At 42.1% G+C, this 243,793-nt stretch overlaps 1 protein-coding gene across 3 annotated transcripts; it reads right to left on the bottom strand.

The window, feature by feature from the left end:
- Positions 1 to 2,701: 2,701 nt before the first annotated feature.
- LOC144454521 (kalirin-like) lies at positions 2,702 to 188,665 on the bottom strand. 3 transcript variants are annotated; one of them, XM_078146748.1, is made up of 27 exons: positions 188,419 to 188,665; positions 129,127 to 129,410; positions 128,146 to 128,250; positions 122,703 to 122,798; positions 106,128 to 106,258; positions 97,384 to 97,450; positions 95,251 to 95,354; positions 94,868 to 94,937; positions 94,455 to 94,541; positions 92,343 to 92,435; positions 90,435 to 90,485; positions 88,987 to 89,064; positions 82,879 to 83,064; positions 79,721 to 79,892; positions 75,186 to 75,424; positions 71,461 to 71,714; positions 66,719 to 66,842; positions 65,296 to 65,355; positions 35,401 to 35,428; positions 34,804 to 34,975; positions 32,518 to 32,639; positions 29,685 to 29,816; positions 27,937 to 28,101; positions 24,211 to 24,289; positions 21,185 to 21,385; positions 13,618 to 13,756; positions 2,702 to 11,132 (listed from the first exon to the last, which is right to left on the bottom strand). In XM_078146748.1, exons 1-27 carry the CDS (start codon positions 188,501 to 188,503, stop codon positions 10,587 to 10,589), a joined length of 3,870 nt encoding a protein of 1,289 aa, XP_078002874.1. In that variant the 5' UTR covers positions 188,504 to 188,665; the 3' UTR covers positions 2,702 to 10,586. The 3 variants fall into 3 exon arrangements, with proteins under 3 accessions (XP_078002874.1, XP_078002873.1, XP_078002872.1); XM_078146747.1 differs by lacking the exons at positions 2,702 to 11,132; positions 13,618 to 13,756; positions 21,185 to 21,385; ... (7 more) ...; positions 66,719 to 66,842; positions 122,703 to 122,798 and having other exon boundaries at positions 70,598 to 71,714; positions 128,146 to 128,247; positions 188,419 to 188,654; XM_078146746.1 differs by lacking the exons at positions 2,702 to 11,132; positions 13,618 to 13,756; positions 21,185 to 21,385; ... (7 more) ...; positions 66,719 to 66,842; positions 122,703 to 122,798 and having other exon boundaries at positions 70,598 to 71,714; positions 188,419 to 188,653.
- Between the last annotated feature and the right edge of the window lie 55,128 nt (positions 188,666 to 243,793).

Genomic DNA, 243,793 nt, shown 5'->3' with positions numbered 1-243,793 from the left:
TCCTTGAGGAGCTCTTCTGCCTCTTTTTTCTATCCTCAGCACTTATCACAGTGCCTGGCACTTATTAAATGTGTGTTGAACTAAATTGAATTAATGACTTTTTTCCAAATCACCTTCCTTGGGCTTCAGTTTTCAAATTGGCACTCATTTGGAATCAAATGTAATCCAAGTGCCACGTTAGTGTGGGACTCTCTCCTCATTGGTAAAGATCAGCAGGGGTGGACTTGGAGAGGAGAGAGTGGAAAGATTCAATCTCTTGACTTTCTTCAGGTCCATTCAGTGTCTGTGGGCTCTTGAGTTGCTTGGGGCTCTCTAGTAGCTTCAGGAGAGAAGATGGACGGCGACAACCCTACTTGAGTTTGCTGAAGAGAGAATAAGATTCTGGGAAGAAGCCAGTATGAGAAGCCTGCAGTCTCCGTCCCTAACTTCATCTTGCTACACTAGAGACTTCAGGGCATTTCCCCTTTGGGTGAGCTCTAGGATTCCTTTGGTTGAGCAGTTACCTTGCTCCCAGTGGGAAAACTCCTTCACTCTGTACTCTCTGGTATATATTCTCCTGTGTATACTTTTTCTGATTTCTGTTTTGCTATTGACTTGGACAAATTAATTTCTTTGCTACTTATTATGTGTTCATTGTTGAACTGGTATGTAGTGGGAAGAGAGTTAAGCCTTGGATATAGAGCTTGGGAGAGTCCTCATTTCCTTATTATGGAACATCTGTCGGAAGTTTAGTTTGAGCCTGAAAATCACATCCTCCAGACTGAGAGTATTTAAAGGAGCAGATAGATAGAGTTCTAGCCTGGTACTACCCCTTTCCTCTCCCCCACCACATTCCCCCAGGAGCAGAGTGGTGGTCTCTGCCCTCCTGCTTCCCCTCCTGGAAGGAAATAAAAGTCTCCCTTGGAAAAGGGTGGCTAAAGAAGAGGCTAGAGGCATCTATACTGCTTCCTTTCAAGCCATACATTGAAGTATGCCATGGTACACGTGGAGGACAGTCTCAAGATGTCTACTCTGCTTCTCTTTGATCCATACAAAGACACCTTGATGTTATATGTGGGATAGCTTTGTTTTACTAAGGTCTGGAGGGGTGATGATGATTATAAAAACTCACATTTAAATATCGCTTTACTTTTACAATGTAGTTTCCTCACAATAGCCTGGTGAGATAAGTAGTGGTTTTTGCAGAAAGGGAAACTGTTGCTCAGGGATGTTAAGTGGCTTTCCCAAAAGTCACATGGATAATGAGTATCAGAGTCAGGATTTAAACCCAGGTTTTCTAAATGCAGTTCTAATTCCAAAGCCCATCATTCCATGAATGAATGAAAAAGTTCTTATTGAAGCATTTGCTATGTGCCAAGCACTGTGCTAAGTGCTGGGTTTACAAACAGAAAAATGGAAATAGTCCTTGCTTTCCAGGAACTCACTCTAACTGGGGGAGATAGCTCGTAAAAGAAGATTCATCTCAAAGCCTCTGGAAATGGCCCAGAAGTCATATGCCCTTATAAGGAGGATGAGTGATAAGACATAGGGATCCTTAGGTTAAGTCATTCAGTCAGATAATAGTGTGAGGATGGGGGCATCGGGAAGTCCTCCATCTTACTGGATGCAATAGAGTTGGTGACTCCTATCTCCCCCAGGACTTAGTGTTGTTGGGTGTGGAGGCAGGTCATTGAAATTAATTTAATTGTGTACCCCTAAGCCTTTTCTTCACATTTCTCCTGTCCATGTCCTCTCGTGCTGTTCTTATAAGCCAAGTAAAAATTAAACACACCTGCTTCATCAAAGCAAATATGTATATATGTGTGTATATATATATATATATATATATATATATTTTGTGTGTGCAGAAGGTTGGGAGATGATGTTATTGGGACTAAATTTGTATTTATTTATTCTTGGAGACAAGGAGTCACTTCCAAATTATGATTATGTACACTCAGTGTAGCTCCTTATCTGCAGGAGAGCTGATGGAAAGCATAATTTTCACCTGGAATGAGGCACTGAAGGATCATGGGAGGTATAAAGGGTGTGTGGGTGGGGTTGGGGGCAGTCAATAGCCAAATGTGAGGACACTTCTACCCAGAACTGAACATAATCATGTGCAATAAAGTCCTTTTGATCTGTCTTTTAGGGCAGAATTTTGTGGTTTCTGTGACTGGCCTGCTACTGGGACCTGGTGATTTTATTTGTTCCCTCTTCACTTCCTCCCAAATCCTGCCTCAAAGCTACCAGTGACCCTATGCCCAGTGTTCTGTCCACTATCTCATGTTGCCTCCATTTGATAAGGATGTAACTTTCCTACCAGGACAGAGTCTTTTATAGTTATAGCATCCATGTTGTCTCTCTGGATAGAATGTAAGCTCCTTCAGGGCAGGGATGATTTCATTTTTGTCTTTGTATTGCTGGTACCTAAGAGGCACTTAAGAAATACTTGCTTATTGATTTTGCCAACCTCCAAGAGCCAATGTTCCCTACTGAATGAATGAAAGAGTATATATATTAAGTAACTTTCTCTAATATATATGTATACATAGATGCAGTTATACGTGAGTGGTATCTGGGGAGGTATGTTTGGGACAGGGAAAACTCACTGCCTCCATGTTTGGGTGAAAGTAGGATTCCTTGCTTTAAACAAATATTTTCAATCAGGGAAAAAAAAAAACCAAACAACCAGCCACGAAACAGAAGAAAACCAGAAACAGCATCTTTAGTAGAGTATATTTATAGGAATGCAGTAACACATGAGATGTACATTTTGAAGCTTCATTTGCAGCTTGTAACATTGACTGTTTGTAATCATAAACATGATATCAGATCACCACTTTACAACATGACACATGGGGGATCTGACTTACAAATAAAATATTTACAACCTACCTTTACAAAACGACATTGTATGTATACAAAAAGAAAAAAAATTACCATAAAACAGAAAATACACTTAAGGCAGACCAGCAAGACACTGAAATAATTAAGGCTGTGGAATTCTTTTGCACCTTGAAAATATTGAGCTATTGATCAATACTGTGGAGTGGCATTTTTTTTCACTGTTGTTTTTCCTCTCTTTTTTTTTTTCTGTTGATTGTTAACAAAGTCTAATGTGATTGAGTGTACTTCTATGTGTATGTATGGTCCATATGGAGAAACCTGCCCAGATACAGATAAGCCCCTTCTATGTATGGCCAGAAGGGCCCACCTCAAGTTCCCAGAACCTATTTGAGTCATTCATTGAAGGGTTGGAAGAAAAGGGATAAGTTCTATGATTTTACCAGTGGAAAGAGGGAAATCCCAGTGTGAGGATTCCCTCCACAAACACAGGCACTCCTCCTCCTTGACTTCCATAGAGGAGCTTAAAGAATTGCCTGAGGTACACAGAAGCTCAGGGTCACACAGGGAGGTAAGTGTTGGAAGATGAATTTGAATCCAGATCTCCCTGGCTGCTCTGAACTGCCCCTCTGTGCCTGCAAATGGGGTTGTTAACGATTCAAGTGCAAAGTTATTTCTGACTCCGGTCAGTAGGATAAACCAAACAATAAAGTCAGCGGGTTGTCTTAGGCTGAGAGCACCTTGCTTTGATGGCTTTGAAAAGTAAAGAACTGTTTCTTGCTTGAGCAGGAGTTGGTTGGTTCTGTTTAGCTCCAATCAGTTCTAATGGTTTTAAACAGCTGGAAATTCTTTTCCCTTTTAGAATATTGGCTGATCTGGACCTTTATAGGTCGGGAAACACAGAATCATAGCTGGTTTTGAGCTCGAAGAAGCTTTAGAGAGTCCATTCAGCCCAACCCATTCCTTTTTACATACTAGGAAACTGAGGCCTTGAGAGATGAAGTGACCTCTCTGTAAACTGATGATAATAATAGCTTACGTTTCTATAGGGCATTCACATACATTACCTCATTTGACCCTGTGAAGTAGGTAAGTCTCATTATCACCATTTTATAGATGAGGAAACTGAGGCTTGGGGCTGCACAATGGGACTAGGACTAAGGTTAGAAGTCAGGTTGTCTGACTGAAGGTCTCCACTATACCCCACTGCCTCTCTTTATGTTTCTCTGATGTATTCTACATATGGACTATAAGATAGACATAGACATGATACACTATTTCTATGTGTGTGCAGATACAGATCAGTCTTTTTCCACCTGTTTGTTCTTAAACCAGTACTTTCCCTTGGTGGTTGGCTCTCATTCTGAAGGAAATGTGTTCAGGGTTGCCACATCTCCCACATTTGTTCTACCTTCCAGTCATTTTTCCCAACAGAGCAGACTGAACCGTTCGGCAGATTTGAAGTCAAAGCACCAGGGCCAAAAAAAAAAAATTTAAAAAAAAGTATGAGACACAGAGATGAGAGATATGGCTTAAGTTTAGTGAGTGAGATGTTGGTTTTGCTAGCTTCATGTTCAAAGACCACAATGACAGCACAGAGTTGGCCTTCTAACGAATGGCATGGTAACAGTCACCATAGCATTCCAAAATGTGGATCTATTACTGATGGCAGTATCGATCAATTAGTCAGTCAAGGATTTACTGAGTGCCAACATGTCCAGCTAGTGCCAGGCTAGATATATACATTCAGCCTCATGATATGGGATTCTTGTTATTTACTTAATTTCTGTCTCTTTCCATTCACTCTATCCCTTCATCTTCCCTCCCTATCCTCACTTTCCAAAACATGGCTTTCTGATAGAGCAGAAAGTTTGAACCCCAGGTTGGAACGTGGTCAAGATTCTCATTTTTTGAATCTACCAGTGAGCAAGTTGGCAGGAAAACTGAATCAATAGAATGTTTCAGTGTCAGTATGTCCTTTGTAGAATGGTTCCTCTTGGGAGCCATTACACTGGTCTTTGAGGACTGAAAGTTATCTTAAAATGATTGCTTTTTGTCCTCCTCTAGCTTCTAAGTTTGAGGAAGAAACTTAATCATATCACAGAAAACATGGCCAGTTTTTCTATGTTCCTGTATAGATTTCTCACACTTAAAAAAAACAAAAACAAAAACAAAAAAAATCCCCAAAACAACCTTTAAAAAAAATCTAGATACCTGTGCCCAGATTCCAGGCTTGCTGGGACAGTTTTATTCACAATAACAATTAATGAAACAATTGAAGATCTCATAGTACTTAAAGAACAAGTATTAATATATTACTTTCTTTTTTGGTGCATATGTGAATGTCAGGGGCATCTCCCCCGTCCCCTCCCCATGGTTTTATTTACAATTTTTAAATGGTCCCTAGATTTTTTCTTTTTATAAAACTAAGGGAAATCCTAACACAGCTTTACAAATAAATACAAAAAACTGATAAGCCTACAAATATGTTTGCCTATCCCAGACTCCTTGTAGGAGTTCATATCTAGGGAGTGGAATGAATGGTGTATACATTCCTTCCCACTCACCCAGCATTGGTCACCATTCACCCTGAGTGAGTGGTTGTTGGCAGTGCCACCCAGCCATTAGGGTAGCTAGAGTCATAATTTCTCTCCCCTGATTTGCAGGGGCTTTTGATTGCAAAAATGGGGCAAAGGTTTTTTGTAAACACAAGGAAATCACCACTAGTTTCTCATTTATGACACCTTTGTTCCCATAGGGCCTTGAGGACCCAAACTTAGAGCCCTTCCAGTCGTCAAGGATTCAGGAATGACTAGCAAGTATACACAGTTTTAGGCCACAGGAAGTTGTTTTCCAATAGGTTACTCTCAAAAGGCCTGGTTGCCTCCAAATTCCAACCCCTTTCTCCCCACTGAAACAGCAACCACAGAGATATCTACCCTGTGCCCTTGATTCACTGGGGATGGGAGTTACCAAGGAAACACGAGGGAAGCTCTGCAATTGTTGGTAACTAATGGTATTTTGCAATCACTCAGACAGTAAGATATGGAAAGTAGAGGGTAGGAGAGGAAGCCAGGCCTGCATGTCTCTAAAGCAAAATTCATGAGAAGAAACAGGGGTGGTGTTTGGTCCTTGAGGATGGATTTTATTCACTAGGGAAGCTCCTCTACTCCCTTTCCAGGCAATGGATTCTCTTAAATCATGATTTGTTTCTATATAAGACCAAGTAATAGTAGGATAAGAAGCATGTAATGTTTTCATCTATGAATCCTGCAAGAGAATCCAGTCTGATAAGATGGCAAGCGATGCCTGAAGTTGAATACTAGAAAAATTGGAATTTTGAGAGGTTGGTTTGTTTGTTTGTTTGAAAAGGACAATAAAACAGTCAGTATTGGCAGTGTATAGCACTTTATCCAAAGTCTGTTTCACGTATGATTAACTGGTATATTTGTTAATAGTCCTGTGAGATTCAAGAAGCTATTCCCCTCCCTCCCATCTTTATTTTGCCCATGGGCTAGGGAGTGGAGTGAATGGTGTGTACATTTCTTCCCACCTTTATTTTGCCCAAGGGCTACATTCAGGGCAGAAGGATTCCATGACGTATTTTACAGAGAAGGAAGAAGTCAAGGTCCACACTGAAATGAGAAAACATGGAATTCCTGGCTCTGCCCTGGGCTCGGATTTCCCCTCCTCCTTCTGTTGAGAAAAGTAAGGCCCATGTACCAAGAATTCAGGAAAGCTAAAAATGACAGTTTTTAGTATTTCCTATCCTCCCCTCTGAAAGGCACAACTGTTTTAAAGTGGACCACAAAGCACCAAAGTCAACATCCCTCCTTCCCTTCTTGTACTCTCTCCCTTCCTCTATATTGTTTTGTGACTTTAAGAAGTCAAAAGTACACCCTCTCCCCACTCTCCCATTCCCACAATTCACTCTCAGCTTTCCTCATACATTTTAAGGGAATGCTTAGTTCTCTAAGACCATATTGAAAGGGACAAATCATCCCAAATTAATTTATATTGAGTTGTCCTTTACCTTTACCCTTTCATCCCTTATTCCTTCTCATGCTTTTCCTAACAAAAGAAACCCTACCCAATGAGCATAAGTGAATTTGGACAATCTCAGCTTACAAAAGAACTTGAGTAGCCTGTCTAAGTGGGATACTTTTATTAGCCATGCCCAATAAACTTATTTTCAAGGTCTAGTACAATTTTAGCAAAAGTGAAACTTTCCCTCTTTCCCTAGGAATTCTGTAAATATCTTTGGTTCAGGGCAGGCACAGCTAGGTCTTGATGAGTCCAAATGATGAATCCAGTGAAGTGTCACATGTGTGGGAATTCATACTATTTGAAGTTGTAATTATGTGAAGTATGGTAATTGGTTCTAGCTGTACAAGGAAATGGTCTCAAATGTTTTTTCTTTCTCTCACCATAGGTGACCCTACATGATATACCAAAGGTATATTACCTAGCTCTATTTTCCATTTACCCACTTGAAAAAAAATTGCTTAAAAGGTCTGAGATTCCATGGTTTTGGTTCTTATTGAAGTGCTAATTTGGAGAATCCTTGGATCTAAGCTAGACCATACCTTCTAAAAGGGCAGAGAACTATGTATACAGTGATCCTCACTGTTAAGGAATTCTATGGCTAAATTAAATGGATAATTCCTCACTTTCCCTTGGGGCCTCTGATATATATGCATACATACATACATACATACATAAATCTATGTATATATACATACATACACATATATATTTACTCTAATATCAGTAATTACACTTTGGCTTTAATTAACAATAGCATCCAACATGACCATCAAAAATGCCTTTTCATAGGACCATAGATTTAGAGTTAGAAGGTCATCCAGTTCAATCTGATAATTTTACAGATGAGGAAACCGAGACGCAGAGAGGTTAAATGCCTTTTCTAATATTTTATAGGGAGTAAGTGGCAGAGCGAGGATTTGAACCCAGTTCCTTTGACTCTAGATCTATTTTTTTCCCCCACCACACCATGCTTTCATTTGAACTTTTCCAGTTATTTATTCTGGAGCAATCTAGGCAACCATTCCTGGGTCATCCCAAAGCTGATGAAATATGGAAGCCCCTACCATAGCTGATATATTGCACATGGCCACTTCTCCTTGACACTGCCTCTTCAACTCCAATTCTTTAGCCATCACACCCAATCTGCATTCCTCCTAGTCTAGGCTCTGCTTTTGAGAAACCAACACTCAGCTGTCTTGCCTGGCCATGATAACTCTATTGATGTTCAAGAGAGTTCTTTAAATCATCTGTTCTAGGTAGAAGAAAAAAGAAATGGACACACCAAATGGCGTGGCACCTTTTGAAAACTCAAATGATTCTCTGACCCTACAATGAGGTCATTTCCCCCTCCCCTTTGCAAAATAAATCCTAGGCTAGGGTCCATCATATTTTGTATTGGTATTTTTCTACTATGGAGGACTTAGGAATTTAGATGATTTTTTTTTTCAAATCAAAAACCGTGTGTGTCTGTGTTTGAATGGAGCATTTATAGATCAAGTCAATAGTCTCCAAGGCATCTGAATTGGTAACCCAAGGCCATTCACAAGCTAGAAAACAAATACAGTCAGAGTCGGTTTACACATATTTGGTTAATCCCGAAAATGCTAAGTGCTACCTAGTCTTATTGCTTGTACTTACTACTAATTTATTAATACATAAACTTAGGGAGGTTTTAGGAATAGTGTGGAGTCAGGGAAGGGCAGATGATAAAGTTATCTTTTAACATTCTGAAAAATATTCAGTGAGCTATTACTAATTCTCTATTTCCACTGTGAGATGAAAGATTTCTGGATATTATCTTAGTTCAGGTTTGATTTTCAATATTTTTTCACCTACAACATTTTTTCACCCAAACATGCAGATGGATACTGGGGAACCATTCCCAAATGATCTGCTTGCACTCCCTGCATGATTTGAGTCCTTCCTGCTGGAAGAGAGAAGGAATTCTGGGAAATCTATTTGGGTGGATGATTCAGTTAAGCTTAAAAACGTCAACTGTGTGACAGCACATTTTAGAAGACACCTTGGAAAGTATGGGGTTAGGTCTTATATAAAATTAGAGTAAAAATACTCAGGTTTTAACACTTTTTGCTTCTACCAAGGAAGAAAGGGCAATTAGCAATATAGCGTTATTCTGAGACAGCATACTCTAGTCTAGAGAGCAGCATCAGCCTTCAAAATGGTTTTGGGAGTCCAGAGAAATGCCTGGGGCTAAGGAGTAACATCTATTGTAGCCCTAAGGAAAGCAATGTTCCCTTTGGATGATCTACAAGGCTTCACTTCATGGCTTCAAAATTAAGTCTCCCTGGGTGTCCTCCAGTCTGATTTTGAAGTGATGCTGTGAGGAGCTTTTGCTCAGGAGAGGGTGGATTCCAGCTCCCCATAATGAGTACCACCCCCTAAAAAAAACTGGTTCTGATAGCATGTGGAAATCCAGGAACCAAAAGGGTAGTCCACACAGAGAGAGCGTTTTCACCCATTTCCCTAGAAATTTTGCTTCTTCCAGGCCCTTGAAGAGAGACATATGGCTGCCTCCCCCTAGTAGACAAACATCACTACAAATAGCAGTGATAAGGATACAAGGGAAGTTTCTCAGTGTCTGATGCATGTCTGTAGAAGAAACTAGAATTCTGCTCCTTCGTGGATAAGAACTGTAAGAAAGGTTTCTAATGGCCCTATCAAGTGAACATATCATATTCATGGACCTATTTTAAAGTCGGGTGGAGGCATAAAAATACGCCCCTGGATTTGCTCACTACCATGAATGGACACCTAAATTTTAAGTTTCATTGCTGACCTAGTTCTCCAGCAGATTTCTCTACCAGATGACTTCTGAGCTGTTAACGAAACAGAATTTTGATAGACACAATTCAGTGTTCATCAAACAAACCTTCAGCTGGAAGCAAAGTCATAAGCTTACAGATACTGGAAAAAAAAAGGGTAACATCAATTCCTCTGGTTTTGGTAAAAGATTTCTATACAAGGTTTTATAAAATATTTTTTAAAAATCCATCATCTAATTGTGCTTAAGTCAAAACGACTTACTGCTCCTATAAATAACTGTTTTAACTCTAGGACAGAAAGGTACCGGTGATTGATTTTAAAGCTATATCTATTTTACATACATATATATACATATATCATAAAACTCTGGAACCTACTGTATGCTCACATATGTTTGTATTAAGAAATTATATCTAATATACCTAAACTGGAGCAGATGACAGATGGGCCACCTCTATTACACAGAACTCTGTGGTTGTTTTTGAAGATCTCAACAAAGAGAATGCTTTTCAGTTCTGTATTGGCTCACTAGCATGAGCTTCAGTTGACTCCATTTAAGACTCCACTTGGAACTCATTATTTTCCATTTTGACCTAAGTCCACCTGAAAGTAGCCATGAAGGCCTTTCCCTACCCTCACCCCTTTTATTTTCCACAATCCCAATACTTAGCTTATTCCTTGCCTTTGTAGAATAATCTTATAGAGAGGGTAATTAGCCAACTATCATAAAACTCCTAGATTCAGGGTGGGTTTTTACTGTTGTTTAGACATTGAATAATCACTGGAAAAAGGTGCATGAGGTACATCACTCAACCTAGGGAACTGTAGGAAGTCAAATGGTTTAACACAGAACTATTTACAACCCAACATTGCCTCCCTTTTTGCTCACACTGTGCATCCCAGTCAAGCCTCAGGGGCAGGGAGCATGCTTATGTCCCTTGGTTCATCCGACTGACAATGAAGCTCTTGACATTGGGAACTGGGCGAACGTCATTTTGGTGTTTCCGGCGTTCTATGAAGCAGGCCAGTCGTGAGGTATCCAGGGGGATTTTGGAGTAGCTGCCATTATGGGGCTGTAGCCAGGGGTGTTGCAGGCAGGTGGCTGCCGTGGGCCTCCGCCGGAAGTCTTCCTGTAACATCACATTAATGAAATCTCTTGCCGTGTTGCTGACTCCGCAGAAGTACTCATGGGGGAAACTGAAGTCCACCCTACATACGTTGATGCATGTCTCCTCTTTGCTCTCATCCAGAAAGGGGGAAACACCACTCAACATGACATAGGTCAAGACTCCGATGCTCCAGATGTCTGTGCCCAAGGAGACAGGAATGCCCTGGATGACCTCTGGGGCAGCAAACTCTGGATTCCCTAGCAAGTGGTGGATATGGAAGTGACCTGAGATCTGGACAGCATCCTCCAAATCAATGAGCTTCACTCGAGGCACTGGGATCCGTAAGTCAATGAGCAGGTTTTCAGGCTGTAGAGCAATGAGTAAGAGTGAGAAAAGTTTGTTTTTCTGATAGGAATATCAGTAATGATGAAAATAATAGCTAACATTTACATAGTACTTTACAGCTTTCCAAGTGCTCTCCTCTTTGAGCTATGCAATAATCCTCCGAGGTCTATGCATTCTTATCCCCATTTCACAGGTGCTGAACCTGAAGCTAAGAAGGTAAGTGACTTACCCAGGTTCACACAGTTAATATGTATGCAAGGCAGGGTTTGAACTGGCCAGCGTGCTCTCCACTATACCATCCGCTGCCTGCTTTGGATTCACATGCGTATTTACTGTCCTACTCCTCCCCAAGCAAAGTAAACCTTCGGTAGATAGAAGTTTGAACAAAACTAAATCACAGGATCACAGATGTAGAGCTGAAAGGGACTTTAGAGGTCATCAGGTCCAGCCTCTTCATTTTACAAAATAAGGAAACTGAGGCCCAGAGAGGTAACATGATTTGCCCAAGGTTAGACAAGTTGTAAGTGGTAGAGCCAATCTTCTGATTCCAAGTCCACTAAAGCACACTGCCTTTTATACTTTTTTCCAAAACCTTCTAAGGTGGGGGGGGTGGAGACAGAGGAGAAGAGAATAGGCATTTATTTAGCACCTACAAGGCAGGTGCTATTATTACCCTTATTTTACAGTTGAGGAAACTGAGGCAAATGTGTAAAGTGATTTGCCCAGGGTCACACAGCTAGAAAGTGAACTGAGTCTTCATGACCCCAGGCCCAGTGCTCTATCTACTGTTCCACCCACCAACTGCCTAGGGATAATGTTAACTTTTTCATAGAGGGCACACTTTTTTGAGAAGGGGTCAGGGCATTGAATGATTATTAGCAGAGTAGGGTTGAACCAGGGTTCCTGAATAGATGTGACGTTTGGGTTCTCTCTGGCTTCCATGACTACTAGTATGGCATAGGCTGGCAATTCAGCAATTGAGAAGCATTCATCTAACAAGCACCTTCTAAGTGCCAAAAATCATGCTAACTGCTATGGATACTGTCATTCACTGATGGCTGAAGAGCTGTGGGGTAAAAATAACGAATGAGAACAGCGGATAGCTCCCTCATCTCCTCATTGGCTGCTGCTGTACCCTTGGGGTCTGAATATTTGTGTCTCCCTCAATTTCATCTCTGGTTTCAGGACATGAGATTTTAATTAGTAAATTCTCTTTCATGGAAAACAAACCCTATCGATGATGCACTTCTTTCTTTCCTTGACGAGGACAGTATTTTATGGAAAAAATTTTTTATTGGTGATCCAGTTTGGAAGTCACTTGAGCCCTTCCCCCTTTTCTCATCCTTCTGCTTTCCAGCTGATGTTACTAGATGTGGCCCACCTGTGAGAGGCAACATGCTAGAGTGGAAAAGAAGGTTTTTGTTGTCATTGAGTTGTTTCAGTCATGTCTGACTCTTCGTGACCCCATTTGGGGTTTTCTTGGCAAAGATACTGGAGTGGTTTGCCATTTCCTTCTCTCATTTCACAGATGAGAAAATTGAAGCAAACAGGGTTAAATAATTTGCCCAAGGTCACACAGCTAGTAAGTGTCTGAGGCCAGATTTGAACTCAGGAAGATGAGTCTTCCTGACTTCAGACCCGGCTCTGTACCACCTAGCTGCCCTATGGAAAAGAAGCTAGGAGATCCTGGTTCTAGTCTGTTTTACCAGTGACTAATTGTGTTAGGCCTTCTGGACCTCAGTTTCTTCATCTGTAAAATATAGACATTGGACTTCTGATTCTAACATTCTATAATATTATACTTCGAAAGAATTTTCTTAAATTATATAGGAACTGATCTCAGTAATATAGAAGAGAGTCTGGTAGAATGTAAGCTCCTTGAGGACAGGGACTATCTTTTGCCTTTTTTTTTTATATCTCCAGCACTTAGCACAGTGCCTAACAAATAGTAGGTGCTTAATAAATATTTGATTGATTAAATCCATACAGGTCCAGTCCCCAGCCTTAATATTCATTGGAATTTTGGTCCTTCTAAACAAATTAAAATGTAATTCACTTTTGTTAAGGGTAATGGCTGTGCAAGTTGGATCTGATATCTTTTCCTTTTTTTCTGGACCTTGTAGTGGGTAGAGTGGTTACCTTAGAGCCAGGAAGATCTGGGTTCAAGTCCTGCCTCTAAAACATGCTGGCTGTGTGACTGTCAGAAAGTCAGTGCTCTAGGCCAGTGGTTTCAGACTCAAATAGAAATGTGGGCCACTAAACTGTATATAAGGATCCCTCTGGGTTACAGGTTGACTTAGTTTGTTTTGTCAAATATTTCCTAATTACATTTCAAACTGGTTCCAGCCCCACTCTAGAGTGTGATGGGTATATGAGCCTCTGCTCTGGTAAATTCTCTAAAATTAGAGCTTACAGAGAAAGTGCCGCCCTGTCCTGGTAGGGGAAAGTTACTTCATCTGAATCAATGAAACCATAGGGCCAGTCCCTAACCCATATTTTCTGTTACCTTGATATCCAAATGAGCAACCCTGCAATTGTGTAGATATTGTAAGGCTTCCATGGTATCTCGGATGTAGAAAGCAACTTTTTCTTCCATAAGTTCATCATGATTCATAAGATAGTCCAAGAGTCGGCCGTCATCCATCCTATAAAAGGTAAAGAAAGGAAGAGGAAAAAAAATGTTTAAAAACAAACTCCATAAAGACCTCCCTGTAAAATTATTTCGTTTTGATACAGATGTGTTTCAACTAAAGATCCATCTAACATCCAAAGCTGGTAGGGGAGTGGGGAAGCTCATGAATTCACATTTAATACGAAGTCAACGATAAGAAAGAAGAGATAGATGGTACGGTGGATAGAGTGCTGGGCCTGGAGTGAGGAAGACTCATCTTCTTGAATTCAAATCCGGCCTCAGACATGTACTAGCTATGTGATGCTGGGTAAGTCACTTAACCCTGTTTGCCTCAGTTTTCTCATCTGTAAAATGAGCTGCAGAAGGAAATGGCAAACCACTCTAATATCTTTGCCAAGAAAACCCCAAATGGGGTCACAAAGAGTCAGACGTGACTGAAAAAACCACTGAACAACAAGAAGAAGATGTTTTATATTTAGACTCTTTGAGAGGCAGTGTCGTTTAGTGGATAGAGCCCACTTTGGAGCCAGGAAGATCTGGGTTCCAGTCCTGCCTCTGATGTATATTAGCTGTGTGACCCTGAGTGAAGTGTTTAATCTTTCAGTACTCTAGGCAGTTCTCTAAAACTATGCATTACATAGAAGATGTTGACTTGGTTAGTAGAAGGAGTGAACTCACCTGGGAGTTTTCTATACTAACAGAATTTCAGTTACTATTCTTATCCAATATTTCAGCATATTAAAAAATGTCTTCCATGATGAAATCGGTAAAACCTTCTGTTTTGTTAGTTGCTTTCAAAATGTTTCAGAAAAAGTGGGTCTTGGTGCCTTTAGGAAGTAGGTTTGTAAAATAGAGGAATCATTCATTTACCATGGCTTTGAGCTGTACATGCACACAATTATATAGAATCTCAAGTAACACTGAAAGTGGGCAACTCTGGGTTTGACTGTGAGGTAGGGAATCAATCAATCACATGTTAAGCACCTACTATATGCCAGGCACTGTGCTAAGCAATGGAGATACAAAAAGAGGAAAAAGGCAACCCCTGCTCTCAAGGAGCTTATAATCTAATGGATGAGACAACATGCAAACAAATATTTGTGAAGCAAGCCATATACAAAATAAATAGGAAGTAATTGATTCAGAGAAGACATTAGAATTAAGAGGGTTTAGGGAAGGCATCCTGTAGAGGATGGGATTTTAGTTTGGACTTAAAGGAGCCAAGGAGGTCAGTAGTCAGAGCAGAGGGGGAGAGTTCCAGGCACTTCCTTTCCTCATCTCTCTCAGATCTAGTAACTCCACATTGTTGCCAAAATAATTTTCCTTGAGTAGAGATCTGACCATGTTATTCTCCTGCTCAATCAACTCCAGGTGCTTCCTGTTGCCTCTGGGGTAAAATATAAAGTCCTCTGTTTTAGATTGTAAAGACCTGCACAACTTGGTTCTGACTTATCTTTCCAACCTCACTGACTATGACTCCCTCTCCTGAGCTCTGCAAGCCGGCCAAACTGGCCCTCTCTCTGCTCCTCACCCATGACACTCCATCCCTTGGCTCCATGCCTTGGCATCTGCTGTCCTCTGTGCCTGTTCCTTCTTCAGAAAGAGTCCTTCTTAAAGTGAAGCTCAATTCTCCATTAAGCCTTTCCTGATCCCCCTAACTCCTAGATCCCCTCTAACTATCTTATATTTACCTACTTCATGTATATTTGTATTTATTTACTTTATATTAATGCTATGTGCAGCACAGTGGATGGCGTGCTGCTCCTGAAGTCAGGAAGACTCATCTCCCCGAGTTCAAATCTATCCTCAGACACTTACTAGCTGTGTGACTCTGGGCAAGTCACTTAAGCCTGTTTACCTTAGTTTCTCATCTGTAAAATTAGCAGGAGAAGGAAATGGTAAACTACTCTAGTGTTTTGCCAAGAAAACCCCAAATGGGGTCATGGAGAGTCTGACACTACTGAAAGACAACTTAATGCTGTATATATACATACTTGTTATATATTCCATTAGAAGAGAAGCTTGTTACAAGTAGGGATTGTCCACGGCTTTGCCACTACATAGCTGTTGGACCTTGAAAAGTTACCTCCCCTCTCTCAGCCTGTAAAATGAGAGTTGGTCTCAAGTGTCCTTCTAGCTTTGTACTTGTCTGTCCAGTGTCTAACACAGTGCCCGGCACATGGTAGGCATTTAATCAATATTTGTTGATTGATTAATTGGAAGAAGAGAAAAGATAAGTCCAAAGTCAGTCAACTTCATGCCAACAATGCCCTCATTTGAGGTCTCAAGAGGCTGCACACGGCACCCAACCTGGAAGCGGCAGACAATTCTGTTTACTATCTGGTACCCCTGGGCCCAGAATGTAGACCAGTGGACAGTGTTCCTGAAGATAATTTCTCCCCTATAAATAGTAGAGAGACAGAATATCCAGAGACGGCAAAAAGTCACAGCAGAAGGACCTGAACTATTTGACCAGTGACTAGACTAGCATATTTAGGTTAATCACTAGTGATGTTATTAGTCATAAAACACATAGGTATATTCTGGGGGTGATGCACACGAATGATGGAAGACATAAAATGTTTATTGCATGTAAAGACATTATGTAAGAACATTATATAACATATATTAATATGTACATATGTAGTATCAGTTGTAATTTTCAGAGAATCAAAATTCCAAACCGAGGAGAGGAGGCATAGAAATGTGGTAGGTGCTAGGATATTTTCCTTATTCCTACTTACCCTTCCTTTTGAGTAAATAAAAAATGAAGTGTGTATAATTCAGGGTATTGGGGCTGGTACCTGGGAGACACTGAATGAATGAAAAAGCATTTATTAAGTACCTACTGAGTACCAAGCACTGTGCTAAGCCCCAGGGATAAAAAAGAATAATCATGACAGTGTCAGATTTCAAGTAAATTGTAATTCGGGGAGACACAAGTAAAACAAAGTTCAGTTACAGGGCAGATGGAAAAAGGAAGGGCCAATGGGGCAAGAGCAGTGGGAATCTGGGAGAGGAGAAGGGCTCTGAAGATTTTGCCCTCATCTTGCTAGGGGAGATAGCATAGAAAGATGCTGGTCTTTGAAACTAGTGGGTGGGCTGGCTGTCCCATGGAGCATGGAAACACTACAAGGAGAGGCTGAAAGTCGAAACAGAAAGAGAATTTGTTTTAAAAGTCTCCACTTCAATAGTTAGGGAGCAACAGGTCAACACAGGGCCTGTGGGAGAAAGGGCTTCTGCCAGGGGAGCCCTCATACTCAGGACTATCAAAATTCAGCACTGTAATAATATGTGTAAATATAGGGATTTACACATAACCTTGGGACTAATAGTTACTCATTAAAGGATTGTTATTTTGTTTTTCCTTTTTTTTTTTTTTTAACAAAACCTTCCTCTGTGACATAATGAGAAGTTATCCTGGATTCTTCACTCTCGCCTTCCATATCCAATCTGTTGCCAAAGACTGTTTCTTTCACTTTTGCAACATCTCTCCAATACATCTCCTTCTTTCCTCTGCTGCAAATAATAATTGTTTGTTTTTCAGCCAGCAACTCTGAAGGTCTTCCCCTCCCAGTTTGATTTTTTTTTTTTCATTAAAGTGTCCATCCCTTGACTCACTTCTTAAACAGCCTGATCACTGACTGGGTGTTGCCTCAGTGAAAGCGAGAACTTGGAAAGACCTTAGCTTAAGAAGGCCAAGATCTCCCTCTACATCCTGGGCCATTTCCAATTGTCCCGATCTATATCTGGCCACTGGACCCAAATGGCTCTGGAGGAGAAAGTGAGTTTGGTGACTTTGCATAGCCCTCCCTCACTCAAATCAAAGTCAATTGCAAATCATGTCATTGTCTCCGTGATGTCCTGGTCCTGTTCTAGAACAAAGGACAAACCAGAACCACAATCTGACACTGCCACCCCTCTAGTGCAGGCTCTCATCACCTCATGCCTGGATTATTGCAATAGCCTGCTGGTGGGACTGCCTGCTTTAAATCTCTCCCCACTCCAGTGCATTCTCTATTCAGCCACCAAAGTGATTTTCCTAAAGCACAGGTCTGACCATGTTACTGCCCCCCCCCCGATAAACTCCAGTGTTTCTCTATCACTTCTAGGGGATCAAATACAAAATGCTCTGTTTGGCATTTGAAGCCTTATAACCTAGCCCCCTCCTACTTTTCCAGTCTTCTTATACCTTATTCTCCAATATATATATACGCTTTGATCCAATGACCCTGGCCTTCTGGCCATTCCACAAACAAGACTCCAGAGCTACACCATCTCTTGGCCCTGGGCATTTTCTATGACTATCCACTATTCCTGAAATTCTCTCCTTTTCCTTCTCTGCCCCCTGGCTTCCTTTAAGTCCTACCTAAAATCCCATCTTCTACAGGAAACTTTCCCCCAACCCCTCTTCTTAATTCTAGCACCTTCCTTCTGTTAGTAACTTCCTAATTTATCCCGTATTTCACTTGCTTTGTATATATTTGTTTGCATGTTGTGTCTCCTATTAGATTGTAAGCTCCTTGAGGTAGGGACAGTCTTTTGCCTCTTTTTGTATGCCCAGTGCCTAGTACAATACCTGGCACATAGTAGACCCTTAAATATTGATTGATTGAGAGGGGGCAGGATACAGTGGAAAGAACACTAGATTTAGAGTCAGAGTTCCTGGGTTCGTCTTTCACTTCTCTTACTCATTCTGAGTCCTTGGGCAAATAATCTCTCTAGACCTCAATTTTCTCACCTGTAAAATAACTAACATTTACATATTGCTCTAAGGTCTTATTGTTTAGTTGTTTTTAAGTCATGTCCTATTGTTTGTGATGCCATTTGGGGTTTTCTTGGCAAAGATACTGGAGAGGCTTGCCATTTCCTTATCCAGTTCATTTTATAGATGAGGAAGGCAAACGGCGTCAAGTGACTTGCCCAGGGTCACAAAGTGCCTGAGACAGGATTTGAAATCCTGTCTTCCTGATTCAAAGGCCAGCACTATATCTGCTTTGCCATCCAGCTCTCAAATGGAGGAGGATGAATTGGATGGCCCTTAAGGGCTGTTTCAGATCTAAATCTCTGATCCTATGAACTTTGTGTTTGCAAGTGGGGAATCAGTCTCAATATTTCAGGGAAGACCATGCATATACTATTTCCCAGGTTTCTTGGGCAGGAACTAAAAACTAAGAAAATTAGGAAATCCCCTGGGGTGAATCCAGGCCCTTTGTGTTACAAGGGGCTCTGACATAATGTAATCTGAATGGAAAATATGATATTCAAAGTGTCACTTCCTTTTCAAAGCAAGACATACCTTTAATTATAAGAATGAGATAAGTGGAAAGAGGTGGACATTTTTAGAGGTAGCTAACCAGGAAAAACTTCCCCTGCCTCATTCAAAGCCAAACCTGATATAATCGTAAATTAAGTTTCAGTTAGTATGTTATCTGGGCAACATAGCCTCTGGTCATCATTATGACAAACCACCAGGGCTATAATCATCAATCTAGCAGTCCTTGAGAACAGTTTCAGGGCACATCCCTTTGGAAAATTTCATCCCATCAAAAAAAAAGTTTCCTGTATATTGTTATATTTAGAAGAGTAAATGGATTGTGCTTATGAAAATCAGAAAAGGCATCATTGTAGCTATCTGCCAGTGTACCCCAAAACTATACATTTTCTTGAGTACTCTCAAGGCTCTGGGTCTACATTTACTCTCTCTTTATACTCTCTTGGTGACTTCATCAATTCTCATGGATTTAATTATCCTCTTTTGGCAGATAACTCATATATATTATATACACGTACAAATACAAATACATGCACATATATATATACATACATATATATATAAATATTTACATGTGTATATGACTATGTGTATAGGTGTATACATATGTAGGTATATGTGTATGTATATACATATATATGTGTGTGTGTGTGTGTGTGTGTATATATATATATATATGTGTGTGTGTGTGTGTGTGTGTGTGTGTGTGTAATATCTTTCTCTTAAACACCAGTCCCATGTTACCAACTGATATTGGACATTTCAAATTAGAAATTCCATAGCTATCTCAAAATCAACATGTCTAAAACAGAACTTATTATCTTATATTTCCCTCAAAACCTACCTGCTTTGGAACTCCACTATTTCTGCTGAGGATACCACTATTCTTCTAGTACTCCCACGCCCCCAGATCACAAACTCAGAATCACCCTTAAAATCTCACACTCCCTAACAACTCATATTTAATCAGTCATTGGTTGGGGAGGTAGAAGCAGCAACTCTAGCTGTAAATCTGTAATCCTGTAATCCTGTGAGGGATTCTATAAGGGGAGCTAAGGAGGGTATCCCAAGTATGGGGGATGGCTAGTGAAATGGCATGGAGATGGAAGGTGGGATGTATTTACTTTCTTCTTTCCTCCACTTCTGCAAATAACACTAGTTTCTTTCAGATTTCAGCTCAAAAACTACTTGCTTTGTTGTTCAGTCATTTCAGTTGTGTCCTACTCTTCATGACACCATTTGGGGTTTCCTTAGAGAAGATACCAGAGTGGTTTGCCATTTCCTTCTCCAGCTCATTTTACAGATGAGGAAACTAAGGCAAACAGGATTAAGTGTCTTGCCCAGAGTAACACAGCTAGTAAGTATCTGAGGCTAGATTTGAATTCAAGACTTCCTGATTCCTGGCTTGGCATTCTATCCACTGTGCCATCTAGTTGCCCATAACATACATGTTTTTTTCCTTTCAGAAGAATACAGGGATTGTTTTATTTTTGTCTTTGTATAACAGTGCCTGGCAGTTATGAACACTTAATAAATGTTTAGTGATTGGTGTTGAATAACATTAGAACATTTGCATGATGTATCATGAGATGTCAGGGTTGTGGCCTCTATTTCCCAACTGGTAAAATGAGTTTAGTTTAGATGGTCTTCAAGGTCTATTATACCCTAACATTCTGTAATTCTGTGAATCTGTCATTACTCTTACTTTCCCAGAGAACAATGGCACATTGGCTGCTTGTTCATAGCCTGAGCTATAAATTTCTCCTTTCTTCCTTTTACTGGGTTAAGGAGAATAGCAGTTGGCTGAATCTGACCAAACTTTAGACTGATTTGCCTAACTTTGGGGAGTTTGTCTCTACGTGGGAAAAAAAAAACCTTTTTGCCTCTCAGGGATGGCATGGGAGAGTGGGGAGCCTTCATTTCCACTTCTGCCCAATTTCTAGGGATATCTGAAAAGAGTGTATTAATAATTTACTGCTAATAATAAAACTGAGGGCCATGAAGCAGTAACTCAGTCACATAGGTACTACGCAGTGGAGTCAGGATTTGAACCCAAGTCCTCTGATCCTAGAGTCAATACTCTCTTCATTGTCCGTTTGGGGTCAGCAGGCCCAGATGGTGGCCTGGTTCCACCTGAATGGGCAGAGAGAGGCTGTTGGTACTCACAGCTCCAAAACCAAGATGTAAGATGTGGGCGACTCATAGGTGTCGTGGAGTGTAACATACTGAGGGTGCTGCAGGTGCTGGAGGAGGGCAGCTTCATGTGCTGCTTGCTCCTTCTTCTTCATTTTTTTGCTAATGAATTTCACAGCAACATCTTTTCGAGTAGCTTTGTGAATGCACTTCTTCACGATGGAGAACCGACCCCTGGAATCACATGAAAGGGAGACAGTCTTTGGTCAAGATTCACCAATAAACCCTGGACCTTTTTTTTCCAGTGATTTGTAAAGTTTGCCTTGAGTGCATTGAGGCACTAACATTTGACCAGGAGTCCCATCGGTCTCTGTTAGCAACCTTCCTCATCTGGGCTCCGTTTCCTGGTGTCATGGAGGTAAGAAGCTAGAATCCTGGAATCTTAGATTTGAAGGAGACCTGAGAGGTCACCTGGTCCAGTACCCTGCCTGATTCAAGTCCTCTCCACAAAAGTCTCTAAAAATTGTCATCTAGCCTTGGCTTGAATGCTTTTAGCATAAGGCATCTCACTGCTTTATGAGGCAGCCAATCTCATTTTTGTACAGTTGTAATTATTGGGAAATTTTTTTTCTTACCTCAAGCCTAAATCTGTCTCCCTGTTGCATCTATCTATCTGTTTAGTTCTCCTGTCTTAAGGTGTGATAAACGAGTCTATCTCCTATTCCACATGACAGCCATTCAACCATTTCAAGGCAATGACCCTGAGAAGCTTCCTCTTGTCTATTCTGAGCATCACTAGTTCCTCAACCAATCATCATATGAGTTGGATTCAAAGGATCATGTGTCTAGATCTGGAAGATACCCCAGAGGCCCTTTAGTCAAAATCTCTTATTTTACATGTGATGAAACTGGAAACCAAGAAAATAAAGTGACTTGTCCAAGGTCACATGGATTGTATCACAAGTGGGATTTGAACCCAGGTCCTCAGACTCCAGAGTATATACTCTTCCCTAGAGTGTGCTAGTCAGCTTGTACCAGTTCCTTAGAGCCAATCGTTAAAGTGTGAGCATTTAGACATCGGAAATTGGTAAATGCTACAAATCAAATCTTTATTATTTTGTTGATTATCTAGACTTAAAAACTTGATGTGGAGAAAATGTAAATAATGCAGATTAAAGTTAAAATTGTATTGTGGGTGCTTTTTTTTTCATTCACAGAGCCAATTGTTCAACATTTACCAACATGGCCGTGACTGCACCATGTGGACTTCTATGTGACACTAATTCTTTGAGGATCAAAAAAGAGATAAAATTGATGCCACTTTACTTTGTCTGCCTATTTGCCATCTTACCTCCTTTGAGATTCAATTAATTCTTTTCTTTTCAAATAGAATTTTTTTAATTCAAAAGAAAAATATTAAGAAGACTAAAGAAAAACAAATCAGACATAACCTATGGCTTCCTAAACATGGGGACAATGTGGCGTGGTGAAAAGAACACTAAATTTGGAGTCAGAGAAGTTAGATGTGAAGCCTAGCTCTATGTGACCTTGGGCAAGTCCCTTCATCTATCTAATCCTCCATTTTGTCATCTGTAAAATGATGGGGTTGGACTAGACTATAGCTAGGGTCCCTTCTAGCTCTAATATTCTATGCTTGATGATTTATGAGAGAGGCAAGATCTAGTCCCAACCTAAATCATCTATTTAATAACAGCATATGAAATGAGGGGCAGCTGGGTGGCACAGTGGATAAAGTGCTGGATCAGGAGTCAGGACAACCTGAGTTCAAATCTGTCCTTAGACACTTAACTGTGTGACCCTGGCCAAGTCACTTAACCTCTGTCTGCTGCTTAAAGTGCTATCTAAGTGCTAGTAATTATTACTATTTTTGTTATTGTTAAGTGTGACTCTCTGTGACCTCATCTAGCATTTTCTTGGCAAAGATACTGGAGTGGTTTGACATTTCCTTCTCATTTTACAGATGAGGAAACTGAGGCAGACAGGGTGAAATGACTTGCCCAGGGTTACACAGCTAGTAAGTGTTTGATGCCAGATTTGAACTCAGGAAGAGGGGTTTACCTGACTTCAGGCTTGGTGCTCTATCCTCCTCACCACTTAGCTGCCCTATTATTATTGTTATAAATGAGAATGATAGTCAGGATTAGAACTTAGGTCTCTTGACCTCAATGCTCCTTATGTCTCATGACTTCTCATGTTGTGTTTCCAGGCTTAGTGATTTGTGCTGATTCATCTATATTTCTTATTTCCCTTTATCCCCAAAAAACAATTTGGGTTTCTAACAAAATGAAGTATTGATCCTTTGTTCAAAATTTTTTTTCAAGAGGAAATATAACATTTTTTCCATTAATCTTTCTCTTAGGGTCTTTCTTTTTGTTTTAGAATACTTATTTAAATATTTTATCATTAAAATGGAAAAAAAAGTTAAATGAGTAGGCATTTACATACTTTTTTTTTTCTGAGTGAACGTAATTTACTCAGTTTTTTTTCTTTTTACTTTTTTAGTCCAGATTTGTGATTTTCATCAGTGTGGGGATCTTCCAGTGTGAAAATTCTGTTCACTAACGTAGATCAGCAACTCCCTCTTGTTACTCTTGGAAGGACTCTTATAGAAAGAGGACCAGAGTTCAAATTCCCCCTCTGAGAGCTTGCTCACTACCTGTGGGAATTGGGACAAATTACTTAACCCCCCTGAGCCTCAGTTTCCTCATCTGTAAAATGAGAGCTGGTTTAGATGGCCCCTGAGGTCCTTTCCAGCTCCATCCTATGATAGGTCCCATGAGTCATGGTCACAAAGCCAGTATGTGTCGAAGACAGGACTTTAACCCAATTCTTTCTGACCTCTGAGGCTGGCTTTTTATCTACTATAGCAGACTATTTCTTTATTTAAAATTTAAAAAGCTTTTTATCTACTATAGCAGACTATTTCTTTGCTCAAAATTAAAAAAGCTAAAACTTTTTTTTTTTTTTTGCTGTGAACATATAAATTTATGGGGTTTTCTTTTCCAGGCAAGCCCCAGGATAGAAAGCTGTAGTATTACCTTCCAATTTCACTCAGCTCCGTGTAAGCTAAGTCAAAATTTTCCTTCCAGGAAATGGTAGCACCATCAGCTGCAGCATCTTTGGAAGAGAGAAAGCACAAAGGTGATGCTGAGAATGTCACAGAAGAAGGAAAGCTCCAGTGTAACCCTAAAGAAATTCTCCTTTCAAAAATTCTTTTAAAAAGAATTATAAATTCATTTGTCAACAAAAAACATTCTAACCTACAAAGAACAAAAAAAGAAGATTGTATATGAAATTATGAACTTTTATTGCGTAATCTTTTAAAAATTGTAAGTAGTAACAAAATTGCCCTGGATCTCCTTATTTCATCCAGGCTTCATCCTGCTGCTGCTTGTCATGAAAACTTTGATCGGCTCTTTTTACAATCTGGGATGGTCAGTTCCTTAGTCAGCGTGATAATCCTCTGCTCCCAGGGAGTCACCATACTGGTGCCAAACTCAATGAAGATTCCGCACTGACTTTAGCCTTACTGTAGCTCAGAACTCCAGCTATTGATCAATCCACTGGACTCAGCCTCCTTAGTAGCAGGGATTACAGGTAAGACCACCATGACTGGTTTTTGTTTGTTTGTTTGTTTTTTAGTCCTCAGACTTAGGAAAAGTTTTTCCTCATCCTTCTCTGATGTTAGCACTCAAATCATCTTGGGAAGTTAATGAGTCTATCAGTCATTCGTATCTTCATGTGAATTATTTTCATTGGAGTATTTTCTTCCTTGAGGTTCTACACTGTCCACCTCAGCTTGGTTAGCTACTTTGTTTCCATTGTGCTTGGATAGGTTTATCCATCTCTGTCACTTCCATATGATCAAGTGAGAGGATCTTCTAGTATTTATTACCTTTAAAGATTGATCAGACCCATGAGGCCTGGAGGGAATTGGGTGGGGTTCAATTCTGAGATGACTCTAAAACTCAGAGATATAGAATTTCAGGTCTCTCTGAGTGAGCTGCTGTACTCCTGAGGATGTCACAGAGAAACTCGGAATTATAGATCACAGAATGCCAGTAGCAAGGGACTTTAGGACATACAGCAGAAAGAAAGCTGATTTTGGAGTACAAGGAGATGGGATCAGACCCTGAATGTAGTATTTACTACCTGTGTCGTATTAAGGTCCTACTATGTGCAGGGCACTTCTGGAATGAAAAGACTAAAATTAAACAGGCCTTACCCTGAAGAGACTTACATTCTACTTATATGAACATATCAGTCAACAAATATAAAGGTGCCTACTGTGTGACTTGCACTGTGCTAGATGCAAATATGAAAAATTGTTCCTACCCTGGAAGAATAGACATTCTAAAGGGGGCATATACAAAGTTATTTCAAGAGGGAGAGAGCACTAACAACTAGGAAGATCAGGGAAGGACTCGTGAAGATATGGTACCAGTTCTATGCTTTGGAGGAAGCTGAGGGTTCTAAGATGGAGATGTTGGGGGAATGCACTCCAGGCGTCAGAACAGCCAGTGCAAAGGCCTGGTGATGGAGGCAGCAAATGTCATATACAGAGAACATCTAGTAAACCAGGAACAAACTATATATCACACCAGTTTCTAAATAATGCCTTGTTACTAATCAATGTAGTTGTAGGTCTTCAAGAAAATAATGAAAGCCTCAGTCCTGCACTACAGTGTGATGGAAGGAGACTCAACGGACGTCAGGTCAAGGTTATCATCCTAGCTCTGCTACCAGTGAGCTGAGAGATCTTGAAAAGTCAACTTCAGTGGATCTTCATTTCCTCATCTGCAAAATGAGAGGGTTGGACTTATCCTAGGTCCATAAATCTGGGGGTAGAAGGGACCTTAGAGGCTAGCCAATTCAGCTCCCTTATTTTCCAGGCAAGGAAATGGAGATCCATAGGATCTGGTGACATGTTTATGCTTGTTGTTGTTGTTGTTATTCAGTCATTTCAGTCTTCTCTGACCCTGGTAACTCCACTTGGGGTTTTCTTGGCAAAAACACTAGAATGGTTTGCCATTTCCTTCTCCAGCTCATTTTACAGATGAGGAACTGAGGCAAACAGGGTTAAGTGACTTGCCCAGGGTCATACAGCTATTAAGTGTCTGAGGCTGGATTGGAACTCAGGAAGATTAGTCTTCCTGACTCCAGGCCTGGTATTCTATCCACTGCACCACCTAGCTGTCTATAAATAAATAATTGTATATTAATATCAGTATTTATCATTATGGGCTCATTTTGTTCTTACACATCTTTTATATTCCCTCGGGAGCAGTATATTACACTAATACATGGTTTAGATCATGAGCACTAACTAGGAGAATGGGAGATATAGGTATGATTGGGTAGGAGATAGGGGGAAGGAGAATAGAAACGTAGGGGTATGTGTGTGTATGTGTGTGAGTGTGTGTGTAGGGTGGCAAGACAAGGGGGTGGCATGCCATCTTGTATGGTCCTGAACATAAGCTTCCTGACCATTAAAGGATCTAGCTGGCTCAACTGTGGTAGTCAATACCTCTGAGCAACGAGCAAACTAACCCTTGCTTATTCTCCAGTTCTGCTGCCTCGCTTCATTTGAAACACTCCCTTTTCTCTCTCTTAACCTACTTTATGTTACTGGCTTTAGGCTGAAGAAGACCAGAGCCTGAGAGGGTTTATATGGAACAGCCTATGATTAGTTGTGTGTGGTAGGCAGAACATACGTTTTGAGGCATTTTTGGTCATGGCTTCTACATAATGTAAACGTATATTATGGCCTCTCTTTTCTTTAAGCAACATATTAAGAAATAAGATTTTTTAGTCTTTTGGATTCAACTGAATGAAAATCCATATCCATATTTAAAAACATTCCAAAGGGCAGTGTGTTTGTCTCATCTTTGTTAGAGACTCAACCAGTTTCTAAAGGGAAAATCAATCCCAAATCAGGGAGGAATTCTGCTTCCTTGTGCATAGATAGATTAGGGAGTAACCAGCAGAGTGTTGGAGCCAGCTTAAAATTTCCGTGTGAGTGTTTATACCTCAGAAATCAGCAGCTGTTACAAATCAGGTCTTCCTTTATTGTTTTGCTGATTGTCTAGACTTAAGAAAGTGATGGAGAAGATGTTAATAATGTAGATTAAACCTAAAAGTGTGCTCAGGTGGACATACCCTTAGTGGTAACCAGACTAAGAATAGGAGCATCTTTTGATTAATTCAGTTAAGAGCAGTATGTCCTTCTCCACTCAGATTGAATAAGTTTGAAGAAGACTGTTCTCTAAGTGCATTGAAATTTAACTTACTATTGTGCTGTTTAAGGAAATTTTTTCAAACTCTGAAATTGATTTTTGCATACCTATCTCTGTATTCATGATCACAAAAAATGTAAGTCAAAATGACTTGGGCAAGGAGATTTTTAATTAGTAGATCTCTTTGGAGATCTCTTTCCCTCCCTCTCTCTCTCTCTCTCTCTCTCTCTCTCTCTCTCTCTCTCTCTCTCTCTCTCTCTCTCTTTTTCTCTTTCTCTCAATACTTGGAGATAAGTTCTCTCTGATAAACACTGACTAAACAAACGAGTTTTTCTCCCACAATATGTATATAAGCAACTGTGCATAAGAGTTTAAAAAAAAAGTTGTTGGAACTAATGGGACAAAGTAAATTCAAGTAAAAGCCATCTAGAGATCTCCCCCATCCCCAGCAAGTCAATAAATAATTCTACTCTAGTGTGTCTTGGAAAATCGATGAGACCCTGGCTTAGGGGGCATGTCAGTGCTCACCATATTCTGGGAGTCTCACGAACTCAGAGGGTTCACTGGGTAAGCTGATCCCCCAGGGGTTGCTGGCACTGACTCTGAATTGGTAAGGGCATCCTGGGCTCAGGTCTTCAATGACCAGGTAAGTGTCCAGGGTTGAAGCCACAGACTGCTGCCAGACCTGGGAACCTGTGGAGTCCAACAGAGAGAAAAAGGAGAGAGAGAGAGAGACAGACAGACAGACAGAGACAGAGAGAGAGAGACAGAGAGACAGAGAGTGACAGAGAAAAAGAGTGGCAAAGAGAGACAGAGACAGACAGAGGCAGAGAGATAAAGAGAAACAGAAGAAGAGGGGGATGAGAAAAGGAGAAGGAAGGGTGGGGAGGGAGAGAAAGAGAAATTGAGAGATTATCATACATCAAAGAAAGTATATTTCTCACAATAAGCTAAAATGATCGTCCTTATGGACACTATAAACACTTCTGAAAATCCATTTTCTAATTTTCTGCAAAGTCTTCAGCTCCTTCATAAGGGTGTGAAAAAGTATGATTCCTGGAGGACCTGTCAGCAACATCTATTCCATTTTGAATTTGCTGCTCAAAGGTATTCTAGGAGTTACAAAATAGGAAATAATTTTCTTTCTCTTTGTATCTTTGTAAAGGTAAAAATAGTTACTTACTCTTGTGTAATGCTTTAAAGTTTGCAAAGCAGTTTACATACATTATTTCATTTCAACCTCACAGTGACCTATTATTACCATTTTAGAAGTGTAAGAACCAAGACTCAGAGAGGTTAAGTGACTTACCCATGGTCACACAGCTAGACAGAAACAGGATTCAATTTAGGGCCTTCTTGACTCTAAATATAGAAACCTATCCCCCAGCTAATCCCCTAGGGATGGCTGGCAGTGACTCTGAGCTGATAAGGACATCCTGGAGCTCAGGAGTCTTTAGTGACTAGGTAAGTGTCCAAAGTTGAAGCTGTACTGTCTCCCCGGTACCCCCAGCTTCATAAACTATTAAGGACAGTATGATAGAAAAGATGAAATAGGAAAGATTGTGATGAACTAGCAACCTGCATAAAGGCAAGGTGACTGTAGAATTTGCCTTGATTTTAGTAACAAGAGTAGAACCAACTCATCCCTAAGGCTAGAAAGGTTTTTTTTTTTGTTTGTTTTTTTGGTAGACAAAGAACAAGAGAACATATTTTATCAGAAAGATGAGAGACTAAGGAAAATTACTGAAAAACAAAGGCCAAGAAGTCACTAGTCCATCCACAAAAGAAGATTTTTAAAAGTTAGGAGACTGAGTTAGGATAAGTTCATGAACTTTGGGGCTCAAGTTAGGAGACATAGATGTAAATGATTTTAGGTAAGGGTAGGGTCCACATAATAGGTGAAAATATCCCTGGGACAATTAGAAGTCATTCACAACATAGTCTGAATTAACTTAACCAGGTAATTTCTTCTCTTGTTTTGCTTCGTTTATGGGTTGCAACAGCAAAACAAAAAAAGGAATGAGTGTCATCAGAGAAGTGTCTAACTGGAAAAGACAAATTAATTACGTGGAAGAAGCAAGAAATGCTGGGTAGAGAGCTCATGTCCTTTGCTTGTGTCCTGGCAACATCAGGAAAGAGTGAGAAAGTCCCCCTAGCACATTGGATACCCACCCCCTGTCCTCCACCCTGTGGTGACCCTATTGGAGGACATGGATGGATAGTGAGCTGTATCATTGAAGGGACCATTCAAGGAATGCTTTGGTTTTGGTTTGTACCTTCTTCCCTGTACTCCACAGTGTAGCCAGAGATGGTGCAGTTCCCTGTGCTGGATGGAGGCAGCCATCGGAGAATCACAGATGTGCAGCTCCTTTCTTGGGCAATGGGACGATTTGGTGCTGCCGGAACACCTGGGGAAGCCCAAGGTCAAAGCCAGTCATTATATGACCTCAGACATGTTATTTTACCTTCCTGTGTATCAATTTCCTCCCTTCCCTCCCCTCTCCCATGTCCATCCTTGCCAGTTGACATATCTATCTTCTTCCCAACCTTGAAGTTTGAGAAGACAATAGGAGAGAATGTTGAACTTGTTATGAGGGAGGACTTGGGTCAGGATCCTGCTTACTAGCTGTGTGACCCTAGGCAAATCACTTAACATTTCTGGACCTCTATTCCCTCATCTGTGAAATGGGGATGATGGTTTTGAATTTGATAACCTCTAAAATCTCTTCCAGCTCCAAATCTATCATCTTATGATCATATTTGGGATTTAGAACTAGAAGGAATTCTTTCTTAAGAGTATTATTTTTTGTTTTTATACTAGTCATTTCCCCTACCCCCTACCCCCACCGTGTTGAATTCTGTCTTGTAGCAAAGAGCAACACTTTAGCAAAGTCAACTGACACAATGTCCAAATCTGATAGACTACACCACATTCAACATCCATAGTCCTCTCCTACACACACCAAGAAGAGGAAGATGTGTTTAATCAGCAAGTCTCTCAAACTAAGATTGGTCATTACAATTATTTGGGGTTCCATGGATTTTTAGTGTTGTTATCATTTCCATTATTGGGGCTATTGCATGTATTCTTTTCCTGGTTCTCCTTACTATGCATCACTTCATATAAATCTTCCCATGTTCCTCAGAGTACTTTATAATAATAGCTATCATTTATATAGTACTTTAGGGTTTGCAAAGTACTTTCCAAATATTATCTTATTATAATTGTAATTACTTATAGCACAATAATATTCCATTACATTCATATACCACAGTTTGTTCAGAAATTTCCTAATTGATGGGCACTCACTTTGTTCCAGTTTTTGGTCATCACAAAGGGAAGGGAAAAGCTACTGTATTTTGTTATGTATGGGTTCTTTCTTTTTGTCTTTGAACTCTTTGGGGATTATACCCAGCAGTGAGATCACTGCATCAAAGAGAATCAATGGTTAAGCAACTTTTCTCAAATAATTCCAAATTGCATTTCATAAGATTTGAACAAATTTCACAGCTCTACCAACAATTCATTAATGTACCTGTCTTCCAACACTGACTATTTTCATCTTACATCATATTTGTCTCTTTAAAAGCTTAAAGGGGTTTTAGAGACCATCTATTTCAATTTCCTTATTTTACAGATGAAAAAAACAGATATCTATAATGCTTAAGTGATTTGTCCCAAGTCCATAACAGCCAAGTAGGGCCTTTAACACCAAATATAGTACTCTTTCCCCTACACTACCAGGTGAATTACTAACTGACTGACCCCTGCTGTTTAGGAAATCTTCTTGTCTAACTGAAATTCATGCATTATGGAGCACAGGACTCCATAATAGACTCGTAAGAGCTGCTCAGAGATCTCTGTGTTAGTTTCAGACATCCCACAGCATTGAACAAGGCACACATGGTGCTAGGTTAGAATGGTTTCCTTGCATGCCCTGGTAATGTCTCTGGGTGAGAATTATTACCTTGCATGCAATTATCCAATAAACCTTGTAGATAGCTGAAGGTGAATGTGCCTATCTCTCTAGTCTTTGAATTCTCTGAACCAGACTAGTTAATCTTGTAATTCCTCACCTTGGACCAACAGAGACAGGATTATTCTTGAAGACATTTTGCAATTTTGGGTGAAATTACATAGTTTTATATATTGATTTGGGTATAACAAAAGAATATTTTTATAGGCTTCCACAAGATTTTTAGCATTTTATATATTTATCTAGTTTAAAAATATTGCAGTTTATTTTTCTTAGCTTACTTTAGAATGCTGACTCTAGGTAACTTGGAAACAGCATAAGAGCTCAGTGAAGGAGCTTTCTTGGTATAAAATACTACATTGTTGTAGGTAACAGCTGAGACATTTCTGCCTTACAGGTAATAGATTGTAAAATATTGGCTTTTATGGAATGGAAAGCATTTATTAAGCTTCTCTCATCTCCTTTTCGCCATCTCTGTCTCTGTTAATATACGTACACATCACTGTGTTAAGTGCTTTTTTGTTGTTGTTCGGTTGTTTTAATTATGTCCTACTCTTTCTGACCCCATTTGGGGTTTTCTTGACAAAGATACTGGAGTGGTTTGTCATTTCTTTCTCCAGCTTATTTTACAGAAGAGGAAGCTGAGGTAAACAGGGTGAAGTGACTTGCCCAGGGTCACACAGCTAGTAAGTGTCTGAGGCTGGATTTGAACTCAGGTCTTCCTGACTCTAGGCCCAGTGCTCTATTCACAGCACCACCTTAGCTGCCCCCATAAAGTGCTTGGAATATCGCTAAAAATGAAAAACAGACTCTGCTCTGAAAGAGCTCACATTCTAACTTGAGGAGACAACACACGTAAGAGGTTTCAAGTTGCAGGGTAGGCAGAAAGATCTGGTGGTCTTGAGGTTGCAATGACAGGGCAGATGGTAAGGCTTTGACAAGACTTCTTTTGAAAAATAAATTTCATTTGTCTTAATAAAAAGCCATTGATAGGGTTCAGGAGTCAGACTAGGTGACTTCTGAGCTCTCTTTTCTGTAGAACTCTAATTGCATGATTCTACATATTTTGCTGGCAGCTCAGGTGGGTCCCTTGCTGGCCAATTTAAATGGATTGATAAAGAAGGTACCATACCTTGCACTTTGACTGTAGCTGATGTTGATGCTGTCCCGTGGTCATTCGTTGCCACACATGTGTAAATCCCACTGTCCTGGGGCATCAGGTTGCAGATCTTCAGAGCGATTTCACCAGAATCACTAGAGAAAAGGTTCTGTTTCACAAATCTAGGAGAACATTTTCCCATCTTCCCCTCCTGCATTCTTAGAATCACTGGCTTGACTCAGAGGGCCTTAGTTTAAGGCTGAGTCTGGGATTATGCTACCAACCCATGCAGTTTATAAGTGATCAACCACTAACTGGTGAATGATAGAACTCCCTAAAAGAGGCACGTTAAAACACTACACAACAATAGCAACAAACCGCCACCCACCACAACCAGGGAGTGAATTCTTTTTGTTATTTGTTGGGATGTTAAAAAGATAGATTAGGAATAGTTGAATTGAATAAGTGCATTGGGTGATGGGGAGAAGGGGACAGGAGTGGGGAAAGAGAAAAAACACACTGTGGACTCACAGACTGATGTGGAACTGCATGGTCTAGTGGAGAAAGCACTGGATTAGGAGTCCAGGGACATGAGGTTGAGTCCCAGCTCTGTTACTAATTTGGTGTGTGACTTTAGGTAAATGGCTAAACCTCTCTGGACCTCAGCTTTGTCATTTGTTAAATGTAGATAATAGTACTTGTAAGGATCAAATGATGGGATATATTTGAAAGCACAAGGTGTCACCAACATCATTATTCTCACCATCATTAGAAGTCTCCCCCAACCCCCAAGAAAGGAAAGATGGTTTTTGTTTCATTCTGTTTGGTTTCACAAGACCTAACTGGTAATTTCATTAGTGTACAGAGCTCCAGGAGAAGACTTTCTTCTGCCATTAAAGACTGGCACCTTCTTGACAACTTGTAGTCTTAGGAAATTTCATGTAGGCATAGAGAACTGTAGTCTTAGGAAATTTCATGTAGGCATAGAGAACTTAAGTGACTTGCTTGGTCTAGCCAATATTTGTCAGATGCAGGATTTGAATCCCGGTCTTCCTGACTCTGAGGCCAGCTCTCTATCTATTATACACCCTGCCTCTCACTATTGATTTAAGAAAATGAAAAAGGAAGACTAACAGAGTATCAAGGAGAAGCCCTTCCATTCAACTATTTCAAGACTTAACACATTTAGGGAACGCCCAAATAATTACTTGACAATTTAGAGGATATGGGAGGCACATTTCGCAGGTACTCCATAGCCATAGCTCGCAATTTGGGAGCCTGGGTTAAGTTTCATGAAACATGCATCCTGAAATGTACCCTCACATTAAGCCCTTAAGATAAATTCAGGTGCACTTGGCAGAACACACCTGAAATCCCTGCTGCTAGAAGGCTGAGTCTGGCGGATCACTTTGACTCAGGAGTTCTGAGCTATAGTGAGCTAAGTAGATCACCAATATGGTGAAACCCTGGGAGTAGGAGAGGATTGTGTGAAGTAGATACTACAGGTATAAAATCCTCTTCTGCATCTGCCTCTATTATTCTTATTTTACAGATAGAGAGACCAGGGCCTAGAGGGGCTAAATGGTCATACATCTAGAAATAGTAGTAATAGTAGTAGTAATAGTACTAATAGTAGTAGTAGTAGTAGTAGTAGTAGTAGTAGTAGTAGTAGTAGTAGTAGTAGTAGTAGTAATACTTGTAGTAACAATAGTAATAACAGTAGTAGTAAGAGTAGTAGTGGTAGTGATAGTAGTAGTAATAGTAATAGTAGTAATAATAAAATAGTAGCAATAGTATTAGTGGTAGTAATAATGATAGTAGTAGTAATAGTGGTAGTAGTAGGAATAGTAAAGAAGTAGTCATAGTAGTAGTAGGAATAGTGGTGGTGGTGGTGGTAGTAATAATGGTAATAATAATAACTCACATTTAGATAGTGCTTTAAGGCTTGTAAAAGGCTTTCCATAGTATCCCATTTTAACAAAGAAGAAAACTGAAGCTCACCTAGGCTAAGTGACTTGGAAGGGTCACACAGCTAGTAAATGTCTGAATGAGAATTTGAACTCTGGGCTTCCTGACACCAAGTCCAGCTCTCTGTCCACGATGCTGACTCCTAAGCTGAGGCTTGAACTGAGATCTTCTGACTCCAGGCCCAAAGAACTAGGTCCAAGGAAGTTTTTCACTGGGACAAATTAGGTGGCCACTCTGGGAGACCTATAAACCTGGCCTCAGGAGCACTCTGCTCTATGTGGTTAAGGTAAAAAGGGTTCCCTGCTCGTAGAGGAGTGGGTGCTGATGATCAGGGGAGGGGCATGCAGCTACCAGGAAGAGACTGTGTATGTGGCCGTGCTGTTGTCATTGTCCAGGATGTTCTGGTCAGGGCCCTTCCAGATAATGTTGGGCTTTGGTCTCCCACACACTTTGCACTGCAGGGTCACGGTATCACCCAGTAAGCAGGTCACATCCATCAGGGGCACGAGGAATTCAGGGGCAACTGTAATCCAAATAACACACAGCCAGTGCAAGCTTAAAACACACCTCCAATCAAACAACACTGTCCATCCTCACCCCGCCCCTCCCCATCCCATGCCTTCCACAAGTAGACCCAGGTGATAATGATGGGAATAACCACCAGCTAAGCATATTGTTCTGCAGCACACTTTCCACTCCCCTCTAATCTTTCTAGCATCATCTCCTCCAGTAGAATATAAGCTCCTTGAGGGTAGACTCAGTTTTGTTCTGACTTTGCATCTTCCTGACCTAGCTCAGTTCTTGACACAGTGTAGGTGTTTTAATAAATGCTTGTTGTTATTGTTGACTAATCAGTCTGAATTACTCCTCCCTGGTCGGAGTCCATAGAAAACTCTCTAATGTCACCCAATATGTTTTTTAACTTTCAAATACTTCTCTTTAACTCACCTTCTTGGATGAAATTTGGATTCAAGATCTGAAAAAAAGGGGGAAAAACCAACAGAGAATTATTTTATTTGTAAGCAATTAAAGAAACAAACAAAATTGGGTAAAATTCAGCCAAAATCCATTGACTGTCACAAGTATATGGGTTAATTTTCTCCTTAGGCAGGTAGAGTGGTACGGTTCTCTACATGAAATCAGGAGAGACTTGGGTTTAAATACTGTTGCTCTGTGACCAGTAAATCTCTGTAAATCAGTTCAGCTCTTTTGGAAATGTATGGAATGTAAGCTTCCTGACATGGTGGAGATATTTCATTTCTGTCTTTGTATACCTCGTATCCAACATGTGGCCAGGTGCATAGTAGGTACTTAATAAATGCTTGTTGAAAGAGTTTTGTTTTGTTTTGTTTTCCTAATGAGAAGGAAGGGGTTGGGGGTAGGGGAGAGAAAATAGATTTTTGCTCATTAAAAAAAAAACTAAGTTAAAAGAATAAATGCTTATTGATTGCTTCTGCAAAAATGAAGATAGAAACATTTGCATTACCTATCTCATGGTAGGTAGTTCAGGGCCGCTGAGGGGTGAAATGGATAGAGCATTTAGACAGAGAGTCAGGAAGACTTAAGTTGGACATTTTCTAGCCATGCAAACCTGAGCAAGTCAACCTCTGACTGCCTCAGTTTCCTCATACCTACTGTCTGTCTCAATAGATCTTGGCTCAAGTCTCAGTTTAGGATGCAGCATTCTGTAGTGGGAGGAGAGCCAGACCTGGTGTCAGGAAGACCAGAGTTCAAATCCTCATTCAGACTTTTATCAGCTGTGTGACCCTTGGCAAGTTACCTAGCCTTTCTGAGTTTCAGTTTTCTCCTTTGTGAAAAGGGGAACAATAGTATGTTCCTGTAAAATGGGGATAATAATAACCTCTGCCTCCCAGAGTTGTGAGGATCAAATGAGATAATGTTTGTGAAGTGTTTTGCAAAATTTAAAACTCTATATAAATGCTAGCTATTATTCTTCATGGGTTTGTTGGAAGGAAAGTGCTTGGTAGACTATAATTCTTTCAAAATGTGAGCTGTGATTAGTATTTCATATGCTCTTAGAAGGCATCTAATTCAACCCTTTAGTTTTATGGATGAGGAAAAACCGAAGCCCAGAGGGGTGGTCATTTGCCCAGTCATAGGTAATAAATGGCAAAGATGGGATTTGAAGCCATGACCTCTAACTTTCACCAAACTATATAGCCTCTCTCATCTTTATCTAAAACAGGACTGACTAGCTTGTCTGTGTGCCTCATGAGCTATTGTCCTTTCTCTCACCCACCCAATGGACATCACTCCCCCAACCCACAACAATTTCCTGCCTTCCCTGTATATTAAATCCAATGGAACTTTGCTGAAAATTAAAGGGTTTTCTTCTTTTTTTTCAAAACCCTACTAATGGTCTACTCTTTGCTTCATCTTCTCCCCTATGTCCCCCATTCTTTCAGGGGCACCAACTTTCAAAGACACTTGGGTCATTCAATTTCCACAGTGGCAAGAACATATTCCAATTGATTAACCATTTTGGGGGGTTACCAGTATGAGAGTACTTGATGAGGCCTTGAGTTATCTCTGTATCTTCCTTTTGGCCTCTGCTTATTTAAGGATAAGCAAAAGGTACCTGGATAGAGATTACTTGGTTTATTCTTAAACTATTCCAAGAAGGTAGGAATTTTTCTTGTAATCCTTTCCTTTTTATAGCTCATAGCACATTCCAGCTAGAAGGGACCTTAGAGGTTTCCTGTTGTTGTTCGGTTGTTTCAGTCATGTCTGACTCTTTGTGACCCCATTTGGGGTTTACTTGGCAAAGATACTAGGGTGGTTTGCCGTTTTATCCTCCAGCTTATTTTATAGATGAGGAAACTGAGGCCGACAGGGTTAAATGACTTGCCCAAGGTCACATAGCCAGTAAGTGTCTGAAGCTTGATTTGAACTCATGGAAATGAGTCTTCTTGATCTTAGGCCTGGCATTCTATTCACTATGCTACCTACCTGCCCCGAGGTTACCTAGCATTATCCTAATAATGATAATGATAGTAACAATATAGTATGTACCAGGTACTGTGTTAAGTGCTGTATAAATATTATTTCATTCAATTCCCCACAATAACCCTGTGAGGCAGGTACTATTATCCCCAATTTATAGTTGAGGAAACTGAGACAAACAGAGGTTAAGTGACTTGTCCAGGGTCACACAAGTAGTAAGTAGTCAAGTAAGACCTGAATTCGGGTCTTCCTGACTCCAGGCCCAGTGTTCTATCTACTGTGTCACCTCCCTGTTACCCAACCTCTTCATTTTACAAATGAGGACAGTCAGCAAATACCAAGCACGTATTATGTGCCAGACACTGTTGAGTGCTAGGGATACAAAGATAGGCAACAGTCCCTGTTCTCAAGGAGCTCACAGTGTAACAGACACTGAGGCTGAGAGGGGGAAAGTGATTGACCCAAGATAACAATGGGGGCAGAGGTGGGTTTAGAACCTGGAGCTCCTGAATCTCAGTTTACAGAAGGAACTCTGCCACTAATGACATGTCACGACCTCCATGGGCCTTAGTTTCTTCATCTATGATATGAGGGGGTTGGATGAGATGACCTCAGCTCCCTACCATAATTTATGGTATGCATAAATATGTATAGTTGACAAATATTACATACTTATGTGTATATATGTATATCTATATAGAAAGAGATACAGACTAGATGTGTAATAAGAATCACATATATAAATATATGGTTATATATAACCATGCATGTGGTTATATGTAACCATATATACCTATTAGGTGTTTAATACATGAGAAAAACATGTATATGAATATATACATAAAACCACATATGTGTGCATATATATTTATGTGTATGTATATATACATACACATACATATATAGGTTTGTATATGTACACAAATATGTGTATAGATATAGATTTAGATATAGGTATAGATGGTTTTCTTATAGGTTAAGCACCTACTCTGTCTCTCCACACACTAACCTAGGCATGGAGCAATATAAAGCCTAGTCCCTGACCTCATGGAGTTTCCAGTCTAGTGGGGAAATCTGATAACTAGACAAATAACTTGGTTTTGTTGGTTATCATGACCAAAGACTTCATCAAATTGTCAATCTACTGGTGAAGAGCCTTCAAGTATTTAGCTAGGCTGATCTTCCAAATGCAAACCTAGTCTGTTGCCTGGACCATTGACAAAGCCTTCCTAATGTGGTAGAGGCTGGCATGGCTGGTGCTCTTCTGGCAGTGACTTTGGTAGCCAAGGATCCCCTCCAAGCCATGATGAGGCTTTGCAGGAGGAATTTTTAATGCAGATAATGTAAGTAGAGAGGTATTCATGCAGTGTTAAGGGAGGTGAGAGGGAAGAAAGCTTATTTTTTACTGGATGGGGGAAGGATGGGAGAGGCTTCTAGGAGGAAGTGATATTTGACCTGAACTTTAAAGGAATTGACAGAAATTCAGCAAGTAGAAGGGAAAGAAGAGCCTTCTGGGCAGGGGCAAATGTGCAAAGACAGAAAAGCAGGGGAAAGGAGTGTGTGTGTATGCGTGTGTGCGTGTGTGTGTGTGGTGTGTGTGTGTGTGTGTGAGTGTGTGTGTATACATGTGTACAGCAGGGATGGTAAGAGCTTTAGTATGGCTCCAGTGTAGAATATGCGCCAGGAAGTAGACTGAGTTAAAGGTGCTCATTTTGTCAGCATGTTCAGACCTGATTTCATAAGTGAAGAGAATTCCCAGGGAGTAAACTCATTCTACTGATGGCAACGTCTTTGAATCTTTTAGCCTTAGAAAATTACCTGGGGGCACTGAGAGATTAAGGGGCAGCTAGGTGGCACAGTGGACAGAGTGCAGGGCCTAGAGTCAGGAAGACTCATCTTCATGAGTTCATATCTGGCCTCAGACACTTATTAGCTGTGTAACCTTGGACAAGTCACTTAACCCTTTTTGCCTCAGTTTCCTCATCTGTAAAATGAGCTGGAGAAGAAAATGGCAAACTACTCCAGTATCTCTGCCAAGAAAACCCCAAATGGGGTCGTGGAGAGTCAGCTGGATACAACTGAACAACAATACATTGTTTGCATCATTTAAAATTTAAAACTTTAAAAAATTATCAACTTAATTATCACCAGAAATAATCTGATATACAAAGAACAAAAAATAGGATTATATATAGAATTGTGTCTGTTGCAGTTTGTTTTTTAAAAGCATATGTTTGATTTTAGTAATTTATGTGGGTACTAACAAAATTACCCTGTTTGTGTCCACTTCTGAACTTCTTTTGTTTTCTCCTGCTAATTTTGAAGTGTTCCAATACTTTCCCCTGTCCTTCTTCTCCCTCCCCCAAATAGAAGCCCCTCTTTAAAACCAGGCAAATAGGCAAACAAATCGGTACATAGGCCTTCATCCTTTATAAGGAAACTCTTTTCCATTTGGGCTCTGTGCTGGACACCCTCCATGAAGACAGCATGCCACGGCTTCGAAGGAGAAAGTGAGGCTGGTGACTTTGCACGGCCCTCCCTCACTTAGATCCAATTCACTTGCATGTCATGGCATCCCCTCCCTGATGTCATGGTCCTCTTCGAGGATGAAGGACAAACAACAACAACAACAGCACCTATAACAAATCAAGTTGGGCCCATGCCCTGTCATTTGCCTTGTTTTAACATTAATTTGGGGAGGGTGGTGTTGTGTTAGAGTGCTAGACTTGGAGTAGAGAAGACTTGGGCTTGCATCCTGTATCTAAGACTTATTCATTGTATGACTTGGGGTGAGTCTCTTCTTCCTGCCTCGGTCAGCTCTGTGTTGGTGCCAGTAGTGCCACTAGCAGTCAGATAGTGTGCCTTGTGTTCCTGTTGATTATTAATAACCAGAGGGTTGAAGTTATTTTTTGGTTACTTCTTTTAAAGAGTCCTACATGATTTTGACATATGCATGGGACATACTTTGCCGGAGAAAAGGCCCAACCAAATCCCATCATCCTGAGTTCATTTAAGGATTTAACTGAGAAAACAATGAGCAGTGAAAAATGGAGATCTGTCAAGATTTCTAAAAAAATTCTTTTCTCCACCAATAACAGTAGAACCACTACATTTGGACTCTAACATCACAGCCTCTTGTGAGCTGTGAGGTACCAGAAGTGATCTTTTAAAAAAAGATGAAAGCAGCTGACTAATAATAATAACAGCATATATAGCCCTTTAAAGTTTGGAAAGTGCCTTATGCATGTCCTCTTAATTGATCCCCACAACAACCATGTGATGTAAAGGCTATTTTAATCCCCATTTATGCATGAGGGCCCAGGCTGAGAGAAATTTAGTGACTTGCTCAGGATAACTTACACAATCAGTAAGTATCTGAGTGGGATTAGAATTCAGGTCTTCCTGGTTCCAAACCCAATATTCTATCCACTGAGTCATCTAGTTGTCAGGAAAGAAAGAAAGAAAGAAAGAAAGAAAGAAAGAAAGAAAGAAAGAAAGAAAGAAAGAAAGAAAGAAAGAAAGAAAGAAAGAAAGAAAGAAAAAGAAAGACAGAGAGAAAGAAAGAAGATGGAAAGAAAGAAAGATGAAAGGAAGATGGAAAGATGGGAGAAAAGGAAGGAAGGAGAAAGAAAGAGGAAGAAAGAAAAGAAAATGTAAACTAAACCAAAGATACCCACAGGAGGTCCTTGCTGGAGGTGAAACAATCTTGAGGGTGCTGAGGGTTCAATTCTCAAGTTTTTTTTTTTTTAAAAGGGAGAGTATGGGGGATATGGGGAATCTGCTTTAGGAATTTGACTTTATGTGAACAGCAGAGGGCAGGTTTACTTCAGGAAGGAGAGGAAAGATTGAAAAGAAGGCAGCAAGATTGGAATGTTTTACCCCCAAATAGAAAACCTCTAACTGAAGGTGACCCATTCCCATGAAAGAATCCAGTGTTCTAGCACTTTCTTCAAAATGGGAAGACAGCAGGAGGGAATGATGCTCATGCCAGAGGAAAACCCAGTGGAGCACAGAATAGAATATATTGGCTTTGGGCAGAAAAAAGGCCCTCTGTAGACCCAGTAGGTCTGTTCTCTATTTCTTATTGTTGTTTCTGTTTCTTTGTGACCCCATTTGGGGTTTTCTTGGCAAAGATACTGGAGTAGTTTGTCAATTCCTTCTCCAACTCATTTATAGATCAGAAAACTGAGGCAAACAAGGTTAAGTGACTTGCCCAGGGTCACCTAGTTAGTAAGTGTCTGAAGCCAGATTTGAACTCAACAAGATGAGTCTTCCTGGTACTCTACTGTACCACATAGCTGCCCATATCTCCCCCCCAAGCCAAGAGGAGACCCTGCTTTGACCTAGAATTTTAGCATGCAAGGTCAACTTCTCCAGAAATCCAGAGAAAAACAAAACCTCCTCTTTCATTAAATGTCTCTTAGTTGTCAAAAACAGCACAGAACTATTTGCTGCCTAGGACACCGAAGGAATCTGATTGGGGTTAAAGAAAATGAATAAGTTGCTGTAGTGGGGATTTAATACAATTATTTATCTTCTCCATGCTCTGTAAGAGGAGGTAAGCTGTCCTAAGCAAAGATCTAAGCAATGAATAGCAGATGAGACTTAGTCCCCTTCCATTTGGGGAAAGTTTGTTTCCTGCAGAACCCAGGGATTTGATCCTCAGTGGGTTGTGTCCTGGGATGGAAAAGGAAAAGAGGAAAAGGAATGTCCTTCAGAATCAGGGGATTCTGGGGAAAGGCACTTCCTAGATACCATGTTTTTACTCTTTAGGAAAGATGATGGTTTGAGAGTCATGCACCTGGAACCCAACTTTCAGAGGTGAGAAAGTGATTTTAGTTTTCCCCGCCTGTAGTACAGAGGACGAAGGACAGGAAGGAATTATGGCACAGTGGAAGAGAGGAAGAGATGAGAAAGAAAAAGAAAATTGGGTCATGGGCTTTATTGGGAAAAGGGGAAGAATTAAACTATTTAACATACACAAATGCACAGCTGGGAAGGAGTCTTTTGTGATCACAGAATCCATCCTTGTTACTTCAGGTAGGCTCGCGGTCAATCCACTCAATATCAGAGGAAAAATCTACTTATATTTTAATGATCTCCAGAAGAAATTGCTCTTGTCTGCCCCTAACATGTATTCTAGGGTTTATCAGTCCTTAAGTGAAACAATATTTGTAAAATGCTTAGTATATTTCCTGGCACACAGTAAGTGCTGAAAAAAAAATGCTTGTTCCTGCCTCCCCCATGGCCAAGAAGGTCTTCATGTATCTTACCTAAACCTTTATATTCTGCCTCTTTTTTCTAGTCTCATTCTGTTTAGTTTCAATAGAAACTATTTGGGAGGAGGATTGGGGGAGACTAAGACAGTAAGTAGAAAGTGTGAGGGATTGATAGAGTGAGGGTGGAAAGAGGGCACAGAGCAATGAATGCCATTGTAATCTTGGAGACCAAACAGATCTTATTTTTTGACAGGTTGGTGTAAAGAGTGATATTCCCAACCTGAGATACAGCCAGGTCAGTTTTTTCCCTTGCAAAGTAAGGGGGCTAGACTTCATCTCCAAAGTTGCATTCTTCCACCTTTGGCCTTCTATGGTTCTAGGATTTTAAGATGTTTTTTTAAACCTCTACTCATTCATAAAGGAATGCAAGGCACATTGTAATTGCAGATTTTCTTAACATGTCATGAGCCTCAAACTAGAAATACAGACCTCTTGTTTCCCCTTTTTCCATTTTATGCTATTTTTCTTAAAGCCTGGAAGAATTTGACCTTTTCTATTGCAATATCCTAATCTTTTAAACAAATTAGTAAGTGCCCATGACAAGTCAGAGACCTCAAGGGCACAGCCAGGGGCACCAAATGGTAAAATAGGTTCTTTTTTCTTTTGCATCCACCATCCTTCCTCCTGCTCTTCCCTCTGGGTCGTCTCTCCTGGCTACACTTGGGATGATGCTGTTTCTTTCCTTTCTAGCTGGGATGCGGAATACAGTTTGCTGAATGCCTCCTAAATGCCAGGTGCTGCACAGTTCTGGTCCCAGTCATGGAGGAGTTTACAATCTCATTTCCCTTCCCACTGGCATAGTAAGAAAACCTCTGAATTTGTCATTTGCCTGTTAGTCTGGATTACTTACTTACTACAGATACAAATATGGGCAAATCACTTAATATAATAGTTCAACTCACTAAGCATGTATTAAGCCCCTACTATGTGCAAACTTCTCTGCTTGCCTTTAAGAGGCTTACATTCTACTGAGAGAGAGAGAGTGCGCTTTTATACAAATGAGCAAATGCGAGGCAGTTTAGGAGGGAGATAGCACTAACCACTAGGGGTCAGGTAAGGCTTCCAGGAGGAGGAGGCGACACCTGAGATGAACCTAGAAAGAATCAAAGGATTATATAAGGCAGAGAGAGGAGGAAGTGCATTCTAGGCAGTTGGGATAGCTTGTGCAGGCTTCAGATGGAGTGCTGAGTTTAGGGAGCACAGTGGAGCTTAGTTTTCTGAAAAGTAGGTTGTGAAGATAGTAATGTGAAGTTGTTTGGAAAGGAAGACTGGGAACCAACTATGAGGGGGTTTAAATACCAAGCTAAGGAGCTTGTATTTTGACACAGAGAAGTCACTGAACATTCCTGAGCAGTACAGCAATATGGTCAGACCTGTACTGGATAAGGATTGTTTTCACAAGAGTGTGAAGAATTGACTGGGGAAGGAAAGACTGGAAAGCAGGGAATCCAGATAGGAAGCTATTGCAGTAGTCCCAGGGAGAGGTGATTAGAGCTTGAATCAGGCTGGTGGCAGTCTAGAGAGGATAATATGACTATAAGAGATGATGTGGTAGGATAAGCAGTGAGATCTGGCAACTGATTAGATGTGGGTGATGAGGGAGAGGGAAGAGTCTAGAGGGATGGGTCATAGGCTGTGAGTTCTGGGGACTACAAGAATGGTGGTACCCTCAATAGGGTGTCAGGAGGGGCTAGGTTTAAGAGAAGAGATAACTGAGTTTTGTGTTGGATTTGTGGAAGGGTTAGATACTGATGGGACTTTCAGGTAGGGGAGTATCTAGAGACTTCAGTCAAGATGCAGATTGAGTTTAGGAGTGAGGCAGAATGAGCAAAGGAAGGATTGGTGGTTGTGGTCACTTAGCCTCTCATCTGTAAAATGGCAGGATCAGACTACTACAAGGTCTATGGTATCTCTACATGTATTTTTCTTTGTATCTCCAGCACTTAGCTCGGTGCCTGGCACATAAGGAATGCTTGCTGACTGCACTATGGTATGTTAACTTCCCCAGTTTTGTTTCCCCTGATTCTTCTCTCCGCTTTTGCTTCTTTTTAGTTTTTTATTTAAAAAAATATATTAATCTATTTATTTTTAGTGTTCAACATTCACTTCCACAAGATTTTGAGTTCCACATTTTCTCCCCATCTTGTCCCTCCCCTCACCCCAGGATGGCATGCATTCTGAATACCCCTTCCCCTAATCTGCCCTCCCTTCTATCACCGGCCCCCTTTCTCTTATCCCCTTCTCCTTCTATTTTCCCGTAGGGCAGGATAGATTTCTATACCCCATTGCCTGTATATCTTATTTCCCAGTTTTTGTATCTTTTTAAAGCAAGCAAATTTTAATGGCAGCAAATACAGCTGTCCTCTGTTCTCAGGCAATGTGGCTCCAACTGATATCCCAGCATGCAGATCCATATGCCACCTCTTACTATTTCACGTTCTTGAATGTGTCTCCAGGGCCAGTCTAGAGGGCCATTCCTAGTGGGGCTTGTTACCTTAGAATTCCATGGAAGTTGCCCTGCTTCCTAAATGGGCTCACCTGTGAGGTTAAGTGGGTGAAGGCTCATTTTATCATCATCCTGGCATCCGTTTCTACCACTGAACAGATGGTGAGACAGAGGCACACAGATATCAGGCTCCCGAACAAAGTACCTCTCTCTGCTATGCCTTTTGGGTAAATTGCTCCTTGCTTTGTGTAGATGGCTACTGGGGAGAGTTTGAGACAGGGATGGGGAACCTGTGACCCTTTAGGTCCTCAAGTGTGGCCTTTTAACCCTAACCCTTTGCAGTCAAAGGGCCACACTTGAGGACCTAGAGGGCCACATGTGGCCACGAGGTTGCAGCTTCCCCAAACTCTGGACTAAAGAAAAGAGGGTGAAAGAGGAAAGGGAGGCAGGGGTAGATGAAAGGGACAAAAAGGAATGGAGAAAAAAGGTGAATTGGGAAAAGTTAGAGACAGAGGAAGAAGAAATTCTGTAGGGTTGCGAGTATGTTGGGCTAATTTTTTGAAGTACGTTTTTAAGTACATTAAGTACTTTTCAACCTGTACCTATTAGTCCAGCTAGTGGATAGAATCTTTATAGCTGAGGGTTTTGGTTTCCCCACTCCTGTTTTTCCTATTAGTCTAATATTCCTTTCTTATACTAAGTCAGACAGCTGCTCCAGTAACCATTAACCCAAAGTAAGGAGCAGTTTAGGGCAGCTATGTGACACAGTGAATAGATTGCCATGCCTGAAGTCAGGGAAACCTGAGTTCAAATCCAGCTTCAGATACTTACTAGCTGTGTGACCCTGGGCAAGTCACTTAACCCTCTTTGCCTCAGTTTCCTCATCTGTAAAATGAGGTGGAAAAGGAAATGGCAAACCATTCCAGTATCTTTGCCAATAAAATTCCAAATGGGGTCATGAAGAGTCATATGTTACTGAAATGACCGAACAAAAGAAGCAGTTTACCCAAGATGCATGACAGAGAGGACTGTTTGCTCAGGAGTCTTCCTCTTTCTCCACCCCAAGTAGGAATATAGGGGTGAAGAGCATTTTGAGTTAGCTAATAAATGGTCCTTCTTGTTGAATAATGGGCATTAGAATGTGAAGGAAGCCTGCACTGCTTTTTCCTTATAAAGTCAGTCTGGGCCTCAGGAGGAAGGAGGAGAGGAAAAGTTGCCATATATAGCTAATTATTCATCAGCCTGATGAGATGAGCTAGGCCTCCAGACTACAGCCAGGCCAGGTCAGCTCTAATTGAGTCTGATTGAGACACCCATGAGCCTCTCAGCTGGGCCTTTCTTCACTGACCCCTTTTCATTGACCTCTCTGGGCAAATGAGTCACTGAGAAAAGTTGGTCCTTGTCTGTGGAGCCAGTGAGACCCCAGAGGCAAAGCAGCCCTGTCACAGAAGAATTAGGAAGCATGTTTAGATGGGGGGGGCAGTTCTCCCCTTTCACAATCATTGATAGCAGTCTGGTTAAAAAGGGAACGAGTAGCATTTTCTCCAAGAAAATTGGTCTCATCCTGCAGTGTTCCAGTCTGCTAGTCTGGGTGCCAAGAGTTTGGAATAGTAGCTGTAACGATGATTCATTTTCTATAGCACTTTTGTATCTCAACACACTTGCCTCACAAAATCCCTGGGAGGAAGGTAGTGTAACTGTTATTGACCCCATTGCAAAGCAGAAGAAACTGAGGGTCAGGGCTGTGAAGTGACTTTTCCACAGACATGTGGCTGGGAGGTCTCAGAGCTGGGTGTCAGGGTCAAGTCCTCTAACTCCAAGCCAGTGTCTTTATGAAGCATTATGAAGCCTTTTGAAAACAGGGAAAATGTTTTATTTTTATTTCATTTTATTTTTGAAGGCAATTGGGATTAAGTGACTTACCCAGGGTCACACAGCTATGTGTCTGAACTCAGGTCCTTCTGACTCCAGGACCAGTGCTCTATCCACTTCCCTACCTAGCTGCCCCCCAGACTGACAATGGTCTTATTTATCTTTGTATCTCCTCCTTAGCACACTGCTTGGTACATTTTGGGAGGAATAGAACCTCCAATTAAATTTGGCAGAGACATCTCCCGATGAGGAAACTCCTTCTGCCTTGTTAGAGCTGTACCTACTCTTTGACTTCCTGGGAGGTTCAGTGACTTACCTTCCTGGGGCAGTTAGGTGGCACAATGGGCCTAGAGTTGGGAAGACCTGAGTTTAAATCCAGCCCCAAATACTTGCTAGCTGTGTGACCGTGGGTAAGTCACTTAACCTCTGTTTGCTTCAGTTTCCTGAACTGTAAAATTGAGCGTATTCAAAGCACCTGCCATCCAGGGTTGTTGTGAAGATGAAATGAGATAATAATTGTAAAGCACTTAGCACAATGCCTGACACATGGTAAGCATTATGTAAATGTTAGCTATGATGGTGATGATGATGGTGATGATGATGAGGCAGTGCCTATTCAGTTACACCATTGGCAACAGATTCAAATAGAAGGGGAGAGGGTGGGCACTAATCCCTACGTAATCACCACGATGTATATCAACTTAGTTTTAAAATGTAATGCTATCTATGTTTTACTGTATATTTATTTATTTTATTAAATATTTCCCAATTATATTTTAATCTGGCTCTGGCCCAGGAGAGTATTGCAGGATGTATATTTGACATCTCTGCTTCCTTTCGATCTGAGTTTTTACCTCCTTTCCCCCCAGCTGCTAATGCCTTACCTTTTTAGAATACCTTTCAACTACTCTGTATATATCTTGTATGTACCTAGCTATCGACATGTTGTCTTCTCCATTAGAAGGCATACTCTTGTGAGGGCAGGAAATTGTTTTTGCCTTTCTTTGTGTACTATATTGCTTAGCACAGTACATGGCATATAGTAGATGTTTAATGAATGTTGATAGACTGCACACAATAGGTACATAATAAATGTTTAACGATTGAATGGATTTGGGTGACCAACTTGTGACCCAGTTGTGACAAATGGGTGATCAATTGTATGACCCATGAGCAAATCACTTAACCCTTTTGCTCCTGTCTTTCCTCATCTACAAAATGGCTATAATTATACCTACCCCATCAATGTCACAGATTTGTTGTGAGGCTCAGAAAAAAAGACTACTTGGTAAAGTCTCTCTACCAGTAGTGGGTGGCTCCCAGGACTCTGTCCTGGGCTTTCTCCTCTTCTCCCTCTATTCTAGCTCATTTAGTAATCTCATCAGCTTCCATGGATTCAATGATTGTCTCTTTGCTGATGACTCATATCTGTGTATCCAGCCCAAACCCCTTTCTTGCCTACTAGACATCTTGAACTGGATGGCCTGTAGACATCTTAAACTCAGCCTGTCCAAAATAGAACTCATTATCTTTGTCTCCAAACCCTCTTCCCTTCCCAGCTTTCCTATTACTACCGTCAAGGGCGCTGCTAGCCTTCCAGTCACCCAGGCCTGAAATTTAGGTGTCATTCTCCAATCTCCGCCTCATATCCAGCCTCTTGCCAAGTCCTGTCAACATTACCTTAGTAATATCTCTGATATGTTCCCTTCTCGTCTCTGATGATACTAGCACCCTGGTACAGGCCTTCATTGCCTCATGCCGGGACTATTGTAATAACCTTCTGATTGGTCTCCTTGGCTCCAGTCTCTTCTCACCCCAGTCCATCTTCCCCACTCGTCTTCCTAAAGTGCAGGTCTGATGGTGGCATCTCCCTACTCTGACAAACACTAGTGGCTCCCTGTCACCTCCAGGACCAAATGGAAAATCCTCTGTTCAGCATTTAAAGCCCTTCATAACCTGGTTCCCTCTTACCTTTCCAGTCTTCTTATACCTTACTTCCCCCCACATAGTCTTCAGTCCAGTGACACTGGTTTTCTTGCTATTCCTTGAACAAGACACTCAATCTCCACATCTGGAATGCTCTCCCTCTTCATCTCTACCCACCAGCTTCCTTCAAATACCAACTAAAATTCTATCTTCTGCAAAAACCTTTCCCAATTTACCTTAATGTTAGTGCCTTCCCTCTATTCATTCCTAGTATATGTATGTATATGTGTGTGTATGTGTGCATATATGAATATATGTATGTGTGTGTATGTGTGTGTGTATATATATATATATATATATATATATATATATATATTTGTTGTTCTGTCATTCAGTTATGTCTGACTCTTTTTGACCCTGCAGAGCATAGCATGCCAATATTGTCTGTGGAGATGAGTGGTTTGCCATATCCTTTTCATATATATGTGTGTGTGTGTGTGTATGTGTGTGTATGCACACACATATATATATACACACAGTAGTTGTTTCCATGTTGTTTCCCCCATCAGTTAGTGAGTCAATAAACATTTATTAAATACCTCCTGTGTGCCTTGCACTATGCTAAGTCCTGGGGATGCAAAGAGAGGCAAAAGACAGTTCCTGCCCACAAGAAGCTTACATTCTAATGGTGGAAGACAACACACAAGAAGGAATTTGAAAAGAGTGTGTGTGTGTGTGTGTGTGTGTGTGTGTGTGTGTGTGTGTGTGTGTTTGGGGGGGTGAGGGTAGAGAGGAGGGTTGGAAGGTCCTATGAGGGCATGATGGAGAATCCAGAGGAGCGTAGGGTAGGCACCCTTAAATGGAGGTTCTGGGAAGGGCTCTCCACCTTCCAATCGGAGAGAGGGAGGGGCCTCAGGGGCAGAGGGTACTGCTGAGGTGCAAGTTCCAGGGCTGGAGTGATCTTGCAGGATGAAGCAGTTCCTGGGACATGATGGAGAAGTCCAGAAGAGTAGAGCCCTCTGGGCTGTGAGGTCCCTGAAAGCAGGAACTGTCTCTTGCCTTTCCTATATTCCCAGAGCTTCCTACAGAATCTGGTATATGGTAGGGGCTTGCTGACTGATGAAGGTGAGCAATTTCTCTACAAATCATAGTCTTAGAGAGTTCCCTGAGGCACTGAGAGGTTAAGGGACTTACCCAGAATCACTTGGGCACTATGTGACAGAGGCAGCTGGATCCCGGCTAGCTCTCTACCCCTTACTGCCAGGGTGCCTCTCATTACTCACCTTCACTGTCTGTGAAAATGTTTGCCAAGTGTTCAGGAAATGAACACCTTCATTTGGTGCTAGAGAGCTGGGGTCTATAACTTGCTCTACCCCTTGCTCCCTATATGACCTCTGGCAAGCTGTTTCACCTCTGGAAACCTCAGTTTCTCTATCCATAAAATAAGAGTATAGATAAATGGTCTTTAAAGTCCCTTCTAACTCTAAATCTATGATCTGACCACCGTTTGCAGGTAAAACAGAAGTCTGTTGTATCAGTATGACTCTCAGAAACAGGAGATTGATCTCGTTCTGGGTGTTGTTTGCATGAAATACTTCTGGGAGTGGGGGGAAACAACAAAAAAAACCATTTCTTAGTCTTCGGTGGCTGCTCCGCCCAGCTCCAAACTATGCTCTGTTGTCTCTAGTTCCCGGCCATGACTGACCAAACCCAAAGTGGGCAGTGCCATGGGCTTTGGTGGTAGAAGTGATTTCAAAAGCTTCTAGGATGATGAAGAAGGCTCTATGTGAATGGCTGGGAAAGAAGGTGGGTGAGAAAGAGTCCACAGACCCACCCCATCTGCTCTTCCCATGGGGGTCCAGCAGCTGAAAAATTAGCTCTCTGGAGACAGCTGATTGAATCCCAGGCTGTACTTTGCATGAGTAGATATATGTGATTGGGTTTATTGATGGCTATGAGGAGCTCAGAGAAATATGGAAAAATTTGTATAAATCGATGTGGAATGAAGTAAGCAGAACCAGGAAAACATCAGACGCAGCGGCTACACTAATGTAAACACTGAATTTGGAGCTAGAAGAGCCTGGTTCAAGTCCCAGCTCTCTACTTGGAGTCTCTGTGCAAGTATCTTCCATTCTGTGGAACTCTGTTTCATTATCTGTAAAATGGGGGTGGTGGTTAATCTCCAGTGTCCTTTTCCAGCCCTAGGATTCCATTTCTCCAGGAGTGCTCCCTGGCACGCTCCCCTCCTGTTTTCCTTTTCTTTGCCATGGCTGAATACACAGCAGTTGGCATGCAGTGGCTGGCCGGCCAAACTCAGCAGATAGGTTACAAAGAAAATACTTTGTAAAAAGAAAATGAGAGGAATGTGCTGCTTCACCTTCCCTCTCCACAAGAGGGCAGTTTACACTTCTTCGCCTACAATGCCGCTTATCCATGGAAAGTTGGCCACTTGGTCCCGCCTGGTTCTATTGCTTCTTGATGGTTTGAAAAAACCAGAGGGGAGTTTTGCAAACCTTAAATCTGGGGTGCGAAGGCCAAAGGAGGCTTTGTGGGAGGGAGGGGTAGGCTGGTTTTCTTGTCCCTTTATTGGGAAGAGATTTTGGGGGGCGAGGTGGCACAAAGAATTGGAGACTTGTGATTTTGAAGCAGGGAGGGAGGCTGGGATGAAGGTCAGCTCTGGAAATAAAAACCTTTTTCCTGGCTGGGAGCTGACACCCATCGCATCTTTCCCCAGGAAGCCTGCTTGCCCACGCCCTGGTCCTCACAAGCCAGTTTTCAGAGCACAGGGAGAGGAGTGGAGAAACCCACTCCTATTTCTGCTCAGTTTCTTATTGTTTACACAGCCTGGGTGGCAGAAGGTCTCCTGATAGCAAATGTTTTCTTTCTCCCCCATCCCTCCTCCAACACCCGCGTGGCTCCCCTGGACCTGTTCTCTGCCCTAGCCTGGGGAGGCTGGGATGGGCAGGAAGTATCCTATCCTTATTTTAGTATGCCACTGTTCTGCGATTTTGGCTAAGACTTTATGAGTTTTAATCTTTCCTCCCATATTGGCTGCCCACTTGAGGACACTTTCCAGAAGATTATAAGGGTGTTTTTGCCCCCCCCCCCCCAGGGATAGTATGGTGCAGTGGCTAGGGTACTGAACTTGGAGTCACAAAGGCAGGAAGAGCTGAAAGCCTGCCTCAGACCCTGCGTGATCCTGGGTGTCACTTAAGCTCTGTACTTCAGTTTCCTCATGTGTAAAATGAGGGGGTTGCATTCAATGGCCCCATAAAGATCCTGCAGGCTCTAAATTTATGGTTCTATTTTGTCCAACCCCATCCAGTCCAAGTCAATACGTATAATTAAGTGCTGCCATGGGAACCACTCAGTCAGCAAGCATTTGTCAGGAGCTTTCAATGTGCTTAGAAAGAAAGGAAACGCTTGGTCTCTGCCTTCAAGGACTGCCCTTTCTGATGGGAGAGACCATACGCAAACAACCACATGTATTCCGTTGTTGAGTTGGCTCCGGTCGTGTCCGACTCTCAGTGACCCCGTTTGGGGCTTTCTTGGCAAAGATACTGGAGTGGTTTGTCATTTCCTTCTCCCACTCATTTTACAGATGAGGAAACTGAGGCAAACAGGGTGAAGTGACTTGCCCAGGGTCACATGGCCAGTAAGTATCTGAGGCTGGATTTGAGCTCAGGTCCTCCTGACTCCAGGCCCAGGAGGCTGCCCCAATTGAATGTGTGTAAAACATATACAGAGCGGATTGAAAGTTATCTCAAAGGAAGGCACAGAATGCTGTGGAAAGAGTGCTGGCTCTGCATTCAGAGGACTTCGGTCTGAGGACCTGTGTGATCTTGGGCAAGTCATTCAACTTCGCTAGGCCTCAGTTTCCTCCTCTGTAAAGTGAGAGGGATTGGACTAGATTGCTTTTGAGGTTGCTTGCAGATCTGGATCTCTGAATTTATAAGCCCAATACTGAGAATACAGTGGCAAAAATGCATCATTTCCTGCCCTCAGGGATCTCACTTTCTACTGGACTGGTAGGATATGGTGACAGATATATATACTAAATACATAATTTGAGAAGAAAAAGAAAGCAAAGCAGAGGAATCAAGAAGGGCTCCCAGGAGGAAGGAGGTTGTGCCTGAGATGAGCTTTCCAGGAACCCAAGGACTCCCTTCTTTTCTTTAATTTTTTTAAAGAGGCATTTGGGATTAAGTGACTTGCTCAGGGTCACACAACTAGTAAGTGTCTGAGGCCAGATTTGAACTCAGGTCCTCCTGACTCCAGGACCGGTGTTCTATCCACTGCGCCACTTAGGTGCCTTGAACCTAAGGATTCCTAAGACACAGCAGATGACAATGAGGAAGAAATGGCATTCCAGGCATTGGAGACAGGCCTGGAGATGGGAAAGGAAATACTGAGGAACACTAAGAACACGAAGAGGAATAATGGGGAATAAATTTGGAACGCTGCCAAGCTGCCGAGATTGTATTTTATCATAGAAGCAGTTGGGAGCCATTGAAGGTCCTTGAGCACAGGAATCACGTGGTCAGACTTATGCTTTAGGGTGATTCATTTGAGGATGGATAACAGAGGATGGATTGGAGAGGGAACAACTGTGGCTGAGAATCCAGTCAGAAGGATATTGCAATAGTTCAGGTAAGGATGGCGTTGAGGCCTCTAAGAGGGTGGCCTTGTCAGAAAGGAGCATACTGAGAGATGTTGCGGGGGTAGGGGGCAGGAATTCATGATTCATTCAGGTGGTGAATTTTATGTTTTCAAGCAAAATATGAATTAAACTGAACTCCTACGTTATAATGTTTAAAAAAAAAAGCTCTGAAGGCAAAATCAACAGGATTTACCATTTGATTGGAGGGTGAGGGAAAGGAGAGTTGAGAATTCAGAGGTTGTGTACCTGCATGACTGTCTTCCAACAGCTATACAGAATCTCATTATTAGAAGTCACAGAATTTAGGACTGGGAACAAGTCAGCAAGCATTTTATTAAGTGCCTACTGTGTGTCAGATACCTTGCTGAGACTGGGGAGACAAAACAGTCTCTAGTCTCAAATTCACAGTCCATTTTCCCTGTGAGGAGCAGAGACCCAGAGAAGTGGGCCTGCTCAGGGTAACATATCCGGATAGGAAGAGAGATGGCAGTTGTAGCCCAGATTCTCTGACTTCTCCCTCCCTCCACATTGTTGCTTATTATCCATTCCACACCTCAATAGAAATCCATTCACTTACAGCCAGTTTGAAGACCTCCCAGTAATGGAGAGACTCCCTGCCTTCTCAGCCAGCCCATTCCACTCTTGGGAAGATTTAACTATTAGGAAATTTGTCCTTGTATTGAGCAAAATAACTGCCTTTTTGCAACTAATCCCCGCCCCTACCTATCCCCACCTCACAACTGGTCTGAGTTCTGCCCTCTGAGGCTGAGCAAAACAAAGCTAATTCTTCTTTCAAACACTTAAATGAGAGTGATCATATCTCCTCCAAAGTCTTTTCTTTCCCAGGATAAACATCCTTAAGTCATTTAACTAATTCTGGCTTGGAAGGTTTCCAGTTTAGTCCCTTCAAACTCCATCTTCTGTATGCATTTCGGCTTCTCAAAAGTATCTATAATTCTTTTGATTTCGGTTCATAATAAGCTGGTAAACTGAAAGTCAATATTTGATCTGCCTTTTGTGCCTAGGGAAAATACATACACATCTTGGAAACACCTGGAATGGTGTCACAAAGGATTTTCTTCAGCACAAGGCTAAGGCCTGGTCACGCTTTTAGGGCTAATCCATTTCTTTCCCTGATATCAGGAAGTGGCATCTTGATGTAAATACCTTATTATCTCCACATCCCCCTTTTTTCAGGCAGATTAGTCATATATGACTCTTCATGACCCCATTTGGGGTTTCTTGGCAAAGATACTAGAGTGGTTTGCCATTTCCTTCTCCAGCTCATTTTACAGATGAGGAAACTGAGGCAAAAAGGGTGAAGTGATTTTGCCCAGGGTCACACAGCTAGTAAGTGACTGAGGTAGAATTTGAGCTCAGGTCCTCCTGACTCTAGGACTGGCACTGTAACCATTTCACCACCTAATTGCATAGAGCAGTGGAGTCAAAGTCAAATAGAAACGGGGCCACTAAACTGTACATATTGAAGTAGTTTCCAAATGCATTGTTATTTATGATTTATTTTATTTTATCTTAATTTTGTTAACTAATTTCCAATTACATTTTAATTTGGTTTGGGCTGTAGGCATATTGTGGGTTGCATGTGGTGTATTTGACATCTCTGTTGTAGAAGAAAGTGATAAAATGGGGTAATAGTAGGGTAACAATAGAGTAACAATGGGGTAAAAGTAGAGTTCATAGATCAAAGACTGGAGGGATCTTAGACACCACCACACCCAACTCCCTCATTTTACACATGAGGAAACTGATGTCCAGAGAGGTTAAGGAACTTGCCCAGGAGCCCTGGGTTCTAGTCCTCTTCAGCCATTGACTAGCTGCTTAAGCTTGAAGAAATCCGAAGCTTCTACAAGGCCAGGGTGGGAAAGGAAGCACTTTTCAGGTATGTAGGAGAGCCTGAAGGGAAGGGAAGTCAGGAGGTGGGAGAGTGAGTTCAGAGAGCCAATAAGGCACTTCTAGTCTCTGAGGCTCAGTGTCCTCATCTCTAAAATGGGGATGGTGGTACTATTCACTCTGCCTTCTTCACAGGGTTGATCAGGGTTATCAGGTGGAAGACTAGGATGACTTTTGTCCTGACAATAGAAGGAAGAATGGGGAGCAAGGGGTGTGAGGGGCAGAAGGGCAGATCGAGGCTCAACATAAGGAAGCAGTTCAAACTCGAAAGGGGATGCATAATTTCAGTCCTGCTGCCGGTTAAATTTTGCAGCAAGAGGAACTTTCCAAAACTGGAATGAATGGACTGCTTTGGAAAGCAGTGAGCCTCTCATCATTCTAGGTCTTTAAGTAGAGACCAGATGACCATTTGTCAGGGATGCAAATGAAGCAGAATAGCAGAGGGAGTGCTGGGTTCGAAGCCAGGAAGACCTTGATTCCAGTTTTTCTTTAAATATAGTATCTGTGTGACCCTGGGCAAGTTCCTTAGCCCCTCAGGGCCTCAGTTTCCTCATCTGTAAAATGAGGGAGTTGGGCATGGTGGTGTCTAAGATCCTTCCAGTTCTTGATCTATGAACCTATTATCCTACTTGTAGAGTATATTCTCGTTCAGGTATGAGTCAGATTAGATAAATGGGAGGGCCCTAACTCTGAGATTCTATGATAGTGTTTTTTTTTCTTTTTTTTCTTTTTGGTGATCCAATGGTGAACCAGGACATTCAACTTACTGGATGCACAGCTGCCCCCGCCCTCCCACCTCACACCCTTACCACTCCACTTCGGAAGTCCAATTCAGATTAACAAACATATATTAAGCACCTACTGTGTGCTAAAGCACTTTGAGAAGAGATAAATGGCAAGAAATCAAACTAATGTATCTGGGCATTCCTTCAGAAAAGAAAAGAAAATTCCTAGGTATGTTTTGGGGCTAATACACGTTGGGTCTTATCACCCACATCTTCCAAGTCTATATTTTCTGTGTAATGGGAGTTCACACAAAAGTGCCTGGAGGCACTACAAGATCCTTAGGCATCACAGTAAAAGCTGATTTATGTTCAACCTAGTAAAGCGAAGAAGTCAAGAAAATGTGTTTGTGTGTCTTTGGAAGATTTTCTTCTGCAAGGGCTGAAACTAAGGATTTTCAGACAAACAGAGATAGCAGTGAACTCAAACCTTAGGCACTAGCTGAATGACCCCTGGGCAAGTCATTTAACCTCTGCCTCAGTTTCCTCAACTGTAAAATGGAGATAATAGCACCTACCTCCCTAGGCTGTTGTGAAGATCAAAGGAGATAATATTTGTGAAAACACTTAGCACAGTAGCTGGGACAGAGCAGTTGTTTAATAAATGCGTGGCCCTCTTCTCCTCCCCCCACCTTGATATATGTGATTTCATTCTCTGAATATATTCCATTTAAAGGGTGTGCCCAGCTCTGCATATGGTTCAGCTATCCAATGTCTTCTGCATTCCATGTGTCATCACCTTTTAGAATTTAATTGTGAAAGCACGAATAAGGCCGGTGAGGGAAACCAGAATGGTAAGATCTTAGCCTTTAGGTCTCTCATAGCCCCCAGTAAACACACAGGGTGTAGAAATTCAGGACCTACAAAATGAGCTGAGATTTGTTTTTCAGGAAGGGGATTAGTAAAAGCCCAACACTAACCTATGCAGTGCAGAAGAGGAAGAGGGCAAGTGCCCAAAGCCGTCCAAGAATTGTCATCATCTAAAATAAATTCAAGGAGCTAGGTTGTTCAGTGGGTAGAGCACCTGGTCTGGAGTCAGGAAGACTCATCTTCATGAGTTTAAATCCAGCCTCAGACCTTTACTAGCTGTGTGACTCTGGGCAAGTCACTTAACCCTGTTTGCCTCATTTTCCTCATCTGTAAAATGAACTGGAAAAGGAAATGGCAAACTGCTCTAGTATCTTTGCCAAGAAAACTCCAAATGGGGTCACAGTTAGACACAACTGAACAACAACAATAAATTAAGGCAGGATTACCAAGACCTGCCTGATTTCCTCACCCTTCTCCTTTTCTTTGCTTCTGGCCAATACTCATCAGATCCAGTAAGTCCTTAGCAGTTTTCTGTTGCACACACCAGCCTTCCTTCCAGGCCCTTCCTAGAGACTGACCAGGGCTGTCTTCCAAGTAATAATTACAAAAAAAAGCTAGCACTTACAGAGCGCTTTAAAGGTTTGCAAAGTACTTTTGCATAGCCAAGTGCTTGAGACTTAATGTATTCAACATTGACCTTGTCTGGTCCTGCCTAAAAACCCCACAGCCTGCTCCCCTGATTGTCTCCTGCCTCCCCTCAGACTTCCACACTTTGGACTCGAGCCAGATACACAAATCCAGAGTTTGACTCTGCTGACTCAGGCTCACTGTCGACCAGTCGATTGGTATGGACTAATCAACCAGCTAAGTAAATCTAACAAGATGAAATGTAATAGGATTAATGTAAAATCCTACATCCAAGTTCTTAAAAAATTAACTTCACAAATACAAGATGGAGGTAGCACAGTTAAAGAGCAATTCTTCTGAAAAAGATCTGGAAGGTTTAATGGTGTGAAATTTCAATAAGGGCCAATGAGGTGTGCTAGGTGGCAGAGAGACTTGGAATCAGGAAGACCTGAGTTCGAAGCCTCAGAACCTTACTAATTATGGAACCCCAGGCAAGTCACAATCTCTCTGTGCCTCAGTTTCTTCATCTGTAAACAAGATATAATAATAGCACCTATCTTCTAGAGTTGTGAGGATCAAATGAGTTAACACGTATAAAGCAAATCACCAAACTTAAAGCACTGGTTGTCCCAAAAAACTGTCATCTTAGCCTATGTTGAGAATCACAGTGTCAAGAACAGAGAAACGACCAGGCCACCATACTGTGCACTGGTCAGACAACTTAGAAGCCACTGTACTCCAATGTGGGAAAGACGTTGAGAAGTTGGAGAGTGTCTGGAGGAATCCATCAGTCAATAAGCATTTATTAAGTACCTACTACATACCAGTCTCTGTGCTAAGTGCTGGGGATACAAAGAAAGACAAAAGACAGTCCCTACTCTCAAGGAGCTCACAGTCTCATAGGGGAGATGTGCAAACAACTCTGTATGAACAAGATGCATGCAGAAAGAAATTGGAAATAATCAAGAGAGGGAAGATACCAGATTAAGAAAGTCTTCTTGTAGAAGGTGGGATTTTAGCTGGGACCTGAAAGAAGCCAAGGGAAGCCAGGAGGTGGAGATGCAGAGGGAAAAAATTCCAAGTATAGAAGACAGTCAATGAAAAATGCCTGGATGGGGAGATAGTGTCTTGTTGGAGGGAGAACAAAGAGACCAGTGTCACTGGATCACAGAACAAATAGGGGAGTAAGATGTAAGAAGAATGGAAAGGCAGGAGGGAGCCAGGTCATAAAAAGGCTTCCAATACCAGCGAATTTTATATTTTATCCTGGAGGTGATAGGGAGCCACTGGAATTTACTGAGTAGGGAAATGGCACGATTAGGCCTGCCCTTTCAGAAAATCACTTTGACAGCTTAGTGGAGAGTGGGCTGGAATAGGGAGACTTGGACAGGCTGTTACATAATCCAAGCGTAAGGTGATGAGGGCTTGCACCAGAGAGGTGGCAGTATCAGAGAGAGAAGGGTGCGTATATAAGAGATGTTATGAAGGTAAAATTGACTGGATTTGTTGACCAATTAGATATGGGGAATAAGAGAGAACAAGGCATTGAGGATGACACCTAGATTGTTAACCAAGGGAACAAGGTCGGTGGTACCCTCAACAGTAACAGAAGTTAAGAAGAGGGAAAGTTTTGGGTGCTTTTTTTGTTTGTTTTTGGTGAGGCAATTGGGGTTAAGTGACTTGCCCAGAGTCACACAGCTAGTGAATGTTATGTGTCTGATGCTGGATTTGAACTCAGGTCCTCCTGACTCCAGGGCCCATGCTTTATCCACTGTGACACCTAGCCCCCAAGAGGGAAAGGTTTTAGGGGGAAAGATAATGATTTCAGTTTTGGATATGCTGAGTTTCAGATGTCTAATGAGACAACCAGTTCAGTAGGTCCACTAGGACACCTGTTGTAGATGGTCTTCTCAAGGAGTTTAGCCACAAAGAGAGGAGAGATGCGGGATGATTCTATGGGGATGGATGGACGAAGTAAGGGTTTTTTAAGGCTGGAGGAGGCATGGGCATGTTTGTAGGCAATAAGGAAGTAGTCAATAAACAGGGCGAGATTAAAGATAAGTGAGAATAGGGATGATAAAAGTGGCAATCTACCAGAGAAGAGGGGATGCAGTGGGGTCACCTGTGCATGTCGAGGGGTTTGCCTTAGCAAGGAGAAGGATCACCTCCTCATGTGAGAAGGGGTGAAGGAGACCACAGCAGAAGGCACCTGGCTGGTGAGAGATGAGGAAGAGAGGAGAAGAGAGAGCTCCCAGTGAATGCCCTCATTTTTTTTTTCAGTAAAATAAGAGGCAGGACAACGAGGTAGTGCAGTAGATAGAGCACTGGCCCTGGAGTCAGGAGGACCTGAGTTCAAATCTGACCCCAGACACTTGACATTTACTGTGTGACCCTGGGCAAGTCACTTAACCCCACTGCCTAGCCCTCCCCCCCAAAAAAAAATAAGAAGCAAGGTTCTCAGCTGGGGGGCAGCAGGAGACGGTTTGAGGAAGGATGAAAAGTTTTGGAAAAACCACTGTGGAAAGTGGGATAGTGAGCTCGTTAGAAAGGTTTAAAAAGATTGCCTAGCAGTGGTGAGGGTTCAGTTGAGGTTATGTAACATAGATTTGTAATAGACCCAGTCAGGAGAGTTTCTTAATTTTCTCCAGCTTCAGTGGCAAGAATACACAAGCAAAGGGCAGCTAGGTGGTGCAGTGGTTAGAATGCCAGGCCTGGAGTCTGGAGGACCTGAGTTCAAATCTGGCCTCAGACATTTACTGCCTGTGTGACCTTGGGCAAGTCACCTAACCCCAATTGCCTCCTTTAAAAAAAAAAAAAGACGAGAGCAAAGGTAGATGGTGTGAGTGACCTAAAGATGAGGCTTGGCAGGGCAAGAATGATAATATGATAAAAAGGCAAAGGACTCAAGGGAAGATGACAGTGTAGAGTTGAACTAGTTCAGGAGGGCAACCACAATGATCAGCTATGTTGTATGTAGTTGAACAAATAACCTAGAGAAGAGAGAACTTAAGGAGGACATGATCATGTCTTCAAGCATCTGAAGCGCTGCTGTTTAGAAAAGGTATCGGACCTGTTCTGCTGGGCCCCAAAGAGTTGAGCTAAGAGGACAGAGAGGAAGTTGCAATGAAACAGACTGTAATTCAATGAAAGGAAAAAACTCCCTAGGCTACCCAAAAAATGGAGAGAGCCACCTCAGGGAGTAGTGGGCGTCCTTCCATTTGAAGTCCTCACCCAAAGGCTGGATGGTCTCTGTAGATGGACCATGTGGCCCCAAGGTCCCTTTCCAATCTGAGACTCCAGAATTCATTTAACCCTGATTGAATGTGCCAGTAGTACCACCTGCCCAGCAGGGAATGACTTTCTTTCTACCTGCTTCTATCCAGCAGCTGTGGTTGTGCTTATTTGACCACCTGGACTTGAGGTGAGCTGGTTACAACTTTGCTTCTGGGATAATAGGCTAGCTTGCCATCTTCCCCTTCCATCTATCAAAACCTTCTATTTTCAACCTCCACCCTGGAAAAAAGGAGGTAAAGTCCACTTCTAGCCTATCTTGGAGTCAGGAAGACGTGAGTTCAAATTTGGTCTCAGACATTTATTAGCTATGTGACCCTGGGCAAGTCATTTAATTTCTGTCTCGGTTTCTTCAATTGTAGAATAATAGCACCTACCTTGCAGGGTTGTTGTGAGGGTCAAATGAAATCATACCTGTGAAGTGCTTAGTCTAAATGCTTATTCCCTGTCTCCTTCCCCCCTTGCACTATCATTATTAGTAATGATAATAAATAATAGGAGCAAGGACAAGACCTGTGATTTCATTGCTATGTGGAACTCTCAGGTGAGGAAACGCCCTCCACCCGTGAGCACCTTCTCTGTTACAGCCAGTTGTTGCGAACATTGAAAAGCTAAAGGACACACTCCATACATGAGAAAGGCAACACTTGAACTCAGGTCTTCCTGGCTTCAAGACCAGTTCTCTATCCACTATACCATGCTGCCTCATAATAAATAACACTGCCATTCATTTATGTTGTGCTTTACAGTTACAAATCACAGCTCATTTGAGGATTGACAGGCAGTCCAGGTATTATTCTCCCTCTTATACTGATGAGTAAACTGAGGTAATTAAGCTTCAGTGGCTCCTTCTTGCCTCTTGGATGAAAGACAAATTCCTCAGTTTGGTATTTAAAGCCCTTCAGAACCCAACTCTCACCTAGCTTTCGAGATTGATTTTTTAGCACTGCCCCTCACACACGTAACATGGTACAAACTGGCCTATTTGCTGTAACCCATTCACAACATTCCATCTCCAGCCTCCGAGACTTTGCCCAGGCAGTCCCTCATGCCTGGAATGCCCTCTCCTTAACTCTGTTCCTTGGCACCCTTAGCTTCCTTCAAGGTTCAGGCCCAGTGCCACTTTGCATTTACTTTGCATACATTTTCTTTGTACTTAGGTTCACAGATTTAGAACTAGAGGGGACCTTCAGAGCCATCTCATTTTACGTTTGAGGAAACTGAGGTATGGGGAAATTTAAGTGATTTGCTCAGGACAACTTATCCGGGTCTCTGGTGTTTTCCCCTATCAGAAGCATCGCTTTGCTTTATAGTCTTTGTATGTCCCCAGAGCCTGACGCCTTGCCTGGTATATTGTAGTAGGCACTTAATAATTCTTGTTGAACTGAAGTTGTCACTTATGGAAGGTCACAGAGCTGGTAAGTGGCAAAGCCAAGACTCAAACCCAGGTCTGTCTTGTCATTCCCAGCCCAGTGTCCTTTCTATCATACTGCAATGCCCTTCAAACAAACATTCTGTTGATCCCATGAGATGGAAGATAATCAGACCAAGCAAAGAAAGGGCAGGAGTTTCTATCCATTCCATTTCCGCTGGCTTTACCTTTTTTTTTTGTCATTTGGTCATTTTTCAGTCATGTCTGACTCTTTGTGATCCAATTTGGAGTTTTCTTGGCAAAGATACTGGAGTGGTTTGTCATTTCCTTCTCCAGCTCATTTTACAGATGAAGAAATTGAGGCAAACAGGGTTAAGTGACTTGCCCAGGGTCACACAGCTAGGAAGTAAGGTTGGATTTGAACTCAGGTCCTCCTGACTCCAGGGCTGGCACTCTATCCACTGAGCCACCTAGTTGCCCTGTAGTAGGCTTTACCATAGCTGATGTTTAATTAATGCTCTCATTCATTCCTTTGCCATTGTCTAAGGAAGCTCTGATGTCTAGGTCATAAATAGTTGTTCTATTCCTTCCCTAGAGAGCATCAGAACAATCAACCCCCTTTCAATTTGACCTGCATGGCACCATCCAGACTCAGATGGCAGTACTTGGCCCTGGCAGGCTTCCTACATCCACTTCTCTAGTACCTCAGAAGGTCCCAGCCACTTGCCTCTGACCATTTGCTTGGGCCTTCCATGAGGCTGATTAATGACTCACCTTTTCTTGTGTCTCCCTGCCTGCCTCATTCAGTGGTTTGCTTTATTTACATGGTAGAGTTCTTGCAGGAGATCATCTTTAGGAACTTATTGGATTAAAGAGCAAACCCAGGAAAAGTTTAGCCTAAACCTGCCAATCGTCCCTGTGAGAGGCATTAAGTACATTTTTTAAAATTTCAAAATAAAGAAGAGTATTAAACTTTTTTTTTCCTTGAAGAAGAAAAGGCAGAAATACAAGTTATACTTCACTATGCACAGGAAATCATTTTAGGTTAGGAAAAAAGTCTTCACAGTGATTTGAAATCCCCTGCAAGAGTTCTTAACCTGGAGACTGTGAACTTTTTCTTTTTTTAAAAAAATATTTTGATAGCTTTATTTCAACAGAATTGGTTTCCTCTTGTTATCCTCTCTCTCACTCTCTCTCTCTCTCTCTCTCTCTCTCTCTCTCTCTCTCTCTCTCTCTCCTTCCCTCTCTCTCTCTGTATGTGTGTATGTATGTACACTTAAAACATAATTCTGAGAAGACTGGTCTAGATGCTTCACTGAAAAAGGTTAAGAACCCTTGACCCAATGAATCATGTTCACCACAACTGTCAATTCCAACCCAGCTTGATAAACAGCATTTTTTTTTGTTACTTCTGCCAGGCTCTGGGAGGGATGGAGTTAGAAATCCATCTGATGAGTCTCTATGACAGAGGTGGGGGGTGGGCGCCCACCTCTTTATTGGTCACCCTTGGGAGAATGGTGCGTGTTGCCTGAGCTGGGTCCATTCTCATACTTTGATGGATAGGCACCATTGCCTATTCACTATTGTGAACATCGTACCGGAGACGCATCCCCAACCACTGAATTTCCTTCTGCTGAAGACCAGAAAGGGGGCAAGAGAAGGGGGGGAAAGAGGTGTTCCTGGTGCCACCATGTTCCTGTTCCTTTCTCTTTCCTTCATTGCACATCCAAGGCACTTTACCCCAGAAACAATTTACCCCATTACAATAGCTGAAGTATTATCAGAAGAGTAGGGGAAGTAAGATCAGTAAGAGGAAGAAAAGGATGTGACATAGTGGAAGAACACCTGGTGAAAGACTTTGTCCTCAGAAGATTTGGGTTCTAGTCCTAGCTTTGCTGCTTAGTGGCCATGTGACCTTGGGAAACTGACCTAATCTCTCAGAGTCCTAGTTTCCTCATTATAGGATGGGGATAATAATACCTATCCCATCTCCCTCCTGGGAATGTTTTTTAATATCAAATAACATGTGTGGGAAAAGCTTTGTAACCACAAAGGGCCATCTTGGATAAGGGTGAGTGCCACTGGATACAATTTGAGAGGGAAGACTTAGCAAACAATCACATTGACAAATTTAAACAAGGAAGTATGAATTAATTTCAGTTACATTGTGGAGTAAGCTAGTTTTCATGGACCAGCTAAGAAGTTAAATACTATTATACAGAATCACTGAATCTCAGAGGCATAAAGGTCACATGTCAGGTATTATCTCTGTACCTGCTTTCCTGCCCTCCACATACTCATGGAAAAAGGGACACAGAGAAGGTGATGCTTCTTGAATGCTGGAGGACAGAAATGAAATCAGCCTGGCATGGAGAACCTTCTCACTAAAAGCTTTTAACCTCCATAGGGGAGCCTGGTGACTTGGAAACTTACTTATGCCCTGCTTCTGTAACATCTAGTCATTCTTGACCTTGCTTTATTCCCATTGGACAACTCCGTATGAACATCCTTTATGTTATATGTATTAATACACAGAATACTGTTTCTATGGGCAGTTATTGAATTGCAAGTGATTTCCACATAGGCTTTTGAAACATGTCTCATTTGAGGGACCACCTCAATACTGACCAACTGAGAAACTAACATTAAACAACAACTCTCAATTACTATGGATTTTTTAAGGTTGCTTGAGGACAGGGATTTTATTGGATTTCTACTGATATTGGGTTGTACTAGAGTCTGCCATTTTCTTGGGATGTGGAATGGATGCCCAGAGATGGGACTTAATTTATATTTCATTGTTAACTGTTGGTCAATTGGTCACATATTTAGAGCTGCTTCTAGAGAACACATATGAAAAAGATTCTCATTGTAGAAAATAGGACAGCAATAATTGCTTCTACCTCCATACTAGTATTAGGGTCAAGATCATCACACTCTGACTCCTCGGAACTGTTCGTCTCCTTGTTTGGCAGCATGAGGAGGGGGAAGAAAGAGAAGATAGTTAGAACACAGGCAGTTTACCCCAGGCAGAGCAGGAGAACTTCAGAGAGGTTGGGGAATGGGAAAACTGGCATAGGGAACAAAAAAGATGCTTCAAAGGGGTAGCGAGTTGCCAAGGGCAGCAGCATGCTTTTGCCAAAGTAGCAGCAGCTATGATTTTATGCCATGGTCTGTCTGTAGTTCTAGCGATGGAAGCGACAGAATGGAACATGGGTGCTACAGAACCAGGACCGCTGTCTTCTCTTTGGAGGCTAGAGGTTCTAAACAAGAAGTAAAGAATACTTTCGGTTCCCCAGGGACAGAAGATGGGGACTGGGACTGTTATTTCATTCATATAAGGAACTCCCAGGTGAAGAAATTCTTTCTAGTAATGCAGGTTGGTAGCTTCTCTATAACTTATGGTCTTAAAGAATTGCCGAGGGTAAATGACTTGCCCAAGGTCATGTAGCCTGTATGTATCAGAAGTGAGACCAGCAAAAGGCTTTCTGGTTGGGCCTGCTTTGTTCAAGGCAAAAAACCAAAACAAAACAACAACAACAAAAAAACCCCACACAGACAACTATGCCTTATAATAAATGTAAATAAAAGCAAGCCTGCAATTTTCTCTTGACTGATGGCAGACTTTTGCAGAAAGGTCCTAGCACACAGCATGCTAAGCCAGGCCGACAGAGTGCTAGGTGGGAACCAGTGTCTGATGAAGCCTATGATCAGCTGGGCAGAGCTTTGCACAGGACTATATTGAGTGTCCTCTCTGTGCCCACCTCCCTTCCCTCCACACACTCATGGAAAAGTGGGTACAGGCAAAGAGTATATCACTAAGTTGAGGTCTCTTGAACTCTGGAGGAAAGAAATAAAATGTAATCGAACCAACCTGGCATGGAGACCCTCTCACTCAAAACCTCAGTCTCCATAGAGAAGCTTGGTGGCTTAGAACCCTGCTCACTGCCCACCCCTACAACCTCCAGTCACTTTTAACCTTGCTATATTATCATTGGCCAGATGAATGAGAATGCTTACTTTTCCTATCAGGTATAGCTATAGAAAACTTTGCTAAAAACATCTATATGGAACCAAGAGAAAAGTTTTTTAAAAAAGATACTTACTTGCATTGAAGACGCCAGGAAAAATTAAAGATTTTTAAAAAAATTGATCTTGCATGCAAAATCCTGCTACCAAACTATTTGCTCTCTCAGTTGAAGGGGGGAAAAAACAAAAAAAAAAAACAAAAAAATACCTCCCCCAAACTTACTGGTGAGAATGCTGAGGGGTGGAAGAGGCAGGATGAGAGGTTGGGAGGGCACAGCTCCAAAATACCTTACTCACTTTAACTGAGACTTTGCTGCCCAGAATCTCCTTGGATTTACGAGGCCCTGTGGATTCATTTTTACCCGTGCTCTCCATTTCCGCCCGCTTTCTCATGCGTAGGGTATGCCATGAACATGACTTCCTGTTGTACCAAAAAATGTACCAATCAAAATGGCAGGTCAGAGTAGAAGTGAGGAAGCGTGAGGGGTCACCACCCTCAGAGGAGATGAACAGCTCTGGCCAACTCCCAGGCTTCAGTACCAGATGACCCGCCATGCCAACTCTCCCCTTGGTTGGCAAGACTGGCCTCAGTCCCACTTTGAAGTGAATTTTATTACCTCCCCATCCTAAATTCAAAAGACAACTACCTTCTAACACTATGGAGAAAGAAAGTAACCGCTGGTCAGTGGGCCTGCAAGGGAAGGTTTGTTAACAGAGGCTGCTTCAGTTCCTCCAAAGGAGCTCAATCACCAATCAGCTGACAATCCGAAGGAGGCATATGTTTGGATGTGAAGAAAGGTGAGAAGAAAGTACAGGAAGGAATAACACTAACTATCTGTCCTCCGCATTTATCTTGTGTGGACCTATATAGGTCTACATAAGATATAATATCTTTACTATTAGAGTGTAAGCTCCTGGAGGGCAGATCCTATATCTTCCTCTATATCCCCAGCGCTTAGGACAGTGTCAGGCACATAGTAAGCACTTAATAAATGCATATTCTATTGATTGAGATTGTTAAAACCCAAATGATTGATTTGGACTTGGGGAGGACCTTATTCTATTAGAAATTCTACTCATGTTTAATTAAGCTTATGTTTCATCCAAATGATATGGATCGTGCAGGCAATGATTTGGATAATTAGAGCAGGAAATCCCAGTACTCTATTTTTCTGGGCATTCTAATCAAAGGCTGTTTCTGGTCTCCATTCTTTTTGACAAAGCCCATTTTATTCAGATTTCTTAGAGAGCTGGTATTTTCCTACTGAGAAAAGATGTAATTTCTGCTACCAGGTAATCATAAGTATGGAGTGGGTGGGCAGTAGCTGTTCCATCATTTCATCCCCATTTTGTCTCCCTTTATCCCAGTGATGAAGATGAGATTTTGGGTTAGCAGAAACCTGTTATCTGATCTAATGAAGTTGATCAGAGTACTTAAACCTCACTTGCATCATGATACAGTCAGAGGAAGAGAATCCCAAAGCCAAATCCCAAATATGGTTCACCATTTTGGGCAGGCTGATTACCACTTCCAGTCCTGCTTGGGGCAGGGTCTCTTCTCTATTTGCATGTGGTGGCAGCATCTTGGCTGAAGTCAAAGTCTGGACAAAATGCTGCTTAGACTTGGCAGGGGCGATTTCTCAAAAACAACAAAAATCCCCCTAACCCAATCAAACCGTTCACCAGCAAATTGTGATATACATAAGAAAGGCAAGAGAGATGAACCAGAGCAGAGGCGTGGTGTCAAGTAGGGGAGAGGGAGGAGGAAGAACAGGATGATCCAGGAGAGGGCATGACTAAGGTCCAGCCATCCACCACACCACCAGGGTGTTCACTTGCATAGGTGTTCTGCCATTTCACTAGCCACAGTGTTTGTAGCTCTGTCCCCTTCCAGTGTTTGCTCTTGGAGCAGTAATCATATTAATATTATCATTGCAACGAGGGAAGGCATTATTATCTAATATCCTATGGCTTCACTCACAGCCCCTATGATTGCCTAGAAAATGGTGGCCCCCTATGGCCACCATTCTCCCATGTGTATGATGTCCCTTTATTGGAACACAAGCTCCTTGAGGGCAGGCATGGACTGTTTCATTTTTATATTTATATCCTCTGTGCCCAGCACAATGTAGTAATAGTAGGCAAATAATAGGCAGATTTTTATTAGCTCTCAGTGGGGAATGTCTAGAAGAAAGGATCTAGGGAAGTTGTTTCAGGGGTCTCTCTGTATTGGGAAATGTGCTCAGTGAACTGCTGAGCTGTTATTATTAAAGAATTTTTTTTTATTAAAGACATTTTAAAAGAAATGTTTATAAATGTTTTGAAATGCCCCATAAAGTAGATCAGATCTCATTTGCCTTTGAAAAGGAGGGCTGCCTCATTTGTACATTCTAGCTATCTTCTTTAGAATCATTAGCAACCTAGCAATGGAATGGAAGAGGTCAGCTCTATGCCTACTTCCCTCCACGTACTCATAGAAAAATGAATTCAGGGAAGGTATATGTCACTAGCTAGATCTCACTCTACCATGGATATGGCTGAGATCTTTTCACTCCACTGAACTTAGCCCAGTTTACCTTGAAGCCCTGGCTTCTTCTCAGCAGGTCTTAGCCTTGGTGGTCCTAGTGGAGAAAGCTCTTGGGGAAACCTCCCTGTGTAAGTGGGTACATGTATATTTCATGTGTTTACTTCTGAAGTGGGAAGGGAAGGGTGCGGGAAGAGAGAATGTTTTCTACGCATGTTAAGACCATCTATGTTTTCTAGTTTGGCTTGGCACAGCATTCGATCTATTAAGAACCAAGCACAGGGAGGAAGACACCTATTAACTGGTGAGGCCACAGGAGGCCAGAATTTGAGTTTTACCATCCCAGACAGTTAGACATTATGGCTTATGAATGTCCATCTGTTGGACATGAGCAGAGAGAAATCCTGGGATGGTCACTGACTGGGTGACCAGCATTGTAGATGTTAAAACCAACTCTGCATGTTTTGTGCTCAAGGCACACCCTAGGGAAGCCTGGGAAGTGTTTCCTGTCTCTAGTCAAAAAGACTAGATTTTAAGCCATTAGTTTCCGTTCCCTTCCTATCTTGAGGGCTGCTGACAAAGACCCAGGCTGACAGATTCAGTCGCCTCTTGTTCTCCCAGCCTGTGCCTCCCTTCCACCTTGAGATCATGCATTTGCCAGAAATGGGCTGGACAGAGCCCAGCAGGCATCATCATTCTTCATCTTCTATGATGGTGGAAACCAACAGGTAGGAAGTGGGGTGCAGATGAGAGGTGAAATGACCCGGAGGTGAGGAGTAGGAGGTGGAAGAGATGCTGCCTGTCCCAGATGAGCAGCTCCTAAGTCTGAGAGCTGGCTCTCAAAAGGGATCATTCTACTGAGCAGGCACTTTGGAGCTTAGAGAAGTTTCATTCCCAAGCCTTGAGATTTTCTAGAGAGAATTGAGGGAAAACAAACAAAAATGAGCTAGGGTCTGAACTGACCACATCAACTGGATCCTTCAGGTCTGGGCAGCCCATGCCACTTTGGTATCAGACTAAGTCTGGAAGAACTGTAGTCATTCGGAAGGATCAGGAATGATGCTGGGACTCCCCTTCCCTCCCCAACCTGGAGGAAGGGTGAGAGCAGAAGCCACAATGAAGCCAGAGGCACCTGGTTCTTTAGGCTCTGCTAACCAGTGGAAGCAATGGAAAAGTCCCTCACCCCACTGCTGCAGGCAGCTGCTTAAAGCAGCCAGAAGTGGGAGGGCAAAAGCCAGGTGACGAGGTCTACTTGAGCAGTTCCTTTATGTCATCCACCTTGATATCATGCATTTGCCAGAAATAGGCTGGAGAGAGCCCAGCAGGCATCATTCTTCATCTTCTGTGATGGTGGAAACCAAGAGGTAGGGAAGGACCAGGAAGCTAGCCTGCTCTTCAACTATGAACACCTTTTCTTTAATCCATTGCCTTTTTATCCCCAGGACCTGGCATGGCATGACACTTAACAAATTGTTGGTTAATTGATTTCAAGGGAATAAGGGACAACCAAGGCTTTGGACCAACTTTTAAAATTTGGAGAGAAGGGGTAGGGGGAGATAGATTCAACCCACTCATTTCATTATAAGAGTAAATGTTATTCAGGTTTGGGGGCTCAGGGTAGGGAGAATGAAGGGTCAACTAATTCTTTAACCTCATTAAAACATGCTCATGGTGAAAATTTATTTTACATATTTAAAATAGTACATTTAAAATTATTAGTTACATTACAGGTACAATGATGAACATTGCGACTATCCAATATATTGCACACCCTGGCTTCATCCATATGGGTTTCTTTTAAATAGTGCAAAATACTTTATACAGGAATGTACTCTGAAGGATCTCACAATTAAAAAAAAAAAAGAAATATCTTACAAATTACCAGGAACATATATTAAAGTAACAGGGAAATGAGGGTGGGGGCAGGAATGGGTTGAAAAAGTTACAAACTGTACAAAGAAATTCCCATCAATTAACCCCCCCCCAAAAAAAAGTCCCCTCCATCCCCTGCCCCCTTCTTCCCCTGGGGACAGCAGCAGGCCTTTGGCCTACAGCAGGCATGGGGTTTGTGCTAAGGTGGGGTGTTTTTTATGTGTGTGTCATAATCAAAAATATATATATATATATATCTCAGTAACTTAATACAACATAAATAGAAGTCCAGTCCAGTGAGTCCTGTGATGGGAGGCTCAAACAGAGCAACAGAAAGCATGCCTTTAATCACTCAGGGTTTCATTAAGGTTCTTTTCTTTTTCTTTTTTTTTTTTAAAGCAAATGAGGGGGAAAGGGGTTGGAGAAGGAGAAAAAAATGAACAGAAAGCCATGAACAAAAAGAAAAAACCAAAAACCAAAACTATCCGGCATGGAGGCCCCCCGTGGTGTGTGGTTCCAGCATTCGGACATTGGTTCCAGTGCACTGTCGAGCAAGAGGAGCGGTAATTCCCTACTGTGTGTTGGATTTTTTTTTTTCCTAATCCATATACTGCTCTCCCGGGAAAGCCAACGTGGCACTTACTTGATGCTTGCGTCGCTATTTTCTGCTGCAGCTGTGGCTTTGGTGAGGGGCGCCAGGATGGTGCCCGGGACCCAGCCCTCGGCTGCAGGGGAATGATCGCTAGCGGGCTGGTAGACCAGGCACATGTTCTGCTGGTTGACGGCGAGGACCTGGACCACCTCGCCCTGGCTCACGCAGATTTCGTTCTCTTTCAGTGCGTAGTAATCTTTGATCACTGCCATGGATGAGGTCCCGTTGCAGCCTCCCATGTCATTCTGGTGGGGGAGGAGGGGAAGAGAGAAGGGAGACGTCAGAGAAAACTTGAGGAGAGCATTGTTTTGCTTCCTACTCCACAATTAAGTCAGATGGATAGTGTTGGACTTGAACTCAGGAAGATCCGAGTTCAAATCCAGCCTCAGACACTTACTAGCTTTGTCACCTTGGGCAAGTCAGTCAACCTCACTCAGTTTCCTCATCTATAAAATGTAATACTAGCACCCACCTTAGAATCACTGTGAGGATCAGATTTATATACACATATATACACATATATGAAATATACATATGTGTGTGTGTACATATGAAATGCTTTGCAAACGTTAAAGTACTATATAAATGTTGGTTATTATTATTTTTGGCTGCTCCTCTGGAACAGAAACAATCTGTGTTTTAGCTAGAATCTGTCAGTGACACAATTTATTAATGTATAAGCACTCTGCTTGGAGAGAAGTTCTGATCCACAGAACATCCCCTGCTAATTCTTTGACCCAAGTGATTTCTAACTTCCATTTTATAGGCATCATGAAACAAAGTGCAGAATTCCACAACATCAAAAACCAAGATGACCTTTCAAGGAGCATCGCGTCCAGAACAAGGAAGCTTGCAGTCCCCTGCTCTTCTACTCAAGTCAGACCCTAGCTGGAACACAGTGTTCCATTCCAGGTGCCATATTTTAGAAAGCACATTGAAAGCATTCCATGGTGTGCAAGGATTTATTGAAGGAACTGGGAACGTTTAACCTGAAGAAGAAAAGACTTAAGGGCTTAGGAGAGCAGATTTAAAATATTTGAAGGGCTTTTTATCATATGGAAGAAAATTTAGACTGATCAGATTGGCTCCCAGAGGGCAGAACAGCAGATTTTGGCTCACTGTAAGAAAACACTTGCTTAATGAGCATTCCCAAGTTGAATGGGCATATTCAGGTGATGGTAGTTTGTTTCCCCATGGCTAGAAATCTGCAACCAGAGGTTAAAGAACTCATTGCTGAGAATGTTAAAGAGGAGATTCCTATTGGGTATGGCTTATAGTAGTTGACCTCTGAGCACCTGTCTGACTCATTCTATGATAGTGAAAAGAGCTTTAGAAAATATAGCAATGCAATTTTTTAAAAAAGTTGTATGCTGTTTCCAAGCTGTTGAAATGCTGGGTATCCATGACATCATTTGAACCTCAGGAATTATTCTACCTGCTTTTACAGATGATGAAACTTAACAGCATCACCTCCATTAGACAATAGCATCGCTAGAGGTGGGTGAGCGGGACCAGCTGCTGTGGATACAGAAAATAGCCTTTGCTCTTAAAACCACACCTGCCCAATGTCCTTGCAGGGGAGAAGTGATGTTTGGTTTGGGGGTATGAGATATGTGGGTGCAAACAGATTATGACCCAATGGCACAATTTTCAGAACACAAAGATTCCTAGCTATGCCCCTCACATACAAAGATGGGAGTAAGGAGTTGGGGTATAGATTGGTTTGTCAAACAAGTAGCTAAAGTTTAAAGCACTACAGGTGTTATATCCTCTTGTCCTTTTCCTTAGGGGCCTACAGACCGACTTCCATGCTTTCCTACCAGTAGGAGAAGGAACTAGACCCAACCTAATCCAATCTCATTTGAAAGAGGAGGAAACAGGGACTCAAAAGAGGGCTGTGACTTGCTCAAGGCTCATCCCCTCTCCCCGCAAAGCTTTGAAATTAGTCTCCACCCTATTAATGTACTCACTTCTCACATCTATGCAAATAATACCTCAGTATTATAATCCTTAACAATAATTGAGTGACTTTCCCTAGGGTCACCCAGTTAATACAGCTAATTAGTGTCTGAGGCCAGATTTGAACTCAGGAAGATTAGTATTCCTGACTCCAGGCTCTGCACTCTATCCACCTTGCTACCTAGTTTCGTCATTTCCATTTGACAGATGAGGAGAGAGAGAGAGAGAGAGAGAGAGAGAGAGGAGAGAGAGAGAGAGAGAGAGAGAGAGAGAGGGAGGGAGGGAGAGAGAGGAGAGGGGAGAGGGAGAGGGAGGGAGGAGGGAGAGAAGAGAAGAGAGGAGAAGAGAGAGAGAGAGGAGAGAGAGAGAGAGAGAGAGAGAAGAGAGAGAAGAGAAGAGAGAGAGAGAGAGAGAGAGAGAGAGAGAGATTTGCTCATGGTCACAAAGCTAGTAGCTATCTGAGCTTGGATTTCAACCAAGTTCTCCTGACGCCAAGGCACACATTCTTTCCATCTGACATTTGTAATCTGTTAAGCAGCTGGGTCAATATTACCCACTAACTCACGGTGGGTGCCTCTTTGTTAATTCTTTAGCATATCATGACAAACTGTTCATGTGAATTAACCTAGCTTACATTAGTCAAAAGGGGGGTGAGGTAAGGATGTTTATTCATTCCCAAGAAATATGGAAGAAAACACTGGTGCCTTTCCTTAGGATAGGCAGAGGGCACTGATCAGAACTTGTCAATCACAATTGGTTAAGACAAAAATTGACCCAAAATGGTATTTTAAAACTGATTTCTACACACAAGAGATTCCAAATCTGTAGGAAAAGAAATCCTTTAGGAGTTTCCATTCAAAAGATCACAGAATAACAGTCAGGAAATAGAATCCAGGTCTTGGGAGGCCCAGCCTAGTATTCTTACTGGGTCACCACAATAGCCTTGGCTAGTAATATCTAGAGTGTTCAAACATCTGTGTTTCTGGGTCGGGGCCTGGAGCAAACTCTGAACTATCCACACAGGGATGCTAGGAGTTTATAGATTACCTATAGCAAGTGTTTCATTCCAGGCTGGCTTTTTACTTTTTCCCCACCCTGCCAAGTACATTCCTTAACCACCTCTCCTTGCTATCAACCAAAATATGCTCAGGGAATGTGAACTCATTTTAATAACAGCCTGAGTCAATCATCATTAGGAATGGCAATATTTTTTTAAAAGCCACAGTGCATTCCAGGATCATAACTTTTGCATTATCCATGTCCTTGGTTTCCCCACCCCCTTTACTGTATATAAAAATTACAAGATATTAGAGCTAGATGGGACCATGGTGTTCTCTCTAATACCTTTGTTTGTATCCCAGACTCCTTCTCTTGACTATTTTAAATGCATAAAATTATACTGTAATACAGTTATCACAATATTTTTTAAAACCAAGTTCACAGACCCCAGGTTAAGAAGATTTGACCTAGGGGCAAGCTAGGCAGCGCAGTGGATAGAGCACCAGCCCTGAAGTCAGGAGGACCTGAGTTCAAATCTGGCCTCAGACCAAACACTTGACACTTACTAGCTGTGTGACCCTGGGAAGTCACTTAACCCCAACTGCCAAAAAAAAAGAAAAAAAAAGATTTGACTTAGTCCAGCCTCCTCATTTTACAGATGAGGAAGTTGAGAATTAATTGTTTTGAACTCCTAAATGAGCCTGTTAAGAACACCTCCTGGGAGTCCTGCAATGGAGTCCTATTACAAACCCACATACCTTGCTGGACTCATACTTGTCCCCAGGCTGATGGTAGTCAAACCCTGGACTGCCATTGGAGGTAGATATCTTCAGGGGTGGCAGTGATGGGTTACGGCTGGAGCCCTTTGGGGGCTTTTCAGCCCCCACAGAGACAGCAGAGTAGGGCCTGGGGCCGGCCTGGGGTACTCTGGGAGGCTGGGTCCTCATGACGGCTGTGCTCCGTTCCTTCCGCTGATACTCAATCGGTGACTGTAGCGCTGTAGGAGAAGAGTCAATTACCAATTCCTAATCTTCACTGAGTCAACTTGTGTCCCCTCCCTTCTGTACTATATGAGTGACTATTGTGTGCCAGATACTTTAGGGATCTCAGGAGATGAGGAAGATGGAGAGGGCCTGACTGCCCTCAAGGGGCTTATCAATCAGGAGAGAAGAGAATTGTAAGGGCCAAGGAACAAATGATGGGTGCTCAGATGAGAGAATAAAAGCACTGTGGGTCTTTGCCTATCAGGCATGTTGGGAAGGGATTCCTGCTCAGATAGGAACAGATGACTTCTGAAGTCCTTCCCCACCCTGGGCATATGCAGCACGGTTCATTAGGGTCTGCACTCAGGGAAATTTACCTTTTTTAAGGTGAGGGTTCATCAAATCCTCTATCACAAAGGTCATTGTTTTTATTCAAACTAACGATACAAGTTATTTTTTAAAAAATGTACATATGTATATATATGTGTGTGTGTGTGTATTCACACACACACACACACACACACACACACACATACACAAACTGTACTTCAAAAATTCAAACTTTGCACAGGTGTCCTTTTAGTGAAATCCTTCCCCTCCACTAACGATCAATCTTTTCAACCTTTTCTTCTTGGATGAAAAAGCACTCCTCCAACTTGACTCTGTTCCTCTAGCCCTACACTTTGCCATCAAGGGCCAGCAGTGGAGTTCAAGGATTGGTGGCTAGAGATACAGCCTTTTAGAATGTAAAATAATTTTTTTTCTTTCTTACACCTATCAACCAAAGTCTCTGGACAGAGACACGAAAAATAAAGTGGCCAGAAGTAAAAAGGACAAAAAAAAAGTCTAACTGATTTTCCCCTGATCCAGAGCCAGCCAGTTGCAAATGACGGAGATCCTCAGGAAAGGCAGAAGGAGAGAGACAGCACCGTGGAGAGGGTGTAGAAGAAGTTGTAAAGGGGTACTGGCGCAAAGACTGACCAAGTCACTAGCCTCCTTTTTCCTCTTGCACTAGAGGATGTAGGAGAAGTGAACTGGAAAATAGAGGCAGGAAGCAGGAAAAATGGGCAGGAAGGTAGTCCCCAGAGGCTGGAGAAGCTGTCCCCTCCATCTTGTCCTAACTCATTGCTGGTACACCCATGATTCAAACTCTGCTATTATGATTTCTGGCTTAGGGGGTCAAAGGAGAAAGAGGATCAGCCACCATGGTATGCCATGCAACCTGACAGTAGTTACCAGCTCTGAGGTCTGAAATATGACTATAAGAAAGTCATACAAGTCAGATTCCATTATAGCAAACTCCAAAAGTCTGTCCACATGGCTTTGCTATTATTGGAATATCATTATCTTGAATGTCACTTGAGGTAAGTGGGTCACCAGCCCTCCGGTGCTCAGAAACCATTTGGCATAATGGATGAATATACTTTTAAAAATCCTTTACAGTAATGACATCTATGGGAGTAAGAATGTGAACCTCGCCATATTCTCTTAAACCATCTAAGATCTCTGGAGGGACAGGTTGGTCCTATATTGTCTCCTGATATCCAAATAAAGGACATTACATTGGGCTTTCACCACGTATCTCATTGGATGTATGCCAAGAATGGGACTGGTCTTTGCCAACAGGGAAAACCAACCAACCAACCAAAAAAGAAAAAACCATCCTAACGCCATCCCTTGACAGTGTGTGTATGGAACAAAGAAATATGTTTATGTAAGTGTTTACTATAGTTCAAAAAGACCTCATTAATCCGATATAATTGGGGGAATGCCAGGCAGAATCATTAAAAAGTCTGAATTTTTTATTTAAAGTTTTAGCTTTATTTTTTAAACTTTAAAATCCATATAGCAAAAAGAACTAATTGTCAGCAAGCTGACAAGTGGCTAGGCCTGCTCTAATGAATCAATAGGGGTCATTTGTATTTGGGGGATTGGTGGTGCATTTGCAAATGGAAGCTGTTCAAGTGTTTCTACAAGTTGAGTATAGTTGTTGGTTTTTCTTGGAACAAGGGAGATGCTCAGTCTGGAGGGGGGTGGTAGGGTAGGACTGTGCTGTAAAGATAAGAGGCTTCAATAAAACATTAAAAAAAGTCGAAACTTCTCTGTTTGTTAAGTATCCCCTGCAGTCTTTCAAAACTAATGGTTTCTTGGTATATTTCAGCACAACTTGCATCTGAATCATTGTTAGATTCCCAATTAGTATGGGCTTTGAGGAGGTTCTATTGGCTGTTGAAAAATTACATGCTGGGACAGTTAAGTGGTTTAGAGGATTAGGGCACTGGCCCTGGAGTCAGGAGGAATCAAGTTCAAATCCGGTCTCAGACATTTACTAGCTGTGTGACTCTGGGCAAGTCACTTAACCCCAATCGCCTTGCCAAAAAAAAATTAAATTAAATTAAAAAAAGCTTTTACAGAAAACAATACCTAAAAGAATCTTTTAAAGATCTAATAATAATATAAGATAGTTAGCATTTAAATAAGACCTACTGTATGCCAGCCATTGTGCTAAGTACTTTGTCTCATTTGATCCTCATAATAACCCTGGGAGGTAGCTATCATTAACCTCATTTTACAGTTGAGGAAACTGAGATAGACAGAGGTTAAGTGACTTACCCAGGGTCCTCTAGCTAGTAAGTATTTGAGACTGGATTTGAATTCAGGTCTTCCTGACTCCAGGCCTGGCACTCTATCCACTGCTCTACCTAGTTACATTCAAAGTGATAGACATTCTCATGAGCAGTCACTGTTTGCTTAGGGCAGGTCCTGCATTTGCTCATGGAACAATAGCATTTCTAGTACAATTCCATCATTTTATAGGTGAGTAAGCTGAGGAGCAGACAAATGGTAGGAGCTGCCCAGAGTCAAGCATCTGAAGCATTTTGTGTTGACTTTGTTTATTTCCAGGGATCTCTTGATCCTCCATTAATAGGAAGGCTGTTCTATACGATGAAAAGTTCTTGACTCCCTCCTTTTTAAATCTGCTTGGAGAAAATCAATTTATGGGCCGTACAATCTTTTCCAGTATATGAAAAAGAAAAAAAAACCCAACCCCAAACCACATGAATAGGAATCAGAAAACCTGAATTCTAGTCCCAACATTACTACTAAATAGTTGTGGGACCTTCGGCAAGTTCTTTTTCTGTTTGTCGAATGAGGGGACTGGATTAGAGCACCGCTATGGTCCCTTCCAAGTATCCAGAAAATGTTTTGTCTGCATCAGAGAGGGAGTAAAATGACTCAGGGATTTTGACGAATTTGTTTTCTGGAGAGTTCCATAAAATAGAGTTAAAGGTAGAAGGGGACCCAGAGATTGTCTAGTCTAGCCCCATCATTTGATAGATGAGGAGCTGAACACAGGAGAGCTAAAGGGACTTTGGCAAGGGAACACAGCTAAGTGGTGACATGACTACGGATAATATTCCTAGCGTTTGGTCCAGGGGTCTCTATTACAGCATATTTTCTTCGTTTTGTTGGGTAGAGAACACTTTGAGGGGGGTGTGTGGGGGTGGGGAGAAGGAAAAGGAACACTAGATTTGGAGACTAAAGATCTGAGTTCAAGCCCTGTCTCTGTCATTTATTCACTGTGTGGAATTAGACAAGCTCAGTGTCTCTAGTGCCTCATTTGCAAAATGGGTAGTTGCATTACCTACCTGGCAGAATTGCTTTGAGTATCAAATAAAATCATGTAAAGGGCAACTGAGCAACTATAAAATATTATTCCTACCACCATTTTCAAGTGGCCTCCTCCAGTCCAGAAGATTCCCCAATTTCTTGTCACTGTTTAAATTCTTATCTCTCGGGAGAAGGGAGCAAATGGGCAGGTGGTGAGAGATCAGCACACTGACCATTCAGGTATCAGAGAAATCTTTCTACAAAAATGACTATCCTTTGCTGCTCAACCATTCCACCATCCCAGCTGTTAAAAGTGTAGATAAACCCTAAAGGCCTAAACTCCTTGAGGATACAAAGGCCAGGACCAACATTAAACCTGTAATCCAGAATACAGATAATGAAGCATACTTCCTCCTTCATGGAAGAGGTGTGAGGGACACTGTTGGAATGTGTAGTATAGACATTGCCTGATATAGTCTCTATATCAGACATTTTGCTTATTTGTGGGGTTTTTTTGGTTTGTTTTTTTGATCACAAGCTGTGATGATGAATGAGAAATGATTGTGATATAAATACTAAAAAAAGCACATTAGACCCCAGAATGTGCCATATTCTACAGGCAGCCCAGTCTGGAGGAGGCTAGCATCTCTGGGTTCCCTCTGAAAATAGGCCTGCTAATGAGGACGGGGCATACATACCATTTAAGAAATCTCGCTGTGTATCCAAGACTTGGTTAATGTCCTGAACCCAGGCTTGTTGGATGTCTGCATTGGCTGCCTGTAGAATGACCCTTTCTGATGTTTCCCGGCTCATAAGGGCAAACTTACAGGGGTCATTGTCCACATTCTCCTCCAGGACAAGGTAGTTCATCTGGAACAGAACAAGGTCATCTTTTTACATTGAATAAAATTTTAAAAAATGTTTTCCAGGTGGCACTCATTGTATTTATCAGACTAGAAGTCACACTTTTTGGTTTTGGGAGTAGACGCAGATGGGTAGGGAAAGTCACAAATATGGATCTTTATTATGTAACGCTATAATTTTTTTTACTTAAAATAATCCAAGTTCTGATGTGATCCTAAGGTACTCCAGGGGCTAGTACTCACCCAAAGTCACTCTGTCTCATAAACAATACTAGTCTATCTCTCCTGACTTCATCCCCTCTCCATGCCCTAAAACTTTGAAATGAAAATTTGATGCAACTATTTGGAACTGTACCCCCAAAGCTATTAAACTGTGCATCTCCTTTGACCCAGTGATACTGCTACTAGGCCTATATCTCAAAGAGATCAACAAAAGATAAAAAAACTTTCAGCACAAAAAAATATTTGTGGCACCTTTTTATGGTCACAAAGAATTAGAAAGTTAGGGTATGCCCACCAATTGGGAAATGGCTAAACAAAGTTGTGGTATAAGAATGTGATGGAATACCATTGCGCTATAAGAAATCATAGAGGGGATGAAGGTTTCAGAGAAACCAGGGAAGACTTGTATGAACTGATGCAAAGTGAAGTAAGCAGAACCAGGAGAATAAGTTATGTAATAACAACAATGTTGTAAAGACAAAAAACTTTGAAAGACTCAGGAACTCTATTCAATACAATGATAAACTATAGTTCCAGAGGACTCATGATGAACCATGCTACCCAACTTCCAGATAGAGAAGCCAAGTTATTCAGAATGCAAATTCAAGAATAGTTTTTTGGGTTTTTTTTTTTTTGGATATTGTTAACATGGGAATTTGTTTTGATTTACTATATGTATAGAGTGGTGTGTGTGTGTGTGTGTGTGTGTGTGTGTGTGTGTGTGCTGTGATAGGTTATGTTTCTCCTATTGTTGTTTTTTTCCAATGGGGGAAGAGCAGGTGAGAGCATTTATATTTAAATTTAAATTAAATTAAATTTTAATTTAAAAATTCAATGCAACTTCTAGCCTATAAAACATAGCACCTGGCACTTATTCTGCATGAGACATGAACACATCCAGAGCCTGGCTATGCTAGGTGCTTTATGCCTGGATACCTTCTAAACAGAATACATTACTGTCATTCAGACAAATTTGGAAGGCTGGGGAAGAGAAAAATGCATACACACAGAAACACATACTAGGACAAGTTCCAGAATCTAGAAAAAGTCAGAATTATGGGAGAAAGGGTTTTTAGACATTATTAATCCCTTCCTCTGTAATCACACACAATAGTTCCAAGCCTTGTTCAGAAAAAAATGTACATTCACTCCTTCAGGCAACAAATAAATATAGTCTTCAGCTCATTACAACAGATCTCACGGACTGAGAAGAACAGTGGGTGGGGGAAAGCAGTGGTGTATAATGGAAAAGACCATTGGACTTGGATGGGCGTGGGGAAAGGGGGAGAGAACAAGCATTTATTAAGCGCCTACTATGTGCCAGGCACTTTACAAATATTATCCCATTTGATCTTAACAACACTGGGTTGTAGGTGTTATTATTATCATCCCCTTTTCACAGTTGAAGAAACTGAGGCAGACAGAGGTTAGGTGACTTGCCCAGGATCTCATAGCTAGTAAATGTCTTAGGCTCGATTTGAACTCGGGCTGTTCTGACTCCAGAGCCAGTGTTCTATCCACTGTGCCATCTAGAACTCAAGTATTAGCCCTGCTATTTACTAGCAATGTGACTTTGTGCAAGTCGCTTGCCCTCTCTAGGCTTCAATTTGCCAGCTGAAAAATGAGATGGTTGGACAGACTGGATAGTCTGAAAACTCTAGACCAGTGAGCTTGACTTAAATTTCTGGGAAAGTCATAAGACAGATGATTGATAAAGTATCTCATGCTATTCTTGTGAAGAAGACAGATGGACTGGATACAACAACTGGATAGATTCAGAACCGGGTGGATGGTCAGACTCAAAGTGTCATTGTTAACAGTTCAATGTCAACCTGGAAGATGTCTTCCATGCTTGGCACTAAGCTGAAACTTTTATCAATGACATGGATGAGAGCGTAGATGACACATTCATCAGATTTATCACTAACTCTGAACTGGGCGGACAGAGTGAGGGTACCCGAAGATCTGGGCAGGCTACAGTGATGGTGTCAAACTCAAACAGGAACAGAGGCCACTAAATCATCCATAATCCATGCAGGCTGCACATTGATATAGAAAAACCACATATTAATGTTAAATACATTCTACTATATTTTTTATTTATTTTGTTAAAGAGTTCCCAATTACATTTTAAAAAATTAAATTTTTTCCCCCAATCACATTTTAATCTGGTTTGTGCTGCACTTGAGAGTTGTGGGCTGCATGTCTGACATCTCTGAGGCTAGAACACTAGGCTCAGTCTCTTAAGGTGAGGTTCCATAGGGATCAATGTAAAATCTTACACTTGGGTGTAACAAAAGTCACCTTTAAGTACAAGATGGTAAAGCCATGGTGAGACAGCTTTTCCCTGCAAAAGACTGGAGGTTCTAGTGGCCTTGCAAGCTCAAGCGGTGAGACTTGGTAGACAAAAATGGTAATATGATCTTAACCTGCATTGAGAGAGGTGTGTTGTTGGTGGTGAATTGTTTCAGTCATGTTCGATTCTTTGTGACCCATTTGGGGTTTTCTTGGCAAAGATACTGGAGTTTGCCATTTTCTTCTCTAGTGGATGAAGGCAAACAGGTTAAATGACTTGCCCACGGTCTGAGGCTAGATTTGAACTCAGGTTTTCCTCACTCTGGGTCTAGCTGTCTGTCCACTGTGCCATCTAGCTGGCCTGTACTATCTCCCCATAAAAATCTTCTATCTGGGGGGAGGGGGGTGAACCCACGTAAGAAACATGACTCTCAGTCCCCTGGCCTTTTGCCCGGTCCCCTAGGGTTCCTCCTCACCTTGATGCTTCTTTTGAACATGTAGCCTGGTGTGAGAGAGCCCTTTCGCAGAAGCTCACTGAAGATGACGATCTGTTCAAAGAGGAACACACGCCTTTCCTTGGTCCGGGACTGCATGCCTGCGTCCTGCTCAATCACGTAGAAGGTATCCTGCTGAAGCAGCTTTCCCTGGGCTGTCAGGGTGCCCTGTGGGGTGGAGAGAGAGAGAGAAGGAGGAAGTGAGAGGGCGTGGGAAGGAGCCTCTGGCCCCACCACCGCTACTGACCGTGGACACAGAGGAACTGGCCACAGCAGAAATCTGGGGGGGTCTGTTAAGAGCATCCACTACTTCCTGTTCGGACATTTTCGATCCAATAATTCCACAGATATTAAGTACCTATTATGAGTACCATGTTAGTTATATCTTGGCTCTTTCCCAGTACTTACAATATGGGTCCTGCCCTCATGGAGTTTATAGTGTGGTAGATGGTCTCACTTGTACAAAAATACCCAGGGATAAAGAATGCATCAGAGAGGTACAAAGTGTCCATGAGGTTGGGGGGCAGGGAGGTTACTGACTGGGAAGATAACAAGTACACCTATCTACAGCATTTTTATGTCTGCAGTGTGATTCACTCCCAAACGAGGCAAGTCATTATCATCAAACTATCATCAAACCCACTTTGTAGACAGGGAAACCGAGGCTCTGAAATTATCTCTAATTATGTTATTTACATGCTGTATTCCCTGTGAGACTATGAGCTCGTCGACAGAAGGCACTGTTTGGTATCCGTCTTTGTATCACTAGTGCTTTGCACAGTGCCGGGAGCATAGTATAAAATGCTGGCTGATTTACTTTTTGTATTTCTATTTATAAACTTCCCACTCTCTTCAATCAGCGCAGGGTTCTGCTTATGAGACCAAGCCTGTTCCAGGTCTAGAAGGAACCTTGTAATTCGTGGGGAGGTTCCTTTTTAAAAAGAAGGGAAAAAACCCTTCCAGCCGAAGAACGTTCCCTAAAAAAGATTTCATGTAATTGGAACATGAACCTTTTTGCCCTGTGGGTCAGATGTATGCCAGTGGTACCATGTGACCCCCTCCTTATTACCCAAACCCAAACTCACTGCCCAAGTCATTCTTCCTTGGGTTCCTGAGAAACCCTTGTACTATGCTCCAACCCAAGCATCTTGCTGCCAAGGTCAGCACTTATCTCCAGTCTAGTAGCGAGTTAATATTAAGCCCGTGGCCAGCTAGACAGAAATGTTTTATAAGTCATATTATTATTACGTAAGATCCTGACCCAAAGGTTACATCAACAAAAGCTCTAAGGAAACCATAAGCTCCAGAGGCAGGGGGATTATGAAGCCTAACTTCTCCCAGGCCCTGAACCCAGGGACTTTGGAACAAAGGCAGAAACGTCTACTAGCTCCTCCAAGGGCATCCCGGTACTTGGAGTCAAGAAGACTTGGGCTCAGATCCTGTATCAGTTCTTACCAGCTCAGTGACCTTAGACAAGTCACTTAAAATCTCTGGGACTTAGTTTCCTCATCTGGAAAAGGAGGGATTGAACTTTATGAACTCTAAGTGCCCTTCAAGGTCTAGATCTGTGACCCTATCAACTGAGGCAATGCAAAGTAGTTTCTCCAGGGCATGAGGAAAACAAGAACAGGATTTTAGATGGAGACCTGGAAGGGACTGTAAAAGGTTGAGTTTTCATTGGTCATTATCCAGAATGAACAAGGTGAAACTCCTCTCTCTTGCCCCCTTCTTCCCCTCCTCAATCCCTTATTTTACAGACGAGGAAACACACCCTGGTGGGTTAAGGGACTGGCCAAGATCCTGTGGCGAAGTATTCAGGATCAGAGCCAGGGTTTAAATCGAGGTCTCCTGTCTCCGAATCTAGCATGCCTGCCACGGCACCATGGTGCCTGCTATGACACCTGCTTTCAAAAATAAATTTGAAGAGTCTTAGGTGTAGCCTTGCATCATGTAGGGGTGTAGATACACAAACATAGGTGCCTACACACTAATTCCTGTGACACCTAACATGAGTTAGATGGTGCAGACTAAGTGGCCACTCATCCTGCCCCATCTCTTCCTACTTTCTTCAAAGATCCACAATAATTTGGGCCGGAATGACTGAGACTATGGTCAAAGGGGAGTGGTGGTTGTTTCTTCTCAAGATTGTTCAAAATATCTGAAATTTAGAAAAGCTTCTGGGCTGCTGAGGAGGGGAAGTAGTGTGGAAGGGAAGGAGGGGAGAGGCAAGAGGGAAGAGTTTGGCCTTATTCATTCTGGACAATGACCAATGAAAACTCAACCTGAGCCCTAGCAATCTAAGGGCATTTCTGTTTCATGGCATTGCTTTTGTCTGGGCTTTAGTTTCACTATGGAGGAGAATAGGAACCTAGCTCCAAATAAATAAGCTTCTATTTCCATAGTGCTTTGTGGCTTATCAACAGCTTTACGCCCCAGGGCCCTTGGTGGTAGGGTGAGTAAGTAAAAGGAAATGGAGCTCCATTCACACTCAAAGGAATTATCTCATAAAGCAAGGACTTCCTTGGAAAATTAAAAGAAAAGAAACATTGGGGGAAATACTTGAAGCATGTATGTGAGATAAAGAACTGATATTCCAAATCTGTAAGAATGAATATAATTTTTAGGGGGGGTGGTGTTCAGGCCTATAATTTCATCGGTATGGGAGATTTCTAGGTACGGAAACTCCCACCTTCCATCACTAATGAACAAATGCATATCTGTAACTTAGTCTTAGAAGGTTGCTCTGGTCACTGAATGATTAAATAACGTATTCGTTGCACAGGGCTAGTATGTGTCAGACACTTGTGGGACTTGAACTTTGGTCTGTTTGATTCTAAGGCTCGCCATCTATCCATGATGTCAAGTTGCCTCTCAGGGCTTACCTACAAGCCTCATCATATTACCGATAGAATGAGAGTCGGAGGACGTGCACAGGTGATTTATAAAGTAGAAAAAATGCAAACTGTTAACTAGTTTGGTGTAGAGCACTGAACTTGGGAGTCAGGGAAACCAGATTTGAACCTCTTTTCAGATGATTCTACTACCTGGTGACCCTAGGCAAATCATTCATCCCTTGTGGGACTCAGTTTCTTCACCTGTAAAATGAAGGGGGTTGGACTTAATGACCTTTAAGACCTCTTTTAGCTCTGAATCTAGGATCTTCTAGGCACGTGAAAAGATAATAATACAAAGATAGCTAGCATTTATATGGTACTTTAAAGTCTGCAAAGGGCTTACAAATATCTCATTTTATCTTCCCCACCAACCTGAGAGGTAAGGTACTAATATTATCTCCATTTTACAGATGAGGAAACTGAAGCATACAGAGGCTAAGTGACTTACCCAGGGTTACAGTGCTAGTAAAACTCTGAGGTTGGATATGAACTCTGATCTTCCTGACTTTGGGCCCAGCTCTTTATACACTATTGTATCTCAATACTTTAACAATTGACAGATCATGATACAAAGTACCACTTCAAACCCAAAAGAATGGGGTGTGTGTGTGTGTGTGTGTGTGTGTGTGTGTGTGTGTGTGTGTGTGTGTGTGTAATGCATATATATAGGTACATATGTAATGTGTGTATATATGTATATGTAATGTGTGTATATGCGTACATGCATATATATGTGTGTGTATATACTCATTTGTTCTTTTTTGTAAACACACGCATATACAAAAGAGAGTCAATCCAATATTAGAGGGAAGACATAGGATGGTGGGAGGAGGGACAGGGGAGTTTGAGAGGTAACGGCCACAGAGAGAGAGAGAGTGTGGCCAAATTTGGCAGAATTTAAGCTAGGCCTAGATGGGGACACAGCACAAAAGTGTCTCATTTACTTCTGTTCATTCTTTTGGTTCTTCCCAATTAGAGAGGTTAAAGGGTTGTAGTGAAATTTTGCCCCTTGTTTTGTATGATTATTTTCTTGGTTGTTTTTTTTTAAGGGTAGGTAAGTTTATAATGATTTTTTATAAAGTACTTTCAGTTTTAGAGATTCAGCTACTGCCAAGAGGAACAGATAATTCCAGACAGAAGCAGGAACAGTGGTTGAGATGTCCTTGTTGACATGCTCGTGGGGTCTAGATCCAGAGGGTGCGGCTAATCCCCTTGATATTGCTATCTTTCCAAGAAGCCTTCCCTGACCAACCTCATTCCAACCCTAATCACCTCCATATCTCATTTTATTTCATTTCCCATTAGTACTTCTTGACAGATGTATTTGCTCATTTTCTTTACTTGTTTCAAGAGTTCTATCTCCTTTAGTGTAGAAGACAAACACCCCCTTCTCCCAATCACCCATCTCAGCTTCGAGGAATGGTTTTCCCAAAGTAGCTTCTCCAGTAGTAACAGGTTAGGGAAGAGTAGGAAGCAGAGCTCCTGGGAAAGAGTTAGAGAATCCATACCTTCCCCCACCCCAACCCACCTAGGTGGCAAGCTAACCTCTAAGCAAGAAAGAAACGGTGCCAATCCTCATGCCTCTTTGAATTAATATAAAAAATAATGTTACATTCAATGGCCTCTTACTGCATGTCTTCCCTCTATTAGTGATTTCTTATTTATCTTGTACAGAACTTGTTTGTTTCCCCTAAAAAGCATATTTGTCGGCTTGTTGTTTCCTCTGGTAGTGAGCTCCCTGAGGGCAAGGACTGTCTTTTTCCTCTTTTTGTATTGTGAGCACTTAGCACACAGTGTATTCAGACTCTTTGTGACCCCACTTGTTTTTTTTTCTTGGCAGAGATATTGGAGTGGTTTGCTATTTCCTTCTCCTGCTCTTTTTACAGATGAGTAAACCGAAGCAAACAGGGTTAAGTGACTTGCCCAGGGTCACATAGTAAGTATCTGAGGCTAGATTTGAACTTAGAAAGATGAATCTTCCTGACTCCAGGCCTGGAACTCTATCCATTGTGCCACCTAGCTGCCCCAGTGTAACATAGAGTAGGTCCTTAATAAATGCTTATTCACTATTTGACTCATGAAGGTTTAGTTGACTATTAATGATGCTAGTTTTTAAGTAGAAAAAACTTACTGACTTAAATTTTTAAAGTTCTCCATAGTTACTACATCACAAACCTTGGAGGTTTATAGCTAAGTACCCTGATGTACCATCAACACACAAGTAAACATACGCTTCCTGTAGCACAGAAATCAACATTTCTGCATTCTCAGATTATATATATGTGGTTGGACTACTTGAGTAAGATTGGCTTACTCATTATGCAGTTAAGTTTATTACTTGAACTTTGACCACATCTCTAATGCCTTATTGTGGTATGACACTGGATGCTCCAAGGCAGAGCCCAACCTTTGGCAAGACCAGCCTAACTGAAAAAACTTGGAATATATGTCCACTGTCAGGCTCTATGTTGGTCACTTGAGGACCAGTCTAGCTAAGTTCACAGGTGATCATTGCCCCAATGTTTCCCACCAGTTACTGTGGCCAAAGTAGTTACTCACCTGGTGAAGGCCATTCACTAAGTTGCAGAGGGGCTGGGATATGCATCAGTGTTAGAAGTACCCATAACAATGGACCTTGTGCCCTTAAAAGATCCCTTAAAAGGGTGAAAAAGGCCTATATATGGTTATTCTTTTAGGCATTACTTTCATCATCAACTAAAATTGGTTGGGCAACCTATAACTCTGCTCTCCCCACATTCCCGCATTTGTCAATCTAGGACAGAAAAAGCAGGGAGTACAGAAGAAGCTGCTTCAATACTATATCTTCCTATACTCTTATTGTTTGTTTGAAGTAGCTTTTAAAAATGTGACATTTCTTGTCTTTGTGAGCCCCTTAGAGACTCAGGCCACAGTTTGGAAAACTGTCCTAGAATTCAGGAAGAGGGAAATGAAAGGCTTTTTTTGGATGCTAAGTGAATAAAACTTCAAGCTCCTTGAAACCAAGGAACAGTGGGAAGGATAAGAGAGGAACAGAGAAGTACCTCTTGAAGTCTTAGCTGAAGCTACTTCATAGAAAGGAGGCATAGAGGGAAATGTTCAGAAGGAAAAGGCTTCAACCTGGGAGGTCTTTGCTCCCTTCCCCACTCTATCCCCCTCACAAAAGAAAGAAGACTTAGAAACATTCTCAGCCACTCACCTCAAAACCCTGCAGGCGTCCCAGGTTCATCATGTCATTGCAGCGTTTTGGAACAAGGCACATTAACTCCACTGCTTTCTGGAAGAGACAGGCAGGAGAGCAATGTCAGCCCAGGAGGCTCATGGGAAATGTTGCTTCTGTTGGAAGACAAGGGTCCAATCTTCTGGTAATGCTGCATCCCTCACCTGGGAGGTGAGGGGGTATTGCTCTACTGGTAAACTTCAGAATTTTTTTCCTATTCTATTATATTATGGAAATGCTTGTTTGATTTTAAATTCAGAGAAAAATTTAAAAAAAACAAACAAAAAACTTAAAAGAGGTATGGAATCCTTTGATTTAAGTCATCCCACAGCACTTGAAGTAATTGCTGGGGGCCATTTGAGGGGTCCCATTTCCTCTGACTCTCCCATTCCTTTACTCTAGCTCTCCATTTCTTCCTTCTTCCCAGAGTCATTACTCATCCTGGCTGGTGATCCTTGGGGCTAAAAAAAAAGTTAGAAACCTTTAGCTAAACCGGATCCACCTGATATCACGTTGTTCAAGTGTTTGCACTTCTTTTCAAGTTCCAGAAATAGGCAAACCGAGTACCACAGGAAAGGGAAAAGCTACAGAGGAATAGAGGGTGGAATTGAAGCCACATGTCAGGAGGACCCTTGCCTTGTCCACCTCCTGGATAACAGACTCAGGATCTCTGAAAAGAAGGGTTGGAAGGGTCCATAAGAGTCTTTACAATTCCCTCAACAAAATTTCTGTCTGTAGCCTTTGTTAAAGGCCTTCAGCAATGGGGAATTCACAACCACTTGAGGCAATCCATTCTACTCTCGGACAGTTTTAACCATTAGCCAGTTTTTCTTTGTTCAGAACTGCAATCTATCCTCTCTACAACGTCTATCCATTGATCCTAACTCTGCCCTCTGGGACAGAGCAGAACAAGTCTAATCTTTCTTCCACATGACAGCCCCACTCATCAATGTTTGGCAGGAAATGGTTTAGAGAAGACCGTACAGAGACAGCTCCTAAGACACTTCTACATTCCTACGATAAGTATCACCCTAACCTCTGAAAACTGATGCCAAGGAGGCCCACGTGTCCTTATTAAACACGTGTAACCACTGAAAGAAAATCCTGGGCAGGACCTACCACTGGGGTGTTTTACATGGTCATTTTTGTCTTCTAAAACTAACATTCTACATCAATAGTCATTAGTCAAAAGTTAATCAACTCTCTATCAATGGTCAATAGTCAATAAATCTACATTGGTGTCCATGTTTGTTCAACGTGAATTAATCCTTATTATAGATCAGTTTGTCATTTCGAAGTTCCTCTTATTTCTCTGGGCTGGGAGGTTAGAGTTTGGACTGGGGCCATCGGGTTGCATGGGAAAAATCTTGCTTTACTTTGTCCTTATTAACAGTTATGCACCCAACCCATTTGTGCAGGAAACTTACCTCAATATCTGCACACTCCAGACCAGCCTTCTCACTGTACCTTAGGAAGTCCTAAAGAGAATATGGGGAAAACAGAGAATAGGAGAAGGAAAGGGTGAAGTCAGTTAGCGAAAGACGCGGGAGACCCCCTATAACTGGCAGCCAGTCAAATCACCCCAGACGTCTGCATTCCAGGGACAGGTGGCAAGTGCTTCTAGCACCGCCTTGGAGTGAAACCAGCCATGGAAAAGGCTAATGTCAAGACAACTCTAGGAAAATTCAGGGCTTTGGGAAAGGCCTGGGGTGGAGTGTGTCTGTGTGTCTATGTAACATGTGTGTGCACGTGCATCTGTGTGTATATGCATGTGGGTTTGTATAAATGTATATATAATACATCAACACTGACTGCAACAAACTAGAGACAACATATATGTATAACAATTGATGAAAGGCTAAAAACAAACTGGACTCTCAGTAAGTTACACTCAATCCTAAATGACACATGGTATGAAGGAACATTCTATCTGCCTCCAGAGAAAGAACTGATAGATAGATGTATGTATGATTCTATATGTATACACACACATACATACATGCACATATATATTTGTGTTTAATGGTAGCCATCTCTAGGGAGGGATACAGAGGGTGGGAAAATACATAAAAAGTGCACAGCAGAGAATAGAAAAATTTAGAAGGAAGCATAGAAAACAGAGTGGCTTTGAAAACAATGTGTAGTACTTATATAATTTTTCAAGAAAAAGTAAACAATGTGAAATATAAATTCATGGTTTTATAGTGAATTTTCATTTTATGTTGTGCTGTGTACATGTTTTTTTTTGTCTTTACGTATTTAAGTTCAAGATGAATTTTAAAAATTATAGACATGGGAAGTAGAACTTTGGAAAAAAGTGGTGAAATAATGTGACATGGAGAAAAGAGACCCAGAAGGAGGGTATATATGTGTGTGTGTGTGTGTGTGTGTGTGTGTATAGACATAGAATATATAGGTGATATATCATTATATATCTAATATGTAGATATGTATTTATATATACATAAATATTGACTAGATCTCTGTATAGATACAAATGATTAGACAAATAGAAAAAGAACGACTAATGAACTGTTACAGATATGTAGAAAATATATGCAGAGATTAATTTTTAAGTGTTTATAGTTATAGTTTAGCATACCTAAGTTTTTTTAAGTTAAAAGTTTAAGGTAAAAGAAAATTAAATTATTTCTTTAAATCAACACCTTAACTACCATCAACAGCAATTATACTGTCTGCTCTTAGGCAATGTAAATACAAGCAACTGATGTTCAGTCATGTATAACTGGATGCAATTACTAACAATGTTCTATGTATATATGTGTGTGTATGTGTGTGTGTATATGTATATATATATATTATATATATATACATATACACACACACATACACACACACACACATATATATATGAAAGAGAGGGGGAGAGAGAGAGATATGCAGTATGGCATATTGGATAGGGAATGCACCTCAAAGCCAAAAAGATCTGGATTCAAGTCCTGCTTCTGATGCATAATTGGCTGTGTGACCTTAGGCAAGTAATTTAACTTCTCTGTGCTCTATGCAGTTCTTGCAGACTTTAAGTTGCAGACAAAGTGCCCATCTGCCTTGGTGAAGGAGTTTCCTTACCTGGGAGTCCCAGATACCAATGACATCACAGGTCCAGTCCATACCGTCTATCTCCTCTCCCTTCTCTCCAACTCTTCCATTCTCTTCTTCTCTCCTCCCTCCACCCTGCCCTCCCCCCATGTATGTGACTGCACAGAACTGGATTGCACAGTCTAGATCACCTAGGATGTCTACTAGTACTCAGTGGCTGACCCTAGGTGAACACTGCCCCAGATGGGACCTGAGATTCTCCTTCCTCCACTCACCTTGAGCAGCAGCTGGTACTTGGTTATTCTCTGAATGGGCTTGATGAGGAAGTCACTAAGTGTCAGCCTCTGGCTGATTTCTTGTTTCACCTCCTGGAAAATAAGGTAATTCCATTAGAAAAATAGCCATTACCCAGAGAGCTGCATTCTGGGGGAACAGAGTGACCAAGGCAGCCGTCCCTCAGAAATGCTCCGGGGCCTTTGTTTGAATTCATAAACATTTAGGAAAGAATACCCTCCCGTCCCCCTGCATCAAGTGCCACCTATTTATTGGGAGGGTGCAGGGAGCTATCTCCGCATCATGGTAGAACACCCTGAGGTGGTACATGATGTATATTATTCTCCTTCAGGCATAGTGCTACCTTTGGGTCAGACTGCCTGTCCTGCTGTTCCTTATGCACAACATTCCATCTTCAGTCTGACCCCAGGCCCATCACGCTATCCTCTGTGCCACCCAGCCGCCTCTAATTAGGGATGCTGATGGCCAGCTTTCCTAAATCCTAATGCCTTTGTATATATTATCCCCCATGCCCAGGATGGACGCCTTGTTCACTAATGCCTCACTTAAAAGAACTCCCCTAGTGGTGAGGGCCACTCCCCTGCCCCATTATTTTATAGTTATTTTATGTATATGTATACAGGTTGTCTTGCATGTGTGTGTGTTTGTGCACGAGTGTGCACTTTGGTGCTGCAGGAATTCATGAGGAGAAGATAAGAAAAGGGAGTTCCTGGAGACATCCAAGGAAAAGACAAGACCATGTTTGGCAATATTCATCAGCTCCATGACTGGCATAAAGGATAAGAGAGCAATGCTGCACTCACAAATGTATGCATATGTATACACACATGTGAATGCAGCAATGCAAAAGCAGTACACATATGTATATACATACACATATGAACATACATATTTGAATATGCTCACACAAATATATGCATACAATGCAATAAACAGTAATATATACATACAACTGCCTACATATGCACACAAATTTATATGCACACCTGTACATACACACATGAATATATGTATACACACATGTATGTGCAACATAATATGAGTGTGTGCGTATATACTATATGTATGTTTATATCTAAGTTGTCTCCACTAATAGAATATAAGCTCCATGAAGGCGGGGATTATTTCATTCTTGTCCTTGCATTCCCAGTACTAAGCACAGTGACTACTATATAGTAGGCATTTAGTAAATGCATTGATTGGTACCTCCCTTTAAAGAGGTACCACCTCTCTCCACCCCCCAGATGCCTCCTCTTTCTACTATCTTTACATTGCCTTCACTGTGAGCTTTCTTTTCTCACATCCACACATTAACTCTGAGAGCCTGAGGAGGACAGGGATTATTCTCCTCATTGTTCACAGGCATCCAGACAAGTAAAAGAAAGGCCTTTCCCAAAGTCACTCAAGTGAGCCTACTGTGAAGGATAAGGCTGGAAGCCCAGCTCAGGTCTCCTAAACTACAGCTGATGGCTTCTTCCAGGAAATGATTCTTCCTCTCCCTTTTGGTCCCCAAGGCCCTGGGATTGCCATGTTTCAACAGAGTAACATGAGGAAGCATGAGAAGGGAACTAGGAGGATGGGAATGCAGTGAAGAGTCTCTAGGGCCAAGAAAGAGAATAGAACCCAATAAAGTCAAAGAGATGCTAAAGGGTATTGGGGCATCATGGGAGGAATTACCAGAGCCTCTATAAAAGACAGGTCAATTACAGAATTGCCCCCTACACCATCCTCCTTTTCTTGGACAGGTGAGGGATTATGCATGCAGAATGGTACATACACAGTCAGATGGGCTCACTCTATTAGCTCCTTTTGTTTAACTGTTTTTCTTTGTTATAAGGGAAAGCTTACTCTGTGTGTGTGTGGTGTGTGTGTGTGTGTGTGTGTGTGTGTTGAGAAGCAGGGGCCCCACTTTCCTTATCTATCAAATAAAGGAGATGGTCTCTGAGGTTCCTTCCAGCTCATAAACACAACAGTGGGGAGCTGCACACTGATAGATGACAATGAACGGTGATGACCCACAGGCATCCCATAAATACACATCAGAAACCCCCTTGGCTTCTGACTTCTCCCACCAAGCCCGCCTGGAGGCTTACTTCAAAGTAGGCGTCATATTCTGCGACTATGTACTCTGACCGTGGTTTATTCTGACAGTACCACACATAGATGTGCAATTTCCGCTCCTGAAAAAGGCAAAAGGATTGATCATTGTGATATCCAGGGTTCTGTGGGGAGGCAGGAACCTTTGAGAGGCATGCCATTAGTCAGCCCTGAAACTAAATGTGGTGAGAGACAGGGAGTAAACCCGTGAGACCTTGGGCAAGTCACTTAACTCCTCTAGGCCTCAGCTTCCTCTTGGACATAATGAGGAGGTGGGATGAGATGATCTCTAAGGTCTCCTCTCATTCTAAATCTAAGGCTCTGACTACAGGTCATTCTCTAAAGTGCCATGATGGAAAAACTTGAGGAAGGAGGGAAAAAGAGAAAGGATCCCCAGAGGGACACTTACGTGCTTAATAAAAAGTTGTGCCAGCCGGTCTTGCTCCTGAATACATTTTTCCAGTTCACCCAGGAAAAAACTAAAAGGAAGAAGAGGAGAAAAATTCAGACCATTATTCAGAACTATTTATTTCCCTAATGGCAAAGACATCACTCCCAGTAATCTCCCTGAGCCCCACGTTACTTCCCCCAGACTGGGTGTAATGTCCATCCTTGTCTATATCAATCACAAGACCTGGCATGCTTTGCTGTGTGTGTGTGTGTGTGTGTGTGTGTGTGTGTGTGTGTAAATCACCCTGTCCCAACCACTTGTATCTTAGCAGTAAGAGGAGGATTCAGAAGTCCTGAGCGCTCAGTGATTTGGTCTTGCTGGAAGCACTGTCATTCACTTACTCTTTATGCCAGTCATAAATCTGATGAATATTGCCAAACACGATCTTGTCCTTCCCTCGCATGTCTTCAGGGACTCCCTTTTCTTCTATTCTCTTCATGAATCCCTGCAGTGCCGAAGTCAACAGAGAGTATTCTCAGAGACAGCTGCAAATCAGCCTTTCTGGACCATGCCTATGACCACACCACAGTGCCTGCTCCAGCTCAGACCTGCCCAGGCCACCCCCCCCCCACCTGACCTGGTGATGGTTCTAAGAAGTTTGCTCAGGTGAACATGAGAAAGGTTATTTCAAGAGAGCTCTTTTCTCTACAACCCTGAATCTCTTCCGCCCTGCCCATCAGAAGGAAAAGGCGGGGAGTTTGGTCTCCCCCACCTCTATCCAATTCCATAAACATTTATTAAGCTTCCATGTTGCAACAAATAAACACACACATGAAAAAACCAAACAATTCCTGTCCTCCTTGAAGCTTGCAATTTTAAAATAAATTTCAATTAAATAATGCTTGAAAAGATTTAATTTTAAATTAAATAAGCAAATGTAAATTAAATAACATTTGAGAAGTTTTCATTTTTAAAAATAAATAAATGGCACATTGTAGTGCTTAATAAATTTGATCCTGACAACAACCCTGGAAGACAGGTACTAACTATGATTATCCTCAATTTTATGGTTCAGGAAACTGAGGCAGACAGAGGTTAAGTGACTTGCCTAGGTTCACACAGCCAGTAAGTGTCTGAGGCTGGATTTGAACTCAGGTCCTAACCTTAGGATTTAGGGTAGCTGACCACCAGTATTCCTAATTATAGACATTGAGGTAGTACAGTGGAAATAGCATGATGGGCCTGGAGTCACTTTTAATGGGGATGGTATTGTTGATGGTTCTTAAGCCACCATGTGCCAAGTCCTGTGCTGGGTATATAGGTCACAAACACAAAAATGAAAAGTTATTGCCCTCAAGAAGCTTATATTCTACTGGGGGAAAATCAATATATACACAGATAAGTAAATATAAAGGATAGACAAAAATGGTGATCTTGGCAGCTACAATGACCTCTTGGCAAGTTCAAGACTGTCTACGCCTTATGACACTGTCTACAGTTGGTGTTGCCAAAATGTCAGTTGGAAGAATACATAAATGAATGAATTTGGATAGGCTCTGTCGATGGGGGTTTTATGTACAATACACTGAAAAGTCCAAGTTGCTTTCCTGCTTCTTGGAAAAGAATGACAGATCTCCCAGGTTCAGGATGCGGGGTATTAGTCCACAATGCTGGGTACTAGATCTCTTCTTCCTAACCTTAGGATTTAGGGTAGCTGACCACCAGTATTCCTAATTAGAGACATTGAGGTGGTACAGCGGATATAGCATGATGGGCCTGGAGTCAGGAAGACTCAAATTTAAATTTGGTTTCAGACACTTATGACCCTTAGCAAATTACTTAATCTGTCTGCCTTGATATTGGGGGTATCTAGGGGATAGAGCACCGGCCCTGGAGTCAGGAGGACCTGAGCTCAAATCTGGCCTCAAACACATAACACTTACTAGCTGTGTGAATGAGGATCATGACAGCACCCATCCCCCAGAATTGATGTGAAGATCACAAGAAATAATATCTATAAAGTGCTTATCATAGTGCCTGGAATATAGCAAGCACTTTATAAATGCTTTTGACTTCTTTCCTAAGTCTACCCATCCTGCATATCATAGCTATTGAATGCTATTCTACTCTATGCATTCTCTCCCTTGCCCAATATCTAAATCATTCTTATTCTTCAAACGTCCATAGTCATGAGAGTGCCCTCCTCAAGCTCACTAGATCGTCATGGCTCTCACTCTGAAGAGCAAATGGCATTCCCCAACTCCAGAAGAGAAGCTAACAGTTGGACAGTCTCATTAAACATCAGAAGCAAAGAAAGGCCTTTTTCTCCAACAAGGATGGCCTCTTACATATTCCTCAAACATCATATACACAGACCCATATCACAATGAGCCAATCAAGGGGAAATGAAAAGTCCAAAGATTTATGTATGAGCTTGCTAATATACTCCATTTATTTGCTTCTAATGAAAATCTAAACTACATTTCTGCAAATACACGGGGATCAAATGCACCAAATTGTGCTTCTCTACTCACCTCCACCACAATCCCCAGGTCCTTCACATAGTCTTTCTCTGTCTGGACCAGCTCATTCAGGACAAACCTGAAAGGAAAAACAAGAATATTGAGGTTTTCTACTAGTGATTAGGAGAGATGCTTTTTCTTTATTTAACTTCCTCATTAAAATTCACAGGATATTATTACCTTTGACCTTTGATGATAAAATGGAAAATTCTCTTTACACAGTATCCAAAAGATGGGGGAAGGAGGGAGATCTACTTTGCCTTCACATTCTCGAGGATGTTTTCCACGATTAAGGTGGGGGAAATGGTGCCTAAATAGGGCTGATGACTTTACCAAGGTGGGAAGAGAACTTTGGGTTTCTCTTTCCCAACCTTGGATTCTTTTTTCTTTCTATACCACAAGTAGACCTTCTCTAGGCTTCGGAGCTAGAAGGCATCTTAGAAACCACTCAATCCAATGCCTTCTTTTTTTGGATGAGGAAATAGGTCCATAGAGATGAAACGACTTGCTAAGAAAGTCTACAACTAATCAGCGAACAGCTAGGAAGTGCACAGCTGGGATCCAGACCCAGGTCTCCTAATTCATTCTGTCTCCTGCATTTGCCTTTGCTGCCCCCCATACCTGAATTGATCTTTCTCGCTCCCTTCATGGATCCCTTTTAAGGCTCAGTTCAGATGCTGCTTCTGACATTAGACCTTTCACAAATTTCCCCATTGCTAGTTTCTACTCCTCTCCCCCCCCATATTATTTAGCATTTTTTATATTTGCTTCTCTGACCACATCTGTTACCTTCCCCACCCTCCTGGTTCAAATATTGAGTACTTTGCTTGACATTTAAAGCTCTTTATAGTCTAGTCTCTTCCTACCTTTCCAGTCTTTTTTTTAATTTTTAGGTAATTGGGGTTAAGTGACTTGCTCAGGGTCACACAGCTAGTAAGTGTTAAGTGTTTGGTCTGAGGTTGGATTTGAACTCAGGTCCTCCTGACTTCAGGGCCAGTGCTGTGTCCACTGTGCCACCTAGCTGCTCTCACTTTCCAGTCTTTTTATACCGTAATCTGCTCCATGTATTCTATGTTCCAGCAGCTTTGGAATTCTACAAACACTCCATCTCCTACCTCAGTTACTTTGCTTTAGCATTTCCCCACATTTGGAAAGCTCTACCCCCTCAGCCAGGGCAGCTAGGTGGCGCCATAATGCACAGAGTGCAGGGCTTGGAGTCAGGGAGACTCATCTCCCTGAATTCAGATCTAGTCTCAGACACTTACTGCCTGTGTGTGACCTTGGGCAACTTACTTAACTCTGTTTGCCTCAGTTTCCTCATCTGTAAAATAAGCTGGAGAAGGAAATGGCAAACCACTCCAGTATCTTTGCCAAGAAAACCCCAAATGGGGTGATGAAGAGTCAGACATGACTGAAAACAACTGAACAACAGTAATCCCCTCAGCCTCTGCCTCCTAGTTTCTGAGTCCCTTCAAGACTCAGCTCAGATCCCACTTACTGTAGGAGGCCTTTCCCCATCCTCAAGTTTTAATGTTTTCCATCTGTTCTGTATATAGCTTGTATCTACCCAGCTGTTTACAAGTTGTCCTTCCATTAGAATGTAAGCTCCTTGAGGGCAGGGACTATGTTTTTGCCTTTCTTTGTATCCTCAGAGCTTAGCAAAATGCCGGGCACATAGTAAATGTTCAATAAATGTTAGTTGAATTCTACCAAGATGCTTTTCTGAAGCAAAAAATTTATACTTGCTGGAAAACAAAGCCACGTCTTTGGAAAAAGCCAAGTCTTGAATGCTGCAAGGCTGGATCACCAAGCCCAAGATTACTGTTTCCTCTCTGAACCTCAGTTTCTTCATCTATAAAATGAAGGGGTTACTCTGGATGACCTCTAAGGCACCTTCTAGCTCTGCTAATTTAAGACAAGAATGGCTACCTTTCTTTTATCTCTGTTCTTTGGTTATTCAGACAGGTGCTAAGGAAAGGGCCTGTCTAATGACTATTTTTTAAAGACCATTAGGCTCAATAACACCAAGTGAAGTTACAAAAAAAAAAGGCAGCCAGAATAAGGTGGTTATCTATGGAGCTGGCCAGGAAACCTTCAAAGATCCAGGATTGAGATCTATTGCAGAAAGGGGATTTTGTCTCCCCCAGGATCCCTCCCACTGGAAATATTATGTACACCTCAATTTAAATGATGCTGTCAGACCGCTGAGGAAGAGCACCACTAATAGGCCCCTAGGATGCCAGCTTTGTATCCTACAAGGATGATTTCTTCTCAGTGGATTATTCAAACTGACTCCTAGGTTGTTCCTAAGTCCTTGGGACCTAAGCAACATCCCTTTGCTCTCTGTATCTCTTCTTTCCAGACAACCAGTCAAGAATTGAGGAGTACTGGCTGGAAGGTGGGGTAAACTGTGTGGTTTTCTTGGGCCTTAAACCCCAACCTTGCTGGTGACTCTTGGAGTTGGACAGCTGCATTGTTGAATCTAATGAAAAGATGGAGAAAAGTCAAAGTTCTGGCCTGTCAGAGGTCAGGCTCTACACCAGGGCTGCTGAAATATTTGCTCCGCAAAACATAACATAATTATGAGAGTCTGTTGCATAGTATTATAGAATTATGGGAGTATGATATGGTAGAAGTGATAGCTCTGAGTCAGAAGCATTGGATTCAAATCGCACCTCTGACCCTTATTTTCTGTATGACTTTGGGCAAGTCACAGCCTCCCTGGTCTTTGCTTTCCTCATTCCTGAGGAACTTAATTAGATGGTATCTAAGGTTCCTTCCTATTCTATATCTCTGATCCTACTTCTAGCCAAGGCCTGAGACCACAGGGCAAAGGATGACAAAGAAGGGGAGGAGTTTCTTTATCAGTGTAAGGAATACTTCCATTATCCCCCTCCTCTCTGGTGAGGATGACTGTGCTTCCGGCCACAGAGAGGAAATGACAAGGATGAATGCATCTAAATATACTTTGGGGGAAGAGAAGTCCTAGCATGGACTTAGAATGGTTACTGTTCAATAGAAAGTGGGAACAAGCCTTCATACAGAAAAACCAGAGGGGCCATTCAGAGCCAGGAGGGCTCTACGGGGCCAGTCTCTACCCTCCAGGCAGTTCTACTCTGGGCTATTCCCTAACAGATACATCCCTGTGCTTTTCTTTCAGTTCTCCAGGGAGGGAGATTTCACTCAAATCAACTCAATAAGCATTTATTGAGGCATCTCCTACAGGTAAGTTGCTGTGTTTACAATCCAGCTGGGATGATAAGATGAAAACACTGAAAAGCAAAATTCCTAATTAAATCTTTGGTTATTTAAGATTAAGAAAAGGAAACACCACAAGGCAATCCCTGATTAAGTGGCAAATTAATTCTATAGACGGTAAGTTCTGTCTCCCGAGAGTCTGGTCCTAGAGGTAAGGGCCATTTGAGAAGTAGAAGTTACCGTGTCTGCATTGCTTGAATCTCTCCAGCTGCAGTTTAGGTCTGTTCCTCCCAGACTCTGTCCTTAATGACTGTTTTTTTTTTTTGTTTGTTTTTTGGTGAGGCAATTGAGGTCAAGTGACTTGCTCAGGGTCACACAGCTAGTGTCAAGTGTCAGGCTGAATTTGAACTCAGGTCCTCCTGACTCCAGGGCCAGTGCTCTATCTACTGCGCCACCTCGCTGCCCCATGAGTGTCACTGTCTATCATGAAAACTGCTTTCCAGTGACCCAGACCAGTTAAACTCCTCATCAGCATTCTTTTCTCTGCTTGCACAGCATCAGCTACCATCTCCACGCAGATGACTTCCCACATGGATCACCTCCAGCCCTGACTTCTTTTTGATTCTTCCCTCCCTCTAATATTTCACATTAAGTGGTTATTAAGTCCTATTGACTCTACTTCAACAAACTTTTCTATCTTTTCTCTCTGCTCTCTTTACTCTGCTGTCGTCCTGACACACACCATGACTACCACCAGCTGGAACTACCATGATACCTTACTAACAGGTTTCCCGTGCTCTCTACCCCACCAAAAAGCCTTCGCCCCACTGCCAAACTGACCTATCTTAGACATGGGTCACACCACTCCTTGACTAAAAAAATCTTTGGTGGCTCTCTATGGCCAATTAAGTGAAGTTCAGAGTTCTTCACCTGGCATCTAAGGCTTTCCTCAACTGGGCACCACTCTGCCTTATCTTGCATTCAGTTTACGCACCAACCAGACTGGATTAGAGATAGCTAGGTGGTATAGGAGATAATGCTGGGCCTAGAGTCAGAAAAACCCAGATTCAAATCTAACCTCAGCTACTTACTAGGTATCATACTAGTTAAGTCATTTAACTGCTATCTGCCTCAGTTTCCTCAACTGTAAAATGGGGACAATAACAGCACTAATTTTCCAGGGTTGTTGTGAGGATCAAAGGCAATATTATTTAAAAAGCACTTGGCACCTGGTGCACAGTAGGTGCCTGATAATGTTTATTTCCTTCTTCCTTCCTTTCCTTTCAATGCACCACTTGCTTTGTACTGACCCCCTGTGGCTGCACTTGCACTAAGTCCCTGTCCTCTCTTCCCCCCTTTGCCTACTGCTTACCCGGGACACAAAGGGCGACTTCACATGCCACCTCCTTCAGGAGACAGGCCCTGATCTGCACAGCCAGTGATAACCCCCCTCTTCTCTCCGCTGTCACCTAGCACTTTGCTTCATCTACCTGGGTGACACACTGATCACGTGTCAGAATCACAGCTCCAGAGCTGGGAGGGCCCTGAGAGCTCATCTAGCCCAGCCCCCTCATTCTCCAGATGAAGAAAACCGAGGTCAAAGCAGTCAAGGGACTTGCTTCATGTCCCACTGGAGTGAAGCGGCAGAACCAAGAATCACATCAGGTTCTCTGACTCCAAAGTCAGGGCTCTTGCCGTGGCAGCGGACAGCAGCGCCTGTGCCATATGCTGCTGGACTATCAGCTCCATGAGGGCGGCAGTGTCATCTAAACTTCATCTCCCCCCGTCCTAGCGCAGAGATTTCTAAATCTCCTTCCCGCTAGGACTCTATGGTCTTTCCTCCTCAGCAGTATTTTCTAACCTTTTTATTAGCTAGCATTATATCTAATACTCTAAGGTTTGCCAAGTGTTTTACAAATACTACCTTATTCGAACCTCACAACAGCCCTGGGAGGTAGGGTCTATTATTACTCCCATTTTACAGATGGGGAAACTGAGGCAGACAGTGGTTAGGTGACTTGTCCAGGGTCACACAGCTTGAGTGTCTGGGGTAGATTTAATAACAATAACAAGGATGAAAACTAACAGTTATAAAGTGCTTACTTTATGCTGGGCACTGTGCTAAGCCCTTTACAATTATTACCTTATTTGAACAATTCGAGGAGGCAGATGCTGTTATTATCATCCCCATTCTACAGATGGGGAAACTGAGGCAGACAGTGGTTAAGCACTTGTCCAGGGTCACACAGCTTGAGTGTCTGAGGTCAGATTTAATAACAATAACAAGGATAAAAACTAACAGTTATAAAGTGCTTACTTTATGCTGGGCACTGTGCTAAGCCCTTTACAATTATTACCTTATTTGAACAACTCAAGGAGGCACATGCTATTATTATCCCCATTCTACAGATGGGGAAACTGAGGCAGACAGAGGTTAAGTGACTTGCCCAGGGTCACACAGCCAGTAATTGTCAGAGGCCAGATTTGAACTCAGGTCCAGTGCTCTACCCATTGCGCCACCTAGCTGCCCCTTAGCCCCCTACTGCCGTCTTCATCCTCTGGATCCTGTCCAGTACCTTATTTCCCACATGCCACTATTACCAAGCAGAATGTCTAGTGCTATCCTGTCGTATCAGTTGATCTGCCATGAGGTTGTTCTATAAAAGAAAGCAGTGAACATCTCTTTATCTCCACTGGAGGCAGATCAAGACCAATTGGCCTTCAGTTGCAGCAGGATATATTTAGGATAGATAAAGAGCTTCATGTCAGTAAGGTGTGCAAAACGAGAAATCAGATGGATTCTCTTTGGGGAGGAGGAGGAGGAGGAGGCCTGGAGAGGAAGGCAGATGGAACGAGAAGGAGATGCCCATCGGTTTGGAATGACAGCTTTGCCAGGCCGCCAGGCAGTTACTTGAATGATCTCTCAAGGGCCCTTCGAGCTCAATAGGCACACATTTCTAAGAATTGTGACTGACTTTGCTAACTGTACCAAGGCACCCTGAGCCCGAGGTGCCCTCAAACATCGCAGGCTCAAGACACATGCACCTTCTGCTTCACTGAGGCCCAAGTAGGAATCTAGGTTTGCCTCTCACTCATCTATGTGACCCTGAGAAATATTCGGAGGGGCTAGGAGTTGTATGGGGGAGAAATGAAGAGGATGAGTCGACGAGAACTTGTGTTACTAAATGTACCTACAATCCTATCTCCAGAAATACAGGGAGTCTCAGAAGCCCTCTGGTCCAACAGCCTTATTTTACAGATGAGGAAACTGAGGTCCCGGGAAATGAAGCAACTTGGGCAAGCTGACCTACACTTTGAGAAAACCCAGTGAATCTAAAATGACAAAATCCAGGAAATTTGGATTATTCACAATACAGAAAGTTTCACTGGCAGGTTATAGAAAGCTCCCCTAGTTCACTTACATCAAAATTTCATTTATAAAACTCAAATTCTATACAACCTTCTGGGAACACATCTATCATGTAAAGCACTAAGGGGTATACTTGTGAGAAGTATCACGAACATCCTTCTCTCTTCCTAGACAAGATCCCACTCAGGTGGTGTCAGATATGTGACTAGCAATTTTTATTTCTTTTGTCAGTGCAAGTCCCACAAACCCTTGTGCAGAGCAAAGTGTGAGAGCCATGTTCCTACAGTCTTTTAGCAATGACAGGAGTTATTAGATTGGGTCCATGTCTTGTTCCCATGGGAAAAAGATTCCCTAATACAGAGGTGTTAAACTGGCCCCCCCCCAGGTTAAAATATAATTGGGAAATATTTAACAGAATAAATAAAAACACAACACAGATAATAGTTTGTGGTTTTCTAAGCCAATATGTGACAAGGATTCTTCCATCTGAGTTTGACACTACTTCCTGAATATAATGAGGTGGAAACTGAGGGTGAGGAGGAGAGAAGTTGCTTATCACATTGGAGTATGATAAAGTATCACTCTACATTGTTGGGACAATGCCTGTTGCATTTGGTGTCCCCACCTAGTTCACTTTTCCACACTGGTCTTTCACTTCAGTCATCAACCACTCCCTGGCATCTCCATGGACTTTGTCTCATGTCTGGGGATTTCTTGACTCCATGGTCACAGGTCCTGGAGCTTCTCCTTTTCCTTTCTCCTTTTCTCTGGATAGAGAAAAGGTATTTACAATTTCTAGGGCTGGGTTCTAGTAACACTGCCAGTCAGGGCTGCTATTTAAACACATGACCCAATCCAGTCTAGAAAGTCCTTAATTTTTAGTCATCAGGTATCTTCAGTGTCATTGTCATCATCATCATCATCATCATCATCATCGTCATCATCTCCTCCTCTTTCATCTCTTCCTCCTCCATCTTATCCTTCTCTTCTTCCATCTTCTTCTTCTCTCCTTCCTCCTCCTTCTTCTTCTTCTCTCCTCCTCTTCTTCCTCCTCCTTTATCTTCTCCTTCTCCTCTTTCTCCTCCTCCTCTTTTGTCTTCTCCCCCTCCTTCATCTCCTCCTCCTTCTCCTCCTCCTCTTCTTCCTCCTGCTTCATCTTCTCCTCCTCCTCCTCCTTCTTCCTCCTGCTTCATCTTCTCCTCCTCCTCCTCCTTCATCTTCTCCCTCTACTTTTTCTCCTCCTTCTCCCTTTTCTCCTCCTTCTCCTCCTCCTTTTCTCTTTTCTCTATTTTCTCCTCAATGTTTAAAAGTATCAAAGTCTGTAGGTCAACTTTATTCGGAATGAAAGGTACCTGCAGGACTGGGCCAAGACCCTTGGTAGCCTTAGATAAGGTCTGAAAATTGGGTTTATTGGATGTATGGCTCAGCAGGGGCTCTGAGCCTTCTCTGTAGCACACACAGCTTGACTTACTATTAACCAGAAGCCTATATACTGTGGACATTAGAAATTTCTGGTATTGAAAATGTTCATTTCTGCTCAACAAATTGTGCTACACAAATGTAATGGACTATTGCTGTGCCGTAAGAAACAATGAATAGCAAGAATTCAGAAAAACATAGGAACACTTATCAACTGAAACTCAGTGAAGGAAGCAGAACCAGAAAATAGACACATGGCACAGGATGATACAGGTGGAAAGGAGCCTTGAAACTGAACGCTGTGTAATTATAATGACCAGAGCTGGCCCTAGAGAAGGGAGGGAGGATGTACGTCCTGTTTCTTTTCAATAGTGGGGGATGATGTGTATAGAACATTGCATATACCATCAGACTTGGCTAGATATGTTAGTTTTGCTGCTCTACTTTTTTCCCCTCCTCTTTTTAAATGATTGTCACCAAGGATGGCTTGCTGGGTAGGAGAGGCACAAAAATATATTTAGAAATGTAGGTTATATAAAGACAAAAGATATCAATAAATTGTTTCCAAAATGTATAAGAAATAATATTTAAAAGAATCTCTTATTGCATCTCCGCCTGTGCTATATTTTCCCTTGCCTCTTATCCTGACTCTACTCCACAGTGATTTATTTTGGAAAACATCTTTCTTGTCCCTCCTTTTGAATATGCTGAAGAATAGTTTCCCCCTGCTCTCAGCACTGCAACCCCTCCCTCCCCCACATTGGCTTACATCCTGCCCCTGAGGGCTTTGGCTTTCTGCTCCTCTTCCAGGTTCCGAGGTGGTGTAGGTGGAGCCATCCCTTCATTCAGACAACCTGTGGGGTCTTTCAAGCTCCCTCGGTAAGAACCTCCTTCTAAGCTCTGAAAATAGAAGGAAAGACACTCTTAGAAAAGAGTGTATTGGAATAGAGTTGCTTCATTGCCATTCTTGCTGCACCCCCCCTACATCCCCAAATTACAATCAGCTTGGAGGTAATTAGCAGAGTACCTTGTAGTTTCAACCAAAATGGAACATGGAAAGATGTCTCCCCCCAATATTTTTTATTATTTAATTAAATATTTCTTAATTACATATAAAAACATTTTAACATTTGTTTTCTACAATTTTGAGTTTCAAATTCTTTCCCTCCCCCTTTCTTGAGAAGACAGGTAATTTGGTAGAGATTATATATGTATAGTCATAACAAAACATATTTCCATATTAGCCACGTTGCAAAAGAAAACACAGACCAAAAAAATAAAGATAAAGTTTTTTAAAAAAGTATGCTTCGATCCACATTCAGATTCTATCAGTTTTTTCTCTGGAGATGGAAAGGATTTTTTTTAACATGAGTCCTTCAGAATTGTTTAGGATTACTGTATTGCTGAGAATAGCTAAATCATTTACAGATTATCATCATTGCTTTTACTGGGTTCTCCTGGTTCTACTCACTTCACTTTGCATCAGTTCATATAAGTCTTCCCAGGTTTTTCTCATCCTGTTTATCATTTCTTATAGCACAATAGCATCCCATCACAATCAGATACCACAATTTGTTCAGCATTCCCCAACTGATAGGCATCCTCTTAAATATCCAGTTCTTTGCAACCACAAAAAAGAGATGCTATAAATATTCTTGTACAAATAGATTCTTTTATTGTTTTTGTTTGTTTGTTTGTTTTCTTTGGTATACAGATCTAGTAGTGGTATTACTGGATCAAAGGGTAAGCATAATTTTACAGTACTTTGGGCATAGTTCCAAATTGCTCTCCAGAATAGTTGGATCAGTTCAAAACTCCAACAGTGTATAGTCTCCCCACATTTCCACATCCCCTCCAACATTTGTCATTTTCTTTTTCTGCCATATTAGCCAATCTGGTAGGTGTGAGGTGGTGCCTCAGAGTTGTTTTAATTTGAATTTCTCTAATCAATAATGATTTAGAGCATTTTTTCATATGACTATAAACAGAACTTTGATTTTTTTCTTCTGAAAACTGCCTGTTCATATCCTTTGTTATTCAATCATTTCAGTCATGTCCAATTCCTTGTGACCCTATTTGGGGTTTTCTTGCCAAAGATATTAGAGTGGTTTACCATTTCCTTCTCCAGCTCATTTTACCAATGAGGAAACTGAGGCAAACAGGATTAAGTGATTTGCCCAAGGTCACATAGCTAGGGACTGTCTGAGGCCAAATTTGAACTCAGGTCTTCCTGACTCTAGGCCAGCACTCTATCCACTGTGCCACCTAGCTGCCCTTCATAACTTTTGACTATTTATCAACTGGGGAGTGACTTGTATTCTTATAAATTTGACTTAGTTCTTTATATATTTGAGAAACAAGGCCTTTATCATAGAAGCTTACTGTAAAAATTTCCCCCTAGTTTCCTGCTTTCCTTCTAATCTTGGCTGCATAAAGTTTGCAAAAAAAAAAAACCACAACCCTTTTTAATTTAATACAATCAAAGTTATCCACTTATATCCCATAATATTCTCTCTCTCTTGTTTGGTCATACATTTTTTCCTTTCTGTAGATCTGGTAGGTAAAATTTTCCATGCTCCCCTAATTTGTGTATGAGATCACTCTTTATGACTAAATCATGTATCCATTTTGACTTTATCTTGGTATATGGTGTGAGTTGTTGGTCTATACCTAGTTTCTGCCAATTATTTAGATCTGACCTTATTTGTGTGAAAAGTGTTTTGTAATTGTGTTCATATAGTTCCTGAGTTTGTCTTGGCAGGTAGACTCTTTCCAGTACTTCCAACAACTTTTGTCAAATAGTGAGTTCTTGTCTCAAAAACTTGGATCTTTACATTTATCAAACACTAAGTTACTATGGTCATTTACTATTGTGTGTTGTCTGGGGCAATTAACTCTTCTGTCCCAAGTAATTTCATTTAAGATTTCTTGAAATAGAGCTCAGAAAAACCAGGCTTTGATAAAGCACATTGGAATTCAAATGGAGCTACTTGACTGTGCCTTAAATCCAAATCATTCTGGCTCTCACTGATTGGCCAATGATAGGTCCCAGCCCAAGCCTCACCTGGTCATGGTTGGGTTTGATAGCTCAGAGTGAGTGTAAGTAGCAATTGCTTCTGTTCAGGTCAGAAACCCTGAAGGTCTTTCCCTTCCAGACTGATTTTTTTTTTTGAGTAGGCAAACTAGGCCATCTTTTGCCTCATTTCTTACACAGTCTTAAATCACTGACTGACTGTTGTCTCAGACAAACTGAGATCTGGGAAAGCCTTTAGCTTAAAAAGGCCAAGGTCTCCCACTGCATCCAGGGCCATCTCCAGTTGTCCTGATCTATATCTTGCCACAGGACCCAGATGGCTCTGGAGGAGAGAGGGAGGCTGATGACTTTGTGCAGCCCTGCTTCACTTAAATCCAATTCACTTGCAAGTCAAGACATCACCCTCCTGGTGTCACTGGTCCTCTTTGAGAAAGAAGGACAAACAATAACAATTGTGTACCTAATTATTCTACTGATCCACCACTTTGTTTCTTAGCCAGTACCAGATTGTTTTCATGATTACCACTTTGTAATATAGTTTGAGATCTGGTATGGCTAGGCTACCTTCCTTCACACGTTTTTCATAATTCCCTTGATATTCTGGACCTTTCATCCTTCAAGATGAATTTTGTTAGTATTTTTTATAGCTCTGTAACATAATTTTTGATAGTGTGATTGGTATGGCACTAAATAAGTAAATTAATTTAGGTAGAATTGTCATTTTTATTATATTGTCTCAGCCTACCCATAAGCAATATTTCTCCAATTATTTAGATCTGACCTTATTTGTGTGAAAAGTGTTTTGTAATTGTGTTCATATAGTTCCTGAGTTTGTCTTGGCAGGTAAACTCCCAAGTATTTTATATTGTCTGCAGTTATTTTAAATGGAATTTCTCTTTCTATTTCTTGGTGCTGGACTTTGTTGGTAAAAAATAGAAATGCTGATGATTTATGTGGTTTTATTTTATATCCTGTAACTTTGCTGAAGTTGTTAATTGTTTTAACTAGCATCTCAAAATCAACATATCCCAAAAAAACCTCATTATCTTCCACCCCACAGCTAAACCTGCTCCAATCCTCCCACCCTCCAAATTGCCTTATATCTGGTAAAAATGTCACTTCCTTTCTCGTCATCCAGGTTGGCAACTCATCCTTGACTCACTCACTTCCCCTATATCTAATCACTTGCCAAGTCTTACTGATTTTACCTGCACAGTGTTGTGGTAGAGGTGCTGGAGGGGTGCTGGATTGGAAGTCAGGACACCTCGGTTTGAACCCCAGTTATACTACTTATTACCGGCATACCCTTAGGCTAGGTAATTTTGATTCTGTGTGATACGGTTTCCTAATTTTTAAGCAAGGGGGTTGACCTAGATAACCTCGAAGGTTGAGGAAGGGAAAGTAATTAGGTGTAGAAAGTGGCACCTGAGTAGCAGAATGAATAAAACCATTGAAGATGGATTCCAAGACATCACATCAGAAAACAATTTCAAACCTTCTACCCTCAACTTTTTCCTGAAAAATAAGAGGAAAGACCCTTTAGAGTATATGCAAAGAAAACCAGAAGGCATAAAGGAAGAAAGAGTGGGAAGTAAAGGTTGGATAATCCATCTGCCCTGGTAGGAAAAAAAATAAGGATGCTTAATGCTTTCCAGCCAGCAATGTGAAGTAACCAAAATTGTTTCATTCAAATTTATTCAGGAAACATTGATTTAACCTACTATGTGCTAACTGCTGGTGCTGTAAAGATACAAAATAGCACAGTTCTTGCCTTAAGGGAGCTTACATTCCACTGGGGATGGGATTTGGGGAGAGTCAACCTAAGCATACATAATGCAAGGTAAGGTGTAAGTGGGGAAGAGTTAGGTGAAAAAGAGATCTAGACAGTGTCTTTCTGTTCTTTTATTAAAGGGCAAAACCTACCTTTTGCCCCAAGTCCCAGGAATGTGCCCAACAGGTTTAGGACTCTCATCAGAGCCACTTTGTTCTTAGCTGTCAATATATATATATATATATATATATATATATATATATATATAGAGAGAGAGAGAGAGAGAGAGAGAGAGAGAGAGAGAGAGATAGATAGATAGATATATAGATATATAGATATATAGATATATAGATATATATATGTATATATAGATATAGATATAGATATAGATATAGATATAGATATAGATATAGATATAGATATAGATATAGATATAGATATAGATATAGATAGATATAGATATATAGATATGGAGAGAGAGAGAGAGAGAGGAGAAGAGGAGAAAAAGAAGAAGAGAAAAGAAAAAGAAAAGTAAAGGAAAAGGCCAATCAGAGTCACTATTCTGTCTGAGACCAGAGGACAGAGATGAAAATAGGTTTCAAAGCAGGGATTCTGTAATCTATGCCATGAACAGTCTTTTTTCACTTTCCTCCTCCTCTAAACCTTGAATAAGGTACCAAATAAAAACAGATTCATCAATTCCTGAGAACTTCTTTATGTGGGAGAAAAAGAGTAGTTTGGTCTGCTGCTAGACCCAAGTATCCCTCTTCTTACGAGCACAAACTTTTCAGGGTGGCTACAATAGAATCAAACAATTCCCAGGCCTGTTGCAGCCTATGTTAAGGCAGCACTTCTATGTGCAATGAAAACACTAGAGTTAGAAACTTCTAGGCAAATGACATTTTCATCTTTGTAACATTCCTGTTTCCTGAAAGTAGTAGTATGAGATGGTAGAAAGAATACAGACTTGGGCATTACGAGACACAGTATCTACCCCAAAACCATTAGCTCATTGGGGGAGTAGGAGATTATTGCTACCTTTAAGTATTTAAAGGATTGTCATGTAGAAGTTGAAACAATTAACAACTTCATGTAGAAGGCAAATAGGTGGTGCAGTGACTAGAGCACCAGACCTGGAGTCAGGGAGATCTGAATTCAAACGTGGCCTCAGACACACACTAGTTGTGTGACCCTGGGCAAGTCACTTAACTCTATTAGCTTCAGTTTCCTCATCTGTAAAATGAGCTGGAGAAGGAAATGGCAAACCACTTCAGTATCTTTGCCAAGAAAACCCCAAATGGGGTCATGAAGAGTTGAACACCACTGAAAACGACTGAACAACAACAAATCAGACAGGGGATGGACTAGATGATCTCTGAGGTCCCTCCCAACTCTAAGATTCTGGGATGGCTATGTGACCTTGGTCAAATCACTTTGGGTCTCTCTTGGCCTGGGAGCCTCGTTTACAAGCCACCCTGAAGGAGATACATGAGGCAGCATGTTTCAGGCAAGTCAAACCACCAACATACCGCCATCATCTCTCCTGAGAGTCTAATGGAAACATCTCAGGACTCTTAGACCAAGAGCCATGGGAGTGTCAGTATCATCAATGCCACCAGCCCTGTTTCCAGCCCAACCCCCACAGTCATCACTGAGGGCAATAATTATTGGGGAGAAGGGACTCACCTTCCTCATCACCACTAGCAAAAACTGCTGTCCATCTGCCACCAATAACCTCATAAGTGTAAGAGGCTTGGGAGTGTCAGCCGCCTAGTCCTTCTTCTAGCCTAACCCTCACAGACACTAGCCAGTGGAGAGGGAGCTGGCCAGCCCCACCTACTGCCACTCACAAGCCAGCCTAGCTGAGGCAGCAAGGCACCCCAAGGGAGCAATGCAAGGCGTCACATGCCAGGCAAGCCAAACCACTGCCAGCACCTTGATCACCAAGCCCCCTTAGCAACTAGTGAATCCAACAGCTCTGAGAACAACGATGCTTCCAGCCTCCATCCTGGGAAGCAACTCCTGAAAAGATGCAGTCCAACAAAATGCTCCTGCAGGTGTGATAACCATAGGAACTGAAGACCCAGAAAAGAAAGTTCCTGCCAAATGATCCAGCATCAGTAAGTCATCGGATATTTTTTCCCAGTGGAGATGATATTATAGAAGAGGCATTGTCATCTGCTTTGCTGCTTCACCCTAAGGACTAGGGGACCTTTCCATCTGACTTGTAGTTGAAACCTTTCAAATATGTCATCTCCACCATTAGAATATGAGCTCCCTGTGAGCAGAGGCTGTATTATTTTTCTATTTGTATTGCTAGAGTTTAACATTGTGCTTTGCACGTAGTAGGCACTTAAAAAATTCTCCCTCCCTCTCTTTCTTTCTTCCTTCCTTCTTTCTTCCCCTCCTTCCCTCACTCCCTCCTTCCCTTCCTTTCCCCATTCTTTCTTTCCTTCCTCCTTTCTTCCCATCCTCTCTTTCTTTCTTCCTTCAGTGAAGGGTTGTCCCAGGTGATTTGAGGTGTCTTGTAGCTCAAACATTCTTCGGTTCTGTTTTCTCGTGTGGGGTGACTAATGGATCTCTGCTAGTTCTACCTGCATGACCTTGGGTAAGTCACTGAACTTCTTTAGAACTTAGTTTCTTCATTTGTAAAATTAGGGCCTTAGATTAAGTTTCCTTCTAGATTGAAATCACAATACTGCTATAATCCTCAGGCTGAGATGTATTGTTCATGTTCTTTTGCCCTGATTGTGGTCTTTCTCCAAGTCAAATGACCCAGGGTTATGGTACCACAGAGATATTACTATGGGTGGATACTGTCTGTATTTTTTAAAACTGCCTGTTAAAAGTATTTGTTATATTATAAAACTTTAGAATGTGATTTTAACAGACTGCTTTCATTCCTAAGACTAACTATGAATCATCAGGATAACCTGCACAGAACCAATAACCTAGGTCAAAAAAATTATGAAATGTTTATTGGGTTCAGAGAGTGCCTGTTATTTCCTGCTCTGTTAATAAGCAGAGTATGAAAAGAGCCCTCGGGACAAAAACTAGAACTTGGTAGGTGGTATTAAAGGACTGTGGGAGGTGCAAATTGTGGAAACAGAAAGGCCTTGAGCACTGGAAGGAAGATTCATGCCAGGAAAGGGTCAAGGCAATGTGAGCAAGCTGAGGCCAGGCCTAGGCAATAGTTAGAATGAAATATGAAGAAACTCAATTTTCATCCTAAGGGGAGGGCCAGCCTGAAGAGTAGATTCCTAGGATAATCAAATGTTGACCAGGGTGGGGAAATCAGTCAGCATCAGAACTTCAAAGATTAGAGAAAAAGAATTCCAGGAAAGAGGCCACATGGGTTCCTGTCAGGTTAGAGTCGCCCTAGAACACCGTTGGCCTGAGCTCTGGGCAAGCGTCTTTTGGGGCCCAGGTACAGAAGTGTTATCTTCAACTAGAGTTCCTTGGAGAATATTCTGACTAAGTAAAGAAGGCTCGGAATAGAAGGCTAAGAAGTTGTGTTTGTCACTATTTGGCTAGATTAAAATTATTTTAGGATTAAATTTGTGTCCCATCCCATTCCCCCTCCTTTTTTCATGATCTAATTTCTTTTGTTTACAAAAATATAAAAAGTAAGCTTTCTTTGTCTTTCCAGAGGACTGAGGAGACATGCCTCCCCCTCTGAGTAAAAAGTAGCTGACAATGGACTTGTAATGAGCCCAAGTTGTCAGACATGGTCCATGTGTCAATTTGCTTTGCTTAATGGCACCTGGTTATTACAAAGGAGGGTTACAGAGAAGAAATTTTTTAAAAAAGCACAAAACATTTTTGAAAGCTTTTATCCTTCATAAAAGACCAAGTAGACACTCTGGATTAATGTTAAAAAAGCTTTTTCATAGATAAAATCAATACAGCTAGAATTAGAATGAAATTATACAACTGGGAAAAGGTTTTGCATTAAATATCTATGATAAAAAGTCTGACATCGAAAAATCTATAGAGAATTGCCATATAGTTCTGATATTAAGACCTATTCCTCAACAGACAAAGACCAAGTAATTTTCTTCTTCTTCCTTTTTTTTTTTTTAGTGAGGCAATCAGGGTTAAGTGATGTGCCCAGAGTCACACAGCTAATAAGTGTCAAGTGTCTGATGCCAATTTGAACTCAGGTCCTCCTAACTCCAGGGGCAGTGCTCTTTATTCATTGTGCCACCTAGCTGCCCCAAGACCAAGTAATTTTCAAAAGAAGAAATGTAAACTATCAACAACCATCTGAAAACCTTTTCAAAATCACTGTTAAATAGAGAAATACAAATTAAAACAACTCTGAGGCATCACCTCACACCAGTCAAAATGTGTGAAGAAGGTAAAGACTGGAAAATTCATCTTTGGTGGGAAGGGAAATATCCCAATTCACTGCTGGTGAAGCTCTGAATTGATACAAATATTTGAGAAATCATTTTGGTGAAGCTGTGAATTGATACAAATATTTGAGAAATCATTTTGGAATTATGCAAGAAATGCTACTAGATTTTTTTTTCCCATTTAACCCAAAGATCCTTCTCCTGGGTTTGACCCGCAAGGAGACTCACGACAGGAAATGACTCTTATGGACAAAAATATTCACAGCAGCATTGTGATATTGTAAAGCTGGGGGAAAGGAGGTGTCCAAATCAATGAGAAATGGTGACACCGTATTATATGAATGCAATGGAAAAAAATATCACACAATAAGGCATGATGAATGTGTAGAATGTGGAAAAACACTGAAAGACTTGTATGAAGTGATGCCAGTGAAGGAAGCCAAGTCAAAACCACACATATATACATACATACATACATACATACATATATATGTATATATGTATACACACACATATGATGACTACTACAATATAAAGACATTGTTAAATGGCAGGAAGATTCAAGGTCAAACACAAGAGCCCACAGGGGACCATACTATCCAAGTGAAAACACCCATCCTTCTTTTCTGTTCATCCCGGGTCAAGCACAAAAGCGGAAAGTGACATGTACCTCTAAGAGTCAGTCATGCTATTAGGCAATTTCGTCTAGCTGTTTATAGGGAATGTGGTATTTTATAGGTATTGGTTGAGAAATATCTGTTGTGTCAAAACAAAACAGATTCATTAAAAGAATAAAAACAAAAACCTCTTGAGAGGGCAGTGTTATGATAGAGTAGAAAGGACCCTAGATTTGGAGAACAAAGACCTGGTGTTCAATGTTGGCTCTGATGCGTACTCTCTGTGTATCCCTGGGAAAATCAATAAATCTCTTCTGAACCTCAATTGCTACATCTGTAAAATGGAGAGAGTACTTGCACTATTTCCCTCACGGGGCTGCTGTGAAGAAATTTCTTGGTAAACCTTAAAAGCTCTTCATACACATATGAATTGCTACTATTGCGCAAATTAAGGGGAAGAGAGGTAGTATGACTTAGTGAAAAGAGGGTTGCTATTACAGCTAGAAAGCCTAGGGTTTAGTTCCCATCTCTGACACATACTAGCTAACTGAGCCAGCATAAGCCACTTAATCTCTCAATACCTCCAGGCAACCAAGGCTATAAGTTATAAAGGGGCTGCTGACCTGCCTTGGTGGAAGGAGTTTCCATAATGGGACTTCCCTACACTAATGAAATCATAGGTCTGGACCCAAAAGAAGGGGAAAAAAGGCTGGGGAAAGAGGGATTTTGTTTATCTTTAGATCAGGAAATTCTAATAGAATCTAAGTACCTAAGAACTGGTAAGAGGAGCTAGGACTACATCCCAGGCATATCTAGAATGTTGGACTATTGGAGAGGGGGCCCCAAGACCTGGATTCAAATCCCAGATCCACTCTTAACTACCTGGGCAACTTTGAACAAGTTACCTAATGTTTCTCTGCCTCAGTATCCTCCTTGGTAAAATGAAAGGGAAACTATGATCCAGGGCTCCTCAGAAAGGATAAATAGGGTTCAGCTACTGGTGCTGTACCCACTTCTTCCTGGGGTTATTTCCTGATAGGCTCAAATTAACCTGCTTCTAAAGACACATATCATTTGACACACCTATGCTAGATACTTAATGAGCCAATTCATGTAGACACAGATAAGAAAGAATACAGTGTAACAGGCACACCTACTTCTGTTCTCCCAATTAGGCTGTCTTTGGGAAAGGAAGCGTTTCCAAAAGGAGAGGACCGTGAGGGTAAGAGAAGATTGGATATCTTTGCCAAAATAATTAAATTCAATGTGAACACATTTATGGAGCACCTTTTATGCGCAAGGCTCTATACTAGGTACTATGGTACTATAAGACAGGTAAGACATAAGGCATGTTCTCAAGGCACTTATAATCTAATGATCTAAAAGGGTGGGGAAGGGGCAGCTAGGCGGCACAGTAGACAGAGCACTGGCCCTGGAGTCAGGAGGCCCTGAGTTCAAATGTGGCCTCAGACACTTACTAGCTGTGTGACCCTGGGCAAGTCACTTAACCCTGACTGCCTCCAAAATGTGTTGGGGGTAGGGGTGGTAAAAACATGTGCACAGAAGGAGAATGAGATACATTCGAAAGAGGATTCAAACAAAGTGCTATAAGAAATTTGAGGATGGAGAAATCTTTGGTGGAATGGGCCTGAGAGGACCTCATCAAGGAGGTGGCTCTTAGGTTAGGCCTTGAAGTAAGGGCAGGACTTTAAGAGACTATGATGGTAAGGATAGTGTAAACAGAAATGCAGAGATGGGAATGGGCAGGAGGAGAATGTGGAATGGAGAGTAATTCTGTTTGGCTAGAACGTAGAGTGCCGGCAAAGGAATAGGATGAAAGAGGGACCAGTTAGATTACAGGGCTTAGGTCTGGAAGAGACCTTCGTTGGTCCTCTGCTCTGACCACCTCGTTGCACAGAGGAGGAAACTGAGATCCACAGTGGTCCGCTGAGCTGGATCAGTGGTTTGTCCACGGGTACGGAGGTGCTAAAGTGCTGGGTTTGGAATCGTAACTCAAGTCCTCTGGTTAGACTATCCACTTCATTTGTGTACTCTCAGGCTTGGGGGAAGAGAGCCACATTAGACCAAGCACATGCACCATGTGGGACAGTCCTGAGGCAGGCTTGGGTCTATACTGCTACCATCAGATGATGCAGAGACACTGATGTGTCACCTGCGGAAACGAGTCAAATCTAGGATGTGCTTTCCTTGCCACAGTCCAGTTTTCTCTCCAGCAGTTCAACGTCCGTGTCAGATAAGAGACGGTGGTGAGGAAGGGGAACTCCTAGGGTTCCAGACCAAAAGAAAGAGAGAGACGTGGGATTTCCATGGGAACTGGGTCTCAGCCTGTTGTACCTCCCTGAACAGCACAGAAGCTCACAGGGGAACACGGTGTGATTTCCCACTAAGTGAGCCCTGTAAAAACACTGTCTCTTGCTACTTTTACCATCTCCAAAGAACAAAGAGCGCATTACATAGCTTTCTAAGGCATTTCGCTACAAAACCCCAAGGCACCGAACACTAAAGGTAGAAAAGAGTGAGGGGCTATCTCGTTCAGACCTTTTATTTTACGGATCTGGAAACTAAGGCCTGGGGTGGACAAGTGCCTTCCCAAAGTCACAAAGGGGAGTGGCAGAGCTGAGATTAGAACTCAGTTCTCCTGACTCTCAGTTGAAGGTTCTTTCTGGCTGAGGACAACACTCCCTCTCCTAACTGTGTGACCTTGGGCAGATCATTTCCTTTCCCTAAGTCTCAGTTTCTTTATTTTTAAAGTGAAAGAGGTAGGGTGGACTTGATGGTCTCTGAGATCCTTTTCAACTGAGATCCCATGATCCTCCCTCCCAATCATCCATGCATAAATTTAGCATCTGTGATCTCACTGTTTAGAGAGAAAGAGAAACAAAAGGTAATGTCTACATTGTCAAAGAGTTCCAAATCCACAGGGGGGAATCATAGTACGTCCTCATCCACAGTATAGGGATACAAAGAGGGAACTGGATGGGAAACTCGAGGAAAGGGCGCTGGCTTCTCACTCTCCAGATGGTTCTGCTGTTTGGAAGGCTCCTTTTATCTTAGCAAACCAAAACATTGAGAAAGGAGCAAGCATGTGAGAGAGATCCCCCCAAAAGTCCTGACCTCTGTAAACAGGGACTCCGGAAATAGGTGAGGTGGTTCTGAAGCACACTTAAGAGAGCCTTCCTTGGCTCCTAAAGAGAGGCCCAACAACCTGCTAGGTGGTGTAGCACATACAGTGCTGGGTCCAGAGTCAAGAAGACCTGAGTTCAAATCCAGCCTCAAGTCACATAGTCAAGTTAATAGCCATTTATGCACTTAGTATGTACCAGGTACTATACTAAGTGCTGGGGGTATGGAAACAAGCAAAACAATATCAAGTGGCTTATGTTCTAATGGGGAAAGTCAACACATAAAAGGGAATTGAAAAGTGAAAAAAGGTGGCAGTGGGAGGACCTGACTAGGGAACATAATGGGGAAATCCAGAGAATAAAGGATAACTGGTTTGGGCCCTTCTTCAAAATGGAGGTCATGGAAGGAATTCACCAAAGGAGCTGGAGAAGAGGCGAAGTCTAGAAGCATGGTGGTATCGCAAGAGTTGATAAATGGCTTTTTGTGTTCATTTGTTTGTTCCTTCATTCATTCATTCCCCTAATATTGGTTCTGACCCTTCTGTTGGCAACAAGGTACACTGGGAAGAGGACTCTACCCAGAATTAGATGAGTTTGAAGTTTGAATCCCAATCTGACATTTCCTAGTATGTCATCCTGGACAATTCACCTTCTCTTAGCCTCATCAAAAACTGCACACGATGACCTTTGAGGTCCCTTCTAAATCTATCTCTAAATCTATCATCTTGTGATGGAGGAGTTATCTACTGATATTTTCCATCAGATAGTTTTTAAAGCCCAAAGGCTGGACCATGCCTTTGTCTTCCTAAAGAATCCTCTACATGAGAGGCTAGGAGTCCAGTCCAGTTTGATTTCCCACAGAGTTCTCTTGCCACGTCAGGGGGTCAGATAAAAAGGTTTCAGACCAGACCCAGGGTTTGACATTGTTCTTTGAGCCAAGCAAACCACTGAGGGAAGCCAAGAGAGGCAGAGGGAAGCCAGGCCAAGCTGAAGAACTGATGAAAGGTGATACGAAGGAGGAACTCCTGTGAAGACCTTTAGTTAGAAGTATATTGCTTTTCTAGACTCTGCTCCTTCACAGTGGGTGAAATGTGGGTATATTTGGGTGGGAGGAGAGAGAAGGGAACAAAAAAGGCAACAAAGAAAGCCTTTCCCCCTTGTAAACCATGCCTGATAGTGACAATACCAGGATAGGGGCTAGACCTATGATTTCATATAGATGGGGAACTCTGGAATGAGGAAACTCTCTACCAAGATAGCTTGGCAATTTCTCTGCAAGTGATAGTCCTAGAGATGTGTCTGGAGCACTGAGAGGTGAAGTGACTCGCCCAGGGTCACACAGTTAGCAGGTGTCAGGAGCAATATTTGAACACAGGTCTTCTTGGTTCCAAGTAACAATATAGATAATTTCATAGCTGACATCCATGTAGCAATTTAAGGTTTGCAAAGTGCTTTCCATATATTCTTCTATTCATTTCTTGCAGATACCCTATGAAGTTCATTCATATCTGTGTGCTGACTGTTGAATTTTCAGTGTGAGAATTTAGATCTTGGCAAAGGATACAAATCAGAGCTTGATTTATTGTTTTGCTGCTTGTTTAGACTTAAGAAAATGATGGAGGGAAATGTTAATACAGATGAAACTTAAAAGTGTGTTGTGCGTACAATTTTTTTTCCAGGGGAGCTGATTGTTAAACTAACCAGCACACTCATGGGTAGATCTTACATATACAAGAGGTCCCCAAATCACAAGCTTTAACAAGTTAAAGCTTTTAACAGCTTCAGAAGCTATTTATCAGCTGTTAAAATGGAAAACTGCATTGAGACTTATGGGACACTCTGTATCAGCGTCCCTATTTTGCAGATGAGGAAACTAAAACTCAAAGATTAAATGATATGCCCAAGCTCACAGATCTAGCAAATGTCCAGGGTAACATTTGAACCCTGGTCTCACCTGACTCCAAGAAGAGCCCTCTTTTCCACTACACTTTGCTTCCAACTGAAGATCCAGAGCAAATACTGGGGGAACGAATGAAGGAACGACCGAACAGAAAGGCATTCATAAAACACTTGCTGTATGCTAGGCACCGTGCCAACCCATGAGAATACGCCTTCCCATACACAGTGTGGTGAATCACTCCCTAAAATCCAAGAAGAAGGCATTTCACTGTGCGTCAAGAGGCCGCTTAATGAAGACTTGGTGACAGCTGGATTGGAGTCCCCGGCCTAGAGAAGTCACCAGAGGTGAGTCAGGGGCTAGCTACTCCCCTCATAAATAATATATAGTCTATAGACTCCCTCCTTTTCTAGAAGTCGGTTAAGAGTGGATTCCAGAAATAGTGCTCTGGGAGAGGAAAAAAAGTTTAACACATAGCCCTGCCCTCAGGCAGCTTATAATCTACTGGTAGGAGCCAAGTTCATGTAAAAGGTTAGACAGTAAAAAATCAAAGCAATAATTCAACAGAGACTTTAGAAGAGGTGTTACTAGGCCCTTGGTGACTCACTGCCCTATGAAAGATACAAAGGAAAAACACTCTAGGCATTCAGGGAAGAGAAGGGAAGGATTGGGGGAAGTCAGAGATGACTGAGAAGAAGTACTCCTGAGTTCTTAGAGCAGCCCCTGGCTCCTGCTTAGAAACAGAAGGCTGGAGGAAAATGTAAAGTCTTTGAGAGGATTTTGTGAGCCCAACTACTGGGAAACCTTAACTGCTAAAACTACTTAAAACTTCAGGATGAGGATGATACAAAGACTCCTGGGAAAGTTTGCAAAGTGGAAGGGACGGAGGAGTCACTATATACTATTCAATGACTGGTTTAAAGTAATGAAACAAGTTTCTTTGGGGCGCTTCTATCCTTTTTTCTCCCTTATTGTTCTCCCTCCCTCCTCAGCCTCTCCGTCTCCTCACGCACTACGGGGACTGGTTATAGAGGACTAAGATGGAGACCAGGAACACAGATGACCATCCCAAGGAGGGTCAAAATGAAATAATCACAAACCTCAGAGTCTGCAGAGTCCTTACAGTTCATCTTTCCTAACTCAGACCTGAAATGTGACTCCTATGTCTGACATACCTAGCAGACGATCATCCAGGTTCTATCCAAAGACCTCTAGTGATGGGGAGCTCACTACCTCCCAAGGAAACCATTTTGTTTTGGGCTATGCAGCACCTGACTCCATGGCTTAGAAATAGTGGGGAGGAAGTGGGGGAAAGGAAGAAGAAGAGAATAGTCTTACTGATATTGGTTTGTCATCTTTTCAACATATGCCTACAACATATTGGAAAGTATGATTGGAGGAAAATGAGGGATCACTTTATGGAGCTAGAACTCTGTTCTGGTGAATCCCAAGCCCTTGGCCAGCACCATCCCAGTGCAGATGCTCAAATGCCATGAGCCCCATGGTTCCTTCCCCCCATTACACTGTCCTTTCACATAGAAATGACATTACTGACAAATCACCAGTGCTGCATGCCTGGAGTCACCCCCACAGACACTTGCCTGTTCCTTCTTGTAACCAACTGCCCGTGTTTGTGAGGGGGCCCAGCCAGGGCTGGGAGGCAGTCTGTGGTCCCAGAACAAAATCAAGGGACATCAACTGGCCCTGGCGGGAATCAAACCTGTAGCCTTGGCCTTATCAGCACAGGGCTCTAAGCCCATCCACAGAGACTTCTCAAAGGCCACAGCTTCAGCAGAACCAGCTTGCAGGCACTTATGTCCCCTCTGATATTTGTTACCATTAATCTGTTCTATCACCCAGGAGAGAGAAAGAGAGACAGAGAGAGAGAGAGAGAGAGAGAGAGAGAGAGAGAGAGAGAGAGAGAGAGAGTGAGAGAGAGAGAGACACACACACACACACACACACACGCACACACACACACACACGCACACAGTGGGGTTGGGGGGAGGGAGGGAGGGAAAGAGAAAGAACATGGCTCCAGAATCCAAATCCATCATTCTGTTGGAGCTGAAGGGCTAGGGGGGTTCTGGGAATGACACTAAAGAAGAATAGAGAAGGACAGAGGTGGACAGGAGAGAGGTGAAGGCATCCTAGGTTACATGGGGAGAGAGGAAGGGGGATGGAGGGAGGGAGAAGATGGAGAGGGGCAAATGGGGAGAGGGGGATAAGGAGAGGAGAGATGGAGAAGGGGAGGGGGAAAGATGGAAGGAGGAAGATGAGAGGGATGAGGAAGAGGGGAGGAAAAGAGATGGAGAGGGGGAGGGGGATAGATGGAGAGGGGGAGAGAAAGAAAGGGGGAAGGAGAGAGGAAGGGGAAAAGAATTGGGGCAAAAGCTGGAGAGAGGCAAGGGAAGGGAGAGAGATAGAAAGGAGAGGGTGATAGAGGAGAAGGAGGGGAGAGGGAGAAAAAGACATAAAACATGAACACACCCTTCAGCTCTGCTTCCAAGACTCCCCCACTTACCAGTTTACTTTTGACCAATTTTTCTATTGCACTGACAAGATCCGCAGCAGTGGGTACATCAGCAGAGCCCTGCCGGGCTGCTAGCAAAGAGGAGGACTGCAAGACAGTGGGTGGCAAAGGAAAAGCAAATTAGCAAGGGACAAGAGTAGTTAGGCAGGAAGGAGCAGGGCTGCACTTTGGAAGGGAAAGGGGTAGGGGGGGAAAGAGCAAGCCACAGAAAGACCACACAGCACAGCACAGAGATAGGTCACTGCCCAATTCATAGGTCAGGGGAGCATGATAGCGGCTTCCTCAGTCAACCAGCAACAGCAAAAGCCAGGATTGGAGTCTCCTGTCAATCCCCCACACTGTGTTCCAGCAGCAGCCAAGGGAGGTGGGTTCTTGAGTTAGCCTGGGGATAAAGGAGGGCCGTTCATCCTGCCTGTCACTAGGGGAAGAACTTCTTCAGAGGGCAATGAGCCACGTGATTGCAGGGAAGAAAGAGCAGTGATGATGTTGTCCCCACTGCCTCAGCAGCCTGGGATTCTGGGGGTGTGCCCACCCTGAGATCACTGACGCAGGGCAGTGAAAAGATCTCCAACTCTGAAGTCAGAGGACCTGGGTTCCAATCCCACTTTTGATACTTGCTCCCTATGTGACATCTGACAGATCATTTAATAACCCCTGGCCTCAGTTTCCTATTCTGTAAAATGAAGGGGTTGGGACAGACGGCCACTGAGGTTTCTTCCAGGTCTAGATCTATGATCTGGCCTGAGCCACGGGGGGACTCCACTAGGCATCTGGAGACAGACATTGGCCGAATCTCTCAGTAGGAGCAAACACCTGCCGGATGCCGTCTCCCTCCCCCTCTCCATCTTTCCTCCCAGTGTCCCTCCATAAAGGGAGACGGGTAAAATTCCTATGTTCTTATTGGCTTCCAGACAGAAAAGAAATGACGTGGATTGCACTAGCTTCTTCTATGGAAGGCATAATATCTCGAAGACTGGCCTAGAGTTACTGCAGCTCAATTGAGTGACCTTCCCTTCTTCTAAATAGCTCAAATAAAGTGGGCTCTTTGGCTGTAAGGATAGGACTGGATCGTGAATGAGTTGGTGTGGGGAATTCCCAGATGAGGAAAGTCCCTCTACCAGCGCGGTGCAGTACCTGTTCTGAAACATACTCTTACAATGTTTCTCAGAGCTCAGAGTTTAAGTGACTTGCCCAGCATCACTGGGCCAGTAAGTACGTAAGAGGCAGGATGCAAACGCAGGTCCTTCTGGTTCTAAGGCCAGCTCGGTACACTATGCCAGGCTGCCCTTCATCAATATCCTCTGTAGATTTAGATTTAAGGAGGACATGGCTACGTAGTTCCATTCCCCACTCTCTAGAGCTGGGCTTCTTTGGGTAAGAGAGCACAAAATGCGTCCCCGGGGCAGTGAAATGTCCGCCTGGCTGCATCCGAGGGCTCACACGGGGCAGAAGAAGGAAGGAGCTTGGAAATGGAGGCTGGAATCAGACTGTGGACAGCCTTGAAAGCCATGTTCAGAAGCTTGAGTTTTATTATGTACAGCTGGAGTCAGTAAAATTTTCTCTTCAGGAGACTAACACGGGCAAAGCAGCATTTTTTTTTGTTCTTTAGCAAAATTAATCTAGTAGTAGGGTTCCAAATGGAGGGAAAGAGAAGGCAGAGAAGAGACAGGAGGTGATTACAGCAGTCTAGGTGAGAGGTGACATGGGGCTGATGTAGGGAGGTAGCAACAGGAGAGAGAAAAGGAGAGATTTGAAGAGGGGGAAAAACCCCCCACAAAAAACCAGCAACCCAGACTTGGTGACTGGTTAGATCTGTAGGAGGGAAGGTAAGTGGGGGGAGGGAGCAGAAAAGGGAAGCATCCAGGAGAATTCTGAGGTCATCTTTGCAGCAGGCTCCAGCAACATGAATAGCACCTATGGCTTGCCTAGAGAGAAGCACCTTGCAAAGTGTTTTGTGCACAAACACAGTGCTAAAGTGAGCTGGGACATTACACAAGCAGAAATCAATTATCATCTGGCAGAAGTGGGGTCTGCCTTCCCAGCTCCCAAGTTTCATTTGTCCCCAGCTGACTTATCTGTCAGACTTTGGGGATCTACATTCCTTATTTTTATTTTCAAAAGCACAAAACTAGGCCCCTTACCTCATCCCCAATACATCTCAGTTCTGCGGGGGGTGGGGGTGGGAAGAGGGCTACGGTGGCATCTAATAATTAAGTGTGAGCTTTGAGAAGAAAGTCTGATTTTTAACAGCAGTGCATCTTATACCTACGCCAGATACCTCCCAAAGCCCCAAGGGGGAATAAAGAAAGGTAGAGACAGCTGTTGGGGATGGAGTGAGGACTGTTTGACTGTGGCACATGAGCTGAGCTCATGACCACCTCATTCTTCAACTACAGGAAAGGGTAGCACAAGGCCATTGCTATGTTTAAAAAAATGAAACCGAATGCCGGGTAATTATAGCCAAGTTTGATCCCAGAGAAGAGTTAAGAAAACGTACCTTCACCCTCTTTTTTTGCTGAGGTGGGGAAACTGAGTGTGGAATATTACAGATATGTTCGGGCAGAGCTGATGTGTTGGCTGGTTTTGCTGAAACATTTTTATTTTCCTCTTTTATTCTTTGTTTTTGAAGAATGGTGGGGGAGGAGGGATAGATGTATTTGGAAATGAAGGTGACTTAAAAACAAAAGAAATCAATAAAATATTTTTAAAAATAAAAAAAATAAACACATGCAAAAGAAATCTGCTGTATCTGGTTATTATGCCAGTAGTCTGGAGAAACTCAGTATTCCTTGGGGACTACTGCTCTCACTGAGGGAGAACATATGCTTTTTCTCTTATTTCTATTTATTTTTGAGGAGAAGAGAGAGAATTAACCCTGTGTGTGTATGTGTGCGTGTTTTCAAGTTTGTTTAGGAACCATCCTGAGGGCCACACCACCTAAAACTACTCGACTTTCCATCATTTTTTTTTCCAAAAATGAAATATAGAAACCAACAGTGTCAGTAGGGCCTAAAACAGGTACTCGTGGAGGCCCGGATCCCATGCTACCTTCTTACAGAGGAAGGGAAGGATAGAGTTTCAGTTCCTGTCAAATATTACCTAGAAACAAAACATCTTTTCCTCCCAAACAAGCCATGTTGGAGGGAATTGGAAGGGGAGAGTTTGGGCCAGTGAACTTCAGCTCTCTTACACAAACTGGTGGCTGATTTCACAGAGATGTCTGGGGTGGAAGATAATGGGACATTAATACTGATATCATCTATCACTGTTAACAGAACACTTTACAAGGATCAGTCTATGGAAAGGTCAGAGCAAAGCAAGTCAAGTCAGTTCGAGTACAAAGCCTAGAGCAAAAAGAGAAATATTTTTGATTGAGGGCAGTGGGAAATCAAGAGTATCACCTAGCCTTCTCGGTCCTGTCCCTTTATATTACACATTTTGTCCTTGCAACCTTGGAAAATAATTCCTTAGGAAACTGTGCTGAGTAGAAAAACACTTGTGTTTTCCCTATAAGATGGGCCCCACTGCTTAGAACAAAGGTGAATGGAGGGGGTCTTCTATCTTGAGCAGTAGAAAATGACACAGGTAGGCTTAAATGACAAGCAGAGAGAATCAAAGCAAGGGTGGGAATACCATGACAACCCAGGAGTCGTTTGTTGATCAACCGAAGATGGCCTCACTTGAATTACTACTCATCAATCAAACTGTGGGTTTTGGTCCTCCCAAGACATGATAACCCCACTAAGTAATCATGAAGGTAGGATGTGTGGGGCGAAAGCAGAACCAAGAAGAATGGTAGAGCAAGCAGACAAAATTGTCTTCAGTGAAACAATGAAATGAAAGTAAAAAAATAAAAAACCAAAACCAAAACTGAAATCATAATGTCCCATTCCAGGAAGTCCTAAGACCCAATGCTTCTCTCCCACAGGTCAGGGCTCTGGAAGCCTGCTTATGATATTGAGACACAAAAAATCAATGAGGCAACAGCAACATAAACTACTCAGTAGAAGAAGTAGCAATGAGAAGAACAGGCTAAGTGCCAGTACCTGGACTTCCAGCCACCCCAAGTCTCAGCGTTTGTTAATGGCTAAGTCACTCGATGCAAGGTAGCCACCTCTAAGAGAGGCCCAAAAGGTAGATGGTGACCTGTCTACTTTCACTGAGTCTTTACCACCTGAATGGGTCCATTAATTACGCAAAGTGAAGCTCCTGGGGAGAGGGGGATTCTTCTTTAAAATATTTCAATTTTTCATCTTGGACCAGCATCACTGTCCTAATGCACCCTTGGCTTAATACTAGAAGGAACTGATAGAAAAGTTAAAAATTAATAATTTTACTATTTACAATTTACAATAATTTATGATTCACTATAATTTCTCCTACCTGTGCAAACCTACTTGAAATGCAAGTAATTAAAAGTAGATATTATCATTTTATTTTGAAATTAAAATTTTGATTCTATAATCTCTGTTTTATTTGCCTTAATTGATGCACTACGTCAATTAATACAGTTTGGTCCTTTGAGGTATTCTTAAATTCTAGTCCTTCATTAATTACCCTCTCCATCCCCCACTGCCTCTTTTTCCACCCAAGCAAGGCTTCTAGGGCATGATTTGGGTATAGAGTGATGGCATTTGTCCCGAGTGGGCTTTTTTTTTTTATTATAATTTGGGTTTATTTTCATCATTTAAAGATTAATGAATTACTCCTTGGTGTGGATATTCCACTTCACCAATATGGATGGTAACCCCCTAGGCCTTAGTCAGATAATCTTTGGGAACCACTATGGCTGAAAAACCATACATGTTTATATATTTCCTTTTTTATTAGTATATTAACACATTGAAATTAGATACAAATGGGGCAGCTAGGTGGTGCAGTGGATAGAGCACCAGCCCTGAAGTCAGGAAGACCTGAGTTCAAATCCGGCCTCAGACCAAACACTTGATACTTACTAGCTGTGTGACCCTGGGCAAGTCACTTAACCCCAACTGCCTTAAAAAAAAAAAGAAAGAAATTAGATAGGAACTATATTTTAATCTGTTTTGGGCCACACTCAGGAATGTTGTGGACCACATTCAGGTCTCAATGTTTGACACCTCTGCTCTGGAGAACTCCTTTTAATTTCAGTTGCTGTTGCTGACAAATCCAGAAGCATCACCCTTTGGTTAGTGGAAAAAGATGATAAAATCTTATCTGAAGAATCTACACCATGGGATATCAAGTCAACACTCTCCTGTTGGGTTAGCCAAGAGAGAACCAAGCCTATAATCCAATACAGGGATACCCTAGAACCTATCATGGGCAGAACCTAAAATGGTCTCAGTTTACACTTGAAGAGGCATGCAGGCGGGAAAAAGATGCTGCAAGCAAACATCACAAAAGAGACCAAAGACCTGCTTCATCATGCATAGAGGCAGTCAAGAGAACCTACCATTTCATCCTGCGTGGGGTCGTTGTCAAAGATTTTCATTGGAGGAGGAAGTGGTGTGTGGGATTCTTCATCTGGCTCATCCTCACCCCAACCTTTCTTGCTCTTCTACAACCAAGAAAGCGCCATTAATCATAGAATCATAGCATCATGGATCTAGAGCTTAGCACAGAGCCTGCTACATAGCAAGTGCTTAATAAATGTTCTGTCTTTCTCTCTAGAGGTGGAAGGGGCATAAAGGCCACCTAGTACCACTTCTCCCTCCTTGTTTTTCCCATGAGGAAGTTGAGACTTAGGGAAGTTAAATGACTTTCCCAATATCATATAGATGTTTAAGTGTCAGAAGCAGGACTTGAACCCATGCTTTCTAACTCCACAACTTTTCTGCTGTACCATGATGCCTACAACCTTATGGGAACACAGTATCCTTGGTTTGATAGTTTTTAAAAGAAAAACTACAGGACCAGGTTGAAAATTGAGGCATCACCTGTATTTATTCCACCTCTCCTCCTCTCCAAAAAGGTGATTATGCATTCCCTGTGCTATGGTAAACATAACCACTTGTTACAGCCTTATGATTAGGGGTTGTTTAGATGAAGTCCAAAAGAGAAGTAAGGCACCAGATGAAATGGTGGCTTTCTCTTCTAGTTCAAAGACTGTTCAATTTCAGTCCTAGAAAGTGTCTGTCTGATCAGTCATTCAGGTTTGATTCAATACATGATTCCCTGTTTTAGTGAATACTGAGCATAATGATTATGACTGATAGGCTTAGCAGAAGCTGAAAGAATTGAATTTCCTTAACCCAAAGGAGAAGGTTGTAGAGGAGGTGTTGGAACTGGCCAAGCACCTTAAAAACCCATGAAAAGATATGGTAGAGGGGGCATGAAGGCCCAACTAAGAGGGAATCAAACTCACACCTCCTCCCACTTGCCCATCAGTGGGCCACTTTCCACTACAGGACCTTAGGGTCCACAGGGTAAGTACCTCATCAGCACTGTCCCCCTGTGGGGTGGTTTCATCTCCAGTCTTGGGGGATCCCAGATCGAAACTCTTCCGACCATCTCGTACTTTCTTTTGCTTTTTGATGTTGCTCTCGGCTTTGCCACTGTTTAGCCTGCGCACAGGACTGGTCAACCATTTCTTGAGGGTGTTGGTGGAACGTTTGGGACCTGGAGAGCTCTGGATGGAGTTTAAGGAAGACTGAGGTTGGAGATTGGCCACAGACTCTGACTTGCCTCCATTTTCACCTGAAGAGGCTGAGTAAGCATCTGCAGGGAGACAGAGAGGGATAAAAGATGCAAACAAGGGTCAAGCAGGCTGATGGACCCAGTTACAATCCCTGGAGCAAGCCAAGCACGTTCTCAGGATGTCAAGCAGGGTCTATCCAGGGGCTTAGACCACAGCTGCTCTTTCCCACTCTAAGAAGATACAAACAGGCACCAGTACATGTTGTGGTGTAGCGAAAAGAACAAAGGATCTGGAGGTTGAATTCCATCAGTACCCCTTGTCATCATGTGAAAATCAATCATTTAATATGGCACAATCATTTAGCTTCTCTAGACCTCAGTTTTCTCATTTGAAACTATATGGCACCCAAAGATCCTTCTAGCTCTAAACACACAATCCTATGACTTCTGTCCTTGTTTCTTCTTGCTCTCTCTGCCCCAACTCCTGATTTACTGTCTTCAAGGAACAGCCTTACATTGTATCATAGCGCACTGGTCTCCAACCATCTCTAGACCAAGCAACAACTAATTATATTTTAGATCTAAGCAAATTATTATACTCAACTCTCTACTCGATCTATTGATGGAAGGGAGTGGTATCACAGAGAACTCTTAAGTTATTTCTGTTTTCTTAGGCCTATATCGTATGATTTGGCAACTTCCCTTTCTAAGGATGCCAAGTCTTAGCTGATATTAAAATAAGGTCTCATCGCTTGAACTCACACCAACAGTATGTGGAAGTGGTCCAGAACCATGCTGGGAGGCAAAGCAAAGCCATTTGGAGTTTAAATATTGGTTATGGATAATTCACAGGGAGACAGTTCAGAGTGGATTGTAAAGTAAATGAATCTGTTCCAACAGAACCTGGGAACACACATTCTGTTCTCCAAAGACCCTTGAAATAACGGAGTGCCTCATAAACCCTATGGAAATTCTATTATCCCTATGGACCAGCATTAGGATATCCTTAAATTATTACCACATTGGGTTTTTAATGTAATACCCTCATCCCCAAAAAGCATACCCTTCTTTCCTACAAGACTCCAGGCAAATTATTCAACCTCTGAGGGCTCTAAACAACTCTGGAAAACTAAGTTGCAAAGAAACTGCTGACCTGCACTGGTGGAAGCCATTTCCTAACCTGGGAGCTCCCTATACTGATTAAATCACAAGTCCAGTTCTTAATGGCTATACTTATACTATTTGTTGTTGTTGTTCAGTCATTTTTCAATCGTGTCCAACTCTCCATGACTTCATTTGGGGCTTTCTTGGCAAATATACTGAAGTGGTTGCCATTTCCTTCTCCAGTTCATTCTACAGATAAGGAAACTGAGGCAAACAGGGTGAAGTGACTTGCCCAGGGTCACATAGCTAGTTACGTGTCTGAGGCTGGATTTGATCTCAGATCTTCCTGATTCCAGGCCTGGCACTCTATCCACTGCTCCACGTAGCTCAGAGAATTGTGGTGAGGAAAGCACTTTGTAAATCTGAAAGTAGGAAATAGATGTGAGCCATATATTTTATACAGGATCATGTAGAGCTGGAGGGGATGCTAGCAGCAGAGAGTTCAGCTCCTTCATTTTACAAATTAGGGAACAGAAGCACCACGAGGTTAAGGGACTTAACCTGAGGACTTGTTTCTACGTTCTCCACTTGAGTGCAGACATTGCCATGGGTGAACACTCTGGCTGACCCTGCTTTAGTATCTTTGACATTAATGCAACTTTTGTCAGAACTATGTCAACATTTAAAGAGATAATATAAATGCTTTAAAGTGATTTCATCACCTCCCCACTCCCTACCTCTTTCTGATCCCCTCCAAGACAAAGGGGCCTTGTTCACTCTAGGGTACCATGTTATACTTGTAAACATCACTGGATTGGGCTTAAATCTTGACTCTGCAAGTCACCACATCTCTCTGGGAGTGAACTTCCTCATCTACAAAATAAAGGAGTTAGACTAGATGGTCTGTAAGTGACTACCCTATGGTCACACAGCCAGTAAGTGTCTTAGGTAGTATTTGAACTCAGGTCTTCCTGGACCCAAATTCAACATTCTCTAGCCGCGGTGCCACCTAAATCCTGGCCCAGATAACTCCAGGGTCAACATGAAAGTGCCACATGATCGTTGGTTTAGAACTAACATATCCCTTAGCATTAGAGGTCATATGGTCTAATCCTCTCATTTTCAAAACAGGAAAAGTGAGGCCCAGACAAGTGAAATGACTTTTCCGAGGTGATACAGCATGTGGCAAAGGTCCTTTACCTCCAAATCCAGCACTCTTTTCACTGTTCTACATTGCCTTATCACATCCTGAAACGATGACAGATATTTGGTTCATCCACAAACCAAGTTGGCAGCAAGCATTTTGTTATTTCAAAAAGCCAGTGATCAGGTATTAGCCACGTTTTTGAGGACAATCAACCTTTGAACAGTGGCATTAAGAGGCCTAGAGTTAAGCCCTCAAACTTCCTTTCTTGGGCATCTAGGACAAGCAATAGGATGCTCTGCAGAGGAAAAGCAACATGGAAGAATGAGTTGTCTTTGTTGGCGAGTGACTCTTTAAGGGAAGAGCTAAGGTCTTATTTTGGAAAATTCCTTCCTGGCTTTGGGGTGTGTGTGTGTGTGTGTGTGTGTACATTATTTTCTGGGTGTTTGGTGTGGGGAGAACTGCTGTACACAGGGCCAACAGATAAACATCTCCACAGGGTCAGCTATAGGAACCAGAGATTCTCTGCTATCTCCCTAATGATTATCTGCAGACACTTTCCATTCACAGACCTCCTGGACTACCACATGTCTCCCTGAAATCTCAGACTTAAAAACACAGCTTTATCAGCACACATAGTTTTAGCAAAACCCAAGGTCTCGGCATTGTTAACCTTGCCCCGCATTGATAAGCACTACAGAGGATGTGCTGTCCAAGTTCTCTGTTCCATGGTACATCACAGCCTGGCTGGAAGACTCAAGTCTTTCATACATTCCTTGACTGCTGCCCCACCCCCACCCTGCCCCCAGTCTTTCTCTTTTTCCTTTGCCCTATTTATTTCCACTGAGACAATTTCTATGTAAAATTAATGGTATAAACTTCAAGAGGGTCTCACTTCCACCCTTTCAAATTTGCACACCCCAAATTTTAAGTTCTACTTTATGTACCATGGAGAGCCTGCCTCTGTCATTTTCTATTTGTGCGACTTTGGACCTGTCACTTCACTTCTTAGACCTTTCCTCATCTGTAAAATGAGGGGTTGAGCCAGAAGGGACTCTCAGTGGTCCTAGGATACAATTCAAGCTTCACTGCATATCAGAGAGCCTAACATTTGGAAGCTACCTAGTAAGGCTTAGGTTAGGAGAGTGTCCAAGCTATTCCAGAAATAGAGTATGCTCAAAACCCTTCAGTGGCTCAGTGCTTTTAAGACAAACATACAGGATGAAACATAAACTAATTCGATGGTTTCTAATATAAATTTTTTGGCCTGATAGTCAAGGCCAGAGTCTTCTATGATCTGGCTCTAATCTATATATTTTCATTCTTAATAACAATGAGTCACAGTACTCACCTTTTCACATGCTATGCTTCAACCAAGCTAGACTAGGTATTCCCAAATTGCATCCAACTTTTTATTACTCTTGGGCATTAACACAGACTCTCCCTGTGCTCGGGGTACATTCCCTCCCATATCTCCACCTGGTAAAATCCCTCTTTTTCCTTCAAGTTCATTTTAGAAGCTGCAGCTTCCATAAAGCCTCGCCTGATTTTTCATCTCACCACCCCCACATTTCCTTCCTCCCTCCCTCTCCTTTTCTTCCTTCCATCTGTCTTTCCTCCTTTCCTTCCTTCCCTCTTCTTTCCATCCTCCCTCCTTTGTCTCCTTCCTCCCTCCCTTCCTTCTTCCTTTCCTCCATTCCTTCACTTCTTCCCTCCTTCCCTTTCTTCCCTTCCATCCTCCCTCACTTCCCTTCTCTTCCCTCTTTCTCCCTTCCTCCCTCCCTCCTTTCTTTCCCTTCCCTCCATCTTTCTCCTCCTCCTTTCCTCCCTTCCCAACTCCCTTCCTTCCCCTTCCTTCCCCTTCCTTCCTCTCCTTATCTCACCAGGCTGGAAGTGAGCTCAAGGTTTCAAACTCAGTGCAAATTGGTAAAGAAACTTTAGCCTGCTCCATTTTTCTAACCTGGGCCAACCTACCCCTTCTTAAGCGGCCCAGCACCCCACTTCTCCCAAACCCTGAGCTCATCATCTTAGTGCCTGAGGGAATACAGATACCCACTTGGCTTCAGCCTTGCTACAGCTTTGGAACTCCTGAACTCAAGCGATTAGCCAGCCTCAGCCTTCTCCGGTGACAAGGATTACAGGTGTGCATCCCCATTAAGAGCCACTATATTTCTTGTAACATCCTGGATGGCTTCCCCCTTTGTACGCCCTGCCTTTCCTCTTTCTGATTATATGTCTTATCCTGCATGGGACAATCCTTGCTCCCAAGGAGCTTGTAGCATTGTTTTACATCTTTGTGTCTTTCACCCGGTCAGATTAGAATAATTGACTTGTTAAATGGAATTGCACAGCAGGCACTTAAAATGTTCCTATTGGTGAATGTTCTTTGGGATGGAATTGGAAGGACTTTGTACTTTTTTTCTGCACTTGTGCTTCGTTTCCTATCCCTGAACCCAAGTTTTAAAGGGACTTAAGAGATCATCTAGTCTAACCTCCTTCCCATTAGGAAGTTGCTGTCGTAAAGTCATTTTCAGTTGTGCCCAACTCTTTGTGACCCCATCTGGGGTTTTTCTTGGCAAAGACACTGGAGTGGTTTATCATTTCCTTCTCCAGCTCATTTTACAGATGAGGAAACTGAGGCAGAGTTAAGTGACTTGCCCAGTGTCACACAGCTATCTGTAGTCTGATGTCAAATTTGAACTTGGGACTTTCTGACTGTTGGCCCCACGCTCTATTTACTGTTCTGTCTAGCTGCCAATTTGGAAGATAGGCATCCAAATCATGTGACATCAGTCAGTCAACAAGCATTTAAGTGCTTACTATGTGCCAGGCCCTTGAATAAGTGCAGTGATACAAATAAAGACAAAAAACCTCCCTCAAGACCCTTAAATTCTAATGGAGGAAACAGTATGTCAATAACTAAGTACATACATACATAACTAGGTACATACAGAGGAAATGGAAGGAAGTCAAAAAAGGGGAGGCATTAGTAGTTAGGAGAAAAGGGAAAGTCCTCCCATAGAAGGTGAGCTTTGAGCTGATCCTTAAAGGAAGCCAGAGACCAAGAGGTGGAGGGAAGGGAGCAGAAGGATGGCTGAATCTACGGCTCCCCTGCATAAGAAGTCATCTAGGCCTTTTTGGAGTACTTCCTGACACTGTGAAGGGAAGTGGGGAGAGGAGGAGGAAAGCACTCAGAAATGGAAAAAAAAAAAGAAAGCAAATTAATGAAGAGTTACAATTCACCAGAGACCTATGCTGGATTACAATGTTTCACAAACTGCTAAGTCATTAAATACACAAGATTTAATTAATGTACCTCATAAACACTAATTACCAAACTATAATTCCTAAACAGCCCATGAGATACATACATAACCATAGATGTTAGAGACAAATGGACATTTATAGAATAAAGTATCCTAAATAATTCACTCTATGTAAAATTTTGGAGTATTACTTAAGAATAAGAATAGCTAACATTTAGAGAGTGCTTTAAAATTGACAAAGCACACTCTATAAAGGCGCATTTTCTAAGGAGACTCCAAAGCTAAATGAGGAGCAAAAACTGAAAGTGTGTGCTCAGAAATTTAGAATTCTGAAAAAAAAAACCACCTTAAAGTTTCTGGGTAGAGAATCTAATCTTGTCCATTAAAGATCTTGGATATTAGACACATCATCCTCCAACATATTGTGACATTATGCATTCATTATGTATTTAATTCTTTAATGTATCCTTATTAATATAGACTAACAATGTAAGGAAACTGATCTGTAGACTACAAAAGTCACAACAAAAATAAGATAAATAACTAAATGAGTTGAGGTACTTTCTAGCTCTAAATTTAGTTTCCTATGAGTTGAAGAAAGGCAATAGTAAAGGGAAACAAAGCGCATATTGCTAGTTCCTGTGAGTTCAAGTAACTAGTATTGGGTTAACTATTTATGGGCCTAACACATATAAAGTGCTTAATAAATGTCCTATTTCTAAGAACTCACTAATATAACCAGTAAAGATGATGGAGAATGGGAGAAATGTTATTGGAGATGAGAGGGGAGGGGAGGAGAAAAAGAGAGTAGAGAAGAGACAAGAGAGGAGACAAGAGGAGAGAAAAGTTGACAGTGAGGTTGACTTCATTTCCTGGAAAAATTCTAGGCCATATTATGAAATAGATGTTTTATGAACTTCTAGAAACGGATGTGGCAATCACTAAGAGCCAGCATGGTTTCCTCAAGAGCAATTCATTCCAGAATAACGTCATTTACTTTATGGATAAAGTTATTAAATGAGTAGATCAGGTGAATTCTAGAGATAGAATTTACCTAGGTTTCAGTAAAGCAATTGACAAAGTCTCTCATTGTTCTTCATGTCAATAAGAAAGACAGGTGTAAGCTAAAAAAGAGTGCTATTGGATGGATTTAGAACTAGTTCAATAACTGGTCCCAAAGGGTATTCATAATGGTTCAATGGAGGGAAGTCTTTCACATAGAGGGTAGTGCCTTGAGGATCAGTCTGAGTTCCCGTTTCATTCAACATTTTCATCACTGACTTGGATGGAGGAATAGGTCATATGCTTACTGAGTTTTCTGATAACGGAGATCAGTGAGGGACAGCTGACTTATTATATGACAGACTCCAAAAATAAACCCAACATGGAATCCAAAAGGATTCTAATCTGTTAGAATGATGGGATGAAATAAGTAAAAATGATCTCTTATTGGACTGCACCTCAAAATCAACTTCACAAGTACAAGATTTTTAGGTGGAAAAGCTCCTAGGCTTTGGGTGGATGAACAAGTTCAATGAGAGGCAATAATGTGTGATGCAGAAACCAAAAAGGCAGGAGGGACTTTTTCCTGTCCTGTGTTGCCATTGGGCAAAGGTCTCAAGATGGGGCCACAAAAGAATCAGCTGAAGGAAAGAGGGGTGGTTAGTGTGGAGAAGAAAAGATGCGTGCATGTGTATGTGACAGAGACAGAGACACAGAGACTGAGATATCTGTCTTCCAAGTATTTGAAGCACCATCATGTGGGAGAGAAATTAGACTAGCTTCATAAAGCACAACTAATAAAAATGGATGAAAAGCTGTAGAGATAGTTTGTCTTGAGTTTTTTTTTTTAAACAACAACCTAACAATTAGAGCTGTCCAGAAGTAGAGTGGGCTATCTTCAATGTCCAAAACTGAACACATTCTCTTCCTTCCCAATCAACCACTCCTCTCTTCCTAACTTTCTTATTACTATTCAGGGGATCACCATCCTGCCTGTCATCTAGGCTGGAAATCTGGGCATCATCCTTGACTTTTTACTCTCTCTTACCCCTCATAACCAATGTGTTATCAAGGTCCTGTCAATTCTCTCTTCATAACTTCTCTCTTTCAAACCACCTCTCCTCTGACATCACCACCACCGTGGTGCAGGCCTTCATCCCTTTGCACCAGGGCTACCGTAATAGTCTGATGCTTGGATTCCTTGCCTCAAGTCATGCCCTATTCCAGGCTAGCCTTCACTCACTTATCCAATTGATCTTCCTTAATTGTAGGTCTGACCCTGTTACTCCCCTATTCAATAGAACTCTTGTGGTCCTTATTGCTTCCAGGATCAAATTTAAAATCTTTCATAACCTTGTCCCTTCCTACCTTTTCAGTCTTCTTACACCTTACTCTTCTCCACAGACTCTGGTGACCTTGCTGTTCTCTTTGAACAACATACTCTATCTCATAACTCTATACCTTTTTCCTGGGTGGCCCCCGTGCCTGGAACATTCTCCCTCCTCATTCTGTCTCTTGGCTTCTCTGGCTTCCTTCAAGTCTCAGTTCAAATCTCACCTTCTACAAGAAGCTTTTTGTAAGGCCCACTAATGCCAGTGCCTCCCCTCTGCTGATTAACAACAACTCATCCTGTATACATCTTATTTATACCTGGTGTCTCCCCTATGTGAGCATATGAGTTCCTCATGCTGAAACATGCTATCTACCTCCAGATGGATAGGTGATGGACTTAGAGTGTAGATGGAGATATATCTACCACTATATGAATACAATGTACCAATACATATGCATACATACATATATAGCTACATGTATACATAGACAAACACACACAAATATATATATACCCATATACATATAGCCATCATTGGAAATTTTTAAGCTTGACTATATGTAATGGGTTTTATTTTTCTTGCTTTCTCAAAGAGGGGAGGAGAAGTTGGAAAGGAGGGAGAGAATGAAGACTTAAAAGTAAAATGAAACTGAATTAAAATTTTTAAAAAGTGTGAGTTTTTTGAGAGCAGAGACTATTTTTTTTTTGCCTTGGTAACTCCTGTTTGATAAATTGCTTGTTGAGCTGATGACTTGGTTAGTGGGTCTCCCTTCACTAACAGTAAAATTAGGCAAAGGCTGTTGGGTGTACTTCCTGGGTATACTAGACATATACATGTTTAGATTGAACCAGATGACCTCTGAGGTCTCTTCCAGTTCAGATTCTGTGATACAGCAGCATCAAAGAGATAAATGCTCCATCTTAGATTTTGTAAAAAGTCTCACTGGCCTTTCCCCACTATTTCAATTAGTGAGATTTTAATAAAAGTTGGAATGTTAATACTGTCATTAGCATTAAACTTGGAGTCAAGAAGACCTGAATTCAAATATTGCCTCTGACACTCACTAGCTATGTGACCCTGAGAAAGTCATTTTCAGCCTTGGTTTCACCATCTATAAAATGGGGATAACAATAACATCTTGTTATGAAGATAAAATGAGATACCATATGTATAGTGCTTAGCTAACCTTAAAATACTGTATAAATCTTAGTAAACATTAGACCTTCATCCTCTGAGTACTAACAGTACATTGGCAAACATAACTTTTCTAGTGCTGAGGCTGAAAGAGGAATCCATGAATACTTTGGATGTGAGTCTCATCATTTCCTTATACTGCTTTTGCCTTGTTTCATGTTCTTCTCTGGTAATCTCTCATTTGGACCTGCAAATAAATCTCTACAATCCATCCACTTTGTACATTCAAGAGCACTGATATTCCAGTGCTGGACTGTGCCCACGAGTCACCTTGGAGGGATTTCCAGATTCCACGCCTTGGAACACATGCCTGAAAAGTCAAACCCAGGAAAATACTTTTCTTTCACAAGTATAAATGTACTCGCCTAGAGTCCAACGGTCAAGATTCTATCCTTTGACACTGGCTATTGACTGTGTCCCACCAAGTATCAATTTGTCTTCCCATGGGAAGACACAGTATCTGATGAAGAGGGAAGTAAGCATAGCCAGGAAAACAATACACAATGATGATAACATAAACAGAAAGACTAAAACCCTCCAAACTGAGTCAAGAAAATGTACTTCCTCCCCTTTCACCATAGAGGTAGGGGGATTCTGGTCAGGGAACATTGCATATACTGCCAGATGTCATCTGGATGGGGCACAGGTCGACATTGCTTTTTTCTCTTCTTTTAAAATCTTTCTTATAAGGAATGGATCGCAGGGTAGAGGAAGAAGGAGTGATAGATGTGGAAATAAATGTGATACAAAAATAAGAAGGTAGCAATAAAAATAACATTGAAATGAAACAAAACCAAGTATGACTTCCATAATTGAGCCTCCTTAATTTAGTAGTAATAGTAATAACAGCTAGCATTTAAATAATGCTTTATAGTTTGCAAAGCACTTCACTCATATTAACCCCTTGGGTGGTAAGCAGATGGCAAGTCTTCTAAGACCTTTGGACATCGTTATTTGGGTATACATACCTACTTGCTAAACTTCGAAGCCAATGGGAAGGGAAAAGTTTCTTTAAACCATGTCTCCTCCATGGCCTACTAAGTTACTCTGCACACAGTAGGTACTCAATGTCTTTATGAAGTTTAAACTGAAAGCATCAAGAAGCAATATCATTTGTCATGGTGGATAGAGAGCCATCCCTAGAGACAAGAAAACCTAAGCTCAAATTCTGCCTTTGACCCATATGGGCCAGGTGACTCTGGTCAGGTCACTTAAAATTTCAATGCCTCAAATGACTTTCTAGAAGTTTCAGAGAAGGTACCAATCTAAATGCATAGATTCTTAGAAGTATGCCAATGAAATTACAGACCTAGTCAAAAAAAGAAACAACAGAAGATTCAAAGCACCACTGAGGTCTAGAAAAAATCTCAGCTGCCTCCTCCTTCATCAACAGAGCCTGCTGCGCTATCCGAGAAAGAAACTAACTGGGTCAGCCATGAATGGCTTTTCTCAAGAGCCCAGTAGAGAGTCTTTACTGCGGGATCTTCAGATCTATAAATATTCGCCAACTAGCCAAATGACCATGCCCCAGGCTTCGGACTGGAGAGAGGTAGCTCCCTCAGAGTCCTTTGAGACCCTGTGAAATTATACTGACTTTTGTTACAACCGGATCTTTTCTGCCATTTCTCTCATTCTCAGCTCTAACTGGATTTCACTTCTCTACCATGAAGTTAGGTAAAAGTTGCAATGAGACAAGACAGCTGTAGAAAACTTCTGAACAATCACCGCTATTCCAAAGGTGGAATGGGCTGCCTCTTGAAGAAGTAACGTCTCATTGGAAGTCTCCAAGAGGCTGGATAACTCTTTTTTGGCTATGTTATAGCACCAGTTCTGTATTCTTTTCACATGTGAGTTGGACTGGATGGTCTCTGAGGTTTCTGCTAACTCAGATTCTGTGATACATTGGCACCAGAGAGAGATGCTCTAAGCTGGACTTTTTTTTTTCCTCAACAAGGTCACACAGGTCTTCACATATTACTTCAAGTAGTGAAATTTTAGTAGAGTGTTAAGATAGGGTATATATTCAGATACAATTTCAATTCTTCCCCCCTCCCCCCCAAATAGCAGCTGAAGACTTAATTTAATTTAATCTGAAGATTAAAGAACTTTAGAATATTTTAACAGGAATATCTTCTAGTGCCAGTACGCCTCTTTTACAGGTGGGGAAACAAAGGTCAAGACAGAAAAAGTGACTGTCCCACAGATACAGTGATTGAGTGGCAGGATTAGGGTCAGCACCCAGGCCTCCTCTGTCTCATTCATTCATTCATTCAACATCAACTCAGAACCTACTACAGTTTCCATCAGGATAAAGAACACAGTCCCTAACTCAAGGAAATTTAAAGTGAAGTAGGGGAGGTATATATAGAAATATATATATATATATATAAACTACAAATTAGAACATGGTAAGGGCATGAGGAAAGTACAAGCAATATGCTTGAGTTCAGAGGCGGGATTAATCACTAGTGACTGGGGGTGGAAGATAAATCAAGGAAGAATTCAAAAGGGACATCTGGTCTCAGCCTTGAAGGCTAGGGAGAATTTATAGAACAGATAGGTAAGTGTGAAAAGGGACAATTTTAGGCACAGGGGACAACATGAGCAAAGGCACAGGGGAAATCCAGGATATGTTTGGGAATGGTGGGTGAGTAGTCCATTTTATTCAGAGTTTATTTAGCCTACCAGAGGCTACGTGTCATGAAAAAGTAGGTTGGAGCCAAAGTAGAGGGTCTTGAATGGCAGCGTGACGAGTTTGGACTTTGTCTTGTGGACACTAGGGAGTGATTGGAGAGTTCTGAATAGGGTGTTGATAGAATCAGATCTGATTAGTAGGGGATGAGAGACTGGACCTGTGATTTCACTGTCATAGGAAACTCCCTCTCTCAATGCAGGCTGGTGATTTGTCTGCAACCCATAGTCTTGGTTGCCTAGAGCAGTATTGTCAAATTCAAAGTGCCACAAAACCATACATGAAGATCCCTCCATGTGCACTTAGAAAACCACATATTAGGGGGCAGCTAGGTGGTGCAGTAGATAGAGCTCTGGCCTTGGAGTCAGGAGGAACCTGCCCTTGACACTTACTAGCTGTGTGACAAGTCACTTGGACAAGTTGCTTAACCCCAATCGCCTCACCAAAAAAAATAAAAAAAGAAAAGAAAATCACATATTAGCACTATGTTCTATTGCATTTTTATTTATTTTGTTAAATAGTTCCTAATTTAAATTTTAATCTAGTTCAGGCAGCACTTGACACCTCTGGCCTAGAGCACTGAGGAGAAATGACTTGCCCAGGGTCACACAGCCAGGATGTGTCCCAGTTGGAACTTGAACCCAGGACTTCCAGGCTTTGAGGCCAACTCTCTATTCACTATGCAATTCTGCCTCTTAATGCATTTGATGGGATAGATACTAAAAGGAGAGAGAATATTTCACAGTCTTCACAGTCTATGATGTGTCTATTAAAGGATGCTTGGAAATTGCCTGCTAGAAATGTTCCTGCCATCACTGTTGGTTGGTTTTACATACCAGTTGGAATAATTTTATTCCCTGGGGGTCCTGTCTGTGATTATTCTAAGATATACTACATAAACTATTCAGCTATCTTTGTATATTCTGAATGTTTTCAGAAAACAAAGCCACTTTCCCACTCACCCATCACTACACACAAAAAATTAAAAAATGTCCAGCAGAAAAACCCATTTGAATCCATTCCCTTCCCCACTGACTACATTCTCAGGGAAACAGATTTAGTCAGGAAATACATTTTCCAACAAAGAGAACACCATGAAATACTGAAGGGCTCTCACAGCTTTTCCTTAAGAGTCGTAGGAACTTAGCCCCTATCCTACATAGCACTTTTCTCCTTCCCTCCCTTCCTCCCTCCCTCCCTCCTAGTGTTGGGCCTGATCTCATGGAGGGAAGTGAAGATCAAAGCTACCAAAACCCGGCTTCATCCCATAGTCCACTATAACACTCTGCCCGTAGTATCAGGCTATTTTTTGGGTGGATAGAACAATCTTCCCACATGTCAAAGGAGCATAGGGTTTTGGTGTCAGCCCAAATTAAACTCCAACTTCCCAGTTCTTGCTCAGTTCAGGATTCTCCCTAAATCTGTTAACTCTTCCAGAACAAAGAGATTGCTCTTTCTCCCCTCCCAGGACAGGATTCTTTTTGAAGCAGAAGGTAAAATGATGTTTCCAAATGACTGACATCAGGGCCTCCTATCATTCCTGCTTCTCACTGAGATTGCATCCCAATGGAGCCAGAAACGTAGGGAGGATGTCTAGTGGAGGCCTGTGCTCCTCTAGATAAGCGCTCTCTAAACATCAGTTCATTATCATGACACCTAATTCTTTCACTTTCTGGTCCCTTAGGAGTTCAGCCCTGGAAAGTTCAACCTTTAGTCTAAATTGCTTTAAATTAGGCTCCAGCCAGGGCAGAAGGCCCTGTTCTTTTCCCCAAAGCAGTCAGCTGTCCTGAGTACTGGTTACAAATGATCAGCATTTACTCAAAACTCTCAATCTCCCAGCCTAGCTAGTCACCGAACAGAACACAGAAGTTACCCAGATCTCCTTTCCTACCAGGATCAAAAGATGTCATAAAAGCTTTCTGAAATGTTCAAGATGGAAGGCAAAGGTCATTTAAGTCAAATTTCAACAAACTAGACTGACTAGAAAGTCCAGGTCATATTAAAAGAAAGTCCACATTTCTTCCTCTATGAGTTTATGTGTAAATAAGCAATAATTACTGGAAAGTAACAGTTTCTTGAGTAAATTTAAACAAGTTCCCTCTCTGCTTTTTTTTTTTTTAAGATTTAGGGATTTCCATAAAAACGGCAAACCAGTCAGTGACACTAAAAGCAATGCCATATTTTAATAAATGCTAACATTTATATAGCTAGACCTGGAGTCAAGAAGACCTGATTTTATTTATTTATTTATTTTTTGAAGACCTGATTTTAAATCTATCCTCAGACACTTACTGGCTGTGTGACTCTGGGCAAATCACTTAACCGCTGTCTGCCTCAGTTTCCTCAGTTGTCTCTAGCAGGTATGTCTGACTGGTTTTCTATCTCTGATGTCAAAGGCAAGCAGGCCTTCTTCCCCCACTCCCAACAATTGCAAATATAATCCGGGCAAGCCTCTACCATTCAAACTCAAGTTATTGGGTTCAAAGTTTATAACCCTTTTTTCTTCAGTGGGTTGTTTCTTCAGCAGGTAGGGATAGAAAAATAAATAATGAAGGGTGGGCAAATACAGTTCACCTACATTCTTGTTTACACTATTAATTTACTCTATTACTCTACCTATTAAGTTATTCATATGAATTCTTTAGCAAGCTCTTGGGATAAACAAGCTCAGATGTTATCATAGGAATGACACATTTCTTTTTTTTTTTTTGGAGGGGAAGGGCAATTGGGGTTAAGTGACTTGCCCAGGGTCACACAGCTAGTGTCTGAGGCTGGATTTGAAACCTGGTCTTTCTGACTCCAGGGCTGCCACTCTATCCACTGTACTAATGTACTAATTAATGGTACCTAAATGTATAGTGGATAGAAAGATGACATTGTAGCTAGGAACACCTGGGTTCAAGTCCTTCCTCTGACCCACATTAGCTAGGTAACCTTTAGTAAGTCACTTTATCTCTCACTCCAAAACTATCAGTTGCACAGAAGTCACTGACATACATTATTGGATTTTCCTATCTGGGATCCCTCTACTGCTGGAATAACAGATTAAGCCTATAACCCTATATATCAAAAATTCTAAATATCTCGCTGAGATAGGGGGCTAATCTCAGGGTTTATGAAGACTGTACCAGAAAAGCATACTCTGAAGTGTCCTTCCCTTTCCATATTGAAATCTAACCCCATCTTCCTAGGCTCATTTCAAATCCTCTCTAGGAACTGCCTTCTCTGCCCATCATAGGGCTCTTCCTTTGGCATCTGGTAGTGCTTATTGCTTAAAATATTCAGAAATTAGGCCACCATATTGAGAGTTATATTTTTAAATGTCTTGATTCCCTAGCTGGATCATAAGTGCCAGATAAATATTTGCTGATTGAAATTAAAATGGACTAATATAGGTGAAAGAAGCAGGGTCTGGAAGAAAGGTGATCATTGAGAACAAGTCTCATTGCTGAAGGACCTCTTGAAAACAGCGAGTAGAGGCCATGTTCTATTTCTATCTCTTAATTTTCAGTGACTCAGTTTTACCAATTGAGCCTATTCCTCCACCACAAGTGAGAATCAGACTGTGGAGGTCAGCCTCCAGAGATCAGGAACTGCCAGCCAGGCTCAGACTGCTTATGAAAGCAAAAGAAGAGATAAGTTATAATACAAGAGTTAGTCTGGCTTGTGTAGTTATGTAATCTTCAACTACAGACCCTAAGAATACTCATTTGGACCTTCCCACTGCTCTTACTTGTACGACTTTTTTAATATTGTGGTTATTTGGGTATATATTATAGATGTATATTTGGGCATGTATCTATATTTATATATCATATCTATACATGATATCTATATATGTGTATATATACACACACACACACACACACACACACATATATATATATATATGCATGTATATTATGGTATATGGGTACACATAACTCCCATAGTAGAGTGTAAGCCTTTTGAGGACAAGCACTGTCTCATTCATCTTTGTATTGCCCTCAGAACCTCTCACCTGTCCGGTATTCAATAAAGGCTCAGTGAATGGTCTGAATCCAATAAGGCAATGACTTCTCATTCTCAGGAATCACCTTCTCAAATGGGAACAAAGATAATGATTCTAGAATCTGATGGTGGAGTTGAATTGCTGAGATGCTGGGGAATTTTTCAAGACTGTCAGCAAGAGATGCTCAAGTAGAAATGTCACAAAGAAATATCTATAAGAAAACTAGCAAGAGATGAGCTTGAGTCTGGGTTTGTCAAACTTAAAACTTATTACAGAATCAGTTCCTAGTCTTAGGATGCCCATCCTCAAAGGGCTCTTTTTTTTTCATGCTCAGCTAGAATGGATCGATAGTCAAAATTGACAGTCAAATCCTTGGGACTGAGAGAAATGGATTGTACCAAGATTCACTCCTTCATTGAATTCTCCCAACAGTGTGATTAGTACACTAAATAACTGCTTTTCTTAATGCTCTAAATCAGTAGTGTCAGAACTAAAATAAAAATGGGGTTCACTAAATTGTACATAAGGATCCCTGTGGGCTGCATGCTGACTTAGTTTTAAAATGTAGTATTATCTATGTTTTCTTATATATTCATTCATTTTGTTAAATATTTTCCAATTACATTTTAATGTGATTTGGGCCACACTTAGGAAGTGTTATAGGTCACATGTGGTGGGTTGCATGTTTGACACCTCTGCTCTAAATGATTGCTTTTCCTCACTTATCATTCCTTTTTTTCCCTATCAGTTAATATTTATTACATGCATACTATGTCAAGAACAATGTGTGTGTATGTGTGAGAGAGAAATATATAGAGAGACAGAAATAGAGAGGAGAGAGAGCAAGAGAGCAGGAGAGAGAGCGAGAGTGAGAGAGAGAGAGAGAGAGAGAGAGAGAGAGAGAGAGAGAAAGAGAGAGAAAGGAAGAAAGAAAGAAAGAGAAAGGAAAATGTATAATTCTTTCCAACCTCGTTGGGGAGATATGAGTTATGTAAATAGATAGACAATAAAGCAAGCCTGTATATGGGCATCATCCCTTCCCACTTGCCATTAAATACCCCTGTCTGGGCTCTAATCCATCGGCTTCTTCCCAAGGCATCCCTTTTCCTGTGATGGAGACAACTGAGTGGGCAGACAGTGCCAATATAATACTTGCATTTGTAAGGGCGTGGTCATGACAGTTTTCAGAATGCTGATATGCTGCCACAGGAATTGTTTTGGTTCCATGGCTTCCACCTTTCTTGCCAACTAGACAGGTAAGGGTAGCCTACCTCTGCGTGGCAGTGGAAACTAATCTCCATGGAAGTGGCCCTGAGGATACATACCAGGACACCCTGCCTTTCTTATATTCATGCCCTTGTATTCAGCATCAGCTCTACAAGTACTTAATTATTCCTCCCCCCATTCCTATTCCTCTCTTCCCTTCATTCTCCATGACCCTTGTCTTGTACCTTGTTCCACTTCACTCACTTAGTAATGCTCAATAACTTCACCACGCTGTATCACAAACACAACATATACAATAACAACACTGTAAAAAATGTTGAAAACCATAAGAATTATGATTAATACAATGATAATTCATGATTCCAGAGGACCAGTGACCAAGCATGCTGTGCATGACAGAGGGGTGATCAAGCTTAGAGTGCAGAATGAGACATATACACCTCTCCCTAGGCCTGGAGTCACACCTGAGTTCAAACCCAGCCTCCGACACTTACTAGTTGTGTGATCCGAGGTAAATCACTTAACCTCTGTTTATCTTAATTAACTGGAGAAAAAAATGGCAAACCTATATACCTTTGCCGAGACAACCTCATGGACAGTATTGGCGGGCTAGGGTCACTAAGAACCAGACACAACTGAATGTCTGAACGACATCTATCCATATTTTCGCACATGTACCACCATCAAGATAATTTGTGTTGCTTGCCTCTATGCATTTGTTAAAACAAATTTGCTTTTTTTCTTTTTTAATTCTAGTAGTGTGGAGATAGGATGAGAGAGAGAGAGAAAATAGATTTTTATTATTTTTTTTAATAGTGAGGTGGGTGTGGTAGTGCTCCAGATGTGGGACGTTGCATGTACTTTCAGATGAGCTTATCAGTTTTACTTCATCAGAAGAGACCTCTCTTGAAGGGAGAGTAATCTGCAAATGTTCATAATGTTAAGATGAAACCCATCGATAAAACCAAAAGTGAAAAATAAAAACAAAAACAAAAGCCAGCACAGGGGCCAGACTGTGCTGCCACACCAATCGTGCTCAATCATCTGCAACATAAGAACATAAAGACGCTCTTTGGCTGGAGACAGACCTAACATCTGTGGGCAGGGTATCTGCCTGCCCTCTGCTTTGTCTCACACAGCTGGCTGCTCTTCCAGCTTGCTAGTTGGAATCTGGGGCCAATCAACAACACACAATAATAAGTGCCCTTTGAGGTATTTTGTTTTGTTCTGGTTTTCGAGACTGGGCCTCCCTATTTCACCTGTGCTAGAAATGCAATGACTGTTCTCAGGCTTGACCCCGCCGTTGATTGGCACAAAGCTTCGATGCACTCCATTTTCCAGCCTGGGCTGGTTCGCCCCTCATTAAGCAGCCTAGTGGACTCCTGCTTTCAGGGTCTCACTACATCTATTCTGGACTTAGTGTGGAAACCCAATTAGCTTTAGCCCTTCCACAGATCAGAATTCCTTAGCTCAAGAATTCCCTCAGCCTCAGACTTGCTTTGTAGCAGAGATTACAGACATGCCCCACAGTGCTGTGGTGCTTACTGGGTGATAACATTTCATTATCTGTACTAGAATTCGGAGAAGGAGCTTTGATAGATAACACATGTTCTGTGGTGACCACAAGGATACACAAGTGAGATCGTAGGTGGGCCAAGAAACCTGGGATTGGATTTTAGTAAGAGGAAGACAGAACCTGATAGACTTTATACTTCACTCTTAAATGAAAAGGAATCTGAGCATTGGGTCAGAAGAACAAGGCTTGCCAGGTCTTATTAAGCTAGAAAGGCTTTGAGTGATAGTCTGGCAATAGTCTGGCTACTCTCCAAAGACCAGTGGGTACCATGGTGCCTGGCACACAGTAGGTGCTTAATAAACACTTACTGAATCATTGACCAACTTAAGTTTAGGGAAAAAAGTCATCACTAGAATGTTGGCTATGGCAATCCATGAACACCTCCTAGCAAGATGTGAAGTAAGGGATGGAAGCATTTATCACTCACATGATGATATAGTTCACTGAAACAGTAAAGTATTAAGTGAGAAGCTAATTATGATGCATGAGTATCACACCACATGTAACACATAGTAGGCTCAATACTTGTTGAACTGGATCTTTTCTAAGCTTTTATTAAGTTCCAACTGCTCTATCTACTGTCAAGTCAACTGACTCCAAGAAGCTTTCTGTCTGCTAGAGGAACTGAGGGCACAGACTGACAAAAATTTAGCAGGGAAATTAAATAAAGCCTTCAGCAAAGTTATGCTGACATATTTATTATCATGCATAGATATTAAAGGGAAGTAGGAGGTCCAAAGAAAAATTTCCCAAACTGATAGCTCAGCTGAACTATTCTGGTCCCAAAGGGCAAACTCTCCTGGTTTGGTGGTGCCTACCTAGATGGGGCTACGCCCAGAGACAGATTTGCCCACACCCTGGGTAATTGTGTGGCACAGCAGAGAACTCAGGCCAAGGTTGCCCTGTGAGTCATAACCCCAAATCCAGAACAAAGAAGCAGGGTGGAAGCTAGGGCAGGGGAAGTAGGAGAGGTACTTACAGGAGTTTGCCCCAGAAGAGTTAGTATTCCTGAAGCCAACCCAGAGGGTTACCAGGCAAAACAGGAAGTGACTTTTAGGTGCCTCTGAGACTCTCCCTACCCCCACCCACCCTCAGTTACTGGGCTTTCCTGATTCTTTGGCAGGTGGTGCCCACAGCTTAGCTATTCAGGAACACCTTATTCCCAGCTGGTGCAAGATTGGGGGGGGGGAAGAGAGAGAAATAGCAACCTTTTTAAATCTCTCGAGGCATCAGTTTCTCCATCTATAAAAGAAGAGAACTGGACAAGATGGTCTTTTTAAGTTTTCTTTTAGCTCTCACATTATGTGATTAAGATACTATATATAGAATTGGCTAAAGTTAAGCTAGCACCACTTATCTACTGTGGAAGTTACTCACACCTACAGCTACTAGAAATCCAGGACAGCCTGGGCCAGGGGTGGGGAATCTTCGGCCTTCAGGCCACATGTGGCCCTCTAGGTCCTCATGTACGGCCCTTTGACAATCAAAACTTCACAGAACAAATCCTCTTTATTAAGGGCCATACGTGGCCTGGAGGCCGAAGGTTCTCCACCCCTGGCCTAGGCCGTGGGCATCCCATATGAAAGGGGTGAGGTGACGTGAAAGAAAGCTAATGAGAGCAGCAGTTAACTTCTTCCACCCAGGAGGGGTGTGGGGAGAGGCTAGGGCATGCTTTTCGGTGATAGGTCCAGGAGTAGGTGGGTTTGGCTATTTTTAGCTTTTTTTCCCCTTTCTTTAGCCTTACGCAACCTGGTCCCAATCCATCTTTTCAGCTTCTTTGAACATTACTCCCCCTCCAGCCAAATGGCCCTTTTCTCTGTTCTTCACATAAAACAGTCCATCTCCCATCTCCATGTCTTTGCACTGGATAGCCCCCATGCTTGCAATACACTCCCTCCTCATCTCTGCTTCAGGAGGTGTCTCTCTTTTCCTTTAAGACCCAGTTTAAGCACCATCTTCTTCATGAAGCTGTCCTAATTCCCTCCAACTGCTAGTGCCCTCCCTCTAAAACTCTTGTATTTAACTGCTTTGTAGGCATTTGCATTTTATTCTCTTTATATTCATACTGCATATTTTTATTTAATTTTAATTTATTTTTTCTTAATAGTATTTTTCCAATGACATGAAAAGATAGTTTTCAATACTCGTTTTTGTAAAATTTTGAGTTCCAAATTTTTCTCCTTCCTTCCCTCCCTCCCCACTTCCTTCCCCAAGACAGTAGGCAATCTGATATAGGTTGTACACTGCATATATTTTATATGCACTTGTCTCCCCAATCTAGTATACAAACTCTTGGAGAAGAGGAATTATCTTCCTTTGTATTTTTACCTCCAGTCCCTAGCACAGTTCCTGAAATGTAGTAGGCCTTTAATACATGCCTGTTGATTAATTGCTGATAATAACGTTAAGTTTCTAAAGATAAATGAGCTTTCTATGAGTAAATTCTGAGATAAGGACAATAGGTTTTTTGAGACAAACTTCACAATGGGAGAGAATACCTCTAACTCACAAGAATATGAAAGGATGTGAAGTAGTTTTAGTTCAGACTTATTTAAGCTCCCATTTGAAGCTTCTTTTTAAGATTTTTTTTTAAATTAACAAGCATTTAATTCTCTTCTTACAATATCCCTAACTCCTCCCGTCCCCACCACTGAAGGGGAAAAAAAAAACCTCTTGTAAGAAATATGCCAAGTCAAGTAAAACAAATTCCCTCATCAGCTGTATCCGGAAATGAATGGCATATTCTGCATCTTGAGTCCATCCTCTGTCTGTCAGGCAGTGAAGGGGTAGAATTCTTCATCCTTGGGCCTCTGGAATCCTGGTTGGCCTTTGCCTTGCTCAGAGTTGTCTTTCAAAGTTGCTTATCTTTAATTGTATAAATAGTACTATATAGATACTAGTTATTATTGTTATTGTGATTATTATTATATCTTACCACTCCAGTTCATCCTACGTCTTCCTGCCAAATTAATTTTCCTTCAGCACAGAGCTGACCATATGACTTCCCTATCCAACTAACCTCAGTGGCTTCCTCTTGCTTGTGGGATATATCTGTGCTGAAGGAAAGTTAATTCCTGAAAGCCCAAATTTATAACTTCATTACAGATAGTGCAACACCTTTCAGAGTTCTGGCGGGAGACAAAGGTTAATTTTAAAGATAAGGCACTCTGGAGTGGTGGGCAGAGCTTTGGATTTGGACAAATGGTTTCAAATCCGCTTCAGACACTTACTAGCTGGATGATCCTGGGGAAATCGCAATTCTCAGAGCTTTAGGTTTCTCATATGAAAAGGGTTAATTATACTTGCTGTCCTTCCCCCACAGTGTTATTGTGAGGAAAGGGCTTTACAAACCTTCCACTTGCACCAGCTACCTCCTTAGTTCAAGCCTTCATCACTTCTCACCTAAAATATTACTGTAAAACCCTCCAACAGCTAGGGGGCCCAGGAGGTAAGAGCACTGCCTGGAGTCAGGAAGACCCGAGTTCAAATCCCAGCTCCGAAGCTTACTAGTTTTGTGACCTCTCTCAGCCTCAGTTTCCCCAATGGTAAAATGAGGATAATAGCACCTGCTGTACCGGGCTGTAGGGATCCAATGAGATATTTGTGAGGCACTTGGAAAACTTTAAAGTACTATAGAAATACTAGTTATTCAGCACAGAGCTGACCATGTGACTTCCCTATTCAGTTCTCTGGATTCTGTTCAGTTCATCCATTAGAGGACTCTTTAGAAACTTCAGGGTTTTTAACAATCATTTCCTCCATTTTGAAGCTTTGGGCTGTAGTTCAGTTTCCCTTTGCCACAGACTGAATTGTGTGTGGCTATACGGGGCATAGAATAACCCTGTGTTCCTTTCCACATTTGTCAAACCCACTTACTCCTGGACCTATCACCGAAAAGTATGCCCTAGCCTCTCCCCAGACCCCTCCTGGGTGGAAGAAATTAGCTGCTGCTCTCATTAGCTTTCCTTCACTTCACCTCAGCCCTTTCATATGGGATGCCCAAGGCCCAGGCAAGGGGTGGAGAACCTTCGGCCTCCAGGCCACATGTGGGGGGTTCAGGGATAAATCGGGAAAGGATTGTAGTATTAAATAAAACAAAAAGTCATCAATACAACTTAAAAAATTAGGATACTGAACTAGATTATTTCTAAAGTCTTAACCAGCTTTGACTTTCTATGACACCATGACACAGAATTGCCAATTGATTTTACTTTTGTTCTTCGGGAGAACCAGCTGAATGTTTGTGTTTGGTTTAGTTATATCCTATTGTGCTTAAATCCAGGGTAAAACAACAAGAAAGAGCAAGGATCCTCCTGAATTTCTGCATGGTTCTCTTTTGGAACTCTAAGTTTCAATAGTTGAATCTTTGCACCTCCCTTCATAAAGTCTTGTACTGTAAGCAGCAGCCACTTACAGTAGGGCGATAAGAAGAAGTCAGTGTTAGTACTATTAATCGACACTAAAGCAAGGCAGGACAGAGACCTCATCTGAAAGGGAGTGGAAGAAGATTAAGCCTGGTTAATCCAAAGAGGTTCTCCTTAGACTCCTGGTCTTATCGTCCCAACTTGTTTCCTCTGCAGATAATATGTCTCCCTGCATTTGTACAACATGGCTTCTATATTTTCTCTACCTTTTCTGTGAAAATAATAATTTCCATAGTGGTAGAGTTTCTACCACCTAACAGCATAGGGCTTTGGAAGAGCTTGATTTGGCCATGTTCTCTATAGATTGAAAGGCTATAATTACTTTCCTTAACTCAATCACCTCCCAATCCCACCTGGGATGTTTAGTATCTGTGTGACCTTGGCTAATCATGTAAACTCCCCAGGGCTTCAGTTTCCTTATTTATAAAAAGAGGTGGTTTGGCCTAGATGACTACTGAGGTCTGAGATCCTAGATCTAAATCCTACGCTAACACCAATTCCATCAAGTAAATTGATCATACCTGTAAGGCCTTTGGGGGAAGTCTCATCAAATCGATTACAGATTCTCTGGATTACCCCTGCTCCCCTTAGCAGTACTTATAACCAAGAACACACATTTCCATGGTTGGGCTACCACCTTTGGCCATGGTCCACATGGACACTGAACCAGTTACCTGTAACTATGGAAAGAATGCTTGCTCTGGAGTCATGAATTCAAATCCTGGCTCTGCTATTCACTACCTGTGTGACCTTGGCCAAGTAACTGTCTCTATAAGCCTCCATTTTCTCATCTGTAAAATCAGGGGGGTGGACTAGAAGACCTTTAAGATCCTTTCTAACTCTAAGACTCTGGTCTTATTATTGTGGTTAGAGTTCAGAAATCAATTTGCTGGTCAATTCCTGTACCCCCTAATGCTGTAAGGTCTTGCAAAGTCTTAACCAATTTGGACATCATACTGACTGAGGTCAATTGCAAATGAAACAGAACAACATGACTTCTGGGCATGCTGTGTAGGAACTCAGGATTAGGATCCTCAGAGTCATTTGTGAAATAATTTCCTGGCCACTAGGGAATGGTTTTCATTGAGATGGAAAACTGGGTCTCTTCCTATATGATGGAAGCTGTTTATTCTTGTTGAAAGTCTGGAATGGAATTTTGTCAAAAGCTTAATGAATTCTGCTCTCAAATCTTGGTTAAAGTTGGCTGGTGGGCAGATAAAACAAAAAAAAAGTCTAAATTTGCACAAAGATCACAAAAACACAAATGAGAATTTGGGGAGATAGCTGGAAGACAGACACAATCTGTCCACAACTCATTTCCTGGCTCCCGAGAACAGACTGTGTGTGTTGGAGAAGCCTAGCATGTGCAAGAGGAGGAAACAACATGTTTGGCTTCGTTGAGGTCATGGTCAAGTGGAAAGAGCTCTGGATTTAGAGTCACATGGTCTTGGTTTGAACCCTGGCTCTGCCATGTCTACTCATATATCTGCACCTTACAGGCTCAAAGTTGCCTCATTTATAAAATGAGGGAGTTAGGAATCATGTCTTCCAAGATCCTTTTCAACACTTAAATCTTCTGGTCACATACAGAATGTTATTAACAAGTATGGGGGAAAACATCGTCAACAGGCATTAATTAAAATGACTAATTGTATGTGACCCACTTTATAAGGTATGCTTCTTTAGGGCAGGGATTGATTTGCTTTTATCCTGATATCCCCAGTGCTTAGTTTAGGGCCTGGCACATAGGAATAATAAATTAATAAATTTGTGTTGATTGATTGGTTGGGTGCTATACAGAGGTTATGGCTGAAAGAGGTATCATATAGGTAGCAGAAAGGACATGTGCTACCAAAGGCAGAAGTGGACAGTAAGACATTCCCATCACATAAAAATCACAATTTTTTTTTAAAAAAAGCACATTCATAGGTAGAGAAGCAGTGAGGTGTAAAGATGATTGCGAGATTTGGAGTTAGAGGGCCTGTGTGATCTTTGGGAGCAGCCAGGTGGCACAGAAGAGAGATATGTCTATATCCACGTCCATGGCTATGCCTATGTCACTAGGTGGCCCAGTGGATAGAGCATGGGGCTTGGAACCAGAAAATCTTCATGAGTTCAAATCCGGCCTGAGATACTTAACCAGCTGTGTGACCCTGAGCAAGTCACTTAACCCTGTTTGCCTCAGTTTCCTCATCTGTAAAATAAGATGAAGACAGAAGTGGCAAACCACTCCAGTATCTTTGCCAAGAAAACCCCAAATGGAGTAATGAAGAATTGGACACTACTAAAAAAATGACTGAACAGTGTGACCTTGGACAGGTCACTTAACCTCTAGGGGTCACAATTCCTCATTTTTAAAAGTAAAGGTCTGAGGTCTTTTCCAGCTGTAAATCTATAATCCTATGGTTGGACTAAGATAGCATAGAATAGTAGAGCTGGAAGGGGTTATAGGGATCACCCTGGCTTCCTTCAAGGCCCAGCTAAAACCTTACCTTCTACAGGAAGCCTTTCCTCCCCCCCCCCCACCCTTAATTCCAGTTCCTTCCCTCTGTTCATTATTTCCAATGTATCCTGAATGCAGCTTGTTTGTACATAGTTGTTTCCATGTTGTCTCTCTGGTTAGACTGTGAGTTCCCTGAGGGCAGAGACTCTCTTGTAGCTTTCTTTGTACCCCCAGCGCTTAGCACAATGCCTGGCACATAGCAGGCTTATAAATCAATGTTTACTGACTGACTTACTGACCCTCAGTTTGTAGATGAGGGAATGAAAAGTTTAAGTGCCACAAGAGGCTCATTATTACCAGGAAGCACAACCTTAGGTGTTCAAGGCCTAGAAGATACTGAACAAGAAAGCTCCAAGCCCGGCTACCATGCCACGGTGGCTTTTATAACAGACCCTGGGCTGAGGTGGAGTGCGAGTGTTTGGGAAAGGAGAAATAGGGTGACTCTTAGACGTCTGCTTCTTCCACGATGCTGGGCAAGCTGTGCAAACGATCAAGTTCTGGTGGCCCTAGCAGCTCTGCCTTTAGCAAACAGCCTCAGTACTTGCTGCGGGGCAGATGGGACAGCCTGTGAGGGAACCAGGCCAGGAGAGGGACCAGGAGCATCTGAGCTCTCAGCCCAAGCTGGAAATCCCAGGTATCTGTGGTACTGCAATGAATGGGCCTTAGATGTTCCCACAACCACACTGGGCTCTCAAGTACTCCACCACCAAACTTTTATTCTTCTTTGACTGGTCTTCTCTTCTCAAGCCCTAATTCCTCATCAAACTCTTCTCTTTTAATATATGACCTTAGCTCCCACCATACTGAGAAAGTAGAGGCCATTGAGTAAAAGTTCTTTTTTCTTCCACTGCATTGCACAAACCCCTCTCTACTTTCATTCTTTCTCTCCTCCTTTGTTCCATCACTGAGGAAGAGGTGGTTCTGTTCTTCTGAAACCCTCACCCTCGGCCCCATCCCCTCTGTGGTAGCTTTTTCCCAGGGATCATTCCCTCCTTCTCCCTCATCTTCCATTCCCCCTTGGATATCTCCACACTTGCTCAGGCCTCCTCCAGCCTTTAAAAAAGGCTTTAAAAAAGGGGCAGCTAGGTGGCACAGTGAATAGAGAACCAGCCCTGGAGTCAGGAGGACCTGATTTCAAATCTGACCTCAGATACTCGACACTCAGCAGCTGTGTGACCCTAGTCAAGTCACTTAACCCCATGGCCTCACCAAAAAACCAAAAATGGAAAACCCCTCATCTGACTTTGCCATCCCCTCAAGCTATCATCCTTTATCTCCATTTTGTCACTCCTTAATTGCTTGAATTGTTTGTTCTTCACACACTTCTCAATAACAACTACCATTGTCATCATTATTCTCAATCCCTTGCAATCTAGCTTCCAACTCTATCCAGTTCCCCAAAATCAGTCTCTAAGATTCCCCGAGATCTCTAAATTGCTAAATCCCTTGGCCTTTTCTCAGGTGTCATCTTCTGTGACAGCAACAGTGCAGTGAAGTGGATAGAGAGACTTATAATCTGGAAGACCTGGGCTTTAATCCTACCTCAGTTACTTACTAATTGTGTGACTCTGAACAAGTCACTTACCCTTTCTCAGCCTCAGTTTCCTCATCTGTAAAATGAGAATAATAGTATCACCTACCCCACTAGGTCACCATGAGGATAAAATGAGTTAACATATGTAAAACACTTTATAAACCTTAATTATGATCATTATTATTAACCTAAATATACCTTTGGCCACTATGCACCACACCATTCTCCTGAGCCTGGGCTTTTCTTCCTTGGCCTCTGTAATATTGCTCCTTCCTGGTTCTCTCACTATCTGCCAGTGCTACTTTGTCGAACTATCATTCATCTCCTGCCCTTTTCTTGCAGGTGTTCACCAGGTCTCTGTATTAAGTCTTCTCTTTCCTTTCTACCTTTTGGAGATCTCATCAGGTCCCACAGGCTTAAGCTTCATCTCTGCACAGATATTTTATACAACCCTCCTCTTGCTCCTAAAATCTAGTCATGGATCACTGACTACTTGCTAGTTGCTCCCTCCCCCCTCCTAGACGTACCTTAGGCATGTCAACCTCAAGAACTCCCTAACAGTCTTTATTGTCCCCCCTACACCCACCTCTGCTTCCTCCTCCGTGGTAGGTGCCACCATCCTGAGAGTCACCCAGATGTTGGACATCACAGTCATTCTGGACTCTGCCTGCTCCTTGCTTCCCCATCAATTGCCTGGGACCCCGAGATGGTGTGACTTGCCCAAAATCACAGAGTATGTGTCAAAGGCAAGATGTAAACCCAGGTCTTCCTAAATCTAAAGCCGCTGTCTACCCACTGCCTCAGTCTTGTTGATTCTACACCCAACATCTCTTGGACCCATCCTCTTCTTGTATGGGTACTTCCTTGTATCAGGCCCTCATCCTCTTTCCCCTAGATTATCACCACAGCCTCACCATTGATTCTCCTGCTTCAAGTCACTCCCAGCCCTAGTTCATCCTTCACGCTGCCAAAGTAATTGCTACACAGACTTGATTATGTGACTTCCCGACTCAATAAAACCCAGTGACTTCCTGTTGCCTCTGGGGTAAGCTATAAATCCCTTTGTTTAACTTTTTAATCTGGGCTTATTCTATATTTCCAGGTTTATTGGACATTACTCCTCCTCCTGCACTCAGATTCCAGGCAAACTGGCCTTCCCTCTGTTCCTTACACATAATACTCCATCTCCCATTTCTATGCCTTTGCTCTGGCTGTTCCCCCAGGCCTGGGAAGGCACTCCCTCTCTACCTCTGACTCATAGAGACCTTCTCTTTCTTTAGAATGCAGCTCACGTACTTCAAGCTTTTCTTGATTCTCTCCTGCTGCTAGTATCCTCCCCTCCCTAACCACCTTATACTTGACTACTCTGTATATATTTGTATTTGTACTGTATATTTTCATCTGTGTACCTGTCTTCTCAATTAGAATGTGACATGATCCTTTTGTGAGTACAGATTTTGTCATTCTTTGTATTTATCTTTACCCTATCAAGCACAGCCTGGCATACAGTAGGCATTTAATAAATACTTATTGATTGACTGACCTGTCTTTCCAGCCTTATTTCCTACCACACCCCTTCACAAACTCCATATTCCAACCAAAAAGGCCTATTAGCTGTGGCCTGGGCCAAAGGTTCCCGCTCCTGAAGTCAGGCAGGCGTCCAGTGGAGAGTGATTGACAGTTGCTATCCAGGCCACCCCGGAGAAGAGCTGGGACATACCTCCCACAGCTCTTCAGAAGGAGTGACCCCAGGAGGGAGGCAGAAAGCCTTCCAGCTCAGATGCTTACAAGAACTTAAAAAACATTTGCTTGGGGGAAACAGACTCCCCTTAATTAACATTATTCTCTTCGAGGAGACAAGATGGGTCAAGATAGAAAGGAAAGGTCTCAGGGGGAGAACTAAAATCACCATATCCTCTTGGAAACTTTGAAACTGCAAGTGGTATTCCATAGAAAGGGGCTTTAAAACTCACGAAGGTCATTTTTTTCTCTCCCAAACAAACTTTCTAGATTAAAAAAAATTCTTTTCCCACAGCCCAGGTCAGCTGGTACCTGGGTTTCTTTACTGGAGAGACAGGTTTGGGAAGCAGTTTCCCCACTCCTGCCTCAAGCCTGTGTTTTTAAATATCTGCATTCAGATCACTGAATGGAGAGGTAGTATTTATTACACAGTGGGTAGAGAGCCAGCCTCAGACTTTGGAAGACCTGGATTCACATCTTGCCTCTGACACATACTGTGTGACCCTGGACCACTCACAGCATCTCAGGGTCCCAGGCAACTCTCTAAGACTGAGTTGCAGAGAAGGTGCTGATTCAGTTTCGTGGAGGGAGTTTCTTTACTGGGCACTCCCTATACCAAAGAAATGTAGCTTTTGTCTTTTAAAAAAAGGAAAAATTGTTTGTAACAGCATGTAAACATATACCCTCGATCTCTAGGGTCCCCTCCCAGCTCTGACCGACATTCTGTATAACCCCTTGGGAATCATGTTAGATCTAGATGGTATCTTGGAGGTCATTAGGACCCATTATTCTTTCAGATGAAGAAACTGCAGCCCAGAGAGATTCAAGTGATATGTCTAAAGTCAAACAGCTAGTTACTAAGCGCTAGAACAGGTGGGAGAATCCAGGCCTCCCTGCTTTCAGGCTCACTACACCATGTTGCTTCCTCCATATCCCTTCACTGTTAGTATGAAAACAATAACCATAAAATAGTAAAATTCCAGCATTTATGTAGCATTTTAAAGTTTGCAAAGCATTCCCTTGTATAGATGCATAGAACACCTTGCAAGGTAGAGTACAGCCTTATTATCACCATTTTACAGATGAGCAAAATGAGGTATAGACAGGGTGGTCAAACAGAGCTTGGAGCCCAGGTCTAGCAGCTCCTATTCAACACAATAGGCTGCCTTCGTACTCCTCTTGTATAATACCATTCAGCAGTTGTCTGTAAAGCACGTAAGTACTTTTAATCTGGAAAGCACTCTATCGGGAGTCATGTGGCTGATCTTGGTGTATGGAAAACCAGGATTAAAATCTGGCCTTTACCACACATGACCAGAGATTTGGAGCTGGAAGGGACCAGAGACTGGGTCTAGGCCAACACTCTCATTTTTAAGAGATGAGGAAACTGAGGCCCAGGGAACTAAAGTGACAAGGCACTTAACCCTCTAGTGCCTTAGGCTGCTCTCTAATACTTTAAGTTACAGGAGAGTTATTCATCTACATCGGCGGCATCAGGGCTGCTCAAATAGAATGGAAGCCACCTGAGGGTAGGCCCAGGTCTCATTGCATGTATTCTCTCTAGCTCAGGCTTATGCATATATTAGACCTTTCATGGGTGATGCTGAGTTTCACTGTGGTTTACCAACAGTGCAGATCTTCAGCTGCCAAATCTCGTTGAGCTATTTTCTACCTTACCTCCCAAAGAGCAAAAGTTACCCTCCCTCCCACACCCCACTTTAACTCTTCTTCTAGGTTGGACAGAAACCAAGGGAAACATTTAAATGTAAACAACAACAACCACAACAAACCCCAACAGGTATATGTAGTTACCATTGGAGTCAGGAAGACCTGAGTTCAAATTCTGCCTCACACACTTAGCCATGTGACCCTGGGCAAGTCACTGAACTCTCTCAGCCTCAGTTTCCTCATCTGTAAAATGGGGATGATAATAGCACACACCTCACAGGGCTGTTGTTGGGATCAGATGAGAGCATATATGTAAGGCACTTTGCAAACCATAAAGAGCTGTATAAATGTTAGCTGTTATAAGCATAGTTGATTGTTACATCAGGACAGAAGTCATTCCATTAAGTAATGACAATCCTGGCTTTTTTTTTTTTTATGTTCCTGAGAGGTGGGCTACAATATTTAGAGCTGGAAGGGCCTTTCCAGGCCATCCTCCACTGCTCTCCCCACACCCTCACTCTCTACTCCCCCCTTCCCATATATTGTTGAGAAAAGTGAAACACAGAAAGGCTAAGCCACTTTCCCAGGATCCTATGGTGCCTACTAAGTGCCCAAGGCAGGATTTGAATGGAGGCTTTCTTGCCTCTAAATCCAGGGCTCTATCCATTATGCATCATTGCCTCTGTGAAAATAGGGCCCCAAGTTCTCGATTCCAAGAAGCACAAGATTTGAACTCACTCAAAAGAAAAATAATTTGCCTACTGATGGACGATGTGCTCAAGTGTTCGGTATTCTTATTTTGTCATCCACTTGTCCTTTATCAGGAGGCGTCCCCAGGCCTTATATTCCTCACCCTTACCATATCCCTTACTCAATACGGCACCACAAGGAGGTGAGTGTTACACATGACTTGCATACATGTTACATTTCTGGTTTGTCTTTGGGATGGCTCTAAGGGAATCAGCCTGAGCCTCAGGGCTGTAAACAACCCTTCCCAAAGCTGCTCTCCACCAGCAACCCTACCCTGTCTGGCCATACTGAGAAGCATTATTACAGAAGGAAGTACTCCCAGCAGGGGCTGGGGTGAGGAAACCCACCACTCCTTCCCTCTTTTTTCCATCCAGTTCAAGGTCAAATCCTATGGCTGGCTAGTCTAAATAAAAGACCCCAACACACAAACTTCCACAGCAAAAAGAAAACAAATCTATGGTCATATAACTTGGGGCATCACCTTACTCCTGGGCAAAAACAGGAATGGAAGAAATAAAAGTTGCCTTATAAGACAGACTGGTACTACCCCCAAATCAGGCTGGGTATATCTCCAGGATGCCAGGCACAGATGCGTGAGGACTTATGTTCCTTTGTTTATTAGCTGTGTGATCCTGGGCAAGTTACTTAACCTCTGTTTGCCTCAGTTTCTTCAACTGTAAAATGGGGATAATAATAGCACCTACGTCCCAGGGTTATTGTGAGGATCAAATGAGAAACAATTATAAAGTACTTAGCATAGTAGCTGGCATATAGTAAGTGCTTTATTATTGTTATTAACCCCTGGGCAAAGATAAATGGTATGTGTTACTCTGGGGAAGGATGAAGGTGGAGGGATAACCTTGTTTCAAGCCCTCAGCTCTGATACTTATTATCCATATAACCGTGGGTAAGTCAGTTTCTCAGAGCCTTTGTTTTCTCATCTGTGAAATGGAGACATAAACATTGGCACTGCTTATATCATGGGGTAGCTAGAAGGCAAGCACATTGTAGACTGCAATATAAATGGGACTATTTTTTCTTATTCACCCCTGACACTCACATCTTATTTTAACATGTCACTGCTGTGTGGAGGTGCTGAGGGTCCTCACAAGCTATGTCAGAGAAGCAGGCCCTCCTTAAGGTGGAAAAAAACTTCAAACCTGGGCTGGCTGTTGGCTGTGGATCGGCCCATCGAGTTTCTCAGGATGGCTTGTCACTAGAAGCTTGGCCAAAAGGTGTTTAACAACTCCAGAAGATTAGATGGGCTAGATCTGTTTCAGGGATGAAGTAGCCACACTGATAAAATCATGTGTTCTTTGAAGTAATGCTTGAGATAGGCTAGATAACAACCTGTCTACTGGCTTCCTGAATGGGACAGATAAAACTTAGTGACTGTAAAGGTCACAGACAGGCTCAGGGAGTAATGTCCAATATTCCCCATGGGACCCAGCCTCCTAAGGAGAGAGGCTGAAATGAGAACACAGATGTGGAGAAAACTTCATCAGAGCAGCAAAGTACCAAGAAACAAAAGCCAGAGAGATAGTCAGATTTGAGGAGGTGGGGGATGATTGATACATCCCTCCCTTCCTGACCCCTCTATCCTCTGATTATAGCAGAAGAGAAATGAATCTAACTGGCTACAGATAATTGCAGCCAGCTGTTAGCAGACAATGTACATTTCTAAGACACTTATTTAGGGTGTCAGAGTATGTGCTAAGAGATTGGTCAGGATGACTTGAGGTATGCAAGTCAAAGAAATACACCTTGGAAAAGATCACTTTGAGAAGAGCCAACCCACCCACCAGCCTCAGGGGCGATAAGGGACCAGACTGAAGATGGGGCTTGGGAAAGGCTGGACCAGAGAGGGTCAGGACATGAAACATGGACTACTGCTATGTCAGAGTAGAGGCAGGCTATTGCTGGATATGTAACAAATGCCCAATCTTGAAAGGATGTACTGCCACTAGGGCAGGCTTTTCTCCAACCAGCTGAAGTGGGGTTTCTTTGTAAATAAGAAATAGAAAATACAAGACATGCCACTGAGAGCTGAACTAACTCTTGATCAGGCAGTTCTGAAGTCCCTTTTCTGAAAGCAGAAGCCTGAGGGGAGGCAGCTGAGGTCAAGAATTCCTGTGGATGGGACAAAAAAAGGTCCAAGAGGCAGAGGGAAATAGGATTGGAGGGGCCAGGACAGAATTAGCCTGAGTCTCTGTCATACCTTATACTATAGGAACAGAATAATGGAATTATCAGAAATGAAAGTATTATTAGCGATAAATTATTTGGCTAACATGATGTCGAGAGCATTAGACAATATATTAGATGATGGGCTATAAATGTGGGCTAATATTAACAAGATAAAATTTAAAAGGAATAAATGTAAAGGTCTATGTTTAGATTAACACCCCCCACCCCGCTCACAACACCACCATACAATTACAGCATGGGGGAGACCTGGCCAGAAATCAGCTTGTGGGAAAAGACCTGGAGGCCTACAAACTCAATATGAATCAAAAGACAGGCAAAAAACAAACAATAAAAGTGGTAAACCTGGGCTATCGTATCCATAGAAAGGATTTTTCTATACCCGCAAATACATACATGAATATAAATTTCTACACACACATGTATATATATATATGTATATATATATATACACATACACACACACATATATACACACACACATATATGTATATTTCTATAGACACAAATATATATTTCTATATACATATATGTGTATATATACATATACACATACACACACATATAAATATATATTATACATATACACACACACATACACATACATATATGTATCTATCATGACCTGACCCCATTGCCATCACTTTTCTACCTTTCCCTCATGTTGTGATGGGAAGGGAAGACTTCCTCCTGTGAGATTCACATCCCCCACATAGGTTCATTTATTGTTTTTTTATAGCTGGTCATTTCTATACAGGGTATTTTTTTTTTAAAGTTTCTTATGAGAATAAACTCAGAGTCGGGGCTCTTCAGTCTAAAAAACAAAACCAAAAACCTACAAGCTTGAAGTTCAACTCCATATCAGTATTTATTCAATTTACATGATTATGTAGGGTGTGGCTAGCACAAACATAGATTGATTCTTCAGTCCTGAAATAAAAGGAATCAGGGGGACATCCATGAAAATATGAAAGAAATTGCTTTCAGACCAATAAGAAAAGATTATTTTACACAGTAAGCAGGAAAACTTACGGAGCTCATTATCACCCCACCAAGAGGTGGTACAGACTGAACAAATAAATGGGTTCGAGAAAAGTTTAGATAAATTTACAGATGATGTAGCTTTCTGATATATTTTACAGGGAAAAGCCAGACTCTCTGACAAAATGCTGGATGCTTGGCCGTGGGTTGGACAAAGCCAGACATTTCTCATATTAGGAGTGGGGAGGAAAACCCCCACACAGGAAAGAACATTATCAACTTCCTTTGACAAATGGTCCCTCCTCTGATGGGGCAAGGCTGCTGTTCCTGGCTGCCTTTGTCCAGGGGGAGAAGTCTGGGGAGTATCATCTCTGGTCCTAGGGCAGGCCCAGACACAGAACTTGGTTCTCTTCCTAACACATGTGCTTTCCAGCAACAGCAGACAACTCAAGCGAGGCTCAATTCTTCTTTGGGGCCCAGGGGACTGCTTCCTTCACCAGTTCCCCAATTAGGTAAATGTATACTCTTTCCATGTTGATCAACATGACGTCTTCAAGATGGGCCACTAGAGTCAGGGTCTGAGAGCCTTGTTCCAAGTGACTTGGCACAAATCCTTTTGCCAAGTAAGTAAGGCAATCCCTATGTTCCTAAGCCTTAGTCAGAAGGGGTAGTGAGTGAAAGAGCTAGAGATACAGTCAATAACCTAATCTATACAAGAACAAGCCTTAGAGATTATCTAGTGTACCTCTACTTCACAGATGAGGAAGTAAGGCCCAGAGAAAGGAAGTCATTTACCCAAGCTATGTGGAGCAGCCTGGGTCTGGAGTTGAGAAAACCTGAGTTCAATATGGCCTCAGACACTTAGAAGCTATGTGAACCTGGGCAAGTCATTTAATCTCTGTCTGCCTCAGTTTTCTCAACTATAAATTGGGGACAATAATAGTATCTATATCCCAGGATTGTTGTGAGGATCAAATGAGAAAATATTTGTGAAACGCTGTTTCCTTCCTTCCTTCCTTCTTACCTTCCTAGCTGCAGGGCCAAACTAGAACCCTGAATTTGTGACTTCCCAATCAATGCTTTGTCTACTATAGCCAGTCTCACTAGGTAGTCCTATTAAGGCAACTATGACATATTCTTCATGGCCCTAGACATGTGTCCCTTTGCCATCTTGCTCTAGAACCAAGTTGGCCTTTGTCTGGAAAGAGTAGGCTAGGAATACCCTTTATGTAGACCTAGACTTTTTGATTTCTTAAGGGTATAGGAACTGGCATCTAGGGTCAAACCAATGATCTCTCTCAAGACAGTAATGCTTCCATGGCTCACTGTAGTATAGATGCCTTCATGACCTAATTCTCAAAAGATAAAGGGCATGGATTTGGAATCAGAGAGGCTGGAATCAAATCTTGTCTTGGACACTTACCACCTATGTGACTTTGGGTAAGTTGCTCATTATTCTTGGGCCTGGGTTAGACTAGATCATTTCTAACATCTCTTCAGTTCTAAATCTATGATCCAATTACAAACTTCCCTTAAACTTTTAAAGAGGTAATACTTTAATGGATTTATGATCTCATCAATGTAGGTACTCCTTTCAGCAGCAAGGATTGCCATCCTTCCACCTTTTTAGCATGTATGACTTCTGCCCCTCTCTTCCCATAAATCCTAAGGGGGTAAAGTGGGGATCTATCCAACAGGCTAGCAGAACTACCCTGGGTCTTTAATATTACATGGGTACCAACGTAGCATGAAGACTATTCATCTGTTACACTCTGTGCTTACTGACTGACCCACTCCTTTTCAGTCATACATCTTTTTAAGGATATATTTTATAATAATTCTCACGTGCAATTAATTATTGGTAATATGCTCCCACATATTTATAGCTGCCATTGACTGGACAATAGGCATCCTTTTCATCCATTTGGTTTTTGCTGTTTGGATATTCTTAGTATTTTATTTTTTTCCAATTATATGTACAAACAATTTTTAGTACTTATTTTTAAAAGTTCTGAGTTCCAAATTCTCTTCCTCCATGCTTCCCCTCTCTCCCCCTTTCCTGCGACAGCAAGTAATTGTCCAGGGCAGGTAGCTGGGCAATGGATAGAGTGCCAGTCCTGAAGTCAGGAGGGCTCATCTGAGTTCAAATCTGGCCTCAGACACTTCCTAGCTGTGTGAACCTGGGCAAGTCATTTAATCTGGTTTCTCTCAGTTTCCTCATCTGTAAAATGAACCGGAGGAGAAATGGCAAACCGCTCCAGTATCTCTACCAAGAAAACCCAAAATGGGGTCATGAAGAGTTGGACATGACTGAAAAACGACCAAACAATACAAACACATGGGCAGTTGTACAAAACACGTTAGGTAAATTCTCAAGTAATTCTTAACTATCTTATTTAGGAGGCTCTACATTATCCTAGGGCTTGATATGGTTAACATACTCTCTTCCACAAATAAAAGCATCCAGAAAATCCATTGATAGGGAATCTCCCTTCCATTTGAACTCTTTGTGACAGAGATAAATGCCTTTAGGGAGCACACATCTCCCTGGTGTATGTCTTGTTTGATGTGAACAATCAGAAGGCTGAATAAAATTCTTTATTGTTGCAACAAGGAAGCTTACGTTTACTTAAACTAGGCATCAAAGACACTGGATGGGAAGGCAACCTGTAGGGCTGCATTTTGCCCTATTGAATCAAATGCTTTTTAAAGTTGAACAAGAAGCACAGTGACTTGTATTCTCTGTACCTTTCAGTTAATTGGGCAACTATAAAGATGTGCCATTGAAATGTCCATTTGGCATTCCCCCTCTCAGTTATCTCAAGAACTGATCTGTTGTGGAAATTTACGGTGCTGCATTCCACTGATTTATCTAAATTCACAGTGAGCCAATTTGCAACAAGTGCACACACTTCTCTCCTCTCCTATTTAAAAGGCTTCCTTCTGTTACACAACGAACTTGGAACTGAGATTCAAGAGGTGCCTCCTGGAGGATGATTTTGATTCAGAAGACTTGGCTCTATTACTTCCTACCTGTGTGATTTTGGCCAAGTCTGTTAACCTCTCTGGGCTTCAGGTTCTTATTCTCTGCAAATGAGAGGGTTGGCCTACGTGACTCATAAGGCCCCTTCTAGATATAAATCTATAATCCTAAGTCCACAATCACCCTATTCATGCCCCTGAAAGCTAGATGGCTGAGTAGAGAGAGCGTTGGATCTGGAGTCATTAAGGTCTGAGTTCAAATCTAGCCTCAGACACTTCCTAGCTGTGGGAGCCTTGGGTAAGTCACCTAAACCTGTTAGCCTCAGTTTCCTCATCTGTAAAATGAGCTGGAGAAGGAAATGACAAACCACGCCAATACCTTTGCCAAGAAAACCCCAACTAGGGTCACAGAGAATTGTACGCAAGTGAAATGACTGAACGACAATTTATATCCTTAATGATTTTTCAGAGTTCATCATACCGATATCCGATGGTTAGTTAGCTGGTGGACTTTGAGTATGATTGACTAATAAGAAAGAATCTTATTCACATCCTGCCACAGGGAGCAGAAGAGTTGGGCAGGAGACTGGGAGCCCAGAGTCATAGGAGCATTTTTCTTTTGGTGTTTTGGTACCCACTGATCTTCCCACCCCAGTTGGAATAGTGCCCAAGGTGCCACAGTGTTGATTTAAAAAACCATAGAGTGAGAAAACTCAAATGAAAGGTTCCCAAAGATGTACATAGTTACTGGCACTATATCCCATCATACTTTACAGAAAATTACAGACATAACAGGAAGTCAGCTACAGAAAGAGAAGCTGATGCTGCCTCCCTTTCCATTTCTTTTTAAACATGGGTAGACTAAGGGAATGATATCAGGTGAAAGGGATTCTCTCAGGCACAAAGCCTAGATGTCTGTTCTGATAAAGAGACGATGGGTTCAAGCTGGAAATTTGAGGTTGGTGGATGAAAAAGGTTGGGAGTGGGTTAGTTTGGGAGCTTGGGGCCAAACAGGTTGGGAACACAGAGTGACCAGCAGCAGTATAATTTGGGACATATGACCTAGAGTTCTTAAATCAGTCTTTCTTTGTTTTTGTTGCTGTTTCTGTATATCATGTGCCTATGGTTTCTAGACCCTTGGGAACTGGGTGGCTGGGGTCTAAAAGTGGATATAGATGCAAATGTACATGCAGGAATGAATATGAGGCTGGACCTAGGACATGAGGTGTTTCACTGGAGAGTCATTTCTTCAGAGATAGTTAGACTAAAGCAGTTATGAAGAAGGTAACATCAGTTACAAAGGGTCCTAACAAAGGGTATTCTGATGGGGATGTTGAGATTAGGACTCACAACATAGGGTAACCAGGGTTGAAGTAAGAGAAAGAAAGTATAAAGGAAGAGATTAAATCGCATTGGCTTTTAGCCAGTCACTGAAATCCTTTGTTTCTATTTCTATCTGCCTAGCCCCCAATTTACTAGTTTGCCAGCTTCACTTGCGTAGTCATCTCAAAATAGGATTTCATAGTATTCTAGCGCAAGAAGAGAGCTCAAAGGTCATCAAGTCCAACTCTCTGCCCTATACAAGAATCTCTTCTACAACATCTCTAGCAAATGACTGTCCAGGATTTTCTTGAATACCTCTAATGACAGGGAGCTCACTATCTCATCAAGCTGTTTGTTTTATCCATGGATGGTCCTGAGTATTCAAAAATGCTTTCCATTGAGCAGAAATCTGCCTCCCCATAGCATTTATCCACCAATCCTAACATTCTCTTCTACAGTTTAAGAAGCACTTTATTCCAAAGAAATGGTAGAGGTAGAGTGGATAGATAATTGAATAAGGAAGACTTTAGACATTTTTACTGGCTGAGCTACCTTGAGCAAGCCACTTAACATCTCAGTTTGCTCATCTGTAAAAGCGGGATAATAATAATTATAGCATTAACTTCACAGGGCTGTTGTGAAGGTGAAAGGAGATGATATGAAGCTCTTTTCGAATCTAAAAGGGCTCTATAAATGTCCATTCTTATTGTTGTTATCATTATTACACAATAGCCCTCCAGATGGCTGAGGACAGAAGTCACGTTCCCCATTTAACTACACACCTCAACCAGTTCTTTGATGACCTCATTTGAGTGTCTCAATGTGACACTGTGCTAGAATTGTCTCGAGAGAGAGACACAAAGGCCTGGCTCTGGAGGGCTCACAGCCTGGTGCTTCCCAGCAGCTGGGTGATCTCTACTGGAAGGCAATCATGTACACACATACACACACACACACACCCGGTCTCTCTCTACACCAGCCTACGGACTATTAAAGACTGGTTAAAAGTTCAAGTCAGAAAGAAAAAAAACCCTAATGACAGAGATGCTTTTGAAACAATCACTGAAATACAGAATGTTGGTACAACAGGGATGTTAGGGATTGTTATTTTCTCAACAAAGGATTTCATATATATTTTTAAATTAGGAAAATCATAGGACAGACTTGGAATCAGCTCCAGACATCCTCTGCTCCAACTCCCTCTCATTTTTACTGAGGAAGAGGAAACTGAGACCAGGCAAGTGAAATGATTTGCCCAAGGTCACTTAAAGCAGTCAATGGCACAGTCTACATTCAAATCCAGATCCCCTGGATCTGAAGCCTGTGCATTTTTCACTGAGCCATACTATCTCCCTAACTCTGGCTTCAATGTGGTACAGTGAATAAAAGGCCAGGGTTGGGGTGAGGAAGACCTGATCTGAAGTCTGACCCGAGGCCTTACTATCTGTGTGACCCTGGGCAAGTCACTTAATCCTGTTTGCCTCAGTTTTCTCATCTGTAAAATGAGCTGAAGAAGGATACTCCAGTATCTCCGCCAAGGAAACCCCAAAGGGGTCATGGAGAGTCAGACATGACTAAAAACAACTGAACAACAACAAAATACAGAGAAAGAGTACGTGTCACTGGAGAACAATTCCACATGCCACATTCAAACCAATCTTATTTCATCCAGTATTTATTAATCTCATACGGTAAACAAGGAGATACAAAGTCAACACAATCAATAGTCCCTGTCCCCAAAGAGCTTACATTCATTCTATCACTTGGATTGTACAAAGCAATTATAAAAAGGCACCATTTTCAAATCCATTCCTTCTCTGTTCATTCACCACATGCCCTGGTTCAAGTCCTCACCCCTCCTCACCAGGCCTATAGCAGTTGCCTCTTAATCTTGCTGCCTCAAATCTCTCTGCTCTCCAATCCATCCTCCACACAATTACCAAAGGGGCATTTCTAAAGCACGGGTCTGACCATGTCCCCCACCTGCTCCATAAACTTTGCTGGCTCCCTATTACATCTAGGAACAAAATCAAACTCATCTGTTTAGTGTTTAAAGCTCTACACCAATCCTGGCCCTGGCTCACCTTCCCAGGCTTATTATACAGTTATCCCTTCCACATTGTGGGGGTTTGGGGCACAGTTGTCTGCCCCCACACAATCTGGAAAAATCCATGTAAAATTTTTTGGCCCTCCCTTCATACCAGAGAAGAAGTCTGATTTTTTTCTTTTTCTTTTAGAGGGTGTTTATAGTACCTTATTGTAAAATTTGGGGTAAGTATTTGGTCATAGGCTCTGTGTTGTCTGGTGGCCTTCCCATGTTGTCTGCGGCTTGTGCGAAACTCCCCCCAAATCCCTATTTAATTTCTTATGCCAGCCTGAGACCTTGATAGGGAAAATCATGATGTGGAAGGGATAACTGTACATTCCTCCCCTTCCAGTCTCTATGATCCAGCCACACTAAGGGTCTTGCTGTTCCTCGGAAAGGATACTCAATTTCCTGTCTTCATGTCTTTGCCCAGGCTGCCCCCAATCTTGGAATGTACTTACTTTCTTCTCACCTTCACCTTTTAAAATTCCTAGTTTCCTTCAAAATTCAGATTAAGAGCCATCTTCTACATGAAGACTCTTGGGCCTCCCACATTTTCCTCCAGTCCAATTACCTCATAGTTACATGCACATCTTAAATCACTTCCCCCTTATATAATGTAAGCTCTTTGAAGGAAGTCTTGTTTTCAGTTGGAATCCCAGATGCCTAGCACAGAGCCTTATGAAAGAGTAGGCACTTTAAAAATGCTGATTGATTGTTTCCTGCCTTGTTTCTTAAATAAATAATGCTCCTAATTCAGGTTGACACAGAAAAATGTTCAACTGTTATATCAACTAAATAAGTACTGACAAAATACAGAAATCCACTGCGTGGTGTGTATCTCACATATATTTGGACCTCCCACTAACATCCTGCTAGAAACCCGTGGTTCTCAAGGGGTCGAGTGCCAAAGCACAAACCCTGACCATAATCTAGCTCTGAGCATGATCTTAGCAATGATCTCTTCTCAGGCCCAGTCCAGCTAGGTCCATAATGACTCATGGCCAGAGGAATGACTGACCACTAGATGATTTGACATAGCAAGCAGCTCATGACAATATCCAAGGCACATGAGACTTGAAATTTGCCTTCTAATAAAAATATAAGCTTCTTGAGGGCAGAGACTTTTAAAAAAATTCTTGTATCCACTACTCAGAAATGGCACAGCTCTTGGCAAATTGATGGCTACTTGATAACCACTTTCTGGACTGGAGAATTTGGCCTCCTCATAGGCTCTTTGATGTGCATTCCAACGAGAAGGATGCTTTAGAATCAGGGACAAAAGCAAGGGAGTAATTGGGTTGGACAGTCAAGAGAGTCTACAAGCAATTATAAATTTAGGCAGGTCTGTGTCACTCGCATTTTGCAGTCAGAATCAGCAGGGTGGGGAATCTGGCTGGCTTTCCTGGAGTTATCCAGCAGAGCTGGAATAAGCCCATCTTCAGAGCATTCTGGGCGAAGCCTCATTCCACCCCTTAGTTCCTCCTCCCTCACGTTTTACAAACTGGATCTGGTCTTTTAGGAGATCTTGTTGCCCAGGGAGGCCAGCCACCCTCACCCCTCTTTACCCTAAACATGTCTGTAAACAGCCCGACTCTAATTTCATCATTTCACTGTTCAGGCTGGTGTCTCCTAACAGCAGGATTGGGTTTATATTTAGTCCTTCCCACCTTCCTAGGGAAGAAAGACTGGGAAAGGAGCTGCTTCAGGACAGCCACAGACATTCTGGCCACCCGAACTCTCAGATGGAAGGGCTATTTGGTGGTTAGACAGAAAGTTAAATCGGGAAGGGGCTGGGCTACAGGGGGTGGTGGTGAAGAGAAGAGGAAGAGTGAAAGCTACAAGCCACGAAGAGATCAAGAAACTAGAAGTTAAGAAATCCGCAAAGTACAAGAAGCTTTGAGAGCCTGCCTCCTTCCCTGCATTTAAGTGGAACCCAACCTGAACAAAAAAAATCTCTTTAATTTCTAAAGCAGCCTCTTAGTTACTTGTTCTGCATTTTCAAAGGTGACTTGGAATGGAATTTAGTTTTGAATTTAGATTGGATTTAGATCAATTTAGATCAGTGGAATTGATGGAGTTTAGTGTTAGAAACTATGTTAAGTGACATCTAGTCCACCTTCCCACATAGTACAGGGATCTAGTTAATAGGATCTAGCAACTGTTCTGAAAGAAGGACATCTGGGCTGTTTAAATACTTTCAGTTGACAGGGAACTCACTACCCAACCCCAATGTTTGAAAGCTCTAGTGACTAACAGTTCTTTATAACCAGCCTCTTGCTCTCTTTCTGCTCATTTTAGTTTTTTTTAATCATCCTTTTCCCCCATTTTCATCCCCCAAAGCTACTAGATCTGAGATCCAGTCAAGTACACTTAGTATCAGGGACTTTAGAGGTCATCAAAGAAGGGAGTGAAAAGAGCACTGGCTCAGGAGTCAGAGAATCTGGGTTCAAATCCTGCTAACAAGGTGACCTGGGCAAACCACTTCTCCTCCTAGGCCTTAATTTTCTTATCTGTCAATCAATCAACCATCTTTTATTAATTACCTACTGTGTGCCAGGCACTGTGCTAAGTGCTGGGAATACAAAGAGAGACAAAAATCCCTGCCCTCAAGGAGCTCACAGTCTAACAGAAGCCACAACAAGCAAACACGTGTGTATCAACAAACTATATACAGGATAAATAGGAGAGGGAAGGCACTAGAGTTAAGAGGGGTTGGGGAAGCTTCCTGGAAAAGGTGGGATTTAAGTGGGACTTAAAGAAAGCCAGGGAGGTCAGTAGTTGGAGCAGAGGAGAAAGAGTGTTGTGACATGCCTGTAGGCATGGCAGATGGCCAGAGAAAATGCCTGGAGCGAAGAATTTGAGTGTATTGTTCATGGAACAGTCAGAAGTCCAATGCCACTGGACTGAAGAATACGTGTTAGGAAGTAAAGTATAAGAAGATTAGAGAAGTAGGAAGGGGCTAGGTTATGGAGGACTTTGAACATCAATGCATTTTATATTGATCTTGGAGCGATAGGAAGCCACTGGAGTTTATTAAGTAGGGGAGTGACTTGGTCACACTATCTGGCTTCTGAGAGCTTTCCAGTTCTAGATCTGTGGTCATATCATCCCAGGTCCTGCAGACACTCATGACCTCAGATGATGATTTAATCAAGCCTCAGAGCGCTGAAGACTGCTCAAGATACACAATCAGTCAAAAGAGTGTGGCCTAACTATCCATATAGGAACTACAAGTGGATGAAACTATCTCTTGTCTACTTCATGTGAGACAATCCATAGACCTGGATAGACACACACACACACACACACACACACACGCGCACACACACACACACATGCACACACACGCACACACACGGATAATGAATTAAACAGAGGGAAGAGAGCTGTAGGTTGGATTGTCTGACAAGTGACGCAGTGCTTCTAAGGACCCCAAGCTTCTCCCGGAAACAAAGTCTATTCTCATTAAATTTTCTTCCGATGAGTTATGCTGTCTAGCTGTATGTCAAGATACACTTTGATCTGCCAACATTTAGTGCTGTAGGTTAACAAAAGGGCAATGAAGGAATGTATGGCAAGTGTGAGGAGGCTGATATGTTACTAGTTAAGTATCACACCAGAGAAGTTGTGTGAAGGATGTCAGAGATATTTAGAACCAGAAAAGGAAGTAACTTGGTCATATAGTGAGAATGAATGATAAGAAATGGTTAGCCCGTGTGCTCCCTACAACGTCAAGATGTGAAGGCCAAGGTGAAGCAGATAGAATGCCAGGCCTGGAGTCAGGAAGATCTGAGTTCAAATCTGGCCTCAGATACTTGCTAGCTATGTGATCTTGCACAAGTCACTTAGCTGCTGCCTGCCTCCTAATCTGTAAAATGAGGATGATAATATCATCTACCTCCCAGGATTGTTGTGAGGCTCAAATGAGACAATGTTTGTAACGCTCTTAGCACAGTGCCTGGCACACAGTAGGTGCTATATAAATGTTAGCTATTATTTCTACATAGCTAGAGATTATTATATTATATTTAGTCATAGTCTCTGATGAAAAACACAAGTCTATAGCTAAAAGGGACCTAGGAGGTGGTCTAGTCCAACTCACTCTCTCTGTATATAAAATAATATAATAAATATATAATATATTTATATTGCAAAGTATCAGACAGGGTGAGGAGGCATAGATGGATTTCAAATGCCCTTGATTACTAGAGGGAGTAGCCATAAGCTCTACCAGAGCACTCTTTGTTCTGTCTCCTTGTACACTCCAGAGATGTGGAAGGACTGGGATGTAAGGAGGACCAGCTGCATACTGGTGTGCACTGGAACTGGCTTTGCTCACGCTGTTCTACCTGCCCAGGATGCTCTCACCCCTCCTCTCTACCTAGTTTGGTCCAAACTGTGCTCTCGGGCTTATTTAGTTCCAGTTCCACCTTGCCCACGACCTTTTCTTTCCATGACAGCTCTAGCCCTTCTCAGGACCCAGACAGAACTTAGCACTCCCTACTTAACACTCAGTCAGGTGCTGCCTTATGAGATGGCTTCAAGAAGCTGCATGACCTTGAACAAGACTCAGGTTCTTTAGCTGCAAAGTGAGCGAGTGGGGTGACGTGATTGTTAAAAATCATTTCAACTCCAACATTCTTGGATTCTATTTTTGTCTCAAGCTTATTTACATCTGTCAGGGCTACATTTTCACGTGTTTATGTAGGATCACAGGAGTTGGAGCTGGAAGGGTCCTCAGAGGTCAATCTTCTCATTGTGCAAATGAGAAAACTGAGGCTGGGGGTGGGCCAAAGGGACCTGCCCAAAGGCAGACCACATAAGGTAAAACAGCAGACCCACAATACAAACCTACTCATCTAAATCCAGTGGTTCTTTTATGACACCATCTCCCCAGTTAGACTAAAGGTTTATTGAGAGGTTATTTTTTTTTTTGTTAAGTCTGTACATCTCCACATTGTGGTTTAAACCCTCAGGACCAGGCCTTATATGAAAGAGTATGGTAAAATGCAATTCCAAATGGATTTGGAGTTAAGTGACCCAGGTTCAAATCCTGCTTTTGCCTCTTATGATCTCTTTGACCTTGAACAAGCCTCCTCCCAGCCCCCTTCTAGTTCTAAACTCTTATGATTCTGTGATCTGGGATTTAGTCTCTGATGGGAAGCACAACTCTATAGCTAAAAGGGAGCTAGGAGGTGGTCTAGTCCAACCCACTCTTTCATTTGATGTTTGACATTATGCAGGGCTGGATATTTGCTCCCTTATCAGGTCAGAACACTTGACTGCTCTACACAAGATTATTTCAATCCCAAACACCAGTTCATGGGCTAAGAACTGGAGATGACGGAACTTAAAGAGATTAACAAAGTTTTAAATCAATATTTTCACATGAGATGACAGCAAGAGCCGAGGAGACCTATGAAGCCTCTCCTTCCACTGTGTACTCTTCCAATTAGTGACCCTGGCCTCCTTGCTGGTCTTCAAACAAGAATCCCATCTTATGACTCACTCCCTGCATTTTTACTGCCGGTCTCCCATGCCTGCAATGCTCTCCTTCCTCATATCCACCTTGTGGCTTCCCTGGCTTCCTTCAAGTCCCACCTAATAATTCCAGCTTCTACAGGAAGCCTGTCCTGATCCCACTTAATTCTCCTGCTTTTCCTCTGTTGATTTTTCTTCTAATTCATCCTGTGTATAGCTTGAATGCACGTGGTTGTGAGGATCAAATGAGAAGATATTTGTGAAGTGCATAGTACAGTTCCTGGTGCATAAAAATGCTATGTAAATATTATTGTTATTGTTATGAGTTGTTGGTATGCTGTTTCCTCCATTAGACTGTGAACTCCTTGAGAGCAGTCATTGTCTTTTACCCTTCCTTGTATCTGCAGTGCGTAGCATAGTGCCTGGCACACAGTAGGTACTTAAAAATATGTATTGCCTGAGAGGATGGACATTCATACTAGGGCTAAGTCTTGATGATTTGGGGATTAGGGTTTTGGAAGGGGTAATACTCTTCATTCATGATGCACCCCAAAACCAGGCATCTTTACCTGCCTTCCTGACCTACATCCCCATAGAGGCCAAACACTCAGTTAGCTCTACCATTTACAAAGGTTAGAGATCCAATTCACAACATTGCCCTATTCATAAAAGTCTAAGCAAATTTGGGGAGACCAGTGGATATACTGTGGAAGGCCCTAATTTGGGAGTCAAAAAGACTTGGGTTCAACCCTTGCCTCTGCTACTCACTATTTGTGCATTCTAAGACAAGTTGTAGTTGTTGTTCAGTCGTTTCAGTTATGTCTGGTTCTTTGTGACCTCTTTTGGGGTTTTCTTGGCAAAGATACTGGAGTAATTTGCCATTTCCTTCTCCAGCTCATTTTACAGATAAGGAAACTGAGGCAAACAGGGTTAAGTGACTTGCCCAAGGTTACACAACTAGTAGTGTCTGAGCCAGATTCGAACTCATGTTTTGCTGACTCCAGGCCCAGTGCTCTATCCATTGGGCCACCAAGGCTGCTGAGGACAAGTTCTTTCATCTCAATGGTCTCATCTATGAAATGAGTTGCACTGACCAGGGGGAGTGGGGCGCAATGGAAAAGAGTACTGATTTTATAACCAGAGGACATAAGTTCAGATCCCAACAATAGCACTAGGTAAGAGTTCATTTAACTTTTTTGGCCTCAGGTTACCTATCTGTAAAATGGAAGGGTTGGACTAGATGACCCCTGGGGCTCCTTCCAGCTTTGCTTCTAGGATACGCTGAAACCTGTTGATCTCTAAGGTTCATCTCATATCTAAAAACCTCTGAACCTGTGAGGTGGGGATGTACTACTCTCATTGATACTATAAGCTTGGGATTTGGAGGGTGGGGACCATTAAGTGGCTGCTGTTCTCCCTACCCCTCATCCTTCTTTATTTCCATTTAGGTCACAGGTGATGGGAGTGAAACTAAGGGCATATAAACGGTGCAGTGTATACAGACCATTCACGTTGACTGAAGCAAAAAGTCCTTCCCGCAGAAGGATGCCTGGCATGAGATAAAGCAGAAATGAATGATACTAAAAAAAAAAGGTCCCCTTTATACCAGAGAGGGAATGTATTCTTCGGTCTCCACACCTTTCCCCCTTCCCCCTAGGCAGAATCCAATTCATCATGACATTTAACAAGGAAGAGAGGAGGGCAAGGAATGGGGACAAAGAAGAAACAATGCCCTGGTTTGAGATGGAGCAGAGGTCAGATAAGAGCAGAGTGCTTGGAAATGCTTTCTAGCAGTGAGGTTCAGCTCTCTGTTGTCAAGAGCTGGAAAACATCCCCATTCCTGGGGGGTAAAAAGACCTCTGACTTGAACAGCCTCAGAAGGGCAAACTGAAAGCAAACAGATGGGTAACTAAGCCAGCCACTGAAACAGAGAGGTTGGCATCTGCCTGGGAACGGAAGGGAGTTTTACAAGGTACCTGGCTCACGGTGGAAAGGGTTTCCCTTCCACACTAGCTGTTTCCTCCTGCATGTCATCAGGGAGAGTGCAAAGAATGCCAAGGAACCCGTTTGGTGGCTTTGATCTCTGTCCTTCGACCTTGCTGAGCTGACTCGGCAGCTCCCTCACCTTCCAGGTGTAACCACAGCTCTCCCTCCTTCCAGGAAGCATAACCGAAAGTCTGTTGATTCTGACCATGCACTAGAAGAGCCACTGAGGAGACCTAGGAACAAGTTTCTTCTCTCTAATCTTTTGGAACAAGGATTCTTACATGGGCATCTTGGAACCTGTTTTCCAAAACCTATTTTGACAACAGTCTTTCAATATGATTGGCTTGGAAATCCTATATGTTTTACTATACAGTTATCCCTTGCACATTGTAGGGGTTCTCCGCAATCTGGAAAATCCTCATAAAATTTTTTGGCTCTCCCTTCATACCAGAGAAGAAGAAATTGTGTGTATTTATGGTATTTAATAATAAATTATGTTGATATTATATACAACACTATGCACATATTTTATGCATTTCTGAGTTTCTAAACTTTTTCTGTGTCATCTGCTAGCCTTTGTGTGCTTTCTGCGGGGTCCACAAAACTCCCCCCAAATTCTCACTTAATTTCTTATGCTGACCCTCGATATATGGAAACCATGATGGGGAAAATTGTGATGAGGAAGGGATAACTGTAAACATTTACAAACATGACTCTGAGAAAGGGGTCTTTAGACTTTACCGGTCTGCCAAAGGGGTTAAGAACAACAACAAAAAGACAAACCTAAAACATTAAGAACTCTTGTTGTAAGGGCATGCTCCTGGGCCTCCCCCTACAAGGCCCTTTCTTATGAGACAAAGTCCATAAGAGATCTCCTGGGAGGCATCACGGTATAGTGGATATGGCACTGGACTTGGGGAAGACCTGGGTTCAAATCCCACTTCAGACACTCACAAGCTGCATGACCCAGGATAAGTCACTTAACAGCTCTGAGTTTCCATTTCATCATCTATAAAAATGGATTCAGTGACTTCTGAGGGCCCTTCTGGCTCTACATATATGGTCCTATGATCCTATCATCCCATTATAGCCACTCATGGCTCACCTTTCTTTTTCTAGTCTTCTGTTGCTATAGGCTCCCTGAAGCCCTATCCTTAAAAAAAAAATAGAATTTGATTTATTTATCATCCTATTTTTTTCCCTTGCTATCACAAACCAACTTGTAGGAAAAAACATGGATTTATTCATTGCTTTCACTTCTCCTTTCCCTTCTCTTTTTTTTTCTTTTTTTCTTTTTTTGGTTAGGCAATTGAAGTTGAGTGATTTGCTCAGGGTCACTAAGCTAGTAAGTGTCAAGTGTCTGAAGCTGGATTTGAACTCAGGGCCTCCTGACTCCAGGGCCAGGTGCTCCATCCGCTGCACCACCTAGCTGCCCCCCTTTCCCCTACTTCTAAAGCTCTCACAGTCTGCCTTTCAAACCCATCAGTCAATATGAATTGTTCTCTCCCGAATTAGCAATGATCTCTTAATTGGTAATCTAATGCCCTCTCCCTAAGTCATCATCCTTTTTGATCTCACTGAAGTATCTAACATGGTTGGAGACTCTGGTTGTTCCTGAAGACTTTCACTTGATTTGGACACTCCTTTTCAAACCCTGTGTCTGTATCATCATCCACATCTTGCCCTCTAACTGTGAGTATGCCCTAAGGCTCTATTCTGGGCCCTCCTCTCTCTCTATTCTCTGTCTCTTGGTGACATCAACAGCTCCCAGGAATTCAATTATCTCTCTCCAGAAAACCCTCAGATCTATGTATCCAGGCCTGGTCTCTCCCCTGAACTACAGTTCAGGAATGTCTAGTTCGGTATCATCAGCTTCCTATTTGAACCTTCCCTACTGGATGTCCCTTAGGCACCTCAAACTCATATGCCCCAAACAGAAATCATTCTCCTCCCCATCCCACCACAACCTTCTCCCTATTTCTGTCAAGGGCCTACCCTTCTTTCAGTCACATAGGTTGGCACCCTGGGAGCCATTCTCTTACCCCATGTATCCAATCATTTGCCAAGTCTTGTCAACTCTACATTGGCAAAATGGATAGAGTACTGGACCCAGAGCCAGGAACACCCGAGTTCAAATGTGATCACAGACATTTATTTACTACATGACCACAGGCAAGTCACTTAACCTCTCTTTGGCTTAGTTGCCTCAATTGTAAAATGGGGATAGTAATAGCACCTACTTTGCAGGGTTGGATTAAATGATATAATATTTATAAAGTACTTAGCACAGTGCCTGGCACATAATGTTTTTGGGAGAAGGGGTTGGTCATTTATCAGTCCTCTCCAACTCTTTGTGATCCCATTTGGGGTTTTCCTGGCAAAGATACCGGAGTGGTTTGCCATTTCCTCCTCCAGCTCATTTTACAGATGAGGAAACTGAGGCAAACAAGGTTAAGTGACTTGCTCAGGGTCACACACCTAGTAAGCGTCTGAGGCCAGATTTGAACTCAGGAAGATGAGCCTTCCTCACTTTGTTACCTAGTTGCCCCCGCCACATAACTGGCACTATATAAATGCTTATATGCTCCCCTTTCCTTTCCCTATATATTCACACAGCTGCCTCCCTAGCCCAGACCTTCATTACCTCTTTCCTAGACTATTGCAATAGCTTTCTATTTGATTCCTCTACCTCAAGCCTTCCTCCTCCTCACTCCAAACTGTCCTCTACAGAGCTGCCAAACTCCCTAAAGCACAGAGCTGGCTGTGCTGCTGCCTTGCCCAAAATGTTCAGTATCTCCTTATTACCTCTAATATCAAATCCAGTCTCTGTGTAGAACATAAAGTCCTTCCCAGCCTGGCCCCAGCCTACCTTTCCAGGCTTATTACACATCCACATCAACCTCCATGTACTTTATGGTGCAGCCCCGCTGGCCTATTAGCTGATCCTAAGTGCAGCATTCTTTCTCCTGCTTCCATGTCTCTGCACTCGATGTCCCCTGCACCTGGAATGGACTCCCTTCTTACCTCGGTTTTCTCAAATCCCCTAGCTTCCTTCAAAATTTGGTTCAAGTCCCTCCTCATAGACAAACCCTTTCCTGATCCCCCAATTGCAAGCATTTCCCCTGCCCCCATATCTTTTTTTCTTATTAGCGTTCAAGTTGTTCCCATAATAGATGGAAGGGGGTAGCTAGGTGGTGTAGTGGATAAGGTACAGGGCTTGGAGCCAGGAAGACCTAAGTTCAAATATTGGCCTCAGACACTTACTAGCTGTGTGACTCTAGGCAAGTCACTTAACCCTGTTTGCCTCAGTTTCCTCATTTGTAAAATGAGCTAGAAAAGAAATGGCAACCCATTCCATTATCTTTGCCAAGATAACTCCAAATGGGGTCACAAAGAGTCAGACACGACTGAATGACAACAACAGTAATGATAGTTGGAAGCTACTTGGAAGGCACTGGCTTAATTTTTGTCTCTGTATCCCCATCTGGTACAATAGGGGTTTACTAAATGCCTGCTGATTTACTGATGGATTGCACAAGGGGGTTTTAAAGCTGGTCACTCCATTGCCAACCACTGCAAGAGGGGGATGACAAATCTCAAGTGTCTCCAGTCTACAAAAAGGATGAAGAAAAGTAGCTGGCCTCAGAGGAGCAGAACAGGAGCATCTTCCTTCCTTAACCAGTAGACTGACTTTCTATCTCATCATCGTTATAGATCTTGGGCTCCCCAGTGCCAAATTCCACAGCTTGGATACACATTTGGGGCAGCTGTGGGAGAAGAGATCACTTCATTGATTAGGGACTTGGAAACTCTGTCCCATGAGTGGGTGTAGAATGCAGTGGGCTAGACAGCAAGCCCCTAGTGGGCAGGGATAGGACCTTTGTGTGTCCTCATACAACCTGGTCCCTTCCCATCTTTCCATTTTTCTTACACTTTATTCTCCTCCACTTACTCTTTGACCCAATGGCACTGGCCCCCTGTCTATTCCTTCAACATGACACTATCTCTCAACTCCATGCATTTCCTTGAGATGTCCCCTATGGCTCAAATGCTTGTCAGCCTCATCTCCACCTCCTGGCTTTCTCCAAGTCTTAGCTAAAAAACTACTTTCTGCAAAAAGCCTTTCCTGATCCCCTTTTACACTAGTGCCTTCTTTCTAGGATTGTTGTTGTCCAGTTGTGTCCAACTGTGGACCACAGCACACCAATACTGTCCATGGGGTTTTCTTGGCAAAGATACTGAAGGGCTTTGCCATTTCCTCCTCCAGTGGATTATGGCAAACAGAAGTTAAGTGACTCACCCAGGGTCACATAGCTAGTAAGTTCCTGAGACAGGATTTGAACTCAGGTCTTCCTGACTCCAGGCCCAGAGCTCTAATCATTGAGCCATTTAGCTGCCTGCCTGGTACATGGTAGACATTTAATAAATGCTTGTTGACTTGACTTGACTAGGAGGTACTCATGAAACATTTCTGAATAAACAGGCCTACTGAAGTTTGCAGTTAAAATAAGGCAAAATACATTTTCACTGGCTTTTTATATCAACAAAGAAGAATTCTTCTAGAATAGTAAAAATAAAAGGTAGGAGAAAATTATATAAACCAAGACTACAATAATGGAAATAAAAATATCATTAAAAGCCAGATGAACTCTCAGTAACTGAAAAACCAGTGAAGGCCCCAGAGAACATAAATGCTGGCTACCATTGTCCCTATTTAAAAGAGGAAGATACTGAAGCTCAGAGATGTTGACTTGATCATGGTCACATAGCGCTAGTAAGTGCTAAAGGTGGATTTCAGCCCGAGTCTTCCTGACTCTATGCCAGTGTCTTGTCTATTTTGCCATTATGCCTCTCTCTCTATGACTACTGACATCATGAGTGACTGTGAACCCACTGGAGATCACAAAAGAATGAGAGTTCTTTTTCCTTAGTGGCCAAACTACCTCAATTCAGGTCAGTCCCCATTACACTCCTTATTTCCCTCCGTTCCACTGAGCACTCTTTAAGTACAGAGTCCTTCACTGGGCAATTGGAGGGCTGGCAATGGACCTTGTCCCAGCAGGGCTTATGACTTACATGGGAGGGAAGACAGGATAGGTATAAATGCCAAAGTTTTAGAGGTATTTATAATGCAACATACACACACAAGCTGAGAAAGGCAGTGGTAAGGGTCGGATTGTGTTACTGAGGCAACATTTCTTGGAAGAAATGGTTTTGCCCCAGAATCAATGACCAGCATGCTAGACCAGTTATACCTCTGAGCTCTGTCTTTCGGAGCCAGAGCACAAGAATGAGGTGAGAGGCTCTTCAGTGGCTCTGTCTCAACTGTCCCCTCGATGTTCCCAGGCTGTGACTGCTGCTCCCAGATTCCTCCTGTGCTTCTTGTCTTTAAGTCTTTCCAGTTAACCCCAGACTGCTGGGATTTTTCTTTTAAAGACAAATCAGGAAACTAGGAGTGACCTACTTTCCCCAGCTTGTCTGAAAGTCTAGCTAGGCAGAGTGACCTTAAAACTCCAACCATGAGTGCTGTATCAATGATTAATCAGTCTTCAGACATGAGCCTGCCATTATCACACTTATGCGACCTTTTGTCCACCTTCTAATGGAGGCTGTTATAACCCATTTATTTGCTTCCTCTTCAATCACCTATTCCCTCTCTACCCCTCTGTCAGCTCTTCTGCCAGGTAGAAAGCCAGGTAGAAATTCTCACCCTTTTATCAAACTCTTCTACCAGAAGATTATTCACTCAAACCCTGCAGGGGAGGAGGAGAAAAGTACAGGGGAGCGTCACCTTCCTTTCACCGTTTCTGGAATTTCTTGGACAGTCAAGGTCAACTAAAGCAAATCCCTATTTTCCTCATAATTTTCACTTTATAGCCCTTGTGGGTGATGACACTATAGAGCTGGGAGAAGGCAGTATCTGCCCTAAGCTATGCCTGAAGGAGAGAATGGCAGAATGGATAAAGGGTGGGCTTCAGATTCAGAAAGGTCCAAGTTCACATCCTGCCTCTGGCACATCATGAAATGGGAAAAGTCCTAGGTCTGGATCAGATGGCACATGCTTAGTTTCAGGCTCTGTCATTTACCACCTGTGTGACCTTGGGCAAGTATAGGCCTCAGTGTCCTCATCTGTAAAATAAATCAGTTGGACTAGATCATCTCTTCTCACTCTAAATCTATGAAAGACATACTAAGTGTGTGACTGAGGGCAAGTCACTTAACCTCTCAGCTTCCTAAGCAATCCTCTAAGGCCAGAGGGTGAATTGGGAGAGGGAAGTGCCTACACTGCATGAAATCACAGGTCTAGTCTGTCTCCACCAAAAGGCAAGGATTACAAACCCCAGTCCTTGTGTTATCAGAGGCTTTGAGCTTTGACTAACATGTCACTTGACCTAGTTCAAGATAAACACCTGCAAGCCAAGGCAAGAAGAATTACCTAGCATTAAAAATGTGCATTTAGCCCCTCACCATCCTCCTTGAAGTGGTGGAGAACGCTTGTGCGATATTGCACATACTGTCTGACACCTTAGATTAGTTTTTCTGGACTCCCCCCCCAACCCCTTTAAAAAAACTTTGTTTCAAGGGATGGCTTCCTAAGTAGGCAAGGGGAGAGGAGTATCTTAGGATAGTAAGGTGATATAAAAACAAAAGACATAACATAAGATCAATTTGTATTTTTAAAAAGTAACATTTAAAAATCTTTTACTAATACACGTTGTCTTTGTTTATCTCACCAGTAGAAGAAAGAAAAGAAGGAAGGAATTGAGCATTTATTAAATGCCAGGCACTGTGCTAGGAGCTCATGTGATCCTTACAACAACCCTGAAAGGTAGGTGTTATTATTATCCTCATTTTACAGTTGAGGAAACTGAGGCCAAGATTATTAAGTGACTTGTCCAGGCTCCTACAGATTTGAACTTAGGTCTTTCAGACTCCAAGCTAGCATTCGATCTACTGCAACATCTAGCTTTCTCTAGGTTAGGATCATAGATCTAGAGCTGAAAGGGACCTCAAGGTTCATTTAGTTCAACCTCCTCCTTTTACATGTGAAGAAATGTAGCCAAGCAAAGTTAAGTGACTTGCTCAAGGTCACACAACAGGTGTCAGAGACAGGATTTATATCTGGGTTCTCTGACTTGGGGTGATTGCTTTCCAATGAACATGTTCCCAGGATGGGAGCCCCATCATCCAAGGGGAATTAGTCATAGCAGCCCTGAATCAAACTCAAGGGTGGGTGCGGAACTCAGCTGCAACTTCTTTCTCATCAATCTATTCTCTTTTGTACAAAAGCGCAGGAGATGACAGCATTAAATCCCAGGTCTCAGGAGCTAGTCCAGCAAGCCTCCCCTGAAGAAGCTACCTTCCTTCTTCCCTCAGTTCACCTGGCCTGGGGACAAGCCCCACTCCCTTGATAATCAAGTTCCTCCAGGGGCAGGCCTAGAGCAGGCAAAGTGAGAGACTTATTTCTATGACCAAGCAGAGACCAGAGACCCTAGACCTCTCTGCTTAGCACTTGAAATCCCCAGTGTTCTCTCTCTCTCTCTCTCTTTTTTTTTTTTTAAAACAGGCTCTTCAAATTCAGTCTGTCAGACTAGAACAACTGGTTCACCTAAAAGGAAAGAAAGCTCATCTTGCAAACAGAACTGATGGACTGGAATGACACCCCCCCATCTTCTCTTTTTCCCAGGGTCTGTCATCTACGGTGATTATTTAGCTGAGAAGGTCAGAGATGGAAGGGATCATCTATCCCAGGGATGGGGAACCTGCAGCCTTGAGGCCGCATGTGGCCCTCTAGATCTTCAAGTATGGCCCTTTGACTGAATCCAAACTTCACAGAACAAATCCCCTCAATAAAAGGATTTGTTCTATAAAAGTTGGACTCAGTTAAACGGCTGTACTCGAGGACCTAGAATGCTACATGTGGCCTTGAGGCCATAGGTTCCCCACCCCTGATCTATCCAGTCCAAACTCCTTATTTTGCAAAGGAGGCAACTGAAATTAAGTGGCATGCTTAGCATTGCACTAGGAAAGCTGGTGGCAGAGTCTGAATTAGAACTCAGGTCTCTAGAATCCTGGCGATCCTAGAATTTAGAGTTGGAAGGGACCTTAGAGGGCATCTAGTTCAACTTCCTTATTTTATGATCTTTCCACTGCAACATAAATGACCTTGCACTTATTTTGTATAGATGTTGTGTATATTGTTATGTGTAGTCATTCTTGCTCTGATAGAGTGCAAGCTTGTGAGGGCAGGGGCTGTTTTACTTGTCTCTTTCTTTCCTCAGAGAAGGGGGGAGGCAGGGCCTGGCACATAGTAGGCAATGAATAAACACTTGATTGACAGACTGATAATATGCATGCCTTTCCTGTTAAGGCTTTGGTGCTGAGGAAGGAAATAACACCATCAGGATTTTGAAGGAAGATCAAGGTTTGCAAGAGACTTTCTTATCTTTACAATCTGCTTCAAAATTGAATCTTAGGAGATGTACTGATAGTAAGCATTCACCCTCCTCATAGGGCCATGCTAAGAAGTATCCAAGGACTTTGCATTCCTGATCTCTCCCTGGCCCCCCCCCCCTTCAACGTTGTACTCTATACCCACCCGTCCACCTGAACTGAGTTAACCAACAAGCGATTTCCCACCCCCCCAGAGGGTGGTGATCTAACTAAATAAGGTTGCTTTCTCCTTCCCTATGGAGAAAAAGCACCCTGCAATCTAATACCCCAAAGCTCCAAAGCCTGAGGAAATGACCGGGAGTGAGGTGGGGGAAGGGCAAAGAGGAGGCCACCTTATCTATCCTTTCCCTTTTCTATAGAGAGCCACTTCTAGGGCTCTTCCCTAGTAACCCGAACGATTCTGACCTTTGTCTCACAAAGACTCCTACAGGGCTGATATGAAACACTGGGAGACAGGGGCCAAAAGCCAATAGGAGAAAGCCCTTTATCAGTTGCTTGACCAGGTCTCCCCTTAACAAAGGGCATTCTCAGCAGGAATTCCCATGGACTTGTCACCTACTCTCTACCCCAACCTTTCTACTTTTTGAGGGCCTTAAAGAAGCATTAAAAAAAAGAAAAGAAAAGGAGGAAAGGAAGGAAAGAAGGAAGAAAAGAAAGAAGGAAAGGGGAAAAAAGAGGAATTTACAATCAATGAGGGGATGAAACCACAGGACACTTTCCCTTTTGAGCAATCAGGATTGCTCATATAGAATACATCTGGTCTGAAGGAGGGCAGCTGTAAGGGCTTTAGATAAGAACCACCAAAAAAACTACATTCTGGATTTTTACAGGAAGCCAACTCCCTAGAAACCATGTTTTGGAAGTTCTCAGACTGGCAGGGCAGCTTCTGAAGGAAACTGATCAGCTCAGGCTCCAATAGATATTCTTTCTTCCTCTACCCCTCAACATTTTCCGAGTTTCTCTATATTCTTTCCCCTACCCAAAACACACAAATTCCCTTTCAAACCTCTATTCACACTGTTGAATCTCTCTTAAATCAACAGTGGATCTTTCCGAGGTTTTTTCCCCTTTATTGAATTTTATACTTTACCTTCCTATAACTGCAGTTTTAGTCCCTTTTGATTGAGTTAATGGCAGATGCGACCCTGAGGTTGTGGATGGGAAACTGGAGTGGGGGGGGAGGGGAATGCTTGGAATTTGTCTTATTTCTCTTAAAACTGTCTAGGATGGAGAGATTATTAGGCTGACTTTGGGAAGGGAAAGGCAACCTGGAAATACTGAGGTACACAGATACTCAAAGAATACTTCTTTTAAAAAAGAGTTCATGCCAATAACTTCACAGAATTTTTTTTGTTAAAGTTTTTTTTTTGTTAACAGTTATTTTTCTTTGTTACAAAGGAGAGTTCAATTTTGAGGGCTAAGAAGTGGCAAAGAGTGTACTTCCAGAAACGACCGTATAGTAAAACCAATAGGCATCAATAAAACATTTTAAAGATAAAAAAAATTACTATCAAATAAAAGAATTATAAATCAACGGAAAAGGAAAATTTGTATCTCGTCCAACTGCACCGCAATCCATCACCAAGTGAATTAGGTGTTACAAACTGAAGACTAACAGCCGTTAGCAATATTTACTGACTCTAATTGACCAAGAATGTTGCCGTTAGTTTCATAGTAGTATACCGCCCCCCTTCCCCCAAACAAACAAACCCCATAACCTTCCCTCAGGCTATGGGGCTCTCCATGACGAGTCCCCTACTTTGCAGGAATACTTGGTAGGATCACGTAGCTTCCTCCAAGCCTTCTCAACACCCCCAAAATGAACAGAAGATAATTAAATACAGTCTCTATTGCGCGCTAGGAGACTTCTTAAGTTAATTAACAAGCCGAGTTCAGCCCGGGTACTGAAAAACAGCAGCAGCACTACCGGGACCTGTGGCCCATTAGAAAACTGTCACTGGGGCAAAAATAGTTCCCGGAGAGGCGACAAGTGTCAAGCACATTCCGGCAGTCCAGAGTCATATGCTAAATCTTGAAGTTAGGATCCATATGCAAATGAGCGCAGAAGAAGAAAGACGCCTTTCACTCATTACTGGAGTCCCTCCCCCCTCGCAGACTGGGCCCCAGAAATCCAGAGTGGAACGCATTTCACTAGCTGCAGCTTCCCAAAGTGGGGGGGGGGGGAGGAGAGCTAAGTTTGAATATCACCTAGATGGCATTTAATTAGGGAGCCAAACCGAGGCTGAGTGCTAAACACGCCCGTCACCCTTCCCTAACCTCTGCTCTCTGCCCTTTTCAGCCACTTCCCCAGATCCACTATCCAAGTACCTTCGCCCCTCAACCCCAGCGCCGCTCAGCTCAGCTAGCAAAATCAAGACCAGCCCTCCCGCCCCATGCCTCCCTCTCTCAACAACCCGCAAGCCCTGGGTTTGCTCTCACCTCTGCACCGGCAGCAGCAGCAGCACTTCGAAAGAAACCAACCCACGGCAGGACATCGGGAATAAGAGCGTTCGCCCCCCTTCATGCTGCCCCCCACCCCCTAGAACGTCTGCATGGCAGGGGACCACCAGCCAGGACCCGGCACAGCCCAAGACTGCACAGAGGAAGCCTGGCGCGCAGGGAGCCAGCTCACACTGCCTCTCTCCCAGTCTCCCCGTCCACTCTGACTTACAGGGAAAGTGAGCCAGCCACCTTTGGGGAGAAGGGGAGGAGGCTCTGGAGAAAGAAGGGGAGGGCCTAGGGAGCAGGGGGAGGAGCTCCAATTCCAGCTGTGCCGCAGTCCTCTGCCAGGGACTTGTCACTGAACCTTATGCAACCATTGGCTATGGCTGTGGCTGCAGGCACCAGCAGCAGTGGAGAACTGCTGCGAGTCTACGGATAATTCAAGGCACTTTCTCTACTTGCTCTCTGCCCCAGCCCCAACCCAATAATCTACCATTGCAGGGGTTAGGATAAAGAGCAGTAGATCAATTCTCTATCCCAGCACATTTAGGGCTATAGGATTTAAAATAAGGAGGACCATTAGAAAGCCTAATTCCTCTATTTACAGCGGAGGAAACAAAGTCACAGGCCTTGTAAACCCCTTAACTCCATAGTCCAGGACTCTTTCCACTTTCCATGAGGCCTTTTCTGATTTCCCTAGTTTTTAGGGCCCCTGCTCCCATTACCATTGGATCATAGATTTTAGGGACCTTATATATAGCATATTGAGTCTGCCCCCTTTCCAAATTTGTGATGTAGAAACTGAGGCACCGAAAAGGGTAAGTGACTTGCCCAGAGCTACACCCTATCAACTATCTGAGACAGGATTTAATCTCTCCTGACCTCAACTCTAGTGCCCTACCCACTATAACATACTACCTCATATTATAGGATCATAGACAGTATTCAAAGCTAGATATGGTTGGCTCTAGATGCCAACCCCTTCATTTTACATATTAAGAAACAGAGGCATGGAGTCACATAGTTAATACAAATCTGAGGCAATATTTGAACACAGGTCTTCCTGACCCCAAGTCCAGTGTCCTATTCACTATGCCATACTACCTCCTGTAAGTAATCATGTATCTCTATCGCCTAATATAATACCTAGCACATAATAGACAATTTAGAAATAAAATAAAATGTATAAATAAATAAAGTAAAATGTATAAATAAATGTTTTTAATAGAAGCTTTACTCACCCAACTTACATAGTATGGTAAGTATAGTGTTTTCAAAATGAATAAAGCTTGTCTGTAACAGTCAGACCTTGAAATTATAAATAACTATAGAAAACCAGTGCTCTGTTTGTATGGTAACTACATACATGAGTCTCCCAAATCTTCGATAGTGTAGCCAACTTAAAGGTTTCAAATATTATCTACCTCACAGTATTGTTATGATGATCAAATGGTACAAAATATAAAGAACTTTGTAACCTAAAAGTTATTATTTGTACACCCCCTTCCCCCATATTTCCCCACCCCTAACCAAGCTGGCTCCCTCTCCCAACTGCCCTGTCTAGGTGGCACTGCCAATATTGTTTCCCAGGCTCTGGACTTTTCTTTACTTGTTTCTTACTTTAGTCCTCATAACTCCTCTTGATCAGCCCCTATTTGATCAGATGTCAAATCCTGTCAATTCTTCCTCCCAAATATTTTCCATCCGTTTCTTGCCATTGTTACCACCCTAGTTCTTCCCTCATCCTCTCAAATCTGGATTAGAGGTATCCGATATCCCTCTGACCCCTTCCCATCCAACCTGCACATGACTGCCAACATAATATTCCTAAAATATTGCTTTCTTGTCAACATCCTCCTCAAAAACTTACATAAAGTCCAAAGTCCTCAGTCCTGCCCTCAAAGCTGTCTGTAATCTCTCCAGTGGTAATCTTTGGCTTATTTTTCATTAGTCACCAACACAAAACAACTACTTCAATCTAACATAGGATCATAATTTTAGAAGGGACTTCTAAGGCCATTTAATCCAGCTCCCTCACATTGTAGATGAAGAAATTGAAGTCCAGTGAGCCTGGCCCAAGATTACAAAGGTATCTTTGGAGGTAGAATTTGAGCCTGCAACCTCTGATTTCAAGGTCAGAGCTCTTTGTATTGCACCATGCTATATGCTTTGCTCATCTACTATCTTCACTTAAGGGACTACCTGGTTGGAAGTAGTTTCTGAACCTTTTCTTTTGTTTTTTTGGTGCCATTTAAAAAAATTTTGGATAATAATTTTTTCCTTTTTGAATAATATTTTATTTTCCCCTAATTACATGTAAAAACAATTTTGAACATTCATTTTGGTTTCCGAACTTATAACATTTGTTGTGCATATTGCTCTTTTCATATTCTCCGTTTAATACCTCGAACCCAGATTTAGAAAGATTTGTTAGAATCTTTAGGGATTCACAAACCATAGAAAACCCATCCATTAGACAAGTAGGTAAGTTGGGAGTGTGGAATAGATTTAGAGCTGGAAGGACCTTATGTCAGAGCTCATCTGGTCCCATCTCTCCGTTTTAAAGATGAGAAAACTGAGACCCAGTGCCATGAAGCGCATTCTTGCCCAAAGTCACATGGCTAGGAAGAGACAGAGTCAGGATTTGAACCAAGGTCCTCTGATTCCATATCTAAGATGTGGATGTGACATTTAGCTAACCAACTCCCCAAGTTTAGGAGAAAGACAATCATTTGGTGCTTGCTTTTTCAGTTTGAGTGAGATGTAAATTCAGAATGGAGGAGCAGCTTTACTGGAATAATAACAGCCCAGCACATCCAATCAAGTAAAGGCTTGCTGTCAGGCTCTACTTTTGCCTGCTAACCTCCCTCTTTTCTGGAATGTGGAGTCACTTGCCTATGGGACCAGGGCTGTCTGCTTCTTGAGATTCATTCCCACCCCACAAAAAGTATTTAAGATGCTTTTAGCTGAGCCAGAACCTTAACTTAGTGTCAAGTTCATTTTCTGGTGCCCTGACTGCTTTGGGACTTCATGCCCCAAATTCAAATCCACTGCTTGTAATGACCTCTTCTAATTGCACGCCCATTAGCCCTCAGCATGCCTAGCTGGATTCCTGACCTGTGGTGACCATTACCACTGCCAGGCCTCCCTGGATCTGACGTCAACGTATAACCCTTGCTCAGTTGCCACTCAGGATATACCCTGAGGTCACCTCAGGTCTTGGCCAGAGATGGTCACAAAATGGGACAGTGTGGTAAAATGGAAAAACCCCACTTATTAGGCAATCAGATGAATTGGGTTTAAAACCTGCCTCTACTACTACTACTACTACTACATCATCATCATCATCATCATCATCGCTAGCATTTATTTAATGCCTCCTATGTGCCGTGCACTGTGCCAAGTGCTTTTCAAATGTGTGAAGATCTCATCTGCTCCTCACAACCACTGTGGGAGGTGCTATTGCTAACCCCATTTTACAGTTGAGGAAACTGAGGCAGACAGAGGTCAAATGACTTCTACAAAGTCACACACACACACACACACACAGTGAGGCTGGATTTGAAAACTCAAGTCTTCTTGATTCCATGCCCAAAGCTCTGTCCACTGTACCCCCCCGCCCCCGCCCCGGCTGCTTTATTTACTGCCTGTATGACCTCAAAGAAATCATTTAACATCCCTGGGATTCAGCTTCTCCAACAGTAAAATGATGATGCTGGACTAAGTGATCTCTGAGGCCTGTTCTAACAATAGACCAATGATCCTATGATTCCCAAGTCTGGCAAGTCTTCCAAGGTGAATTTATTTAATCATGGGCTGAGGGGCTCAATAGCTTGGGAGATGAATTGGCGCTCCTAGACCATCTTTAACATCCAGACCCTTCCTTGAGGAAGGGTTCCTATAAAGAATATTTTGACACTAGCTATGAGAGATCCTGAATTGATGCTAGAGTCTAGTTCCGAAATCTCAGCAAGCTTGGTCCTTTAAGGAATAAGGAGTATTAGGGGCAGCTAGGTGGTGAAGTGGATAGAGCACCAGCCCTGACGTCAGGAGGACCTGAGTTCAAATCCGGCCTCAGACCAAACACTTGACACTTACTAGCTGTGTGACCTGGGCAAGTCACTTAACCCCAATTGTCTAAAAAAAACAAAAACAAAAACACAAAGGAATAAGGAGTATGACTTGTATTCTCCAAACGAGAATTAAGAGGAAGCTTCAATGGATACATGTAAAGCAAACTGTTTCATTCGTTCCTCCATCTGTCCAAGTTTGTTTCATGCATGTCTGGTTGGGCCTCCAGTTCTCCCATCCATCCCACCTACATTTCTGGCTATTTCACTCATCTCACTGGGCTTTGTCCTAGCATCTGGTCCTATTTATTGCCATGGCTTGGGAGTTCTGGCTGCATGCTTTTATCTCTGACCTCTTAGGTTACCAAGGCACCATACTTTCTGACCTCAGCCTGTTCCAGGCCCCAGAGTATTATGGTCAAGTGTTAACATCTTATCTCCTGCCATCACATGGCAAGATGTGACAATTCATTGCTGTTTCAGAGTTGATCTCAGGGCAATCTTTGAAGCAAAGCTTCATTCTGGGTCCTGGCATGTTGCCCATCCTTACCTAAGAAATCCCCTTGAATGAAGGAAACTGACCCGGATATTTGGCAAGGGACATTAAACCCATATCATTAAAATAGGTGTCTCATTCTGCCTTCAGACAGATTTGGTCCTGATTGATGCAGCTTTCACTGGAATGGTAATATCTCTGTTTGCCTTAGTGCCTCAAGGCCATTTGGAATTTCTCTATTTTGATCTAATTAGGATATAACTTTTGGCCATCCTAGGAAGACAACCCAAGGATCTCTGATATCATTTGGAGCTGATGCTGTGTTTAAGTTCAGTCATTATGCTGCCAAAAAAGGTGGCTTTCCATCTAGAATTGCGCAGGCAGCCAACACCAATGGCCTTTTAAGAAAGTCTCTACTGGGAAGGTATCATCTGGGGAACTGAGTGCACACAAATACTCTGGTACCAGGAAGGAACCTAAACTACCCCAGTACATGTCTTCAAGGATCTCCCCCCTTTCAAAAATACAGCAAAAAACAAAATAATACACAATGACAGGCTTGCAGCCCTATTTATCTCTTGAATCTGAAGTTAGACATTTTTAAAGGAATACCACTAAGATGACAACTAATAGCTGGTTTAAATCCCTCTTCCACATTCCTAGCTGGTGCCCCAGTCTTCATCGGGTGAGGGGAGAAAAATGAAAAGAGGAAATGAATCCCTAGGTCACAGTTGATCAAAAATGAAAAACTTTCTTCTGAACCTAATATAGATATTACGGTGGACATCTAGACTTGCTATTTAGACTTTCAATACCTTTGCAATATTCCAACAGTTTGTGAACAAAGGCCTTTGGGATTTTCTTTATAGCTGCCAGACATAGCAAACTACATTCTCCAAAGAAGTGAAAATGAGCATTATCACCCAGGGCATGGTGGGTGTCAGCAGGCTGTAGCACATTACAAATAAGAAATAATGGAAAGAAATGCAATAAAGGATGTCAACAACACAAAAAAGAAGAGTGAAAAAGAATCTGGGTTGGTTATGAGGTAAGAATGATGGATAACATAAACCACCAACCATGCTCCACTGGCATGCTTGCAATGTCAAGAAAAAGCAAGGAAAGCCTCCCTAAACTGGGTGATCCCTTGTGAACTTATCAGATGATATGGAGAGAGTCCTACAGGATGGGCAGCCACGGATGGATTGCAAACTGCACTGCAGACAGAAATATCTACATGGGATCAAAGATCCATTGAAGAATTGGAGCATACATTGAGAATATCTTGCTTCTTTCCATGCCCAAGACTGAGTATATTTCTAAAGTCTCCAAGACTAGCACCTCTATGCAAAAGTAAAACTTTCTTCCTGAACTCAGTGACTTTTGTTAAACTCAGTAAGATAGGGACACAGGAACAAAGGGGACAGCAGTATGTCTCAGGACTGGAAGAAAAATTATATTAAGAACCCTGATTTTCTGAATTAAATCAACATATATGCAGTGTCTTCAACACAGAAGTGGTAGAAAAACATACTGGAAAATATGGCTCAAGGTTAAGGAAAAAATAACTCAAAGGTCTCATTACTATGTATCATGAATAAAGAGTTATGAGGCTTTGAATATGATGCGTATCACTATTATAAGTACGCTGATTACATCTTAGCCAAGAAACACTTGTTTACAAATGTGGAAGTTATTTTCAAATCAGTTGACTATGTACAATTTATTTATTTATTAGAAGAAAAATCAAATCATAAGAGATTAAAACTAAGATGAATTCATGGCATACAATCAAAACGTCTCTGACATGACCTATTTAAACAAGCTATTGAAGCCTTACCAAATGTGAAATGGATGAAGAGACAGTCACTGACACAGACTATCAATGTAAATCAAGAGCCTCCCTGTGAAGGCCAAACTCATTTTAAATTTCTCGTCCATCAAATGCTTACTCTACTTTGGAAGTGAAAAGATGTTATGGTCTAGGGCCGCCAGTATATAGAATAAAAACTCATCTGCAATATCTTACAGATGCTGAAAGATTATGACCAATGCTACTTCACAAGATAGAGGAAGGTCTTGTAGGGGAAAAATAAGCTTACTGAGAGCCTGGCGTGATCATCTTGGGGACATCTAATAATGAACCTAGAAAGACATTAAACAAAAAGTGAAAAACGTCTTTTCTATAACAAACTATTTTCTCTATTAATGACAGGGAAGTAGAAATGGAACTAAAATAAGCAAATACAGGAAGATCAGCCTGAAAAGATCAGTATGCACAGAGGAGGTACGTGTTTGAGGTGACACAGGTCTGAGGATGTTTAGGGATTGATTCTCAAGATATCTGAAAGAAGAAAGGATATCAAATGTTGGGGTAAAAAACATGCATACCATTACTGTGGTGAAAAATGGTGATTGAGAAGGTTACTCCCTTTAGTATTTCTCTAAAGATTTTAAGAGACTAATCTAAGCACATCTCCAGGACATCTTTGCTGAAGATATGAGAAAGAAAAAAAAAAGCAGGCTTTCACAAATGATATTCGATAACAGATCATATCTAGTCACACGACTGACTGAAAAATGCAGAAAATATTGTCATTTCTGCTTGTTGACTCTTGATGGAACAACATGCCAACTCAAAGGCTCTCCTTTTATAAGGTGTCTCCCTTGCATATGTCAAAATCATTCAAGACTCCTTGACAGTTACAACTTCACTTGACCACTCTGATCATTAATGTTAAGTGAGGATAATATAACTAGTGTTGGAATAGATCTCAAAGACCATCTAACCCAACTCCCTCATTTTATAAGTGAAAAAATGAGGTTTAGGAGGGACAAGTGACTTGCCCAAAATCACATGGGTAGTAAGCATTAGAACTGGGATTTGTACCCAAGACTCAAGGGCCAATGCACTTTCCACCGTGCTATGTTATTGCCAAGCTAACATGAAGCATAAAATGGAGACAGATGCTCAGCAAAGGTGTTTGCCACTGTTACAAAGGATGTTCAGTACAGAATCTGAATGGAAGAAGGATTCCCTACAGGACATGAGGTCTCCTCTTTGAGGATGATTTTATGCAGATTGTATTAAGGTCCAGAATATACAGAGCCTATTAAATGAAATCCATAATCATTCCAAAGAGTTTAGTCTCACCAAATACATCAGAAAAACCAAATGGACAAAGAACACTTATTAGAGGCAGTTGGATAGGTGAACCAAAACACTAGTCCATTGGTGCATGTATCTTGAATAAAAAGTGCCCATGGACAGCAAGCTGGGCCCCTAATTTAGTAGGAGGAAGGTTATTTACTATATCACCTTTGGGAAACTGTGCAATGCTTTTAATTGATCCCAAGCTTCTCCCTTCAACAAAGGCCTATTATTATAACACCAATATTATTCTGATGAAGCTATATGGATGTGAATTATTGGATCTAATAGTTTTAGAAGAATTAAGGCTAAAGATCAACAAAAGGCAATGCAGTGATGCCCAGTGGGGGTAAAAAGGCTAAAGCACATTATCAGGAATTAGACACCAGAAGTGGCACTAAAGATATATCATCAAAGGGATGTATGATTAGAAAAGGAGGGCCAGACATGTAGTAAGAGCTAGCAATAGCAGATTGTTAATGTCAAAGCATTAGAAGGGGGATTCTTAAGTTCGTTTATGTCGTGGATCCCTTTGGCAGTCCGGTGAAATCTATGGACCACTTCTCAGAATTATTTTTTCAAATGCATAAAATAAAATCAAATAGGATTACAAAAGAAACCGATTATATTGAACTCAAGGTGTAATTTATTTTCTCATCCAAGTTCACAGACACATTTGGTGGGGAGGGGGAGTCTTTGGATAGCAGATTAATCATTTCTTATATAGAGGAAGCAAGGTGATTGGACCACCTGTGGAAGATTTATGGTAGGGCATAGGCTGAAGGACATACCTTTACTGATGAGATCACAGATTGATTGAAGTATTCATCCAAGTATTTTACAACATTGTGGTACCCTTTGCCATATTGATAAAGAAAGCTTATCTTTAGTGGATACCAGTAGCCCAAACTACTTATAAACAACTACAAACAGATTTTATTACTGACTGATTTCTTAGTTCACTTGCACCCAGGACAGCTCCTCACCAAAACCACCTGGCAGGCCATCAGAGCCATTTTCTCACAATGCCGGGGTACAAACAACCTTTACTATTAATGGTGGCTAAAACCAGCTGAACAAGATTACCAAATTATAACAATTGGGATTGGGAGCTACTGGCCATCAATGATGACATCTATTGAAGGACATTTAACACTCTATTCTGATGCCAATGGACCACCAGCATTTGGAATACTTCCCATCCACCCCTCCCCACTCTACTGGAAACTGGGACTCCTCTTTTGGGGCTCCTGACACTTTATCTTGCTGAGGGCCAGTCCTCTGCTCCATTTCCCCACTGCTGTCTCCTCATCATGCCCCAGCAAAAAGACCTCCCTCCTCTCATTGCCACACGTTTCCAGCTCCCTTCTCTTATGTTGTCTCCCACCATTAGAATGTAAGTTCCTTGAAGGCAGGGACTGTCTTGTTTGCTTGTATTTGTAGCCTTAGTGCTTACTACAATGCCTGATATATAGCAAGTACTTAATAAAGGATCTCTCCTTGTCTCTAATATCTATCTATCTATCTATCTATCTATCTATCTATCTATCTATCTATCTATCTCTACGTCTATCTATCAAACTATCTATCTATCTATCTTCTGTCTATCTATCTGTCTGTCTTTCTATCTATCTCTGTGAAACACTTGATGCCTCATGAGAGCTTGTAAATTTTGCCCTTTCCTTGTTTCCCATTCAACTATCAGCCAGTGCCTCACTGTAGGAAGGAAAGTGACCCACCTCTCAAAGACAAAATATCTACTGAAGACAAGACAGAAGCTGTCCTTGAGTTAATGTTACTCTGCTGGCATTATTTTCTAGGCTTAGAAAGTTGGGAGTAAGCTCAGCTGGAATAAGTCAGATAGGTAGTGCCAGACTGGAAATGACCAGAGCTTTCATTAGGAATGATTTCTGTTATTTTGAGGCACACCATGTGTCAGGTTCTGAGAAAGCACAAGTCACAATCTTGTAACAACACATACATCTGTGAATACCACTACACATAATAAGGCATACTAGGAGGGAAATCAAGATTGCACCTTCAGTCTTATTTGGGTTTACTACTGTGTTCAACTCAAGTGAACTGTACATTTGTTCTGCTCATTCAGCATTCTCAGTACCAATTATGAGACCATTGCCAGCTATACTATCCCACTCCCTACTATCTGGGTTTTGCAATGTGCCCTTCAGCTAAAACTCTTAGGACCCTTGGGCCTTTCCATCTGCATTGCAGATACACACACACACACACACACACATACATACACGTGTGTGTGAATGTATGTATATGTGTGTATAATCTCCCCCAACTAGAGTGAGAGCTTCTTGAGAGCAGAGACCATCTCCGCCCCCACCCACTCCAGTCTTCTGTGCCTAACAGAGTGCTTGGCACATAGTAATTACTTAAAAAATGCTTTTTCATTCATTCTTAAATTCAGAAGGCTAACCCAGACTATGCACAATATGATAAATGCTTTTGAAAAAACTTCCCAGCACCACCTTCTCCCTGTTACAGTGATGCTGTAGATCAAAAGATTCAACTTCTTCAGTCACCACCAACACATGGTGTTGGGAGACTCCCAAATCTGATGGACTACTAGAGACAAGGACACAAGGAATATGACTTTCAGGTCAACCAAGGGTTCTTATTTGACAAAAAGATGCATGCATGTTTGCATATATATATAAAATGCATGTACATGTGTATATATATATATATATATATATATATATATACACACACACACACACACACTATATATATATACATATACATACACAAACATACATATATAATATATGCTCACTCCCAAATATATATACCATTCAAAGGTTAGTATCCCACTTGTGACAGGGATTCAAAAGGACATTCTATCTGGCAGTCCCTGCCTCCTGGTAGCCCTATATCCATCAAGATACTGAGACCTTGGACAGTTCTGTAACAATTAAAATGTGGACCAAAATCTCAGGACAGAATCCTAGGGATAGCTTGTCAATAGCCACTGTTGACATCGCATTGCCCCAAGGTCTCTGAAAAAGCATGTCCCTTGATTTCCCTAACCCTGTCCTCTGAAGAAACAACATGCTCTGAGTAGCTATTAATATGCTAACTATGTAATATTTATCCTCTGTGAAATTTGTTCAGCACCTTAAAGCCCACACAACTGTTGCAAAAACAGATGATAAGAATGTCCTTTGTGCCAGGTGCCATGCTAGGCACTGAAAATGCAAAGATGGAAAAATCTGATAGGACTGGAAGAACATGTATGCAAGAAAGTATGGCATAAGGTATGATGGAATAGAAGCCAAGGCACAGATGAGGATGGAGTATATTTTAAACATGGAAAACAACCTGTGTGAATGGATAAGGTGAGAGGAGATAACAGCTGGTAGTCTGGTCTGGCTAGAACACATAGCATATAAAGGGGAATAGGATGAAATAAGACTAGAAAGGTAGATTGAGGTTGGATTTTGGTGAGCCTTGCCAAGCTTAGATTTAACCTGTAAGCTTTAGAGGTCCATTGAAAGTTTTTTTTTTAATTCAAGAGAATGATTTGATTGGACCTGTGCATAGGAACATTAATTTGGCAACTGTGGGAAGGATGCTTGGAGAAGAGGAGAGACTTATATGAGGGGCTATTACAACAGTTTAGGTGAAAAGTGATCAAGACTAAGGTGGCAGCAGCAGTATGAAAAATGGGGATGGATGTGAGGGAGGTTGATGTAGAATTAATTAGAATTAGATATGGGAAATGTGAGAGAGAGAAAGATGGTTTCCAGGCTTGGAACTTGGGTAACTGGGAAGAAATCGGTGAGTTAAAAGAGTGGTTGGTTTTGATAGAAAGATAGTAAGTTCACTTTTTGGACAGGATGAGTTTGTGCTGGAGAGGAGTCCAGTTGGACTGTGCCTTTCTACTGCCTTACTACCCCAACAACAATCATTTGAACTGAAGACTGCATTTTACAACCCATTTCAGAAGGTCCAACCGACATCCCTTTGAAACCATCTACTGCAAACAAACGTGCAGCTTAAAGGATGAATCAAAGCTTGGATTGGAGGTTCTTAATTGTTTTTGTGCCATGAATCCCTTTGGCAGCCTGGTGAAGAACATAGATTCCTTCTTAGAATGTTTCTAAATGCATACATTTTTTTTTATAAAAAAGGGATTACAGAGAAATGCAATTATATTGTAAACCATTGCAAAATAATGACAACAAAAAATCAAGTTCACAGCCCCCAGGATGAGACCCCATCTTCTGCTTCAGAGCAACATTTTCAAAGCTCTCTCAATACCCCAAGACTTGGATAAGACCTGTACACAAATAGCTATGATACAAATAAGGATGACATAAATGTATATAAGGGGTCAAACAGAAAGAAAAAGGACTGGGAGGGAAGGGTCCAGTTTGGACCACGAGGGAGGTAGGATTTCAGCTACATTTTGAAAGAAGAGAATTTCAATAGGTAGAGACATGAAAGAGTTTGTTTCAGGCCCTTCCCATGTAACTGGCTGCATTATGGACATCAATAGCTTACTTAAGTTATTCCTGGGTAAGGGAATATCTATTGGAAATGTGCATCTTCAGCTAGTACCATCTAGTGGCAGTGACCAGAATTGTGAGCATAGTGCCCTGGAAAAAGTTTTCAGTCATTTTGTAGTTATATCTGACTCTTTAAGAGCCCAAATGGTAGTGAAATTCTTTGGGAATGTTGGAAGAAACTACCTTAAGGAGCAGCAAGAAATATTGAGGCTGGGTTTTCTTGGCAAAGATACTGAAGTGATTTGCCATTTTCCTTCTCTAGCTCATTTTACAGATGAGGAAATTGAGGCAAACAAGGTTAAATGAAGTCACTTAAATGACTTTAGCCCAAGGTCACATAGCTAGTAAGTGTCTGAGGCCAGATTTGAACTCAGAAAGATGGGTCTTCTTGACTCCAGACCTAGCACTCTACCCACTTTGCCACCTAGCTGCCCTTCCCCCAGAGGAATTAATGAGTCTCTAGACTGAGCTTGTAAATGCATTTACCTTGTTAATGCAACCCTATTGCAATAAATAACTAAATCATTACAGAACCTACCACCCTTTAAGTATATTTTGTGTTCTATTTTCTCAAGTTATTACTTTGCAATTGCCCACATTTCTACTCACATATCCTTGAAAAATATTTCCACAGCTAGGCTCCAGTCTAATTTTTTCTCTACCATCCCTGTGCCCCAGGAAAAAAAAGCACCTGACCACTATGTGGTCTAGGCAAGATCCCAAGCTGGGAAATGAATACAGGTTGAAAGATGGCATTTCAGAGGCTGCCTTCATAGAACAGACATAGTAATATCTCCATATTCCAAAGGGTTGGATAGGCCAAGTTGGCAGCAGAGAAGGTTTTAGGAGTCTTATATAGAGCAGGGGACTGATCTGGTCTTAGCACAGGAGGAGATGAGCTATTTGTCACAGTGATAGATGAATGCATCTGGAGTTTCTAAAAACAAACCAGTCCAGGTTTTCTCCATTTCCAAAAATGTTTACCTCTAAGTAGGTCAAAGTTTTCCCAAAGTGGGACAGGCAGAGAAAAGTGACAGCCTGTCACTTTGGCACACTAAGTAATTCAGGAAGACTGAAGGAGGAGAAAAAGAGAGACCCAATGGCCAAAAGAGATGGAATTCTGAAGCAGACGCCCCTTTCACCTTGGCCACTTCCAGCAGCCAATCAGATTCAATTACTGTCACATTTCTGATGTGTTAAGTAGAGAGTGGGATTTGCTTCAGTGCAAAATGGCTAGATTGTATGCTGTGATCAATCAGGCAAACGCACATTTATTAATTGCCTACTCTGATCTCCTACTTCTTTAGGTATCCATGTGTAAGGATACTCTAATCATCTATTACTACTCAACTTGGTGGTAGTAGCTTGAATTAAAAGCACAGAGCCTAAAAGGAACTATCTGGTCTCTAGAGGGCAGATTTGCAAATTCAGAGAATCATTTTATCATATACTTAAAAGGGTAGTTGAGAATTGACTACAAGTCTGTACCCAGGAATTCAGTGGCCAATGCAAAAATGCCAAGAGCAAGAAGAGGCAGAAGTGGAAAGAAAGCTGAATCAGAAGTCAGTAGGCCTGGGTTCTAGTGATGACTTTATGCAACCCACTTCCTCATTCTGTGCTTCAGTTTCTTCATTTGTCAAATGAGGGGATTGGACTAGGGGGTTGCTTAGGTCATTTTTAGTTTGAATATGTTATAGTTCTGTGGTCTGTGGGTTTGGAGCTCATCTTGTCTGTCTTTTTACTTCTGAGAAAATATATCAGAAACCAGAGAATCCAGACTCTAGGGAAAGAGATAGGGTCATAGGAGTTGGAGCTGGAAGGGGTCACAGAATTCTCCATCCTTTCTAAGTCACAGCTTTTACAGTTAAAAAATTCTTCCTTACATCTAACCTCCATATTTCTTACTGCTGTTTAAGGTAGTTTCTTCAAATATTCCCAAAGGACTTCAGAACCACATCTAATAATTTTGGTGCTTGGGACAAGCATTGTAAAAGTATCTTCAACCGTGTGAAGGGAGGAATCTTGATAATGGCCCAGTGAGGGTGGTCCTGGGACATTGTCTTGTGGGAGGAGAAAGAGACCCCAGGACCCTTAACCCAAGGGAAGGGGGGGTACTGACCCTTGTGGAGAAGACTCTGGGATAGCCTGTGGCCACTGCTGGAGAGAAGCTTCTCCTAACAGAGGAGTTCACGTGGTGTGTGACTGCTGGGGAATTCAAAAGACCAGCTTGTGCCTTTTTAGTTAACTAATTATTCTTGTTAACTAGTTTATATGCTGCTGAAAGAGTGAATATATATGTACATATATGCAGTCAAACCATAAATGTGACAAAATTTAAAAGTGTGAATTATTGTTAAATAGCTCTCTTAAATGTTTTATACCCTCTAAATTTCGGTACTCTGTGGCAAAGCCCTAGTTATCCCTCCTTAGTTATGGCTCTGAGGGACCACTGGGAACAGCTGTTCACTGTCTTCCACAAAAACTCTGCAGAAGCCTGAAGATAGAAGATCAATTTCTGTTTCCCCAGGGATAGCACAAGAAGCTGCTGTTCTGTTTGTGATTAAAGAATTGGTGCCTCTCGTAGCTAAGCGAAGGTCTTTTCCTTCTTCCTGGAGAGAAGCAATATGTTTTGTTGGGGGAAGTCTTAATTTTTCAGTATTATTGGCTGGGCTGAAGGGGAGCAGGGAAGGGAAAGCAATACAGTATAGGTCTGTCACAGGCTCAAGAGTACCCAGGCCTGACCCAGGACAGGTCAGTAGGAAAGAATGCTTCATGTCAACAGCTAACCTGTGTGTACAGCCCTCTGGGGGGTAAAAGGAGATGAAGAGCTGAGAGAATTTTTCTACTTGTTTGAAAGCTTTCTATATATAAGACTGCAATTTCACTTTGGCTTGAAGTTATAATCAAGTCCAAATGACAGAGTTAGAGGGCAGGGAAGGATGAGACAAATCTTGACCAATGTCAACCCCCCAGTGAGGTAGGATTAGGATCCTGAAAGCACCACAGACCATTCCCTTACTTATTTTCAGTTCTAGACAGACGAGAAGTCCTAAACAGGCAGGGTGCATGTCAAGGAGGCTAGGCAACTTGGAAGAGTGTCCCAGGCCTCAAGCCACTGCTGTGAAAACACTAACCAGGCAGGTCACCAGGGCCATTGGACCATTGTACTCTGGGGGAAGACAGGGTTTCCAATCAGTCCCTGGCAAAAGGAAAGCTTTTGGGAAAGATATTTTCTGCTGGGCATCACCTTCACCATAGTTGGAAGTAGCAGCCAACCTTTCCTATGACTAAACTCAAGACTCTGATTTTTAGCTTTGAGTCCATCACCTCGTACTTCCCCTGTCTCTGGACAAGATGGGGCACTAGAAGCCACTGTGAAATCACCCATTGTAATAGAAATCTGGACCTCAGGTGCCAGTGTATTTAAGGACTATTGCACAGGTGCAGGATGAAGAGACATGGTTAGACAGTAGTTTATGTGGAAAAAAAAAATTTAGGGCGGTAGTGGACAGCAAGTTTATTTTGAGTCAACCGTGTGATATAGCAGCCTCCAAAAACTTACACAGCTCTCACTTCCATATCATGACTTTCCCCATTGTAGTTTCAATATATTGCCAGTCAGCATAAGAAATTAAGTAGGAATTTTTTGGGAAGCTACAGATAACACACAAAGGCCAGCAGACAACACAGAAAAAATTTAGAAACTCAGAAATGCATAAAATGTAAGTATAGTATTGTATAATATCAATCCAAATTTTATAATAAGATACTATATGAACACTATAAACTATAGAAGAAAAAGTCAGACTTCTTCTCTGATATGAAGAGAGGGCCAAAAAAATTTATGCAGGATTTTCCAGATGACAGGAGTGGGGCGGGGGGGCTGCGCCCCTAACCCCTGTGATGTGGGAGGTAAGACTTAGGCTGCATCAAAAAGGGGCATAGTGTTCAGAAGAAGAAATGTGATTGATAGTTCCACTGAATTCTGGGCTGCTCAGACCTTATCTGTGGTACTGTGGTCAGTTCTTCTGCTAATAAGATGACTTTGTCTAGTTGAGCTTTAAGGAAGCTTTTAACTCTAAGGCTATGATTTCTTCCTTTTCTTTTTTTCTTTTCCGAGGCAATCGGAGTTAAGTGACTTGCCCAGGGTCACACAGTGTCAAATGTCTGAGGCCACATTTGAACACACATCCTCCCGACTCTAAGACTGGAGCTCTACCCACTGTGCCACCTAGCTGCCCCTAAAGCTACGATCTTGTGGCTTGTCTGGGATAGCAAAAGGGGAAGGAAATTATTCTTTCTTGTTGAGTGGGGAGGCCCTTAGAAAACAGTGTGAAAGATAACTTCTCTTGGCTTGTGCCTTCCAGGCTAAACCTTTGGTGAGGTCAGGAGATGACTTTCTGCATTTACTATGTTAAAAGACTGTTTGGATTTTCGGATGAATACCTTCAGACTTGAGTGATTAGAAACTCACAGGACCTCACTTGAACAAAAGATTAAAGAGAAGGCCTCTGAGAGGAAGGTAGGGAACAGATAGAGAAAGAAATCTATGACTACATATATTCAGCACAGAGTACCGAAATTTAGAGGGTATAAAACATTTAAAAGAGCTATTTAACAATATTTCACACTCTTAAATTTTGTTACATATATAGTTTGACTATATATATGTGTGTGAGCATGTATACATACACACTCACAGAGTTCTGTAGAAACCGGAACAAGTTCAGAGCAAACCCTTGGCTTGGAGGATCAGGTGAGCTGGGACAAGGTCACAGTCTAGTTGAGTTGACAGGTAGAAATGAGGAACTGGAACAAAGCTGGTGCTTCTTTGGAAAGCCAGGAGACCTATGTCTGGGATTGGCATGGGGGGAAGGGTGCTGGATTTGAAATAAGAAGAACTGTGTTTGAAAGCTAGCTCTGCTAACTGCTAGTTATGTGACCTCAGGCAAGGCAGTGAACTTCTCAGGGCCTCAGTTTCCTCATCTATAAAATGGGAGATTTGGACCAAATTATCTCTCTCTGTTGTCCAGGCCTGGAATTCTCTCCCTCCTCCTCTCTGCCTCCTGGCTTCTCTGCTGGCTTCCTTCAGGTCCCAGGTAAAATCCCACCTTTTGCAAGAAGCCTATCCCTATCCCTCTTAATGCTAGTGACTTTCCTCTATTTGTATTATCTATTTCTGATTTGTACATCCTTGTTTATATGTTGTCTTCCTCATTAGATTCTGAGCTCCTTGACAGCAGGGACTATTCTCACCACCCCTTCTTTGTCCCGCTGGCACTTAGCATAGCTCCTGGCACATTTGTTGTTGTTGTTGTTCAGTTGTTTTTCAGTCATGTGCAACTCTTCTTGACCCCATTTGGGGTTTTCTTGGCAGAGACAGTGGAGTATCTCTGCCATTTCCTTCTCCAGCTCCTTTTTACAGATGAGAAAACCGAGGCACATAGTGGGCACTTAATAAGTGCTGGTTGATGTCACTATAATCCTATAGTTTGGCATGAGTTAGGGTAGAACTAAGAACGTAATACAGGCTTCTCAGACAGCCAGAAGAAGGAGGGTCTGGACAAGAGCAAGGCTGTCCTTTGAGAGCTAAGGGATCTCTAAATAAGACATGTCCTAAACTGGACAAAGCTACACCATGGATGCACTCTTTATATGGAACTGCCATCTTAATGCAGGATGGATCTTTATAAAGCCCCACACTGTATGTAGCAGAATTTGTTGCATTGGTGACCACTGGTCTGGAGTACTGCAGTCAATGACATGGTACAGAGGTGGGAATATAAGAGAAGTCAGGAGGAAGGGCAGTGCCCTCTGACTTTGGGGATTGGCCAAGAAGTGATGGTAAAGGCCAAAAGCCCTTTCTCTTGTCACTCAGAACGCACTTTCTTTGCCCAGCCACATTATCAGTCAAGCCACAAGTGTATCAAGAGGAAACAAACACAGGCAGTCCCCAAAGGGGAAGGGAGTAAAGCCCACAAGAGAAATGATTGGTCATTGGAAAGACTCTCTAGCAACTGAAACTGTCCAAAAATGGGCAACCGTTAATGAGCTCCTCAAAGCATTCAAATATGGAATGGACGGCCATCTATCAGGAATGGTACTGTAGACATGATTCTTGCATTGAGGAGGACTCTTGACTAACTGAATTCTGAGGCCCCTTTCTACTGACAAGTGTCTATGATTCTTTCTTCAGAAGGAACTGACTCTTCCAGGTGCTTAATACATCATATAGATGATTCCTTGCTCCCTAAAATAATATGAGAGGTAGCATGATTCAGTATAAGGAACATTGGGTCCTATATCTAGAAGACCTAGGTTTAAGCTTTAGTTCTACCATTTAATCCCACTTGAAAAAAGTCCCTTAACAATCTCCTAGAACCTGAGTTTTCCCATCTGCAAAATGGGAACAAAGAGCTTTGTATAATTATGAACAATGAAATAACAAATCTGAAAGTCCTTTGTGACTTGAAAATTGTATATAACAACAACAAGGGCTAGCATTTATATATTGCTTTAAGGTTTGCGAAGGGCTTTCTCAGAAGAAATATGAGATGAGCAAATTTAGAGAATCCACCCCAAATGTTCACATGGATTATATGTGCCCAACCTGTGGTAGAGAATTCCGAGCTCATATTGGTCTGATCAGTGGGACACACGGTAACTTGACTCTAACACAGAGATGCCATTTTGGTCCTCTTTGACAACAAAGGACAACAATAAATCAACCAACCATCAGCCAGCACAGGGCTTTACACGTTAGCTCATTTGAACCTCATGACAACACTATGAAAAAGGTTGTTATTATTATCACCTTTTTCCAGATGAGGAAACCAGCTGAGAGGGGTTTAGTGACTTTCTTCTAGGTCACATAACTAGTGAGAATCTGAATCATAATTTGAATTCAGGTCTTCCTGACTCCAAGACCAGCATTCTATGCACTGAGCCAACTAGCTGCCTATGTAAATAAATGTGATCCATCATTATTGTTACCAGAATTCTCCCTTTACATAATTAATTATTAACAAAGGGTAAGAGGGCCAGCTGTTTTCTATTTATTGAGAGAGGTATTAAGATTCTGGAATGAGAACTCTTTTCTTAGACATTCCAGCACAGGCCCTTGGAACTCTTCTGGGGGCCACCAGCTCAGCAGCACCCCATTCTCTTAAGGCAATAGAAAACCAAGTTGAAATGTGAGCCATTTAAGGCAGAATCACTAAGGTCAGAGCCATATATCCTAGGCTCATAGTTTCACAGTTCTAGAGCCGGCAGGGCCCTCAGGACCCACATAGTCCAACAATCTCTCCCCTTCTAAAGAAGTGTGGGGGGCTGGCTTGGAGATTTTGGCTACATTAAATGGAGGATGCACTTTCTGTGTGAGGCACCAAGGAGAAAGTGAAGGTTATATGAATGCACGTATGAGCTTGTGTTTGTGTGCTTATGGATTTGCATGTCAGCATACGCTTTCAAAAAATAGTAAATTACTTATCCAGTATCCTTTTTTATGTAGGAGAGCACAAATAATGTCTGTTGGTCAATTTCTCAAGCAGCACTTTGCCCAGCTCTTCTTCCTTCCTATCATATTTCATCTTGTATCTTGCCTATTTGTATACGTTATATTGTGCCCCTCCCAGTAGACTGTATGCTTCTGGAGGGTAGGCACTGTGTCAATAGCCCCAGCCCCTAGAACACTGCTTTGCACGTGAAAAGTGCTTACTCAAGGTTTGTTGAATTGAATTGTATATTTTCTCTCCTTTTGAAGGGAGAAGTCACAGGTTCACAGATGTAGATCTGGAAGAGACCCAAGGAAACAGAGGGCCAGAGAAGTGACTTGTTGAAGGTCATACCGGTAGAAAGCTCGTGTAAAGATTTGGATCTGGGTCCTCTGATGCCAGGACCAGTGCTCATTATCCTTCCAAGGTCAGTTTTGAATCAACTAGCAAAGCTGTAGGGGTGATTTTCAGTTAAATCCCTTATATTAAAATTATTTCAAGCATCAGTGTGATGGAATATTCACTCTTTTCAGAGTTTCTCCTGTTGGAGCACCATCCTTGGTGCTGTCTGGCCAGACTAGGCTAGTGAGAAGATGGGAGTAGTAGCTTAGAATGGAATGGAATAGGTGGGCGGAGAGGGAATCCCTAAGATTTTGTTCTGTGAGACTGGGTGGGCCGTTCCTCTTGTGCTCCAATAACACTCTGTGTCAGAGTTTCCATAATCGTGGCCTGCGTGGCTACATGCAGCCCATGCCATTCCTGAATATGGCCTGAACCTCATTAAAAGGTAATTGAGAAATATTTAACAAGGTAAGTAAAAATACAATAACATAAAAACCTAAACACATTAACCTTTTGTTTCTTTTGCCATCCTACGTATTTTATGCATTTAAAAACCTTATCCTGCAAAGGAGTCCGTAGGCTTCACTGGTTGGCTCCTGGGGCTAATGACACCAAAGCTGTTAAGAACCTCAGAGTTATTACAGCTCTGATAATCTATGAATCTTCCTAATTTGAATAAGAATTTGGATTTCTGGACAAATACTCTTTTTTTTTTTTGATGAGGCAATTGGGGTTAAGTGACTTGCCCAGAGTCACACAGCTAGTGAGTTATGTGTCTAAGGCCACATTTGAACTCAGGTCCTCCTGACTCCAGGGCCGGTGCTCTCTCCACTGCACCACCTAGCTGCCCCCAACAGATACTTTTAAGTGTTCTTCTGAACTCCCCTCGTCCTCGATCTACCCGCCCCCAATTTATCCTATCCGCTGCCAAGTCCTGTTGATTTTACCTTTGTAACATCTCTTGTATATGCTCCCTCCTCACCTCTGACGACCGAACCACCCTGATGCAGGCCCCTCAGCACCTCATGCCTGGACTATTGCAAAGAAGCTCTTAGCTGGTCTCCCCATCTCAAGCCTTTCCCCACCCCAGCCCATTCTCCACTTGGCTGTCTAATTAATCTTCCTAAAGCACAGGTCTGACCATATCATTCCCCCTCCCCCACCAATTCAATAAACACCTTCAGGATTAAATATAAAGTAATAAAGTATAAAGTTTAGCATTCAAAGCCCTTTACCACCTGGCCCCCTTCTACTTTTCTACTCTTCTCATGCCTTATTTCCCCTTCTCCCCCAAGCTTGAAGCCAGAAATATGCCTTACTCCCCCATTCCCCACCCCCAATCTTGAAGCCAGAAATACCAGCTTCCTTACCGTTTTTTAAACAAGATACTCCATTTCCCGACTGCCCCCTGTATCTGAAACTCTCTCTCTGTCTCTCTCTTCATCTGCACCTCCTTGCTTTCCTAGCTTTCTTCAAGCCTCAACTAAAGGTACAATAAACCTTTCCTGATTCCCCGCATTGCTAGTGCCTTTCCTCTGTGGATTATCTCTAGTTCATCCCATATATTTTCTGTTTGTACATAATCGTTTGCAAGTTAGCTCCCCCATCAGCCTGTGAGCTTCTTGAGAACAAAGACAGTGTTTTTGCTTTTCTTTGTATCACTAGTGCTTAGCATAGTGCCTGGCACATAATTAATCCTTAATAAAGACTTGTTGACTTGACTTGTTCCTAGTTCAATGCCCTTGCTGCTATCTTGCTCTTCTAGTTTCTTCCTGGTCCCCCCCGACCCACATTTAATCATTTGCTTTTTCCCATCTCAGCACTGTCCTCTAACTTGGATGAGCTGCATCTATTCCTGAGCCCCTTCCCTGGTCCTGGTGTCTTCTGATCTGACAGCTGTCCCATATGTCTCTGATACCCACCCTTGTTCTCAGCTCTCCTTCAAATGACTATTTGCAGCACAGCTCCAACTATATCAAAGTTCATCTATGGATGATGTAGGAAAAGCACTGTGGAAAACTTAAAATATAATGCTAATGCCAGTCATCAACCTCATTGTTCTCATCATTATCAAGCCCTGGCAACATTTTCTCGGGGCTGACAATCCCAGGTTTTGACTCAGTTTCTTCCCTACTGATGCAACTGAGCCCAAGCTTCTAAGCAAAGCTGCTTTTTTCTCAATTGAACCAAGAGAGGTTTCTTTAATATTTTCTTAGAGAAGGAAGGCTGTAGCAAGATGGTCTCATTCTCTCCAGAAGCATCCCTCTTCTTATTTGAAAGACAGACCAAGAGAAAATTGGGGTATACTATAGCAGGTGTGCCTTAGGTTAGCGAGGGGCACATAAGAGGTTTTTAATAAATACCTGTTGATTGATTGACACATGAAAATTAATCACAGAATCATGGAATCTCAAACTTGTAAGGAGTCTTAGAGCTCACAACCCCCACCCTCCTCTGTTTTATGGATAAGAAAGCTGAGGTCCAGGGAAGAAAGTGACTTGTTCTTTGTCACCAACACAGTCACCCACAGTGTGAGGAAATACTACAATGAGTGGGGAGGGGAGAGAATCAGGAACCACAAATTGCACAGGGGCAAAGTTTCACACAAGTGGCCTGTGCCTGGTTCCTCAGTCTATCCCCTTGCTGCCTGGTAATTCATGGGCAGAATTATTGCCTAGATATCCTGGAACCTAGGGAGGCCCCCCTCCCCTTCCTGATTTTAGTTTGGTATAATGGAAAGAACGCTGTCTCTGTCCACAGAAGAGTAGGGTTCAAATGCTGCCTTAGGCACTTACTACCTGTTTGGCCTTGGACAAGTCGATTCCCCACCACAGGTAGGCCTCACTTTCCTTATATGTAAAATGAGGGGGTTCAGGGGCAGCTAGGTGGTTCAGTGGATAAAGCTCTGGCTTTGAAGTCAGGAGGACCTGAGTTCAAATCCAGTCTCAGACACACGACCCTAACTAGCTGTGTGACCCTGGGCAAGTCACTTAACCCCAATTGTCTCACCAAAAAGCTAAATAAATAAATTTTTTAAAATGAGGGGGGTTGGACTCAATGATTTCTGAGGTCCACTCTAGCTCTGGATATATGACCTTGTTTCAGTTCTTGCCTCCCAGTAATTATAGTGTTGAAGCCTCAAAACAAACAAAAAAACCCCCACTTTCACGTAGGTACTATCTATTGTAAATAGATCCTCACCACCAACCCACTTGCTTTTTTTGTTCCAATCCCTTCTTAGTTTTCAGGACAGAGATTAAGAAATGGGAATGGAGTAGCCAGCCTTCATTTTTCCTGAAGGCAGAAGTTAGTCGTAAGGGAATTACAGCAATGCAACTTACCATCGCCATCTCGTGGCGAAAAGAGGGAAGTCAGGCTCTTGGAATACAGAACTAAGAAATCAAAGGTACCTCCCCAAGCAATGGCAGTGGATTGTTGGTGTGGACAGCCAAGGTTTAAATCAGGCATTCTTAACCTTTACTGTGTCATGAATTCCTTTTTCAGTCTGACGAATCCTATGGATTCCTTCTTGGAATATTTAAAACAATAATTGAAGGAAATGCTCAATTTCAGTTAGAAGTTAGTAATAATAAAAGCTAGCGTTTATGTAGTGCTTTAAGGTTTGCAGAGTGCTTTATGAATATTAACTTGTCTGATCCTCAGAGCAACCCTGGGAGGCAGGTGTTATTATTATCATCCCCATTTTATAGATGAAGAAACCCCTTTCTCACATTGTGAGACACCCCTTCTTCCTTGCCAAGGCCAACCCCTCTCCATGCAAGAATGATTCAATTCCATACTGTCTTCTCCAACGGATTGTCCCTTTTGTCAGCTCACTCCTTTTCCATCTTGCCTTATCTATTGGCTGCCTACAAAAATACCTATGTCTTCTCCAGTGGATCGATCCTTCTATCATCTCGACTTTCTCACTGACTCATCTTCAATGGCTCCCTATCTACTGGCTGCTTCAATGCTACCTACCAAAAGGCCCATCCTCAAATCTCCGTCCTCAAAAAAACCTGACAATCCAACAATTCCTGCTAGTTCTCCTACAGTTCTCCTGCCTTTTGTAGCTTCACTCTTTAGGAACACTGAATGCATTCCATGACTAGGCTCTCTTCTTTCACTCTTTTTAAATCTCTATGGTCTGGCTTCTGATCTCATCATTTAAACTGCTCTCAGGGAATGCTCTTCATGCTCTTAGTTCCTCAGCATTTCCTTTCCCATCTCCAGGCCTGTCTCCAATGTCTGAAATGCTATTTCCTCCTCATTGTCATCTGCTGTGTCTTAGGAATCCTTAGGTTCAAGGCACCTAAGTGGCACAGTGGATAGAGCACCGGTCCTGAAGTCAGGAGGACCTGAGTTCAAATCTTCCCTCAGACCAAACACTTGACACTTACTAGCTGTGTGACCCTGGGCAAGTCACTTAACCCCAATTGCCTAAAAATAATAATAATAATAAAAACAAACTGTTCTCACCAAAGCTACCAGTGATCTCCAACTTTAATAGCTTTTTCTCAGTCTTCACCCTTCTTGACTTTTCTGTCACCTTTGACACTATTGATCCCCTTCTTCTTGATATTCTCTTTTCTCTAAGTTCTCAGGACACTGTTCTCCTGGTCCTCCTCCTATCTATTTGACTGGTCCTTCTCAGTTCCATTCACTGGATCTTCATTCAGGTCATAGCTACCAACCATAGATGTCCCAGGCTCTGTCCTGGGCTCTCTTCTCCCTCTATTTCACTTGGTCAACTCACCAGCTCCTATGGATTCGGTTATCGTCTTTATGCTAATAACTCCAAATCTAATTATCTAGCCCTAAGCTCACTGCTAACCTCCAGTCTTGCATCTCCAACTGCCTATTAGACATTTCAAATTGTATGTCCTATAGACATCTTAAACTCAACATGTTCAAAACTTAATTAACTGTCTTTCCCCCCAAACCTTCCCTACTTCCAAGTTTCCATAACACTATCAAGTCCTAACCACCACCCCCTACCCAACACACTCACAACCTAGGTATCATTCTTTACTCCTCATTTTCTCTCACCCCTCCACATTGAATCTGTAACCAAGGCTTGTTAATTTGGCCTTTGCAAGATTTCTCACATATCCCCCTTCTCTCTCTGATACTGCTACCACCCTGGCAAAGGTATTTATCTCCTCACACCTGAAACTGTTGCAATAACCTGCTGGTTGGTCTGCCTGCCACAAATTGCCCCACTTTTGTCCATCTCCCATTCAGCCACCAAAGCAATTTTCCAAAAGGGCAGGTCTTACAATGTCACTCCCTTACTCAATAAACTCCAGTGGCTCCATATTACCTGCCCACGTCCCACTCACCTCCTTACACCTCACCACATGCTCTTTGGTTCAATAAGACTGGACTCCTCTAGATTCCTCAAATAAGACACTCTGTCTCCTGACTCTAGGCATCCTGGCTGCCCCCCCCCCCACAAGCATAGAAGGCCCTCCCTCTTCATCTCCACATCCTGGCTTCCCTGGCTTTCAAGTCCTAGCCAAAATCCTATCTACAGGTAGTCTTTCCTGATCCCTCTTAATTTTAGTGCCCTCCCTCTGTTGATGATTTCTTATTTATCCTGAATATAGCTTGTTTGTATATATTTGTTTGCTTGTTGTCTCCCCATTAGAATGGGAGCTCCTTGAGGGCAGGTTCTGTCTTTTACCTTTCTTTGTATTCCCAGCACTTAACGTGATGCCTGGTACATAGAGCATTCTTATTAGGCATTTAGAACATTTTTGCATAGGATTATTGATAGCTTTGATTCCTTTCTCTGAAAACTGCTTGTTCATATCCTTTAATCATTTATCATCTGGGGAATGGCTTTTATTTTATTCATTTGGCTCAGTTCCCTACATGTTTGATAACTGAGACCTTTATCAGAGAAACTTGCTGTAAAAATCCCCCCGTTTTTCTATTTTTCTTTTAATTTTGCTTGCATTGACTTTATTTGAGCAAAACCTTTTTAATTTTAGGTAATCAAAATAATCCATTTTACCTCCTGGGAACCTCTTTATCTCTTGTTTTCTCATGAACACTTCCTCAATCCATACATCTGACGGGTAATTTCTTCCACGCTTCTCTAATTTACTTATGATATCACCCTTTAGGTCTAAATTATGTACCTATTTTAAGCTTATCTTGGCATGTGGTATGAAATATTGGTCTGTGCCTCATTTCTGCCAGACTACTTTCCAGTTTTCCCAGCAACTTTTTTTTTTTTATCAAATAGTAAATTCTTGCCCCAATAGTTGGGATCTTTGGGTTTATCAAAAACTAGGTTACAGTGCTCATTTGCTTCTATATATTGTATATCTAATCCATTCCACTGATCAATCACTTTATTTCTTATACAGTATCAAGTGGTTTTCAGGATTACCTCTCCGTAATATAGTTTAAGATCTGGTGCTGCAAGGCACCCTTTCTTTATGTTTAAAAAATTAATTTCCTTGATATTCTTGACATTTTGTTCCTCATAGAAGGTTCTTAATAATGGGCATTGCTTTAGTCAAACTGAGACCTGTTAAAGACTTTAGCTTTAAAGGGCCAAGGTCTCCCACTACATTCAGGGCCATCTCCAGTTATCCTGATCAATATCTTTCCACTGGACCCAGATGGTTCTAGAGGGGAAAGTGAGGCTGGTGACTTTGCACAGCCCTCCTTTGCTTAAATCCAATTCACTTGCAAGTCACGGCATCATCTTCCTGTTGTCATGGTCCTCCCCAAGAACAAAGGACAAAAAACAACAACAATTGACTGACTGAGAGTGAGAGTGAGAGAGGACGAGTGATTAAGCCCAGGAACACACAGCTACTGTCTGTGGCTGGATTTGAACTCAGTTCTTCCTGATGCTAGGTTCAATGCTATATCTATTGCACCATCTAGCTATGAAAAAAATTATTTTTTTTTGCATATAAGTTCATGGATCCTCTGAAAATTATCTAGCCACCCATTGTGGGTCTGTGACTACTCCTTGGTGTCATTAGGATCATAGGCTTTAAAGCTAGAAAGACTTAGAAATCATGTAATCCATCACCCTCATTTTATGAGTGAAGAAGCTGAGTTCCAGAAAAATAACTTGCTGGGAGAACTGGGTAGCCTCCTTCCCAAACTACCTTGGATTTAATTACTCTGTATTTACTTGTATTTATTCTCTTGATATTGTATTCTGCATAAAATCATATATGTATTTATTATCTTTTCCATTAGAATGTAAGTTCCTTTGTAAGTAGGGATTGTTGCATTCTTTTTACTTGTATCCCTAGTGCCCAGTAAGGTGCTTGGCATGTAGTATGTACTTAATAAGTGCTGATTGAATTATTGATCCATAAAATGACATGGTTAGACTGGTTAACCTGTGCAGCCCTTACAGCCCCAAATTCTATGACTGTGGCTTTCACTGGTTCATATAGAGCATGAGGCACAGAGAAAAGGAATCAATCAGCACTTTGGGCTATGGAAAAGACCCATTCCTGAGGAGCACAGGTCTAAACAAAGAGCCTTCCAGGGACATATAAATGTGTCTCAGAGTCTCCCTGGTTGAGGCTAGGAGGAGAATGAAAAGGAATTGCTTTCATTCCCTTTTCTATCCTTACTTGGCTATGAATTCTATAATTTGTTCTTGACTATGGGACAAATCCTTGGGAGATGAGGGTGGGGAAATTAGAAAGCAGGGCTTGTGCATGAGCTTTGGCCAAGGATAGATGTTGTATTTTCTTCAGTCAGAACTGTAGGACATTTGAGCTTAAAAGGACTTTAGAGAAAATTAAGTTTAATCTCATTTTACAGATGAGAAAATGAAATTCCAGAGAGACTCACTCAAAGTCACACACAAATCAGGAGCAGAACTGAAGTCAGAACAGACAGATTGACTCCCAGAACAGTGTTCACTACACCTACTTTTTGAGGCCTCCTATGCCACTTCCTTCATAATCTGAGCCTGGAAAAGGAGGAATTCAATGGAATTAAAATGTAATAGTTTCCTGGTTTCAGAGGCAGCTAATTTCCACCAAGTTCTGAATCTGAGGCCAGGCCACACAAGGAGTTCAGTCTTCATTTTTCCTCTTGATCTTTCCCTCTTTCCATCCCCTCTCCCCAACTTTTCCCTCAACTCCCAATTCTCCCTACCTTTCACCAAGGGGAAGAAGCAGTCCATCTCCACGCTGCTTCGGGAATGGGAGATGCAGAGTGCACTGCTGGGGACCAGACCCTCCTGTGGGGGGCTTCGTTCAGTGGTTCGGACTAGACACCAGCCAGGTCGTTCACTGGGTCTCTCCAATAGCTCCACTGTCTGTCCCACCTGAATGGTCAACTCACTGCTGTGGCCAGCATTGAAGTCCTGGAGCACCACGGTCAGCTCACATCCTCCAGAGAGCTGTAGGTGGGGTGTGGGTAGAGACAGGGGGTCAGAAGGAGAGGAAGAGAGGGGACAGGAAAGACCAGAATAGAGGGAAAAGTGAGAGTGTGGGGAAGGAGGAAGGGTAATGAGGTAGGGGAGGTGTGAAGGTGAAAAAGAGATAGGATACAGGGTAGGGTTAGGAAGGATGGTGAAGGGGATTCAGTGAGAAAGAAGGGTGTTGGAGAGGAAGGAAGGAAGAAGGAAGAAGGGAAGCAGAGGATAAGGAAGAGGGGGAAGTGGGAGAAAGGGTGCAGGACAGGAGAGAAAAACAAGAAAAGGCAAGAAATTAAACAGGGTAATCCATCATCCAGGCAATCATTCAACCCCCCTAGTTGTATTTGAACCAAGAGACTGGACCCTTCTGGAGTTGAATTTTTGTCTGCTGTTCATCCTTGATTGGTTGAAATTATTCTTCCTTGTTCTTTTTGCCTAGTGTCCAGCTAATTGTGCCTTTAAAAGCCTTCCAAGATAGAGTCCTTTACCTCCTCCAAGGGCTTTGCCCATCTCTATTCCCATTTGCTCAGCTTTACTAAGGTCCATTTCTAATGGAACTTCTTTATAACCCCAAACAAGCACACACAGGCACAAGTCAACAAGAATTTTTGGAGGCAATAGGGGAAGAAGATGGTTGTAATTTCCTGCTGGTCACCCATGACTCTTTGCACCCATCAGTAGAAAATAGTGCCTGAAGGAGACGCATTAGAGAATAAGGCCCCTACTCAGAGACAAGAGACAAACAAAATTTTTCCATAAGTGGGAAACAGATTCATGTGATTTAGTTGCAGGGGACTTGGGGAAGGGATGAGTTAAGAAAGAGATCCATTTTTCATTTAGGAACAGACTGTTCCTTCCCTTTCTTCTGCCTTAGTTCTAGCTAGAGGGAGGGATGACATCCCCCCACCCCCAGACTAATTTTGATGTAGAACAAATAAACATGAATTGAGAGTATGGGGTAGAGAAACCAGGTTCAAATGGTGGGAAACCAAATTTTCTAAAAAGCATTTAAGATACAAATACTCAAACTTTGTCATCCTAACCTATATACCCAGTTTCCAAAATCCCTGCCTCCCCCCACCCCAAATCCTCCACTCCATCATCACTTCTCAAGTAAAATCTCCAAGTTTGTTCACAGATACCATCACTAAGCAGTGGGTTTTCCTCTTGGTATTGTAGTAATACTTGCAGGTTTGGGAGGGGGTGGAGGAAGGATGGAATGAGGGAGCAAAAGATCAGTCCAAAGGCTTTATATAGTCTAGAGTTTACTACCCCTGTTACTGCCAAACAGCATTTTGGAACTCTGTAGTTCTGGTATTCATTCATTAATTCACCATAATTTAAGATCTCTGTATACAAAATGCTGTGCTATGTAGTCAGCTATATATGAAAATCTGTATGACATAGTTCCTGTCATTAAGAAGATAAGACCAGTACACAAATAAATATAAAACAAAGGAGCTTAAGAGATGCAAAGAAGGAAGGCCTTATGGTAAAGTGGAAAGAATTAAAGGATCTGGGTTCAGGTACTGCCCCTGAGGCTTAACTGCTGGTGTGATCTTGAGCAAGTCACTTAAACTCTCTAAACCTTAGATTCCTTATGTAGGAAATGAAGGAGTTAGATTAGATAGCCCCTGATGTCCCTTCTGGTTCCAGATCTATGATTCTATGATCCTCTCAGTGCTAGGACAATTCAGAGGATGGACAGCTCACCACTGGCTGGGCTGTGGGAGTGGGAAGACAGTATCAGGAAAGGCTTCATGGAAGAGGCGGCATTTGAACTGGTAGGGTTTCAACAGGCCAAGGTGACTGAGGAATACACTGCAGGTATGAGGAATGGTGTGAATAAAGGTGAAGTGGTGGAAAAGGTATAGACGTCTTCAGGGAATGGGGGGCAGACTAGTTCTGAGCGTAGAGCGTAGTTTAAATGAAGAGTCGCTGCATGCACTCCCCGGTCTTGGCCTCCACCATCATCATGCTTCCAGAAAACCTCTTTACCACTAAGTTCATCCTGTAAGATTGTGCCAGATTTAGTACTCAGACCTCTTTAGTACCCTCAGAACCCTCTGCCCCTTTATTGGAAGGCAGAGCAAAGAACTCCCCAAGTGTCCATTGAAAGAGGGCTCACAGACCAGCCAACTCTTCATTTCTCACTAATTGCATTTTGATCAGATTCTACCATGTCTCCATGCCAGGTACCTTCTCTTCCCTTCCACCCCCCCACATCCCCTTCAGCTTTCTTTTTGTGTTATTTTTCCCCATTAGATTGTAAGATCCTTTGCTCTCAGAAAAACCTGGAAAGACTTACATGAACTTATGCAAAGTGAAATGAGCAGAACCAGGAGAACTGTACACAGTAACAGCGATATTGTATGATGGTCTACTATGAATAACTGAGCTATTCTCAGCAATACAATGATCCAAGACAATTCTGTAGGATTTTATGATGAAAGGTGCTGTCTGTCTCCAGAGAAAGAACTGGTAGAGGCTGATTGCTGACCAAAAATACTTTTTCTTTCTTTTTTTTTTTTTGGTCTGTGTTTTCTGTCACAGAATGGCTTATGTGTAAATGTGTTTTGCATGACTACACATGTATAGCCAATGTAAAATTGCTTGCCTTCTCAATGTGGGAGGAGGGGAGGGAGGTAGAGAATCTGGAAGTCAAAATTTGAAAAAAAAAAAGAACGTCAAAATTGTTTTTACATTTAATTGGGAAAAAATAAAATATAACATAAGAAACAAAACATATTGTAAGATCCTTAAGGGCAGGATTTGTGTTTATGTTTGTTATTTATACTTAGTGCTTAGAACACATAGCAGATGCTTAATAAATGTTTATTGGCTGACTAACTGAGGAAAGGCTGAAATGATAGGAAGGCAATAGAGAGTAGAGGGTTTTGAATGCCAGGCTAAGGAGTTTGCATTATTTAGCAGGAAATAGGGAGTTGTTGACTATTTTTGAGGAGAGGAGTTCTATAATTCGAGTTTTGGCCCAGGGAAGATTAAGAAGCTCAGAGACACAGGCTAATAGATTGATAGATTGCTAGAGTTGGAAGGGCCATCCGAGGGCATTTAGTCTAATCCCTTCCATTTACAGATGAGAAAATGGAACACAGTAAGATTAAGTGAGTCAGTAATAGATGTAGTGAATGAGAAGGCCTGGACTTAAATTCCAGGCTTCCAACTCTTAAGTCCATTGCTTTTTCAATGATCAGGGGAAAGAGTATTGAGTACTTGTCCTAGATGATCTTGAAGGTCTCTTGTGCCTCTAATATATATAATCTGATTTTGGGCAGATGGGGGTGTGTGAAATGAAATAAATTACAAGGGGAATCTGGAGCAGGGAGATGTGTTAGCAGGTTATACCAAGATGAGGGTCAGAATGAAGATGAAGTCCATGGGAATGTTATGGGAAGGATGGAGAGGAGAACTACTTCACAGCTCAAATGGACAGGCCTTGTAAACTGATTGAGGAATGATGGCAAAATGCAAAGAACACTGATTTTGGAGTCAGAGGACTTGGCTCTTGGCTCTGCTCTTTACCGCTTGCTGACTTTTGGCAAGTCACATTAGCTTCTCCAAGTCTGTTTCCTCATGTGTAGAGGGAGGGGATCGTACTGGGTGGATCCTGGGGTCCCTTCTTGCTCTAAATCTAGCATCCTAAGATCAATGATTCTGTGATTGGATGCAGAGCAAGAAGATGAGGTAAGAATAACTTGAACAATTTGATCCTGGGTGACTGAGAGAATGGTGGAATCGTGAATAGAAACAGAAAAGTTAGGAGCAGTCCACAGCCAACTTGGGACACTCCTCAACCCCCTCAGGTGTCCTTGACATGGTAATTTTGGATGATGACTCAGATGGAGTGAAACTGGAAATATACATGGAGCTCTGTCTCAGGAACAGAGTCTGTCTATTTTGCTAAAGACATTTCCTGAAGTGGGAGTTGCATTACAGCAGATGGAGAAGCTGCCACATAGTCACTACTGTACAGGTTGGGGGTGGGGAAAAATGACTTTATTGATTCATTTTTTCCCCCATCAGATTTTTCTGGGTACCATGAGGCTCTGAGGCTACTTTTTTTCTTTTGTTTCTTCCCTTCTTTTTCTTTTCCCCTTCTTTTTTCCCCCATATATTCTTTCCCTCTTCCTTCTTTTTACCTTTTCATTCTTTTTACTCCCTCTTCTTCCTATTCTTTCCCTATACTTCTCCTCCTTTACACATTTTCTTAACCTTTTCCTTCTCATTTTCTCCCTCTAACCAACTGTCATTCCTCCCCTACTTTTTATCTCTACATCCTCATTTTTCTTCTTCCCTTTTTCTCCTCCTCCCCAGATCCTGAACTATCTCTTCCTTCTTCTCTTCCCCTTCCTACCTGTTTTCACCTCTAAAGGGCACAAAGTAATGAGCCAGGGGGCTGCAATTCCCTTTGCTATTTCCATTTCTCCTCTGGGGAGGGCTGAACCTCTGGGTATTGTGTCTGTTGTCCTGGGGACTTTACTCAGAGCCTGTCTCACTTGGCCCTAGAACAAATACTTAGGGATTTTGACAAGGCAGGGGCACACAGAAGAGCATGTGTAGAAAGAAATAACATTCTTCTCTTATCCTGGTAGAAACAGACATATGAAGGGCAGCAGAAAGCACTTCCTCCTCAGGTGGCCAGAGCAGCATGCCCAGGGTTCAGTCCTTTACAGCTCTTTGCCCTCAAGAGCAGTGTAAACACTCAAGCTTCCCCCAGGCATGGGGCCCATTGCGTTCTAAGGAAGTTACAGCCTCTCCACATTTCTCTCAGATTTTATGTGACCTCCCCTCTTCCCCACCCCATTCCTCTCCCCTTCCAAAGAGCCAAGGAGTATTCTGTGGCTGTCATTCTGCCTTACCAGGCAAGAAGGAAATCCAGGTTTCTGAAGAGATACACTAACATACCACTAGGTGTCCTTATCTTCCTTGCTTATGTCCTCTAGGCAAACAAAGGCCACATCAGGGAGACAAATCAGCAATAGAACACCAAGACTTCTGGTCATGGACACATAGAGAAAAGGCCTAAGCATTTATGGGCTGGATAGCTGCTAACACAGTCCACTGGAAGAGCTCAGCAGTTGTTCAATAATCTTTCATCTGCCTGCCAATGGAATAGTTACATGTCAGAGGGTTTGGAGGAATATGTAGAAGAGTGTGTTAACTAGAGAGGATGTGCTTGGGAAAGATCCTCTGAAAGGCCTTCTTAGTTGAGAAGCAAGAAGACAGAAGAGGTCCTGTATGGTATAGCTTTTGGGATGCTGTTTCATTGAGAATATAAGGGACATTTGAAGTTAGTAAGAGGAGGGGCAGGAAGACAGTCAAAATGGGGAAAAGAAATTCAGTAGAGGTAGGTCTTCCTAATTTGCCTAATGAAAGACTTGAAGTGATCATCTTTCCCAGCTCTTTACTTCCATTCAGGTAAATCTGTAGCAGAATAAGACCTAGGATTAGACAGATGATCTGAGTTCCAGTACCAGCTGTGATACTTGTGGGATACTGGGCATACAATTTTCCTTCCTTGGATCTCAGTTTCCTTATCCATAAAATAAAGAGGTTATATTAAGTAATCACTTAATGGAGTATGCTAGGTGACACAGTGGATAGAGTGCCTAGCCTGGAGTCAAGAAGACTCCTTTTCCTGAGTTCAAATGCAGACTTAGACACTTAATAGCTGTGTGACCCTGGGCAAGTCACTTAATCTTGTTTGTCTCAGTTTCCTCATCTATAAAATGAGCTAGAGTAGGAAATGGCAAACCACTCCAGTATCTCCGCCAAGAAAATCCCAAATGGGGTCATGAAGAGTTGGACACAACTGAAATGACTGAACAATAACAACAAAAATTAAGTGATTACACTACTGTGGAAAAAATAATTGGCTCAGAAGTTGGAAGACCTGGGTTCAAATCTCATTTTTTTGATACTTTCTACTTTGGGCAAATCATTTAAATTTAATTTCCCTTGGTTTTTCTTATTTGGCAAATGAGGGAATTGGGCCATATGGCCTCAGAGGTCCCTTCCAGCCCTAGACCTGTAGTTATCCTATAATCTCTTCTAGCACTGACATTCTATGATACCACAAACTCTAAGACATCCAATGTGTAAGACATGGCATAATTTCTATGGATGGCAATTCCATATCTTTTTCCATTACAAATATTGCCCATGTTGGTTTTGGTTGAGAATGGGGATTATGTGGGCAAAGAAAGCTTTCTGGGTCTATTCAGAGGCTGATTTTTTGCTTTTATTCCTGTAGACTCAGAGATGCCACACATGGTCACTACTTGGGGTGATCAAACTACGACCAAGCCCTTTTGGAAGTTCCATTTCATCAATAATCTTGTCCTCTGTAAAATTATATTTGACTCCATTAATAGTTCTGGTGTGGGAGCTGGGTTCATTCCCCCCTGCTGTCCTGAGTTTCTTTAGTCGAGGTTTCAGGACTTTGACCACTATTGTCCTCTATAACAGAACACCAGAAGTTTCCTTTTTAGGGGGCAGGAAAGGAGGGAGGGAAAAAAGGAATATGAACACAAAGAGGCCAGTCTTCCTCTGGGAGAGACAGTCACCTAACATTTAAAGATATAGGTCCCAAGATGCAGGAAACACACAGTAAAACACCACATAGAATTATGGTCAAGCCCAGGTGACAGACACCCAATGTCTGTAGAGCTAGGTCAGGACCTAGAGAATCGGGTGTAGCCAATAGGTAGAAGGAAGCATACAGGCAGGACAGGAAAGGCTTAAGTTGGTCCATAGAAATAGGCAATAAGCATAGTTATATTGTTGCATACAAAAAAGGTTAAGATATATACTGTATAGGCAGGCCCAATGATAACGAGATCAGTAGAGACCCAGGTAGGGGCAAACCTAGCACCTTGGACAGTTCAGTGGAAGCCTTGTTCTTTCTTCTCAGAGAACTTCCTCGTTGGCTTCCCCTCTTCCACTTAGTGGAACTCTCTGAAGTTTAAAGGACTTCTGCCATTTCTTGTGGGTTCTTTCCCTCTTGGGAAAGGAGAACATTCTCATGATTATAGTGGAAATTGTTTTGGACTTGAGGTCATGAGTCCTGGGCTCACATTCTGTCTCAGATACTTAATAGTCATGTGATCATGAGCAATCCATGGCAAACTTTCTGAGCCTCAGTTTCATCATCTATAAAACAGAGCTAATAATGTTCATCTACCTCGTAGGGTTGTCATGAGAAAAGTGGTTTTTTAAACCTTAATGAACTATATAAATGTGCTACTATTATTATTATCATCTTCCTTAGGACTCTGTCTTGTGGTAGAACAACATCAGACCTGAACCAGGAGACTTTCAGTAATTCTCTAGGGTCAGGCTCTGGTTGTGCCATGTAACTTTTTTCAAGGCTGGTATGTCTTTGTTATCAAGATTCTAATTCCTCAAGCTTCCTATGTCTTCTCAGATACAGAGATAGAGTCTTAACAACATAAGGACACTGACAACATTATTCAAGCTTATGAACCAGCTTAATTTAAGGCTAAATAAGGAGGTAGGAAGGAAGCCATGTGTTGAGTTAATAGGCTCTTTAGAAGTGGCAGGGATCTTAAAGGACTTCCAGTCCACTCCCTCATTTTGTAGATGAGGAACTGGGGCCCAGTGACAGGTAGCAAGTAAACTAGTTACTCACAGCAAACCCTTCCCAAATTTTAACTAAATAGTTAAAAACTAGATGATTATTTTTGTTAGATTTAAGGTATTATACAAAATGTCGACCCACAAATAGAGCCTGAGTAATGAGTGACTGCCATATTGGAGAATCTTGGAAAATATCTCATAGATAGGTAGAACAATTAATAAGTGATTATTATGTACCAAGCACTGTGCCCATCACACAGTTATCTCAGTCTGCCTCCACCTCTGTTCAAATCTCCCCTAAACTTTTATTCAACTGGCAATCTGGCTCCATCTGTGAATTATTGCCCAATGCCATTCTTGCCAGCCAAAAAGGATATTCTCAGAGATACAAGGTAACCGTCGTAGGTCCAACTCTCCAAGCAAATCAGAGCAAATTACAAAAAAAAAAAAGTGGCAGAAGAGAAGTAATAGATCTAGCCTTGCTCCCAGGAGAGACCAGAGAATGAAAATAGCTCATGATGATAAAGGGCAGAGAAGTTCCTGAAGAAGTCAGGCTGGGTGGTGGCAGAAGGTGAAACAAGCCCTTCTCCATGTCCTAGTTGGGGGGGAGCTTAGAACCAGAATCCCCCCCCAAAAAAAAACACAAACCAGGACCTGAAAGGCTTAGGTAACCTGTTGACAGTGTGAAAGCCAGGACATGGAAGAGAGTTAAATGGGGACAAACTGAAGTATCTCAGCAAACCTAAGCATAAATATCTGATTTATCATTCTAGCCCCAAAGCAAACCTTTTAGTTACAGGCTGTGATGAAGCATGCCATCTGATGAAAATTAATTATGTGCAGTGCTAATCCTCACACATATTTACAATTTTTTGCCCACCGTCAAACGACCACAACCTTTTTTTTAACTCCCTCAAATATAAAACTGGCATGAAGTCAGATTTTCCTTCCTTTTGCTTCTCATTTTTTCCTACCTGGCTGGTTCATCTGACTCTTTTTTTTACCCACTTATGTGCTTCCATATTCCCACTGTTTCAGAGACTCTTTGTCCCCAAGATAATGATGTTTCTTTCTTCTTCCCCTTTCCTTTTTCATCAAAGTCCTCTAAGCTCTTTGTAGCCACAGCTTGCCCAATTTTTCTTCTGAATGGCCTTTGCCAGCTGGCCCCCAAAGTCTTTTGTGTTGGCATATTTAGAGATCAGGTATTGCTATGTCTCTTTCTCCCCAGGGGCTATCTCTTCTGTCCTGGAACTTTGCATTAGCCTTATCCAGCAGTATGTTGTTGAAAATTTCCCACAGGACATCTTGGCTTTGCTCCAATTCTCTTATTTCTAGTCCCTTAAAGATCTTTTTAGTATTCTTATCATCTAATTTTTTTTTTGTATTTTATGGGAAATAAGCAAAGATCTTTTAAAAATATAATTTTCTTAGTTTTTCTTTCAGGTTCTCAGCATCAACCAACAAGCATTAATTCATTAAACTCTTACTATGTGCTAGGCTCTGTAGTAGGCACTGGGGATACAAAGACAGAAATTAAGGTGACCTTGGCCTCATGGAGCTCAAGATGACCCATCCATGTGCTCACAACCCCCTTTATATAGGCCAACGCTCCCAACCTTCTGTTCCCCTCTCCCCACCAGCAAAGCACTCATTACTCTCTCCAGTTTTTCAATGTCGGTTGATGAAATTTAAAGCAGTTCTCTCAATCGTTGTTCTTTTCTGACTTGTTGCCATTGAAACACAAAATATGCTGTAAAACCATCGTGTGGTGATTGTTAGCATGTACCCCTCAATCCAATCATAGCTTGCAAATCTCACTCATATTCATATTTTCTCTTCATCCTCCTTCTTGTCACATCTCTCTCTCTCTCATCTATCTAATCTATCCATATTCTATTTATCTATCTATTTATCATCTATCATCATATATATCTAAACCATCCATCCGTCTATCCATCCGTCTATCTATCTATCTATCTATCTATCTATCTATCTATCTATCTATCTATCTATCTATCTGTCTATCTATCTATCTATCTATCCTCTTTCCTCTTGAAGGGTTTGCTTAAATATTTTTCTAGCTCATGACCTACTCTTGCTCCTTTGATGACTTTACTCCCTCAGGCCAACTCAACCTTTGTTCTTTTATTCTTTGTTTTTAGCTACAACTCGTGCTTCTTGGGCACAGTTTATTAGGCTTGGAGCACAAATTCAGCCTTAGACACTACTTAGCCGTGTGACTCTGGGCAAATCATGTAACTTCTTTCAGCCTCAGTTTCTTCATATGTAAAACGAGGGGGTTGGACTCTAAAGTGCCTTCCAGCTCTAAATCTATGGTCCTATGAAAATTTATTCTTCCACTGCTGCCAGCAAAGTTCCTGCCTGATCTCAGATTGGGCTCAGATAATATACAACCCTTTCTTTGTCAGCTGTGCACACAACCTCTGTTAAATCTGCTTTATATTTCCTTTGGGGTAGGTCCATAGACTAATAATAACAACAATAACAATAATACCTAGCATTTATATGGCACTTTAAGATTTGCAAAGCACTTTAAAGACATTATCTCATTTTATTCACTTAAGAACTCCAGAAGTGAAGTGCTATTAGTATTACCACTTTATGGAGCAGGAAACTGAGGCATGCAGAGATCAAGTGATTTGACCAGGGGCACACAATTAATAAATGTCTGAGGCTGGGTTTGAACTTAGATCTTCCTGACACTAGGTCCAGCACTCTGTATGCTGTACCACCTAACATCCTGTTAGTAATAAGGGTATGCTGTATGTAGCCAGTCATGTCTTACTCCTCTACTCACTTTCATTCCTTTCTGCCTTCCTTTCCTTCCATTGCTCCCCTCCCCTAGCCTTGGAAGGCCAGTCCACACATGTGCATGGTTTATTCGACAATCTGTACCTGTGCATAGTTCTAAGTGAAAATCATGGCTTAAGCAAAAACCTTTTTCTGACTAGACTTAATAACACCTTCCCTAGATCCCTCCTCTGACGTCTTCCATTTGTTCCCTTAATCTCACCAAGCAATCAGCTATTTTCTTCCCTGTTTATGATGCATCTCTGGACTCCATGTATCATGTATCTTGAACCATCTGGTCCCTTCTCAGCCGTCAGAGTTTCCACCGCATTTGAGAGCCAACACCCACACTGCCAAAGGGAATCTAGCTCACTGAGCCTTAGCTATGGGTATCTAAGGTCTGTTGGCCTCTCTGCTGGCCACTGCTGGTGCAGGTGGTGTGTGTGGGGTGTGTGTGTGTGTGTGTGTGTGTGTGTGTGTGAGTGTACATGCATGCATGCGATCAGGAGAAGGAGCAGTTACTCATTTTCCCTAACACACCTGACAACTTCTGGTATAGGACAGAGAAACCAGAGCTCCAAAAATCCTAAAGTTTCCTGTGGGGGAGGAAACAGAAGCAGATGGGGGTGGAGGGGAGGAGAAGCTATTGAAATAAATCAGCAGTGTCCTCAGACAGTGAGAGGGAACAGAAGAGCCTGAAACTACCCAGGACATTCCAGCTAAATCCCTCATGCAAATGAAACCTGTAGTTGAGGGCTAGGAGTCAGAGTCCCAAGGGAATCAAGAAGTAGACAAGAGAAAATTTTCTCAGATGTGGAAAGTGCTTTCAAACTGCCAGTATCCAGGTGTGGAGACATCTGTGCAAAATAGTCACTGGTGAGATGAACACAGGAAGTGGGGTGGGTGAGAAGTCACTGATGGGCCTTCAGAGAAAAGGTGTCAGTGGAGAACAATAGAATTGCTGGAGCTGGAAGGAACTTTCAGAATCATGCAGTCTATCTCCCTCATTTTACAGATTGGAAACTGAGGACACCAGAAACCATAGGCTAAATATTGCATCATAGCTCTATAGCTGGAAAGGACACCAGTGATCATGCCTTTTTGAGAAAAGGAAGCTAAGGTCCAAGAGACTGGGTGACTCATAGAAGGTCCCAGACACAGTAAATAACAAAGGCAGGATTGAAGCTTGACTAAGGTCATGGAGGTAGTTAGTGGCAGAACTAGGACTGGAAGGCAGTGCAGTATAATGGAAAGAGTCCTGGATTGGGAGTCAGAGGCTTTGGGTTCAAAGCCTCCCTCTTCTACTTGCCATTTTTGTGACCTTGGGATACTTAATCAAACAAGTATTTATTAAGCACATTTATGTGTCACATGCCTTGCTAGGGACACAAAGGCCAACCCCCCCCAAAAAAAAACCAACCCCCCAAAACAACAACAGTACCTGTTTTTAAGGGACTTACATCTTACTTGGGGTAAGTCATTATGCCACTGTTTCCTCATCTATAAAATTAGATGGTTGGACTAGATAGGGGTCCCTTCCTATTCCAAAGCCATGATCCTATGAACCCAGGCCTCTCAAACCCCGCCCCACCACAGTGCCATTGAACAATGATCAGCCCTCCTGATACTGGGTGATGCATGCCTTTGTAGTATGTCTGATAGGATAAGGGACAAAGTGAGGAGGCCTGACACCCTGGCACACAACGGAAGTGTGATTCAGTGACTGTTCAGCAGATCTACAGTAGAGCCAGCAAATACCCGGTCAGAGGGACCCACGATAAACAGTTTCCTGATAAGGGGAAGGTTTGAGTCTAAATGCACTGATACTGAAAACAAAATAAGGAATCACCCAGGCAGCCATTGTGCCCCCTGCCAAGATGGAACATCCAGAGGTCATCTCATCCATTCTTTGGCTGGATAAGGGTAAGATCCATCCCGTTCTACATGGACAGACAGGAAGGGAGAGTCCATGATGCCCTCTGGCTCACTGGCTTCAGAGTTAATAGGATTTCCAGAGAGGAAAGACATACCTTCTACTGTCCTGCCCTTTGGTTTTCATATTTAAAAGCTAAAATCACGTCCAGAACCATTCTGCATGGACAAGCATTTGTACTTGAGCAGTTTAGGAAGAGGTGACGAGAGGAAAGGAGGGTCCTTTGCTAATGCAATCAACAAAAAAGTAAGAGATCTTATGACAGTAAGTGAAAGATGAACTTCTGATTTGATAAGACTGCCTTGTTTTGGTCCATCCCCTTCCATTCCATTTTATACTAATATCCTTAGGAAAAAGCAATCCAAAAAAACCCCCCAAATATCTCTTGGGGTTTATATTAATGCAAACAAACTTTCCAAAAGTTTTCCAAAAAGCCTTCAGTGCAAACAGAAAAGGAAGCTTGACACGGGCAATAACATGAGGAACTTGGAATCGAGGGGACCTGGGTTGGGTTCCTCCTCCCTCTGATGCTTACTACATGCATAACCATGGATAAGCCTCTTTGTTCATCTATAAAATGGGAATAATAACAGCTGTGAAAACCTACCTAGAGGATTGTCATGAGGCTCAAATAAGATTACCAGAAGACTGGAAACTAAATTTGCTTTGCAAATTTTGAAGCCTCATATGAATGTCAGCTATTATTATTATTATTATTATTTCAATAAAATGTATACATATCTTTTGTTTTTATATCACCTTTATTTCTGAATACATTTCTCCCTCTCTCCAACTCAGTGAGTCATTTCCTATTGCAAAGAATACTTTTTTAAAAAAGAAAGGAAAAGCACTTTGGCAAAGCCAACACTCACTGGGTCTGATGGTATACGTGATGTTCTACACTCATCGTCCCAGCAACCCCGTGAGGTAGAAGTTACAGAGGTTGTTATTTCCATTTTATACAGGTGAACAAAACTGAAGCTTAGGGAGTTTAAGTGGTTCACTCACAGCTTGTATATATCAACAGACCCTCTTCCTGCCTCTTCCACCATCATCCATGAAAATCCTGCCCAGAGGATGGAGGAGAGAGGCACAAACCCACCCTGACAATCACCGGGCCAGATTCCTGTCAGCTAGATCAGTCCTCGACCATTGCAAATTCATTACCTGTGGCTACCACTGTCACATCTCTTCAATGTTATTTTCCCCTCCCTTGCACCAGAGTCAGATAACATCTTAATTCCTGCCTTTGCTGCAATAAGCCAACACACTTTGGGAGCATCTGCCTCTCTAACTGAGCCAGCCACACTACTTGGTCCCATCTTCTTGGGATGGACAGTGACAGTGTTGGCTCCACTTCACTTATCAGTGGGAGCATAACTCATTAAAATTGTGCCAGGACTTTATATTGGCTGAGAACATGTGTCATGATGTCTAGTAACTACTGAGCATATAAAGACAATTGAAAAAAATAGCTGTGATGGCAAACACCTCAATCCTTCTGCATAGAACATACCTACTGTTTAGAGATTTGCCATCATTCTGGATCTTATGGTACCATTCCAATGCTTTTGTTGTTGTTCAGTCATATCTGACTCTTTGTGACCCCATCTGGGGTTTTGTTGGCAAAGATATTAGAATGGTTTGCCATTTCCTTCTCTAGCCCATTTTTTATAGATAAGGAAACTGAGGCAAGCAGGGTTAAGTGATTTGCTCAGGTTCACACAACTAGAAAGTGTCTGAGGCCAGATTTGAACTCGGGTCCTCCTGACTCCGGGGCTGGCACTCTATCCACTGTGCCACCTAGCTGCCCTTGCCACAAGGTAGGTATTTACTAAGTGCTTGTTAATTGCAGACTATGCCAAATAAAGATTGGTTGAAGAAGCTGGGAGAGAACAGGACTTAGTAGGGGCATTTCCACTCTTCTTACACTTTAAACTTCCTCCCTTTCTCCCTCCCTAGGTACTCTTTGATCTGTTGATGCTGGCTTCTGGCTGTTAAATGAACAAGACAGTTACTGCTCCACTCTGGACGTTTTCAGTGATGCTCTCCTTCCTCATCTCTATCCTCTGGCTCCCCCGGCTCCCTTTAAGTCCTAACTAAAATCCCACCTCCTACAGGGCATCTTTCCCAATCCCTTGCAATTCTGATGCCTTTCCTCTGTTAATTATTTCCTATTTGCCCCTTATATAGCTTGTTTGCACACACCCACTTGCTTGCTGTCTCCCATTAAGTTGTGAGCTCTGTAAGCGCAGAGACGGGCTTTCTTTTGACTTGTATTTGCATCCCCAATGCTCATCACCATGCCTGCACATACTGAATACTTATTAATTATTATTAAATTATGATGATTAATTACTATTAATGCTTATTTCCTCACTTCTTAGTTCCAGAGGCCAGATCAATGGCTAATAATTGCAGAGAGACAGATTTTGGTTTAATGTATTTTTCAAAAAATGGGATGGATTATCCCATAAGATAGTAAGTTCTCCATCATTAGAAATCTTCAGGTAATGGCTGGATGCCCATTTATTGGGGATGCTTTAAAGGACATTCCTGTTCAGATATATGTGTGATTGGAAAGGGCTGAGTTCCTTCCAATTCTGAGATTCTCTAAGTCTGTGATTCTGGATTCTTTTTTCTTTTTCTTTCCTCTCCTCTACCCCCCACTAGATGGGGCTAAACAGGAAGGAGATAAAATGTGAACCTGGAAAATAGGATCGACTGAGCCCTGGAAGATGAAGCTAGTAAATCAGACACACAGGGGAAGATAAAGGGAGGTGACGTGGATGTCCAAGAGAACTAGGCTTAAAGCTGGACAAGATGGGCAGAGGCTTAGAGGGCAACGTGTTGGGGATGTGTGATGAGCACTCATATATCACTATTTAGAAATACATTTTTAATTTCTCTTTTTAAAATACATTTTTATTGATCTCCTTTGTTTTACATTACCCAACATATCCCTCTGCCTCGCTCTCAAAAAAGCCGTCCCTTATAATGCAAAATTAAAAAGAAAAAGTTCAGCAAAGCAACACACCAAAACAGTCTGACATTCTATGCAATATTCCTCATCCACGATCCCCCACCTCTACAAAGAAAGGGGGAGGTGCCTACGAGGCATGTATTTTTAATGCCTAAAAACCTAGATTTTGTACGGTGCAGAGGTATTAAATCTGGGTGCCTATTGCTAGGCACTCCTCTGTGGATGGGGCTGGGGGGATTGGGAATGGGATCAGCTAGTACAATCAGATAAGCCGCTCTAGGCTCAATATAGAGCACACCTGTATCATTGCCCAGCTCCCACAAATCTGGTTTATTCCGGCCCGAGCTCTGGAGCGGCACAAACGATGGCCACGCGACTGTAATGAAGACAGGGAGAGGAAATCCTAAAAGCCTCCATGCAGTGGGTATCCCCACTAATCACTCCTTCTAGTGTCTCCGCGTTTGCTCTCATCCTACATTCACCATCCTACATTCATCGTGCACTGGCCATTCTAATCAATAGCACATCAGCTTGAATCCCTTTGTCTGATTCTCCTAATTACTGGCTAGCCTCCAAATCTATACAGCTGTTCCCCCACAGCTGGGGTGCACTGAGAGCATTCCTGGGAGAACCTGCTACATTTTGCATGCAACCCTTGACCTGAGCCTTTTTTTTTTCTGCCTCCACACCCCAGCGCACCTCATTCTCTCTCCAACACTGAGAGCAAAGTAGTGATTTTGTGATTAGTCCAATTTGGTTGGTTAAGTGAAGGCTCAGAGCCTTCACTGGGCTAGAGCACCCCTGGTGTAGGGCAATCATCCACACTAATACTGCAAATTTCCTTTTGATTTCATTTGTGGTTAATAAACTTGGACTCATTAGGAGAGTCCTCTCTCACCAAAAAGAAGAATGTATGACTCTTCTCTTGGTCTTTGTACCAATCTACTCCAAAATGGTGTGCTAACGTTATGCTTGACTACAAAACAAAAATATTTCCAAAGAAGAAACTAGGCTACCTTGATGATAATTATGCTTGTGCTTTCATAGTGCCGGACTGAGTAGCCTGTCCTTGTCAGACGAAAAAGTTAGATCTAGGTTGAGCTGTGATGTCTCCCCAATTTTATTTTATTTTTTTTAGCAAAGGTGCTACACTTATTTGGCCAACTGTATCCCATTACCTAGGCTTGAGGGTGGGGAGCTTGTGGCCTTGAGGGTACACATGGCCCTCTAAGCCCTCAAGGGCAGCCCTTTGACAGAATCCACAGGTTCCTCACCCCTGCACTGTCCTTAAAGGTGTTATCCACCCCAACCCCTACAATCAAAGGGGGTGATTCCACTAGGCTCTGAGCCCTCTTGGGAGCATTTCTGAGAGTCTTCCTTCACCTCTGTCACCTGTATGCAAAGTAAATTGAATCTTGGAGTCCCTGACCTTGGGACCCTATGATCCCGATATCACTGTGGACATGAAGTCTCTACAACCAAGGAAAATCACCATTCTGCTTCTGACCACTCTAATTCTCTTGTATTCTCTACCAGAAGCATCATTTCCCTCCCACCTTCTCTTCCTACCTTCCACTTTTCCTTTTTTTATTGCTTGGGGCCCATTGGACTTTGCAGTTTATAATTATCACTGCATTTCAAAACTCTGCATGCTTTGGAAGAGTGAAATGGAATGATTAGCAATGATGCTTTGTAGTTAAGAGGCCTGCATTTGAACCCTTGCTCTGATACTTATGACCTGTGTCACCTTGGGTAAGTCCCTTAGCTATGTGGGCCTCATTCTCTTCAGCTGTAGAATGGAATTGGACTAAGTAACCCCTAATGCCCCCTCCCTCCCTAAATCTTCTGATCCGATGAGGATGAGGATGATTGATTAGGGCAATGAAGATGTCTCCTTTGAAAATAAAAGGAGACAGTGATCCTTCCCAGCTACACGTAGCTGCAGCTTGCATCCTCTATTTCCTCTACTAGCTAAAGGGAATGGATGACATTCAGATGGAGGAAGATCAGTGGGTAAAAGGAGAACAAAATTACTCCTTTTTTTCTGGTTAACTATATTTTCTTGCCTCTTTCAAGGCCAGGCCCATAATTGCCACCATATGTTGACAGCAGTGCATCTGAACTCTGGCTATGATGTAAAAAAAGCTTTCCTGTAGTCAAAAACCAGATGCCATCCTGTCTGAAATAACAAACCCTTCTGAAAGGTGGCAACTATGGGCTGGAGCTGAGTTTCAGGGCCAGCACTCTTTCTAAAAAACAGGACATCATTAAAGCTGGCATCATTGTGGGGAGCATTGCGTGTTAGTTTCCCCTGCGTGGCATAAGGACTCAGAGCTTTATAAGTCATAGAAGGACCCTAAGAGATCACTCAGTTCTTTCTAAATGTCTTCAAATACAAGAGGTGGTAAAGAATATTTTGACATCTAAGGTTGAAAATGAGCAAAGTAATAACAATGAAACAAACCTCAAATCTTAGCTTAGTTGATTAGATCATGGTTCAAATGGGGGCAAGGTCAGGGGACTGATCCCTATATGTTCTTATAGCTTTTCTCTGGGCCACAAGCATAGTTTTTGTGGTTCTCCAATTACCCACAAGCCCTTTCATTTTTCTGTTCTTTAGACAGGTGCCACTGGTGATGGGGGATGAGGAGAGAGCGCAGATGATTCTGCACAACTTATCCCCATTATTGAACACAGTACAATTCATAGAGAATGCCGTCACCTCATTGACCACCATTCCCTGTCTTAAGACATTTTATCACCAAGACAGCAGAAAGTATGATAGAGGGAAGACTTTATCATCTAGGAAAAGGTTTTGTAGGTTAAGAGAAGAAGAGAATCAATATGCATTTGGGCACACCTTTGGGATTTTCAGGTTGCACAGGTATCCAGGTTGCACAGTGGATAGACTGTGGGTCTTGGAATCAGGAAGAACTGAATTCAAATCCTGCCTCAGGCACTTACAAGCAATGTGGCTTTGGGCAAGCTACTTAACCTCAGACTCAGTTGCCTCATCTGTAAGACATGGATAATAGCACCTACTTCACAAGGTTGCTGTGAGAATCAAGTAAGACAGGGCATGGAAAGCACTTTATAAACCTCAAAAGGCTATGTAAATGCTACACATGATTACTAACTTCCAAGGTCTCTTCTAGCTCTGAAATTCTATGACACTAAGATTCTAGGCTACTGGGCAATATGCCCAGGAACTTCAGTCACTGTTTCTATTTCTCCTTAGAGAAAAGTACAAGCAGCACAGGGCACTGCTCAGGCCCCGAGGTCAGTACCTGATAGTCCTGACAGATCGCAAGCCTGACTACACTATAAACATATATACAAATGAGTATGTGCACTCACAATACATCCCATTTACGACCTGCATACTTACATTTAGATACTGCTATATTTGTATATCTATCTATATATGTATCTATCTCTATATATACACATATATCTATATATATGTGTGTCTTTGTATATTGGTGGGATATCTATATCTATGTATTTAAAGCCCATATACAAAAAAAGACAGCATGGTATAATGGATAGGAAACTAGCCTCAAGGCCACCAGGCAGATCTATTTCAAGTCCTGCTTCTGACATATACTGGCTTGGTGACCCTGGGTAAATCACTTAACCTCTCAGTATTCTAGGCAACTGAGACTATAAATTGCAGAGAAGGTGCCAATCTGCATTGGTGGAAGGAATTTCCTCATCTGGGAGTTCCCTATGCCAATGAAATTACAAGTCCATTCCCTATAATAAGTAGCATTTATAGAGTGTTTGTAAAACACTTTAAATAGATTATCTCATTTGAGACTTAAAACAATCCTGTGAAGTAGGTGCTAATATTATCATCCCTACTTTATAGATGAGGAAATTGAGATTGACACAGGTTAAGTGACTTGTCCAAGTTCACATAGCTAGTAAGTGTCTGAGTCAGGGGTTTGAACTCAGGTCTTCTTGGCTCCATCTAGCTGTCTATCCCTATAGATATGGATATATACTATATATTCATACATATTGTCATAGATATTTAGGAAATATATGTATATATATATTTATAAATACATATATACATACATTCACACGTACGCAGTATAAAAGGCAGGACATTTGTGGGTCAGTCTCTATCAAATAAAACAGAGTCAAAGAATGCAAGGCCTGGAAGATAGCCTATAGATCATCTAGTTGAATCCCCGTCATGTCAAGTGGTACTGGGCTTGTCTTGCAGATAGAATAAAACCTCAAACATATAATGAATAATGGAGGAAAAGAAAATCCCTCCCCCAGACAGGAGATTTGCCTACCTCCCAGTTTTGCCCTGCTAGTGTTCTCTCCTTTGGCCCTCTTCTCCCTAAATCCTGCCTTTCTCCTGGACTTTAATCTCCACTTTGCAACAGAGAGCTCTTAAAAAAAAAAAAGAACCACTCTCCTGAGCAGTTATCCTCATACATTCTTTCAGACACCACTAAGAAAGCAGCCTTTTGTTCAGCTGCTGAAAAGGGAGAAGCTTATCATAAGTGGGACCTTACTTTTGATGAAAATACTATCTTAATGGGAAAATCCTCGAGTGATCTAGTCTTTGGTCTCTGAGCTGTCCTTAAAGGGCTAGGCAAATGGGAGCAAGTCACTCTCCTGCTTTGGGCCTCAGCTTCCTGATCTCTGAAGGGAGGGGCCTGGACTAGAGCTGACCTCCCTTCCAGTGCTCACAGTCTATGACCAGTGCTGTGGGTATGCAGTTTGTACTAATGGAACCGCAGAAATCAATATAGGACACATAGAAATATTAGGGGATGGTGGGGTGGGCTAGAAAGGAAGTAATGTCCCCATCTGCCTCACGGTAAAGTTCCCCTACCTATATGCTCTAAGTCCTTTCTCAGAATGACCAGGTCTTGTCCAGTTGTGTGGGCCCATATTGTGATTATAAGCGCCATGCTCTTTTTCATATGGCCTGCTTTTTAGCCATGCTTCGCTCATCTTGTATTTGTACCATTGACTTCATAAACCAAAATGTGGAATTTTAGATTTATTACTACTAAATTTCATCTTGTTAGTGCTGTCCCATAATTCTAGCCTAGTGAAATCCTTTTAGATCATGATTCCATCACAGAATGCATTAGCTATTCCAGGAGTCAGCAAACTATGGTGTGAAAGCCAAATCTGGCCTACTGCCTAGTGCAGTATGACCCACGAGCTGTCCATTCTCAGCTTGTGGCTGTACAAAAACAGTCAGGGAGCCAGATTTGGCCCACGGGCCATCATTTGCTGACGCCTAAAATCTCCCTTCTAGCTTCATGACATCTGAAAATTTGATGAGGATGCTGCTTATGCTTTCATATGAGTCAATGATAAAAATATGGAAGGCCTGGGTCTGAGGACATAGCCCTGTAGCACTCTGTCGGGACCTCAGTCTAGGTTGTCATCATTCCATTAGTCACGCCTTTGGGGTTAAGTCATTCAGTTAGTTCAAGACCCATGAAACTATAGCATTATCTAATTTCTGTCTCGCCATCTTGTTGATGAGGATACCATAAAAGACTATGCAAATGCCTTGCTGAAAACCAGGTAAATTATGTTTCCAGCATTTGCCTCATCCACCAGTCCAGTAACCCTGTCAAAACAGAAATGAGGTGAGTTTTATATGCCTTGTCTTGACGAGGCCAAGCAAGCACTTAGAGATCACTTATTTATCTAATTGCTCATAAACCACCCCTTTAAATGTGTTCCAGATTTTCTCCAGAAATCAGTTGTCATGCTTTCAGGCTATTCATTTGAAAGCTCCTAGTTCTTCCTTTTTGGAAAATCAGCACAATAAAACTTTGTAACTTAGATCAATATGGTAACCAACCACAATTCTAAAGGCCTCGTGATAAAACATGCTCTCCACCTCCAGAAAGAGAATCTGTCTCTGTCTCTCTCTTTTTCTTTCTTTTTTTTGGGGGGACAAGTATGATGCAGGAATTTTTTTGTGGGAGTATATATATTTGTAATGGATTTTATTTTTCTTGCTTTCTCAATGGGTTGGGAAGGGAAAGAATTAGGAACTAAAAATAAAATAAAATTTAAAACATTTTAAATGAGGATAAAAATATAGAAAAAATAAAAGTTAATATTAAAAAATTTAATCTGCATTATTAACATTTTCTCCATAAAAATGTAAAGATAAAGAAAGTCAGCACAATATTTGACTGTCTCTAGGCCTGTGGCACCTCACCAATATTGTTTAAGGATCACGGAAAGCAGTTAAACAATCACACTTGCTGTCCTGAGCTCAGAGTCAATGTCTTACCATAGTCTCTTAGAATCATTGATTCTTGGATTTGGGAAGAACCTTAGCAATCCTGATAATCAACACCAGGTTTAACATTGGAATGACTGCCTGAGCCCCCTGACCCTAGAACATTATTCTCTTTTTGAATCTTCTTATAATGGAAGATACAAAATCTTAAGAACAGATGGATGACAAAGACATATCTGCCTTTGGATGCAGTCCTGCCTTGATCAATCAATCAATCAATCAATCACTAAATGTTTATTAAGCACTTACTAGGTGCCAAGGACTTATGCAAAGAACTGGATATATAAAAAGAGGCAAAAGACAGTCCGTGTCCTCAAGGAGGTTTGCTGGTCCTTAGATCATAGACATATGGTCATTTGATGGGTCACAGTTCCCAGGTTGGTGGGGTCTCTACCCTACTTGGTATAGTCTGCGTTGGCAGAGTCTTTTAGAACCTGGAGTTACTTTCATGCCATAATTAAATACAGCAGTCTTTAGTGTAAGTTTATTATCATTTTTTACTACTACTACCACTACTACTACCACCACTACCACCACCACCACCACTACCACTACCACTATTTTGATGGACCTGTTATCTCATTGATGTGAGTGCAGATAAAAAATGGTGCAGATAAAAAATCATCAATGCTTAGTTATTCTTTACAACTCTTGCCCATGTCCTCCTATAAATCCTATCTGGTGGACGGGGGTGGGAGTACACAGAAATCAAGAGGAAGAAGGCCCACCTAACGTCCCTGCAGTTTTTCTCTAGCTCTTGTGACATTACAAAGGCTAACAATGGTACATGGGGACTGTGTATCTGTTATCCCTTGCCCTTCCTACAAGATCAACCCATTCCCTTTTTTCCAAATGTAGATCCCTCCTACATATCCTCTAAGCTATTTCTCCTGTCATCTCCCCAGTGGTAATAGGATGCAGCCTTCTTCTCAAACCTAGAATGTGGCTCTCCATCATGAGCAACATCATCGGTATCCCCTTCAGTGTCACCCAATAACTTTGCTCTGAGTTGTCTGAAGCTAAGATAGCAATTATAACACACTGCATTATAGGGTTCTCATTTTATTATATTTTTAAATTTCTGATAGTAGATAAAGATATACTTATTCTTCTGACTATGTTTCTTTATACTATGGCAAGGTAGCAGAATGATGGTTATGTATGATATTTAAATGTATGACATTAAAAAAACAGAATTACGTATTTAGGAAATCCCAAGAACCAAATGTACCTATTCAGGGGCTTGGAGCATTTTCTCACCAAAGTATGAAATAATTTTTAAAAATCTGACCCCTGAGGCTGCTTGAACCTCATGGTACTTAGAAATAGGAGGAAAGTTTTACCAGCTTCCTGACACAAGCTGCGGCGAAGAACACTTTCTATGACTCTGAGCAGTTTTTAGAACCCTGCTGCTATTTGGGCTAAAGCAGTGATAATGACACTGTGGTTGTTGAGTCATTTAGTCATGGGGTCTTTGTGACCCCGTTTGGAGTTTTCTTGGCAAACATACTGGAGTGGTTTGCCCTTTCCTTCTCCAACTCATTTTACAGATGAGGAAACTGAGGCAAACAGGGTTAAGTGATTCACCCAGGGTCACACAACTAGTAAATGTCTGAGATGGAATTTGAACTTGGGTCTTCCTGATTCCAGGCCCAGCACTCTGTGCACTAGGGCACCACCTAGCTGCTTTTGTAAATGGCATTGTGCTAGTCGATGTTGCCTGTAACTACCATGCTTAAAAATGCTTGCTGGCTGAAATGGATTTTGGACTCTTTTTGTGGTGACTGTGTTGAGCTAAACTTCTCTAAGAATTGGTGCTAGCCAGGGTCAATATCTTTACTCTTGTCCTGTTTTGGGGGAGGTGGTGTGGAATTCAACAGTTCATTTAAAAAGCCTGGGTTGGAGTAGCTAAAATCACATGCTTTGTTTTCTTATTTCTATCCCTTCTTGGAATTAGGTGTTATTTTTGACTTTTAACTCTAGTATTGATTTTTAACTAGTCAAGGACATGATTGCACACAGATGGCTGATTCGGAAATGACCCTACATTGTAACCATTCTATTAAGACAGAGTCAATTCCATTTTTGGGGGGAGGGAGGTATGTTCAATGGTCTCCATGTCCAGCACCTTCAACTCTGTTCTTAAATAAAGTTTTCATAATATACAGATGTGAGGCTTCTCAGCAATCTCTAAACCTTTGCCTTCTTATATTCCTTGATCCTGAACCATGCTTTCCAAAAGATTTTCCATCATCCTCTCTTATGCCTACCTTCACACAGAAGTCATCAAGTGTCAGGGTATGAGTTAGCTTTGACTGCTTCATCCTTTGCAACAGATGACACATCAGCAGTAATGATATCAATGGCAGTTGGTTTACCATACTCACTCTGCAAGGTGAGGTGAGTAAGCATCATGCCTGTGGGAGGGCATGGACATGAGTTCCACTGGATAGGCAGGCATAGACAGGCTGCATCTGCATCGCTGGAGAGTATACCCACATCAGTGAGATCATAGATCTACTGGAGGATTGGAGGAACTCAAGAGGCAGCCCTATAGTGTATGTAGAGATGACCCCAGGAAGATCTAGGTTTAAATTCTGCCATTGATGCATACTAACAAGTCATTTAGGGCAGCTAGGTGGTGCAGTGGCTAGAGTGTTGGGCCTAGAGTTAGGAAGACCTGAGTTCAAATCTGACCCTGGCAGATTTACTAGGTGTGACCCTGGGCAAGTCACTTAACCCTGTTTGCCTCAGTTTCTTCAGCTGTAAAAGGAGCCGGAGAAGGAAATAGCAAACCACTCTTGTATCATTGTCAAGAAAACTCTAAATGGTATCTTGAAGAATTGGACACAACTGAACAATAACAACAACAAACAAATTATTTAACCTCTCAGTGGGCCAAGCAACTCCCTTTAAGTCTACAAGTTATAGATGATTAGCCAGACTGGTAGGAGGAGTCTCCACAGTCCTCATGTGAGTGAAATAGCAGGTCTGGACCAAAAAAATAAAAAACATCAAGTCTGATCATGAAGGCTCAAAGCCTCTAGGAGACAGTAGCACCCAGGGGACACATTTTTCAAACTTTGCCAAGAGCAGAAGAATAGTTTCTTCTAGCCTGGTCTCCCATATTAGTATAACCCTAGCCAGTGACCTTGTACGGCTCAAGTCTACTTCCTTAATTAGGTCTACAATCTTCTTACAAAAAGACTGAAATAAAAGGGCTGATTTGCATAGCTTATTTCACCTCCTAATTTGCATTTTGATCATTTAAAGTAAGGCTGAGCAGAATTTCACCCAATTGCTCCCTCTCCAGTTCCTCCCTGATCCCTGCTGTGCGAACCTAGAAAATCCTACAGTTCGTTCTCTTCTTTTCCTTCTTGTACAGCCTTCCCTGCAAAGCAGTCAGTGACCATCCTCCAACGCCTCCCTAACCAACTCCACTTTGAACTCCACCCTCCCCAGTCTTCATAGATTAGACATAAAACGAAGAAAACAAATATTTTTAGAAATTGCCTATGTGCCAGACATTATGCTAAACGCTTTACAAATATTATGTCATTTTATTCTGACAATAACCCTGTGAAATAGGTGTTGCCCAGGGTCACAGAGCTAGTAAGCACCTGAGGTCACATTTGAATTCAGGTCTTCCTGATTCCAGGCCCACAGCACTGATAGCCACTGCACCACCTAGTTATCTTTAAATACCTAGGTATTTAGACACCTCTCCCATCCTCTTCCGTGCTTAGCCCAGAGTATGCCACGTAATGCCCGCCAGGATGTAAGGTGGATTTGGTCCTGGTGGACTGTGATGAAATGATTCATCTGAAAGAATAGTTTTTATTTTTTTGGACCATTATCATCATGCCAATCATTTTTAATGTAACCCTATACTATATAAATTATATATGTGTATATGTATGTATATTTGTATATATGTGAATATGTACAAATATACATATACATACCTATACACATATGTGTGTACAGCTATCTCTACCACATCACGACCTTCTCCATTGTGGTTTTGATATATTGCAGGTCGCCATAATAAATTAAATGGGAATTTTCTGGAAGTTTTGTGGAAGCCACAGATGACATGCAAAGGCCAGTAGAAGACAGGAAAAAGTTTAGAAACTCAAATGCATAAAACATACGTAGAGTATTGTATAATATAGACATATTTTATCTTTTAATACCATAATAATTCAGACTTCTCTGGTATGAAGGGGGAGCCAAAAATTTATGCGGATTTGCCAGATTGCAGGGGCGCAGAGCCCCTAACCCCCACATTGTAGAAGGGGTAACTGTATATGTATCTCTATTTATATTTGTATATGTATATTATATAACATCCCAAATCTCTCAGCTCCCATATCACAAATGGGTTAGAATTTGGATCTTGCTTGCGGTCTCTTCCTTCCCAGAGGACCAATGCACTTTAGTGAAAGGATCTAAGAGACTCCTGGGGACACATAAAACCTAAATGGTAGAGAGAAATTTGCAATGTATTTTAATATGCCTGAAATATGGGCTGTAAGGTTGTCTTTTTTAAAACTAGAACCATTTTAGGACATTTCTTGACATTGCCATCTGACTGAATATTTCTCTCTACCCAATAAACAAAGCTTGCTTTCCTCCTACCCTCCTCCTCACTGCTTCTCCTGGGATTCGGTTAGCTCTCTTTAGATTTACAAGTAGATCCATAGACTAGCCAGGCCTTCTGAAGCAGCCGTTAGGTAGATGGCGCCAGACCTTGGGGAAAAGATATATGCTCACAAATGATATGTAGTGCACTGGCCATGGGGAGACCTGGGTTCTAGCACTAGTTCTTCCAATAACTTATAGTGTAACTTTAAGCAAGTCACTTCCCCTCCCCATTGGGCCTCAGTATCTTCATTTGTAAAATGAAAAGGGTTGGACTTAGAGCAGCAGTTCTTAACTTTTGTTTGTGTCATGGACTCCTCTAAGGGTCTAGTAGACCCTTTATCAGAATAATGTCTTAAAATGTGTAAAACAAAATACATAGAATTACAGAGGAAATCAACTATATTGAAATATAGTTATCAGAATATTAACAAAAACAAACAAGTTAACAGTCCCTAGATTAAGAACTTTTAGACTAGATGATCCCTAGGGTCCCTTCAAGTTCTGAGATTTTATAACTTTTAGAAAGTTCTCCTAGGAAGTGATATCATTAGGACATTCCCTCCTAGAGATG

Source organism: Phascolarctos cinereus, unplaced genomic scaffold (genome assembly GCF_003287225.1).
Source record: "Phascolarctos cinereus isolate Bilbo 61053 unplaced genomic scaffold, phaCin_HiC Scaffold_726;HRSCAF=1367, whole genome shotgun sequence".
In the NCBI taxonomy this organism is placed as follows: domain Eukaryota; kingdom Metazoa; phylum Chordata; class Mammalia; order Diprotodontia; family Phascolarctidae; genus Phascolarctos; species Phascolarctos cinereus.
The sequence above is the reverse complement of the archived record's forward strand: the minus strand, read 5'-3'. Positions and strand labels throughout refer to the sequence as shown.

What these genes read in the sequence shown, in the direction of transcription:
- LOC144454521 (XM_078146748.1), bottom strand. Translation starts at nt 188,503, where the DNA reads ATGAAGGGGGGCGAACGCTCTTATTCCCGATGTCCTGCCGTGGGTTGG. An exon ending in ACCTGGGGATTGTGGTGGAG is followed by an intron (nt 95,355 to 97,383) that starts GTGAGTAGAGAA and finishes TCGGCACTGCAG; the next exon opens with GGATTCATGAAGAGAATAGA. An exon ending in CGTGAGACTCCCAGAATATG is followed by an intron (nt 24,290 to 27,936) that starts GTGAGCACTGAC and finishes TCTCTTCCAAAG; the next exon opens with ATGCTGCAGCTGATGGTGCT.